The 283,161-nt window shown below is 40.0% G+C and overlaps 1 protein-coding gene across 1 annotated transcript; it reads left to right on the forward strand.

The window, feature by feature from the left end:
* Positions 1-410: 410 nt before the first annotated feature.
* LOC119657878 (G1/S-specific cyclin-D2) lies at positions 411-180,982 on the forward strand. The gene is made up of 6 exons (XM_038065009.1): positions 411-851; positions 915-2,058; positions 97,527-97,748; positions 143,281-143,455; positions 165,162-165,307; positions 179,704-180,982. Exons 2-6 carry the CDS (start codon positions 1,618-1,620, stop codon positions 179,956-179,958), a joined length of 1,239 nt encoding a protein of 412 aa, XP_037920937.1. The 5' UTR covers positions 411-851; positions 915-1,617; the 3' UTR covers positions 179,959-180,982.
* The last annotated feature ends 102,179 nt before the right edge of the window (positions 180,983-283,161 follow it).

The raw sequence follows: 283,161 nt of genomic DNA on the forward strand, positions 1-283,161 counted from the left end.
CTCCGTGCGCTGTACCAAGGTCCGCGGATTGCATTTTCCTAAGTTGTGGGAATTGCGATTATCAGGTGGAAATGCGGAGTTTCTTCCCATGTTTGGGTTGGAGATGGCAGGCGGCGAGGTTCGTGACTCAAGCCGGGTCGGGCGTGATTCTCAGGTAGCGCGGAGCTGATGATTTGCGATTCCGCGAAAACCGCGCTCACCTCCAGAGAATTCTAATCTTGCGGCCGAGCTTCCCGGCTGGCAGCTTGCTTGGGGCTCCGGGTTCCTCCCAGCTGTCAGCCCCCGCCGCTTGGTTTGCGAAAGCAATTTCGCACAACGGAGGAAACGATACTGCGCGAGCTGAATAATTCCCCCCAAGAAGAAATTAATTCGCTCTGTCGCCGCGACAGCTGAACTTTTGCTTTCCGTTCTGGGATCAGTTGTTGAGCACTGACCGTCCAGAAAAGTGGGTGTTGACCGTGTGCCAGGGAACGCAATTGGGACCTCTTGAAATCTGGAAAGTTTTTCTGCTGCGCAACGTGCTGATTGCGGAAGCAATAGCGAGTGGTGTTGGCGTGCACGTGTTCGATCCCCGGTCGTTTTGTTTGTGGTTCCGCGCGACGGAACCGTGGCGGAAGCAGTTGCTAGCGATCCCTGCAGGCAATCATCCCAAGAATTTGTCCGCAAAAACGGTCGCATGGGCTGCAGGCAATGAATCATTCCGTGCGATAAAAATAACTGAGATTAACGCAAGTTATCCGAGTTGCTTTCGGGGGAACCGCCGAGGTCGCCGTGGGAGCGAGTCAACAAGTTCGCCGACTGGTTCTCAAGAATCACCCCTGATTCCACGTGTCGCACAGCCTCGCATCTAAGTAAGTTTCCATTTGACCCTTTCAGTTGGAAGTCATCGTATTGATAGTCCACTTTCGCCGTAGATTCTATGCCATTGTCCTGCCCCGAAAGGACCTCTGCATTCGACACTGCATGAGATAAGCCCGCAAACACCCACCCGCCCATCGCCTGCGAATGCGCAGATCACACCAAACAAAACACTAACAGGATCGCTTTGCGAGTCAAAAGGATCTCGTTATCGCGACCCTCGTTCGCGAGATCCGCAAGGCGAAGTGCTGTTGCACTTGAATCGCTCCTGCAAGGCGACTCGGTCGGCGTCAGGTAACCCAGCGGCGTGAGGATCGCCCTTTGCGCGAGTCACGAGCCCGGCCCGGCCTGCGTGCAAGTGTTGGTGCTATCAGCTGCGCCGGCAAGCCGAGAACGACCCGTACTGCGGTAGTGGCTTCAGTGGTACACCGGTTCTTGGCGATCAGTCGTTAGTTCACGTTTGGTCTCCTCTAGCGCCGCACACATGATAGACGATTTGTGCACGATCGTATGTTGGAGTTCAGAGCGACCACGCAGCCTTAGCCTTGATCCTTGCGCCGTTCGAAGCGATTTTTGCACAGTTCTTGTTGTTGCCGACTGCGCCAAGGGTGCACGACAGGAGTAATTGGATAGTGGTAGTGTCCTTGTTGCGTCGCAGTTACATTCCGCCAGTAGCGTCGAGGAAAGGTGATCCGCGTCCGATTGTTCTCTGCCAGTTTGAAAATTGTCCAAAGAATAGCCGCCAAGTCGGTAGGAAATATGCATACCTCGCTTGTGCGCCGCAACGAACACGAGTATGCGAAAGTGAATATTAGCGGTAGTGACCATAGTGATAGTGTCCAGCTCCTGTGCACCGAACATATAGCCAGTGATCCCCAGTACAGTGCTAACGGTAATATAGCCCCGTCATACTATGATAGCAACAATGATATTCGCAAGGCGACGAGTGGTTCGGGTTTGGCGGCGGCCGGCTGTAGTGTCCGGGACGGCCCAGGTGATTTTGTAAGTGCCAGTTATGGGCGGAACGGGATCATACACGTGAACAAGGCTGCCAAGGATCCTATCTTCCTGGAGGATCGCTGTTTGGATAATTTACTGAAGAGCGAGGAGAAATCGGCAGTTATGCACTCGTACTTCACGACGGTGCAGAAGGAGATAACTCCCGAGATGCGAAGGATTGTGGTAGAGTGGATGATGGAGGTGAGTAGCTTGCTCGTTTCCTTATTGTGGTAAAGGGTGAAGATATGATCTCCCATAATCTCAATCACTCCCTTAATACCTACCAGTCTGCCGAACAAAACCAAATTATTATTAAGAATTTCGCATTTTGACGAAGGATGCACACAGGCCCGGTGCGAAGGGAGTGAAAAGGGGGATTGTCCCAGGGTCAGGGAGACATACTTCAATCAGCTCCGCACAATTTTCTTCCCAGGCGTGGGTTTTCTCTCTACAACCCAGGATACACATGTGGGGTAAATGAGTAGCCAAACTCATCACTTGGTCTCATTTGATCCTCAAGGAGACCGCGCTTTAGTTTCCTTATCACAATACTAAATGCTGTCCAAGTGATAAATCAACAGCAGTGGGACAAACATTAGAAAGAACGCAAACAGTCATGATACCACTGGGATTCGAACTCTGATCATGAGATAAACAAGCTGACACTGAACCAACTTTGTCATCACACCGTTAAAAAGTATCTGGCATAAAACTCTTCTGCATGATTGTTTTTAGGGTTCTTAACAGTATTGACACTTACAAAAACAAACAACAATTTTCGTTTAGGTCCTGGCATGACATGGTCCAAGAATAGTCCAACACTTCAGTGCATATCGTCTTCAGGGCTTGTAATACTTAGTAAATTTATGATTGCCACTCATCCCTTGGTGGGGTATACCGTGTCAACCACGACAACGCTCCATCGTTCGCCGTTCGCAGAAATCCATTTCAGGTCTTCCAGGACCTCATGAGACGCCCGCCATCCTTTTGGGGCTATTTGGGCATGTCGTACCTAGTGATGCATTTGTCGCTCCCTTCTTAACATGTGACCTATCCACTGCGACTTCCGTGTTCCACCAAGTTCTGCCGACCAAGTTCTTCGTTTCGAATAGTATCAGGCCAGCGTACGCTGATGATTTAGATACAGACAAGCGTTCACGAAAATTTCGGAGCTTTCGAGTCTGTCCATTAATGCAGATAGGGAGAGTACAATGATTTGTCAGACAAAGAACCTTGGTTTTGTTGGTATTTATCTTCAGTTCAACTCTGCTTGCCTCTGCTTTCAAAGCCAGAGCCGTTTGGGCAAACTGCATGACTCGTTTAGAGAGAAAGCTCTGATCAGCGTAGTCGAGGTGTTTAAGGGAAGCTGTTATTTTCCATTGAACTCCTTAACATCCTCTAGACAAGGCAATATAAAAACCTCGCCGATAACAAGAAAAAGCGGCACCGATGACAGGATGCAACCCGGTTTTATTTCGCTTTATACCTCAAATTCGTCCGAAGCTTTACCTTGACGCAGCACGTGACATTTTGCGCCACCATATGTCGGTCTTACAAAAACTATTTCGTTCGAAACGTCTCACCATAGCGCCAAACCTCTTACTGCGCAAGACCTTACGTATTCCTTGGAGCCTTGGGTTCTTGGCAACAAAAACTGCAAACTCTTGGCCGCGTTCGAGGGAAGAATCCTCCGAAGAATTTTTGGCCCCCTACATGAGGATGGACGATTCCGTAGCCTACATAACTACGAAAAGAGCGATACCACGATCGCCTAGTTCTGGATAAAATCCGGCTCAACAGGTTGTGTTGGGCGGGTCACTTAATCCGCATGGATGAGGATGATCCAGCCCGGAAAGTCTATAAGGGCAATATCTATGGTAGAAAAAGAAGACGAGGCAGACTCTGCCTGATATGGAGGGATAGCGTAGGTCAGGACGCCAGACAGCTTTTAGGGATATCGAATTGGTGGACCTCGGTGCAAAACCGGGATGTCTGGTGTTCGTTATTAAGGGAGGCCTAGACCGGATATCGGTTGTTTCGCTGTTCATGATGATATGTCGATCTGATAATAGCTATTAGTTTCTCCGAAATATCCCTTCTGCGTAGAGCACGCCAGATACATTCTTGGTCGAAAGCTACCTCGAAATCGATGAAGAGCAGATGAAGCAGAATTCTAAAAGCACTGTTCCAAAATGATCCGCAGTGTCTTGTTGTGATCAATGTAGGGTGATTCGGAGCGGTATCCATCCTGCTCTCTGTCAATTAATCTTTACAGATGTTTTTTAGCTATTAACTTTGCGACGGTAGAGAAGACGCAGATATTCCTACAATTGTCACTCTCAAAATAGGTGCCCTTCTTTGGAATTTTAACTATCATCGCTTTCTTCCTCTCTGGGAAAGGTTTCGGATTTCTAAGATTTCCGTACGAGAAGAAGTAGCAGTGGTGCAGTAACTGCAGATGCAGCGATAAATAGCTTTGCGAGTAAACCGTCAAACTCCTCGCCTTACTCCTTTTGAGTGTATTGATGGCCGAAATGATTTCGCTTCTGCTTGGAGCAACAGTTGGTTTCCCCATGTTATGGAGAGTAACTATTTCATCCACAAGAGGTGGAACTTCACCGAATGTAATACGGTTAGAAATCGTGGTGAAGTGTTCCTTCCACCTTTTGTTCTTCATTGTCGATGAGGAGTCGACTGTTAATGTCACAAACAAGACTTTTCGTGATGCAGTAGAAACTTCTGAAACCATTGCATTCTGTGGCATTTTCCGCTTATCTGACCAGCACAATAACAAAGTTCCCCTTATCACAGCGCACAGTACGATTCCACACGTCAACGGAGTTCGAGTATGTCACGTCGCGTCAATAAATCCTTCATAGATCCGCTTCCACGATTCCGCAGTTAACTAGTTCTTATACCGACGACCTGAGTAACACCTGAGAAAAGGGCATTTTGTATGGCGGCTCAATGCTTATCTATATTCTCAGACCAGCAAGATAACTCCGAGCAGCAAGATAGCTCTCATACTGTCGAGTGATTAGCTGGATTGTACAAGTGGTCGATATCGAACTGAGGGGTCGCAGCTCTTTTGCCCTGCGAGAAGTAGCGAACGCAATACTCAAGCGAAGGTAAATGACCATGAGATGATGATCCCTTTTGAGACTGATTTCAGAGCCTCTCTTGTTACGCACATCCAGAAGACTACTAAATCTACTGCTAATCACAAAGTGGTCAATCTGATTGCTAGTACCATGTCGGTCAGTTGAAATCTATCTTGCGCTAGCCGTTAGAAACAACTTGAAATCGGATTCGCCTCCGGTACCACTCGGCTTTCCAGAGTACAAAAGCAGATTGCCACGTCGCTTAGGCCCAGAATGTCAAGGTTATATCGTTGGAATTCTCGGTCGAGATGGAGGAAGCGAGCATTTTGAAGGCCATCGCTACCGTTGTCGAAGAGTGGGTGCATATTCCATAAACTAATCATAATCCGTTTTCGATAGTTAAAGGTCTTTGGCGTGAAATGAGTCCTTAGCTGAGGCGTTGTTGACGCTAAGTACGTTTGCTGAAATTCGCCGCTAGATGTCGTTGCGAGCGTTCGATTTCTACACAGTTTGCCCGATCGCTATAAAAATTGGTCTATATACGTTTTTTCCGTGGAAAATATTTTGGTATTATCCATGTTGTTGTAGCTCGCCACAGATCAACTTCTACACCGTTCACTCGATCGCCATTAAAATTGGTAAAGGATAAATTTTCAATCCCACCTTCGTAGAGGGTGACAAGTTTATACAGGGGAGGAGGACGGCCCTGCTTCAATCCTGATGAAAGCTTGTGGCGGTCACTCCTTCCCCATAGAAAGTTATGGGCCTTCAAATTGGGTTTCTGCGATGTCGTCATGGTAATGTTTTAATTTTCAACCTTATCGCGTTAAGGATAAGTATCAAAAGGTATGCAGGAGGAAGAAAAAGTTCCTGCGCTCTAATCCCGTTAAAAATTGCAGCGGCCATGCCTGCCCTAAATTGGGGCTATTTTCATGTCAAAACGCTAGGGTCCAACTTTGATCCCCACGCGGAAAGCAGGAGATCTTCTCTCTGAAAGTCTGTTGAAAAATTTCATTAAAAATAGTGGCGGCATTTTGATGTAATCATGGTTAAGTTGGATTTGTCAGGGCTACCCCGGAGAGAAAGGGGATGAAGAGGGTACATAGTAAGAAGAAGATGATCCCTTTTTTAACATTGTAGAAGAATTGTGGCAGTCATCCCTCGTTGAAAGAATATGGTGCCCCGAAAACTCGATATTTTTGTAACATATGTGCTTATAATTGGTAAGGCAATCATCGTCGCCATGTGCAAGGGAGGTTGATGATATCAAAATATACCCACTTGCAAAAGTGTGGATGACGACGATTCGTCCTCAAAATCAAACCAGGCGTTTGGAATCGGCATTACGTATTGTCGATGGTCTGGTCTAAATGTTAAAGGGGTTGTTTCTTCTCAATCCAGAAATCATTCATTTAAATTGTTGGAGAGCCCACATGAAAGTCAGGAGTAAATGAGGCAAGATCTACCATCAAATATCTGTGCCTGACAAAACGTCCTGGTTTGGTCACAATATAAGAGAACTCTGTTCCATATCATACCACAATTGTTTGCTGGTATCAGGACTTAGGGAAAGTGGAAGTCACATTCCGATTTCATTCAGAACAACGTAAAAAAGTCGAAGCCCTGGTCGTGGCTGACAAAAGGGTAATCGTCAGGCATTTAGCTGGTGACGTTTGTTTGGTTGACTCCAAGAGGTTGCTACTTATGTGTAGGGGCGAAAGTAGCGCCTTCGTAATCTTTAGTTTAATAGAGTTTATGATGAAACATAATATAAAACTCGAGCAAGGTCTTCACTGAATGCGGGCAGCAGAGGTAATTCTCTTCTTTTTGGAGCATCTTTTATTACTGCTCATGGTTAGGTCTACTCCTTATGATGTGGTTTTGACATAATTATCAGAGTTGGTTTTCCTATTTGATAGGAATAGTTGTACTGATGCCAAATTTATGTGCAGATGTACCAAGGGGTTCTTGCTTTCAATGAAGGTATAAGTTTAACTGAAACTGTTTAAAAAGGAATATCCTGATAAAAGTCGAAAATCCATCATCAAACGAATTATATTTCGAATTCAATTGTCTTTGCATACTTTTTCGTTGCGATTCATTCTAGGATTAAAAATCCCAAAAAATAATGCCGTAGTGGAAAATTTTTTTTGTTAAAAAGAAATTCTTCAAATTTAGGGGATGTCCCGGACGCAAAGAAACTAAAGAAAAGCCGAAAGACTTATCTAGATCTTTCCGGTAGGTTCGTATCTGGTGATTTTTTCGAAACATATCATTTCGATAATATAAACCCGGTTCATGTTTCACAGATATATTCAATAAGGCCGTGAAGTTTATTTAAAATGTGTAAGCAATTAAAGATTTATTGGTCCAATTAATAATTATGTAAACTAACGGAATAGAGTTTAGCATAATTACCCTAATCTGTGGCATTTGATGTCGGAAACAGATCGAAGTTATCAGTTTTGGTGAAAAACATTGAATGTCACTTTGTATTGAAAGGGCAGTCTCTCAATCCAAATCCTTTGAATTTATCCGTCGAACTAGGAGCGACAATTATTTGTTCTTAGTAGCCAAAAATCATGTGACGAGCTGGAAATTAATTTATTCTTTTCTCAAAACTTGGGCAGGTGTGGTGTAAATTTTAGACGATCGAGGAGCATTTATCAGTGGTTGTATGGAAGCTTACCAAATTCAAATTTTCAGATAAACGTATTTGGTCCCCGAGTAAATTCTGAATAGGTACCAATGCAACCTTCACATGAGGATTAGAAGTTAGAAAGCCATTAGGTCGTCCCTATTCTCGATCATGTGTGTCCAGATAGCTGAGTGGTTAGAGCACGGGGCTGTCATACGAAAGGTCGCAGTGGGATTTGTATCGTGTTGACTTTCGATACCAGTCGACTCAGCTGTCAATGGGTACCTGAGTCAAATTAGGGTAATAATCATTGAAGGCACAACATTCAAAGTGGTAACTGATCACGCTTTGCTTAACTGGCAGATGTACCAATCAAACCTTTACGGTAGATTGGAAGGGCTCACATCTTCTGTCGGATTCTGTGTCTCGCATGTATTCACCAGCGGAAGTGGATGGTTTGGAGAGAAATGGGAACAACGCAGACGTGGATTTTGATAATCCACACTTCCGGTCTGCAGACTATCTGCGACTGATCGATCGTATTAAGGAGAATACCAACAACCTCCCTGGTCTGCAGGTATGCGATGGATTGGTATAAAAGCGAACCAATCATGCTTCAGGGGATGAGCTGCAAGAACAACAAGCTTGGAGGCTTTGGATTTCGGAAGAGCTGACGACTGTGCTCATGATCATCCTTTGAGTGCGCATGGGGTGGTTGGTAAAACCTTGGATAGAGTGCAGTTTTGGTTTTATTGGCCTTAAATCGTTTCACAGGTCAAGGACTACATTCGTAATTGTGAAACGTTCAAAACGTCAAAAGCTCCTACGCTCAAATTACGAATGGTGCTCATTTCTGATCAAGTGCTTCAATGCTTGTATATCGATCTGATCGGCCCGTATCCCAGATCTCCCGCCGGAAACATTCTAGCAATAGTTGTAGAGCCGATAAAAACTATTACCGCGAATGTGTTGCCTGAATATCTGGAGAAGAGAATCTTTCATGTGTTTGGAATCCCTGACTCGATAACATCTGATAACAGGGTACAATTCAAATCTGTGGTTTTCAACGATCTTTTGAACCAGTATGGCATTCAATAAATTTACACTGCTTTATACTATCCGCAGATAAACGCATCGGAGAGAGTAAATCGTTCACAGTTGGCTATTATACGCGCTTATATCGATCCTGATCAAAGAGATTAGCGTAACAAGCTGACATCCATCAACTATGCATTTAGTTGAGCGAAACTTTTATCGTCCCCCATCACGTCGTTTTTGGCCAGAGCATGGTCACCCATGGGACTACCTTCGCCCCTTTTGCAACGACTGAACGCTTTGTAGGATGCGATCCTGGGGGTCTTTTCTTAGGATAAACTTGTTATTCTGAGAGCAGAGGTTCAGAGGCGCATTTTCCAAGATTTTTTTTTTTTTTTTTTGGAATAGGGTAGGTGATTGCGTTTACGCTCAGTGTTGCACTCCCTTGACAAACATCCGGTAGCTCTGATGTCGACCGATCATATGGTTTCCAGATTCGTCTTTGAAAAGACATACACTGTCGTAATCACCAAAAGAGAAGAATGATCGACAAATGGCCATGAGTCTTTTCAGATTACAGATTTAATAATCTTCACCGACGGGTCAGTCATGGAGAGCGGATCGGGCGCATGGGGTTCTTGGGGAATTCGATTATGGAACTGGCCCGACTCCTCGGAAAGATGACGACCATATTCCAAGCGGAGATGTATGCCAATTCATTGGCAGCAGAAGAATGTCTGCGGCAAAAATGGAAGGGTCGCACCATTCGAATCTGTTCGGACAGCCGGGCGGCATTATCAGCACTAAACAGCAACGACATATCAAGCCAGTTGGTATGGAGTTGTCATCAGGTGCTACTGAAACTTGGCTGACTGAACGAAACTTTCCTGATGTAAGTGCCGGGGCACTCTAACATCGCTGGTAATGAAGAGACTGATAGATTGGCTCGCCGAGGGTCGTGATCCACAATAGTCGGGCCAGAGCCAGCTGTTGGAATCCGGATATCCACTGTCAAGTCTATTCTGAAGTTTGAAATTGCAAGGATTCGCGCAGCCGAGTGGAGAAATTTGGACTCTTGTCGGCAGGCGAAAATCCTTGTGTAAGAACCTAGGGTCACTAGAATGGCATTTTTGTTGTCGCTTATGAAGTGGGACATGAAAACCCTAGTAGGGCTTTTAACGGGACACTGCCCCTTAAAGATGAAAAGGGATGGATGGAAGATGGAAAAGATTGTGGTGGTGGTTTTGGCTATGTGCAGCCAATGTGAGGAGGAGGAGGAGACGGCCCTGCACTTTTTATGCCTGCCCGGCTTCCTCAGATCTCAGATGAAGCCACCTTGGCAAGGTATTCTTCTACGAAGAATCTACACACTCTTTACCTCTGGAGAATGTTCTCAGATTCACTGAAGCCTGCGAACGCCGTAGGCGGGAAGCCATTGAATAGGCGATTCACGTGGAATACAATGGGCCTAACTAAGGCTTGATTGCTCGGAGCTGCGGTTCCCCCCAGTAAACTAACTAACGCTGTCGGACTACCCACTAAATACCTCCCTGTCACCTGAGAACTAGCCAGGAGATCGCGACTTCCCAATCCTGTGGAAGTAAGACTGAAAACCTTCATGTCCGCTTAGAATTTGGGTAAGGAAGTAATCAATATCACCGTGCGTTCTGTTCAACCACGGGTCTAAATTGTCGATGATCCGCGCAGTCTATCTACCCTTTGGCTCATTTTGCCAAGAAAGGTGCCACTCGGTAAGGGTGTGTTGACGTTCTTCACGGGCAACCACCTCTCTTAAGCTCTCGCTCTTACGAGATAGCTTTGCGCTCCTTGGCAAGGAGGGCAACGTATAGTAAGTAATAGAAGCATAAGAGAGGGATTACAACTTGCGATCCTGAGCTCGTGAATTTCGAGTCAGAGATATTGTTTATAAGCGACTCTTCGACTTAAGCAGTGCAGCGAAGCGGTACAATGCCAAACTGGATCAGAAGTTCGTGAAAGCAAAGGTCATCGGTTGCAGTTGGAGGATATGGACGGTCGTAATCTGGGCGTCAGTCAAGCGGAGGGCCTCAAAGTTTAATCCTCGTGCGAAACTCAAATAAGCAGCCACTTATATAATCAGTGATTGTTTCGTTGGTCTTTCCTTGAGCGGGTCTCGGAAACCCAGGTGTCCTGTAGTGTCCGCGGCTCAGCGAGAGGAGCGAGATTTCATTCACCTTTTTTTGGGGTCGATTTGACCAAATAATGTATTCGATAATGTGTAATAGTCCCTCTATCCTCACGTTTTCTTTATCCAGTTTTCCCCATTTATTCTTTAGTTCTCAATTCCCATCCTATCTTCTTTTTTCTAAATACACACTTCAACTAATTGTCAACAAGTTGTCAAGTTTGGGCGAACCAATCAGGGTTGATCAAAATCTGTGGTTTATTCCAATAATGCACATCAGATACGAAGATCTGCAGTTTAAGTCGTAATGTTCATTACCCTCTACAATCGAATTCAAATCGAGTTAAGGGTTCTGCTCCGTCTGGTCTGGAGGACTTTCCGCAAACGTTCACTCTACTCAGTACAATATTTATGTATATTTGCACTTTAAAAATATATCGACTGAATAATGTCGTTCTTCAACTGGGCCCATAAACAGATTTCAAGAGAAAACATCTGTCTTCCAAAAATAGTTGTCCAATTTTAGGAAGTTGAAGAGTGACGTTATGTAAGCAACCAGAAATTTGCAGAAATGATAAAAAGCTGAGCAGACGCCGTACACTAAGCTATCTGATAGGCAATATATTTATATCTTTTATCTGAAAACGAAAGTCAGACAAAATCTCTCTGTCAGAATACGTTGAAAATTCCCTTTCGGGTTTCCTCTCAAACAGCAGATCATTTAGAGATTTATCCTTTTTCCTTCTCACCATAGAACATTTGTTTTGCATTTGTTAATTGAAAAAAGAGAAAAAAAAACGCCATCTTTCTAGCAAATTTTCCTATTTTCAACGAGCACCCCTGCGGCTTTTCCGACTCTCATACAAGAAAAAATGTTGAAGATGAAGTCATAAATCCAAACATCTTTTGCTCGTAAAATTTCTTCAGAGCTACTCTCACATAAATTGCGACCCTGATCAACAAAAGGGACAATTGAGGATTCATTGCGGCTTCATGTAGCCAAAAATTTATTGACTTTCGTTGCACTTTCACAATCAATTTTTTGTTAGTAAATAAATCTTCCGGTGATGGGGGAAAATTCACGGAAAAAAATTCAAAAATATCCACAAATATGTGTAAGGTTGATAAGCGTTTTCTTGGTTTTTCACACAAGCGCAGTTGAAAGGAAACTGCGGAGAGAAAATCTTGTGTTTACGTTTCTACAATTAACGAGAAGCAAAACGACCGGAGACTGATCGGATTCAGGTAATAATCCGATTAAATAGATGACGCCAACATTGTGTCACTGCATTCGTTGTTTTCAGGTTTGTTGGTTTTACCAAATTTGGAGGCAAAATCAAGATACCTTATTTGGAAAGATGAAGATATTGAGCGTGGCGCTAGCTTGTATTGCGGACACAATAGTAGAACCTGTAATAAAAAAAAAAAAAATCTTAATTACTGGCCTTATATATCCGTACATTATCGCAATCGAACTGCAGCAGAGTTAAAATTTTATAAAAAAAACCTTCAAAAAGGGAAATTGGCTCAAAAGATAAGATTAAGATATACCAATCGATTTTTTATCGGTCTTATGCAATCTGCTGAATGATAAATAAAATGTTATATAATTTATTATGCTCAAGAATGCTAGATAGGTGGAGTGGGCTAAATTTATGAAGTTAAAGCATTTCTATTTTGAACGATGTGTCTTTTCTGCGATTCTCTGATATTTTCTTCTGGACGAATTGATTATTTATTTTTCTTTATTTCAAAGTGAGGAAAAATTGCTTTCACTTTGTACGCAATGTTGGAATTTTAAAATTCTTAACTTGAGCCGATTTATTTCTCAAATAAACCATTCACAGAGCATCCATCATATCGACATCGAATGAAGAAAAAATTTGCACCACACACCAATTTAATTTTGGTGATGATAACACTTTTATATTATTTGGATGGGAAAGGCTATTCGCCGTTTTACGACCTTAAAAGATTGTTGACGAAGAAAATAGGTCTGAAAAGCTGCCTTTAGAATATAGATTCAAAGGTATTCCTCAGGAACATGACTCTCTTTCGTTTAAACTAAAATTTTTTTGAGAATGGGCTATAAATGAATATGAGAGCTAAGTGACACTCTCCTTGCTAATGTATAATTTAAATTTAAATTGAGAAGAGTTTACTTTCATTTTAGCTAGTATTCCTTACCTAAATATCATCTTCTTTGTTTTTAAGCCTTTGCTTCGTTGGTAAGGTTAGGGGGTTCGTCATAATGCTATGAATTTTTGTCAACAGTCCAGGGGGCCATGAAGTGTAGTCTCGTATCATCTGTTTGTAACTGTTTGTCTGGATCTTTTCGATCAAGCCAAGGAACGGACAAGCTCCAATTGAAAGTTTGTTCTCTACTTGTGCGAGTGCCTATGTGACCGTACCAAGCTTGACCATTTCTCTTACTTGACTGCTTTGTCTGGACCTTTTTTGCCAAGTAAAGAAAAGGAGAGGCTTCAAGTGGAAGTTGGCTCTCCACTTGTGCGAATGCCTCTATATGTCTTAAGATCATCCAATCCAATCGCTAGCTCTCTACTTGTGCGAGGACCTCTAAGTGTCTTAAGATCGTCTAACGAGTGGTTAGTTCTCTGCTTGTGGGCATGCCTATGTGCTGCAAGATCGGCGATGGCGATAGGTGAGGGCAGTATGATGCGTTCTGCATTAACGTTCAGATGTAAGATGATGTACTCTAGATTTTAGACAGTTATAATGGTGGGTAACTTTGTGAATAGTGACTGCCTTCAGAGACGTCAACATTAGTAATCGCAAAATTTCTTCCGAAGGCGTTTTTCAAGAAAAAAAAAAGGATTTATATATAGAAAGAAGTGAAAAACGCCATCAATGATCCATGCTGCTCACGGATCGCGTTTCGACAAAATAGCTGAACTCTAGTTGTTCCGTGTGGTTTCCGTACTACTTTAACAAGCTTGGGAAGGTACACGTGACTTAAGGGGGTCATCCCGTGTGTCAGATCCACTTAATCGATTTTTTAGCATCAATTGTATCTAGATATAGTGTAGAATATATGGGCAAAGTGATTTTTTGATATTCGGAGTCGTTCGGAAATTATAGTGTTAATCGCCTAATAAAGCTCGAATTTATCCGTCCGAATGAAGTTTGAATGACTTCGCTAAAAGGACAAGAATTGAACCAAGGCTGTACATGTGTTTCTTGAAGAAACCTAAGGTTTATGGACTAGATATAGCAGATTAATGGTCAGTTGGTTAAAAATTGCATTCTACTTTTTAAATGCGTTTTTCTCGAAACTGCATGTTGAAAATCGGCATCCACCATAGCCCAAAATTTCACGACTTATTCAGAATATATTTCTACGGTCCGCAAAGTAGGATAATTGCGATTCATTCAGTAGTTTTTTTTTTATTCATTGAAGAAGCCGTGAAAACACAACAAAATTCAAAAAAAAAGTTTAACACGGCACCAAAAATTTAGTTTTTAATATTTTTTAATAATGCTAGTTTGGGGACTGTAGCTAAGTCTGCACATTAAAATGTCGTTTACTTTTTTTCCTCTAAGATGATCACAGCACCCTCTAGCGTGGCAGCAGGAAAACACCTTTTTTTGGAGATGGGTATATAAATTGCTCCGTATTTCAATAACGAACTATGCGATCGAGCTGGAAAAATTACTATGAACGCTCAATAATAATAATAATAATCGTTGGCACAGCAATCCATATTGAATCAGGGCCTTGAAATGTGTTAGAGCACTCCATTCAAGACCGCAAGGGTACACTACAGTACACTGTAGGAGGCAATGTGGTCAGCATTGCACTCGCCCGAGGTTACTACCCTGATTTGACTCAGGTACTCATTGACAGCTGAGTCGACTGGTACCCGATGTCAAATAATGATACAAATTCCACTGCCACCAGTGAGATTTGAACCGCGGCCTTCTGTTTGATAGCCTTGTGCTCTAACCGCACACCGCTCAAGATATTAACAAATCTATGGTGAAAATTTCGTATTTGTATCTTTATCCAGTTCCACAAAAAATTTCTAAAAAAAGCCAAAAAAACGGCCTTCACATGGGATAACCCCCTTAAAGCAGCACTGAACTGTTCAGTGAAAAAATCCCAGGAAGTCCCTTTTCAAGTTACAGAAGGAATCCCATTTGAAAGTGCGGAGTTTATAATTAGTTTTTTTTTTATTCAAGAGCTTGCTGGAACTGGGCAGTTGCAAAGGAAGTGTTTGAAGGTTTTTTCCCTCTTTTCTGTAGTATCGGCACTGCGAATTAGTGCGTGTAAATTCCGTCCCTGACAGTCACTAAAGAGACTCAGACTATGCCCAACGAGGGATTGTCAAGAGCAGAGCTTCTCCTAGCTAGTCTGCCCGCTCATTACGTTTCGTGTTTCTATGAACGAGAACCTACACTGTTCGCCAGTTTGGCCTTTAGTTCACCGATTGGACTGGCCAACTCAGAGGATTTCCTCCAATGCGGGCGGAAGCGTTTTTGGTGCACGGACACGGAAAAATACTTGATTCGACGTTCGCCAAATAATAGGATTATCCGTTATTAATACTACAACGTTTGTGTTTTCGAGCTCTTGGTCCGCTCGCGCAGGTGGTTCAATCCAGAAGGGCGGAAGTTTGCGCACTGGCCTCGTGCCAAGCTGGCAGCCTCGGCGACAGTGCAGTGCGGTGGCGGCAGTACAATGCGTCGGCGGAGGCGAAATCGGCACGAAAATGCAGTTGTGGTTCATGCCCCCACTGTGCCGCCACACCACCCTGGAGGGTGTCACCACAAAATACAAAGTCTTAATAGTTAATTTCGAAGGTTTAAATTTGGTGCTTATTCTGGCGATAGATTTGTTTTTTCTTTATTAATTCTATTCCAAATTTTCTAGGGAAATTGATTATAGTATTTGTGACATTCGGATGGCTGGGTTCATTTTCGATCTCGTACACTTTACAACAAAGAAGAGATTGCATGGATAGTCTATGTTGTACAAGAAGTTGGGTGTGCCATTTGTAAGCTGGGGAGTAAGGTTGAAGGAGCCTGGGGGAGGAATCAAAATATTGGTAAGGAACGAAAATGTGTGTAAATGACTTCATCGACTTTTATGTTTCGTTGTATAATATTAAGCCTCGCTATCTGGGATTATAGGTTACGAAGATTTTTTTTTAATCCCAAAATTTAAATTGTTTTCGGGATACTTATTGCCAAAATAATATCTGTAGTGACTGCAAGAGTTAGAACCAACGCATGATCGTCCTGCTGGATAGGGCCGCCAGTTCAATACTTTTCCACTTTAATGTTTCTCTTCTCTTTTTGGTTCTTTCCAATTCTCATTTTTCGATAGGATTTTAGTTCTATTTGCCGGCGTCGCCAAAAACTGGTAGAACAAACATATTTTAAAAAATCCCATCATATGCTTTGCGGCAAATTTGGTATGAAATTCCCTGGATATGATTTCGTGTCGTTATCGTTTCTCAATTTGCCGAGTCGACATATCAGGTTGTCCACAAAGTTTTCGCACAAATATTAATGTGACAATTAAAAAGCAATTAGCAGACAAACCAAAACAGCAGGTACAACATGTGATATCCCAATGGAAAGGTCAGAGTCCTAACTATAAAATGCATGGTAAATTATCCTTGAAGGATCAGTGTTGTGAAGGATATTCAAGGATAAACATGGAATTCGACAAAGTACATTTTCGTCATTGCATTTTGTACGAGTTTCAAATGGGGACGAAGGTGCCGAAGGCGATTGAAAATTTGTCGAAGGTATTCGGTGAAGGAAAGGTAAAGCGCAGGACAGTTTACGATTGGTTCGAAAAATTCTACAGCGGAGACCTGACACTTGAAGATGAACCTCGCTCAGGAAGACCCTATACGATTGACGACGATATCCTGCGCAACAAACTGGAAGCGAATCCTTTTCTTTCGACACGTGTGCTTGCAGAGGATCTCGGTGTATCAAAATCAGGAGTAGCAGTAGCCATTACGAATGTACATTCATCCATTAGGAATGTACAATGTACAAAATGCCTTCATTTGAGATGTACCTCCTAAAAAAAGAAAAAAAGGGTAATATCTATGGTAGGAAAGGATGGCAGACTTTGTTTCAGATGCAGAGATGTTGTAGGCTAGTCCGCTGCTAACGATTTCGTATTGGTAGATTCCGGAATGTTTGAGAATCCTTATTAAAACAGGCCTAACCCGATTAAAGGTTTATGTATCATTGTTGATAATATCACTGTTTTTATTATTTCGCCAACTTAAAAATCGCCTTCCATCCGAGGGACATGTTTTCTATTCATCATCGGCTGCGCTACGCACTTCTGACGATTGTCCTACTGTCGCTGCATTAGCGTCGCCGCATGCTTCCTCCTGTGCATTATCGACGCCCGCCACCGCTGAACTGCAGGCCTTTCCGACCTCATGCCAACCGAGCGGGCCCCAACTGAACGTCTTCTCGCCGCCGAAACAACTGTTCATGTGGAGGCTACCGTACTCCACCACGGTCGACGCAATGCTGGCCTATATCAGAAGCAAAGCCAACTCAACTCTGTCACTTCTTTCATGTGTGAAGCCATCCTTCGTCAGGCTCCGAGTGATAACTTTCTTCAAAGTGACGTATCCTCACAACCTCGATGCAATCATCCAATCTTCGTTTTGGCCACAAGGGGTCTTCGTCAAACCTTATCAAAGGGCTAAGCTTCGTGAAAATTTCCGGCCCGCCCGCCTGCCTCGCCGAATTTAAATGATTCTGACAATTTTACACTGTTTTATCAAAATCTAAGGGGTCTAAGGGGCAAGCTGTCGGATTTTAAACTGTCTGCCTTAGCATTCCAACATCATGTCATCTGCATTTCTGAAACCTGGTTGGATGACATTATTTTAGATTCCGAGCTCATCGGAGGTTACTCTGTCTTTCGTTGTGACAGAGACTGCGTTGCGTTTGGCAAGACAACCGATAGAGGTGCCCTAATAGCTGTTAAGTCCCCTCTCCGTGCCGAAATCATCTTTTCCTCCAGCTACGATTCTGTCACCATACGAGTCATTCCGCCAAACGTATGCCTTTTTACCATATCGTGTGTATATTTTCTCTGCCTCAGCTGGCCTTCTCTGTCCGAGGATTTCTTTGACAAATTGTCAGAAGTCCTAATCGATTTGTATCCCTCACTTCCTTTCATTCCCTGTGGCGACTTTAATCTTCCCGTGTTCTCCTGGCCCATTACTCACTACTTCACTCAACATCTTCTGTACCATTTTATTTGATCTTCTTCCCTGTTACGCTTTAATTTTGTTTCATTCACCACTGAAGTCCATGAAAAACTTCGTCAAAAACACACTGCGAGGAAGAAGTTCCTGTTTCTAGAACCTATGCGGACTTAGTTTTTTTCAAATCTCTGCGTTGTTCGGTCAAATCCTTAATACGTAAGTGCAGAAACGAATATTTGACCGTGTTGAAGGCTCGCTAGAGCGCGGAAACCTCAAACTTTTCTTGTCCCACATTCGCAACTCCCGTTGTCCTGCCTAGCTATCCCCTCCGTCTATTAAATTCTGTGGCCCCTCAGCTAACTTTCCCCAATTTTGTGATCTACTCTGCCGCTACTTTTACTGAGTCTATGTCCCTCCTTCCTCTGTGTCCCTCCCGCTAGTGGATGTGGATGTACTTACCCCTCTAGTTGTCTAGTACCTCATTGGCAAACTTGATGCCAATGTTGGCCCCGACTACGATGGTCTTCCATACCTCTTTTCGCTGAAAACTGGTCAGTGTATTTCCCTTCCCCTATCTCTTATTTTCAACGAAGAGAATCATTTTCCCGGCTTGTGGAAAGGGCCTCTCATTATCCCAATTCACAAAAGTGGCAATGGTACGCTTGTTGAGAAGTGCTGTCCCATTTCCCTCCTCTCCTCCTGTTCCAAAATCTTTTAAAGATATATCAGCGACTGGTTATCCACCCACTTTGGCCACCACATAGTGAAAGAACAACACGGATTTCTTAAGCGTAGGTGCACTGCCTCGAACCTGCTTGACTTTACCAGCTTTGTCGCCAAATATCTAAATTCACGGCAAGAAGTGCATACCATTCACACTGATTTCACTGAAGCCTTCGACACTGTAAATCATAAGATATTTCTATCCAAACTCTCGTCTCTAAGCATTCCCATACTGCTTGTTTTATGGCTTGCTCCTTACCTTTCCAAGCGATCCTGCCACCTCTCTTTTGACGGCTGCACTTCCCGCTCCTTCTCCTCCTCTTCTGGTGACCCACAGGGATCTATTCTGGGCTCTTTGTTATTTTGATTTTTTATCAACGACCTTTCTCCCCGTTCCCTCTTCTTTAAGAAAAGCTTCCCTCGTGTGGATTACCTCTCTCGTCTTCGCTTTCTGAACCTCCCCTTCCTACAACAGCGTAGATCCTATCTGGATTTATGCACATTTATTAAACTTTCCTCTGGTCTGATGGACTGCTCCGCCGCTAACGATATCACCTGCCGTCCTGCATCTTATAGCATACGTACGCAGACTTTTAGAACGTGCCCTTCGCAGAGTTCAAAGTTCTACTTCTATTTCGGCGTCGTAATTGGCTGTTTTTTTTCAGGATTTGTTAGTAAACGACGCGAAGAAGAGCGAGTGATTGATTCGAAAGTTAATTAGGTGCTTGGTGTCGAAGGTGATAAGTGTGGCCCTAATGAATTTTCTAAGTTTTCTGGGCGGTAATACATTTTCCGGTTAGTGTAAGTAAATCTGGCAGTCTTAGAAAGCATCCTTGAGTTGCCCACACAAATGAGAGTAGGAGGGAGATCTTAGCTGAAGGTAAGGGTAAAATACATCACACATCCCGATTTGTTGATAGTTGAAATGGTGGGAGTAGCCGTGGGCAGCCGAGCACTGTCATATGTCAGCAACATTTTCATTCATAAAAGCGAGTTTTTGATTTAAACCTGTTTTTCAACAGTTCACAGCATTGTTCCCTTTTTCTTGTACTCCAATAGAAGCACGTTTGGGTTTTAAAAAGGGGTAAGCATGCCAAATGTCGAATTTTTTTTGCCTTTGGTGATCAGGACTGTTTCCACTCCATTCTCTGGCACTTCGAATTTGGCTCGTAGTGAATCCTTTCGGGTGATTATTTTGCTCGAAAATTGCTCGCTTTCTCTCCGTTTAAATGCAAATGCGTTGGCAGTCCCCTACCTACCCGCCGAATCCTCTTCTTGAGCATGCTGAATCTTTTAGACCATGGTGGATGTTTACGGGCACCTTATTCACTGTTCATATACACATTTGTTTGGTTACTTTCAAACCTTACTGCCCAAATGATGCTTATGTTGTTATTGATATAATTGTAGAATGCAACTGAATTAGTTGGGGTCAAATGGCGCTCCACCGTGTAACTCCAGTAGTACCAATTGTAAGTGTACATGAAAATGTAGGTAAATTTTGACATACCCTCAGAGGACACCCGGATGGGGGAAGGGGGGTTACTATAAGGGCTTTTTATTATTCTTTTTCCACTGAAATTGGTATTCTGTCTCCCCTAGAAAAAACCTCTCTCCCCTTCTCTCACAATCCCCACTTCATCCTTTTATTATCTAGTTCTCCCAGAAATTGGTGCGGTTCCTTTACGCAATTTCAGCCTGCGAAAGATTTCATATTTATTTAGTCGACATTTTCATCAATGTTCAGGTGATATATTTTGGATTCCTCTACCTCTAACGTAGTTCAGTTCGGGTCCTGTGGTAGATTCGCTGTGAAGATGTAGCGTTTAACTCATCATTCGTGGTGGCAAGCCTAGCTTACCTCATCAATATCATTTACAAAAGTTTTTCCCTACTTGAATAATGATTGCAGGATAATTTACAACGTAAACTGATCTTTCGCCATTCTCAGCAATCCCTTTATGATTAAGGAGAGAGAACACTGAAGAAGGTTGCCAAAATCTGCTTCCGCACCAAACTTTTAAGCAAAAAGTTAAATCTTTGATCTTTTCAGCTCGTTTATCTAAACTTTGGCTAACCTCCTAACTTAAATCAATGGGATGACTAATTTGACTAGCAGTTCGGCCGTCGCAACTGCTTTCCCTGGTTAAATGGAGGAACTTTGGGAGTGTCTCTGTTTGTGATAACCTTTTTTTTTGCACTTTTTCATGGTAGCCGATGATTTTCTTTCCGTGGTGCACTACTCCTACCAGCTACATTTTTCAAAAATCCAAAATGAATTCGTAACATGACGTGGTTCAATTAACTTTCCTTCGACCTTTTAGAGTGGTTTTTCATAATTTCGAACTCTGGACTGTCCGTAACGAATAATTCATGGGGAGACGGTGTTGTAATTATTCATTGCTAGCAATTTCTGGGAAAACTACGTTAAATTGCTCAGAAATGGTGTTATTTATAGAAGGGAATGATTGCGATGAAACCACACACAAATAAATAAGAATTTGCGAAGGCCGATAATTCTTAACTAACCAAAATAGTATCATTCACTGTTCAGAAACAAGCGTATCTTAATTAACGCAAATGATCTAAATCAATCTGCTGGCTATTCACCAATACAATTTGAGTTGATCAGTGTATATTTGCGAACCTTAAATCTATTTCGTTACAAATTCATTATCACGTCTTTCGCTCTTTCAATTATATACCCATGATCTTACACAAGCAAGCACCTTTCCTGTGGGGCCTGTTTTAACTTCTTTCTCCACGTGCTTGTTGATTCTCTGCAAAATTACTCTATTACTATTCAGTCATGAACTTGCTCAATAACTTCTAGACACATCTTCTCAGATAGTTCCGCATCATATTCTATTCTACATCTATCGTAGCTCATTAATAGTCGTACATAGGTGGGTAGTTGGGTATACCCAGGGCAAGTTGAGGAATGTAGTAAGACCATATTCCACACGCTATATACACTCTCTTCACGATAATGGACAGTAATATTTTTACATTGCTTCTTTCTGCTGGGCACAGTCCAGGCTTACTGAGCATGGTCGTAAGCAGGAAACTCAACTTTCTGGGCCTTTCCTTCAGCCTGTTTTCGCGAATTTGTAAGCACTATTGAAAGATATTCCAGTGATGCTATACATCGTCCACATAGGTACCTTCCATCGATTGACTGCGAGTGTATCTTAAGCAAAATCCACTTTTGATTCTACCAGAGTCTCTTTTGATTTAGCAAATAGTGACCGTAGGCAAGAGCCTGTGATCACGACGGGGTTTACTGCTGGTTAGACCATGATCACCATTCCATGACTAAATCTTGCTGCCGAAGCGAGGCATGTACTGACTTCGGTGGAATAGCTGAGAGGTTCGTTTTCGCTATATCTCTATGATGGTATCCACCACTACATAATGTTAAAACTAGTGAAGATATGACGTAATGCAATTTCAAGGCAAACTGTCATTGACCATTTTCGTAAACATGGCAATGGCGATGGAAGCGTGTGAACGTAAGAATTCAAAGCTAAGGCCATGGTTGAGTCGGTGGATTGTTCAAGATTCAATGGTAGTAGTTTTTCTCTTTGTAGCTCAGTGCATTGACGATCTTTGCAGAGGTGTCTTCAAATGGATATGATTGTCTAATTATAGTGTTGCTGAGAAATTTGCATATTTGTGCGCTTATCGTACTTTCTTAATGATGTACAGACAAGTGGATATTATTCTTTCAAACATTTCACTGAAAGTGAACTTGCTTTCATAGGGTTGAGCCCTCCTGATCAGAACTTGCATATAATTGCTCGATGTGTTCGGAAGAGTTGCAAATTGCAATGTATTTACTGCAAATACTCAGTATAGGCAAGTTTGCGTAGGCAACTAGTTCTAAATGAGCTTCCTGCGCATTCAACGCAGAAAGGTGTATCTGAGAAAATGAAGCAGTTTCAAATGTTTCAGCTGGAACTTTCATTAATTGGGTTGTAGTCATATTCTTTCACAGTGGCTTCAAATGAGTTATTCCCGGGACTCTTCAACGTTTAAGTCAGCATATAATTTTGTGTAAAATGGAAATTTTTGTTTGATACATGATACGGCCATTCTCACGCTTCCTTGGGTGACTCAAGTTTCCTGTCTTCAACGACCAGATTAACCAGCGTCCAAGCCACTTGAGCGTGCCTGAATTAATTATGACTTTGTGCTATTGTACTATATTTTACAGAGTACTCACAGTCGTGTTATACTTGCCGATTGTTTTCCTGGAGCTTTTGCGTGCATTCCACACTATTTTGGTTTAAATCCGCACGCGAAGTTGGTTGTATCAACAAGAACTTGGCCTAACTTATGTTTTTGCGCCCCTCATTTTCAGGTCGGTTGTAATATGCCCTTCCGCGGGATATCTAATGAAGGCATTTAAAAATCCATGCAATTGCATTTGAAATGATATACGATCATTGTTTCAGGTATTCCACTTGTTTTAGTTTATTCACAAAATAATTTCTTGGGATTCAACGCTAGATGATTACGTCTGACCAACTAGTTACATCCAACTCTAAGTGGACTTCTCTTGGGTATGATTTATGCGCCACATTGAACCGATCATTGACCATGGCTTTGACATTGGACAATAATATAAAAGAGCTGAGCTCTGCTGATCACATGGCAGACTAAGTGCTTGGTTGGCTAAACTATGTTGAGGGGAGTACCATAAGCAAAATGCTGAAGCAGACGCTGAAATTCAAATAAAGAAAGTGAAGTGTCACGTAGTTTACTGGCAAGTGTTTAGTAAAGCATATCATCATCATCGCACACATTGCGGTATAGGCAGAGGAAGACGATTTCCTCGCGTATCCGGCCTGTGCGGACATTGTTACTTTGCAGTACGACGATCAAGTCAAAGAGTTTGGTTGTTGTATTTGCTGGGATGATGGTCAGCGAGCTAGGCGAGACAACGATTAATTTCGTTGCAATGATGGAGGAGGTGGAAGAAGCAATGAAGAGCTAGTGAGGGAGGCATTTTACTTTGCAAAATTTCTAATTGAACTTGAATGGATGAATTGCGGTATTGGTAATGAGGATGGCGCGGGACTGAACTTCAATTGCAATAGTTAAATAGGAGCGAATTATCAAAAAGAGTGAGAGTTGACGATGGTAATATTTTACAGCTGGTATGTCAGGGAACGTGTGAACTGTCTTCTGCACTTAATCCTTTGTTTGTCTAGTACTATTCTTATGAATGAAATTGCTGGTGGTACGCATCGCACGGCGCCATAAATTGCCTATGATCATCACTGCGGACGTGATGGAATTTCAGAATGATACGATAACAAACTTATTAGTAAGCAAGAGGTTTTCGAAATTTTCAGTGATCAGTCGTGACAAGGAGCAATGATACATCCATAGTTTTTGTAGCAGGATATGGTCAATTCGTCTGAGTTCAGTCATTTTTCTCAGATAATTCTTTTGTTTCTTCCTTCTATGGCTACCTAGTACTTCCATAAATATTGTTCGGGTCAGGTTTTAATTGAGCGAGCTTTGTGCGTCAGCGCAGAATCCTATTGAAACAACCAATGCTGATTTTTCAAAGGGATTGTCTGAGAGGTCTAACAATGGCTTCTAAAATATCTGCTTGGTACATAGCAACCGATGTTCCCGCAACTTTTTCGTAGAAATGGATGCTGGTGACAATATCATAGCTAACACCCCACCAGATCATCTCTGAGGAAGGTTGGTGGACCTGTTGAATCGCATATAAACCTTGTCATTATTCTTGTTAAATTATTCCTTTATGGTAAATTTTTTTTTCAACAAAAAAGAGGATTGTTTGCTGCTTGTTGCTCTGCGTACTCTTGCTGCTTTGTTGACGCTTCGGATTCAAACATTGATCGTTTTTATGGTCTGCCCTGTTCTTACAGTACATCATCTTCCCGGTCCTTGACCCTCCTTCACATCACCAGTATCCTTAAATGGTTTTAAACCGCGAACACACGGCTTATACCGAGAACTTTTAGGGTTTTGAATATCGCACTTTTTTCTATCCCGTACTCATGTAGCGTTGTTACCGTGATTCTTTTTTACTTTATCGGTCTAGTACACTCTGAAACAAAAGAAACGATGCACTGGTGCAAATGCTGCTAGATGTGACTGATTTAAGCCTAACTGTGAAAACTTGACATCTATAAAATTTTAATGAATTTCGAGGTATTTATAATTGTAACAATATTAATGGGTACACTAGGTAGCTAACTCTAGTCAGCTCGACTCACGGTTGTCCTATCATGGTTAGTAGTGGTTTTAACATAGCACGGTCGTTAGTTGTCAAATCATTAGTTCATTAGGACACTAAAAAAAGGTTTCTCCTAGTGACGAACGAACAACCAAAGGGACTTGGCAATAAATGTGTTTAATTTTATAGGTTCCAGACTTACATTTTAGTTTTACATCCAGAATCTGGTGCAGAGTATTAAGATAGTCGATTCATTCAGGAGTTTGGTGAGGTGTTGGAAGATGTAGTTTTAAAACTCTATTGTGTGGAGTACACGGTGACCTTATTCGAAAATAACTGTAACAATACGCAGAGTTTGTTTGAACGTCAGTAACAATCCCCACGAATCCAATCTTCAGTCAATATTCAGGCTTTGTGTAGAGCAGCGAGGGGTTAACTGGTAGCCCAAGGTCTTTGTGCATCTTCTCGTATTTTGGGATCATGACTTTCCGCTGAGGGTCAAAGAAGAAGTGTACAACACTTCCCATTAGTATAGATGCAGGTCTGGATATGAATTAACCTTTAGCTGCATCATTAATCTTAACACTCTAGGAATATTTAAAATGAGACGGAGTGTAATGGCATTCCACAATAAAGTTAGTAGTTCAGTGGTAGACTTTTGTCATAGAGTTTTCCCCTACTCACCCTGGTTAACATAAGCGTTTTTCAGCCACATCCCAGTGGTCATTTGGTTTTTGGCATATCATCAAGGATGTAGGTATGCTGCCGAGGATTTATCTCCGTGGTAGTTCAGATTTAAGGCAAGGAAATCAACAATGGAAGCTATTATGGAGGTCATGGATGCGGTTCATCGAGCTGCGGCACACAACCGCCAATCTCCTCGTGCTCCTCGTATCGCTTGGTGTTAGAAATGCCATCAAATCTGTATTATAAAATTCATTCTGTTTGCCGAACCATTTCTTGCGGATATTGAGGGATTATGTGAGAGACAGCTCCATTATCTAGGTGAGCTAGAAGGTAACGTCGGGGCGAGCACAGGCGTCCGTCCTGGAACGCTTCCTACACTAGTCTGCTAAGATTCGACATCCCAGAAGAGTCGCATCCGGCCGGTTATACAGATAGGGTTGTGGATGTCGCCAAACGCACTGTTGAGCAAGCGCAAAGCAGACTGATACGGCGGTTAAGCGGATAAGTGCTCATGGTTTCAGCCTTGTGGTGAAAACATCGCGCTGTTTCAAACGGTGAGTTGAGTATACACTCAAAACCATTGGTTAAATGGTTTGGTTTAACGTTCAACTCGAAGATGAATTTCTTCGAGCAAATCAAAACAGCACCGGACATAGATGTAGCTGGAGGCTCGGCTTTAATTCGGCGCAATAGCGAATAGTGGGGCCCTATATGTATTTGCTAGGAGACGTCTTCTTATGGGTGCAATGCAGTCCCTTCTTCACTACGGCCTGAAGGTATGGGCTCTGATGTATCGTCAGCGCCTTGCCAAGATGCAGAGATTGGGATGGGAATGGGGCTTTGATGGTGATCGCAGCAATAACCCCCGTTGCCTTCCTTACTAAGGAACGTAAAGCGATCGCCCGTCGTAAGGGATAAGACTTAAGAGACGTGGTTCCTGTGAGGAACGGCAAGTCACACTAATTGAATGGCAACTCTTTTGGCAAAATTAGTCAAGAAGCAGACGGTTTGCGCTGGCTCCGCTGAGTTGAAATCATGGTGGAATTGATTATTTCCTCACTCAATTTCTAAGTGGGTATGGAGTGTTTTGCAACGGAGCGGGTGATGACACCGATCACACTTTTTTCCAGAAGATGGGATGGATTTTGTCAGCAAGTTTATGTAGACACAAGATTACTTTCTCCAGACAACGTTGTCAGAGAAGCGCTGGCAGATGGAGCCCAATTAGGTTCGGTTTCTTGTTGGGAAGAAGATTTTGACTGGTATGGGGATCGAATGGCTAGGGGTACCTTACCTTACGATTCCCTTCTCCTCCCCTCCGCGCGGAATAATGGATAGACTTATCAATAAGGATGCATTTTCGAAACCACTCTTGTGGACTCCCAATAAGAGCCTGGCTTCATTCAAGATTGCGCCCATCAAATTTTTTATTCCGCCTTGAACTTGTTACATAGGATTGCCCCAAAATCGTCTGACAAATCACCCAAAAAGATCGTTGTTTTTCCGGGATTCCTCTAAATTGTCGTTAACGATCGTCCATCGAGTGAATACTGCGCTCAACACATGGTCCTGTACTTATGTTACTTATGTTCAGGCATACTTTTGTTTTGCTGTGAACTTGTTACTTGGGACATCGGCCTCACATGAATCACAGATTCCTACAAAATCGGTTGACAAATTTGCAAATTTTTTTTGTAGATCGTTGTTTTTCCGGGATTTTCCTAAATTGTCGTTAGCGATCGTTCTTCGCCCTCAATATATCTCGGATTCTCCCAAAATCGCCTGACAAATTTCCAAAAACATTGTTTTTCCGGAATTCCTCTGAATTGTCGTTAACGATCGTTCATCGGGAGATTACTGCGCCGAACATGGTCTTGTAAACTACTTACATACGTGCCTTCATTTGCATCTGGAGAAATCGTTGATCACAAAACTTTATTAAAATCGGTTTATTGTCTGTCCATCTGTGCGGTTACGAAATTTGGCGGAAAGGAAGGAACTGTGAATCGCCTTGCATGCAATGAGTAACATTGTTCTACGAGTGGTAATCTTGCGTGTTCAATAGTGGCTGTCAATATCTCTGTTTCAACATAAAGATCGTTAGCAGGAGTCTACCTATTTGTCAAATGAAGGTTGCCTGATGACATCCACTGGCAATTCGTACGTCTACTGTCTCCTGTGTGTTGCAGGGACTTACAATATCTCGAGGTAGTAGTAAAACTGCTAACGTTAGTACTATTTAGAATGAAAAAGTTCTGGTTTGCTTGCAGGGATGTCCTATGAGTTATTCCTTCTGTGAATGTTGGTATGAACTACTATTTACCGAGTAATTATGACAGTTTCGAAATTCTTGGTCACTGTATAGGCGGTTTTCCATGTTAATCTTTAATTTTGATTTAGAATGTTTTATTGGAGATCGTACGGTTACATTGTCCACCGACATATGAGGCATAATTCCTAATGTTTGGAAATATCTGGTTTATGCATTGACCGTTCTTGGATTTTTTTTAACTTTAGCCAAAAATTCAATCTGGCGATGAAAGATGATATCCTTCAGTGACTTCATGAAGAAAACAGAGCGAGGTAAAGCCGTATTGATTCATGCTTGTTTGTACAGACTTTTTCAAGTAATGCAGAACTTTTTTAGAAGCTGTCAATCCATCTTCAGAAATCGACTCATTCACTAACTTCCGCCGATTACCTATTCCACAGTTTAAATCTTGTTTCGTGATTGTCTAACGGTGAGGGTGCGATGGTGGTGCAGTGTCAATTTCTCATAGCTTCGAGTTTGAATTTCGGTTCGTCATGGATGTCTGTGTTCGTCTTTGTGCTTTTCCACTGCTGCAGGTTTATCGCTTGCACAGCACTAAACATGATGATAATGAAACTAAAGTTGAGATGCGTAGATTCCCTATACCCTACAAAGGAGTGAACAGGAAAATTACATGTCCTGCTCTTATATCTCGTCGCCATAAGAAAAGTCTGGACTGGAGCCAACTTTATGTACTTTTAGCTCCTCTTGCCCGTGTTGATTGTTGCTTCAGAAATGGTGCCCTTCTGGGCATCCTTGATGTTATGGGTAGTAGTTAAGCATATTGCAGTCTGGGCTAGACAGTGGCCACAAATCTTGAGACTAGGGGTAGGACAGATTGTCAAATCAAGCTTGGGTTTGCTTAGTTTTTCGAGTCGGTGCTGAGTCCTGCTGGAAAGAATAGTTGCATTGAGACCATATGAACCGTCACTACAAATATTTAGTGCTGATGATGGTATTCTACATTCGTAATTCTTTACGAGTGCTTTTAAAGTCGCTGCTATATTATATGCCTTTGTACAGACGCCTCGAAAAGTGTAGTTCCTTTTCTTCGTTATTTTTTCTATTCCTTGAAGTATACTTAGTTACCCTTCCCCTCTTAATTTTTTTTGTTCAGAAATTTGCATACATCGATGAATACACTTCTCCCTGGCATTTGCAAAAATAATGTTTATATATAATTTTAAAATTCGCCGTCGTACAATTTAACGGAACTGAAAAGGCAAATAATTTCATCTCCTTGGAATTATCGAGCAGATGACGATTTTCCGTGGTTGGAAGGGTTCCTTGCGACAATGCTGAGTCTACGTCGTCATACTATGCGTACTGAAGCTTTTCATATTCCTCAATAATATAATTTCGTTTTTATTCATACACGCATATGTCGTTGGCTGTTACTACTCGGTTTCATGGCTCAATAGGAAAGGAGAGATCTCAGACTTGTTGAACAACTGTATGTTGCGTACGTGTGTAAAAACACCACCCGGTTACGAAAGGTTTTGCAGCTGCTGTTTCTTTAAGAAGGCCCCGTCTTGTTTTGCTCCTTTTCTTCGGCGTTGTCGTCATTGAAGTTGGGTATTTCTTTTGAGAGCACCTATGCATATTGAAATAGGGTAGTCTGAAGGGTGAGTTTGTACTGGGAAGGCTGGGGAAGTTGGTAGTTAAGAGTGTCCTTTATGGTCAAGAAGCTATTCTTATAAAATATGCCTTAAAGTACAATACTATATCAGGACTATTGCGTTTGGAAATTCGGTGAATTTCGATTATTCAAGGTCAAAGCAATGAGATGGAAGGAATTTTCGACATTAGCTCACTTTTGACTCTTCCTTTCATAGATACAAAACAAGATGACTCGTATCCATTCACCCAACACTCACTTTTAAGTTCCTTATCTTCCGTTTTCCCTCTACCTTTTCCGTTTTTCGATCTTTCCCTGTTGGGTACCAACCCCAAGATTATTTTCCGTCTTGCCTCGCCTACCTCAACCTCTCCTTCAATACCATGCGGAAACGAACACACGCCATCAAATGAAAACTGTTCACCCAAGAAGAGGATTTACAATAAATTCAGAGAGGTAATAACCTCAGGTGAAAATTATGTCAACTATATAATTACGAGTGTGCAGGCATGGCGTGGCGTCATCAGTTCTTGTTGATACTCCTTGAAAGATATAGGCAGATGTATCATTTCAATGATGATCATGTCTTTGAACTTTTTATAGGGTTCGCCAAGTGTTATTGAATGAAGGAGAATGCAAAACATATGCCACGATAAGTGAATGAAAAACATGAAGTGAAATGAATTTTCGATGGACGATTTAAAAATGTAGGATGACGTGAAGACGAAGTGAATGGATTTTTTTATTTGCTAAGAGAATGGATTAACATGAAATGGAATATGACTAAGGAGGAGGTTTAATGATTATTCGTGGAGTTCTTAAAGTTTTGAGTTCTTGTGATAATTTGAATGGCAAATTTCCTGAGAATTCGTAATTTGCATAAAACAATACTCAGATCTTCCGTCCAAGCCAAATGAAAGATATCGGTGAGTAGATTCAAAACTGTTGTTTTACTTTCTTATGTAATTTATGTCGGTTTGCTGAAATGTGTTTCAGCTCTTTTTAGGACTTCCCGAGAAGCTTGTTTTTCTCAATTGTTCTGTGCCATGCGTTTCTGGAGCCACTCCTTCCTCGGTCATCTTTGGATAGTGGTTTCCGTTGCATGGCATAATCCGCAATCGAGTTCTGGTCCTTTATTAGTGTGTGACCTTTCCACTGTCATTTTCGCCTAATCAACAAGTCCTCGGGTATCTGGCCCGTATGCTGACGAAAAAAATTTTGTCATATCTGAATTGTTCCAAGACACAATATAGAGAGGTGTTGGCCAAGGCTTGAAGTTTGGTGAGTAATAGTCTATGTGCTGCTTCCATATACTACATGGTAGACCATTTGATGTGGGCCCATTTGTTTCTGCAAAAAACATTTTTTTTTTTGCTGTTCGTATTAAAAATCATTTATATTAGTTCAAAAAGATTTGTTCTAGCTATTTTTCGAAAATGATATCTTTCAAATGCCGTGCCATCGTTTTGGCCAATGTTTCGGCCGATATGCCGGCTATTTCGTATCGAATGTTGTTTTTGATTTCAGCTAGAGTCCTTGGATTGTTCATGTATATCTTTAATTTGAGGTAGCTCCACAGAAAAAGTCTGGTAGCGTCAAATCTGGTTATCTCGGTGGCCATGGAAAATCACCATTTTTTGATATCAACCTTCCGGGGAACAATGGGTTGAAAAAATCGATTGTAGCGCGTGAAGTGTGGCAAGTTGCTCCGTCCTGCTGAAATTAGAAGCCTTTCATGTCATTTTCTTCGATGATTGGCATGACAAAATCAAGCCCGATAACGATCGTCATTGATCGTAAAAGAGGCTCCTTCGTCATTTTTGAAAAAGAACGATCCGCACAAACACCGCATCACATAGTCACTTTTTGATCGAAGAGAGGCGGTTCTTCAATTAATTGAGGATTTTTGGTAGCATAGAAGCGATAGTTTTGCTTATTTACGCCTCCATTTAACTGAAAATGGGTCTCGTCTGACATGATGATTCTTCGTCAAAAGTCTGGTTCATTGCGAACAATGTCAACTGCCCATTTGGCATAATCAAGGCGTTTCGGATAATCAGCTGGGTTTAATATTTGTGCCAATTGAATTTTGTACGGAAACATTTTTAAATAGATACGAATTATGCGCCTGAGTGTGGTTCTTGCATTGCCTAACTCCTGAGAACGGCGATAACTCGATGTTCTCGGAGTCTTCTCAATACTTGCTCGTGCGGCTTCAATATTTTCTTGTAGGTTGTTTGGAAGCGTGACTGGTATTGCTGAAACTACCGTTAATAAATTTTGCGTATAAACGCTGCCAAGTGCTTTTAGATGGAGCACTTTTCACTTTATTTTTTTTTTTTGCGAAATGCACGTTCAGTTAACAGAATTGAGAGCTTATTTTGAATGCAAAGCTGAATTATTTCAGGGCATTCTTTTGGAGTGTACTGCTCCATGCTATAAATTGTCGTGGACTGACGTTTCAAACGCGGTATGTCATTAGTCAATCTAACATTCCTGCCAAAAGTTACAGGGTTGCCAGATGGGCCCACATTAAATGGCTTACCTTGTAATACTGGAAAACACTAGTACGGAACAGTCTTTAATGTGTTAAGTGAAATTAATTTCGATTCTGTTGTCAAACACGTTTTCAAAATCAATGATGTGTTGGGTGCAGGGGAATCCAGAGTCGAAGAAACTTGCGAGGTATCCTTTGATAAGCTGTTCCCCAAGGGGCTTTGGCCTGCCTCTTCGCAAAGCATTCTCGCTTGCTGGTCCGTAAAACCTGCTTAAGGCTACCTGGAAGGTCTTCGTCTAGATCGTTGGCAGGTCCTTCTAGCTTGAAAACGTGCATCCCGCAACTCCGCGATCTCTTCATTCCACCTGGTTTCCAGCTTTGCGGGAACGCATAACGCATGGCTGGAAGATAATTGCCTGGTGGTCGCTGTGAGTATAATGCTCACTGACAAACCATGTCATTCTCCTCGCCAAGTGGTACTCACATATGTCAGATCAACTATTGAGCCCGACTCTGTCCCACGAAAGTGGAAACATTTCTCGTATTTGCAAGCACCAATTCTAGCTCCGCGAAAGTCTCGAGCGTGATACGGGCCTCTGGTGTCCGTAATGTGACTGCGCCAATCCACGGGCCACGCGCTGAAATCACCCGCTATGATCCTGGGGTTTCGACTTCTCGCATTCGAGACTAGCATACCTAGCATTCCTTCGAATTCTGCTATTGTCGCCCTTGGTAGAGCATAGCAACTATATATATATATAGATATTAGCTATTTTTGCCCTGACGAATCCAACTTCTGGAAACTCTACCAGTTCTTGAATTGCTTGATTTCCACACGCTCATATTGCCCGCCTTGCCAGTTACATCTGCAGTCCAGTCACCGCTCTTATTGCGATAAGGCTCGCTGATTATGGCAGCTTCGATTGCCTTCTTATAGATGGTCTGCGAGAGAAGGTCTTGCACTGTCTCGCAATGGTTTAGGTTGATTTGTATTAATCTCATTTGTTTACTGAATTCAAGGCTCTCCTAAACACTGGGCATCTGCTGCTGCTTGAAACATACCCTTTTTCCCTTTGCAAGGCATACATTCAGGCTCAGCTTTGCACTCCCTGAACATATGACCTTTTCCCCCACATTTTCTGCAACGTTTTGACTTGTCACAGTCATCGGTGCATTTTGCCGCTATGTGGCCAAATTCCAAGCATCTAAAGCAGCGCTTGAGGGACACCTGCTCCCTGAGTCGGCAAACGACCCTACCTATTTTTACTTTACCAGCCGCCAGCAGTTTGAACGATGCTTTAGCTGGTAAACTTATAGTTGACGTTTGGGTGCTTCCGTGTACCTTCCTCAGTCCTCTGATTGCGGAATCTTGTAAGCCAAGTGGTCCAAACTGCTTTTCTAAGGCGTCACGGATATCCTCCTTGGTCGTGATTTCATCAATGTCCTTACATTGTATAACAATCTCCTGCTTTCTGGCCCGTACTTGTGCTTCTTCTCCTAAAGACTTCTCCATCTTGCCGAGGAAGTTTTCAACCGTTTTGCCCGGAGACTTCTTCAGCTCCAAAATGTCTTTATATAAAAATAAATACACAAGGCCTTAAACGTCCAGCGTCTGGTTTCCCGTCTTGTTATTTGCAGTGACTGTGCTTCTAGCTTATCTTTGACACTTAATCACGTTCAAGTGATAAGCTTGCTGTAGTGAGGCAAGCACAGGGTAGATTCGACGTTAAGGCAATGAGATTGAGAGGCCGACATGCAACCATATCAATAATCGCGCCGGTTTGGTTTTGATTTCATTCCGCCGATATGAGTGTCAAAGGCGCACTAAGTGTAGCCTAGTTTCTTGGTTATGAGGTAGAAAAAGCAACGATCCATTTTAATATTTTGTGCACTTTTACGCTGGTATGCGACTCATAGGTATGGTCTAAACTAAATTCGCTTCTCTCTCTCCTTTTCTCTGTTGAGGTTTAGCAAAAGTTTTCAATTTTCATGACTTGGTCACCTTCTGAAGGATTTAACTTTCCAGGTGTGGTTTGCACAAGACAACGGTTTTACCAGTGGTCATGTATTCGTATTTATCGGATACTTGGATTCTTAGCAAGAACAATTGCGAATGCTTAACCGCGCTCAAGAGGCGAATCTCTGAAGAATTTTTGGTCCCCTACTGGAGGATGGTCGATTCTGTAGTTTATATAATGCCGAAATTTATGGGCGATTCCATTGATTGTAGAAAAGATGGCAGCGGTGGGCGGTCCAGCTTGGAAAGTCTATAAAGGCAATATCTATGGTTGTAAAAGAAAGTGCCGCAGACCCTACCTCAGATATAACGATGTCGTAGTTCAGGACGCCAGATAGGTTTTAGAGATATCGAATTAAGGAACCTCAGTACAAACCCAGGATGCGTCGAGTTCCCTTATCAAGGCAGGCCTAGACCGGATAGCGATTGTTGTGAGTTAGCAAAGGAGGAAGTGACGTGGAACTGGTGGTTAAGATAAAATGTCTAAAGATATCAGATCAATTATTTTTTTTAAGATTCTGAAAAATTTGAAACGATTTTGTTATCGATCATACATTGTAACACAAAAGTATTTTGTTTCAAATCGTACAAATTAGACAATGTTTGTCTCCCAGAATGGTACTGGCTCTGGATTGCAGCCAAACAAGGTAAAAGATAAAGATATGCTATCAAAAGTACAAGTCTATTTTTAGAGCCACATAATAACCTGCTTAATACCTAAATTTTCATCAACCTGCAACGGGTATCCGTACATGTCTCGTAAGCTTGCATCTACTGATACGAGGGCAGCCAAGAATCTAATCAATCTTACTGAGTAATGCAATTTCGTTTGTACAAAAGTTTCACAGTTTTCCTAGTGTATGTATGTTCAACTCGGAAGACTATCTGAACATTAATCATTTTTGGAAAAAAATATAATAATGTGAAAATGTGAAACATAAAAAACGTGGCTCCAGTTATGTTTTATATAAAAAAAATAAATATATACTTTGATAGTGGATGACTTATCGTGACACAGTTTTCAATAACATATTGATAGGAATTAAAATTATCTGCTAAATTGGAAGCGATAATTGGAGTTTTCTTAGAGGCTTTATGATAAACCCTTTGCAGGCGAAATATAATTTAAAATAAGCTGGCGTGGTGGTTTCTATCTATAAAAATCGCTACAAGATAGCGCTCGGTAAAAATCTTCATAGGAAATGGTTTTTTTAAGTAACCAAAATCGTATAGTACTTCTTCGAATTTAATATACATATTTTAAGCAAAACAGCTGAAATTCAATTAAATTCTGGCCGTTCTGCATCGTTGATATTCGCCACGAAGACCTTGTTAAAAAAAATTTGCAAACATGTGGCTCCTAATGCGTCAAATTTGACGATATAGCGTGAGAGGTTTGCCGGCACCATGCTTATCAGTGGTCGACATTAATTTCAATTCAATTTGTGTGTTATCACACAATTAAAACAATGTGGGACCCATCCGCCCCTACAAAGTGCATATAGCAAAAAAGATAGGGGGATAAGGAAAAACCTCAGAGAAAAATTGCAGAACTCAAGGGCATGGTTTCTAGATTCCAATTTGATTTATCTGGTAATTTGCAATCTGGGGGTGTCCAAAAGATAAAAAGATGAAAAACCGTGTGATGATAAACTGGACGGAATTTCCTTCTATTTCGGATCTAAAAATAAATCTAAATATTTATTTTATCTAGTATCTGAGAAATCGAGATGTAATTGTTAGATGCTATTTATACTGCCTTAAAAGCCAGCAAGTAGGCTTGACGAGCGAAATAAACTTCTACATTTGTACGTAAGAGCCTCAACAGACAAAACAGACAGCAACAGTAGGGGCGAACTGGGGTTTTTTTTTCTTTTATTGCTTGAAATTTCACATGTGAAGCTTTTTCGCATATATGAAGTCCGTTCGCATTTTGGCCTTGAAGTTGCGATTTTTTTTCGTCTTCCTACCGCTCTTTCGTTGCTTAATTCAAAATTCGACTGACTACGCACAATCAGGGGTCTGTACGTATTATCATATGCATATATAGAAAAACAACTACTTCCATACGTACAATCGTAACCGTGTGTGCGTAGAAGTGAATAAACTTAATGGTGTCATGTATACAAATATATTTGAATTGTCAGAATATTTTTTGGCAATCTGAAACGCACACATTGGAAAAAATTAGAGTTGCCTTTCGTAAATACACTCTAAATTTTGAGCGGATGGAAAGATGGTCTCAGACGAATTAGTTTATGTTTCCTTCTTTATGTCTGGTTTTAAGTGCGGTGCTCATTATAATTAATCTAGCATTAATACGAGTTGAGCTAGTATTAAATATTCTAAGCATATTATCAGACATGCTTTGCTTTGGTATCGCGTGTGCGTTTCCTTTGTTTCTGCTAATGTTATGAATTATTTGATAAACTTCAGTGAGAGTGATTTCCTTGAAAGTTTTGTTACTTATCTTTTTTTGACTCCAGAGAAATTTTTAAGGTTTTGTAGAAAACAAAACCTTACTGCAATCGGTTCGATGTCTGTCTGTCTGTCACACGTACTTTTGTCAGATACGGTCATAACTACTAAGGCGGAACTTGGTTGGAATTGAGAATCCATACACATGTAGCGAATGGCATCATCCTACGTTGAGCCGGTCGTAGAATGATGTCATCCCAGGCCAGTCCCCAGAAATGCATCAAATGAGAGATCTTCATTAGTACCTATACTTTCTGAAGCAGGTTTTAACTTTGACATGAATTGTAAAGGGGAGGGGAGTGGAGGTTAGGAAGAGGTTATTTCAAATAAGGGGCCACTCTCAGAAACGACCCAATCGAAAAATCTGAAAAAAATTATGACCTAGATGATATCTAGGTCTCCCTTACGAATTTCAGACAAACGATTTTTTTTGTTTTTCGTATTTCAAAGTTTGATGCTATCAACAATTCGCCATATAGGACACACTTCCCTTCATAGGTATATGGAACCTCAAACATAACCACCTCTTCGAGCGCTTACCCGCATGTGGAGACTCCGTCCCTTTTAGGTCCTTCTTTAGGTGTAAATCTTTTACCAAAAAAAATTCAGTCTTTGATTATTGACAAATCATGGACAACTCCTTGACGAAGAAGGATCCTTAAATGTGATTTCCCAAAAGTTGTCTTTTTTCAACTCAGTGGTATGACTTCCACTAGAAATGTTTGTCGAATTTGATTATTTTTTCTGTTATTCAGTAGGCTTGTCGTTATGCTTTACCGGAGACGATTTCGGAATTCTGGCTTTGTCCAATTGGCCATGCATATGACTCAAAAGTGGGTTAAAATTGTGTCGGATTGCCTTTAAAGTTTTCAGGATTATGTCCTATATTATCGTCTATGCTAATGTCAAATTTTGTACTCCTGGGATGAACTTAAGGGGGCTTTCCGGTAAATTCCAAATTCAAATCCAAAACATGGTAATATATTATTATTAAATTTGTTTGTGCAGATATCGGAATGGGATGTATTTTGAGGCCTAGATTTCATATAGTTGCATCACTGTGTTTTTTTCAGATTTTTCAGTTTTGTAGGTTCGGTCGGTCGGTCGGTTCATCCGTTTCGGAGTGAATCGGGTGTGACAGACAGACAGACATTGAAAACACAATCTACTTTATTCAGTATCCATTTTTTTTCACTTTAGTCTTACCAGAAAGCCGCTGGTCGGGTCAAACGTGTTCCAAGGTAGCAGGAGCGGTTATTATTATTATTTCAAAAATACATTTTCAAGAAGGAAGCATTTATCAACAAAAAACAATTTCTCTATTGTCTTCGATAGTTGCTTCGCAACCATTCTCCAAAAATAGACTTGCATTTTCGGCTCGAAATTAGATGACTCCCTTAATACATTACGAATTTTATGCAAATCGAACCATCGAACTTTTGGATATTACATAAAATCCTCAAAATCTGACGTGAAGAGCTGAGCTTATGGTTTCTGATGTGTTTAATCTCTCGGTGCTTTATATACTGATAAATGTTGCAACGATTGATATAATGAAATATTTGTCCACTCTTTCTCTTTTTGATTTATAACATTTTGGCGAAGATTATCCATCTAAGAAAATCATTGTTGGCCGCATTGCTTGACATCTTGGCGAGATATCAGTGACATATTCTTCCCTTAGTTGGTTGCTTCCTGGGGCTTTTATTAGATCCCCTTTGTAACTTTAGTATATTTTTCATAGCAGTAGTTTTACAACTATTTTGTTTGAATTAGATTTGAAAAAGACGAAAATTTCATTCGGAAAGTGATGAATTTGACTTGGAAAAATGCTAATTTCGTTTGAAAAGTCCTGAATTCGATTTGAAAAGACGTGAATTTAGTGAGGAAAACCATTCGCCGCTGATTAATTTGAGGGGGCGTGATATATTTTTGTAAAATGCTTAACTTTTACATAAAAGTTAAGCAGTGGACTCATCCTGATAAGAGGAAATTTACCGGAATGTATGCTTGGTTTGTCTTCATTTGTGAAACAAGGGGAACCTAATATGTCAATCAATGCCCCAATTACGGTAGGTCCTAAAATTGCTCTACAGAATATATTCGAAGGCTAAAAGCGGTGTATCTCCAAATTATAGGGATGAAGCTTTGAAGCTTGTTCCAAGATTGGTGGAAGTAAAGGGAAAATGAGAAATAACATAGGGAGTCTCTATCTTTCAGCTAATGGATATTATATTTCTTACTTCATTCCAAGAGGACTAGGCTTTAGTAGTTTCGTGCATTTAATCTTTCTTTTTCTTTAGCCTTTGCTTCCTTCGCTAGTAGGATCGACCCGTTCGTTACATTTAATGCTCTGCAAGTGATAAGTCCATAGCATCAAAACAAGCGAAAATTGCGGAGCTGACAGTCAACTACTTTGGCCATTGGCGAAGTTATCATATATCAAATGAGGAAAGAGTTTACTCTCATCTTCGAATCTCTCTGTCATATATGATTGCATTCACAGTGGCTCGCTTGCATTCTTTCGCGAAATTCGAAATGTGCCAGACAATGGAGGAGGTTACTACAGGAGCTCAGACTGAGAATGCGTTCTTCAAGAGATGGCATTAGGGGAATATGTTCGGCGGGTTGAGATGTATTGATAGAAAGTGTCGTTATAAATATATAGAATGGATGCTGCAAATATATGGGACACTACCGCCTTACTAGGATGGCGAGTAATATCTACGAAGTCGTTAAATTATTGTATATCTTCACACCTTCGATGCAGAGACAGAGAGCGAACGGAAGAATATAAAAGCAAGAAAAACAAGGAGGAATGCTTCAAATAATTATACATGGACACCGAGATAAATCCTTAACGCTTTGTGCATATAGTGATATCTTGAAGCATAACACGAGGAAGTCAGCTTCTGAAGTAAACTGCTTCTGCTAGGATCCAACACATGGAAAGTGGTTGCCCCTGTTTCTCAAAAGCCTTTTTCAAAACCCAGACTGGGTCGTGTGATTGGCGAGACCTGGATGAATGAAGGAAGAACATCGTCGGGGTGCGGGCTATCTAACCATTATTGATCAGAAGACGAAAGTGAGAGGTCATATAATTAAGAAAGGGTGACAGCGTGGCGCCATGCTGTGGAATCCACTACCCCAGAAAGTCCGACGAGTGGGTTATCTCACCAACAAAAGCCGCAGAATAGTGGAAGAGCAATAGACGCAGCTGAACCAGCCTAAATAGTCTGAGATAGTCTAAATTTTATTGCTTAGACTGATAGCAATTAACATATTCGAAGTGCTGAGAGAGAACCGGGCTCAATTACGACTACCTGTTTTCATATATATTTGCAAAAGAATTGGGAGTAACAAAGTTATAGTCAAAAATACGATGGCAACGACATTCGATTTTGGAAATGTTCATGCAGGCCACCCAACTATGGCTAGTGTCTTACAAAAAAGGCTGATTTCGAACACTGCCTCCAAAGTTGAGGCGATCGCCTCATCGAGTATGGTCTAGGACGAAATCTGAAGAAAATAGGGTTTGTGATAATCGACCCTAGTGAGACCTGCTCGATCAATGTCAGTGACAGCGAAATGTTCAGAACTGCATGCTTTAAGAATCTCAGATCAATGCTCTTACCCAATGATGAATTTCTTTTTGTAATTACTTCGCATTTGTCCGGATAGTGCAGTGGTTAGAGCACGAGGCGGTCGTACGGAAGGTCGCGATTCAAACCTCACTCGTGGCAGTGGGATTTGTATCGTGATTTAACGTCGGATACCTGTCGACCCAGCTGTTAATGAGTATCTGAGTCGAATCAGGGTAATAATCACGGGCAGGCGCAATGCTGACCACATTGCCTCCTACAGGGTACTGTAGCGCACCATTATATTCTTCAATGCCTGATCCAATTGGATTGTTGCGCCTACGATTATTATTAATTACTTTGCATATCAATGCAACTTGGGTGAATTGGCGGTCCAAAATATGCGATTTCTTCGATTTCCGGGTCTTTAACCGCTTTAAATCCAAAATCGATCACATGGCTAATCGTCTATACTACTCTGTAGTTCCGTGTGCTAGGCAATCACCAAAGAGAATGAATGCCGCTTCCCGTTTATGGATATGAAAATGTTAGGAATTATTCGCGATTGTTATTTAAGTCACTAGAGAATACCTGTTACGCGAATTGGCTAGAGGGACACCATGCGTAACATTACAAAATAAGTCACAATCTGTACATTACTTTTAGATCTCAGCTGAATGGGGTTGAGGTCCAATCCTTATAGAGTAATCCTCGAAGTTCGCCTATCTATCTAGAGCCTAGGTAGTGCTATATGATATTGCGTGAGGCTTGTAATTCTGATGAAGAAAGTTCTCCAGAAAAGCATTTATTTCTTAAGCAGGAAGTTATCAATTTCCTATTTTCTTTCTTCAAATTACATAATTTCAAATACGAAATATCAAATCAGGAAACATGAGTTCCATTATTAAAGATTCATAATCATCATTTTTCTTTGATCTGTTATGTACGTTTTTCATCAAGGTTGCTTTGGTGATAACATAATATTCATTTGTAAGCCTAAAATTTGCAAAAGCATCGAAAAATTTAGTTGTTCCTGGTAACAATCTAAACGGTTTGAATCGCACTGAATAATTTGAAATTATTTTATTTAGCGAAACAGTAACGCTTCTGTGAGAAACACGGAAATTTGAAACCTATTGAAAAGATAAATATTTTTGTTGATAGTTATATGTGTATGAGAAGCATTGTTGAAGGTGAATCATCTACAATACATAGATTGATTATCTTTAGAAGCTTAGTGTCATATTTGGCTTTATGATGGTCCCGGTAGTGTAACCAAATGCCTTTCGTATATATATATGGTGTTAAAATAACTGAAGATACTTAATCTGTCCTAATTGAAGTATTGAGATACATAAAAAAGGAAAAGAATCCGAGATAATCATCGTTAAGTATGAAGTCTGTTTGTCAGCCCCAATCAATATCAATAGTAGAGGTTTCTTTTTTGTTCCAAATATTTTTTTTGAATTGCCACATATTTAATATTTCTAAAAGCATTTACTTCTTTCTTCATATAATTCTGTTGTATATATATATATACAAATAAGGAGATAAATGGTTTCCGAAACGCAGTAAATGCGATAATTTCATGAAAGAGTGAAAAAGAAATTTATATCGATTTTTATGTCTGTATAATTTCTTTTTTTGTTATGTGCCTTGCCTAAGTGACCTATCTACTGTCAGTTTTGCTTTCTAAATAAATCTGCTCGAATCTGACCACTTACAGTGTAAGGGCATCTACCATATATCGATTGTGGGTTGGTTTGGGGGCTCCCCAATCCAGGCTTTCTGTAATGTTAAAATAGCATCATTTCTTACCATAAATCTGAACACGTGTTGACAGAATAACTTTATAATTTTTCATTGAATGTATCAAAAATGTGATAATGAAGTTTCAAAATTTGAATATGTATGCATGGTAGATGCTGATTAGATTTTTTTAACTAGCAAATGATATCTAATCAAAAGTATCTCTACCTAAAAGATTTTGATTTTATATAAAAGAGATCCTTTATATACAATGATCGCTACGATTTCGTGTTGAGTTGAAGGGGAGGGGATGGGGTCTCCATATTATATGATCATAAGAAATGTGGTGATCATCGAATTCTAATTATGATTTTTAGGGGGTCTTCGTTCAGTTTGCGCGAACAATTTCTTATGACGTTTGTTTAATTTAAATGTTATCAATGGTTTCAATAAGTATGCATTTCCTGAAGCTAGTTTTACTTTTGTTTGGTTGGAGCATTACGGAATGAGGAGCTTAAACATAGTCACGGCAAAGGATGCCGGTTTTATTTTAAAAATTGATCTACTGAAAAACTTTGGAAAAATTCTAGATACTGTTCTTGCATAAAAAGTAGGTCTCTAAACATATTTTACTTCACTATCGTGAAGCATGCCAGTTTAGGGCACCATGCCTGGTGAAAAGTACACTTGTGCTTAATCTTTCAAGTTATTAGCTTTTTACTTTATTTACCATTTGGCACAAGTGTTTCTCGGCATAATTCTTACCGTCTACACCCGTGCAATTTGTATTTTTTATTTATTTTCATTTTAACTTTTTTCTTTATGATAATCGAATATTGTTCTTTTTCAGGTATGTTTCTTCTCACACCGGTTACGAATATCCAGGACTCCAAATTGAGTATGAAAACATTTTTTTCATTAGTAACATAATGTAAACAGGGCCGTACAGAGAAAATACGGGTTCGGGGTGAAAATTATGCGGGAAAACGGAGCCCGAGGTGAAAATTGCGCGATCTGCTTTTATCCATTTTTTCATTGAAATTTCGATTCCAAGCCCGGTGGGAATCCCCCTTTCAACCTCTCTCGTCAGGCCCGCTCGTAAATGATGTAGGGAAAGTCTAAAGTAGTAGACAGTAAAGATGTCTATACCATTCCTGCGAGTTTAGCAGTTGCAAATCATTCGTTCGTTTTCGAGATATCTTAAGCCGGGTGGTGATTTCAAAATTTTTTTCATCGCGTCTAGTCGTGTAGGGTGTCAAATGGAAGGTCTCGATTTTGCGAAACTGATATTCTGTAAAATACTGTAAACTTATCCACTTTATCATTGCCTACTATGTAATATTTTCTCTAAAAATACTGAAAACTTATCATTGCCTACTATGTAATATTTTTTCTAAAATACTGTAAATTCATATGTACCGGCCTACTAAGTATAGGTAAAAATTGTATAAAAAAGGAAATATAAATTAAAAATACGTAGTTCGTTGGAACTATCAAACTCAAGCTAAACGTGTTTCATTCTGTGGAGTCCAAGCAATTCGCTGCTCCCATAATTTACACTGCTTGATTAGGTCATTGTGGAGTTCAGGCAATTGCTGCTCCCATAGCTGGTTAGTCTGGAGTTTTGGCATTTAGCTGCTCCGACTAACCATAATCTAATCTAGAAAGAAAGAAGAATAAGGTACTGCCAAGTGGACTGGCAACAATCACATAAGGTGGCACATCACAGGGATTGCCAAGTGGACTGGCAACAACCACATAAGGTGACACATCACATGGCGACCGTGACAGTCTAAAGACTTCATACATAAGTAACAGTCTAAAGACTTCTGCTTACTAGCGTTTCTACTTACTATCGTTTCTACTATTGTGAAAATTTGAAAATCAAGGCCGTGTAAATGAACGACATTGGGGAAAAGTTCGACCAGCTTTACCAGAAAATCTGGCGATTGCTCAAAAAACCAGAGCGAAACAATGGAGGCATAACACTATATAAAGTTGGAGAGCAACCACCACGCTGGAAGCCGTCAGAATCAACACCGACAACTACGGTTGATGATAAACTTGCGGGACCTCGACGCCTTACAATAGAAGAATATAAGAAACGAACGAAACGACTATCCAATAACGTATCTGTCAGCGCTAAAGGAGGACGAAGAAGAGAACTCCAGCGGCAGTTCATAAAATATAAACGGTTAGAGCAAATCGCAGCTACACCAGAAGAGAACAACAAGTATAAATATTTAATAACCAAAGTTAAAAAAGAAATAAATTATTTTAAAAAAATGCAAAAAAAAAATAATAAAATTAATCAGTAAAATAATATAAAAAAATGTTTGTTCCAAATTAGAATTAGTTTAATAAATGTAATAGTAATAAATAATAAATGATTTTTTTTTGTTTGTTCCAAATAATGTTAGTATTTGTATCACATGATTGAAAGCACGACAATATAACAATATAAAAGTAGATGTCTGAAAATGTTATTCTTTGCTTTTTCTAAATGGACAAATTAGAATCTCTAAAAGAGAAACTTCAAATTACACTAATAAATCTACGGAAAAGTGTAAATCGTCCTTACAGTGAAAAAACTATACGCGAAAAGCGCGAATTAATTGAACAAACACTAATAGACGCAAAGTCGACTGAACAAAATATACGAACAGACGTTAAAACAGCAACTCTAATAAAGGGAGTTTGCAAGGAAATACAGCAACTATCTGCTGAAATACTTTCAATATTAGACAAACAACAATTAGGGAAGATGGCTTTCGACATTAAAACAGCCACAGAGGACTTGTCAAGACAATTGACAAGAGCCTTTGTATCAGAAAAAGTCGCAGAGGGCGAAACTGCAGAGAAATTAGCCGAAAAATTTGCAATGCAAACAATAGCGGAAAATGTTTCGAACAGCGAAACCTCATTAATTTTGCGTGCCGGTAATCTTACAAATCTATCCGACACAATTGCAAAGGCAATTGCATTCGATAAACCAATTCCCAAAAATGTCTATCATTAACAATACTTCAGAAAACCGCATTACTAACAAAAACATGCAGCCTGATCAACTGTACGTTTTCGAGGTTCTATCACCTAATGAGGTAGTGCGTTTACCGGAATTGAAATTGCGCAATATAAAAATAAAAATACTGATATAGAAATAGACGTAATATGTAAAAATAAAGTCCAAAGCGGTATATAAATTTAAATAATAACCAACCAATTGAACCGGCATTAGTGCAGGAACTCACAGAGTTGGAAAAATATCTAAATAATAGGTTTCAGACCAAGACTCTGAAACTATCGGCCGAAAGTGAATTATTCACTATATTAAATACAACCGCATTTAAAACGCTAGCGAATCATACTTTGAAAAATATGGATATCCAAATATACAAACCACTAATTACAATAATGGACAAATCGAAAATAATAGAAGTATTGCATAATAATCACTCTACTCCAACAGCAGGACACATTGGACAGAGTAGAATGTATAAAAAACTTCTAGAAAAAGCAAAGAAAAAAGAAAAAACCAAAATGACCCAAAATGTAACCCATTATCATTGAAAATAGGAGATCAAGTTTTGTTATCCGTCGAAAACAGACGAAAACTAGACCCATTGTATGAAGGTCCTTATAGCATAATATCAATTGACAATGTAAATTGCCTGATAAAAGACCAGGACAATAAAATATTTAAAATTCACAAAAATAGGTTAAGACGAATAAATAAATAAATAAAATAAACAAAATTGCTTTGAAATTGCCTATACTGTTGAAAATACTATTATAAATATAAATATACCACCTAATTAATCAATACCAATACAATATATTACAATAAGTAGACTTTAAAAATATTACTCATTATTGTTAAAAAAAGAAAAAAAAAAAACTTCTAACTATACATAATATAAACAATAAAGAAAAAACGAATTGTCTACCGTTCCTAAAGACAATTCATTTTTTTCAAAAGGGGTAAGGTGTAAAATACTGTAAACTTATCCACTTTATCATTGCCTACTATGTAATATTTTCTCTAAAAATACTGAAAACTTATCATTGCCTACTATGTAATATTTTTTCTAAAATACTGTAAATTCATATGTACCGGCCTACTAAGTATAGGTAAAAATTGTATAAAAAAGGAAATATAAATTAAAAATACGTAGTTCGTTGGAACTATCAAACTCAAGCTAAACGTGTTTCATTCTGTGGAGTCCAAGCAATTCGCTGCTCCCATAATTTACACTGCTTGATTAGGTCATTGTGGAGTTCAGGCAATTGCTGCTCCCATAGCTGGTTAGTCTGGAGTTTTGGCATTTAGCTGCTCCGACTAACCATAATCTAATCTAGAAAGAAAGAAGAATAAGGTACTGCCAAGTGGACTGGCAACAATCACATAAGGTGGCACATCACAGGGATTGCCAAGTGGACTGGCAACAACCACATAAGGTGACACATCACAATTCGTTTTGGCGTGAACTCCCAAAGTGAGCGAGTAAGGAGTCAAAATGTATGCAGGACTCATTTTCGGGAAGTACCAAACTCAAATCTAGGCCTCAAAATATGTCCCATTCTGATATCTGCTCAAATAAACTTACTAATAGTATATTATCGACTCTTAGAAATTACTGAAAAACCCCTCTTAAAGTCATACCACCAGCATAGAGGACCATATTTAGCATACATATGTCAAATTTCATGGAAATCTGGCCATTAACGTCAAAGTTATAGCAGTTCAAACTTAGCAATTTCGCGTGAATTTACTGTTTTTAAAGCCATGCAAATAAGATAAGATGACGTCAAAATTAACGAGAATAATTGACATTCGCGTAAAATATGAGAGTCGCATTTATGAAGAATCAACTTTTCCAAAGCCCTTTTTAAGGTTTTGTGCAAAACATTTCTATGAAATTTAAGCTTCGAAAGGTGTCCCATTTCGATATCTGCTCAAATAAACTTACTAATAATATATTACCAACTTTTAGAAGTTGGCTGAGAAATCCCGCTTAGGTTCATCCTAGGAGTACTAAATTCTGTACCGTCATAGAGGACAGTCTCGTGCATGCACATAGCAAGTTTTATGGATTACTATTAGTGTCAAAGTTATAGAAGTTCAAACTTATCAATTTCCTGCGAATTTGCCGCATCTTGTGCCATACAAATAAAATGCTGACGTCATAATTAACGAGAATAATTGACATTCGAGTGAAATACTAAAATTCCATTCATGAAGAATCTACTTCTCCCTATCCCGTCTTTATATCTGTTGTAGGTTAAATTCTTGGCATTTGCTAATAATATTAAACTCAAAGTGTGAAGCGTATGAGGTTGACTATTATCAATACAGAGCTTTCCATCAAATAATTTATTTAAATCGCTTTCTAAATTGGAGGGCAATAGAATTTTGTGATCGATTTTATTTTATCAAATGTTTGATCAGGATGTCATCGCGAGGCTTTTAAATCCCCATCCGGCGTATCAAGCCACCGTTTTTTCGGCCGGCCTTTTGGTCGCTTACCATTCATTTCGATGTTCAGACCAATCTTGGTAAGTGAATTTTCGTTAGTGCGAATTACGTGATCATACCATCGAAGACGCCTCACTCGCAGTTTTTCCACGATCTGTGCAACCCCATATCGATCGCGGATATCCTCATTTCGGATGTGATCAAAACATGTCACGCCACTAGTTCAATGCAACATCTTCGTCTCCATTACCGCAAGACGCCGTTCATTGTCTTTTATAGTCGACCAACACTCAGAACTATAGAGAGCGGCTGACGGACGACATTGTGGTAAATTTTAGATTTGAGACGTTCATCGATCACAAAGAACACCAGTTGTGGAATGCCACTTTATCCAGGTTGCGTTAATGTATGAAGCAATTTCATTACGCAGTTCTCCATTGGATGATAGGAAAGGAAAGGAATTAATCTTAATTCTATTAAGCATCTTGTAGTTCAGATAGAAAGAGATTCTTGCGAAATAAATAAGGTAAAGATAAGGAGAAAGAGCATTCTTAGTGGTGTTTTTTAAAAAATCACTTTCAGAAGCCTTGAAACTGAACAGAATCAAAAATCATATTAGGACCATCTTGCGGTCGGTCCTTATCGTGGGTAGCTGCAGAACATAAAATGCAGATCGAAAGTACGCCTTCCAACAGAGTAAGCTTATAATACAAGCGGAAGCCACTCCTGAAACCAAGGTTAATAACTCTGGAAGAGAGCACCTGTCTGACGTCCAAATCTATAATTAGAGTTTATAATCATCTCTGGAGCTTGATTTTGATTTGTTTCAATTTTTCAGGCTTTCCTGTTCATTTTATCTTATTTTTTTTGTTGTGACTAAAATTTCATAATTTGCTACACTTAAATCCTCCCAGAAAAAAAACAGCATATGTACGATTCCTTCATTTTAAAACCTGCCCAAAACCAAGTCTGAAATGAAAATCACCTTTCAATGACTTTGCATCTTAACAAAATTTCGTGTCTACATATTTCTCACTACATTGACCGGATCATAAGTCATAGTGAGTTTTTTCACTCTCCTGGCAGAAGTTGGACCATCTGAAGATACATTTTTTTAGATAAGGTATGGAATCCAGTAGACCACCACACCACTCCTTGAGATACCATATCTACTTCATCGTTTTGTGCAAAAATTTCATTTTTTTGCGTCTCTTTGCATTTTTCTTCTTAAAGTTCTTTCTATCTTGACTGATTTTTTTTCCGTCAAGTTCTCTTGACTAGATACGATGCGGTTAGATGAATATATATTAATTTTTTTTTTGTATATTGATAGTCACAATTCATCCATAAAGAAATTTTACTAATCGAATGAATTTGGCAGTGGGAAGGTGGTGGTTGGTCACCTGCAGAAATCGGCGTTAATATTTGCCGACAATCCAACCGTGAGGATGATGGTGGTCTTGAGGACTCTCTGCATAGAAGAGTGGAACTATGAACAATTTCTATTCAATTTATGAACGAAATTATTAGCCTTTGACCCTGATGAGTTTGCAGGAGCAAAGAAGACGAATAATGAAAAAGTGAATGGAGACGAAAAGGTACAGAAATAAAATTCTAAGCTTGTGTTTCTTCAACTTCAAAGAGAAATATGAATTTTTATTAATTTCTGAATATAACCTGACATAATTGATGTGGCGATAAATGTGTGGGGCCATACATAAAATTAAAATGAGCAGATATAAATGGGAAAAGCGTATGTGATGGTAATGGATGTTCTTTTGCCAAAATGATGTTGGCAAATTGAAATCTTTTTTTTTTTTTATTTGAGCAGAATGGTTTCCATCTGGAGAGCTCGAGTAAGCTTAAGTAGAAGAGTGCAATGAATCGTTTTATATTCTAAGTGGATATACATGTACTCTGCTATGAACGAATGGAGTGGCACGTGGAAATTCAGTTTCGAAGTGAAATTTGTAAGTATAAATCGAAATATCGGAGGAAGTCCAAGCGGAAATGCATAATATGAATGGTTAAAGGGAGAACGGGTTGGTTATCAAATATACTAGACTATCTGTAGACTATTTTACAGGAAATATTCCAGAAGGGCGTCAAGTTTATGTAATAAGAATTCTTTATTCTAATTTTAAAAGTTATTTCATTCAAAATTGATTGTAGTACAATCGGAAAAGCTAGTGGTTGACTTTATCAGAATGTCGGATGAATTGGCATATTCTGTGTTAAAAAAAGCGAAATTATAGACGTGAAAGGGGTTTTAAGGTTTTGTGTTAAGCAAAAATTTATCAAACTCGGTTTTCTCTCTGGCTGTCATATGCATTTTCTTGTTGGCTTGGCTAGTGGCTTGAAATTTAATGGGGCGGACGAAAGGAGAAATCTGCATTCGATCTAATATCGAAGTTAAGCGTTGATGGAAGTAGTTATCATTTAGATGGGGGACCCTGGAATGAATAAGTGTTGAGTTGTTCAGCTTGAGTAGTTTTCAGCTGAACTATATGAGAAAAGGATGTCCGCTTAGGCGAGATTATAATCTTTGTATATGAATTGGCCGCTTTATGTATGATATAGGGATTGTTCGATGATTAGCATATTTCGTACCGCTTAGAAATAGGGATAATATTATAGTTTGCTTGTCCTTGAAATTAAGGGGGCACTTCTATTTAATTTTTTTGGAAATATCAATTTCCCAAAAACATTGGTTTTGCGTTCAGTATACATTCAGAAACAGAGGTCACAAGTTTATTCAAGTCTATACGCTCTCAAAATGTATCTATAGCGTATATCCTCAGTGCGCGCGTAGGGGTGATTTTGCATACAGCGGGCGATCGGTGAGGTAGAGTTGCTTTTAGTACGCACATTCCCGCTCCTTTCTATAATTATCTATATTATTATCTGACACTTGTTTTTGTTGATATTTAGAAGCATTGAAATTTCGGGAGCCACTTCTACCCTTCATCAGTGCATGGTCTATCCAGTTCTGCACAAAAAATTTCTAAAAAAAAAACGGCCTTCACACGGGATGACCCCCTTAAATTTGTTTCTACATTCTTCCAAATTATTTACTGTTTTTGGTATACATGATCCTACGATCAGTTCCATCCGCGATTGAATAGGGGCCAGCAGTGATCTCTGCCAACTCTTCAGATTAAAGTGGCTAAAAGCAGTACTCTCTTTGGCTTCTTTTTGGCAGGACAAAACTTCGAAGAAATTCTGCTGAGAAGTGTGGGATTTTTATCCAGTAAAAAAGAATCTGACTAAACTATAACCAAACGAATATCGGTGGCCACCATGAAGTTTTCATCTTCTGGGGTATCTTTGGTATCCAGAAGATAGGGTGCCAGATCAAGGGGAATTCCCTACGTGATACCTGGTGGAGAGTCCCTTAGCTCTGAATTGCAGTCCTCACATCGTTCTTTGAAGCGTGTATTTACTGCACTTTCAGGGTCTCATAATATTGCAAAGCGCTATGCGGCTTGAATTGAGAATCAAATGTTATGAAAAGCCTGAGTGATGCCCCAGAAAGTACCTGGTGCATCGCTGAGTGCTTGGTCCTGAAGAAAAGCTGATAGTTTTAAATAAGTTGCGGTCTCTAATGATATCAGTGAGAGGCTTGAGCGGCAAGCGGTTCCTGTATTATCTATTGTGTCGTGAGGCACTCCGGAACTGCTTACGTTTTTTGCACAAGTTTTTATGTTCATTTAGGATTACCAATCCATTTTCCATCATTTGGCTTGAGTGGCAGATTGTGTATCTGTGGTTTCTTTAGGCTTCTTCTGGTTTTCCACAGTGAGTAATTATAGGGACTGGTCAGCAGTCAACTTACGTAGAAATCTGCCGATGGAGATATTTTCAAATACAATGAGGAATATTCTCAGAAGATTATCGAACCTATTGAAGTCTACCTTGTCAGGTACCGCCTGGAATGTAATTTTCTGCGTGTTTTCCTTTTTTCGCGAACAAATTTTGTTGCACTTTGGAAGAGCAGCATATTTTGCTGTTCGTTGGATATCAGTAATGAATTGTTCCATTTCGAAGTCTGGATTTGGTTCGTGGTTTAGTTTTTTTTTCAAATTATTTTGTTACTGAGTGTAAAGCACGATTTTCCATTCGTAGATAGCTAAGAATACAAAATATTCCGTCATATTTTACCAAACCCTAAGATATCCATATGTACATACAAATCAACGACATAAATACATACATATACACATGTCTACCTGGAGTAGTTGACACTGAAATGCAAATAACTAAGAAAGGCAAAAAGTGAAAGCTAAAATGTCCCCACGACCCCGCCGTTCATAAATTCTCTCTATGCCGACGTCGAATTTTGTATTCTTGGGATGAACTTAAGGGGGGCTTTCCGGTAAATTTCCAAAACATGGTAATATACTATTATTAACTTTATTTATGCAGATCTTGGAATGGAATGTATTGTGAGGCCTAGATTTCATATAGTTGCATCACTGCATTTTTTTTCAGATTTTTCGAATAGGTAGGTTCCGAGAGACTTGTTTCATTTTTTGGGGGACACATTTCGTGCCCTATCCTCCCCTATGTTTCACTCAATATCAGATAGAAGATCAGTTTCAAAAAGTGCTAATTGAGCTCATTCATTTGATAACCCATCCCTTCTTTCGCGGCCGCCCTTAAAATTCAACACACTCACTCGCGGTATGTAAAGGGACACACAGATCACATGTTCTCATCAAATTTCGCAACAATTGGTACTACCGTTTCTGAGTAAATCGGGTGTGACAGATGGGCAGAGAGACGTTGAACTGGTGCTAAGAAGGTTTTGTGTGTACATAAACCCTTAAAAATAGCATTTGCATCCGCATTTATTCCCGTTTATTTGTGTTGCCAGTTTTGAGCCTCTGTAAATATGCTTGGGATTATAGCCACTTTCAATAATCAGAAAATTGTTCAAAAGTTTGAATATTTCGAGGGTTTACATCTGTTACGGCGGAGTATGAAAGCCAAAATATGTGAATCCAAAAATTTTGGAAAGGTAGCAAGGACATTGCCAAAGTTTCAATCACAGGAAAATCCGGGCAAATTCTGTTCATTCTTATGATTGGTGGTTGCGGCGTCGTCCTTTGACAGAACGGGGAAGGACGTTTACATTTCTCAAGTCGTTCTCAAGTATTTTCTCGATTTCTTTATATTTTCGCAAACATTTAAAGTTTGGATGTTGCTTGATCAAAAAGAACGACCGTAACAACGGTGCCTTGATACCCTGGATCGTGGTTTGAAAGTCTGACATCCACATACAGAGCAGACCTTTGATAGGGAAAAATGGCGCAACTGATCAGGATGAGCTCACCCCCCTTTTGAACTGGAGAAAAGCTGAAAAGGAAGAAGAAAAAGCGGTATACTCTACCTTTTTCCTCTAAAAATTATCATTGCCTTTACAATCGACTACTTTTAAACTTTCGTGTAACTCTGGTGAAACTGTATTGACCGAAATAGACACTCATCTTGTTTTGATCAGAGTTCAAATTTGTCTATGTTGAACTTTATTTGACTTTGGTTCAAGATTTAGGGTAGTTTCCATGAGGTTGAATCTTCACAAAAAAAAGGCAGTTCTAATGCTTTTTGAATCATTTTAAGATAGTTACAAGGGGTGATGGATTCTTATTATTTCCATAAATTTCTGATTAGACAGATCTCTTGCTAATTAATGTTTTTTTTTTGTATTTTTGTGTTTTCGGTTTGTTGCCTGCCTTTCATCATATCCATCATCTGCTAAATCTTTATAAAATCTCGTAAATTTTGCAAGGTCTAATTAATCTCTTTGTATCTAAGTAATGATTATAATGCTTTGCACATTACCAGGAAGATGTTCGGTAGCAGAGTATTTATCTCAGATAGTCAATGAACCGACAGGTTTTCTCGGTTAAGGAGGGGGGATTAAATGATGTCAGGTATTGAAAAATTTGATCAGCGTAGTCGGCTTTATCCCCAAGGGTCATAGAAGGTATTAATAAATATGTCGGCATATCAAGAGTGGAACACTACGCCAGGTCTACTTTGTCAAGAATTGACTGCAGATACCTGCAGAACAACACTTTCGAAAAATACATAATAAAAAATTTAAAAAAATTAACAAAAAATATTATTTTAATTAAATTTAAGGAACTGTCATACAAATTTTAAATGTCAAATATTTCAATGGAATACATTCGTCACTTTTGTCAAATGTCCGTATTCCAGAAGCAGGAGAAAAGAACAAATTAGATAACTTTTTTTCCGATACAAGATACTTTGGTTCGTGCTCAAAATAAGGGTAACAAAGATACAAATTTATTATTCCGGAATTTTGGGATTGGCATTTGTTTATTCCGGTCAGAGTACTATAAAATGAAATTTATCTGAACGCTTAAAAAGTCATCGGCTCCTGATCAAAATACTTGTTTTCTCATTCTCTGAATTTATTTAGACTGGATGAGAGACGATCAAGACTTTCAATAAAGCTATTTAAATGAGCCATTTTTGCTGATGTGGTTAATGGACCAGATCTACTCTTAAAAGTCCAATTTAGAGCAATTAATTAAGTTGAGAATAGTAAAAGTTACTCGCAAGGTCAAATCTTTATAAAATCATTGCCATAGTGTTCCATCTTTTTAAGATTCATACAAGCATCGAGGATTAAACGATATAGAACTCATACAGCCACTAACAGTCCATTGATCCCTCTGTCAGACTATTATCAATTCAAATGCAGGTGTTAACAAATTGTAACGCTTTTGATATCGTCATTATTTTTTTCCGTGCATTCTCTAAGACTACAATGGTAAATTCCCCCGCATATATACATATGTATATTGGGGAATGGATATGGAGACTCAGCACTTTGAGATTCAGTCGATTGTGCAACCTTTCCTTTGATTTTCTAAAGTGCTAATAAGCATTTGATTTTTTGTTTGAAGAATGGTTCTAGCGATTCTATTGTCTGTTGCATAATATCTTTTCTGGAGGATGGTTCTAAAGGTAAAGACCAAAAAGCTAGTTAGGTGTGTATATGGTGGTCTTTTATTCATGACCATGTGATCGGTTGAAGTTTGGTTCTCGCTTGGTTTTCGCTCTCAGTATTGCAAATTTTCCAGTTTGCTTAGTCAGATTGTAAAACAGCGAATGGAAAAAATACATTTTGTTTTCTGCTGATAATGTCTATAATAATAAATGCTACGTCAAAAGGTTAATGATTTCCTTCGGTACTATGGGTATGGAGTGAATATTGTCTTTGGAATTTCGATATTTACAATAGATAACTGGTAACCGAACTGGTTGCTTTAAATTGTCTATAAATTTATATTCTGCTTTAGAAAATTGAGAATCCATTCAAATATATCTAGGTGCATCCGGTTTGTTACTCCCAGAGCCAAATTCATTGCATTTTAAATTGGGAGATTCCAGTTTTAGTCTTACCGATCATCGTTGATGAGATACATCGTATAGCATAGATTTAGGATCTGAATAGGTGAACGGAGTTGAGACCTCGCGAATAATAACAAATCGGAAACCAGAAACTCGACGTGTCATATTATGAAGGGTTTTGTGTATTTTTTATGCGTTTGAGTGGACATTTGTTCCATTTATACCTAGTTCGTAATATTTACTCATTTAGTATGTCAGAATATTCACTTTAGTTAGTGTGATATTGACATTTAAAGCTTTAGATTGTAAAGATGATTAGGCAATGGATGTATGATAATATCACAAAAGTGATATGGCCTCACATTATTATCTCTGAGCGCGGTCCAGAAATTACTAAAATATTACAACCTCACCGCATCATCTAATATCACCACTTCACCTAACATCACCGTATTATTTAACACATTAAAGAAGGGATGATACTATTACTTTTTTGGGAATTGTTGTCATTATGTGCTGAACAAGGGTACAACTGGTGCTCGAAATACGCATTTACCAACAAAAAAATGTACATCCCATTTTTAGGAAAAAAGTATTTTTTGAGTTGGGTAGTTACTGAAGATGGGTCGGCGAAAGAAATGATCACTTTCCAGTCCTCGCATTTTTCCCCTTTTTGCATCACACGTGAGAACTGATGTTAGCTTTGGATAGTACTAAACAAGATCTTTTATGACATCCCACATGACTCTATGCGGTAAAAGGAAATTTTACATCTCCCTTTTAGGTTTATGGAGACCCCCTTGAATTAAACATGGGAGAGGATTCCCAATTTCCATTTTCTACCACATTTCGTATCAATTGAAGTAATCGTTTCTGTAAAAATGCCTGTGACAGATAGACACATAGAGTTTATTGAGGCTACACAAAACCTTAAAAACGAAAATCAAAAGGAACTATTATTTCCATCATTGAAACTTGTTTGACAAGTTATGCAAAGAGGAAATGATGTACGACTACAACTCGTAATGTAGATTTCTGATGAATAGCGATGATGAGAGGGAGGCTTTCAGTGACATTCGCCTCGCCTTAAAACAGAGAACGATCCGTATATATGTAAAATATGATTTGGTACATATTTGAGAAAGCCGAAGAACGGAATCTGTAATAAATTGGTAAAAACTGGTCAACCACCTCGCTGAAACCTCCGGCAACATCATTTATCCGAAAATCAAAATTAACCGTGATGATATTAAAATACCGCCTTTTGAGGCACCATACGTTTTTCCTGATTCTCTTTCCATATCCTCCCTACCTCCTCTCTTTCAGTTTCCAAGATGAAACCCTATTGTTTTGACATGAAAGTAACCTTACTCTGTGTTTAATTTTTTTTTGTTAGGGTGGGGGTTCGTTTCGACGCCACTCCATGCTTGTCTCCTTCCCCTTAGGCTAGAGCTAGATTATTGTTTAGGATAATGAAAGATCCTAAGTCCACATCCACTTAATGTTGGACCGGACTGAGACATGAGAGTAAGTTGCTCTCCATTTGGCCCGGTCCAACATCAAGTGGATGTGGACTTAGGATCTCTCATGATTCTAAACAATAATCTAACTCTAGCCTAGCTTAGGCTCAAACTATTGGCGGCTTAAGTTGGACATAATTCGCACGCTTGATGTGTTTCTGCGAATATATAAAGGCGCGTTTTCCACCTGTTGCCATTTTCGGTCACGCTACTCCCAGGGCAGCATCTGATTAGTTGGTTTAGTCAACCTTGTCTAGAAATGATTCATTATAATCAGAGCCCTCAGAAATTCCATTTGCCGATTGATCTTGAAACTGCAGAAAGCATTTATTTTGAGCCACTTCTCTTTGTTGATACTGTTGATTCACTTGAAATCACATAGAATTACTCAAAAACTATAAATTTAGTGCATAAGATAAGCACATTACACATTGCTTGCAAATGCAGAATCGCAGCCACCACATCACTGTAGATACGCTTTCGTATTTTATTTTATTATTTATTTTATTTTCTGTAAGAAAGTGAACGTCGTAATAGTTCATTATGATTATAGCATAATCTTATGTGGGTAGAGAAAATTTGGTTTTGCCTCGACCATCAGCTTTTTCTACTTTCCTTTCGTCAGTTCTGCTCATTGATACAATTCGTCCCTGTAGGGTTAGTCAATGCCTGTATTGATCATTGTTGAGTCTGTTAGCTAATTTTGTAAACTAAAACGTTTGGAAGATTTTTCCGTCGTAGGATTAAATTCCAAATGGAAGTATCTACTCCATATTTTGGGAACAATTTGTCCTTCTTCAATGTAGGATCTTACAGAGAAGCAGGAGTCAGAAGTCTTTATTGATCATCATCATGAAATTTCACTGGCCAAACGAGAAGAATAAAGCTAGGAGACCGTTGATAATTTCTCCTATCTAGGATCGAAAATCACAGCTAATAACAACTACGACGATGACATCAAGAAAAATTGCGAACTCTTGGCCGCGTTCGAGGGAAGAATCCTCCGAAGAATTTTTGGCCCCCTACATGAGGATGGACAATTCCGTAGCCTACATAACGGCGAAATCTATGAGCGATACCATGACCGTAAGTTGTGGTGATCCAGCCCGAAAAGTCTATAAGGGCAATAACTATTCTAGAAAAAGAAAACAAGGCAGACCTTGTCCGAGATGGAGCAATGCCGTAGGTCAGGATGTCAGACAGCTTTTAGTTATATCGAATTGGTGGATTTCGGCACAAAACCGGGATGTCTGGAGGATACCGGTTGTTGCGCCGTTGATGATGATGATATATTTGGTGTTTTCCTAAAAGTGATACCAAAAAATACCTGCGTGATGTAGCTAGTACCAAATATTCCCTTACACAGAATTTTCCGGGGCTTGGCATTAGCGGGCGCACATTGAGACGTATTGGGTTTCAATGTATTTCATCCATTCTTTTGATGCTGCTTTCAGTTTCACCGCAAAATTAATTCATTAAACCATAAAATTGATTTGTTAGAATTAAGACATTATTGCATAGAATCGCGGAAGCATTGTGCATTGAATCTTGTTGACATTCTCTAAGAAAGGCAAGGCAAAAGGAAGAACTGGATACCTGATGACGTTCGGTTTGTTCGGCAGAGAAATTTACGGACCCCTGTGCTACAACCTCATTGAATATATTTAATGCCTTGAATTGAACACATATTGAGCTATTTTTTAAGTAATTAAAACTTGCTTTTTTCGATTCGCTAGTGATATTTATTGGTTTTCCAAATATCGATATTTCGGAGATCACTTGTTCCCTTCATCAGTGCTAACAAGTTTGCTCTTCAGTGGGTTTATAAATATCACTAGCGAAAAGAAAAAAGCAAATCTTAATTACTACAAATAACACACCGCGAAATTACACTTAGATAATTGAGCAGGCAGGTTGTATATTGGCTCTTTAGTTTGAGTTTCTGGAAGGAGCATCTAAGAATCATCTCCAGCTTTTTTTTAATTGTATATATATTGAAGCTAGTGGTGAGTAGATTATATTTGTAATATCACAAATGTGATGTTACCTTAAGGTGTAATATCACATTGCCGCCAGCGAAAACGTTCCAAGTATCACCCAACTTCACATCACTTGACACCAAATACGACTTGACATCACATTATCGCGCCATCATCCAATAGAGAAGTAATGATGATATTGCTCGCAATATTCGCGCTGATATTATACCACATTACAGGATATCACTAAATGTTACCGAATAATACTGTAATGTATTGTTCGATATTTCACCCCAAATGTTCCCAGCGGTTATAGCGGTTGCTATGTACAGATGCCCACTATTGCTTGTGAATCTGTCAGTGTAATGGTCTTTTGTTCTCTTGGTTCGCTTTGGACTGGAAAAACGATTTCGGGTTTATGTGCAAGTTTCAACAATGTCGATTCTTTGCAATGCCTAGCAAAGCAATAGAAAAGGTTATACTTCTCAGTGATAAGTAATATTTTTCTTTCGTTTTTTTTATCTACTTGGTGCAGGCGTACATCTTACGCTACGCGAGTGTAATATATTATGTAGGTGATATAACATCACTCAGTTGTAATATCACCTTTCTCAAAAAGTGACCTGATATCATATCATCCCCTAAGCTGATGTTCCGCGTATTTTTAATTGGAACATTCGAAGTATGTTAATTTGGAAACGAACGAAAACTAAAACTTAGTTCCCAGTAGAGATGAGATATCGGGATATAGTGCCATTGCTAGAAATATCGGCCTATTAATATCGCTAAAATCAAAATAACCTTGGAAAGGGTGTGTTTTGGGAGAATGCATGGCATAGAAATTTGGATATATATGGGATCATGCGTCAGAAATCGTCTCTCTGTCTTCAGTTGGCAATCTCAGCAAATGGCACAAAAATTAACACCACTTGTTTGAACAAAACTAACTTGAGGTACATTCCGTTCCAGGGTTTTGAAAGCAAAAATATGAATAGTTGTTGCAGGCGTTTTAGTTCTACTAACTTGGGACGAATTTTGGCAATTATGAACAATAAGTTTGATACGTGCCGATAATATACTACTCCATGAATTAATGGTAGCTATTACAGAAACGTGTCTAAATGCCAGCTTGAATATACCGCGTCCAACAGTCAAAACACACACATTAGAATTGAAGGATTTTTTACTAAAACCTTATCAATCTCAGCTAAAACTCAGATTGTCAAAAAGATGAAGAGATCGTCTTGTCAATAAATAATGCCTCATTAATCTATCTGTCTAAGCTATGTGGACATCGTTTTGAAAAGATGCAAAAAAAAGAAAAAAATTAAAGTCCACCGCAACTCCCACGTCACGTTGATGCGCAATCGCTCTGCAAAAATTCTATTTTTTCTCTGGCATGATTGTGTCGCATGAATGTTTGTATGTACTGAATACATGTCAAAATCTATTATACTATTCAAAAGCATTGCGAACCATTTACGCATGCATGATAAGGTCGTTATACTACCATCACTAGTGTGACACGCGGGCTCCACTTTGTACCCATAGATTCGAACATATACGCCAAAAGTTGTCCCAATCAGCTGATAGTTGGCCTATTAAAAACGAATCATCAGACCTCGTTAGATACTTTCCACACTATCCTCTTAGATACTTTTCGCTGTACTGACCAAATACAATTCCGTCTTCCGAAGGTGCTACAATTTTAGGGCAAAAAGAGATTGTGGAATCTCTATTTATTCACATATGTGCTAATGGGAATCTATCAAATCACCAACACATGGACGGCGAAATCATATGGTAGATCTATCTTGCAGATAAAATTGTTGTACTGACTAGCACCGCATTTTTGAACATTTTCGAAAGTGTTGCCAAGTCACTTAAGCTTTTGACAAAAATTAGCTTTTTTCAGATATGTTCTTTTTTATTGTTAGAGCGGTCAACGACCTTGTCAAAGTGCCGGGTATTTGATCAGAACTCACCGAAACGTGGATGGCGATATATAATGTATTTTAAGTATTGACTGTGTTTAATGTTGCTCTCATTGATTGGTAATTGCAAATACCTGGTGGTAAATACAGATGTGATTTTTGTAGATAACAGTTTTTTGTCTAACTTTACTGGCTCGTGTAATGAAGAAAAACTTGCAGATACTCCAAAATTTAAGTGTTTGCTAACGTCTTTTCTTCTAACATATTTGATAGATCTTGAGCGGATGGTAGATCCGTTTATATGAAATTGATACGGTAGATTGCATGAGATTGAGAAGACATATAATTGCCAATGGAATACTTTTAAAATAAATACTATATACTAACTTATGGATGTATATGTTGCTGCTTTTATGGCAACGTGCTGCGACGTGGCATTTTAAGGGGACATCGTCGTTTTTATCACTCTATTCCTTGGGTTGTTATCTTGGAGCAGGGTATTCAGGATCAATTATAGGTAAATATCAACTGTGTTCGCCAGATAGTTTTAAATGTAAAACAATAGAAAAAGTTTCCTTTTTTGGTTAAAATTTTATATTGAATTGCTTACAGTATTTCAGGAACCAGTTGTTTCCTTCCTCAGGGCGAGATTGAATTACAATAAAATATTATACCAGGGCTTTTGAAATTTTAGGTAATCTTAGACAATGTGAAAAGTGAAATATTGATAAATTGGAGGTCCAAGATTGCTGATCATCTTGTGATAATTTAACTTACCCTGTAAAGAGAGAAATGGCCTGAAATTATTGTATATCAGGCTCAATGTTTCTAATTTTCCTAAATATGTATAATAGATTAAAGTGTGAATAAAGGGAATGAACTTCTATTTTAATCAAACTCTCTGGGTTGCAGGCGTTTGAAAAAAAAATTTAGAGTCAGTGCCTGTTACGAAGAGAGAAGAGAACCACATCTTTGACAGCCTTGACGGTTCAATTACAAAAATTCAGTCCAGATTTCTGTACCCGAGCAAAAGATAGTAGATTTAAATTTTAGGAAATAGAATTGTAAAGTATTTTTCCCGAAATTGGGAGCCAGGCATACTCATCGTTCTGTCACAATCTACTGAAAATGATAGGCATGTATTTAGTGAGGAAGACTGCTCCTTGTATTATACAAAATGAGTTCTTAATCTAATGTATAGTAACGCATCAACCGTGCAATTTCAATTTTAGCATTATGGGAATTGGGAGCAATTAGTCCTTAATAGCCGGTTGTGGAAAACACAGAATTGCTGCTATTGTACCGCATATTCATGCCAGAGCCTAGGAAGTATATCAAATTTTCATTAGATGCTGGTGTTACGTCTTAGTTTTCTTCGCCTTGTAGTCAACTACGGGATTTGATCTTCAGGGCCATGCATCGATCTGAGGAAGCATAGATAAGCGAATGAGATCATTTACTTTACAGCATATAGGCCTATTATTAATATATCACAAAAAAAGTATGCCAGATTCATTCCTCGATTCGTTTACAATGTAATATTTTCTACACTTGTTAATGAGCTACGAAAACGAGTTAAAGTTGTAGAAGAATTCGAATTAGTTCCTTTGCACGCCTAATATTATGTTTACTATAATACATGTAAGACGTCTTGTAACTTTGGCACTAGCATTGAGTATTAATCGTCTAGACATGCTTCCGAACCAATCCCATTTTCATAACAGGTTCATATGTATATGGAATACATAAGATTTTACCCCTTTTGAATATTAATAAATTTTATTTAATTTAAATTACTAGATAAATTAAATAATTAAGAGTCTTGTCCCGAACTCCAACTGATTCCTGAAAAATGCTGTCAAAAATTGTTCTTCGATGTCGTGGCCACCGCGATTCATACTTCTCATAGTTGCTCTTTCCGCCACAACACTCAAGCCGCAGCTGAAACTAAAGAGGGTTTCAACGAGGACGCAGACGCACGGCCCCCTAAACCCGGCTTGCACAGCTCAAAACGGATGCGTTGAGCGCCTCTTACCTTGCTGGACGAAGGGATTTAGTCGAGCCAAGGAGACCTGTTTACCCGTGCCCCCAACGTTGATATTATAATGATGACGGTCCCGCTCGAGGTGGGGCTGCAGCGGCCCCCTGTGGAGCGTTCGTCCTAATTAGGACACGCGTACAGGATTCGAGATCCTTGGGCACGACAGCCACGGTTTTCGCTTGGTTGGTGAATGGTGGGAGCTTCAGCTTTGGCATTGCGTCCTTAAGCAGGCGCAACAGACCGGCAGCGTTCAATTCCAACCTTATGTCGAGAACAGGGTCGCCGGGCAGTCTCAGGTTCTAACTTCTCCCCTCCGGCTAATCTTGTCTCGAAACGACACTGAAAAGCAATTTTCGATGTCAAAGCTGATTTTTCGATGTCATGGCCGAAACGATTCACAAACACAGTTTCTTTCGTCGGGTTTTATTAGTATTATTTTTCTCGGCCAGTACCATGTCCAGTTACGTAAAATTTAGCAATGAACCGCGTTCACTTCCTTTCAAATTACTTTTATTTGGCCGCACTCATTAATGCCTATCGAAGATTTGGGTATTTGGCGCTTGCAACAATCAGCCATGGTCCTTGCCTTCATACAACATGAATTTGAGGTTGGTTCGCAATTTGGCAATATTCTTTTCGTTCAGACAATCTCTACATCGAATGGACTCTTACAGGCCTTGAGGAACACTCACACATTAACAAGCTCGTATAGAGTAAATTCGAATCCAACGTGCACACGGCTTAACGTATATTACCAGAATATCTATCCAGTTATGTGGAAGTTTCTATTCTGGGTCCTTAGGAGAAGGAGGGGGGTCTTCTCTCCTTCAAATAACGGCGGTTGGAAATATTCAGCAATCTTGCGGCGGCAGATACTAAGATGATCGTCAGAAAATACTTTTTCATGTGCGGTCCAGTCCCAATAGTAATTAGCAAGTGGAATGCCATTGCATATGTTTTCCCATTGTTTCGATATCCTTATTTTTTCCTCTATTTAAAGTCAGACCTGCAAAATCAGTTACCTAATTATGCACTCGTAGTCCATGTAGATGTGGCAATATTTTGACAATTCTTAGACTAGATTCAGATAACAATTTGAATCACTAATGTTATATTGACTTATCGCAGAGTTCATATACAGGTAGATGATTCAAGTGCTTAGTAAGACAGCCCGAGAACAATCCATGCTCTAATGAGGACCACATTGTTATGAAATGGATTTTGACGTAAATGCGAATTTATTGTGAAAGCTGTTCTGAGAAATATTTAATAGTTCTCCTTCTGGAGCAATTGCTTGGTGCACTGGATGGTGACTCCCCTCTCGACTACACCCGAACCGAACCTATGATCGAGAAAGATACCCAATTTGATGCAGACAAGCCGACTTTGCTATCGAACAGAGTCTCAAAAAAACAAAGCAGTAAACTGGTAGTAGAGTCACTCCAAGGATATGCAAATACTCGTTTGAAGGCTACGGGGGTCTACTTGATCTTCTGGTATCAGCATTTCTTAAAATTTGTTTTCACTGTTGATCTCCATTGTTGATCTGATACGTTGCAAGCATCTACGACACTTCTTTCGAAAGGTTTCAGTCTTCAGTCGACAATTTGGTGCCCCTTTTATCCTGCGCATAACAATACAAATGAGTTGAAATAATTAGACGGTTTTTCCCTTTTTCACAATTGTTTTTCTGTTTCCTCTGATAGTTTTAAATGCTTTTTTGTAATTAAGTAAAAACAATAAAAGAATAAGAAATTATAAAAATATTCTAAAAAATTTAAGGAATTTTCTTAAAAACGGTTTGACCAGTTTGGATGAAATTTGGTAAACATATGTGAACTGTGAAATCTCACGCATATATTGATAGGTATGACTTTCGGTGGAGCTTAAGGTGGCGACGGGGAGTTTTATATAAAAGATAGATGGTACATTTCTTCGCTGTATATAGACGTTTATGATACCAAATGAAAAACATCGATCAAAAACGTGGGAGACTTCCATAATAGTGGAGAGGGTACTTTCTACCGGCTTTTACAGGCAGCTCATGTGAGGCTTTCCAAAGGAGAGATTGTGATCACGTTGGATGATTTGAATGTCATGGCGATACCTTATTCGAGCATGCGATGGGGGAAACATGGCCTTAGCGATCGTAACGATCATTCAAGGAGGTTTGTGGATTTCTGCACAGTTGGGTTTCAACTGATTGGCATCGTACGAAGAAAAAGATCAACCACACTCAGTAGTAGGCTTGAAACTCGTCTTCTGGATATGCCTAACAAAGGGATCACCATATCGTTTACGTTCGAAAAATTCACTTCACTACGGTTCTTAACCATTTCACATCCGGTGGGGTTCCGCCTCTTGTCGATAAAGTCTAGTGGCTAGTCACCGAAACAAACGGATACGGATTGTTTCCCAAGCAGAAAAATCGTTTCGACTATCAATGTACCCAAACGGAGCACTGGGCTTGACGAGCTCCACGCAGAGTTCTTTTCTCCATTTGCTCTCTCATTCGGTAATGGAACTTGACCAAATGGCTCCGGATTTTAATAAGAGGCAAGTGAAGAGTAGGTTCTAGGGTGCAGCGACAAAAATCATAGTAGACGATAGGGTACTGGAAAGTTTAAAGGAGACCTTGCTATTATTAACAAATTTATAATAGATCAAAGTTGTCTTCTTCGCGTGGATTTACTGTAGCCCAAAAAACATCACAGAATGTCAATATTATATTAAAGTAAATAGTCTGACATATTTAATTCATATACGTCCGAACCTATTAGCTTACAAATGAAGTGCACAAAACTTCTGGTTTCCGATTTGTTAAAGGAATTGTGGGCTTGAAATGCGTCACGTTAAATACTTTGTGTATACACGCGTCACTGAAGGAGAATAAATTACTACTAGCGACGGAGACGATGTTCAGTTTTAATTCCTATTCTCTTGGATTCCTTCGCTTTTTTATTTCATTGCCAAATTTAGCACCGCTGGTTATTCCCATAATTCGGCCTTCTCCGTTTTGATTTAATTGAACAGATACAGGATAGGTCATTTAATGTGGGCCCATTTGTTTTTGGAAAAAACAGGAAAAAACATTTTTTCTGCTGTTTATATTAAAAATCATTTATTTTAATTCAAGAAGATTTATCCCAGCTATTTTTTGAAAATGATATCTTTCAAATGTTTGCCTTGATGGCCCAATGTGCTCCTTTTTTTAGCGTTTTTTATCGTTTTGGCCAATGTTTCGGCCGATATGTCGGCTATTTCGGGTCGAATGTAGTTTTTGAGTTGATTGGATTGTTGATGTATACCTTGGATTTGAGATAGTCCCACAGAAAAAAAGTCTGGTGGTCTCAAATCCGGTGATCTCGGTGGCCATGGAAAATCACAATTTTTGGATATCATTCTTTCGGGGAGCAATGGGTTCAAAAAATCGATCGTAGCGCGTAAAGTGTGGCTAGTTGTTCCTTTCTGCTGAAACTAGAAGCCTTCCATGTCATTTTCTTCGATGATTGGCATGACAAGATCACGAATCATGGCCCGTTAATGCTCGCTATTGATGGTAACAGAGGCTCCTTCGTCATTTTCGAAAAAGAACGGTCCGATAACCTTTTTCGCACAAACACCACACCACACAGTCACTTTTTGATCGAAAAGAGGCTGTTTTTCAATTAATTGATTTTCGGTAGCGTAGAAGCGACAGTTTTGCTTATTTACGCCTCCATTTAACAGAAAGTGGATGATTTTTCGCCAAAAGTCTGGTTCATTGCGAACAATTTCGACGGCCCATTTGGCATAATCACGGCGTTTCGGATAATCAGCTGGGTTTAATTTTTGTGTCAATTGAATTTTGTACGGAAACATTTTTAAATCGATACGAATTATGCGCATGAGTGTGGTTCTTGTAATGGGAACGCCGATAACTTGATGTTGTCGGAGTCTCTTCAATACTGGCTCGTACGGTTTCAATATTTTCATCAGAACGTCTTGTACGTTGTCTAGATGCGTGACTGGTATTGTTGAGACTACCGTGGTTAATAAATGTTGCGTATAAACGCTGCAAAGTGCTTTTAGATGGAGTACTTTTCACTTTATTTTTTTTTTACGAAATGCACGTTGAGTTTTCACAATTGAGAGCTTATTTTGAATGTAAAGCTGAATTATTTCAGCGCTTTCTTTTGGAGTGTACTGTTCCATGCTATAAATTGTCTTGGACTGACGTTTCAAACGCGGTATGTCATTAGTCAATCTGACATTCCTGCCAAAAGTTATAGGGTTGCCAAATGGGCCCACATTAAATGGCCTACCCTGTACCATATATGCTAAACCGAAGAAAGCTTTAGAGTCCGTTCCAAAAATGGGTTTGTTTTGAGGATTGAAAAAAATGTTGGCGTTTTTCTGAAGTGAATTACTTTGACGGTGAGGATGATTTGGAAGAATAAATTAAGATTTTTGGAAAAAAAAACTAAGAAAGATTTTCTTCTTGTAGCAGTCCCAAATTCAATAGATTTATTACATTTGGTTCATGGTTCTATAGTTACCTCGTATTCGTTACCAAACCATTTGCTCCTAATTTGTCGAAATAGTGAGTTTCCGTTCTGTATCTTGTATTTACAAGGTATCTAGTTGATTTGTTGGCAGTTGATATAGGTGTTACTTGGAGGGAGATCATCTTCATTTGGATGTGATAATTTAGTTGATTGAAAGTTTATTTCGAACCTGCTCATTCCAATGTCTACTATATACTAATGAATCCATTAATGTTAATTATTTGGGCGGGGAGAGGTAGCTTTTATAAGCACTTTCGTTTTCTGCCATTTATTTATTTGTTCTTTTCCGAATTTTACTAATTCGTTTTTTTTATTATCTTTCTTTTAGGTAAGCTTGGAGGATACCTACATGACGGTTATGTTTCGGTGGCGAATCCTACGAATTGATGAAAGATGTTTGTTTCCGCGTTAATGGAACACAATTGAAATGCCAAAAAAGTTCAATTTTTCGTAGGTTAACATTTATAGAACATTTCTTTCGAAAAATGTTATCGAAAGTGAGAGTGGGAAAGTAGCTGATGAGCTTCTTGTTGTCTATTACAGAAAGTATATGGAATATGGTCGTTATTCACACCTCGGTGGGCTATAGCGCCTCAACCACGCTTACGTGCCGTCGCGCCTGGTCTACTAAAGTGCACTTCAACTACTTCCAGGACTTTCCGAGATGTCCGCACTTCTTCTCTACTGTTCTGCACCAAGTGTTGTTGGTGGGCAACCATTCATCGTTCACCTTTGGAAAGTGGGATCCACTGCATGGCATAGCCAGCAATAGCATTGTCGCCTTTTCTTAATGTGTGACATTCACCGCCACTTTCGCCTTCCGACTACATCGTCCAAGGGCTACTGGCTTGTGCGCCCACTCCGTTCTGGCCAGTGTACTCCGACTTTACGTCGCAAACAAGTGTTCACAATAGTTTGAAGCCTCTGAGCAACAGTAGGGATCACAATTTTGTAGATGAACCACGTGTTAGAAGTAAACAGTGAGAATTTCATTCATAAGAGAGGATCCATGCTGACCATTGCTAACTATAGAGAAGTCCTTGGATATTGGTTGGTGAAGTCTCTTGGTTTCTTGATAGTTGGCGTATTACGTAATTTACTTTGACGACAATAATCACAATTTCTGGAATTCGTCTTTACTTATTAACAAACTTGCTAAAAATAGGCATCATCGTTGATTTTATCGGGACGGATTCTATCTCTCCATTCATTTAATCGCGAAAACATTGCTGAAGACCAGAAAGCTTATATCTAATATAATATTTCACACACGAGCCTAACATCAAGGCGTTCATTCAAAATCATGCAAATTTCTTAAGAAATTCAACTGTGTCTGTCTGTCTGTGTGTAAATTGCGAAAAACATAATATAATACACCATGATAAACACTATAAATATTTTGTAATATACAAAAAGGTGTAGTATATGAGCCTGTATTTTACCGAGTGTGATGTGATGATACGTACGTAAGAAAAAACGTGAAAAAAGTCAAAAATAAGCGAAAAATTCAACAACGTCGACGACATTCCTTTAGGATCGTATTACGTGCCATGTTTTTGAAATTCCTTTACTTATTTCGCTCGCGACAATCCCGGTTCTGGTGAGCGTATACCGAGCTTCCATGCACATTGCATTTCCAACAAAATATATGCACATATCCAAGAGGATATATATATACGCATGGAACACCATTAGAAGGGAACAGAATTGTGTTTTCAAAAATAAGAGATAAATTTATAGGAATGCGATAAATTAATAATATTTTGTTTATCTGTTCGGGGTGGGATTGAATTTGATCCAAGATAGGATGATCTATAGTAACTCAGCGTAAACATACTTTCATATCCTTTTCAAATGTTCGCAATTTCTGGAAGGACACATAAATAAGGCATTTTTGTCAACGTGTTTCTATCTTTAGTTAAAAAGCCAAAGTACATTTTCCTTTCACGATCTTATCAGTCACCATCTCACGTTCTACATGCATTCATGCTGTCACCAAAAAACAAGTTCTGAGTAGTAATTCAATTTTGCATAGCGAATTCAGTGCATTCCTTTGCATGATTAAGCATAGCAACGCTTTGGAATCACGAACGTACGCAAATTAATAAATATACTGTCGATGTGGCGGAGGAAAAATGAAATAAAATCATGAAAATTAAAAGATACGAGGTCCAAGAAATGAATCAGTGACTCCCATTGCGAAATCATTCACTTTTATCAATGATATAAGTGAATAAATATGTAAACCGCGAAATATAAGCCATGTTGGTTGGTGTTACCACTTTATTTTGTAAGTTTGCGTTGAGCAACATAGGGAGTGCTCATTCAGTATCAGTGTCCTTAAGGATAGGAACGATTCCTTTGTTTTGGCAGTGAATGCCTATCTGGCTCAAATCTTACAATGATGTCACCATATGTGCTTTCTAACCAGGATTCCAAAGAATGTATCCTTATTCTTCCTAGTCTGCTTTCCTCAGGAAAATATGAAAGAATTTTAATTGTCTTCTCATTGCTCCATTGCCTTCCTCAATGGTTTTTGTTTTTGTAAATTCCAATTCGAATTCCCACTGGCAACTCTCATACGCTTTGGGGAATGCCTGGTGGTAAAGCGATGATGATAAAAAAGGCCGAAATATTATTAAAGACCCCATTGAAGAAAAGATGAATGCGCTGTCGTGAATGTGTCCTCTTCATCTTCACCGTCCCCAGCACCATTGAATGTTCGATTTTACACCGAACACAACCAGTCATCCATCCCATTTCGCATATATAACATAACATCATAGGATAGGATGCCACCGTCGGCAATCAGTTCTTCAGAGCTTCTCTGGTACTGTCTTCAATTCCTCTGAGTGTATTCCATTCTGCGCGTCTGCCTACACACATCGTGAAAAAGGAATAATCATATGAGTGCGATCCTCCCGACCGATAAAATCATGTTTTAAGACCTCGACGATGGCGGCGATGGTGCAGTGGCATGAAAGTACCCATGTAGATTTTACGTACATACTGGATGCCCTCTCATAAGAAACTGGAGACTTCTAGCGGAGAGACTCCCCAGGTCCCCAAAATGAGCCTGAGACAAGCGAAAACTTCAACTTGATTTTGCTCCATTCCGCCCGATCGAATGCTTCAATGCCATTGTCGAAGTCGTCGTCGAGGTCCAAAATCAACAAAGATAACCCCAGACAGGTCTAAAGTATTTTTCTTGTGTGCAGAAATGACTGTGGGAAAGTTTTTCTGCTTCATGAGTGCGAGTTTGGGGCATCCGTGCACTATATGAGTACGTATAAGTGTAAAATATGTACAGCAGTACCGCATTATGGGGTACAGATACCCTTGCTATTCGGGTACAATTCCTTTTTAAGATGCGGATGTAGTATATGTCTTTTTCGCAGCTTTATTTGCTGCCTACAATCATCTGTTTGAAGATGCTGCTTCAGTTTAAATCGGATTTATGGGCGACAGATTGTTAAAATGATGAAGTGGCGGTGTTAATGGGTTTTAATGTACTCGAAGAGCCTATGATGGGTGAAAAGTTGTTGTAAATTAATTAAAAAATGAGTGTGTAATTAGGAATCAGTAACGGTACAACAGCTTTTTCGGCTCTAAAAAAAGAACTAACTTCACTTGGAGATTTAACTTCATATAAGAGCTAAGGGACAGCAGTCATCGCAAGGTTTTTTGAAATCGTTTTCCGTAAGGTTAGGATTGAAGTCCGGAAAAGTTTTAACGGACTACCAAAATAAAATGGAACAAATCCTGCAAGTTCCTACCACGATCTTTTAAGCACAGAAACCTATTCGCATTCATTTCTTTTTGAGACTCTGAAACTGTTGTGAAAATGATAGGCTTATCAGTTGGAGAACCCCAGTTCTGGGTCTTGGGTCGTTAATATGCATAGAGAGGTCGATACTGCTGTTCTTCATTAAATTATTTTTTTCCTATATGACTTGCGCTTTCGTCCAGAGAAAGGTAACTCATCAGACTCTGTCTCACTTCTATCCTGGGAGCAGCGTTACCGAAGTGGTTACAAAGGTGGTATTTGCTCCCTTATATCAATTCAAAAACACGACATGTGTATGGGTTATAATGAACACAAAACCGCCTTGTAAAATTGTAGGCCTAAGCCGGCCGAGGCTAAACTAAAATTTTCGGTCACGCTGATCCCAGAGCAGAGGTGAGGCAGCGCCTGATTGGTTGTCTCTGCCCTGGACAAAACCGCAAGTTATATATTTTGCAACTTGGGTGCTTGCCCAAGGATGAGGGTCCCGTGGACCACAATTGAGAAAGTATGTTGGTTTCCAACTGGTCCGCTCCGCCACTAAGTGGATGCCGGACTTAGAAATCTCTCGATTCTTAAACAAAATTCTAATTTTCTCCTTTTGAATAATACATTCTTGCCCCCCAACTATTCCTGAAGATTTATCAGAGCGAAATATTTCGTTCTATAATTTAACATAAAACATTTTACTTTTTAATAAAAATGCAAATCGTGTCAAGCTGATGCAGCCAGAGGTATATCTTCTTCTTTTTTCAGCGTTTGTCCCGGTAAGAAACGGGGTCGGCTTGTCTTGATCGATTGCGCCATTTTTTTCTGTCTGGATGCAGTCGTCAAGTTTTCAATTCAGCATCCAGCCTTTCCGTCGTTTCCCATTGACTTCAATGTTCAAATTACTCTTGGCAAGTGGTGGCCAGCGCGAATTACATGACCATACCATCGAAGAAGCCTCTTGCAATTTTTCCATGATCGGTGTAATCCCATATCGATCGCGAATATTCTTATTTCGGATAAGGTTAAGGTGTGTTACGCCACTAGTCCAACATCTTCGTCTCCATTACCGTGAGACATCGTTCATTGTTTTTATAGTCGGCCAACACTCCGAATAGAGCGAACGACCCAACTTTGGATTTAAGACGTTGAACAGACAGTGAACGCCAGTTGTAGAACTAGCGATTCTGTATGAATCTGTTAAATAAATGCTGCTTCCTATTCAATTCGTTAGCTCCTTTTGAACCTCCTGGTTGTTTTACATTGGCATCGACAAAACAAGGCAAGTTTTTTTATATTTATATCAACGCAACGACACGGCAAAACAATTAATTTACATTGTTATGGACCCCGGTCGACAACGTCGTAATATTCCTTAATGTGTTTCTTCTACAGACACAGACATTAACATTTACTACGTGCGTAAATACATATATTCATTTGATTGAATATTGCCACTTATAGCGTACGGGCGGTCTAAGCTAAATTGCGGAATCGCTTCAAAGACCCAGAGTTTATCCATAGCTAGTGGACATGGCTTTGTTTTGCAGTCATATTTGTATGATCTGCTGATTTTGAAGGAAGTTACTATGAGGACACGACATACGAGGTGTGTTCAGAAAGTAAGGTAAATTTTTATTTTTATAAAAAATATTTATTTATTCATCAATATTTATATTGTCCATTTCAAAGTATTATAATCCCCCTCAGATATAATACAATTGTGCAAGCGTTTTTTTCCAGTCCTTGAAGCACTCCTGATGAGCACTTTTTGGTATAACCTTGAGCTCTTCTAGCGATGCAGTCTTTATCTGTCAATCGTTGCAAATCTCCGTCCTTTCATACGTCTCTTCAGTTTTGGGAACAGGAAAAAGTCGCAGGGAGTCAAATACGCATATCCAGATCGTCGATGACCCTGAGCAATGCTCATGCGCCGGTTCTTCGGTTCGGTTCGGACAAACTTCGCTGCCACATGTCTCTTGCCCAAAATATTCGCAAAAAATTATATGTCACGGACCGACTGATATGCTGATCAGCAACTTGCCTTATGGTATTTCCACGATTTTCCAAAACAATTTTCTTCACAACTTCGACATTATCATCTGTTGTTGATGTGCTGGGGCGTCCAGAGTGAGATTCGTCATTGACATCTTCTCGGCCATCTTGGAAGAGCTTGTACCATTTGTAAACATTTTTTTACTAAGAGCAGATCCACCGTATGCCACTGTCAATGTCTTAAGTGTTTCATAGCACTTGATTCCATTTTTTACACAAAATTCGATGTAAATTTATTGCCCCATTTTTTGTAATAATGGAAAATCGCCGAGCACACTAAATCACGTCTAACTTTTCTATCTGTCAAAAACAAACTAAGTATGTTATATACTTGAAACTGGGGGACATGTGTACTAACACGCAACAACAAAAAATTTCGATATTGAATGGGGGTTGCCCGCGCCATTTGAAAATTCACCTTACTTTTTGAACACACCTCGTATATCATTAGGGTTCCGTTCGGTCACAAAATAACTTTTCTAGAGTAAAATCTAACCAGCTGGCTTCTATTGATTTTTTTTGTTGGATGGCGACGTTTATTTGGTAATACACACTGTTTGCTGGCTAATTGTCGAGGGGTGATCCAAAAGTAATAATAATGGAAGTAAAACATGTTGACTAAAACTAAAAAAAAATATTTATTTGTCCACGTAGTCGCCTAACAAGTCAATACATTTAGTTTCCTTTTTTTCTAAGCTCAGGATTCTCTTAGATAAGAATTGTTATTTTGATCCTCCAAAAATGTCTGAACAGTCGGCTCTCCGCTTCCGTCTTCAAATTTCTTGTCTCGGGGGTGTTGCTTGAGTCAAGAGAAGAGGTAGAAGTCACTGGGCGCCAGATCTACCGAATTAAGGAGGTATTCAAGCAGATCGAATGTCATTTCTCTAATGGTATTTTCCAAAATAAAAAATATATAAAGGAACAATGTAGGAAAAAGGAGGAGAAAAAAGGAAAGGCAAAAAACAGTTCATTAAATCCGTTGATAAAACCTTTATTCTTACCTTTTATTTTTAGTTTGAGATTTTGAGGGCTTATAGGTGCCTAGTTTTTCCTCTCGATTTATTTAAAGTCCATGGGGACGGTGTTCGTAAAGACATGCTTAAGAATTGCGCCGAAACTAGGGTAGCCTAAATCAGGGACTGTGCATTCTAATCTCCCTTACGAATGAATGATATACCGTTCCAGAGTTATCTTGTTTTACCGAGTTATCACAATTTTGGCAGATGTCGGATTTTAGCTAATACTTGCAAGTGTCAAGCATTTAGGTTCGGACGATTCTACCTACTTAAAATATAAAGGAGCTCTTCTGGGGGTGGCCTGTGATAGGTTAACGAGAGAATCTGTCGAGAACTCCTTGGAACATCGAGCACGTATTCAGAATGGTGCGTGGTTTCAACCAGACTGTGAGAGTCTCAAGACATTAACGAAGGCTGTGAATGATTTACAAAGGTGCCATAGCTGACAATATTATGGGAACTGTAACCACCCTTCAAATTTCCTTGATTTACCGAGCCAGTGGCTGGTTCATCTTCTTCTCCACGTGTTCCCATTCAATGTTGCTGTTATGGGGGATAGTAACATCAATAATATACCCGGAGCGACCCGTCAACTAACAGCTTGTTTTGCTATTTTTAAGGTTTTCTGTAAAACAAAACCTTATTAAAATCGATTCATTTATGTAAATTTTTTTTTTATCGATTATAGTCATGTGGGATTTCAAATGAAAGGTCTCGATTAGTAGTTTAAGAATCTGATATTAATTTTGACGTGAATTGTAAAGTGAGCGAGTAAAGAGTCAAAATGTGCACTCTTAACTTGAAACAGGACTCATTTTTGGAAACTACTCAACCCAAAAATCTGAAAAAAGACAGGAAGTTGCGCTTATATCAAATCTAGGCCTCAAAATATGCCCCATTCCGATATCTGATCAAATAAACTTACTAATAGTAGCTTTTAGTATAGAGGACAATGTCCTGCATACGGTTTGGGACCCATTCAATTCCATCAATTTTAATATTGGTAGAAAAAAAAACCGCTGAATCGATCAGGATTGTCTTTCTGATGGCCGATTGTGTGGTCGGGTCGGTAAATGATGTTATGAAATGGGAAAGATTTGCGATTAAATAGCTCAAAATCGCTTTTTATTTTCCTAAGATTGGCAATTTGATTTGAAGAATTTAAATAATTTTAGCAGATTCTTTTTTGAGTGGAACGAAGGAGGAGGATCGATGCTTTCTTAAATTATGGTAAAATCTGAAGTCAAATCTATTCATTTCGCCGAATCATTGAAAGTCAACGCTGAGTTTAATTATTTTCAAATGTCCTGCATACGCTTTTGCCCGTTTTTGCAAACAAAATCTTATTAAAATCGGTTCAATGTCTGTAACGCGCACTTTTTTTAGAAACGCCTATACCGGTTGACACGAAATTTAGTGAGAAAGTGGGAACTGTGAACGCCCAGATATGCAGGGAGTGAGATACGTTGGCAGTACAAAGCTACAAGCTAAGGTAGGCGGCATTCTTCCGTTCCGGATTTCTTGATATCTGATCTTATTTGCACAGATATCTAACATGTAACGGGCATTCTGACGTTTAGAAGTCGTATACGGGGGAATTCTCTGAAAATGGGCTCATTTTGTATCTACTTTTAGACAAAACCTTAAACACGGAATAGGAATTTGGTGCGATCTAATGTAGTTTTGGTTTGTATTCCAGTTAAAAATATGACGTAGATGATCGTCTCATATAGCACGATCTGACCATATGTCATCCTAATTTGGATGAAGTGGCAATTCATAATTGATGTTTTGTGCGCTCGACGCATCAACAAAGGTATTTAATCCAAAATTTACTGCAGCTTCGATCATCTTTCCGCTCACTATGGTTCCGAGCACTGGGAAGTCATCAAGGACAGTGAACATTATTCTGCAGGTAGGGAGACGAAGATGCGCTGAATTAGTCTATAAAAAGAGAAAAGTATTGAGCTAAAGATACTTCCAAATTTTACAATAATTTGGAATCAGGTGCCATTGGTAATGGTAATTTTTGCATAAACACAATATGTCAAAGTCAACAAGGCGGTGTCAATTTTTCAATTCTCGTCAGAGTTTTCTTCGACATTCTTTGAGGTGCCTAGATCTTTTTTGACTCTTTAGATTGTAGTAAATATTCGTTGATGCTTTTTAGCGAGCTTTGCTATCTTCCTTGGAGTAATTTCATCAGAAAACTTTACTCTAGCAAGTGGACCTTGAAAGAAAATTATGTCCTTCCTAGAGCTTGCATTCGTTCTTCACCGAAAATGATCACCTAATTGAATGCGGAAAACGTGCAGTCACGTTCCTCACCAATTAACTCTCTTGCATGCATCTGCACTTCTGTCCATCCACCATTTCTTCCTTTTTTCCTTTCGAAAATCCGCAGCCAAACCATTTAAAGACTCTTTCGGAAGAGGAATACAGTTCATATCCTATACCAATGAATATAACATAAATTCCGGGACTTGAAAAGTAAAATGCAGACGCGACGGTAAAATTAAATTCAATTCGATTGTATGTACGCTTGTTATATATATATTATGACCGCACGTCTAAGAAGGAACACAAGCTAACAACAATAACTTCAACAATAGGAACAACAGAAACAATGAATCGTCTCCAAAAGAGTGAAAATTCCATTGCATCCGCGGTCGACCGGATGTGGGGGGTCGCGGATATTCGCGAATTTATATTTCTTCTTGATGATTTAGAGTGCCTGCAGTCATGTAGTATTGAACATCCAATAACAGCAGCAGCATCCATCCAGAGGAAGAGAGAGAATTATCCCGACAAGGTTCAATGAATGGTACCATACAAGCTTGTACAGCATACGAGATGGTTGCAAGAGTCTTTGGATGGAAGCGGAGGTTTCGGACCTTTTGGAGATCTTTAATAGAGACATTCGCGAAGGAAAGTTTTATTTCTGGTGGTAATTTGGAAATGCATAGAGGGAGTAGGAATAATCATGTGGAAGGATTTTAGGGTTTTAGAATTGAATCCTAGAATCCTAGTTTGCTCTAATCAGGCTTGATTGGATGATATTTACTCTAGAGCGTCTGGACGTTGGTCTTAAGGACTGCTGTTTAGTGCTCTATAATATCTCTTCTGCCTTCAGCAATAGATATGATAATAGAAAGTTTTTATTTTCGAATGGTGACATTTAGGACTCTTGTTGTCCAATATTTTCAGTAGGAACCTCATCAACTTTCTACCCTGAATTTTTGGGATGAAAGTCCGAGGCTAATTTTCATCGCTGCATACTGTGCTCACAACGATCCATATCAGTTCATAGGTCAGTTTTGAATATGTACATCATGACTGCATACCATTAGAATATATGTATTCCTTGTATTCCAGATGCTAACTCGTTCCTTTTGTCTTTTAGCACACAAGCCTCCACGGTCTGGGACATCAAAGTGATGAACATTTTTGCTATTTTTAATTTTATAATATGAGTATTTTTGACGGTGTCCCCCTTTTTCTGCACGTTTGTACGGACGTGCTTTTGTGTTACGTCTATCAGTTAAGTTTATGAGTTTTATTATTAGCTTAATTCGTCTTCTCAGTGGTGTACATGTGATTATATCTATGTGGATATATATATCCTCGTATATGCATCTTCGTGTGGCGCTTCAATGTCATCTGGGTTTGGGAGTCATCCAATTCCATCAGTTTTAAAATTGGTAGAAAAAAGCCGCCGAGTCCATCAGGACTGACTTTCTGATGGCCGATTGTGTGGTCGGGTCGGTCAATGATGTTATGAAATGGGAAAGATTTGCGATTAAATAGCTTTCCGATATCGCATTTAATTTTTCCAAGATTGGCGATTCGATTTGAAGAATTTAAATAATTTTAGCAGACTTTTTTTTGAGTGGAACGAAGGAGGGAAGGGTCGATCCTTTCTTAAATCTAAAGTCAAATTTATTCATTTCGCCGAGTCGTCCAAAGTCAACGCTGAGTTTAATTATTCTCCAATTAATCCCTGAAGTGAAATTCTAGATCAGAAATTACTTCCGGTATTTTGCCCACTTTGTAAAATAACAGCGCCGCTTAGCCATCCCGTCGCCAATTGGACACCATACAAAAGGGGCTTAAATTTTGAAGAAGTCCTCTTTCGTTGCTGCAGTAACGACGGCACAGTACGGCTTTGAGGCATGCCGACCACATCGTCCGCGGTGCTATAACTAAAGTGGCTTAATCCTACTTCTGATTAAGATTAAATGCATTTTATAAACACACCATCGAAGAAAGACAGAAAGACGAAACCATGTCATATTTTCACACATGAATGAGTGACTGAGCGTTGGTTGCTTCGTGGATTGCCCGATTTGTTTGCTGAAATAGGCGCTTCCGCTCTACCGTAAAGAGAAGTTGGAAGATGACGAGTTTACTCAATGTCAGTTGAAAGTACCTTTATCGGGAAATTTGACTTAAAGCCGAAAATTTGTTTAGTTTTGATTGAGAAGTTTTATTGTAGCTGATGGTGTGATCATCATGAAAATTTGACGGAGTGCATATATTTAGTTTGGAGATAATAATAATAACAATCAAAGACGTATAAGGAACTTGCTGGGAAAAGATTTTGCCTTCGGAATATCTTTTCCTGGGGATATAACCTGGCGCTTATCTAGAGAAATATGTACATACAAAGGGCATAAAGATTGCTTAATAAGGTTTATCAGAACAGGAAAAAGGCGCTTAATAGATGCAGCAGAATATTTGAACACGAATCGGAATTGGTATCTATTAAACAATTTCAATTTGCCTGCAATAATTGCTGCATCAAAATTATACTTGAATTTCCGAGTTTCAACTAGTCTTTAAAATGTCGGTGACAAACTGCTGAAGTGTTTGGCATTACATTACAAATTTGTGACCTTACCAAACCTTTCCCTCCACATTCAAACTCAAATCATGGATATAAAAATCCATCTAGTTACAACCATAAAATTTCTAATTTCTACCTTGAAACAACATAAAAATTCATTTTGAAGGCTACAAACCAAGAAAGATCTGTAACGATCGAGTCTAGCCTCCTCCATGGCAACGGAGTCGGTATTGCACGTGTCTGTTTGAGTATGATATTAATACGCACATTTTAGTTAACAAACTTTTTATCTAGTTGGTTACAATGTAAGACATCGTTACTGTTAACAAAGTAAGACCTTACTCAGAAAAAAATAACATAAAAAGATACTTCTATGTGCGCTGAATTTTAATGAAACTCAATTAAAGTCAGTGAATGATGACCAGATTTATGGAAATTTTCCTTTCTTTTGGGTTTGCTAATCGACCGAATCGGATATTATTTCATGTCATTCTTGAACGAAGAGGATTGTGTGCTGAATTTTATTACTTCAGTGACACTAGATAAAAAAAATGAATATGTAACGATATAGACGACATGTTATGCTTCCTGAATAAAGATTTATTCTTTTGCGAAGAGGAAGTCAGTTCCGGGATTGGTAAGATTTTCAGTAGCATGTGCTTCTTTCGGTCTTATAACGAACAAGATTTAGAGCAGAGATACGGAAGACACCGTGGTGAATTTGGGGCTCTTTTTGCAGTTTGAGATGCTTTTAATCTGCTGGAAATTGTATGCGGCACTCATTCTAGGGCCCAGTATCTAATTGATAAGTCTGGTCCAGTTACTACTCTTCTCAACGGATTGGTTCTGCAAACTCTGGTTTCTCTCTGAAACTATAGTTGTATATGTTTCTCGAATTCAGAACCAATTTCGGGGTAGTATTATGTGTTAATCTGTATTAACGATTAGTCTAAGCTAATTGATTAATTTGACTAATTTTATGTTAAAACTTAGGTGAATATTTTAATCGTTAATCTTTAGTTATGGTTAAGAATGATTACATTTAGCTTAATTTTCACAACATCTACAAATTATAAAATAAAAAAAAACTATGATTACCACCAATTTATAAGTCCTGCATGGAACCAGAAGTAATCAGTTTATCGACCGGATATGATTAATTAATCACTTATTATATATATTAGTCGTTTAATACCAAGACTGGTCGCATGCCTAGGAAAAATGCGCATTGGAAGGAAGTGACCTCAGTCATTGTTGAGGTTGATATTGGGAGATAAACGGCTCGGGGGTCGGCACTTTGAGCCTGTATTCAATATATCGCTGTGGTTTAACACGATCGGGCGCTAATTTCATTCCAGAAATAAATTCGCGTTCAAAAAGGACGCGCCAGAACCTCCATGTCCTTCACTATGTAATTTATGGGAGTTATTAAAGGACATTGAAAATTCGGGAAAAATTGATGGGAAAGTATGAATGAGTTTAAAACTGTCAAATATCAGTCGAAAGAACAGCCTAACTTTCTGAACTTTTAAGGATTAGTCCTAAAGAAAATTGACGAGCAGTAATGCAATACAAGTCTTCCTAGCAGGCGTTGTGTATGGTGTGAAGTGCCTAAGGCGTGAATATCATAATCACCCTTTGTAAAAACAAACACGGAACAATCATGGGAGACGAAAGTGAATTACCTGAGAGATATTTCAAAGAACTCTTCAACCAGAATCAGACATTCTGGGCTCATCAAATCAGGCGGGCAGTGGACCATGGAACCTATCCATAATTTGGTTCTCTTCATCTGCAACCACGAACAGATCTCGCAAGGGCGGAAAAAAAGTGTTATAGCCTTATTCGCAAAAAAAGGCGATAAGTTCACATGTGACAATCACAGATATCTCACTACTTGGTATTTTTTTCCTTGTCGCTGGAAAGTGGCCAGACTCGCGCTGATCAGCAAGGTTAAAGGAGACCCGGAGCTCCCGTCTGCATATCGACCGCTGTGTATGCTTCATACGACCGGGAAAGTGCTCGAGAATTTTATCAGGATTAGATGCGCTGAAGCGATCCGTGCTGCCGGGGACTTATCCCCAAGGTAGTTCGGGTTCAGAACAGGGGGATCCACAGTGGATGCTATTATGGAGGTGGTAGATGCGGTTCATCGAGCCGAAGCACACAGCCGCCGATCTCCACGGATAGTGCTCCTCATGACGCTTGATGTCAGAAATGCCTTCAATTCCGTAAGGAGGACAGATATGCTAGGCACATTAGAAAACTCATTTCACGTGCGGATATTGGGGGATTATCTGAAAGACCGCTTCCTGCTCTATGAGACGCTAGAGGAGGAGGAAAATCACGTCGGGAGTAGCACAGGGATCCATCCTAGAGCCGGACCTCTTGAATGCTTCTTATGATAGTCTGCTGAGACTTGATATGCCCGAAGAGTCACACCTGGTCGATTATGCAGACGACGTTGCGGCACTCGTTGTCGGACGCTCTGTTGAACAGTTGCAAAGCTGACTTGCCCCCCCTCCCCCCGCATGTGGACACAAAAGGCGAGCTGTTCTTTAAGTTCTGTCAAATTGTCGAATTTGAAAGAAGACATAAACGTCATGGCGCAATATTTCACGTCAGCAAAGGAGATTTTAATAAAGACCGATAAAAAGCAAACGAAACGAAACGAATCAATGAAAACAAGATTAACTTTCATCTTGTTTTCATTTTCATTTTCATTGACGCAGACGATAAAAGTGAAGCCCAATAGACAAAATATAACGATTGATAAGTGCAACCTAGAAAATGTAGACATCGTTATATACTTAGGCGTATAATTGATGGGAAATGGAAATGAGTTTGACGAAATAAAACAACGAATCCAGCTCGCAAATAGAGCCTTCTACTCGGCTCTATCCACTTTAAAAGCCAGTTGTATACACTGGAAAGCAAAATTTCAAGGGCACAAGCGCTGGGCAGATTTTGCTGACGAAGACAGCGCAGCATTGCTGGGATTTCGAAATTGGAAGGCCGGATCGATGAATCCAGAAGGGTGGAGCGCCTCGAAAACGCCGGCCTAAAATTCTTTAAGCGATTGATATATTTTAATCCTAATGCGGGGATGATTTTTTTTTATGAATTAAGGGGAAGAGCGCCTACTAAAACCAGACCAACCAACCGACTTCTCCCATATCCTCACAGAGCCACGTGAAGTATTACTTTGCTTTGGTTTATAACAGCGCGTTTAGATTTCGCGCCTGCCGCGCTTTCTAGGTATGTTTCAGCTTCTGGAGGTTTTTGTTGAATCGTGGTTCTCAGCATCTCCTTTACGAAGTTGTGGAATTCCGAGTCTTTGAGTGAAAAGTCACATTCAGGACAAATATATGTAGTACTTCTTGTAACCCGTAAGGAGCTACCCCAGGTGATTATTCAATTCTCTATGCCTTCGGTCGTCTCATTTGTTAATATAAGGGATTAGTATATGGGTCTGCCAACCTTTCCGGAATCAGCCATCTGCCATCTCTATACAGATCCTTCCTTTTCGAAAGTCTGCAGTAATCTTAGACGGATTCGCTTTTCTCCTCTTGAGATGTACGCCTCGTTGGTTAGAACGTCCAAACGGATAATTCCCGCGAGACATCTAAATTCAACATCAGTTGTCCGAATTAAAGATATTCTTGACATCTTATGTCACTACTACATCACGCTTACTAATGGTTATTGCTCCCGAACCAAATCTATGACCATTGGTATCGTATCGATGATAGAATGCGCACCAAAATTCATACTGTCGTTTGGATATGACCAGGACTTTCCGGGATGAATGCGAGCAGGCTTTTAATATCACTCTCTCTCACTCTCCAACATTCGTCATAGGGGGTCCGTGGACCACAAGAGAGGAAGCAAGTTGCTTCCCAAGTAATCTCGCCCGTCATCAAGTGGACGCGGGCTCAGGACTCCCTGCATTCTCAACAAACAATTCGTCAGAGTGTCTAAGAGATAGATAGGACGATATTTTTTTAGATCAAAAGCCGTTGCCAAAAAATGCTTTTTATTGTGAGTTAACGGGGGTCTGAAAAGCGCTTGGTTTGTGCAGATCATTCTCCTGAAGAAAATCACTGCACCACGCGGCTGTTTTACTAGTAGGTTTAGTGGGCATCACAGAAAATACTCTTAACTAAACAACCTTCTTTACCACTTCGGTCATTAAACTTGGTGTCATGAAATAAGTTCCTAATTTGAGGCACATTTCTGGTAGCAGGACTATTTATAGATATCTCGGCGGGCGAAGTTGTTGTTCTCCCCTGATGGTATGAACGAGTGTACCTAGCTTTCAGACGAAGCATAGTCTTTTATTCTGAGTAAGCTGCCTCAGTCTCCGGAATGATAAAACGAGGCTTTTTTTCGAGGATCGATCCTGGCAGTTCTGGCTTCAAACAAACGTTTACCGCCAAAGAGTACTTGTATTGAAGAGGCAAAATGAGGTTCGCTTAATATGTTGGATTGGTTATCCTGGTTTATAAAAATAAGCTGCTCAATAAGACTGAGGAAAAGTGCTGAAGGATGTGTATTTGAAGTTTCTACGTTTAAAGGAGCAACAGAATTCGCTTCTCTCAAATGTTTGACGAGCCGGTCAGAATTCGACACAGAATGCCCTTTGGAGCTTCTTGCATTCTTGCTAGTTGATCCTTCTTACCACTTTGGAAAGGTATATATATATAAAAATAATTGAATTGTTTTTCATTTATTTTTTCCAATGTTATTATGTCTGTCGGGAATTATTATTTTATTTATAAATTTTATTGTATTTATTCTTTGCTTTAAGTTAGTGACATTACATTTTTTCTCCTTTTGCTTACTTCAAATCCTCTTCTCACCAAAACCACTGAGTCCAAAGTTCTTTTTATTTCCACTAGGAAAAGACAACTTTGGATTATGTGACAGGCACAGAACAAAAATACCTGGAGTTGTATCTGCACAAAAAAAATATACGAAGCACATAATTGGAATGTTTTCAATTTAGCGATTTAGACGACAATACATTGTTCAGAAGCTTGTACACAGCGAAAAAAGTTCTTGAAGTTGATCCATTAACATAAGTGAAACGAGTTCAGTAAGTTTAAGTGTGTGGAACTGGTCTTGGAATGAATGTTGGAATTGAGAAAATGTTTTTTGGCAAGTTGTTTGGTTCTTGATGAAGATTTCTTTTGGTGTGGAGTTACTTTTTTCGAGTAGGTGAAATAAAAAGTTATTTATAGGGAAATGGAAGGTTTTGGGAAGAAATAGATAGTTTTTCCATGATTTGGACATATATAAAAGAACGGAGAAAAAATTCCGTGCTTGGAGGTAAATACGCAGATGACAGCGAAATTGACGTTTCAGATTCTAAAATATATCCTTTGAGAGCTAAGAGATATAAGAACAAAAGTAAAAGCCTTAGTTTTGCCTTCAAGTGGATGGTCTTATGTTTTATTAGTTCTACCATGCGATATTAATCGATTGTCAATTGGCCTGACTTCCGCCTTGGATCATCATTATCCGTGAACTCTTTGGAATGGTATGCTCAGTAAGCCTTGCTTGTCGGGAGAAGTCAACCCGTCAAACTCGGATATGTTAAGTACTTCTGTAATGCTTGTTTACCAATCTCCCTACATTCAGTATTTTAGTGACGCTTGTACCGCCTGAGTAAACACATGATACAATTTTGTCTGAAAATGTTTTTCAGTTTGCTCGAGATCATTTGGCTTAAAGTTAGGTACGTATGAGTAGCCGCTTCGAGGAGCCCAATTAGCGCTGTGTGGCCCCGTTTTGATGACACCCCTTAGACAATGTTTGCTTTGGGAATACCAAGAGAAGCAGAGTCTAGCGGCTCAGATCACACAGCATCGACGAAGAACGGCAGCCCCCCATCCCACAATTAGAGATCTCTTTAAGGTTCTCAAAGATTTGCTGCAGCCTGGGTCTAACTAAAGTTGGGCAATCGCAAAGAAAGTTCCCGGGGGTTTCTCCCTCTTCTCTGCATCTTCGGCAATGTGAGTTGTAGAATATATCGACTCGCCACGAGTAGAGCTCCGCCTGGTCGTCTGTCAAGATTAACGTTCAATGTATGTCTACCAGCAATTGATAGCTCCTAAAAGCAGTTTCTTCGAATGAAAGATCCTTAGTGAACTTTCACACAAAGGTAGCCATTTCAAAAGCAGTAGAAATTGTAGTTGTTTCTATTTTCGCTGTATGGGGTGGTCACCGGAATAAAGCGTAGCTGTCATATATTGGCAGATTAGTATAAATTTACATTGCCATCTAGTAGTGAAAACAGCGTTTCATATGGATAGTTCTAATATCGAGTTTTATTGAAAAGGTCATATGATACATCTGTTAATTTTTCCTTGCGGTGCTTATATAATTTTTGTACTATGGTCTTGAAATAATTACCAACTATGCACTTTTTTCTTAAACAGTGGATATAATTTCCGTGTGGCGCCAGATTATTCAATAGACTCATCACGACTTTTTCAAATTATATGATACTGAAAGTGGTGCGCCAAGCCTCGTCTGTTGAGTGTTGATATAAATTTTGCATTAATCATCTTTGGTTTTTGTATTGTATCGTTATTGTATTGTATCTAAAGGTGCAGCAAATAAGCTTGCTAATCATTGCTTTAAATTATCTAAGTGAAATCATACACCTTTGCTGGCTTTTAATTTTTTTTTCAATAGAATTGCATAATTATTTTACTTTGAAGCAGAAGTAGGATCCGCAGTGGTATTTCTGCATCTAGTAAAGGTTAACTAGTTGCAGTGAACAAAAAGCATATTAATACCATTAATTTAATTAAGAAGTTAAGGACAGTGACGTTATCTTAGCCCCATCAGTGAGTACCGAATGAAGAAAAATGATGGGTGTAAATATCTTCCCAAATGTAATGCAAATTTGCATAACACCTTCATAGTTTTCAAATATTCTCTTTATATAAAATAATTCAACTTCACGGACAAATTAAAACTTACATTTCGTTTCTCTGGCTCTTACGGCAATAAATTTAAATGAGATTCAGGTGGTAATGCGACAGAGATTCAGCTTTCTGCGTGGGGTCTGGAAATTCTCAATTTCAATTAATTCATAAAATTTCCCGTTAAGGTAGGATGCAGTCTGACAAAATTATAAAATTAATTCGATAAAAATCTGCATGTGAAATTTCTTGAGGGAGTAATGTTAATACTTTGTAATGGGCCAGAATACTTTTGGCTTGCTTTCAAATTATTTTTGGTCATATAGAATATTTGATTATTTTTTTTGTCATTTTAAATTTATATATGAAGTCCTTTATATTTAAATTTATTTATAGTTAAGAGGATTATTAAGGAATACACATTTATTGAAATTAAAAATTTAAAAAAGATACTTGGCTGATTTCAAATTGATATTTAAAAAGGAAGCTTCTACCTGATTTGTTTAAGACCACCAGCGGATTATCTTAGGAAGTAAATTTAAAAAGGAAGCTTCTATCTGATTTGTTTAAGACCACCAGCGGATTATCTTAGGAAGTATGTAGGAAATGTGTGACAACTTCAACTTTTTGAAAAGTATTCATTAAGACTGTAATAACAAAAGTGCTAATTGGCAGTTGAATATTAAATTTATAATTAATAAATGATAAGATTCGATACTGATAAACGGCAGGGGACCTCCCACTTGTAACATTTCAGGTTGGTAATGTCATGGGCAGTTTAACCTGTTGCTGACATGCCACTGGATAGTTTCTGATAACTGTAGTAAATTTGGATAGTCGATGAAATAGACCGAGGGGGTGAACTAATTTATCATTTACTTAGCTCGGAATTGCCATATTTTGCACTTCACACTCCAAGCAATATTTAGAAAAATAATCTTTTTTAGGGAATTTTTACGGTGATCTAGAATATGTGACCTGTACAGAACCATTAAACTGTGTTCTATGTGGAAGTTGTTATGATTTTAACATTATTGCATAAATTGCAGAGAAGAAGAAAAGAATAGTTTGTTATGTTCTTGTTGATGGGGTTGATACTTCAAGTTTGCGTAACATTCACCAAGGATGCCATAAGTACATTAAAAGAACATTTTTTTAAATATTTTTGTCCGAAAGTACATGTCATAATGGATTTTTCAACGACAGATTTGATCCAAATATATAGTTTCTATTGAAGTAACCTCAACTCTGATTTGTCAAGTCACCATGCAGAGGGAAAGTTAATATTATACCCACTGACATTATGCACAAATTATGGGAACGAAAATCCAAGAATAAATAATTTACTATTTAAATATTAATTTATTTTCAATTTATAGGAAAAATCGCGTATAAAAACGCAAATCTTACCTTAAAATTTATCAACAAGTAAAGATAAGTTGTTTTTGAGGTTCCGGGTGAAACAAAACCTTATCAGAATCGATTCGATGCCTGTCTATCTGTCACACCCGATTTTCTCGGAAATGACTAAATCAATTGTCACGAAACTTGGTGGGAATATGCGGTCTGTGAATTGCATTACATACTACTACTAACATGAATTTTTACATATATTTTATCCGGAGACATCACGCCGCGTGCCGACGAACTGGATGGGAGAGTTAACGGGGGTAGTGGCGACGAAAGAAGAACAGGAGCTGGGGGTTGATCCATTCTCGAAGAAATCTTAAGCGTGGAAGAACGCTGTTCCTCGTCCAACACCTCCTTAAACATACTCAGCCTCAACATCAATCTGGCTTCTAGATATGACATCGACGGCGATTCCGTTGCCACATCATATCTAGCCTGAGCCGCTGTGCTAGAAGTTCTTTGTTGAGTGTCGTCTGTCGCCGGATAGTGGAGTCTTCGAAAGTTGCCAAGGTTCAACGCTGCTTTGTTCGCGCCCCCCAGCTATGAGTCGACACCCAAGCCCCTGCTCCTCGTTCGTCTCCATTCGATATAGGGTCACCGCCGTTCTCGGGCATTTTTATTGATAATCAGGCAGGAAGAAAAGGAACCGAAAATTAACCAAAAAAGAATAAGGAAATCGCCAAAAGTAATGAAAAGTAATTTAAACCAAGAATAATCAAATAAAAAAAAAATGAAATCATATAAATTTTCAACAACCAAAATAAGCCGAAAACAAATAATAACCAATCAAAAAGTAAACTAAAAATGTACCCTGAGGGCTCCTCTCTCTCTCTCTAAATTGTCAACTCCTTATTCACAACTCCCGCAAAACTCTCGGATGGCCAAAATGTCATCCCAACCTCAAAAATTGTTTCACCTGTGTGCCGAAAAACTTCCACACACGGTGTTTGTTCAGGAAGAAGCAACAATTGAGTTGCTGCCCGCCGCAGAGTATGAAAAAAATAAAATAAAACGAACAAAAGGGATCGCGAGAATTCAATCTTCCTCGTCTGAAGTCAGGACAAAATGAAGATGAATCATTGAGGACGGAACGGCACAGCATATAGCCGTCTACCTCCGTATTCCATCAAGGATTCATCTTATCCGTCACTTTATATTTAGTTTTTTTTTCTAAATTCTGAAACAAAGAAATAGTCCTTTCACAGAAAGGTAGGGAAGGACATTTCTCACAAGCTCGGACGGCAATACCTTTCAGCATATAGCCGTAAAGGGCCGTAGAACCAGAGGCTTCTGGAAGGCAATCACCTACGAGACGCTAAGTCTCAAAGACAAACGACTAGCTCTTATGGTATTCTACCAAGGATAGGACAGGAAACTCTACGTGGGAAAGGAAATTGAGGCTTAGGAATCCTTGCTTTCGGGGAAAAAGGTGTGAAACCTAAAACTAGAAATGTGAAGGCAAGTGTACGTGGAGCCTAGTCGGGAACAATGTTGAAAATCTATTGATTCTCTATTCGACACCACCAAACGAAGCTGTGAGCCGGAATAGGCTATCTTCCATTGATTCAGAAAACCTGTAAATAAAAAATTAGGCCTGAATCCAGGAAATGTTGGGCCCCACGTTTGAGTAGGAGGATCAGACGACCATCCTAAGTGGCCGAAAACGACCTAGAGGGAATAGCTATCCCAGAAACTTAAAAAGTTGGCGAAATTGACCGTGAAGGTCCACCCGCAAAGATTGAAGTTCCATCAAAGCGCTTTCATTGAATTCAAACCTTTGTGCCATTTTTCGCATAGATGCCCCTAAATTTTGGCGAATTTGACATCTGATTTTGTTAATGTTTTCCGGGTTGTTGTTCATAAGACATTTCTTGCCATTGAGGACAGTAGTAGACTTGTAGCCAATTGTTTTAACACTGTCCAATGTTTTGTCTTCCGCTTTATGCGATTCTAAGTTAACTATTGCATTTTTTGATAGCCATTTTGACAAGACACTAGATTTTTATCCGATACATCTCACTGAAGCAAAAATAAACAGAAACAAGCTGAAACGCTGAATTGTGCACAGCAGTCTCAAATATTTCTTACCAATAGACGCTGTCAACCCTATTTTTGAATTTTTTTAGAGGTCCTGAGAGCCTGACAAATTTTTTTTTCGATGCTGCAGGGACTATTTTGTCACATTTTCGGAAAACTGGGCCCAATATTGAGAACGTTCTAATAGAATTTGGCTGCCTTATCGATTCGAAAAAGCACAAAATTTTAATTTGGTCCGTTATTTTTCTTTTGAAAGTTCTCACATCTGTAAAATTCATAAATCATCCTTTTCCTGAATTACTGGTTCTAAATCAGTTGATAATCAAATTCTTATCAAAGAATTTAAAAAAGAAACGTTGAAGTGCTTGCCCTGCCGGAACCAATGCCGACAAAACTTCTAAGAAATACAGTCGTCTTTCAAGTTTATATAAAATATTCTATGCCCTGAAACGATTTTGAATATCTCTTAGGCCTAATAGGCGTAGAATTGATAGTTAAGGAAATTGGGAAAAATTAATTAACACTTGATTTAAATATCAAAGTTCTTTGTTCGATTAATGACTTTCGTTTTCCATGGTATTTGACAAGCTTTGTAATAAATTAACAAACAAATCTTTGTTTTGTTCCGGATATGATGTATTCATTTATCGGGATGCTATAATTCTTATATAAATGGCGTAGAATCTAGAACTAAGCGGCTATCTTTATTGATTACAGGTTCTGATAGTCTATGCGAATTTACGACGTTGCTTATTTCTGCTAGTCAATTTCTCATATAGGCCTAAAATAATTTCAATAAGGAGAGAAAAAAAATTTAAAAATTCAAATTAGTAGGATATGTCGTAATGTTAATATTTTTTCGTCCTACCTATCCTCCTGTAAAGCCGGTTCATAAACACTTTTAAGATATCCTCTTTTGATAGAAAAAAAAATCGTCTGACAAAATAACGAGTGATCCACTCCTTAGCATAAAAATTTACATGAGATTCACTTTTATGCTTTGTAAATTGCCTCAATAACATAATTTCAAGGTTAACCAATGCTCCAGGCTTTGTTGGCTTTACATTGCCATCTAATAGATACCTATCTTCTCCATATATCTTCATATCTTCACTACCGCATTAATTTCCAGGCTCCCCGGCAGGCCTACTTAGATGGAAAAGACACAAATATTTTATCGTTTATTGCTTAAATTCCATTCATAAATGTGCTTAGATTGTATTTATTTTGAATTTATTCTAAAAGATATTTTTACGCTTTTTCATCTCATATTTCACAAAACCAACAATGCTCGTTAGACCGAGAGCTTTGCTGGGGGCGGGCGGTGTAATGTGACGGAATCGTCGTTATTGTTGATTCTCATCTTAAAAGGGGTTTGCCGAAAGAATTCCTGGTAGAGGAAATCTGAGATTTATAGGTACGAATATTGGGCCGTTTGTATACTCGTTGGTTGGGTTAGTTCTGGTTTGTTGAGTAACTACAACGACCAAGGTGATGGGAACTTGGGATTTGCAGAAGCTGCTCTGGCAAGGGAGGTAGAGACAGTAGTCTAGGTAAATCTATATCAGTTTAACTTATAATTTTTGATAAAACGTCCTACGATCTTTTTAGTTTAGAAGCAGAGGTTCCTTGAATACTCTGTTCTTTTATCAGACTCTATTAATCATCTGAGCTATAATCCAGACATTGTTTTCATCTTTTCCCGAGTTTTGGCCTTAAGGGATTCTTAAGGCCGGAAATAAAAGATACTATTCAAATCAGACCTGAATTGAGGTGATTTAGTTTAACGAGGTTTTTTCGGGGTGGTTGGTTAACATGACGTGATCGATTTTGCGTGGGAATGATAATTTAATTTAAATCAAATGTTCGTTATGAACTAGTTTTTGATACGTCTTAATATTTGGCACAACACTTTCGAGAGGACCCAGGTAATTCAAGTTTAGCTTGTTGTATATGTTAAGCTCAGTTTTGTTTTCGCCTCCTAGGATTAGGTTGAATAACTTCAAGGAAGAGTGAAGAACCACGTTCTTGAATATGTCCAAGATGGGACTGTGATTTTTAATTTTAAAGTCCACTATGTGCTTGGGGCGAATAAATAACAGCAAGGCCCAAATGATAATGAATGTTGCAAATCTTTCGTTCGTTTTAAATCTTAATATGAAAAAGCGGATTATCGGATATGAATTAATTGTGAACTAGTTACGGATCTTATTTTTCGTAAGTCAGTTAATTTCTGGGAGTATCAACATTGAAGATCGAGATTTTAAACATAATATTTTATAGGCGGATATTTACAATTCAACATCAAAAAGTTCACAAAATCTCCACTTCTTGAATATGGTAATTAAGATGATTTTATAACCTTACATCATCGCTTTCAATATAAACAATTTTTATTTAAAACTTGAGTGTTTTACAACAGGTATCGCTGAAAGTCAGCGTATTAGAATTTAACACCGGAAATAATTTTTTCTTTATTTCTGTTTCATGTTAAAAATAAGATGCAAATCATTAATGAAGAGCTATCTTCCTGTCAACTATTCTAATTCTTAATTATTCTCGGTAATAATTTTGCATAAAAAAGGTTCTCTGAGAATGAGTTATGAAGGTCAGCAACATGGAAAGCTTCTTTATCTTATGAATGGAACCGAGCGATATCTTCGAGTCTTTTCAGATGTGATTGATTTAAGTCATAATATAGTATGAATTATGTATATAAGGTGGTTGTTAATGAAATTGCCTATATTTATTTTATAGTGCAATAAATAAATTCCTTGGGTTTTATTGTTGAGTGAGCTGATTGATTTCGGTGCTGTTGTAAAGGAGCCGTTTGTAAACATCGTAACTGCTTAACAGATGAATATCGCCAATAAAGAATGTAATTCAGAAAGTTTTATGTTTCAAGGTTTATGGTTGATGGTGTGTTTCAAGGATCAAACGGAAGGCTTGTGTTGGTCTTGCTAATAAAGTATGTTTCGCATATTGGAATTCCAATGGTGGGTCTTTATATCTTATTCTGGGGATGCTTTTGATATTTTCATTTATCTTTTCTTAATATAATGTCTAATGTGGTGTTACGTTTTATTATTATTTTTTTCTGATATGGCAGACATAGATCGGTGACAAACTAGTCCAAATCGAAGTACGAATCAATTTCCTTTTTTCTATCGTTCCATCTTTTATTTTGCAACTGATGTCAAAACTTCTTACGGAAGTATCTCTCGAATTGACTTTTATCTATCTAAAGTACGGGATTATATTTTGTCGTATAAATTGGTGAATAGTGATGTTTCCCTCCCCTCATCCGTATTTTGACACCTCTGGACTCAACGTCATTAGATCGAAGCATCATTCAACAGGCTGTCCTTAGAAAAAGCCCAAAAACAACTGAAAATGGCGACAAACGTTAACGAGTAGTTTGAGAGACGAAACGAAAGGAGGAAAATAGATGGCCCAGAGGCATTTGGGTAATTTGAAAAGAGGCGAGTGGAGTTGCACTGAAGATAAACACTAACAAAACCAAGATTCTCAGTCTGACGGGTCATCGCACTTCCTGCATTAATGGGCAGATAATCGAAGGCATCGATCAATTTATATATCTAAAAAGCGTGGTTTCTGCCAAACCCGACGCATTAACACCGCTGGATCCGTTTTCGCTGCCCTATCTAAAATCTGGAAATGAATTTATCTCAATACTATTATAAGTTCAAGTTGGGACTGTTCTGTGCTAGTGTTCTTTCTGTGTTGTTATATGGGGGTAGCACATGGAAAATGAACTTCACTGTTTCCCAAAAGTTCCCAGCTTTCGTCGTATCATCGGAGTATGCTGGCCTGACACTATCTCAAACGAAAAACTTGGTCGGTGCCCAGGCCTGCGTAGGTGTGGTTGGCGCGCTATACCTCACCAAAGGGTGGAATGGCAACTATATATATGTCAGCGGGATGCGGGATAGTTCAAAATGTCCCTTTGAAACGACTCCAGCAACCCTTCTAGGCCTTGGCCGTGTGGCATTGTTTTATGGCAGGTAGACCTCCTTTGTCAACATGTTTCTTCTTTTATCCTCTATTCGGGCGTGTAGTTGAAACCCAAGTTTGTAGCGCTGCAAAAGTTCTTTGAATGTGTACACTTGATCAAACTTGTGTTGTTCTGTCAGCTGTTTTGGAACCTATCTCCCAGACAGTTTCCAATATCCGAGGATTTCTGCGATTGTTTCGTACAACAAAGATCTGGACATTTGCGTAAAAATCTCTGAAAAGTTCATCCAACGGCAATCTGCGATTGTCACGATCCACGCTCTCGATTTTTTCCAGCATTTCGGATGTCATAGAGCGGTCTTGTGTTCTGCACTCTCATTAACATCTCTAAGCATATTTAGAATAGGGATGGCTATTCAGCACCAAGTAATGAATGGATGCAACTCTAACTTCTTTCATGCAAAATATGATCTTTTCCTAAATAGAGCCTGGATACGAAGAATTGCAGGGTTTCAAAAGTCCAAGCGACACATTCAAGGTTTAATTTTTTGGAGCAATCTATCGAGCCAACGTGCTAGCTCTTCTTGCGAAACTAGGCAATCTCAGAAATGCTAGGATTCTAGAGGTGTGACCTGGGGGTGACAAAATGGAAGCTGGAGATTGCACTTGACTGATCGACGCAGATCCTGAGCCGGACGTGATTCAGCAAACAGTGCTGCAGCAAAAGCTAAATCCGGACGATTTTGTCAACCTTTTAGATATTTCCAAACACCATAGTGCATTCTAATTGAAGTGCAATGAAACTAAACTACTAAACGCGGTATGTGAGACATGTACGTGAACTGGAGAATAGTGCGATTTTCCTTTCACGATGGAACGCATTAGTTCTTTCTTTCAATGGCGAATTTTCTGCTGCATTCCTTGTATCCTGGAAGATTACCTTGAGCCGGGGGAGTTTCCAATGCCTTAAAGGGGATCGTCAACTTTCCAGTGAAGCATTCAATCTTACTGTTAGAAATTAATTGCGGAAGAACTATCCAATATAATTGAATTTTATTCCTCTTCATACATGCTTCGACTTTATGTGCTTATTTCTGAAAATAATAATCCATTCTGCGACTTTGGAACGTCCTTGATTTTGTCGCTGCAAAAGAATCAAAGGCGATTTGCGGTTGTCTCGAAACAAAAAAAAATAATAAATATATCTCCAAATGTTTTTTTACTTTGAATTTTATTAGCATTATCCATTGATTTTTGAAAAAAATCGGATTTTGGTCCATTTGTTGGCCTATTCGATGGTGTAAAAACCGAATAAAACATAAATTTTGAAATCGTGAAAATAGACCACGGCCTTAAATGTATCACAACTTCGACTCAATGATGTTGTTTTTGATTTTGAAGCCTTAGGGCACGTCTACCAGTGTAGTGTTACCGAAGAGTATATAGAAGGTCCTCCGCTGCTTGGTAGTTTAGACAACTGGTAAAAGTGTCCACAGCTAATGGACACCTTCCTTATTTAGAGGGTGGTCCAGTAATCGTAGTTGGCACGCGCTGTGTCCAACAATGGCACACCTTTGGTCCAGTTTCATCACTTTTTCTCCCTCAGATTCTTTTAATTTTTCGAGTAATCGGGCATAGTATTCCGCTGTAGTGGAGGCATTTTTTTCTTTTTTGTCGAATCCCAAAAAAACTGTAGCCGCTGATCGGGCCACCTTGAACTTCTCTGGGGGGATGGGTGTCCTTTTCGTGCTTCCGGGTCATAATGGTGAACTTACTTTTCGTCTTTAGTGACAATTCGTGCTAAAATGTCTTCTTTGGTCTCACTATAGAGGGTCAAAAATTCGTGCCAGTAAGCAATTCTCTTAACGTTTTTGTGGTGTGAGCATATTTAGAATTCATCTTGCACAGACCGCGGTCATGCCAAGATGGTCATGCAAGATCGTTAAAACCGTTATAGGTGATACTCCAACCATTTCTGTAAAATGTGTCTTCTCCCAACCGACATCTTCTAATATAAGGTTTTTAGTAGCAGTCTCTACGGGACGCCCCGACGTAGTGTCTGGGCCTGGTAAGGAATTTAATCATGGCGCGAAACTTGATTTTCTACACACTTTCACTTTTGAATCGGTTTGTCTTTTTTTTGGCAGACAATTACTTGTTGAATAATCTCGTATTGAATGCGCTTAATAATTCCTTTTGTTAGTGCAGCCAAACAGGGGCGACCTTATCTGCGGCCATCTCCTCTATTCCGCGAATTTATTGACTTCACCCCCGTAGTTATTTTGAATTATTTTTGTGAATACATCGTCCATTCATGGTGGCCTTTACTATCAGAATTGGGCCAGATGAACAGAAATATTTGTTTGCTCGTAGGGTTCTTTGTAGGATGGAACAGTCAACGACGTTGAGAAAGCGTTGTCGGGATGAATGCTGGTGCTAATAGATGCCCGTCTAAATTCGACTTTACTATAATATCATAGTCTTCTTCGAGAATCGGTCACTCATACCAACATTCCGATATCTTTTTGTAGGTTCTATGTTTTATATTCGGAATTAAAAAACTCAATTTCGATAATCATTTGTTCATTGGGGCCAACTTTCTTGCCCTGGAGCATCCTCTTTAGGTCTGGTAGGGACAGATCGGGAGAATACGGTGAATGCGGGAAGCAATTCAAAGCGCAACTCGTGGAGCGATACCATTGTTGTGATTGACTTGTGATGTGACATATTGACAAGGCAATTACTGGCTATGGACCCATTCCCATTCCAGCACTAATTTTCGGTCTTTGTGAATCTTTGTGCTTGCTCCTTTGCTAACCTAAGTGCTAACTAGCCAGTTTTTGAGGATTAAAAAGCGTGTACTTTTTATGAGGTTATCCAAAAAGCATGGTGTTCTCATAGTGTACAAAACCACACTCCTAGAATTTGGCTTCGAGGGTATATCAAAATGACAAACATGGGATCGTATTGTCAAACCCTTCAGAAGTTTTTATGCACAGTGGAAGGTGTTGATAGCGGTGAGGCCTAGGCCCAACTTTCGACGACTATTAACGTTTAGAATCACGGTCTTATAGTAACTGTAGATGTTCTCGAATTATCCTTTCTGCTGTTGAGCCTCTATTGAGTTCTTAGTTTATAATTTCTTTAACAGTGGTACGTTCTGAACTTGAAGGATAGAAATCGATGGTTATAATTTTTTGAGTTGAAATTTGTCTAACATGCACTCGTAATTTCGGTTAGGGCTTCGAATGGTCTATATTTGGTGTGATTGTAGTGCAGTGAAAGTATCGAGCGATTTAGTATCTGGAAAAGTCATAGTTATTGCTGTCATTAAATGATTAAAGTTTACTTCACCTTCGGAACTTGGTGATAGACAGAAAAAACATGACTTCCTACTACGGGTACAATTCGTTTTATTATTGGATGTATTTCGAAAACGACTCACTCTCTTAGTATGTCTTAGCTACTTACCATCTACTAAGAGGAGGTTTGTACAATTTAATAGATTTGCCACCTATGTCAATGTTATTTCGTCCAAAGTGAGCCAGATTGGGCTCTCACAAATTGAACTATAGATAAGATGTATTAGCTCTGGGTATTCGGCGGAAAACTGTAGAAGTACCACAAAGTACCACAAAATTAAGGTACATTTTAAGGAAAAGGACAAGGTTTTACGGTTGATTGCTGTTGAAGCTACCGTGGAGATTGGTCAGGGTAGTTAGCGAATTGAAGGTGTGAAGAACTAAATTTGGAGCGAATTCAAGATACACCAGAAGAAGAGACGAGTTGTGTTCTATCCGTTTGGGAGTATGAGTATGTTGGCTAGGCAGCCCTGCAGTGTTCCTCTTATTTCTTTTGTCGGGGTTCTGGCCCAGTTGGTTCTGATAATTTTCAGATTTGCTCCATTTCCTTCTGCTAACAGAATCAAAATTATCACGTTCGAAGTAGCCCTATGTTGTCAAAATAACCTAGTTGACAAGATGCCAAGTGATGGTGTGGAAATTAATCAGACTGTCTGTCTCAGAAGTAGATAATTAGGACTAATTAGCCGATGTGTCATTTGTTTTTTTTTATGTCAGAACCTTCCTTTATTTGTGGAGACAATCCAAATGGAAAGTTTATTTTTTCATTGGTTTGACAAAATAGAATTCCATTGTTTTTTATCCCAACACAAGGTTGATACTAACTTATATATTTTATTAAGGCTGGATTGGCAATTACTACGTTTACCGGAATTTTGAGAAGGTTCCAGCTTGCAAAAAATAAATTCTATAGCATTTAAAACAGTATAATGGGTCCCCCAAAAGTAAAATATAAAACTTGAGTCTGTCTAGTCAAAACACATTAATTTGTACGCCCTAATGGTTTGTGAAGCTGCCTGCAGTCCCAAAACGGTTAACTTTTGTAAAATCAGATCAAAATATTTGTAGATATTCAAATTTGGGAAGGTCAAGGTCTGATTCAGCCTGCTACCTGTGCTAAATCCCCCAAAAAAGATCAAATTGTATCCAGTATAAAATGAAATATGAATATCAATTTGTAAATATCAATGAGAATGACTATATATATATTTTTGGGTTCGCCCTTTTTCATAATCTTCGATTTATTATTACATTTGTAACATTTATTTGATTTAGTACTTTTGAAATTATTATTGTTTTCATGTTTCCTCCATATTAATATTTGTATCTTTTGTCTTTCTAGGTTTGCGAGGAGCAAAAATGTCAAGAAGAAGTCGTACTATTAGCACTTAACTATATGGATAGATTTTTGGCAGCAATACTAGTAGGAAAAACACATTTACAAATTTTAGCAACAAGTTGTTTGTTGTTAGCATCAAAATTACGCGAACCAAGCTGTCGTGGACTGTCCGCGGATTTATTAGTTTTATATACAGACAACAGTATTGTGAAACGTGATTTATTAGTAAGTATTCATATCTTTATATTTTTTATGTTTATTCATGATAATAACTTTTGAATATTTATATATGCTTCGGGGTAATAAGGATTTCCAAACCATTTACAAAGTAGCGAAAATTTGACGGTAAAATTCAAAGTGTTAATTTATTCCTCGTTGAGGTTCTGTTCGGGATTATAATCAGATTTGTATTGCGATTTTTTTTAATCTTTAATTTATTTTATTTAGTGTGGTTTTAATGATTATTTTAAGAAAGCCTTTGGGGGCTTATTAATTAGCTATTTAGGAAGTCTTATCTAAAGAATATAAATAGATTCAGTGAAGGCCTTGAAGTTAATTTCAGTATGTTTCATGAAATTTTAAAAAGGGGGAGCTAATTCATGGTATATTTGGTACTAAAAAAGCTTAATTAAACGATCATCCAATCTTATTTTATACAATTTTGTTTTATATTTGTTATTACAATTCTATAGTTAGGGTAAATCCTCCTTCTAGCTTGTACTTGTTGTTTATTTTTTTTACTATATTTCTCAATGTTTGGCTCTTTGCAATATTAATATAACTTTTGACAGAAAGCCAATTATCATATGAAGAGAAAAACTTAGTATGCAAACAACTTGAATCTAGGGTAGGGTATGGAAGTGGAAGAGCGTTTTTATTTGGCTAATATTGATCTAAGCGCCCTCCAAACTAAACCTCCGGCTACATGTAATCCAACCTGAAAAAACGTAGTTATTTGATTGGCATTTGGGGGAGACTGAATTAACTGACAAATTTTCATCTCCACTCAAAAAACTCATGTGAACTGCCTATGAAACACTAAATTTCAATTTCTTCAATACACAAAATTTTGTTTGCGATACTTCTTGAATATTCCTTCAGATGGTTCAAGCGCCATATAAAAAAATTCGATAGTTAAATACAGGACGTGACGCATATCTTACATTCTTTTGGGAAGAGAGAATACTTCCAGCGATATCATGACTGGATATACAACGAAAAAATCCCAAATAAAAAAATGAATATGTAAATTGCGTTGGTTTGTTATCAGTATCTACCGACAAGGGGGTAATTTGTACTTTGTTGATGGTTACACTGTGGATTAAGGAAAATAATATTAGGCCTAGACGTATGTGTAAGTAGAAGGCATATGCACGCTGGTTTTTTTCTCTAGCGAAAATTTTGCAGGAAGGAAAAGATATTGATAAGGGATTTCTTGTCTCCAGCTGTTGCAAATTATATAAAAATTTTTTTTCGTGATGTAGGAAGTGCTGGTTTTTTATCAACTGTCTTTCCATATGCTATGATTAGTAAACTTTGGTTCGTGGGCTCGTTTAAATATGTTTAATCGCTGTGGCTGATATTCGTTGGTGACCATGAGAGAGGGCTTTATCTGCTGATCCATATTCGTGTTTCAGATATGAGCAAATGCTGTATGATTTCATTCATGGATAAGAGCCCCTTTGGTTGGCTGTGTAGACCTTGCCGTATCGTATAGTAGCAAGGGATTACGATTTCCCAGGGTGGAATGAAGAGGATGTTTTCCAATTCTGGTACTGATTGTTAATTTGGCATATTATTTCTCATAATTTTTTCATGTTTAAAGTTTTAATATTATGCGTCCTCAAAATAGCTCGTTGAGACGAGGAAGCAAATGCAAGTCGCTAAGGTTCGTATCTAGAGAATATGCTTGAGTGGCTAACAATCCGATCCACAAATAGCAGCCATTGCCACTTTGTGGATGTGCTTCTCGTAATCTCCTTATTTGCTCTATGTAGTAGAAATTGCTTATAGTGGTTGCTCTTGTCTAGATTTCTTGTACATCTCAGGTAACCGGTATCATAATCTTCTCGAAGAAATGTAAACTAGGATTTTCTCGCTGTTGGTGCTAACGTTGACTTTGTCACTGTCTATCTGTCTGTCTGCCACACGCACTTTTCTCTAAAATGGCTAATTCGATCCGAACGAAATTTGGTTGACAGATGGGAACCATGAAATCCCATGCACACAGCGAGCGACATAAATTTAGATGGAGTTTAAAGGGGTGCTCTCCATACATGCAAAGGTGGGATTTAAAAAAAAAATTTCACCGGAAAAACTGCGTGAGTTAGGAGTCAAAATGTACGCATTTAAAGTGAGACAGGACTCATTTTCGGAAGCTATCCAATCCAAAAAAATTACCCGAAAAACCTTCCTTAAATTCATCCTACGACTACCAAATTTCGCACCAGCAGAGAGAACCTTATTGCGCCTACACGTGCCAAAGTTATAGCAGTTCAAACTTAATAATTTCGTGTGAATTTACTGCTTCTAAAGTCATGCAAAGAAGATGCTGACGTCATAATTAACGAGAATAATTGACATTCGCATGAAATATTAGCGTCACATTTATGACCAATCTACTTCTCTCCCGTTCGTTTTAAGGTTTTGTGTAACACACTTATGTGAAATCTAAGCCTCTAAAGATGTCCCATTCCCATATCTGCCCAAATAAACTTACTAATAGTATATTACCAATCTTTAGAAATTGACTGAAAAACCCTCCTTAAGTTCATCCTAACAGTACTAAATTGTACCGGCATAGAGGACAGAATCGTGCATACGCATACCCAGTTTCAGTCAGTCCGACTATTAGTGTCAAAGTTATAGCAGCTCAAATTTATCCATTTTGTGCGAAATTACCGCATCCTAAGCCATACAAATAAGATGGTGACGTCATAATTAACGAGAATAATTGACATTCGAATGAAATAGTAACATTCCATTCATGAAGAATCTACTTCTCCCCAGCTCTTTTTTTGTATCTTTTGTAGGTGAAATTCATGGCATTTGTTAATAATATTAGACTGAGAGTGTGAAGCGTATGAGGTTGACTATGACCAATACAGTGCTTTCCATGAAATGATTTATTTAAATCGCTTTCTAAATAATAGAAGGCAATGGAATTTTTAACTTTGTGACATGGAACTGTCATGCATTCATCGGTCCTTACATCTTCCATTTTTTCTTGAGCCTTTTCCCCTTTCACAAGCGGGGTCGGTTCGTCGTGATCGGTTTCGGCACTTTATTTTATCAAATGCCTGATCTGGATGAAATTGCGAGGCTTTTAAATCCCCATCTAGCGTATCAAGCCACCATTGTTTCGGCCAAACTTTTTGTCGATGACCATCCACTTCGATGTTCAGACCAATCTTGGCAAGTGAACTCTCGTTAGCATGAATTACGTGACCATACCATCGAAGACATCCCGTTCGTAGTTTTTCCACGATCGGTGCAACCCCCTGTCGATCGTGGATATCCTCATTTAGGATATGATCAAAACGTGTCACGCCACTAGTCTAATGCAACATTTTCGTCTCCATTGCCGCAACACATTGTTCATTGCTTTTTATAGTCGGCTAACACACAGAACCGTAGAGGGCGACAGGATGGACGACAATGCGGTAAAATTTAGATTTGAAACGCTTTTTGACAATAAAAATTTCGACTTCTAAATGAAAATGAACTACAAACTCACGTAGTTACTTCTGATCCTACATTTATTTTTTCAATACGTCAATAATATTTCAATTGAAGTAGATTTATTAATATCACAAACGGAAGTTTGCAATTCACACTTTGGTAGTCACTTTTTGCAAGGCAGATGTGACTGTCATTTGAAAAACGTGCGAATTCCAATTTAAACTCCTTTTATTTTGTTTTTCTACAAACTAAGTAAATATCTGTGTATCTTGTTTAGTCGTCATCCAAATAAACAATCATTAAATATGATTACTTAGAAAGGTTTAGTCGTAAAGTTCATATTGACCGTGAGGTTCGTAGGAGCAAAAATATTTCTTAACTCATCCGTCGTACTTTTCCCCTTCAAATATACGTTCATATTTCTGTAAATACAGCATTCCATATAGTAATATAAATACCTTAAGATATCTGCACTTTTGAGTTGCAATTTTTCATATCACAAAGGAGGATTAGCGATAAGAAAACTGGTATCTTGTATACTGTTTGCTACAGGTATAAAATGTTGCTTGATATGAAGTTTTCTATGTATTTTGTGTATCTTAAATACGCTTGGTGAATAATCACTGCAAGAAGACTTGCTAAATATTAGACTAAGATAGTGAAGTGTTTGAGAATAATTTCCCTGCAATTTGTAGTGTGCAGTATCACCTTGCACAAATATACTCAAATTGAGGGAAAAATAGGTGCTAAATATTTGTGTCTAGCACCTTACAGTTGGTTAAAGTTGTGAATTATGTAAAGTTCTTTGTAATGATTTCGGGGAAGGAATGATGAATGAAAATAGCACATTTTTCAAGGCGGTGTGGAAAACAAAATTTTGTTAAAATCGGTTCAGGGTATTGTTGTACGTCATATGCACTTTTCTTAAAAATCGTTACACCTATTCACAGAAAATTTTGTAAAAAGATAAGGGAGTGTAAACCCCCACCCATGCAATGACGACGAGCTTAATGGGTCCTCACACAAGGAAAGAAGGGGAGGTGTAGCATACCAAATGAAAGGTCTCGATTAGTAGGTTCTTTAGTTTTGTCATCACCCGAGAAGCAGAGTAAGGAGGGGAAGGGAGATTATAAAATTGCCACTTAAATCAAAGTACTATCATCAGGAAATTCACAGTTGAAAATTTGCAAAAAAAAACCTTAGTGGTGGCATCTATGTATGACATGTAGTCCCCACAATACTCTCCATTTTGATATCTACATAAATAAAGTTAATAATAGTATATTGCTTTGTAAATTTACTTGAAACTCCTAGGTTCAGCTTAGAATCATAAAACTGCGGTATAATATGGGACACTTTACTGGAAAGTTTAGTGGAAATCATACTAAAACTAATAAAATTATAATAGGGCGAAATTGTCCAAACGTATACATAGACTGTCTCTATATTAATGTAAATCGTCTGACAAATTTAACGCATATATACTATGAATCATCGAGAACATAAATATTTTTTATATAAAAAATTCAGGACTCCTTTCATATCTGAAGCGCGGAATTTCCGCTTTTCGACTTGCTTTATTTGTCAAAGTTTCATAATAAATTTGCAATCACACAGTTAAAAGTCTCAGATAGTTCAGTTCTATTTAATTATCATTGCATCCATCCGGTTTTCTGAAAAATACTGACCGTAACTATTTTGGTCTTAAAATCTATAAAATTATCAACAAGACTTAACTTTTCCTGATACGGAACTATTTTGTCTAACACTGAACTAATCGCCAATTTGCTTTTATACTTTTGAACAAATTATTTCATAACTTTAACATCACAATAAGTAGGTTCTGTACTTTTTTCTATAGGGAAATATTTGGCGTATCTTATCTCTGCCATTGACTCCACCAGTAATATTTGGATCGGAGGTTGTTGATAATGGGGCGTAAAAAAAGGCGCCTATAAATATTATACTTTGTATGATGGCATGGCTTATTCTGTTTATTGAAATCCTCAGAGAAATTCAATTCAGGTTGAATGACAGTTGCCTATATAAATTAATTATTTAATTGTACAGTGAAATGCCCGTGTATGTTAGGCGAACATTTAGTGTGGCTGTGAAAGGGAACACAAATAATGCTGAATATATGTAGTTCCCTAGTGTTCCTGAAGATCGCTTATCTTGACTAATCTGTGAGAAATTTCACAACAGCTCTTTGGGAACCAGAGCGATATTTGTTCAGAATCGATAACCTCCAGAATAGATGTTAGTCCCTTTAATATATTTTTTCTCTCGGAGAAATCTATCTGTTTAGAAACAACAAGTTTCCGGTAAATACGGAAGTCTTTATTCAGTAAGGGTTGAGAGAGATATCTGTCTAGAATTTGATAGATTTACTAGATGTATGTGAATTTCCTTTCACTATTGTAACAAGGGTGCCCTTGATTTTATATGTCTTCTGTTTTTTTTTTTGGAGTATAGAATATGCGCACGTTTTCTTTATTTTTATTACTATTTTTGTCCGTTTTATTTTTTTAATGAGACATTGGATCAGCTTATCACACTGAATGCGTAAATGATAAGCCTACTCCAGCAAGATAAGCACAAAGACGAACCCAAACATCCTTGACGACCGGAATTTAAATCCGGGGCCATGCGGCTGAAAGGCTGATATTTAATAAAAGAATTGAAGAATGAAATATGGAAATCGTCCTTCATAGCTGCAACAGATGTATCTGTTTGAAATTTAGAAAGAGAAATTGTGGAAGTCTGCCCCTTTCATATGGCATGGATCTTCTAATTTATCTCTAACGTAGCCGTTTTATTGGATTCTACATTGATGGGTTCACTACAGCCTGTATTTACTGTTTATCTCCCTGTCCACACCATTTTCCAAAAGTGGTGGAAAACATCTCCTAATTGTTATTTGACACAAAATGGCTTCATTTTAGAAGAATATGACGCTTAGAGTTTTTTTGGTATTCGTTAAACCGAAGCACCTTTTTGAATTTGTCTTTGTTTTATACATATTTCGCTTATCTGTCATTTGGGAACATTGTCCCGGTTTGACGTAGCAAAGTTTTGAAAACGCCGTCCTGTTTTGAATAATCGTGGGAAATGGCGTTAAGGTGCCGATCATTTGTCAAAACGTAAAGCTTCTTCGTGTTAATTGAATACTACGTCAAGGAATGGGAGAAGGGTCCGCTAGCTCTGGTGTTAGTCTTTTTAGGATTTCCATTTCTATAAAAAATGTGACGTCATTGGATAGTAGCATGCTGCCTTTTGAAAAAAAAATGACTCCGGTATGACTAAAGAAAATTGCTTATGTACAACATGGGCGTTGAAGGCTTTTTCCAATCATAGTCAAATGGTTTAGGTTTCAATGAAAGTTGGACGGACGCGGGAAGGACTAGGATGTTGTGTACAAATCATTGTCGAAATTATGTGGGCAAATGCATCCCTTATATTGAAGCAATCATGAAGTAGGGGAGAGGAGCTATTATGATCGGTTTAGTTATGTGAATCATCATATAGGCTTGGGAAGTCAAAGAAATTTGGCGTCTCAAGAAGGCAGTTGAAGTTTACATAGCATTGTCAGCTGCAGCCATTTTACCTAAATCGGCTAAATCGGGCTAATACGGCTTCTCCAGATGGCCTGGAACTCTCGCCAATTTAGTTAAAACTAGGCAGAACTAAATCTTTTAGAAAATGTGCTGATGTGGGAATTCTCAGCGGATTTTCAAAATACCGGTCATCGGCCACCACCACCGAAGCCCCTCTATTCCTTTTAAGTGGAAGCTGATATTAAATGTTAGGCGATGACGACTTTGCAGTTTCTTACCAGGGCAGAGGCAAATCGTCAGACGCTGCCTCACCTTTGCCCTAAGTCCGCATTCACTTGATGACAGATTGGACCAAATGGGGGACAACTTACTCCCGCGCATCACACTTCAAGGATCATTTCAAATTTATAGCTTGCGCAGAAAATTTAAAGGACGAAATGAAATCTTGTTTTTGCCAAATTTGGAACTGGAAGGAGGTTTTTGTACGTAAGAGAGTGTTTTGTTTCATAAGATGTCCTCATAAATTGGAATTAGTCCAATATGAACCGAACGGTTGGAATGGTTGAGAGTTCACTTTAGTTAACTATAAGGGCAGAGCTACGCAAAACCCTTCAGGTCTGCCCGCACCTAAGTATGACTCAAAGCCTCTGTTGACACACGCTTGCTTGTCTTTTTGCTGTTGCTTTTTCTTGAGGTTGGGCTTCCTCTAATGCCATTCACAGATTACGTGCCTTAAACCCGACACATCTTTATTTGCATCGGCGCTAACGACGAAATTCATTATTTGGATAAAAAGGACATGCTCCAGTCCAACGACAAAAAGTGCAAAAAAATGAATGGGTTGGTAATGCGCGTTTAATTTCGCTTCTCGGAAACTACGATTCAGAGTAAGAAAATTCACGATGGTATTGCCATACATTCTTATCTGGTGGTCTATCGTTGCTTCAGATGTTTGTGAGGGGCGAGTTATGGGATCTCTACCCTTTTGTGACATCGTCTGGTCTAAAAATAGGAAGTTTTTCTTTAATTCAGTGCCTGTTTGATTGGGGGCGTACAATTGAAATTAAGTTTTCTCGAAAAAAACCCTTCCATAACGCCAATCAGAGAGAAGTGTGCATTGCATGGAACATTCGATCCTTTGTTATTCAACTAAATGAATTTCACCAACCACCATTCCAGTTCTAATAATGTTTCTGTTTACCAAAATGGACTTCCTAAATGAGTTTGCTTCCATGCTCTTAATTTTTATAATAAGGTGTATATGTAGATCGTGTCATACAATTTGGAAAAAATGAAACTAAATTTTTGCGCCTAGATGCTCCCTTTCAGCATCCAATTTTCGACCAGAATTTGCGATATAGCCTCACAATGTTCTTCTTTCTGCTTCCGCTTACTTCTGCCGCTTAATTCTCTTCTGCGACTAATGTTTGGATAAACAGGAAGGAGAAATATGAACTTGGTTGAAATCTCCTTTATTCGTTTTGAGAATGATCCTTTATTGTCTCCTTTTTATGAGCTCCTCTTTTTCTTTTTTGACCATTACTTTAGCGTCTATTTTATAACATTTTTCTTCTTTTAACGCGAAGATGATGAACTATTTGTTGAGGATGCTGGGAGTCCTGAGTCCGCATCCATTTGATGACGGACTGGATCACTTAGGAAGCAACTTACTACTTCTTTTGTGGTCCTGCTTTTGGGTTAAACAACCAAGTTTACCAAAAAGTTGATTGACGATTTCGTGCAGAGGAGAAGTGTTTATTTCTTCGGAAAAGGGCCTTCTGTGTGCCTTTTCCTTGGTGAATGTCCAACCACTTGCCGATTCCACTAATCAAGACAATTTTTCATACATTCCGATGACTTCTTTTGACATCTTTCACATGTTCCTTCAACATTTTTCTTCACAATCCATCAATTTATAACACGATTACATAAAACCTATCACCGATCGACAGTATCGCCTTATCATTAGTCAAATGAAAACGAATTTATCCTCTTTTTTTTCACCATTCAACCGTTCTTTTTTGTGCTGTTCATTCCTTCCGAAAAAGTATTTCTCACAAAATCTACCTTTAACAAAACGTATCTTTCTTTTTTTCCCTTAATTTTTGAGGCGCACCGTGAATCACTTAATCATTTCATCAGAGTGTGTATGAGAGTCAAGCCAAAGAGTCAAATCATTCATTCACGCAAACTTACCAGCAAAAAAAATCTGCTGGACCGAGGTTCGGTCTTGTGATAAAGCAAAGAAGGTGAATATGCAACAAAATGAAATCACCGTCAAAGAAGAAGAAAAAAATTGAGATTAACTCGATCAATTAATCACATCACAATTCATCAATTTAATCTAGGTGAGAGGGAAGGACGCATAAGTGCAGATTTTGGCTCTAAGTGGCAATGGTTTGGGTGCTTCATGTTTTTGATGTTGTCATATTTGAGTTAAGGGTGTATCTGGTGGGCAAAATTTCCATGTGTTAAGCTCTAGATTTTCTATCTGGGAGTTTCTAATTTTGTGAAACTCTTGCAGTATGTACCTTCTTTAACTGAGAGTTCTGTTGAAGGCTTTTGTCCAGAATATGGTTTCTACAGAGTGGTCCTTGCCTCTATTTTTTTTTTATTTTTCAGTTCAGTACTTCTGAGGTTTGAAATTGATCAATCAATTCCAATTTATCTTCTCAGCTTGGGAACTCACTTTAAACCACGGAGCATTGCGGCTGGTTACCTATTCGGTAGAACATTGCCCGAAAATCGGTCCTAATCGTCGACCGAAAAATTTATAATAAGACGATGCGAAGTAAAAGAATGTTTAAGTCCTGCAAATTTCGAACATTGTTCATAAAAACTGGGATGAAAAAGTAACAAAAACGCACGTTCACATTAACACGATACAATCGACCACCATCACGACACAATCGGAGGGGACTCCATTTAGATGAAAAAAACCTCAAAATCATCTTCCCAAAAAATTCTGTTTTTGCACCAATGAACGATTATTCATTACAACTTACTATAAATAACACTATAGACCTGATGATCCTCAACGAAAAAAGCTACAGTCCAAATAAAGAAAAGTCCACTGGAGGCCATTTCGGAAATCTGAATCTGACCGATCTTCCGAGTTAATTAACTCGGTTAAGAGCCATTGCGAATTTCTTGCGAAAATATACCACGGCCAGGTTAGTAGAATGTGGAAGTGCCATGTTACACACAAGAGGAAGAAGTCAGTGATGAGGCAGGAAAAGTAAACGACTAGTGAACAAATGCAAAAAGGTAAATCGCAAAAGGATGGAGGGTTAAGGTAGCCTGCAAAAATCATACAAAGGATGCCGACATGATCGCTTAAAGATAAAAATATCTTGGTGTATACAAGAAACTAGTAGAAAGAATGCGGCGCAGATTTGGGTTGAGGAAGGATTGAGGATGCTTGGGAGAAGAGTTATGAAGTGATTTGCTTGTATGATAATTATTTTCTAGTTGAAGGGTGAAGTGAGTGTTTGTAGAGGGCATGAGGTTATCTGATGTTCTTTCTTACTTCCGGAAGAATAAATTAGAGGATATCTCAACTAAGATTGCAGATCATAGGGTTTTATAGTTACAGATCCTTTGTTGTTGAAAGTGGGAAAATGTTCCTTGATGCTTATGTGCAATGGAAGGTTATGAGATTGGGGTCCTAGTAATATCAGGATATTGTCTCAAGATCTATGTGAAATCCCGATAAAGCAATGATTTAAATATCACACAGAACAGATCATTACTAGTTCGCAAATGCAGGCTTTCTTATCGAACAAATGTGACAGCTACATATGTTCATAGTTCATAGTTTTCAGGCTTATAATTTAGCTGAAGGATATTTGGTAGCCTGTGGTAGATTCACCTAGTGGCTTAAGTGCGGGTAGTTCTTCTAGTCAAAATCCTGAATGTTATACAATAATCATCATCATCAACGGCGCAACAAACGGTATACGGTCTAGGCCTGTCTTAATAAGGAACTTCAGATATTCCGGTGGTGCGCCGAGATCCACCAATTCGATATCTCTAAAAGCTGTCTGGCGTCCTGACCTACGCCATCGCTCCATCTCAGGTAGGGTCCACCCCGTCTTCTTTTTCTACCATACCAACATGACGATCATGGTATCGTTCATAGATTTCGTCGTTATGTAGGCTACGGAATCGTCCATCCTTTTGTAGGGGGCCAAAAATTCTTCGGAGGATTCTTCTCTCGAACGCGGCCAAGAGTTTGCAATTTTTCTTGCTACGAACCCAAATCTCCGAGGAATACATGAGGACTGGCAAGATCATTGTCTTGTACAGTAAAAGCTTTGACCCTATGGTGAGACGTTTCGAGCGGAACAGTCTTTGAAAGCTGAAATAGCCTCTGTTGGCTGACAACAACCGTGCGCGGATTTCATCATCGTAGCTGTTATCGGTTGTGATTTTCGACCCTAGGTATAAGAAATTATCAACGGTCCCAAAGTTGTACTCTCCTATCTTTATTCTTCCCATTTGACCAGTGGGGTTTGATGTTGGTTGGCTAGTTTTTGCTGCTGACGCTGTCACCATATATTTTGTCTTGCCTTCATTGATGTGCAGCCCAAGATCTTGCGCCGATTACCGCCTGCTCGATCTGGATGAAGGCAGTTTGTACGTCTCGGGTGGTTCTTCCCATGATGTCGATATCGTCAGCATAAGCCAGTAGTTGAGTGGACTTGAAGAGGATCGTACCTCTTGCATTTACCTCAGCATCACGGATCACTTTCTCGAGGGCCAGATTAAAGAGGACGCATGATAGCGCATCCCCTTATCGTAGACCGTTGTTGATGTCGAATGGTCTTGAGAGTGATCCTGCTGCTTTTATCTGGCCTCGCACATTGGTCAGGGTCAGCCTAGTCAGTCTTATTAGTTTCGTCGGGATACCGAATTCATTGATGGCCGTGTACAATTTTACCCTGGCTATGCTATCATAGGCGGCTTTAATTCCAATAGTTTTTCCATCGGTTGCCGCAGAGAGAAAATCTGATCTGTTACTGATTTGCCTGGAGTGAAGCCTCTTTGGTATGGGCCAATGATGTTCTGGGCATATGGGGCTGTCCGGCCTAGCAAGATAGCGGAGAATACCTTATAGATGATACTCAGCAACGTGATACCTTTATAATTGCTGCACTGTATGATATCTCCCTTTTTATGTATGAGACAGATTATGCCTCTTTGGCAGTCGTCAGGCATTGATTCGCTGTACCACACCCTGAGCATATTCCTCCATATTTAACCAATTCTGCTGTAATTCCATCGGCTCCTGGCGACTTATGATTTTTAAGACGATGAATTGCACGGAGTGTTTCTTCTATGCTTGGTGGTGGCAGTATTTGTCCGTCGTCTTCAGTTGGCGGAACCTACAACTCGCCAATTTTCTGGTTGTTCAGTAGTTCAGAAAAGTACTCAACTCATTGCTCCAATATGTCCATTCTGTCGGAAGTCATATTTCTCTCTTTGTCTCGGCAGGATGAACATAGAGGCAAGATGAACATAGAGGTGACTTGTTGGTAAAACTTCCGCGCCTGGTTCGGTTGCTCCCTGTACTTTTCGAGTTCACAGATCTGTTGGTTCTCCCACGCTTCCTTTTTCCGTCTGTGAAGTCGCTTCTCCAGGTACTTCCAACAACCATTTCGTGTGACACTGCTAATTGAATGATCCATAGTCCGTTATCATTTGTGTTTTCGTGTAAGCTATGGGAACCAACGTATCGCCTGAATACGGGCTCCTTCCCTGCTTGGCTGTTAAAATCCTCAAGTATGATTTTGATATCATATCTGGGACAGGCTTCGAGGGTTCATTCTACTGCTTCGTAGAAGGTATCCTTCTCCGACTCTGCAGTCTCCTCTTTAGAGCCCTGAACGTTAATGAGGCTTATATTTCTAAATTTGCCTCGCAAGCGCAGAGTGCATAACCGTTCGCTTACGTTTTCAAAGCCGATAACAGCAGGTTTCATTTTTTCACTGACTAAGAAACCTACTCCGAGCACATGGTTTACTGGATGGCCACTATAATATATGGTGTAGCGACTCTTCTGCAGCAAACCGATCCCTGTCCAACGTATCTCCTGTAACGCTGTTACATCAGCCCTTTATTGGGACAGGGTATCGGCTAACTGCTCAGCAGCTTTATTGAGAAAATGCGCAAATCGTTATACCTTTGTCATTGCCGGGTTCGTCGTTGTGTTATCCGTCTAGTCCGAGGCTCCTGTTGTGGCTTCGTAACTTCGGTTTTCCGTGTAGGGTTGTCAGCCCTACCCGTCCCGTTTTTAGGCGCGGGAGACTCGTCTTCACCCTTCTTCGTCTGCAGCTCTTCGTTAAGAAAGAGCTCCCAGCGGTCACCACGTGGAGGTGGAGATAGGGTTTGGTAGTAGAGTGTTGGTTCAACAGGCGTTGGTTCAGCAGGCGTTTCCCAGGTTTATACTCCATCGTGGGTACTAATCCACGTTTCGCCCTGGGATCTATACTACCCTTTGACCACCACGACTATTATACAATAATAGTTGCTTAAAATGGCTTAGTTTCGATCTCTCTGCGAGCTCGTGATGCTACAGGGCTTGATAAGTCAATCATTTATTTTTAGATTCATCAGTAGAATGGTTAGATAATTGGGTCTAATTGTTTACATAGGCTCATGAAACGAACTGCCCGTAAACAAATACTTTACACTTTAAGTCGTAACAATTTGCGTGAAGAACACATATCAAATATTTAGTTATTAAAGGTGTGGCATCCAACCAACTGCAAAAACCTCTAATGGGAATCTTTTCGCAGATTATTACCGAATTTCTGCTGAACCAACCGACAGAAAAAAAATCTCATCTCCACGCTCCATTCATTCATCTCCTCCACTTCCTCGATAGATTTGAACAGTGCGCGGTCGGTTATTCGCAATGACCTAAAGAAACACTTAACTAAATTTAACATCTCTAGACAAAAGTAAACCATCATCATCATCTTCATCCGTACATTCATCTGTTAACATCTCCGGAGTCTGCAAGATACCAATCTTCATGCTTAACATCTAAAGCGCCGAAATACAAAGCTTTTATTACTAGCAAAGATTAGCTCTAAATATTGTTCACCCTTGGTTTCATCTATTTATGCCAATCGTACACTCAATATTTGTTGGAAGTACGCGGAAACCTCACCAAACGTCTATTGTGTTGGTTGTTTTTATTGCGTCCAATTTTTGCAATAAAGTCAAGATGGCACGGTCAGCAAGAGTCAGCATTGATAGACGACGAAGAAGAAACTGTGGGAATAAATTTTGTTTGTAAAAAATTTTCTTAGTTTAAATAGAAGCTCCGGAAAAAAGACAGAACTAACATGTTGAAAAATAAATACCTAAAAAAGCATGTAATGTATGTCTTAAATTTCATAAATAGTTATGTATTACAAGATATAACTCTGTAGATTCTATTTGACCACCAGCAATACTGGCCGGTATTGTTTAGGTCTGACCTTGGTGAACACAATATGGAGCCTCGTGAATTTGATCCGCTTTCGGTGAAATTATGACTCAGTGAATAACTTCTTCAATTAAACTGATGGGTTTTAATTTGTTGATTAGTCGGCTACGTGCACAGTGGAGGTGTGGGTTAAAAACAGTCTGGCTTTTGAAATAGGGGTGTTTAAATGAAACTGTTGCAAAAAGGCAGAAAAATGGTCTTCGGGATAGGGAGTCCTTTATGCAGTTGCATTCAACAATATTTATTGCCGGGTTCACGTTACGTGTTGTTTTGTTCATTTTAAATTTTTGTTCGACGCGAATAGCCGATCACAAGAAGGACTCCCTTCCGATCACAAGAAGGACTCCCTTCCGATCACAAGAAGGATTCCCTTCCCTAATACGTGATCTTATCACTGAAAAGTTTTTCAATTTACAGTGCCACTCGTGCTTTCTGATAATCCTGTAGCAAAGGAGTGCTCCTATGTCATTTTGAATCTTTAGGGGTAGCAGTTGTTAGTGGGCAGAAAGAGCTTTAGGAAGGGTTATAGACAAATATCGGTCTGGAGTCTAGGCACCATATAGTGGTAGCCCCCTGTTTTTTTTTCAGATTTTTCAGTTGAGTAGTTTTTGAGAATGCGTTCGTTAAAAAATGATTACTTTCAATCGCCCGCACTCCCCACCTTTCCAACAACTGTCAGAACTAAAACCAGCATCGGAAAGTATTAATCGAGGCCTTTCATTTGATATCCCACATGACTATATTTTGCATATATGGGTACCCCGGTTTAAATTCAATGTCAAATTATGTAACTCAACGTATGGGCGAACATTCACAGTTCCCACCTTTCCACCAAATTTGGTATGAACCCCTAGAACTGTCTCCGAGAAAAATGCGTGTGACGGACAGACATATAGACAGCAAACCGATTTTGATAAGGTTTTGTTTTACACGAACAATTTCAACAAGGAAGAGAGTCTTGTGAAGACCACTCTTTCCCGAGTCGCCCAGTGACAGTAGTCACCGGAGAAAATGTTAAAAAATTCAAAAAAATAGTCCTGGCCGATCAAGAGGTTAAATTGCGGCAGATAATGGAAGAACTGCATATTAGCAAGGAATGAGTTTCAGAGATTTTATTTGGAAAATTGCGCATGAAAAAAAATAGTGCACATTGGGTACCGCGAATGATCACACCACTCGACAAGTAACGACGCTCGGAGAGTTGTAAAGATTTTTTGGAACTGGGTCAGAGTAGTTTGGACGAAATTTACAACCGTATTGTGACCGTTGATGAAACTTGGATTCGTCAATATGATCCGGAGTCCAAACAAGAGTCGATGCAGTGGATAAAAAAGGGACAAAGGGCAACAAAGAAATTCAAAGTCGACAAATCGGAGTCGAAAATTGTGGCTACCACTTTTTGAGACAGCGAAAGAATTTCACTAATTAATTTCTTGCCTAAAGGGACTACAATGAACGGCAAGTACTACGCTAATTGGGTCAGGCACGTGAGGTAGTTGTAAATGAGAGACGTGGCAAGTTGGCGTGGGGAGTGTTGTTTCTACAAGACAACGCGCCCGTTCACACCGCTCGGATTGGGAGGGCTGCCCTAAAAGCTACAGACTTCACAGAACTTGACGATCCACCCTACAGCCTGGACCTGGCTCTCGACAACTTTTTCCTTTTTCCCAATTTAAAGAAGGAGCTACGGGGCGGAGATGCCGAACTTCCTTAAAGTTCCACCTCCTACTTATTAGCGCGCCAATTCCAGGAGAAGTTCGGTTGGACATCAGATTTTATTGTCCTGATTTGGGCCAGCATAAATAGCATTGCACAAAATGAAATTCCAGACATTTGATAGCTTGAGAAAGGAATTTGCAGACCACTTCGATTGTGGCCGAAGGAAAGCGGCAAATATTTACATTATCGATTCTTCGCTTATTCCACAAGCAAGATTTGATGAGGTTTGATGTTTATATTATAAGAGAGATTAAATTGTTGTTGGGATAAACTAAAGGTGTGGGAAAACGTATCCGTGTTCCTTCAGCGGCATGCAATGGATTAGCCAGAAAATCCATATAATTGTTTACATTTCTTTTCTATCTCGTTAACGTGATATTTTTATCAATTCTTCCTTCCCCTTCACAAAAGTTAATTTTCCTGTTTAGCTTGATATTCTAAAATATAGGATGAGGCAAAAAGTCCTGAGCTTTTGTTTTTCCTTAATCTAACGACGGAACTAATATAGAATTGTTTAAATCAATTATTCGCCCCTTTTGTTTGATAGCTTTAGTTCATTTTGAAGGCACTTTCATAATTCGCTATTGCCGAAGTTGTCGTTCCTATTAGTAAAAAAATTTCTCTGGAGGATAGTTTTCTATTGTCAAGAAAAGCTCGAAGATGCTTGAAAAGATTGATGCCAGGTAGAGTATACGGCGGGTTCGGTAGAATCTTCGATCCAAGCTCGCGTAGCTTCTGTTGCGTCCTTAAAGATGTCTGTAGCCTGGCGTTGCCTTAATCCAACTCTACCCCTATAAAATCTAAAGGACTACGGATTTCGCTTTGAAATTTCCGCAGCATATTCTAGGATAGCTAGCCTAACGATGTCAGCAATAAGAAAAGTCGATGCTGAAAGCCTCCTAATATGGTTTGCCCCTTTTAATCACGTTATAATATTGGGTATACAACTAAATTAACCTAATTAAGTCCAATTCTAAATGGTTGAAGGCGATAGCTGACTTTTGGTGTATCGTGATGTGTCAGCATCTGTCAACCAAACATTAGAAAACTTTAAAACTTCATTTTTATTGCATTGAAAATGTCGAATCTCGTTCCAAATAAACACTATATGCGCCAAGTTTTAGTTTTCTGTTTCAATTTTAAGAAAAGTAGAGCTGAATCACATCGAATACTAGTGGAAGTTTACGCTGAATCCATACCATCGAAAGGCATCGAACAACAATTTTGTAGTTGCTTGGATGGTACAAAAGAAAATTCGTATCTGTATTGAATCATAACTGACAACCCAAACGTAAAGGGCATACATAAGCGCAGGTCAATCAGGAACATCAAAGCCGAAGCTGAATGTCTATGGTGTCAAGCTGTTGAGATCAAAAGGGTATACTTCTAAGCCTGGTCAATTCATCATGTGAGAGTTTTACAGGGATCAATTGGTTCCTTCAAAGAAAGCTATAGCCCCAAAACGTTCAGAATATACGCTCAGCCTCATGTTGCTGTTGGGATTGAAAACTATTTAGAAAATGACGGGCTTGAAGTTCCAGCTCACCCGCTTTATAGCCTAAACCTCGTACTTCTGACAGCCATTTGTTTTGATCTATGGAAAATGCTCTGAATGAAATACGTTTCACTTCAGAATAAGGTGTCAAAAATTGGCTCTATTCATTCTTGATTTCAAAAGACGAAAGCTTGTTGCGTGGCGGAATCCATAATTTGCCAGAACAATGGGTAATGCAAATAAAATATTAATTCATGTTATCTTTCAAATAAATGGATGAAATAATAGAAACTTGTTGTTTCTTTTTCGTTAGTGTGGATATTTATTCTTGCAAATACCGATATTCCGGGAACCACTTGTTCCCTTCATCAGTGCTAACAAGTTCACTCAGAAATAAATATATATTTTCTAGCAAAAACCGGATCGAATTAAGATGTATACCCAATAGTATAACTGTATTAACTGTATAAGTTCATTCTAGAAGGACGAAAGTAGTAATATGACCCATGATATTGAGCACGATACTAAAAAGTTTGGTGTAGCTCTGCCGCTATTATTATCAAAGTTTAAATAGATTAAAATTGTATTAGATTGCAGTGAACATGCGCGGATATATTCTTTTATGAGAAATTCGCCAAACTTTTCGACCTGAAATGTAGAGCTCTCGGATCCTTATGTATTTTATTATTAGTGATATTAAGTTGATTTTTCTTTAGTATTCTTTCTAAGTGTATTATTTTGATTTATATCCTTTTTTTTTACTTTTTGGACAATTGAGCCAATAAAAAGCCCAATTTTACGATTAAAGTTGTTGATTTTTTTTAATAAATGTGCAAAGACGAATAGTGTTTTGCATATACCGATATCTCGGGAACCAGATCCTTATTGGCGAATGAACTGAGCAAGTGAGCATCTGGCTCTTGAAAGATCGGTTTTTGGTGGGAGCTTCAATTTGAGATGGGATTAAATTTTTAATTCAAGGGCTTTTTTCCACTCTTAATTTTCCTCGAATGTCTCTAGAATTCTCGATGTAGGATGGGAATCTCAGAGGGTGTGCCTCTTTTTCACCTAAGTTAGGAGAAGTATTGCTTGAGGATGTGATCCGAAGTGAATTTTCTATTTCTTAATCGTCGTATTTGGGTTTGGAGCTTTACGTTTTCATTAGCACGGTCGAGTTCTTATCTTCTTCCATTTTAACTTTTGAGGTTTCACCGAGATATGTGGACTTTATACTTATATACAAACGATGGGATATTTTAGATCTGTACGCGTTAATCATAAATTAGCCAGTTTCTGCTCTGTAATCGACTATAGAAAATCCGAATGGTTTTCTGGTTATTCTCGACAAATGTTGTCATAGTATCGTGTTGGGAAATGATGGTGTTTTTGCGTAAAACTAAATAAAATGTTGGTGACAATACACAACCTTAAACAGTTCCTTCTGACGTTAAACTTTTCTGAAAATTGTCGTTCGAAAAGTACGTCACATTATTGGGTGACGTCGTTTTTGTAGTAAATATAAACTTCCTTGGATTCCTCCTTCCGTGTAGGATGCTCCGGATGAACTCACTGTTATTAGTCCTCTGGAGAGCAAACCGTGTCCATCAGAAAAACGAAATATTTTTTTTGCTACGGCACATACTATGCTTGCTGTGTTTTTCGGACTAAGTTACTTTCGATGTTTAAGTTCAAGTTGTCGGTGTCCGCTTACCTTGTCTTAGAGAAGTAGTGATGCATGTTAGAGAGGAATGAATGAATGACTACAGTAGGATGGTACTTGATGTTGTAGCCGAATCCGTTCGGCCGAATCATTTCAAATATGTATTATATTTGCTCTCAGGGATTCTCATTGGCTTTCAGGATATACGGTGCATTGGATAAGCATCTGTTTCGGAAATCTTATCTGAGCTCAGCAACAGTGAAAAAGAATATTTGAGTCCCAAGGTCGTATGTCGTTTGAATCTTGCTACAACTGTCAAATCATAGTCCGTTTGAACGTTCGCTTAGTTTCGAAAAACCGCGCATTGTGGTGATCCTTGTCAGTATTAAGAATTCCGTTGGTGTTCTGTGAGTTATAGATAGATTAGTGTCATTCGATTTTGGATTTCCACCTCGTAGAAATGGACTAATTTTTGAAGCGAGTTAATTCGCCTGGCCTCCGATTACCGGGCCTAGGATTGGTTTTAGTGGAGATAAGGCTTTACCTAGATCAGCTCACGATATTCTTCAAGCTTTTTTTGTAAGATTTCTAGTAGGAAATTCAAAGTGATCTACTCAAGTTTTCAAAAAAATCTTGATGTATCTAAAGTTATTTTTGGTATAATTTTCAGCTTCAGCGTGTAATTAAACTGCCATTTCTATTGATTAAAACATATTTTGTTCCTCCAATTCTTATTATCAAATTCGGCATGCTTCCTCATTTTTTTCTTTTATCATCCCGATTTCCTCTACCTTCTGCGTTTGAGGTACAATTAAATCTCACAAGGTCATATTTGAATAATGAATTTCCTAGACTATGCCGACAGTTATAATACATGCGTAGCCACGAAACGCCCATAATTCACTCAGATACAGAACGCTATCATCAACTGTTTTCAATGGTATATTGTCTGATACAGGTTCATGGCCATTCCACGCATTCCATCTAATTCTGAACCGTTGATCTGTTCATAACTCTTCAAAAGAAAAATACCTCAAAACTACCTGGCCACCAAAACATATTTATTAACACCACACGCATGAAGCGCAAATATCTTGAGAAAAAATTAAGCTTTTAAAGAATTCTAGTACGCACTTCGTTCATTTACTTGATTTACCTGGTCACCATCCATCGTTTTATGATCCTTTTTGATATTGATGGCAAGCAAACAAGATTATCAGGCAGCGCCAATCGATAGGAATTGAGTGTTTTGCGCCACTTCTGGGATTTTTTTTTTTTGAGATTCATCGTTAGGACTGTCGATCTTGAAGTGATCTTGCTTAATCATCTTCAATATATCTCTTAACAGTTTGCCGCGTTTTTATTTCAATTGATGTAATGATATGAATGTAGTAAACGATTCTTTGTGGTGTCAATTCAACTAACCGGGCCCATTAATTTGGAGCTGGTATTGAGCCGACACTAGAGCTTGGGAAAGAAGGTTATAATTGCGTAAGGTGTGTTATGTAGAGACGATAAGCCTATTATGCGTGTGCATGAAGAATGTGTATGTGTATATATATTTTTTAAAAAATATATTATTAATTATAAACTTTTCAGTATAAGATTTATATTCACAGTCTTCACTAAATTTTATTGGCATTGCAAATTTTGTTCTTTGCCCAATATACATTAAGTGATAGGGCGAATACTCGTTAGGTATATCCTTGGCCGCTTTGGTATCTCTGGTATGGCCGGTATTACCACCGCCAGCTAATGTTGATTTTAAAAGAGTTAATTCTACTATAGAGTAATATAAAGAAGTAGATCATGTACTAGTTCCTCCGGAATAGCTTACCGTGTTCTTAAGATTATCGTAAGTGGCCTACCCGACTGCCAGTATCTTCAAATCAGGGAATTCCTTTCACCAACGGAAGGGCAGGGGAGGAAGGGAATTGTCAGTTCAGGGAACCGCTTACCGTCCGATCCCTCCACCGGTCGAGTTCAATCTTCTTCGCAATAAGAAGAGCCCGTACATAATGCGCAATACAATTTCAGTTGCGAACGCTCTTCAGCATCTCTCTGACAATGTTGTTTGGAGAGAGCTCCCCTGTGTCTGCATAAAGCTGCTGACGAAAGCCGCCCCACCTCGCAGAGAAAAAGGTGTGTTCAGCGTCGTCCGCCACTCCATTGCAGAACATACAATCAGGAGATCGCGCTTTCCCAATCCTGTGCAGGTAAGACTGGAAACCTCCATGTCCACTTAGAAGTTGGGTAAGGAAGTAATCAATCTCACTGTGCGTTCAGTTCAACCACGAGTCTAATTTGCCGATGAGTCGCGCAGTCCATCTGCCCCTTGGCTCATTTTGCCAAGAAAGTTGGCACTCGGTAAGGGTGCGTTGACCTTCTTCACGTTCTTCACAAGTTCTCGCCCTTACGGCGGTAGATAGCTTTGCGCTTCTTGGCAAGGAGGGCAACGGGGATCACTCCCGCGGTCACCATCACAGCCAGTTCGGAGTCGGGACGGTAAGCAGACGCCATTCGCAAAGCTCCCCGCCTCTGCACATGAGCACGGTGTTTACGATGCATCTCCTCGTCAAGAGCATCAGCGCATTCCTCCGCGCCATAGAGCAGAACCGACTGATATAGGGTCCCCGACATTCGCCATTAGCCGACGCAAGGCCGCGACTCTAGCTGCGGCCCTATTCGTTGCTGCTTTGGTTTGTTCGAAGAAGCTCATCTTGGGAGTCGAGCATTAAACCAAGGTATTTAACAGTTAGTTTTGACTCTATAGTCAACTCGCCGATCGATTTGGGACGCAGGGTCGGGATTCTACTTCTGGTCAAGATGACTACTTCGGTTTTTGCAGCACAAGGCTGAAACCGTGAGCAGCCATCCATCCCGTCGCACCAATATGCCAAGTCTGCTGTGCGCCTGTTCAACAGTGCGTCCGGCAACAAGTTCCGCAACGCTGTCTGCACCGACCAGGCGCGACTCTTCGGGCGGTTTTAGCAGACTATCATAGGAAGCGTTTCAGAGGTCCGGCCCTAGAATGGATTCCTGTGCTACTCCCGACGTGATTTTCATCTCCCTAGCGTTTCATAGAGCAGGCAGTGTTTTTTCAGATAATCCCTCAATATCCGCAAGAGATTGCTTGGCACGTGATATGAGTTGTGCCTAGCATATCTGTCCATCTTACTGAATTGAAAGCATTTCTGACATCAAGCGTTATGAGGAGCACTATCCGTGGAGATCGGCGGTTGTGTGCCTTGGCTCGATGAACCGCATCTACCACCTCTATAACAGCAGCATAATGTAGATCTCCCTGTTCTGAATCTGATCTGCCTTGGGGATAAGTCCCCGGCAGCGCGGATAGCTTCAGCGGGTCTACTCCTGATGAGCTTCTCGAGCACTTTTCCTGCCGTGTCAAGCATACACAGCGGTCGGTATGCAGACGGGAGCTCCGGTTCTCCTTTAACCTTACTGATCAAGGCCGGGATGCCATCAGGGCCTGGCGCCTTCTTGTTTTTCATAGTGAGAACTGCTTTTTCGGGCTCTCTCATTGTGAAAAGGGGGTAGTCTTCGATGCTTTCCGCGCTATTTACATCAACCCATACAGGGTGTCAGGGGAACCATGCTCGCAAAATGCGTTTAATCTGGTCGGTACTTAGTATGCAGGGTCTCCGCAGAGCTCTGATTTTCCGGGTGACAAGCTTATAGCCAAGTGAGCCAAGATTCTGCCAGCCTCACACGCCGTCGTTATCAGGTTCATCACTGAATTTACGACGGTGTCATCTGTCTCACTACCACCCCCCGGAGCGTCTTCCAGCACGGACCTGCCTGCTTCCCGAACTTCCCGATGTTCATCCTCACGACATTCCATAGGCAGAGGGAGCGTCGCGTTGGTGCTTGCCGGCAAGTAGCGTCAACCACCCCGAACGCGATGTGCTGGTGACCACTTGCCGAGAAGTCTTCTAGGACTCGCGACCCGTCCACCGATGATACCGGAGATTCCGACGCAAAAGTGATGTCAGGAATGCTTCCTTCACAACCTAGGTGCTGAAACTTATCTACCCACCCATTCTGGCAGGGTAGATAAGTTCGGAGTATATGCAAGAAAGTGGGGTTGGAATATTGTAGGAACTACATTTACGAAGGGGTTAAGGACATTTACACTAAGACATTTTTTCTAGTGAATGCTGGTCCTTTTCTTACGTATTCGAGTGCGCTAGAGGTGGATCAAAGTAATCCGAATATCCTGGTAATGTTTTTTTCCAAATCTCTTTCATTTAATTCAAAATAATTTTTGGCTTTGTGTTAATGGAGATGTGGTCAATCAATCGATTTATATTCGATAACTAGATTTGCCACTTACTCGGTAGCCGTTCACCAGGTTATAAGTACTAATGGTCAAGGGACCTCGACGTAAACCAAATATGATAAAAGTATTTTTGTTTGGATCGTTAAGGGCTGCAGTAGGAGGAGGTTTTTCCTGAAAATTCATCATTTGAAGCAGTGCAGATATTTGATATTAAAGGAGAATTTCTGACTTCCATCTCGCTGTAAATTAATTTAAAAAAAAAGTGTAAGCTCTTCTAAAAATATAAATATTTCCCTAGTTATTTGTAGTATTTAAAAACGCAAAATTTTGACGGACGCAGTCTGATGAGATTATTGAACTTTTTTCAATTTTAAAAATACATTTTTTCTAATCGTCTAGTCAAGATGAATATTTCTGCAAATATTCATTTTGTATACTTCAAGTAGGCTAAATCTTCTTAGCTATTTTTAAGTCTTTTTTCAGTAGAAAATTTCATTTTAACAAGTTCGATGGCACATTTTTTCAGAATATGATTTCTATCTCTAAAATATTATTGTAATTTTCTTTACATTGTGTCCCAGAAAGTACATTAAGTTTTTTGGGGAAAGTATGAATAAGATACTCAGGGGAAATGAAAAGAAAGAAAGTGCGTTGTGAATTTATTTCCATAAAAATATTCTGTTTCACACAAAATTCATTTTTGAGTCTGGTGCAGTACAGATGAAACTCCCTGGCGTGCTTAACCTTTTTCTTATCAGCTTTTTACCTTTCACTAAATCAAGCATCAAATTGATTCCGATAATGGTCATTAAATCACGGTCTCACTACACTTCTCCTGCCCAAACGTCAAAAACCTTTCCCTTCCTCCATTCAAGGAATCGTCATCATCTTTCAATCGTAAACTCATAAAATTATTTACCGGCTTCCAAGCAAATTTCTATCCTCAGCAGTCAACCGAGGTTCGTCTTGAATGAAATTTTCCACACATTTTGTACAGGCGCTAAATCCTTAGGTCCATAATTCTTGGAACACTTGATACATGCTTACCTCCCGCATTCTTTGCTCAGGGGCATGGAAAGGATGTGAAAATGGTCAAGATGAAATTTGCGTTTGTTATTCTAGACTGGGATGCCGCCGACAAAAGACAACCATTGTCAGCAATAATTTTTACGATATCTTTGATGCTCTTTTCGTCTCGTTTTAATTGTTGTTGTTGAGTCCTTCTTGAAATCGAAGAAAAAGGACAATAGCAAACTAAATTTAGGATTCAAAGTAGTACGAGCAGTGGTTGAAGGTTCTGGATAGCATTTGTAAAATGGCGAAAAAGTGAAGGACAGAGATGGACACGATTTTGGGGATAAGGTCCTTAAGAGGGAATTGATGGTTTGAAGATACAAGTTTTATACCGTTGGACAAATTCAAGTAGATTCGCCAACTAGTTTGATTGAGGGTCTTCCCTGGTGCGTAGACCAGTCCTACATTATTCAATATTCCACAGATTTTTGTTCATACATATTTGTGTTTTATGGAATTCAAACCTCTAAATCCGTCCCTTATAAAAGTTTAAAAAAATGCCCTTCCATCTATCCTTTTCCCTAAAGATTTCTTCCCTGTATATATTTTCAGTTTGGTCCTCCGATGACTACCTGATTTCAGATGTTTATACACAGTTTTGGTACAAGTGGGATAAAACAACGCCATGATTGGTTGCTATAGTGAATGGAGACGATGAGGTGACGTTTGGGTCCAAGTCATTTTTCCTGAATGATATTTACGTTGGAATTTTTATTACTACCTTGTCATCATTGTCTTTTTACTTTACTTCTATCGTTACTCGTTATATATGTGGCGGCACATTCCTTGATGGAAGCGATAAAATTATTGTTGAGAAACATAGGTGAGAAAAGTTGATGTAGCATTTATTGATTGTATCCTTTTTTCCTTTATTGTTAAATGCCGGCAAATTTATTGATTGAGGGACGATTTATTCATAGATTGAGGAGACGTGACGTTAAGACAGTATAAGTGTTTGGAGGTTAATGAGGTATAACAAATTCGGATAACAGAGTCTAATAGTGATTGAGATCTTTATACTTTGTTATTGGGAGCATTATCTTAAACGAGGATATCATTTATAGCGTTCGAGACACTTCCCATGAAAGTGAGGATCTTTATATGTAACTCTGACCGTGAAATTTTCGTAATCTGGCGTGCGGTGGTTTTATATTGAAGTTTCATGTGTATTTTCCCGAAATAGGTTGGCCGTGGGTAACTGATTATATAACAAATGCACCGATAAACTTTATAATTACCTGTGCTTTACTGGCTAACAAAAGATACGGGATACGCCTCCTTACTCTAATCCAAGTGACAACTAGTCGGCTTGCTTCGGTTCTCCTCCTACCGCTGGTAGAGCCGCATCGTGGTTGTTGTCGATTAGCTAATCCAGTCACTGAATATAGCCCCGCCACATCGCTGCCCCCCAAGTGCTTGCGTCACAGTACCGATGACAGACTACACCCCTCTGCGAATTGTACGTTTGATAGGTTGCCAGTTCTTGAGATATCGGCCTTAGCTGTAAATGCCTGATTAAAACGCTCGTTGAAGTGGCGGTTTTCGCCCTCCCATTCGAATCCTGAGCATTTATTCGCCTGTTCGCACGTTAATTGGAAATGGGTCTGCGTATGGGGGAGGCAATGGTTTTTTATTAGCGACAACTCTCAGGAATACATTACTGTACGAATGCACCTCTTTGGATATAAATATAACGTTTGCTTAATATGATGAGACATCTATTTAGGTTTTATTTGCAACATGGGCTCTTTAAATTTCTCAACAAGACGCATGCCATGGTGATCCCTTTCTTGTTACGCACATCTATAACTCCGAAATTTACTACTGATCGCGAAGTGGTCGATCTGATTGCTTGTACGGTGTCGGTCAGTAGAAACCCAACTGACCTTATGACAGGCCCTGTTGCTGGAATCCACGAACTCCCCACCATTATTGTTTGGGCCTGTGTTTCTCCCGTTATATGGTCGAGCGAGGTGTTATCAGAACCCACCTTGACATTCAGATCACCAAATAAGATAACAATGTCACCTTTAGGAACTTTCCCTTAACTGCATATAATTGCTGGTAGAAAGCATCCTTCTCCATTATATAGGAAGCCTCTGTTAGTGCACAGCATTGTAGAATTGTGATGCTCCTTAACCTGGGTCGGAAGCTTGCAGTTAAAAGTCTGTCAGAAATCGGCTTGCAGGTCAAGAGAGCGCATCTTGCGGCTTGTCAGAAGCAACCGGACAACGGATTTGCGTCTGTTACCAATTGGTTTTCCAGAGTAAAAAAGTATATTTCCACTGAGGGAGAGAAGTACTATTCAGAATTTCACGATCTTACCTCGCCTAGACCCACAATGTCCACCTTATACCGTACGAGCATTCTGAGGATCCTCGCAACCGCTGTCGAGGAACGTGCGCACATTCGAGAACTCGATTATAGCCCATTTTCGATAACCAAAGGTCGTAGCCGGGGTCAGTCCCTATCCGAAGCATTGTTGACGTTTTAATAATAATAAACATTGGCGCAACAATCCATATTGGATGAGGGCCTTGAAGTGTGTTAGAGCACTTCATTCAAGACCGTTACGGTACTCTGCAGTACACTGTAAGAGACAATATAGTAGCATTGTGCTTGCCCGAGATTATTACCCTGATTTGACTCGGGTACTCATTCACAGCTGAGTCGACTGGGACTCTGCCACCAGTGAGATTTGAACCGCGACCTTCCGCTACGATAGCCCAGCGCTCTGATCACTTGAGCCATCCAGTCACGTTTTGGTAACAATAAGGTTTCAAAATTTACAGGTTGCTGGTCCGCAAATTTTTATCCCGTTTAGTCGCCTCTTATAACAAGCAGAGAAGACTTTGACAGGGCAGGGTAAATTACAAAACACAATCATTTAAGATCTGGTTCAGAGTTTACAGCCATTAAATTTATAAAATTTTCGTAAAAATTGCATACCGGTGACAAGAAGATAGTAAAGGACGGAGTGGCCAAAGCTAGTATCTCCCCGTGGTAGTGCAAGAACTAGTACTAGCCCACCTAATATACTAGTCAGATTAGTAGGTATAGCTTTGAGACACAATTCGCCAAGGAACTACTTTCTTCATCAGGAATGCTTCACTATGCTATGGATCATGCTTCCTTTTGGGAAAAGTCTCAAGTTTCAAGTGGTCGATCCGGTGAGTATTCCGTAGTGTAAAGTTCCTCACTAGATGACTTATCATGATACAATAAATGCAAGGTATCAGGGACTGTTCAATGTTGATTTTTCTGGTTTTTAATAGAATCATCGACTGCAAAAAAGATGACGTTTAGATAGGACTTTACTTAGCAGTTTGACGTAAGACTTCGTTTTTGTAAATGAGGCATAGTGGTACGATGTGACGAACCATGCTTCTTAAGGCTTCTGGCTAGTTGTTTTGTTTTTCTTTTTAACCTAAATCTAGGAGACTAAATACAGGAGATTCATCTCATGGTGCATTGCGTGAATTTGTTTAGTGAAAGAAAAGCATCACACATGCTCGACGTTCTTCAATCGGTTGCGAATGAAGAATCCTGCGTATCATTTTGATGGTGTTAGTTTCGTGTATGTATGAAACATATACAAGAAAGCGGTCGTCGAGTTGGTTAAACGTTGCTTTCTTGATATCATTGTCCAAAAGGTGAATCCCGCTTCGTCATGGATGTTTGTGTTCCTCTTTACTATTTTACTTATAGAGTTCGCCTCGGGCGATCGGTATATCGATCTCGATTGATCGTCCTCAAAATATATCGTTTTCCATCTATTGCTAGAAGTGATCTAAATGTATATGTTTGAATTTTTCTGATGAGTTTGGAAAATGTGTGCACTCACTTTAACGTGGTATTACTTACTTTCTTCTGCTATATTACGCTTTATGTTAGTACACGAAATGATCTGTTCGCTGGAGTGCAGTAAGCCGGGGTCGCATCGAAGACTGCGATATACAGTCAATAAAAAGCGCACGATGCAAGTTTGGTGATGTGCCTGATTTTACCAACTCCTCCAGATCCTTGTCTCCCAATTGTGCCTGGTATAATTCCTCCGTACTGATCGAAGTTGGTAGCCTAATTACTGCAATTCTTATTATAATTCTCTCCATTTATAATATACTGATTTCTATTATCCAACTGCGCGATGCATTGCCTTGTACATGCAAATACCAACGATTTTGCGGGTAGTGAATACCGTGAAACTGCGGGACCCCGACAGATGCTAACAGTTCACATATCTGTTACATTTTGTTTCTGCCATAAGTAGTCATGAAAAGAGCCCGATTGGCTGCCATCCTTCCTATTCCTGTTAAACTACAGCTTCGATTGCGGCGTCTGATGCATCTGTCACTAATCGAATCAGACAAGGCTTTCTGAAATGTGTAAGCTCCGCTACATTGACTAAAGTAATCTTGCACTGCTTGAATACTGCAATGAATTCCTTAATCCACTTTATAGGCTGTATATATGTAGCTTTTCGAATAATTCGCCTGTAGAAATTTGCCATGTGGACAGATTTTCTCAGGTTGCTAAGCTTAATCATATAACATTGGGTGAAAATAGGCCCTCGTTGTATCTTGTCCATAAAAAGCTGAAAAGTTTGGGCTGCATTTCTCAACCCAAAGGGCATCGACATTTGATAACCGTCATCGATGTAATGTTAAGTAATGTGGTGATGTTTGGCGATTTTTGATTCTGCTTTGTGATGGTAATGTTATGTTGCGCTCTAAGTGGACATGTCTTTCGTAATACATACATACCATTACCTACTCATCTCTAGTCAACATTAGATCTAATTATTGTCTTGCGATCCGTAATTTATGTGGCGCTAATCTACTCGGGGTTTCATTCACTGGTGGGCGTTGCGTCTCACTGTGATGCTTATTATATTATATATATATATTATATATTATATGCTTATTATATTCCATGACTCTTAAATGGGTGTCCAGAAATTCCAGGGGAAAATTCACTGGGAATCTTAGATCCAGGGTGATAAAATACATTTGAATCGGTATTGTGTTTGCACCGTATGTATAACAGATACTGTCACTTCCGACGTGGTCATCCCACCCGTTTTTTGGGAAAAGATATCTCGGCTTCCTTGTCGACTAAGCACCAATGACAATATATGCCGCTGTATCTCCTGTAATGACTCGTCACCTCAAGCAATCACTAGACTCGTTTCTTGACATCTCTTTCAGTCCAAATCGGGTTTCTGTGCTCCTTTCCCGAAACACCCGTGAACATTCCTATTGGCTAAGGGTAAGTGGGCATTTTGATGATAAGAACCGTATTTTAAGTACTTCCATGATTTTTTCTTCTTCAGAATACTGAGGTGCGAGGAACTTTAGTTCTCGTTGATCGTTATTGACGATAACACTGCCCGTCGGTATTTGATTTCAGAAACATTTAATTAGAAGCAGTTTTTCCGAACAAAATCGTCCCTAAGTTTCTATGATTCCGCAAAATGTGACAATTCCCTAGTATTTACGAGCACTAGCAGCATATATCGCCGGTCACAAGAATAGGGCGAAAAGGAGAAAAATATAAACCTAATCATAAGTTCCTATAAGATATTTTTTTTTGTTAGATAGTTTCGTATTTGTAGATAGACTAATTGGCAATAGAATTTTATTTTTGTAACGGTTGAACTCATTATCGGTTGCCTACCCATCGTCTCTGCTTCAATGCCCAGCTGCAAAATTCAAAATAATTGTCCCCGCAAACCAGCCAACATTAAAGATAATCATCGCAACAGTTGCACTTATTCCTGGCAGATAATTATTGTCAACATAATTATCCTCACAGTCCTTTACGTTTTCCCTTTTTTATGCATCGGAATTTAATGGTTAAACATACTTTGACACCTTATGTCCACAGGAATGCGCAAATATGTGTCTAGGTAGATCCTAGACCCTTGTTTTTGCTTCCCCTATTTTGTCTGTATACGCGTTGTTGCTTTTCTCGGGTTGATATTTCTATCCACAAAAGAGTTAATTTATCTAAGTTAAGCCATGCAATTGTCCATTCTGTTTACTACGCATACAAGGCACTTTAAACGGCGGTTATCATTTTTATTACAGACCCTTCTCGAGGGTATGTTTCTTTTCGGAAAATGTACGATATAAAATTCTCCCATGGTTTTGTGTCAACTTCCGCCCTTGGAAGTATGCGTCAACAACAGATCAACAGATATACATATATTTTAGAAACGTGTTTATGAAAGTCAGGAGTTTGTCATCCTGCCGCCGTCCGTCATTCAGGAATGCACCTGTTGTTTATATGCTTCGGAAATGTCGGTCAAATAAGGCCCACATATCAAAAGCGGTATGATGAGTTTGTGCGTATAAAATTGTGCAATTGGAGGAAAGGTAGTATGTGTTAAAAGAAGGAACTGTTCCTATCTCCATGTATATATTTTTTTGTTGATAATTTGTTAATGCTTTAATGTCCTTTTTAAAGTAAGATAATATAACATCAGCTTTATGAGCTGAAAATTTCATAGAAATTGGAACAGTTTTAACTTTAAAAGATCCTTTTTTGTATCTATTACATTTCAGTATCTTTTTTGACCTCTCAGTCCTCCTTTTGAGCACCGACTGTCTGCTCGACCGCAAACCATGCCATACAGGAGTTTTAACGGACAACTGTTACTCCATACCTATTGACCCATGAGGTCCCTACCTATACAGGAGGTATATAATTACGTATCCATATGAGGCTTACCTAAATGACCAGCGATTATCTTTGACATACTCCTAAAATTAAAATGTACTTAACGTTTTTTGGAGGCAGTAATGAAAGTTGCTGTTAATTGGTTCATTGAATGTTTCGATGTTAATGTGGATCGCAGTGTGATACACTTTCCCTTTTCAGTTAAAAATGCGTTTTAAGATGTATATGTAGTAACTTTGTAGGTATTTGCTCTTCACTTTTTATTACATAAATTGACTTATGAATGGCTTTTTGAAGTTCATTATAGTTTACATATTTTCGGATCATTATATTATGTACTTCAGTCAGCATCCAAATTGGTGATGCGACCAGTGCAAGATCTCTTTTATGGGGTGGGGTGATCTATGAAAATCTTTAAAAGACTATATTAGCGCTTTGGAAACGACATGATTGCAGACGATTCGGGTCCCCGTCGTCCCTCTAATTTCATTCGCACCCAAATCAAGGTTGAATAAATCGCATAACAAAAGCAGGATCCTTCGGATGTGAAGATTTCGAGTTTTATTGATTTAAGAATGTTTTGCCGTTTGGATATTAAAAGTCAATCAGAAAGAAGAGGTACTTTGTTTACTATCTTAATTTATGCACCATTATATATTCATGGATAGAATTGGTTTTAAAAATTAATTTAAAGAAACTTAAAATTAAATATTCCAATTTGGTCCCCCATTCAAGTTCTATTTAATACTAGCAACGCTTAACTCAGTGGTCGACATTACTTGCGTAGCTTTCAATAGTTGTTAATTTAATGCTATGCAATGTAATGTAATATTATGTTATGTCAGCGCTTACTTAGTATGCAGTTTTTGACTTGTTAATGAAAGAGCCTTACTTGAGGAATATTTTGGGTTTTAAAAGGATTTTCCAGTGAGAAAATATCAAAAATGCTATCGTTAAAAATTTATATTTACGGAGGATTGGTTTCAAGGGAGTTTTTCAAATGTGTTGATATACTGTTATTAACACTATTTAAGTCATGCAGACTCCATTCTTTTGGAATAATACGTACAGCTTAGCTTCAAATGGAACGGAGAGCGGCTGAAACTGCTCGACCTTTTAAAGGTATATTTGGCAAAAGGACAACCAGTCTTGGATATTTTGAAGTGGGGATGAATTTCTAGAGGGGTGAAGAAGGTCGTGAGTGGAAGTCTGCAATAGGCAACGAGTAATTTTTCGAAGTGGATTCCCAAAAAAAGATGTTCGGAAACTAGCTCTTCAGCTTGTAATGATTATAATCACCTGCAGTTGAGCGAAATAAGAAAACTTGCTGTTCTGAACTTCCTCATTTTGCGGTAGAACAACGGTCCATTCCTCCATTACATTGCCATATGTGGTGAACGTTGGGTTCTATGCATAATTGATGGTGATAGATTCTGTGTTTGAACTATGACGGAGTATCACATTTTCTGAAGAGAAATATGTTCTCAAAGAAGGCTGCGGTGTCTATTTGGTAGTCAAAGCTAGAGTTATTTATTACAATTTTCTAAATCTAGGAAAATTTGATCCCATGTCCGTGACAATGGTCAACAAAAAAAGGACCCTTGCTTTTCCGTATCAACGCTCGTCGCATAATAAAAGATACAAGAATTCAACGAGTTGGACGACGAAACTCTCCTTCATCCACGATATCCATAAGGTCTTTCCTCCGAGGCTCTCATCTCTTCAAAGTTCTCAACAATTTCTTGCGAGAGAAAACCTTGATCAATCATGATTCTATTAAAATTGCCTTCCAAGAACTTATCGCCTCTAGAAAAAAAAATGCAGCGTAAAAGTAAATAATTTTATTTTCTGTTGGCGAAAATATACTGATTGGAAGGGTCCTTCGATTAATAAAATTTTCGGTTATCTAAGAAACGTGTAGTTATGTCTTGGTAGTTTAACGTGAATACCTCGTCGTCGGCCTAACCCCATGATCTTCCTAAGATATGGATTGATTTTTTGACCGAAATCAGGGCCCCACTGGGTTTGCCGATGTGATAAGCCCATCGGTATCAGTTTATACTGAGTGCAGGCTCAGCATTCACACTGGCGGATGCAAGACCTACCTAAAGCCTCTACCGAACTAAGGAGTACGGCTCCCGAACTGTAAGCGTAATTTCACGTTTGAGATCCGAAGGACTCTGTCGGCGATGTCGACGTAACTTCAACTTCCATGAAACTCCCACTACGGGATCAAAAAAGAAATGCTCCGGGAATTGACCTCGGAAGGTTATTTGGTTCCCGCGGTACTAGGTAACCTTTGCTTTGGGGCATTCACCAACTGCATCATGATCTGCAAATCAATATGAATACAGCGGTTCCTGGTGCCACCACTTGGCCTCTTGGTGTTGATTCAGTCGACGGAACTCTAAGAAACGTACACTTGATTTTCGAAGTAAGGAATCGTCAATTTTTTTGAGTGGCAGCCTTACTCGATACGCTTTTATTCAGAATACCGCATAAATGGTTTCGAAGTGTTTTTTTTTAATGACTAAGCATCTTGAAGAAAAGCGCGGATATTCTCAAATCCCAGTTGTTGATCAAATTTTAGACATAAAATTAACATATACATATGTATCAGGAAATGTTTGGGATACAAGTTTCCACTCTGACCTGTCATTAGGAATGACATCGTTCTTGATAAATCGAGGGAAATTCTGGTTCTGGCATCTGAGCCAATTGATTTTCTCAGGTGTTTGTTGTAATCTAAATTTGGTTCTGGATTATTTGAGTAGAAATACCCAAGAAGTTTGAATAAATTTTCATGAACTAGGAGTGCGGAGTTGGAAGAGTTTGATAGCGAGTCGGCCGAGAATTCAATTTTTCTACCTCTAATGCAGACATTTCGAAATATATCTTGGAAAAGCAAGTATCGTGTAGAAATCGGTAGATGCTGTATATATGTAATATCTATAAAGTGATATCACCTTAAAATGGAATGTTGCATTATCATCACCGTGTGCGATCCAAACATTCACAATACCACATCACCATATCACTAGTTAGTAAAAAGGTGACGATGGGATTTCTCTTGTTATAAGCAACGTTTCGCAATGTCAGTTCCTATGCGATATCACATCACAAGGCATCATTAAATATCACCGAGTAATAATGTCATATATCGTCCTATACGTAACAGTTCTTGCGATGGAACCGGTCGAGAATTGATGCCCCGTATTCGAGTTTGCAAATCTGTTAGTATTATCGTTGCCTATTCTTAGTTGGCATTGGCTATGGGTGTTATTTGCAATGCCGAGCAAAGCAAGAGTTAATCCATATACTTCTAAGTGATAAGGGATTACGATTCGATGTTGCTGCATGTGAAAATGTCTTACTGTAGTATATGGGAATCTATTGTTCTTTTTCGTGATGTGCATGAAAGGTTCTTGATTCACACCTATTTTGCGCTACCGTGTATCTTAAGCCACGAATGTGATGAATGTACGGTACAAAAATCACTCGAGTGGTAAGTAATATTTGGTAATATGGTTCGTTGAGTTTAATATGTGATGTTGGTGGTGTAACATCACGTGTATGGTTAGGGTAATGAAAAGTGATGTATGTGATATTACTTTTCTCAAAAAGCGATGTGATATCATATCACGCACTAACATTTGTTCATCTTTCGTCTTTGAAGGGGTAGTTTGCGTGAAAAAACCAAAGGTAAATGGTTTTATGAGTTCAGAAGGGGTTAGGGTTTTCAGAATATCGTTGAATCAATGTTGTGAGAGGTATGGAAATTGAAGCTTCTAGTGATATTCTCTGTATACAAATCTTACATTGATATCTAAATCTTTAAGAATTCATTCTTTAAATTGGTTTTAAAAAATGTTAATAATTTGTGAATTTTGCATAAACCAGGTTTACTCACGTGCGTTCGATGTTTTTTTCTCTTTAGTCTTTCTCATGTTTGAGGATCGAATTCTGTTCAGCTGAAGTAAGTGAGTGCTGAGTGTCTAGCTCGAGTGGCTGGGCCGTGACGTGCCTTGACCTCTTGGATACATTTTTCGCAGAATATTCCATTCAAAAGTGTCACTAAATTTTTCTGACGCTTTTTACAGGATTTACGTTTCGCATCCAATTGATTGATTGATTTTTTAAGGGAGGGCATTGGGACCTTCGATAGACCATTGTAGTATATTTGGGGGGACCCAAAAGTAACCGGACTGGGAGCGCGATGACATTCGTAGACGCAGTAGAGAGCTGAGTCACAAGATAAAATTACAGGAAATTTTCGCGTAACAACAATGTCAGTTTGTGGGTCGCCGTAAGATCGTAGTGTGGACGTGTTCCGCAAAAAAAATTGTTATGAAAATTTACAAGATCAAAGAGTGTGTTCGAAATGTTGTTCCCTATTTGAAAAATCGGTAACAGAAGCTTATCAAATGTTTCTACAGGCTTTCAAGGAGGATGCAATGAGCCGTACACAAGTTTTCTAGTGGTGTTGACGTTTCGAACGTGAGAGGAGTTCATTTTGGGCACCCTGCATCATCTCAAAATCATGAAAACGTTAAAAAAAAATCCGACGAAAATTATCTTTTGACAATCGACAAAATTTGAGAAGAGGTGCACGTGAGCTGGAACCCGTGAAAGCGGATCTTAGCCAAGGGTGCGTAAATGAGACGTGTCGTTGGTAAGTTTGTTCCACTACTTCCCTTTGAGTCAGGATTCGAAAAAAGGGATTCATAGTGATCCTACTTTCTTGTCCAAAGTCATTAGAGTTGATCAGAGTTTGTGCTACCGGTATCAAGGAACTGTCAAGTCAGTTGGACACTCCCAACTCCCCCAGGTAAAAAAAGGAAGATAAGTGAGTTTAAATGGGTCGATGGTTGGCTTTTATGTTCGTGCAATTGGACATCTGGAATCCTCTCTGGCCAGATTGTTGACCAGCACCTTGATTTGAAAGGAGGATTTAGAGTCAATGCCTGGGACTTTGGTGATCAGGTGACTGGTTCCTTCATCGTGATAATGCCTCCGCATACATGGTGAGTGAACAGCTATTTGCCTTCTCAGGGTTGATCTGTTCCGTATGATTTTTTCCTGTTTCCGGTCAATTTTTGGTCCTCCTCGTCTATCTTTTTTAGCTAGAATTCGAGGCTGGGGTTCGAATTGTCAATTGCATCGTTCGCGATGTGGAAATTAGTCTTGACAATAGCGGGTGTGTAAGGACTGCCTACATCGCCGTAAATAGACTCCTCTCATTTTCTTTATTTTTTTCCTTTTCTATGTAGTTGATAAAGATGCGGCTATAGTGAGAGAATGTAAATCGTCGTTCCCGGCGGCAATAAGCCTGTATTTTCAAAGGAATTATTTTCAAATTGCTTGAGGAATGTCTCACAGAACACAACAACTGTCAACATCCGTCAACTATTCAACAATTGAATATACCGAGAGAGATTCCCACGACTTACTGCTCATCTATTCCACGAGTTCATTATCGCATATTCTACAACCTTGTCTAGATTGTCTAGTTTGTCCATCATCCATGACGTCTACCCATAATTGCATAATCCATTACCGAATGGAATGATCTCAAATCAAGTGACATGATGCCAGCGCTTCAAGTGCAAACAATTATCATAGCTAAGTCTAGGCGCACGTGTTAATCTTGTTAACCATAATAGATAGATCGCTTGAAAATTCACAAATAGATACATAGACAAAGCATAAACGCTATAGATACCCAGCATTCTATCTATGATCACAGATGCATTGCAATGAAAGAGGAAATGATTTGCGGCACTGATACAGGAGGTTGAGAATGCGTTTTAGCACAGAGAAAACAAAAAACTAGATTGTCTAACAGACAGACAGCGTGGTGATCGTAAATCATATCATTTCCCCCCAGGGCATGGGCAAAGCGTTCTGTCTCGATGTCATTGCTAAGGCCAAGCGGAGGAAGAGTCAAAATCTTGATGATGATGATGACGACGATGATGCGGATGCTGATGATGATGGCGTTGAATGTTGTTGTTACTAAATGCAGCCGATTATCGATGCTGTGAAATTTGCAAGCGCCACTTTATGCTTGCATGTAGGTGATTTAACCCTTTTTAGTGGGAAAGTTTATTTAGGAGGTCTTGGTGATATGCTTAAAAAAAGTTAAGGTATTGTAAAGATGCGTATCTTTTTGCAAGCTTCAGATGAATCTTATCTGTGTCCAAATTTTGATTTCATTCAGGGCCGGTAGAGGTGGTAAATGAAGTGATAATAAATTAAAGTACATTACCTTTCCATAACAATTGGTCTCAAGGTGATGTTCTCTCAGAACTAAAAGGATGTTTTCATTCTTAACGTCTTACGCAAGAAAGCCTTGGCATCACTAGGTTAAAACAGCAAACAAGTGGTGGTCTAGCACAACTTGTTGCGGATCATCCTTCTCATGCAAAAAGTACACATAAAAAATTGCATATCCCTTAAAAGCCTTAAATCCGGTTCGTTCGTCGGAATGTTCCCATGGTATACATAGTTGGGCTGCTCGTAAGGCGTGCATATATGATCTTTTTGTATGTTATCTTTTTCATATGTAACATAGCATGTTGCAACTATACATCCGTGCCCATATGAGCATATTCTATTTAATATGTACCAGATATTAACCATATGTGTGTAGTACCCATCCAATAATAGCTGAAGGATGTTCACCACATGATTGCAACAAAACATCCACATATCGACAAGGTCGTTGGTTGCAATGATCTTGCCGCTTGCACTCTCTGAACATCACTAGAAAGGAAGGAATCCGAGAAAATTTAATTCATGCCGTCTTATGCATTCTACATGTTCTTCCAGTGCTTGAAACCGACGACAGATACAAGCCTGAGAGCCACGAACCCAGGAGGGATGCAACATTCTCAACTATTTTTCTCAATTTTGAATAATTTATCGCCGAGGATCTGATTGCATTCCAGTGTCCGTATGTCCAAATAGAGTATGTAGAATTGTCAAGAGGCCGACTAGACGACACGGTGGCGCAATAGGTAAATTTATTACCTGCTATAGATACATAAGATGCCGAACATTAGAGCCTTCTTACACTTCTCTCGAACCATGTCTAACAGTTCTACAAATAAACAAAACTTGGTCGTTTTATGATAAATTATGACACCATCGTTCACTTTCAAGTGACGGGTCCATTGAAGAAAAGGAGTACCGCAGCTCAGATACATATCCTTGCCACAGGATCATGTCACCTTAAGTAGCAATAGGACCTCCCGAAACGACTTCCAGATTCTGTTGAATACCACCCAGAGTACTTAGCATAAATCTTGTGAATGATTCGGGCGATCTAGTTAGTTCTGGGGAACTGTGGAATTAGTGAAGAATTGTAGATTTTTCTTAAGGTTATGATGACCAGGGTAAGGATTTTCGGTTTCTATCTAAATAGGCTAGAAAACATTTTCCTGATTTTTTGAATCGTTTTCTATACAGAAAAATACACTTGACCAATATTTTTCATATCCTTTTCTGAGAATTCGGGTGTTTGCTAGGACCCTGGAATTTTGTTTATCGAACAATTCATTCTCATGATTTTTCTCTCTCAGGTCGTTATTGCTTGAGTTGTTTGTCCTTCTTTTAAGGGTAGGCTACACGGAGATAATGTGCAGAGTGCAATTGTAAGGACTACCAGTAGCTTATTGATGATTTTTCCCGAGAAGACTTCTGTTAACACTTGTTTGCTATGAACCTCAACGAACTAATAAATAAACAAAATTAGGGAGTTTTTCTTACTACTCAAGTATTGACTTTAATCCTGATACGCCATTTTTGTTTCTAATCAATTATATCAAAATGAGTGTGTGTACGTTGCCCTTAAAAACGCTGATGTGATTTCTGTCTGAATCATGAGCGACCAGTGACATTAGCTAAAAACGTTTGCATTGCATCTAAAAGCCGACCGGCCGTTCACACGAATTGTTTATTTGCCCAGGAAACACTGTAATTGTTGTGTGGACGACGAGATCCTTCTTGAGCACATCCTCGAATGTTCTGTGTATATTCCGCATGGAGGACGAAGGTGTATTTTGTCTCACAGTTGGATGGTAGATAATGGATATCACAAGGTATCGACAACTTAAATATATCCTCCAGAGTTAAGGTTGAGCTGCCACAAATACTTTGTACGCGGTATTATATTTCTCTTATCATTGTCGCTGGAGTCTTTTGCAGATAAGATTGAATTTTCGGTTTTCATTTGGTGTTGCGGGGCTAAGCTATCTATTATATACCAATAAAAGGTGACAATTCGAGTAATGAGTCAGGCGGCCGACCACCTTATCCAAGACGAATGGTTGGTTCTATTTCTTGAGATCTATTATCAAGTCCTTAAGTCGTCAGACCGATTTATGGTGGATATTTTTCGAATTTTCCATTATCTTCATGCAGATACAAAAAAAAATGTGACGAAAAAATGATTAAATCTTGTCAATATGTCAATCAATCACCAAACAAATACCTATTATAAGTGTCCTATCTAAAGTTTATATTAGTGTCCTTTTAGATACTGCCTAGACAATATCATTGAGTGATTTCAGATAATTTTTCATTGATGAACTCGATCTTATATGCAATTAAAATGACGGGGGTTTCCTCTTCACGTTACTGATTTTCTTGTAGGGAAATTATCATATAATGTAAGTAATGTACGGCATGCACGCATGTTTGTGATATGTTGTAGGTACGTAAATTGGGTAATATTTTATTTTATGTGATGTTATCACATGTTTAGTGTAGTCTAAGCAGGGTGAAATTGGTTTGAATATTCATTAAAACAATAGCAAAGAGGTTTGGATCAAAACGAGCTATGAAGAATGAGAAATATGGATTTCACGGGGCTGCAGGCAGCAACTGCATTTGAACACGGGAACGACATATTTCTTGTATGAAGCCTGGCAGACTTAAATACCTAATTGATTTATATTTTCGAGTGAAGAAATATAATTACATTACATGGGTCCGCAAATTCATATATGGGTGTTGTTTAGGATAGTGAGGGATCCTAAGTCCACATCCATTTGATGTTGGACCGGATCAAATGGGGAGCAACTTACTCTCACGTTTTTTTGGTCCACGGATCCCTCGTTTGGGGCATGGCATCCAAGCATTTTAAAATATGGATTAATGGTTTCGTCCAGGGCAGAGGCAACTCATCAGACACTGCCTCACCTCCGCCTTGGGGGCAGCGTGACCGTAAGTGGCAACACGTGGAAAACGCTCCTTTATATATTCGCAAAAACTATCCTACACAATAATTTAGCTTTAGCCTAGCTTGGGCTCAAACTATTGGATATAATTCGCACACTGCTCCCAGGGCGAAGGTGAGGCAGCGTCTGATGAGTTGCCTTTGAATTAGCTTTGTGGAAGCGCTACTTTCATGACAGGAAAGCATTCGTCCACGATATCTATTAGCATATGTGGGTCATTGTGGAGCGCAATTGCCCACAGAGACCTATCGCAGGTTCATTTGCTTGGACCCTGATGATGGATAAACTTTTCGGTGAGCTTAGTTCGGTGGTTGAATGTGTTGCTTACACGGATGACTTCCTTATTCTTGTTTAGGGGAACGGTCGGCTTGAGCTCGAGCAGCGTGGTCTCAACGGAGAAAATCGACGCGATGTTGCTCAAAGGCAACTTACCTCGTCCGCCGTCAAGTTGGACAGAGACAGGAAGAGAGTGACATACTTTGGAGTGACAGTGTTTGTGCTCGCAAGTGTTGCGAGCTCAGGACGCGTTTGACTAAATTGGTGTTAATGTTAAGACGTATGATGTGGTGTAAATGAGGTCACCGATGACGGTGCAAGGCAGGAAATTATTTGACGCTTGTCAACGTATGGCATTGTTAACGTGTCTTCCTGTTGTATTGTTGGATGTTCTTCCTCTTGATTTAGAGGAGTCTAACGTGTCATGGCCCACAGAATCAGGAGGGGTGTACTTTTTCTGCAAGCGGATATAGTTAGTGGTGTCCAAAAGTTCCTAGATGAGAGTGTTGCATCGAAGTGGCAGATTAGATGGAATGAAAATGGGAAAGAGCGGGCCACATACGAGTACGTAAAATGTGTGGCTGCCAGAGAGAGGAGGCTCTATCGTGCACTTCGGGTTTAAGATGCGTTTCTTCCTTTTTCTTCTCGCGGAACCTTAGCTTTAGTCAAAGTTGTGTTCTCTGTAGGGCAAATTCAGCTTGGACTCAGTCACTGCTGTGTTCGTTACCGTCTGATTGTGGTCTCTAAATCATTTCGTATCCGAAGAGGACTGTGGGATTATACCTACATGGCAGGTAATCATGTTAAACTACCAGGATCTTCACTACTTCCAAGGATATGGGAAATGTTGCATTGCATCGCGTGGATCATTTGGTCCAAAGTGTTGGGAAAAGGACTAATTTTTTAGATAAAATAGTTACTGGTCATGAGACGTAGTGTTACGAGTAAGACCTGGAAACAGAACCTTCGAGTTTCGAGTGTTATCCTGGCCAGTTTCCAAATCCAAAAAAGACTCGCATGGGCAGATCAAGCTTCAAAAGCATGTTCATTGCCTTTTTCAATTCCAAATGAGTGGTCCTCAAAGAGTTTCTATCTGTCTGGGAATCTGGCTGGACAGTTTGAAAGATAGGATTCACCGAATCCATCCGAAGATTATGTAGGTGCACCATCACGACAACGCGTCCAGTCATATGTCGTTTGTCGCCCGTGAGATTTTGACCAGAAAGAAGATTGCTACTTTGCGGAACCCTTCTTACAGTCATGAGATGGCACCTTCTGACTTTTTCTGGTTCTCTTGGATAAAAGGTCAGCATACTGGATGTTGAGACATTAGTCCTGAACGGAATTGCGGTTGTCGAATTTCAGGAGGCCTATGAAACTTGGGGAAAATCATTGGCGGTGCTGTATTGATGTGCAAGGGTGCTACTTTGAAGAATGTGAAGTTACTGTTACAAAACTGTCACCAAAATTTCTGGTTCTGAGATCAATCCAGATACTTTTGGAATGGATCCTGTATACAGTTGTGTGTATAAGTAAATATCTCTATTATAATAGTCGTACACAGATGATTCAGGAGAACGGAGCGGACTCAAAGTTGAGTGGGGTGCTGTTTAGAGATCAGGTAGCAGCCAAAAGTTTTTCGATGTAACTCGTGCGAAATCTTTTCTATGTGACATCTGCTTCTATCCCTAAAGATTTGTTCGGTTTAGTTTCCTCCTTTTTCTCAGCTCTGTCTTCAGAAGTGCTGGAAGCATAGCCAAGTATCACATTTTGTGGATGACAAGCTTGAGAAAGTAATGGTCCACAATTCCCCATTCGGCCACTGCGGACTGTGGCTTACTTTGACAGTTACGATTGAAATGAGATTTCTCGAACAATTCTTCTGAGATATCCTCGTATTTTCTACAAGAGTTATTCCTTACCGTCCGTTTGGCAGCTGGAAATGTTTGTCGAGGTGAAGGCAGTTTCGAGAAAATTCTTGATTGACAGTTTTACAGTATTGGGGGAAGACGCTGGATCACATGACTTCTGAGTAAACTTGTTACGAAAGATGCGGATCATTAAAAGGTACGAATCATTGCTTCGAAAATATATACATCTCACATTTTGTACGCCCCTACTCCATAATCTGTCAGCTTTCTCTGGTCAACCCTGTAGTGCTAACAATTGCGTTTTACGACAAGGTGTATTTCTCAATTTTTGGATTGTTTTTATGACGATCATCAGTTCCTTATCCTCCAAAGCACACAGTGGATATATACTGACTGCACGTTTAGCTCTAATATTAATAGTCTAACACTTTTTTCATTATCGAGACATGTGACTCAAGGAGAAAGGACATGCATTCCGTTTAGAAGGAATGTTGTCAACAGTACAAGTCTCGATGTCAATGTTCCTCACAGGGGGCCAATGAAAATAGCAGACGGGATCACAGATCTTCTCATAAAAAAATTTACCTGGATCTATGTAAATCTCCAAAGAGTCCTTGCTCCTTTTCTTTCAAATATTTTTTTATTAAAATCGGTTTGCTGTCTGTCTGTCTGTCCGTCACACGCATTTTCTCGGAGACGGTTGTAGCGATTGACACCAAATTTGATAGAAATGTGGGAACTGTGAACGTTCACGCATACAGTGAGTTGCATCCTTTTACGTTGAATTTAAGGGGGGTCTCCATACATGCAAAAGGGGGGGGGGTGTACATTTGTTTCATCAAATATAGTCATGTGGGGTATCAAATTAAAGGTTTCGGTTAGTACTTTTCGAAACCGGTCTTAGTTTTGACAGTGTTTTTCTCGCTGAAAGAGAAAAGCACTGAAAACGAAGGGTATAACTGGTTCCCGAAATAGGGTACATATTTGCTAATAAATCATTTTGCAATCACAAATGGAGGCTTCTTTGATTAGAGTTAGGGGAGTAATTGCAATCTTTGTAGAAGGGATACCTCTGAAAATAGACTTGAATAATCAAAGGCTAATGCAAGGTATGAACCGTGCTTGCCTTGCAAACTAGCCACTACATTGTTATACTTTGTATCTCGTATCGGTCGATACCTATCTCCTATGTACATTTATCAAGTACTTCAACATATCGTCTAAGCCATCGATAATCAATCTCAATCTGTAGTTTTTCTATCTTTCCCAATAATTTCATAATTGTGTTTGTTATTCTTGGTAGCGCAACATACAAACAATAACCGTAAAGGCCCTTATCAACTTCCTCCGTTTATAAACTCATTAAGTTCAACCTCCAGCTATCGGCGACTAGTTTTTCAGGCCCTTTTGTTTTCAATATCTTCAATGTTTATCAAAATATTAATTGTACGTACATTGCACTAATAGTGTCACCTAAGTCGCTGTATTGTGAGGTGCCGAACGTGCGTGCATAATGTCCGTGATAATCGCGTTTTTAACTTAACGAACATTGGAACTGATAATCATGTGCACCGCTCGGCATGTTGAGTAAGTAATAACTGAAAATCTAGGCTAATAACATATCGCTTAGTTTTGTAATAGAGTGTCCATCATCTTTGCACTGTATGCTAGTGATAACAATACACCTGATGGTCGTGTGTTTAATGGATTTTTCCACCCTGTCGATTGCCTTACAGTTTTGTATTACTGTGTAGTAGGGGTTCAGTTTTTGCTCTTTTGGCTGAGTGGGTCAACAATGTTGCCATTTAGATACTGGAGCAGAACGTGCTTCTTGAGATACTGGAGGAGAAGGTGCTTCTTGAAGGCTCCTCAAGATAAAGTCCTATTTCTGAAGAAAATCGACCATGAATTTATCTATTCCCGACGATGAGGAAGCAGGACCTTCTTTTGCTAACATCATTTCGAGAGAGAATTTATTTTGTCAATATCTAGATTTCCATGGAACATCTCAATGAATTACACAATACACAACAATATGATCCCGGTAACACTTTCCGTCACACCTGATAACACTCTAAATTAACTGAACCTTTCGACCGAGCATAGTCGACATTTTCACGCCATGCAACCCACTAACAATGGTGGTAATTGCTGCATATCAAAATATTTCCCATGGGCGTCGTTTAGATTACAATTTTCCGCAACCGTCCAGATACTATTGAGTTTAACGCGGGTCTCCTCATCGGTGCATCATGCTCCTAAAAAAATATTGCTAAACTTACGTGTAGTAAACAGTTGGGTACTACATGGGCAGACATTGGCATGCCTTACGATTACGCTTCGTGACATAATTTTACGCTAAATAGTAAACGTTACGAACGTAAACAATATTCGCTTCAGATCATTCATCATTGCACAATGCAAGCAACAATTACAGCGATCTGAATGCAATGTTAATTGCTCTTCTGATTCCGATTCTATGCAATTTATAATCGGAAAAGCGGTATTGAGTGGCGTGTGCGGGTTTCAGGTTCTACTTAGAAATGTTATGATAAGAATTATTGTTAGCGGGCTATTGCGAAATGCGGTTAAAAATATCATTTAGCTGAAAAATTTTATCACCTTAATGGATTTTATGTTTCATCATATATACCTTATATTAACGATCAATTGTAAATAAATTTTTCTCTTCTCTTTTCACAGAATTGGGAATTATATGTACTGAGTAAATTGAAGTGGGATTTATCGTGTGTCACGCCTCTGGATTTCTTAGAATTACTATTATCACGATTGCCTATAACAAGTAAAAATTGCCCAGATATTAGTAAGGAAAAAGTTAGACAACATTCACAAGCTTTTATATGGTTAACAGCAAAAGGTGAGTAATTTCTGCACAAATTAATCTTATATACGAATTTCTAAAAGCACTTGATAAATCGTGAATTAAATTGAATTAACGGTCGTTAATATTATAATCACATTGGTCTGAGATTGGGAGCGGTTCCCCACCAAAGGATTGTTTCTATTTACCAATTTATTTGAGGATTCGGTGGCCGAGTTGGTTGAGCATCAGTCTCTTATACCGTTGTTCCGAGTTGGAATTCCAGCCGTCATGGACGTTTGTGTTCGTCTTTGTGTTGCTCCGTTGTTGTAGGTTTATCGTTTGCATTGAAAGTCAAATAGGAAAAATGTATTCTAGTCTCTTCGTAGTATTTTCTCGTAGGTGGTTTCGATTGCGGCGATAATGATGTCCTCATGTCTGTATAAAATTCTCTAAATATTTCCGCTAGTAGCTTCTTCCGGATATAGGAGCAGCTTGCTTCCACCGTTCGACCCATGGTATACTCGAAAAAGTCGTCATGACTTGAAAACTAGTCATAAACAGCGTTCCTTATTAATGCGGTGGAATGTTACTTTCTTCAAATTACGCTGTGTTAAATCTGCAACGCACAGCGGGTGATTATTACTTTTTCTCTCCATGAACTCCTCTACGCGATGGAATTTAAGTTGAGCCAGCAAACTTTCAGCTAATACATTCTGGTCGTTTTCCAGCTTTATTTTATATCTATCTTTAAATTAGCGATATCACCCTGTATAGTTGAAATTTTTAGGTCCCTCTGGATCTTCCAGTTTTTCAAGTACTAGGCACCATTTGTCGCTCATAGTAGCTTGTCTACCCGCTGATTCCCTGAGTTGAGTTCTTTAAATCTAAATGGGTTTTAAAGTAGCTTTGTAACCACGCGAGCTAAGTGTTGCTGTAGCATTGGAGGACGTTGAAATTTCCTTACAAGGGAAAATAAGTTACCGTATGTACCCGGTGTACTATTTTGTGAGAATTTCTATTCATAAATGAAGGTCCTAAGAAGCAGAACATTTTTACTTTACTCTGAATTTGCGTTGGGCAAAGAAAGATTCAAAAATGTGATTCATTTTTACAAAGAGCAGCTTTCGGTTTACTATCTGTGTGTCCCGTCTGTCTGTCTGTCACACGCATTTTTCTCGGAGACCATTGTGGCGATTGACACCAAATTTGGTGGAAAGGTGGGGACTGTGAACGCTCACCCATTCAGTGGAATACATCATTCTAGGTTGAACTTAAGGGGTGTCTCCATATATGCAAAAGGGAATGCAAATTTTTTTTTCCACCATATAAAGTCATGTGGGGTATCAAATGAAAGGTCTCGATTAGTACCTTTCGAGGCCGGTTTTAGTTTTGACATCTGTTGGGAAAGTGGGGATTGCGGGGGCTGAAAGTGATCATGTTTTTCATGAATCCATTCTTAGAAACTACCTGACCAAAAATCTGAAAAAAATCAGGAGATTGCCACTATATGGCACCTAGGCTCCGAAATACCCTACATAAGGATATCTGTTCAAATAGAGTTAATAATATTATATTATTATAATTTTTAGTAAGCATCACGAAATATTGCAGCAATGTAGGCTATGATATATAGCATGATCCTGCCGAGTTTGGTGGAAATCGCACTATAACTAACAAATTTATAGTAGGTCGAAGTTGGCGCTTCTGTGTAAATCCAAAACTTTGAATGTCATTATCACGTGAAAGTTGGTATTCTCACATAATATATGGATATATTACGTGCTAGGTTCTAATGGGACAAATCTTCACCTAAATATTTTTATATAAGAAATACACAAAAGCTTTCATACTTGAAGCGCCCAGCTTTCGGTTTCCTGTTTGTTTATTTTATATGTATACTAAGCCTGGAAGTAGGATTTCTTTGATTTCTAGACGAGTTCTAATTTCAGAGACAATTTTGTGGATTGCTCAATAACACTATATTTTTCGCGAAACCTAAACTGATGGTGGGGATGATTTTGCTTTCAGATATGAACAGCAATATTTTTGTAAGCTATCATTTAAAGGCTTATTGGTCTGTAGGAAGTAACCTGTGTTTTCTTTTTTCCCTACTTTGCAAAATCTGCGAAATTTTTGAAAGCTTAGGGAAATACTTAAGCTGCAGTAATGCATGAAAGTAAAGTGGATTATCAATATGCTTGTCAGGGTTGGAATCATTTAAAAGATTCTCCAATAGGTGCTATCGAATTTTGACAATCTAAAGCTACTATTTGGTCTTACAATGCGTTAAAATTTTTAAAATATATTATCAAAATTGGTGCTATGTTTGCCAAATGTTCCCCACATTCTATCCCATTTGGTTTTCGTGACGATTTTGCAGACTTTCCAATTAGTCGTTTATTTATTAATTTGGTGCGTTCGGATCGCTGGTTGATGATGCAGTACCTATATGCCAGAGAAATGCAGGATTGAGGAGGATATTGTTGCTGTCCGGGACAGTCTGGGAGAAAATCCCAGACGGTACATCTCACACAACAGCTTGTTTGTCCAGAACTGGACCTTCATCCATATTAAGTTTAAATAATTCAGGTTAGGAATTTTTGTTTAGAGATTGATGAGTCGTAAGTCCGCATCCACTTGTTGTCGGACCGGATCAAGTGGAGAGTAACTTACACCCACTCTTTTTGGTCCACGGATTCCTCTTGTTCGGTTTAACACCCAAAGTTCAAAAATTAAAAAAGGGATGAACACGGCTACGGTTTCGTATCAGGGCAGAAGCAACTCACCAGTCGCTGTCTCAACTCTGCCCTGGGAGCATCATGACCGAAGTGGTTCGCAGATGTTATACGCTTTGATAATTCGCAGAGCATGTCAAGGGTGCGAATTATATCCAACGTAAATCCGCCCATAGTTCGGACCAAAGTTTAGCCGGAGCTTGATAATTTTTGTTTACGGATTGAGGAAGTCTAAGGACCATGACCAGTTTTGATTGTTGGTTGATTAGTCTTTCGAGCAATTGGCGACTAATTCTGACTTTGACCAAAAAATTATCTTGAGACTTGGTGGAATATCGGTATTTGCAAGAATAAATATCTACACCAGCGAAAAAGAAAATACAAGTTTTTTATTATTTAAAAAAAGTTATCTTCAGCGACAAGGTTAATGTCTGGGTAGGTGGGTTTATAAACAATCAAATTTGTCGCATTTGAATAGATGAAAATCCACGGGATATTCATCAGCTGCTCTTCACTTCGAAAAAATCAATATTGGAGGAGGATTTTTGTTCCGTGGTACCATGAGCCCTTATTTCTTCGAAGATACGCAAGAAGCTGCACTCACTGTCAATGGTGACCGATATCGGAAGATGGTAATATTTTTTTTGTGTCTAGTATGGTTGCTATGGACCTCACAAACATGTACAAGTCAAGTAAGACAGTGTATGGGAATTCCCACAATTGGTAAATTGTACAAACCTACAATTTCTTTGTAGATGACGTCTTTGCCTTCAGGACTTTAATGGAAAAATTCTGATCAGTACCGGTTATTTATTAGAAAAGCATGGTAATCGCTATGAGTGACGCGAACGCTATGCGCTATAAGCAGTGTTCCTCAGTACATATCAAAACAGGCCTGAGATGTCGTATTCCCCGGCGGCCCAATATATTAGTTGAAATCGCTCCTCAAGAAGTGGCTACAGAGGTTATACCTCTCAATGTCAAAATCTTGATAACATTCCAGTTCAGTCGGGAAACAGACCAAGAGGGATGCAAAATTAATCGTGACCTTCTTTTCCCGAAATGTTTGCTTGTCCGTGCGTCAAGAAAAAGCAAAATTAGAACAGAAAGGACTGGAAGTGTTGCATGAAACGATTCGTGAGCATTTGATTACAAATTATTTGAACTGGTGGAGTACCGTAAAGAAAACACTGGTCTGAAAAACACGTTGTCAAACGACTTGTTTCGGGGTATCGAAATATTGATCGTTACTGGAGTAACATTGTTTTTTCCGATCAAGTTGTTGGCAAAACAACGTGCTTGATGTTCCTCATCGGAACAATTTATCCAGCATATCGTAAAACATTCATACATCTTTGGGGTCGCTTTTCATCAAAGAGTTTTGGCCGCTTGCACCTGGTTGCTGTGAAATCAAATATTTCCAAGATTGTTAGAATTTACAAAAAAAACCTTTTCAGTGAAAAATAAGTTGGAAACCGGAAGCTCGGCGCTTCAGCGATGAAAGGTTTTCTTGATTTTTTATCTAAGAATATTTTTGTATACTATGGTTCCATTTATATATGGTAGTGTATATACGTTGAATATACCCAATATTGAATTCTATATGGTACTGACATTTTCCTCTAATTTATGCGAAAGAGGTAAGTTTGAATCACCAGAATTCCGTTAGTAGGATTTCCACCAAACTTTCCAGTATGTTGCTTCATATTAAAATCTACATCACTGCATGGGGATGGACTTAAGGTGGGTTCACAGTAAATTTTCAAATATGCTAACATGCTATTATTAACTTCATTTAAGCAGATATTGTAACGGATAGTATTTTTGGGGTTTAGATACCATGTGCACGGACAACCGCAACTTTTTTCAGATTTCTGGGTTGGTTTTCGGACCCCCGTACTTCCTCCATTTGTAACCAATGTCAAAACTAATTTGCTTCGGAAAGTACTAATCGAGGTCTTTCGTTTGATGTTCCACATGGCTATATTCGATGAAAAAAAATGGTCCCCTAGTTTTTATCTGTATGGAGGGAGCTTGAGCCCCCTTTTTTCAAGAATTTCCGCAAGTGCATATTACACTACAAACGGCATTGAATATTTCAAATTCGCAGCTGGAATTATAAGATGTAGAAAATAACCAAAAACACATTTTACTTGACTAAGGTCTTTCAAAAAACCCTGCTTTAAAGGAAGAACACGCAAAAGCAAATTTTTCTAACAGTACGGATCTGTGTGAGGCATACACTAAGGACGATTCTATGGGCACTCAAACTAATTTGGGGCTACATTCTGCAAAACTGGAATCGGAAGGTTCCTCGTTCTTCTATAGGAAAGTGTCATCGAAGAAACGGGTCAATAGGCTCATTGAAAATTTACATCCTTAGCTGAACGGGCAAGGTGGTGGGATTGATTACTTCCTTACTCAGCTTCTAAGCGGCTCAGTCTTACCTGCGTAAGATCGCCAAGGCACGATCCTTTCACTGAGTCTTTCACAACGTGGTGCTAGACAACGTCGATCACACCTTCTTTTTTCTTGTGGTAAATGGGATAGGAAATATTGGTCTGGTTCTGCTCTCTGGTCTGGTGGCTTGCTGTTGAAGAAAGAGCAAGTCTTCTGAAAGACCAACCAACTCAATTATATTCTAGCTATTTACCTAGTTTCCATTGTGCGATTGGTATCCTATGATGCTCTATTCCCTCTCAGTTTACAGTTGTCTACTGCAACAAGTTATTTTAACCAAGCCTCGTCTTCCTCAAATCCATGCACTCTAATTTAAGTAGCATTCCTTCCATTCTATTTGATCGCATCCCGCCTTCGTTGAAAGCCAGAGGAGCAAGCTACGAACGTGCCCTGTTTTTCCATAAAAAGGACCACATCGGAATGTTTCGAAAAGTAAATAAAAACCACAAAACAACATATTTTTCCGATAAATGAAGAGCAAAAAAAAGATATGAATGGAATGTTGGAATCTTTCCATATCGAGACAGAAAGTTGCCAAGCAATACGATGCCGCCGCCATCAGCCAATGTTTACCTTGCAGTTTTACTTGAACGGACCAAGATCGCGACAACGACAACGACAAACAACGAAAAGGAAACTTCTTTCACAACTATGCTAATAAGATCGTGAGGTGGATTTCTTTGCATAGAAATTAACTTTTCGAGAAGAGCAAAGATTAAAGTCAGGAACTATTGGAGTTCTTGGTCCCTGGATCGAGCCGGACAACATCGACCTCGTCGTAATCGTGGCTCTCATGTGTATATGAAGGCTATTTACCTTGACGATGGTGGCGATATTTAATATAGTCTGTGAATATATGCCTATGAAAATGCAGTGGTGGATAATTGTAGGCGGTTTGAGCTTATTGATCTTTTAAGGAAAAATGGCTACAAAAGATCGCGTTCTGTTGATAGATGGAAGATTGATATTGTAACTTATTAGTTAGCGCCTCAGCTCAAGTGATCCTATGTTTGCTTAGAGTAAATAATGGAATTCTTGTCGTTGTAAATCTTGAGTACTGATCGATGAAGATCAATCGTTTGTCAACAAGGATTTATGAATGCAAAATACAATGTAATGGAATTACGAAAATGCTATTTAGTTGAGTAAACAATACCACATATCGTTCAATATTCTAGAACTCTGCATAATAGCGTCCACACACGGTAAACCAAGTTGGTGACCAAGTTTGCGGTTCGTTTGCCACAGACGCAGCAACCGACCGGCAACTTCATTTCGTTGCGAGATCTCGACGAGTGCACATCGTCGCGCCGTAATGGTCATTACGATGCGAAATATCGAACAGTGCACGTCGTTGCGTCGTGAGCTTCGCTATGTTGCGCGCTCTCTTTTAGTGTGGCGAGATATATGTTTTCTTGAAAGTGAAAACGCACGATTTATTTATTAAGATGATTTTATTTCCAATCGTCAAACCCAACTCAACTGCTCGTTACATGTCTTTTTCGTGTCGCTCTCTGGATTTTTACCAACATTTGATCCAGCGGGGCTCCAATTGATGTTGCTTCTCTGGCTAATTTTAAATGGGTGCTATATGCCTTTAAGTTTTGATTTGCTTATTGCGCGTAGAGACCCGAGATTGTAATATTCAGGGCCTGTAATTCCATGCGTTTCTTGACCTCCCCGGTTATACTACAATTAGATTTTATATGGATTTGATGGGATTTTGGTATTATATTATTATAAAATCGAATCGTAGTATAACCTGGATACATACCCCCTAAACAAGGATGGATTCAATAAAGAAAGAATGTTCATTCTTGATACAGCCATCAAGAATGGTTACACGGTCGAAATAATCAAAAACCTGATTAAGAGAAAGCAAGACCAGATATGGAAGAACCAACATTCAACATTCTTCGAGCAAGAAACCACTCTAGCTGATACAAAATGGGTGAGCATACCATTATCCAAAGACTTTTATAGAATAAAATCCTTCCTAGGAAAATACAATATAAAAGTGGTCGGATCAAGCAAAGACGCAACCCTCAAAAGACAATTAGGGAGCGAAAAGGACCAATTAACGGAAGAGGAAAAAAGTGGGATTTACAAGATCAGCTGCAATGATTGCGATATGGTCTACATTGGCCAAACAAAACGCCTCATCACGACTAGGTTCCAAGAACACCTAAAGGAAGTAGAGAAGGGAGAAAGACAAGGAGCCAACATGGTGTGTTCTTCGGTTGCGGTGCACGTCATCGAGGAGGGTCATTCTGTGACGAGGCAAAATTTGGAGCTGGTACGACAAGGGAATAAGCCACACACCTTGGACGCATGGGAGAGCTTGGAAATATTGCGGAAGGATGCGGCCAAATTGATGAACACCGATGCAGGGAATTGTGCATCGAGGCTAATTAAAAAACTCGCTGACAAACATAGGGACCGCACCACCCACATAATTGATGGCCATCAACCCAAAAGTTATAAGATTATCCCTACCTGCATGTGGACCTTTTTACGTTTTTCTCTTTACCTTTTAGAATGTGTACCCACATACGGATCTTTAACTTTTAAACAACTTTTTATCATCTGTCCCTACAGACCTTTAATTTCTTTTATTTAAAAATCAGGGAAAACTTCCTAATGATTTAGTAGCTTAAGTACTGAGGAAGAGAGTAAGTAGCTCTCGAAATACGTATTTACTAACTATTAAAATATATTGTAGTAGGAGAAAGCTACCTAGTTTTATTTTTATTTAGAAGAACTACAAGCATCGGAAGGATAACTATTGGTAACGAGGTTTCGGTTTGTTCGCCACACAGGTGCTGCAACTTCATTTCCTTGCGATATCTCGAGGAGTGTACATTCGCGCATCGTGAAAGTAATTTTGGTTACATTATCGTGAACTGGAAGTGGGTGGTAGAATTGGATTGCGTGGGAAAAGTGTATATATAGAGATTTAAGAGTGAATTGAACGTATTTGCAGTGGATTTTATAAATTGTGCAGTTAATAAAATAAACATGAGTGTGAATTTGAAAAGGGCCTTGTTATGTGTCATAATAGACGAACTATGTAATGATGATATACAAGAACCAACTCAAATAAAGAGGAGAAAGGTTTGGTCTAAAAGTTGGTATTTAAATAGGCCTGAATTATCACATTCGAACCTTTCTTTCTTTAAGAGTTGATGTAAACATATACAAATAATTAACGGGGGGATTTAGCCGTACGAAACAACAACTCCGTCTTTTTTATAACAAAGTACATCCAGTATAAATCGGCTTCTGTTCCTCAACTCGTAGAATCTAATTCACTACCCTAAACACCTGTTCAAACGAGAATTATGAACCATTCAATTGAACGATAAGAAATAAGTGCATCCGAAGCGTCATAAATCAATAATGAAATGTATGAAGTATCAAATGTTCATCTGTTTGAATATTCAAGGATAAGGAACATCATAAGATACCACAGAACATGTCTTTACATTCCAAATAAGCTAAATGCATTTTACGAAAAGAATATGAGCGAACAAAAAAGAAGAAAACTAAGACATTATCGTAATTAACTTATAGCGACCGGGTAATTAAAAGTCTTGCACTTTAATTTTACATAGTGGCAATCTAATCTCCATTTCCCATCCTATCCAGAAAACACGTCTCAAGCGTTCGCATCACATTAAAATCGCTCGAAAGCTTTTCAAATGATCAAGCACACACCGAACCGATTCGTAACCGATTCACATTTAGAGGCCACGCCCACAAAATATCAAAGCATTTTGATGTTCGCGCAACCGTTGCTGCAACCGTTGCTCCAACCTGAGTTTGTATGGAGAATTTCTCCACAGACGTCCAACCGCACTGCAACCGCCAACTTGGTTTGTCGTCTGTGGGCGCTTTAAAGGCCATCGCCGTAGGATCATTTTGGTCCTTCCTTTGCCATTGACATTTGGATGTCTGAATTGATAGTATCTGCGTTAGCATGATTTTAAGCTTAAGTTGCAGTAAAAAGAGTAGGTAATGGAGGAATCTATCAGATAGAATCGACATACGCAAGTATCGATACTGCTTCCATCTACCAAAGAAGAAAAAGTCTGGGGAGCATCATGAACTATTTACGGTCAATGGAGCCGGTTGCTTCCATTATCTCGATGGCATTAAAAGGATGGATTTTGGCTTGTTTTGAAAAATGGCTACAGCTTTTGCGAGAAGTTCATAGTGACAGTCGATTTTGGGATTTTCAGAGAGGTTAGATTTGACAACAGTCAATAGTATTCATTCTATATCGATTTGATTCTGATATAGTGGATTCTACTACATAGTATAGCCAAAAAAAGGAGTTATCACTCACTACTGTGTTGAAAATATTGAATTTTGACTTTGCTGGTTATGCTTTATTAATTTTAATTGAAAGAAAAGTGCCGCTGAAGTCCGTTCATTTTAATGTTTAGCACTGACATATAGAGGGGGTTTCAATGTTTAAAGGATAATGATTTCAACGTTGAGAAGATTAGAGAGTCAGAGTCAAGCAAGAATAGGTGGCATAATACCAGGTTATTCAATAAGTTTTGCGGTTTGATAAAAGCGGGCATTGCTATTAGCTTAATTTTTTTTGTTATATTGGCACCCTCTCCATATGGACATATGTGAAGATTCATTTCAATCTGTCACTTCATTCTTTGTCTACAAGCCATTTAGTATCGACGTGTGGTGGTATTTTTTTACAATGGAAAAAATCAAGTATCGTGCAATGATTGAATTTTTTTTTGAAAGGTTTAAAAGTAGAGGAAATTTAAGAACGAATGTTGAAAGTTTGTAAGGGATCTTCGCCTCCAATTAGTGTGGTAGAAAGATGGGTTGCTGAATTCAAACGTTGTACAAGCCTTGAAGACGATCCAAGTTAAGGACGTCCAAAAACCACCAGAAATCGTAAAAAAAATATAGGATATCGCATTGGAAAATCGAAGCCCTAAGCATCTCATTGGCCAATATAAGCACTATTTTGACTGAAGTATTGGATTTTAGAAAGCTTTGTGGCCAATGGGTGCCGCATTCGCTAACAATGCAACAGAAACACATTTGAATGCGACTTTCTCAGCAGCATTTAGAGCGTTTTCGAAAGGATAAAGTGGATTTTGCGCGTCGATTCATCACTATAGATAAGACTTGGGTCTATCACGATGATCCTGAATCAAAACAAAAGGCTAAAGAGTGGTGTGCATCTGATTCTTTCGAAACGAGTTCGTGTCCATAAATCGGCCAAGAAGGTGCTAGCATCAGTTTGTGGGATGCGAAAGGAATTTTATCTGTGGATTACTCGCAAACTCGTAAAGCAATAAATTATAAATATTACTGTAACTTTTTAAACCAGTTGAAGGAAAAAATTCACGAAAAAAGGCCCTGTTTACAGAAGAAAAAACGGTGCCTTATGAACTGACATTAGGAGGTCATTTTTAAGTTGCCAGCAACTGATTCAAAGGCAACAAAGAAAAAGTTTTTTTTTTTCATGGGATTATGATTGAAGATAATGGTTGGATGCTCTATGCCACCCCTTGAAAGAAAATATTCTACCCAAGTCCCCCCTGTCGACTCCGCAATGGACTGTGGTTTAGATCGTACATTACAAGAGCGAAGCTATGGTAAAGTTAACGAAAAAACATTGTCCAATGGTGGCAAGTTTGTTGAAACATGGGTGTATGGTGGACATAGGCACGAGTCATCACAATTCTCTGCGACAAAGGAAAGTTTACCAAACGAGATCCGATGTTACGGCCATTCTCATGGTTTTCTTTGATCAGAAGGGCATTACTTAGCAGAAGTGAAATTTTTCATTTTTTTTTTGTTAAATTGGAACCTTTAGGTCCTCTACCTGAGATATGTGGGAAAGCGGAAGTAGGTGTTGTTCCACGAAAATGTCACTGTGCATTCTTCGCTATTCATTCCCGATTATCGCACGAAATATGCGTTGACAGTCGTTTTAAGGTTTTGTATAAACACAAAACTATTAAAATCGGTTTACTGTCTGTCTGTCTGTCAGTCACACGCATGTTTCTCGGAGGCGGTTATAGCGATTGACACCAAATTTGGTACAAAGGTAAGAACTGTGAACGGTCATGCATACAGTGAGTTACATCCTTTTAAGTTGAATTTAAGGGGAGAGGGGAGGGGTCCCCATACATGCAAAAGGAGGATGTAAAATTATTTTTCATCAAATATAGTCATGTGAGGTATCAAATTAAAGGTATCGATTAGTTCTTTTCAAAGTCGGTCTTAGTTATGCATTTGTTGGAAAAGTGGGGAGTGCGGGGGGTTGGAAGTGATTACTTCCTTAAGGGGGCCATTCTCAGAAACTACCCAACCAAAAATCTGAGGCTGCCACTGTTTGGTGCCTGGGCTCCGAAATACCTTCTATACCGATATCTATTCAAATAAATTTAATAAAAGGATATTACTATAATTTTTTGTAATTGGCAGGAAACCCCCCTTAAGTTCATCCTAGAAATTTTGCAGTGATGTAGGCTATAATGTAGAGCATGATTGTACCAAGTTTGGTGCAAATTGCACTATTACTAACAAAGTTATAAAACTATGAATGTCAAAGTTATAAAACTATACTCTCACATTATATATAGATATATTACGTGTTATGTACTAAGAAATACACAAAACCTTTCGTACCTGAAGGGTCCAACTTCCGGTTTCCCGACTTGTTTATTCTTTCTATTCACTAAATCTGACCTCAGCAGATTTCCGCTCCCAAAAATGAAAAGGCCCTCGAAAGGAGAAAAGTTTGACAACATTCAGGATTGCAAAAAAGTTTAACACAGTTTCCTAAATATGTAATACCAGTATGATAGCTGATACTAGATATGTTTCGAATTAGCTTAAATTTGGGTGAGTCACACAACACTAGAGACCAATTTGTACTAGTTCATTGGCCTCCTTCCTTAAGGATAGTGACGTTTTTTTAAGCTTAAAGAGAGCATATCTACCTCAACGGAAGTTGGATGCTGATATTATTACTCTCTCTCCTATACACTGTATTGCTCTACCAGTTAATAAAGAGATCAATTAACCAGGCGCCTTGAGAAGCCCCTGAATCTCACTTTTAAGATATTTTCGATATCTTCCCAGGTATTCTACACGGTCATTTACATAAGAAAAAATTCACATATACATATTCACTTAAACATTAAAAAATTAGCCACTCTTCAATGGACCCGCAAACATATCCCCCAGACATCCACTTAACACTCCTGTTTTTATGCTAAATTACGTTTCGAGTGCGTAGCAGACAGAGATTTTTGACATTCGATATTTATTCACATCCCCAAATGAGAATAATGTTTTTGGTTATTTTTCTTGGGGCAAAAAAATGTTTATTATATGCATAGTGCCGGTGGACCATGGTTGCTTTTATTGTTGGTCCGCATATTTCTGAGAGTTTCGTCCTACTTGTGAAATGCTGCTGTATGGTAGTAGGTTCGTTTTAACTGGACAATGCTGAGATTTTTCGAAAAGACCACCATCAGTGATAACGAGCTTAATTTGTATAGTGGAGCTCGGATTTCTTTGCAGTATTTTTGTTAGAGGTTTGTTACTTAGTTGCAGGATTTGCATGATATGTATGAATTACGGGGAACTTGAGTGCATCCAATTACAGGAGGACTCAATAGTTTCATGCTGATGTAATTGATTCTCTTTAATTCTTGCATTGTTAGCTTTACATCAAGACAAGAATTTGTGTAAATTCACTTTTGGCCTCACTTGGACATTGGTAATTGGTATTCAATTATTCATTGTACGACCATTATATGATATCTTTAATGTCTACTAAGAGTTATGAACCCAAATCAAATGGAAAGATGACCACTTTTTGAATTTGTCGAGTTCATTTATTATTCACTTTCTATGTACTGGGGTCCTGTATTCAGGAAAAATTGCAGTGCTGCAAGCCTATGCAACCAAGAATATGTTCACATACCGGTCCGAGCTGAAAGATACTCCCTTAGGGTCAGCACAATTTGTATATTAATCCATTCTCGTTAACGGCTTTATTATACTATTCAGATAGCGTAAACAAGCACCCTGGTCAGTTTCCACGAATAATAGCAGTAATATCTTCAATTGACACACACGTTGCATCTTCAGAAAACCCTTTGGCCGTTAACCTGCAGGTTGGCAAGCAAAAAACAAGACATTCATGCACGACAGTTCTTTAGATGAATATCCTTGCTATTTTCTCAAATGGCTTCATCTTGAGCACTGCATTCCCAGTTTCAATTCTACTTTGTCAAAGTCTTGTGATTATGCCTATTTTTCCATTTGGAATGCAACATCAGTTCAGGCAGGCACGCATCCTTGAATGCATGTGCAGTCGACATAACTCATTTCAATAACATAGTCCGTCCTGAGCCTGGGACCCACCCGCATTTGCACTTCAAATGGAACATGGACAGCATCCAGTGCAATATGTCGGGTGAAATGAGATGTTTTATTGGCGGCAAGTTGCTCAAATTTCTTCTAGTTCCTCTTTTTTTGCCATTTGTTCGAAAATAGATTTAGATGGTGCTGGAACTATAGTTTTGGGTTGAGTGGAAACGATGGGAAAGGAGGAAAACACGGGAGTGAACATTTCTTTCCGGGTGAGAGGATTGCATTTTGCACACAGAAGTTATTGAAAATTTGAGTTTGACCCACATTTAATGTGGGAAAGTTGATTGGGAAATGTCTTAATTTCCTTGATTTGGTCAATTGGAGAAAGATTTATGCGATGCAGAGTTTGGGGTTGGGGTGAAAGGGTCCTGTTTGGGAAAGGGTATATTGAATTGTCCGTTACAACGAAATTTAGTGGCTGACGTTGAAGGATTAGGACAGGAAGGCTCCTAGCATGTATGGTTTGATAATTTAATTTCAGAATTTATTTCGAAAAATAATTTCAAGTGTGGGAACTATGCACCCCTAACTGAATAGCAGAGGGTTTTTAGTTTTTTGAAGTCATTTGCCATAAATATGAACGCAAAATAGAAAAATTTTGCAACGAATCCGGTCATTCATTATGCCTTCCTTTTACAATATATTCCACTGTTAAATATGCAGGTCTTAAAAACGATACCTCTAAGAAATTTGAGAAGTTTGGTGCATCTAAATGCATAGTCCATGCCAATTTCAGTTGAATGCTCCAGTCCCTCATGTGTCATTCTATAAAACGTCACGAGCCCTTATACCTGAAAAATTAAAAAATCATGGGTTATTGCGCCAACCTAGTATCTCCCAGTTGAGCGTTTCTAAGTAGTTTCGAACTTTTTTTGACGTGTGCGACGGAGCATTATCATGGAGGAAAATGAGCTTTTCATGTCTTTGTTGATATTCCGGCCGCTTTTCATTCAGAGCACGATGCAATTTGATGAGTGGTTGGTGATAACGATAGGCATCGACAGTTTCAACAGGCAATAGACAATACGCCGCTGATCCCACCAAACGCACAGCATTGTCTTCCATCCGAACCGATTTGGTCTTGCTGAAGATGTCGCTGGTTGGCCGGCATGAACCCACGATTTTGTTCAGTCAGGATTCTCAAAATAAATCAATTTTTGTCGCCAGTCACAATCCGATGCAAAAACATCTTTTTTTGTGTCTGGCAAGCAAGATTTCGCATGTGTTTTGGCGCCGCTCCATCTGCCTATCGTTCAATTAATGCGGCACCCATTTTCCGATCTTTTTAACCTTAGTCATTGTACGTAGACGCATGGAAACGGCTTGTTGAGAGATACCTAATTGCTTGGCGAGCGTATTCTGCGTTTGAGTATCGTCCTCATCCAAAAGAGCCTCCAATTCGTGGTCCTTAATTTTGCCGGGCCGGTTTTCACGCTCCTTGTTGCTCAGATTGAAATCGCTATCTTTGAACCGACGAAATCAGTCTCGGCACGTTGTTTCCGGTAGAGCATTGTCGCCGTTCGATGCAATTCAGCGGCTGATTTCTTAAAATTGAAGCAAAACAGCAGAGCTTCCCGCAAATGCTTCTTTCCGGGATCAAAACTGGACATGATTATTGAAGAAGAAGAACGACACTTTTCCGAGCGCAGACGCCACCATGGTGACAAACAAAACGACTTCAAATTAACCCAAATCCGTTTTCGAACTTGCTTTGCAGCTGCTGACTTCCATGCAACAGCATCTAGTCTCAGCCTAGTCATAATAGCCGAAAACATTCCCCTCCAAAAAAGCAATATATCTGGCTATGTGCCGTACACATAAGAGTCGTCCCTTATACTTCCAGAAAAAATCTCAAATTCTTTAGTTTCTCAAATTAAAAAAAAAACTTTAAAAAATCCAAAATAAATCCAATGCTGTGTGTATTGACGGATCAATGGTTGGAGAGCGCTGACCTCTCAATCTCGTTGCTCTGGGTTTGACTCTCAGTCGTCGTGGATGTTTGTGTTTCTCTTATTAATGTGAGCTTGTCATTTGTCAAAAAAATATTTTCCTGGCAAAAGTTCTTTACAGGCTCCCCGAGTCTACCTCAACTGCTTAATCTCACGCTAAACTTGGTTTTAACATAATTTTGAACTTGATATTCAGCGTTGATTGGGAGATTAGCGGAAACTGCCTTGAAATTTTCATTAGCTGTATGCCTCGAATTGGCTTCATTACAAAAACAAATTTCCAGCATCATTTGTACCTAGCCTAAGCGAGAAACAAACGTTGGAAATGCATATAATAATATGCAGCATGAACAAGCCTATGTCGAATCAAGAGGTCACAAGCTGGGTCCAGTGGGAGTCGTTCTGCCCTCAAATTACCATCTAACGTATCAAGTTGGAGATCCGGTTGGTATTTGGATCGTTTTCCATTTACTGAAAAATACTAATAATCAACTTTATTTTAAATAAATAAAGTTTTGTTTCAAAGTCCTAAATCAACTAGAGGTTTGAAACAGAGTTTCAAAACTATAAACTGATTCACAAACTTATCAGCATTCCAATTAAACTGAATGAATAAATTTATAATTTAATTGCTATATTTGATCTAGACAACCTATCTTTCGATTTATCTCAGCGAATGAACAGTATGTATCATTAGTGTGAATTGAAATCAACCATCTCCTTGTGGTATGATTCTTTACTTAAGAGCAATCGTAAATAACATCACATATTTTGCAAATATCTTCATTCAATTTCAAAACACAGAAAATATCTGATGGACACTAAAAGATTGCTTCGCATTTGAACAAATTGCAGGATACCTTTTCATATTTTCAAAACATCTGGGTATATATTGATATTATAATTATATATATTAATAAAAAGAGACTGCTGGATTGGATCTGAGACAAAATGAAGGGAATTGTTGGAATTGCGGTAATAAATTTGGAATTTTAAAGCCTTTTAATAGGATAGTGGAAACACCTGATAGATATTGTATGAGATTTTTGTGTAAATTTCTTTAATTCCAACTCATTCAAGATATGCAGTGATATGGTAGATGGAAGATGCAGATTATTTTGAAAATTATTTGTTTTAGGAAGTAGTTTGTCCAGTTTACTTGATGCCAAAGAAGTTAGTTCAACACAATGTAGCAAATTTGTTCATACAGTTATCATTTTAATTTATAAGTCTACTTCGTACAACTGGTAGAGTATAAAGTAATCTAAATATTTGATAGCTTTTTGCGTTAACAATAACTCAATGATTTTGTAGCTTCTCTCAATATTGAAAAGACTGAAAGGAGATTATTCTGGGGACGTAGGGAACGGTTCGATATATCGATCCATTGAAGAAGGAAATATGGCTCTCACAGTTCGGCAAGAGTCCTTTTTTAATGGACAACTGCAAACAGTGAAAGGTGGAGGCGACTCGTCTCAAATCAAAAACCTTGTTAACTAGTCCTCCATTGGACATGAAGCGGGGATCAGGCAAAGAAATAAGGCTAATTAGCTGCGCATTTCATGTGGAATGTGTGCTTCCTATGATGATAATGTTTGCATCACATGTAGGGACGGGGAATGCTTATATTGACATGAATGACATTAATAGGAGAGATATTTTTTCGAATTTCGATATTTATAACAACGTTTTTTTTATATAAAAGAAAATAGCAAAGTCAGCAAATCGACTAAATGCATCAGAATTTCCACGGTTTTTTGACAGTCCTTGTCTGCTGTAATGTTTTTGTTCGGATTCAGAAAACTGTAACAGGTAAGATCGGTTGCAGGCCAACAAACAGTGATCATAACCTTTTTTGATGCCGTTTTGCAGTTCAGCTACTGAGGAGAACTTTGGCAATTGTCGGAAAGAATCTACTTTTCGCAATTTCGCGTCGGATGTTGGCCCCAGAGAAAAAAAGTCCAAAGGCGTCAAATCGTATGATCTTGGGGGCCAGTTCACGTACAGTTTCGAGAAATTATGCGATCGGGAAACTTTTCATGCAAAATAGCGATTGTTTAACTACTTGTGTAGCACGTATCGCCATCTTGTTGAAAATATGTTTTGTTCATCCAAACTGGGCCAAAAAAAATCGGCAACCATCGCACTATATCTCTCCCCACTGACAGTCACTGCCCGGCCAACATCGTTATTGAAAAAGTACGACCCGATGACGCCCCCAGTTCACAATCCGCACCAGACAGTGAGTTTATCCGTATGTAATGGAGCCTCTAAGATTTCGTACGGATTTTTCTCTGCTCAATAACGGAAATTTTGTTTGTTAACACAGCTGTTCAACCAAAAATGTGCTGAAGATGATTTTTTGGCCAAAACTGGAGTCGATTTCGAGCTGCGATTATCATTTGCCTTGAGCTGCTGTGTCAGTTGTACCTTATACAGGTGTCGGCTCAGGTCATTCCGCAAAAACCGCTAAATGGCAGTGGTTGAAAGGTCTATTTGTCAAACACATCATCTGTTATGATCATTTTGGCCGTTTTTTATCGTTGCTGACTTAACCTAGCAGCTTTTGACCAATTAAACACAATTCGATGTTGTTTTCGGAATTCAAAAATTTTGAAACAAAGTTTGCTGTCACAGTATTACCCACAAGATCTAAAAAAATGACATGGAATGAGTCAATAAACATGCTAACTAGAAATAGCTAGGTAATTTGCGCAATATCACAAATGTGACATTTTCTTAAAGTGTAATATCACATCACCATCACCGAGCACGACCCAATTATCACCAAACATCGCAACTTCTCTTAATATTATTTAACATCATCACCCAGTAGAGCAGGGATACTCTTGTGTTAAGTAATATTTTGTTTTGTCCGTGTCGATGTGAAATCCCGTCTCTAAACATCACTGAGCATTACCATTATAATGTGTCATTTGATACATAACGCCATTCTTCTCTGTACAAGTGACCGTGACAATTATCGAATGCTGGTGCCGAGTGTTGCTTGCGAATTTGGTAGTGCTATGATTCACTGTTCTCTTGGCTGTTTTGCCCTGAACAACTGATCTCGGATTTTTTGTGGGGATATAATAATGCACAGCGAACATCACCGACTTATTATGATTCGATGAATGTTCATAATCACTTCTTCCACTCTTAATACATTTTCATCAGTTGTTAATGCACTTGGACGACCAGGACGCTTATCATCTTTACCGTCTTCATGGCTTGGAAATGCTTACACTATTCGCAACCCTCATCTTACCAAAAGTTATATTCGAAAGAAGAGAAGAAGCGATGAAGCCATTATGGCTGGAAATATACAGATTTTTTCGGGTATATCTCCTAATACAACAATGAAAAAATTACGCATTACATTAATTATACAATTCGCGAAATTACAAAATTCTTGTTATTTTTTTGACATACCTCGTATTATTTATTCTGGTTGGCCGTGTCCTTTGTTTCCATTGTCTTATCGTGAGCTTATAATTTTGCCAGGTGTACTCCTAATTAATTTCCGGTTTTTTACGATGAATGGCGTTCTCTGCTTTGTGTTGCTGTTGGCCACGCATACCTGTCATTTTGTTTAGTTGTTGTCGAGTGTCGAAACTGCGTTGACGTTTCCGCAAAAAGTTCCTCCAGCAAGTTTTTATTGTGCGTCAAAAATGTCCGTGTTCGTACCGAATTTCGAGCATACGTGCCATGTATTGCTTTTCATGTTTTATCAAGGAAAAAAAGTGTTCGGGAGCCACTGTGCACTTGTGGAAGTTTATGGCAATCGTGCATTAACACTTCGAACATGTGAAACGTGGTTTCGACATTTCAAAAATGGAGATTTCGACCTGAATGGCGCCGCACGGTCTGGCAAGCGAAAATCGTTTGATGACGCCGAATTGCAAGCATTATTGGATAAAGACAACACACAAACGTAACGACAGCTTGCAGATACATTGAGATTTCATCACCAAGCAATTTCGAAGCGTTTGCGAGCCATGGGAAAAATTCAGAAGTGTAGAAAGTGGGTGCTGCATCAACTGAGCGAGAGACAAATGGAGAACCGAAAAGTGACGTGTGGAATGTTGCTTCAACAGTATAGAAGAAAGTCTTTTCTCCATCGTATTGTTACGGGCGACGAAAAGTGGATTGTCTTGAAGAACCCTAAACGCAACAAATCGTGGGTGAGTCCAGGTGAAGCATCGAAATCGACGGTACGACGAAATCGTTACGGTTGGAAGGTCATGCTGTGTGTGTGGTGGGACCAGATCGGTGTGATCTACTTTGAACTGCTGAATCCTAGTGAAACTGTGAACGCCGTTCGCTACAAACAACAAATGAAAGATTTAAGCCGAGCGATTGCGGAGAACTGACCAGAATATCAAGATAGACAGAAGAAGGTGGTTTTGCTCCATCCAATGCACCATCGCATAAGTCGAAAGTCATTCGCGACACGCTGGAAAAACTCAAGTGGGAGGCGCTTAACCATGCGGCTTACTCACCAGACCTAGCCCCATCGGATTACCACCTCTTTGCCTCGTCAGGCCACGCACTTTCTGAGAAGCGCTTCGAATCCTACGAAAATTTGCGGAAATGGCTCACTGAGTGGTTCACCTCCAAAGACAGTCAAATCTACTTGCGTGGTATTCGGAAATTACCTGAAAGATGGGAAAAGATGTAGAAATCGATGGAAAATATTTCAAATAAAATAACTATTACCGTTCCCTTCGAACTATGTGTTTTATTCACAAAAAAACTGGAAATTAGGAGTACACCTGGTACATTCCTCAGGTTTGGCCACCCGCGCCACATTTATTTCAATATAATATCTGTCTGTCTGTCTCGTCTCATATGAACTATTTTCTCTCACATCCCTTCATCAACCCATTGACTATGCCCTTCCGTCGGAAGCAATGGATCATTCATGTGATTATATTTTGTTTAATTCATACAGGCTCTTGAATGAAGGACAGGGAAGGCGGAAAGGCTCAATTGGGGTCGACCTTTGTGTAACAATAATAAATTCATGGTACATTTCTCCTCCTTGGCAGATTTTTTTCGCAAGTCCCTGATAATAGCCAAGTCCAAACCCACTCTCACATACTCAGCTTGTTATCGACCATTAGACCAATGCTGTTCTGAAATGTCTCTGTTAAAGTTAGGACCGTTGGAAAGAAATGTTAGGCCCGGGGTGACAGTTATGTTTGCCTTCCTCTGAGAAAGCAAAGCTGTTCAAATTCTTGTTCACTCCTTTGTGTAGTACTGGACATCATTACAGTATCGCTGTCATATTATTGTTTTTTATTTTCAAATGAGATTATATGATTTGATACTGAGTAAGTGATAGGCCTACAACAGCCTACACAAATCTGAATACACAAACAATAATGACGATCTAGGATTTGAACTAGGGGCAACGAGACCGAGAGGCTGAAGCTCAATCAAATTGTTCATTGCATCGCCAACAATACTTTCAACTTTACGAACTTAGATGCAGAATATTATAGCGGTAACATATTAAATTTATCGGTTGCTTATATGTATTTCTTCGAAATTTTCCCAAAAGGGGTGGACAATTTTACACAAACTCTTGACAGAATCCTAAAACCAAATGCAACCAAACACCAAACAGGCAAATTGAGCATCTGTGATAATCAACATCTATTTCTAAAAACATTAAGAGCACAGTTAACGTCTTGACAATAATAATATTAAAATATTGAGCTTCGACAGTTTATTGCCACTATATTTCAACTAACGCCGGAGATATTTTATCACCTGGACACCCATTCGAAATGCCGACTCATTTAAATAATGTCACCTTTACCTGTGCCTCACAATTCTTTTTATTCAATTTTAAAGATCATCCGCTCTCATTGGAAGGTTCTTCATGTATGCTCACACGAACGCGTTTGCAACATTGTACGCAAAATTGTGAAAAACCACAATAAATTACCTAAAATATATTCAGCCTCTGGCGTTACTTCGATTATAAGAGGATTTACTGGCTTTTCGGTAAACCCTAAAATTAACCTGTTATTCTTTACATTGTATATCATGCTCTCTATCTTAGCAGATTATCTGCATCCTTTTCATTACTTCTGTCGTTCACAAATCAATCATCTTGTTACTTTTTGAATGAAAGGACTTTATGTAATTATGTTTATTTCTTTTTATTTCCAGAACATTGCTTCTCCGAATTTTCGGCCAGTACAATAGCAGCTTCCAGTATTGCAGCCGCCCTAAGTGGATTGAATTGGCATCTGCGAACCGGAACCGATTTAAACTCCTTACTTAATAGGTTAACAGATTTAATAGGTGTCGAACAGGTGAGTAATTAATGTCATTACATTAACTTCTGCTAAAATTAACTCTACGTTAGTTTGTGCTGTACAAAAGTCTACTACTCAGAAAAGCAGTGATTTTTTAGTAGCCTTATGTAATTGATTTCCGTGGATTTCCAAAATAGAACTACTCCGCGCAACATATGTGTGGCCTGTATGGTTATTTATTCATATGCGGTAGAGCAAAACTCTTGAACTCACAAAAAAGTCCAACCAGTTCCATAAAATCATCGGGCGATAACTCCATGCTAATCTCCTAATACACTAACAATTCAGGATTTTTTTTCAAATGCTTGAAAGAACAAAGGGAGACGGTGGCTCATTAATTAATTTCCTCCAATTAAAACGTACATTGTACTTCTGAAAAATTAACAAATTCGCCTTACGTGCATGGTACATGGTACACTCCTCTGTAATCTGTATTCATATTTGTACCTGGTATCTCCTCGAACCTCCAGTTGCTACTTGTGCGGTTTGCACGATTAGAATTCTTAAGAACGAAACAAGCTTCAACAAATTTAATGTTAACAATAATGATAATCAATATACGTTGTTTGTTAGTGCTCGTGATGACCTCATAGATACTTTTTTATATTTTTTCATTGTCGTAAGAATTCATTCAGTGAGGCGCGGATGCTTTTGAAAAATGTATGAATGGGATTGTGTTTTGCCTTTTTTTTTATGAAACTTGTACATTATGTACTCGCATACACTCGTCATATGTCTTCTACATATGCTTGCTATTGTGAAGAACAATTCACTTTTGTTACAAAAAGGTAAAAGAACAAAGTACGTAGAAGAAATTTTTACATAAATTTGACACTGAAGTCTCTCATTCGGCTAAAAAAAGGAAAAGATTAGAAAAACGTTTGGAGTGTATTTTAACAATTTCTACTCATACAATATTTATGTATGTATTACGGTTGAATTATAATATAAGGCTCCTAAATTAGTGGCATGGAAACTATACTATTCAACTTCATTATGTGGCATGTTAGTATTACTACCCCAACACTGTGGCTCAGTGAATTCTTCAATCGGGTTATTCAGGAAGGTAGAACACCATCTGACTGGCAAGAAAGTACCACTGTTCCAATATGGAAAAAGAAAGGCAGTTCAGCAGAATGTTCAAATTACCGTCCGATCCGGTCACTTTCCCATACCATGAAAATTTTTGGAAGCATTCTTGACAACCGTATCCGCGGAATCGTTGAAATAACCGTGAATCAAGCCGGATTTGTCAAAAAATGCGGAATTACTGACGCAATAGACGCTGGAGAATAACCGTGAGAAGCGTCGCCCTCTTTACAATGCATTTCTGGACCTACAGAAAGAGTTTGATCGGTACCACACGAACTCATCTGGTATGCTTTACGACAACACTTAGTGCCAGAAGAACTCGTGCGCTGGGTTCAACTGCTCTACCACGATCCGAAAAGTAAAGTTCGAAGTATTGCGGGTGTATTAAAACCGTATCGTGTCTTTGTTGGTGTTCATCAAGGAAGCGCCCTCTCACTACTCCTCATTGTTCTTGTTATGGACACCGTCACACGGGACATCCAACATCCAGCGCCCTATGCACTGCTTTATGCAGACGATGTTTTCCTAGCATCTAATAGCAAAAATGATCTCGAGCAACTTGTCCAAAAATGGAACGATCGCCGCAACACGGTCTTAGATTGAATCTAACCAAAACTGAATTTTTGGCGACCGATCCCCATGAAACAGGCACAATCACTATCCGTGGCAGGGATCTGCCCAGAACTGAGCGATTTAAATAACTCGGGTCAACGCTATTAGCCAATGAACTACGTTATGAAATAGTTTTACTCATTAACACAACCTGGATCAAGTGGCGTTCCACAACTGGTGTTCTTTGTGATCAACGTATCACCGAACGTCTCAAATTTAAAATTTACCACAATGTCGTTCGTCCTGTCACCCTCCATAGTTCTGAGTGTTGACTGACTATAAAAGACAATGAACGTCGTCTTGTGGTAATGGAGACGAAGATGTTGCGTTGGACTAGTGGCATGACATGTTTTGATCACATCCGAAATGAGGATATCCGAGATCGTTATGAGGTTGCGTCGATCGTGGAAAAATTGCGAGAGAGGCGTCTTGGATGGTATGGTCACGTAATTCAGTAATTCGTAACGAGAATTCACTTGCCAATAGGCAGGCTGAAACAACGGTGGCTTGATTCGATGGATGGGGATTTAAAAACCTCGAGATTGCACCCAGATCAGTTATTCGATACAGCCAAATGGCGAAACCGATCACGACCAGCCGACCCCGCTTGTAAACTGGACAAAGGCTGAAGAAAAAGAAGAAGAGTATTACCATTCCACACAGGCTTTTTGCTAAAAAATTTTCACGGATCCTAGAGCAAGGGAGTTTGTGTATTCGCATTAGATTAGAATCAATCACTGCAATTACAGAATCTTAGAAGTAATTAGCTGTCCGCATCGATCGAATTATTTGGGTTGATTGCTCTTCCGTCGTGACAACCAGGCAGATTTGCCCCGGCTGACTGCTTCAGTGCGCCGGTCTAAATAATTCAGGCTACTCAGTTTCATGAGAATACATCTTGTTCTTGCCAAATATTCAATGTACTGCAGCTTTCCCCGCGGAACGAACTAATATTCTTCCATATGCCATGGTGTTTTTTTCCAATTTCCTGATAAACTACCTCTCATTGTATAGAAAGGAAGCAAAGGAGTGTCTTTCCTGTAGGTGTCATAAAATTCTATTTTAGTCCGCAATCAATGTTCGGGATTTATTTTGACTGAATGCGTTGTTTGCGTGCAGGCTATTTTTTCTTAATTTCTGTATCAGTACAGTGCAAAATGAGTTTCGACATCTTCACTGTAATTGCTACATAGGAAGTTATATGGAGGAGAGTTTCCTACTAGAAAATACCTAAAATACTATTCAAAGAAAAATGGTTAAAGTCCCACGTGGTAGTTTTACGTTCAGCAACGACAGGATGCACGCTTCCTCGAATATTACGGTTGAAATTGGAGCCTATCTGGGCACACGTTATTTGTTTGGACGTCAATCACAATCCTCATGAGTTCAGCTTCAATAGCTATTTCCTACTAAGTCGTGCTAGCTTGCTAGGGATAAACCGCGGCAAGCCAAGTCTCCAAGCTGGCACGCATCGCTCTGTGCATATTGCGGTAAAGCTGTACCACTACTCCTACCACTTTAAGGATGTTCAAGTATACACGGATTGTAATGTTTCCCGATGACATCGCTGGAGCGGGAGGGGGTATTTTTGGTCACTATGTCCTTGGCGTGTAATCAGCGATGTTGCTGCGGAAGCCGCCTAATTATCCTTTCCTATCTCCAGAAAACCAGCTCGAAAGGTTGGCCATAATCACCGCGTTTCCCGGTGATATCGTTCTTGGCATATAATTAGGGATGGTGCCTCTAAAACCGCCCAATGACCCTTTTCTATCTCTAAGAAGCTAGCTTGAAAGATTGGCCATGATCACCGCGTTTCCCGGTGATATCACTGGAGGTGGAGGGGGTATTTTTTGGTCAGTGAATACTTGCCATATAATCAGGGATGCGGTTTCGAAAGTTTTTCCCTCTCAAGGAAGCCAGCTAGAAAGGTTGGTAATGATCATTGTGTTGCTGAATGAGCTCAAGTTGTCTTTTTTTTGAGTCAACATGATGCTGGGAGGTTTTGCTCCTGGTACGAAATTTTGTAGCAATGTGGGGCCTGTGAATTCCAGTGCATGCACTGAGGAACATCGTTCAACTTAAGATAGAGGATTCCTATGCAAGGCGTAGCCAGCCATGAGGTTGTCTCCGTTCCTTAATGTGTGACGTATCCACTACTACTTGCGCCTTCTGATGAATATGTTCATGGGTAGGCTAGTTACCCATGAACATATTCATCAGAATCGCTGACGTAGTTCTTCTTTCGATGTTGTATCAGGCTAACGTATCCTGATGATATCTAGCAGATAAAATCGCTAATGAAAATTCACGGTAACCGGATTGCAAAAGTATTGTGGTATTGGTGTTGGATGCAAATGCGGTCAACTTCTCCAAAAGAATACGAATTGAAGTTATGTTGTCTGAGATAAGTATTCCAAGCTGCTTGGTGAAGTCAATCAAGAATCATTTCTCAGAGACAACGAAACGGCCGATGTACCCAGAAAGTACATAGTCATAGTCAGGCAGAAGCGCTGACAAACTCGAAGAATCGAGTAAACCTCTAAGGGTTTTCAGCTCCTTTAGAAGAACGTCAGATGAGGCAGTGCAGACCAAACGACCACGATCCCAATTGAGATTCTCCTCTCTATTGGAGAGAAGAATGTCCTTATGAGACCTCTAAGAATGAGAATCGAAACATCCAGGAGTTATTTATACCTGGTGGGAGAATCCGCATCGGCTGCCAGTGGCACTGACAAACTCGAAGAATTGGGTAAACCTCTAAGAGCTTGCAGCTATTTCCTCCTTTAGAAGAACATCAGACGAGGCCCGTGTTGATCAAACTAGCATGATTCCAATTGAGATTCTCCCCCCTATTGGAAAGGAGAAAGCGTATGGATAAATCGATGAGTGCAAGAACATAGACTTGCGCCAAGGTACGGGTGGCAGTGAAAACAGGAGGATTCTATTACTATTATGGTATGCTTTGAGCGATGTCACGAAGAAGTCAGCTAATAGACTACATTTTGTAATGGCTGGGTCCCCTAATTGCCCTAGTTGCAGTGACATACAGAAGGACTCAGAACATCTGTTGTTCCATTGCCCTAAATTCGAAGTTGCACGACGTATCGATATGTGCTTAAAGGAGATGATTGTGGAGACTATAAAATTAGAAGAAAACTGGTTTGTTACTATCTCTCCGCTTGCAAAAATACGGTACGAGCTGTTGAAGGTGACAAGAGCGAAGAATGTAGAAAGACGCCTAATTATGAGAGTCGTACTGTAAATTGACATAAGAACTAGAAGGTAATAGCGGGGAAAGTTGAAGAGACGCAGAATGGATGAGGAGGGAGTGAAATGAGCGAGAAATCTTCGCATTGGGGATGCTACGGAGAGGAGGAAGGGAACCTCAGTCACATCCTTTGCGATTACCTAGCTCTGGCTAGAGTCAAACAATTTTCTAAGGACCTTAAAGCGATTTCTAGTTGCTGAATGGTTGGATTGCTATCCTTGCTTGCCTCCTTGCTCTTCTCACAGTAGTCATAATAGAAGGTTATGACATCAACACGGCTGACCACATAACTAATTGAGTTTCTTTGAGCCACCAGCGATATCTAAATACCTACGCATTTGGTAATGGAAGGTGCGTTGTCGGAAACAGTTCCTTGTGTTAGGTGTGAATTTTAAAGCTGTAGAAGTGCTTTTGCAAAATCTAATGCCAGGCCCTCATGTTTGCCAAACTTCAACAAGGCATTACAAATTTAAACGTGTGTATAGAATGGTTGACTTGATTTGTGCAGGTTTGCAAGCGGTTGTCACCGATCCGATTGAGTGTCGGTTTTTTGGACAAATTAAAGGAAATTTACTTGCATGTTGAGAAAATACTACCAAGCGTGGGGATCGCGATGTTTGGTCCACAAAATCAACCCAAACTTTTGTGGAAGTTCAGAGTTTGGGCCAAGTGCTAAACGTGTAGAGCCGACATAACATTTCAGAGATTGTCAAATGCACCAAAAAAAGGTGTCTGGCTTCACTTCACTTTAACATTCGCGTACAAAACAGCTTTAAGGCCTCAAAAACCCTGACTGGAAAGTATGATTTTTATTTTATGAAAGAGAAAGTCTTGAGTCCGTATCCAATTGGTGATGGATCTGAAAATTTGAGAGAAATTGTTTCTAACTTTTTTTGGTTCACAGATCCGTTATTTTGGGCAAAGCGTCCAGGCATGTATCAATATTTGACCGTCAGTTTCGGCTGCGATGCTCCCATAATAAGGGTGAACTAGCGCCTGATGAATTGTCTCTGCCCTGAATAAAACCATCATTCACTTTACTGAAGAAGGTGCATAAAAAATGTGGAACTTGCGTCGAGACGTTCTTTGTTTTCCTTTTTGTTGAACATTTAGATGAGTACTTCGTGAATTATTTTAACTCTAAGATTCCAGAAAAAAATCTTACGTGTGTAAAATTTGCAAAATCTAATGCTGGAATTTTTTTTCCAATTTCTGATTTTTCTTCTTCGATATATCAAAAAGCCGAAAATCAGAATCAAGGTTCTTCACACGTAAGAGTATGAATTGTCATTTTGTATGCCATACTATTAACTTTAGCATGATATTGACACAGAAAACTTCGACGTACTATAATTTTGTTAATAATAGCAGGAATTCCACTGAACTTTTCAGTATTGTGCTGCATAAATATCATCTATGCTATTGCAAGGTTTGAAGATCCTGGGAACAACTTTAGACGGCTTTCCAGGGGGAATCTGATATATGCAAAGAGGGGATTTACTGTGAATAAAGCCATTATGAGTATCACAGGGGAGACCTTGGTTAGTATTTTGACGTTGGCCACAACACAGAGGATGAGGCTCAACAATTACAATCTGAAAGTGAGGCGGCAGGGCTCACGTTCAAATAATACCAAACTAAAAAAAACATAAAAGAGTCTTGACGATGACTCATCTCTATGCATCTTTTTCCTCTAATTTGTGTGATAAACAAACATATAGTACGCTATTCGTTCCGGGTGAATCCATGTTGTAAGTCATTATTGTTGGCATTACGTGAAGGTGAGTAAAATGATCTACGAGAAGTCCATATATACTGCAATTTATTGAACATCCCATCGTTGAAGTTAAGCACTGCTGGAAGTTGTTCGTACTTAGATGGGTTACAACTTAGGAATCTTATTACAATGACAAATAAACTAAATAATTTTAAATTTGAGGTTTTATTAAAAGGTTAAGTATAAAAAATCACAAACCTTTCATACCTTCTCCCTTATTTTATGAATTCCGTGGTTTTCATGATCGTAATGAATTATTGCTGTTTTTCCAGCGCAATCGCCAGTTATTTCCGTTCAAACTTTGTCACTAACCTCTCAATAAATCCAATTCTCTCACTCTCATTCAAACATTCAGCTTGTGGCAAATAAAAAAAGACTTCGTGTTGAATATGAATGGAATTTCCTGGTCTCTGTAGAAGCGTTAAATTTAAAATGTGATATGTGCTACTCATTGCTTTCAGCGACCAATGGAATGTTTTAATCTGGTTTTGAAAGTCGAATAGAACGTGCAGAATCTAAAATCTTAAAGCCATCAATTCGGCACTTGATAAAATTGAAAGTAGTCATTTTCTGGACTTCGGGACCAGAAACGTTCATTAAAGTCATACAAATGTATAATGTATTAAATTGAGATGTACATATACATATATTTTAGTTTCCATCGAAGCTCGAAGATCAGAAAGAAGGAGCACATTTGGCGGATGGCGCTTGAGAAAACGAACTGGTTTTCTTGGACCTAGCATACCAAGAATTCAAAACAGATCACCCACGATTTAAATAAATTGAATTGATCTCTAAGGGAACACATGTATGTAAAAAAACATATTTTCATTCTTGGGAATTTGCAATGACGGTGGTAATATGTACATTATATGACCACTTCTTGGTAATTATGACTTTTCTCTAGAGACTTGTTTTTAATGGCGATCAGCATCTTGATTTTAACTGATGATCCGCCACACTAGTTGCAAAGGCATTAACGGGTGTACAGATGATCGTTTGCCTCAGAATTTTCATAATCCTTAATCATATTTGCAGACATCTATTCCCACAGGCTTCCAATTTTTCACCCTGGCATCTCAACATAGTGTTGACTATGATGCCTTATTACAATTGTGCCTGAAAGAATGAAAACCGTATTTGTAAATGTGATATTAGCCATCACAGCCATCACAGATTGCGACTTGGTCGTCATCAACATTTCTTAGTGATGGCAAAAACAAGCAGGTACTTGTAAAAACGCTGAAAACATTAATAAAGTGGATAGCAAACGTTCAATTAACACATTTTATATGCTTGGGCGTTTTATTCCTCTTTTTCCTGGCATATAAGCGAAGATTAAAAAGCAATTAGCCTTGGCCACTTTAAATGCGCGCGATACTAAAAAGAAGATAGACTGCCGTGACTGTTAGATCTTCTACGTAAATCTTAACTACGTTTTCATTATTTACTCCTTTTCCCCCTTTAAGAAGTTCAAGATGGGGTAATCGCACATAAAATACATTTATAGCTCGAAAATTCATGGCTCCTTCAATAGTCTGACATTTTTTTGTCGAATGGGTTGGTTTATTTTTAATTTGATTAAATGGTCTAAGAAAGCGAAACGGTTCCGTTTTTCTAACTAGCTTGTTGCACTGATTAGATATTTCAGAATGTTTCATAAAAAATGAGGAGGAAGTGCGAAAAATGAAATGTCGGCGCCTTTCCCAAGAAGAGAGTACTTTCACGGTTCATGAACTAGTTTGATTGCTTCCACTTTCTGACTTTGTCGGCGAGATATTGATTTAATTATAAATGAAATGGGTTATCTGCCAAGCCTTGTTCAGCGTGGTCATCATTCAGAGTGCCTTATTTTGTATCAGTTTCATTCATATGTATGTTGCTGACATTTTAAATTAAAAAAAATCCCCTTCGTTCACCCCAATTTTACCTTGTAGTTCTCAACCATGTTCATAACCATCCCATACACCTTAGATACTTTTTTAAAATCATAACGATCCGTGAAGAATCTCTGCACATTATCCTTCTTCAAAGGCAATATTGTGGCTTTTCACGATGGGATTAGGTGCGATAAAAATTGGACGAAGACAAAACTAGATTTGCATATTTTATCGTTATTTTATAGTTTTGCAGTATTCTTCGTTGATCATAACAAATCTTTTTATGTTCAGTTGTCTGTGGTCTTACTGATCTAGTGAACGATCACGCTCTAGAAAATCTTCACCTACTGAACAATGTATGCACGATATTATCCGCTGCTAACCACAATATATCACTCCAGAGCACAGAGAAAAAGGTACGCATTTGGAATATTATTGTGTCCTTCTGAATTTTATGTGATTTTAGTGGTTTCCTTAAAAAAGAGCCCTGCGAAATTTTACAATGCGGAGCAAAAAGGATTAAATTATCATATTGAAATAGACGAGTTGGTTAAAGTGATCAGAGATGTGGGCATCTGATTCTTATTGAATGACAAAGCAACAAAAAGTGTACTAGAAGGTGGAAAAATTTAAAATGTGGATTTTATGCCTTTTTTTGATAAGTTTTGTCTTTGTGGCTAGGGAATTTAGATGAATGGTTCACTTTCCTTGAGAGGTATACTTAAACCTAAAGGTTGTTCCCCGTAACAACTGCTATTATTGCTTGGAGGCACCCTTGAGGATTGACATCACACGCTGAATTTGAAGGTTAAGATCAGGGGATTGATCTGTCGAGGACGCCTACCAAGAAGGGCAATATATATGGTAGAAAAAGAAGACGTGGCAGATCCTGCCTTAAATGGAGCGATGACGTAGGCCAGGACGCCTACGAATTGCTGGACCTCGGTGCAAAACCTGAAGCCCTTTGTACGCTGTAACACTGTAATAAACCAAACAGACACTATTAATCTTAATAAACTTTGTACTCTTTCCTCTTATTGACTTCAACCGTCAAAAGGTCTTTAGTATGCCTGTTGCACTATCCTTTTCACTTTAGATAGTTTCCAAACAGGGCCGACATCGTCTAGTTGGCGTCTCAACCACATCGGCCATGGCACTTAGATTATTGAGATGGTGTGCCGAGAGTGGATGCAATGTAAGGGAAGCTGGGTGTGATAACTGCGTTGGCTGCTCCAAGAAAAATGTATATAGCACAATGACTGACCCATTACATAGTATAGCCACAAGTTCTGTCAGTCAAACAAATCTTTATTTCTCACGAAGTAATAAACCAAATCAAACGAAAAGTACACCATTAGAATAGGGAAACAGAGCTTTCAAACGAAAGAAAAATTTATTCAAAATGGCAGCTAAACAGGCTCGAAGTCTGTGAGACCACGTATGGATCGCTTCACCCCCGGTATGAAGCGGCATTTCTCGAGCTGCACGCACGATGCTGGCCTTCAAACTCTCCAAATCGGTGTAAGTTCGATCGCAGGCACTCTCCTCTAACTTAGCCCAAACGCTGTAGTCCGCAGGATTCAAATCTGGGCTGCCTGAGGCCCATTCATCCGCGGTTATGAGGTTAGGAACATGCGCTGCTAACCACTGCTGAATTATCTTGGCATTATTAGCGGGGACCGAGTCCTGCTGGAACCACCACGGCTTTTCAGCGAATAGAGACTCACTCAATGTAGTCGAGCCATTGAGCCATTCTCTAACATCTTTTCATACACGGTCGCATTGGTTTTGACGCCGGCCTCGCAGAAAGGAATATCAGTTACTCCGTGATATGACACGCCCCACCATACCATGACAGAAGTTGGATGGTGACGACGTTTGACTCGCGGAGCATTTTCTTTGGCTTCATAACAATTGTGAGAATATACTCGATCATTTTGTCGGTTGAGTTTTTCCTCGCTGATAAAAGTTTTTTCACCAGAAAATAGAATTTTGCCATATTTTTTTACTGAGAAATCGTTGCAGAAGAGCATTACATCGAGTTCGCCGTTTTTCCTTCAGTTTCGGCGTTAACATATGGCTAACGCACCGCCGGTACGCAGTGAAACTGAGATCTTCTCGTAAAATACGACTCATACTTCCAGTCTGCTTGTGGAGAGAATTGCAACGAACACGCTCACGCACAGCATGCACGACATTCGGGCGACGTACGGATCGCGGGTGCCCCTCCCGCGGCCTGTCAATCACATCAGCTGTTTCGCGGTATCGAGCTAATGTCCTATGTTTTTAACAAACTATGAACCTTTTTCGGCGTATTCTAATAGTTAGACTTAAGGGGGTCATCCCGTGTGTCGGATCTGAGGAATCGATTTTTTTGGCATCAATTGTGTCTAGATATAGTGTAGAATATATGGGCAGAGTGATTTTTTGATATTGGAAGTCTTTCGGAAATTACAGTGATAAACGGATAAAATGTCACATGCCAGGTTGATAATTTTCCGAAACGTTGAACATACATCTACCCACTTGCAAAAGATTCTACCGTCGTGCCGCGTAAATCTTAGCTTTGCAACTTTCGATCATGAAATCATCGCAGCTTCCTCTTTGGTTTTGCTCCTCCAGATTATTTGGTTTTTTTTACTTTTACCACTTTCCAGAGCCTTGCCATACTTGCTCGAAAGTGAGCTCTTTCTCTGTCGTAGCCCTCAAACGATAAACACTATTAGATCTGCTCCACGATACTCACTCGTGTATCCTCCTTACTTTTCAATTTATCATTTCGCTTTCTTCACTGTAATTATCCCGAAATTCTTGCCATTACCGTGCACACTCATCCGTCCATAAATAGTCATCTCCTCCGGCTCTGCATTGTCTCGCCGGGTATGCTCATCCTGCTTACAAATTTCTTCCTTCTGTTTCGTACCTTCTTGCATGGTCTCCTCTTGCCATTTTACATCTTCACTTATGATCTCTCTATGGTTTTCTGTTTCTTGGCAGCTTCGCTCCTCTTCTTTAGCCACCTCCTGATCGATCACTTCTTGTGATTTTCGAATATCCTGACTGGACTGCAACTTGTCAACTTCTTGCACCATCTCTTCCATCGGCTTTGGAATCTCATTGGCGTTCTCATGCTGTACGACTTCCTTCTGTGTACTCACTTTTTGATACATCGGTTTTTCATCTTGCCACACTACAGATCTCTCCTTTCTATCCTGAGGTTGTTCAGGGGAATCTCCCAATCGCTTTGTAGTTTCTGCTATCTGTTCTACTACTTCTGGAGTACCTTGATAATGCGACTTTTCATTCTCTCGGCACGCTACTTCCTGAGCGCTTTCCTTTTGTTCTTCGTTCACCTCCTTTTCATTAAATATTTCTTCCAACCGTTGCTCGTATTTTTCGTGTTGACGTCTCAAACATTCCTCATTTCCTCTTTTAGTTTCTTTCTTTCTAGATTCTTCTTGTTGCTTTCTAGATTCTTCTATAAATTTTGCTTGCCTTTCGATTTCTTCAAGCCCTCGAATCATCTTGGCCTACGTAATCCCACCGCTGTCACCAATTGTTACGTATTTCCTATACGTACTTCTACCGCTGTTACCAATTATTACGATTTCCTTTACGTAATCCCGTCGATGTCACGTAGGCTCGTCTCACTGGATTGCGTAGCACTAAATAAAAACCCGTTTTTCTCGAAATTGCATGTTGAAAATCTGCTGCCATCATAGCTCAAAATCTATCCAACGAAATTCTTTGGCATTTTCACGACTTACTCAGAACATATTTCTACGGTCCGTAAACTAGGATGGCAGCAGCAAAACCCTTTTTTTGGAGATGGGCGTATAAGTTGCACTGTATTTCGTTAACGAACTATGTTATCGGCCTGGAAATTACTACGCATGCTCAAGATATCAATAAATATATGGTGAAAAATTCGTATTTGTATAAGGCCTACAAATAAGTTCTGTCGGTTTTCACAATAGATGGCGTAGCTTGTTTTTTATTCCATTGATCCACATTTCCAAACTTTCATCGGAAAGCTCGGAAACAAGTGTAAACAACAATACTTTTTTCATCAACGAAAATGACCAATTTTGTACCAAATAAGGTGTTTTTGCGGGGAGTTCTAGTTCATTATTTCAATAAGAAGAAAAAAGCAACCGAAAGTCATCGCATTTTGGTGGAAGTTTATGATGACCATGCTCTATCTAAGCGAACGTGTCAGAGGTAGTTTGGACGGTTTAAAAGTGGCAGTTTTGACTTGGAAGACGAAGAGCGCGCCAGACGGCCAACAATTTTTGAAAATGAAGAATTAGAGGCATTGTTCGACCAAGATCCATCGCAAATGCAAGAAGAACTTGGAAAAACACTTGGAGTCCCTCAGCAAGCCATTTCCCACCAATGGGAATGATCCGAAAGGTCGGAAATTGGGTTCCGTATGAACTGAAGCCAAGAGACGTCGAACGCCGTTTTTTCACGTGCGAACAACTGCTCCAACGACAAGAAAGGAAGGGTTTTCTGCATCGAATAGTTACTGGCGATGAAAAGTGGATCCATTACGATAATCCCAAGCGTCGGGCAACGTGGGGATACCCCGGCCATGCCTCATCATCGACGGCCAAAGCGAATATTCATGGTGAGAAGATCATGCTGTGTATATGGTGGGACCAGTTGGGTGTGGTATACTATGAGCTGCTAAAACCGAACGAAACGGTCACGGGCAAACTCTACGGACGTCAAATGATGCGTTTGAGCCGCGAACTCAAGAAAAAACGGCCGCAATACCAGCAAAGGCATTATAAAGTTATTTTGCAAAATGACAATGCTCGTCCACATGTTGCACAGCCCGTTAAAACATATCTAGAAACGTTGAAATGGGAAGTCCTACCCCACCCGCCGTACTCTCCAGACATTGCTCCTTCTGATTACTATTTGTTCCGGTCGATGCAGCATGGCCTGGCTGACCAGCTCAACTCAAAAAATGGCTCGATGAGTGGATAGCGGCCAAGCCGGCCAATTTTTGGCGCGATGGTATCTATGAATTGCCTGAAAGATGGAAGAAAGTTGTGGCTAGCGATAGGCAATACTTTGAACAATCAACATATAACCAATTTTTCACAATAAAGCTTCAAATTTAAAAAAAAAAACCGACTGAACTTATTTGTAGGCCTTTATCTTTATCCAGTTCTTCACACAAAATGTCTAAACAAAGCAAAAATAACAACTTTTACACGGGATGACCCCCTTAAGCCTTTAGTCATTACATGATTTGATTTCTGTTGCATAGCTCCATAACAGAGTTTATCTGGTTTTAAGTCAATAAGGGCAGCAAATCATGGAACTATGCTGCTTTTTTTTCACTGTATTTGATGAAATCACCACCCTTAAGAAAGATATTTCTTGTGCATCAGTTGGTGTTTATCGTATTGTAAAGGTTTCGAATGTGAAAACCCATAGCAGAAGAGTTCAACTGTAATGGAGAAACTGCTGGATATAGTGATTGGGAGCATTAGGAGCTATGAGCGGAAGTCCTTTTGTGATTAAAAGTGTAGTATTACTAGTTCTTTACCTGACAATCTGAAATTCAATATGGAGTTAGACCTACGTTGGGCGCCAATTATAATAAGTTGAAATTAGTTGGTTATTATGTTATTTTCGTAGTAAAAAGTGCTATAAGGTTGAAAATCCGTTAGAGAACGAACATATTCTATTTTATTTTAGTAATAAAGTCTGATGATAACATTAACATTATCTTTTTCTCCTTTTTCAGGAATATCTACGTGAATGTATGAATAAAATGGAATGTGTATTCCGCGAGCATAGTCGAAACATTTTATCCTTTGCAACTGTCGATAGTCAACAAAATTTAGGATGTTCTAATAACAATAATTGTAATAAAACGTTACCAGTCTCGTGTGCAGCGCAACACGCATCAGCGTCAAATAACAGCGTCACCAACAACGAAACGGACATATACAAACGTGAAGCGGGGACACCAACAGATGTTCAAGATTTGAAATTCTAAAACAAACTACATAAAACGATAACGGTCAACTTATTCCCCTCGATTTTCTGAGTTTTTGTTTGGATGTTTTTCGTTAATTCACGATAAATATCTAATTTGTGTAATGCAATTAATCTGCAAACCACAATACGTATCGAAAAAAATGAGCGAATTACGTCGAATATCGAATCGAGACAAAGTGAGGTTATTCCCGCGCGGAAACACAAAGGACAGCTTTATTTTTTTACCTATGAATGTTATTAAAAAAAGAAGAGAATTGCATTTTTTTTTTGTTAGAAAGAACTTTATACACAGTGCGTTTTGTACAGATAGTCGTAGAGCATTTATAATATGTTACGAGAAGTTTGCGTTGCGAAAGGGCAGGACCATAAAGTGTTGTTTCTTTTAAGTTCTTACAAGGACTCTAGTTCAACTTGTAATACTTCAAAACGTGTATTATGTTACATGGAATATTCTTTTCTTTGGGTAAGTAGAACTATTTGTACCCGTATATTACACAGCGACGAAAAAGAGAAAGGAAGAAAGTGAAGAGAAATGTGAAAAATGTTAAATTTGAGAAAAAAAAGTATATAAATGCATACGATTATGATAAACTATATGATACGCTTAACAGTTACGCAGCGCGATAGCTAGAGCTTAAGGAAAGGATTAAGCTAAGTAACGAGTATATTATTGATTTGGGACTGTGGGAGGAAACCCCATTCGAAAGTTCTTTTTTTTTTTACAAATTGAAATTTAAAATTATTATGTTTTCAAAGAAATGTATAACAAATGTTATGAATACACTTTTTTTTTTAATTTCTAAGCGGAAGACAGATTGAAAACGGATTAAAAAAATTAGAGTACAGAATTAAATTTGAAAAATTGTATGAGCAACCTGATTTCGATTAGGACATTGATGTTTTATAAATTCTGGAATAAATGCAATTCAGTTTCGGAGAAATGCGAGTATGTTTAGTTGATAGTGGAATCAGTGCCTTGGGTTTGCAGTCAGGTGAGCCTTGGGTTGTCAGTTTGTATGGTATCGCTCACGGTAAGGCTTTTTTTTTGACAGGGAGTTAGTAATGCGTAGATCTGAGCACATTTCTTAGAACGTATCTTGCTGCTTCTCACTTGATCTTGTTTGGGTGTTTTAGGAAATTTCCTGGTCAGGGTTTTGGGCATTTCTCCTTGATGATAGAGTCTGCTATCATCAAAAAGTTTATGGGTTCAGAAATGAAACTTGATTATCTGCAACAGGAAAAAACTCCGCATGGTAGTAAAAATGTTTCAACTATCATAAGATCATAAGATTTTGAAATTTCATTGGAAGACACAATATAACTCCCTGTATTCGCTATTATATGTACTGAACATCTATCCCAATTAATTATTATATTAATTTTATATTTAAACTATCGCTCAGTTGTGAAGTAGGGGTTAAGAGCCCGGAGTTTTTTCGGGGGGCCGGTATAGAAATAGAAAGACAAGAATGGATAATAGAGGGCTCGATTTTTTCCACATAATTTTCACCTCGGGTCCAGATTTTCTCTGGTATTTGTCAGAATATTAAACTACAGGCCTCGGCCTAAATGGAAACAAATAAACTTTAATACACTTGAATTTCCTTTTTTTTAGTGTTTCTGTGTTAAGTAGGAATATGAGTTTGCTTTCATAAAATTAGAAACATTAGAACTGGACGAGTTTTATTTAGTTTGACAGTTAAGACCAGCTTTTGGAAATCGATGTCGTGTTTAAAAATGAAGGAATGAAGGCTTAAGTTACACAACCTAAGGATGGGAAGAATTAAATTTGTTCTGAATGCGTTCGATTGTAAGCATTAATTCGCTAAATTTCAGCTTCTAACAATTTCTGATAACTGTGGCTTCGATTGTAGTCCTGTGAAGCAGAGTGGTAACTATACGCCTGTCGTAATTGGGAAAAATATTCAAAAAATTTTTGCTACAGTTGATAAGTTTGCCTTCATTATGAGTAACTTTTATACTTTTTGATCCTTATTACAACACATAACACTATTCCGTATGTTAAGAGCGGAACTCGAATTTCAGCTAGGCATTAATAAACGATTTTTGTTTTTTCTCATCGAATGTCTTGCGAGGTACTTGCAATCCCTTGGAATTGGATCCTAAAAAGCCTCAAATCCTCATACATAACGAATTATTAATGAACACAATGACTAACTAGTATATTGCTTTCTGTTTCCTTCGACGGATTGAACAACCTAATCGGTCCATGGTTTCCTTATTCCTTTGATTCCTTCTGCGCATAGGTTTGGTCTCAACATTTCTTCGTATCGATTTAGTGATTCCTGTGCCGCATATATCAATCGTTCACCGCTAAACTCTATACGGCATATGTCGTCAGGATCGTTTGTGGGAAGCAAACATGCACTTTGGCATTTGGTTTTGCATTTCTTTGACGCCGGGTTTACACTCATGTTTCTTCTAGAGTGAAAGCAGGTGACAAAAATGCAATAGCTTCTGGTTGATATTGTGTTTGTTGATTAGCATCCACCGTTCTCTTAATGCAATAGCTTTTGCCATCACCATTACGATTGGGGTTACTGTCACCAGTGCAGTTTGCCTGAAGTGCACGACGAGATTAATTATCCTTCGTACCGTTCCATGCCATAATGGATGTTTTGGTTAAATTTCTTTAAATTCGGGAGTTGCATAGGAATGCAGGCTTTGCCAATTGACAAGCTGTACGCATAATAAATGTAAATTTTTATTGTTAAAATTCCCCGGGTTATGTAGGCCATATATATATCATTTAACAAAGGAGTCAGTAGGCTTTCTAAACACACTTGCAGATAGGATTGATCCTTCCCAACGCACCAAATGTGTTAAAAGGATTCATTCTTTTACTAGAAGCTATATAGCAAAATCAATGATAATTTTGCGATTAGAAGAATCTACTTGAATTTGTTTACCTCTATTCTGTAGTTTTCTCCTACTATTCCTGTGGCTTTTGAACTTTTTGCTTTAGTTTAATTTCTTGAAGGGGTGGCAAAGTACTACTAATTAGAACCTTTACCCCGTCCGTTTATTCTCAAGCCATGTGAGCTGTTTTTCAATTAACAATAGGCAAGCCCATCTAAAGGGAAGGGGAGAACTGCGTTAAAACTCTATCTGCCTCAGGAATAGAGAGACTATAGCCAAATTGTATAAATTGTGCAATTTCGGAGAGGTTTGCACAATTTTAAGCACTGACCCAGATCTCCCCTTTCGACCCTGAGTACAGGTAATACGTGAGTCATGAAATTAAATATCTACGCTGAATTGAAGGCCCTTGCTCTCAATACCTACTTGGTCTTGTTTCAGGCTTTCGCAAATTCGATCGAAATTGGGTCTATTTTCCTCTAAATTCTATTTCTTAACACACATTCACCAGGGATCTACTTCACAGTACAGTATCCCTGGTGAATAAGACATGTTCTGGCAAAAATCGCTGCAAGTAATGTCATCTAGCAATACTGTTCCATATCAAGGTCCTCACATGTTTGAATATGTCGGGACAGATACCTTTTTAAAATTTAACTTAATTTAATTTAACGAACGTTAAGTCACGTTAGAATGTCCCCGACCTGCTCATTGAAAATTTCACAGATTTTAAATCTTTCATAGCTATTCCGTTCGGTTTGCATGCGCCCTTAAAAAATTGAAAGAGCGGCTTTCTGTTTTGGTCAAAATTTTCACAGAGCCCGTTAAACAGCTTCTAATTGGCGATATTTTCTTGATTATCAAAAGTAATGACTCGATTCATTAGTTATTTGTGCTACTTAGTGGATCAACCCTACTACGTCGAGCTACTTAGTCTATACGCATCATCTGAACAAAGTTGATCCGGGCTAGTTGAAACGAACAAGATTTTTATGTATTTTCGTACAAATTTTCATTATCGTCTTTAAAGTAGGTTCTTTTTGGAAAAATACCAGAATGCCAAAGGCTAATTCAATTTTCCATGCACTTCTTCTAGGAGTACGCCGGAAAGGCCTTCCTTTTCATGGCTTCAATCGAATCATGACACGTTACCTGGTGTGGATATTTGAGTTTCGGGAACAGGAAAAATTCACATGGAGCCAATTCTAGTGGTTGGACAATCAATTTTGTTTTTTGTTTGGCCAAAAATTCAGCTAAAATTAGGCATTATCGTGGTGAAAGATCTTTTGATATCAACGTGGCCGCAACGTGCTTCATATCAAAAACATCAACCACAATGTATCAAGTCGACCCATAAGAAATATTGAGAGCTTCTACTATCTCTCTAGTGCTAACACATCGATTTTCAAGTATAATTTCCTTCAGTTTTCTGATGTTATCGTTGTTAACAGCGGTAGATGGACGACTCGCATGACGCAAGTTTTCTACGACCTTACAATCCTCACCGAATGCTCCATACAACTCAAATATTGGCTTTCTCTCGAGAGAAGGCTTCCTAAAATATTTCTGCAGCTTTTTCAATGATTTCATAGTTGTGATTCAAGCAAAATTTCATGCAAACTGGTTCATTAATTTGTTTTTCTGATAGTAACAACTGCCTGATAAATTGTTCCCGTCGTAAACAAATAGCAGCCAAACTCACAGTACTGAACGTATCCCGCTTAAACTTCATTAAAATATGAAAGAAAGTTTTACAACTCTAGAAATTATCGAGTCGGTTTACCCGTGCACCTAAAATGAGGTCGAGGCCAAATTTGATCAGTTATTCCATCTATGTAAAAATATCTGAACTGAAATTTAACTGATATGAAGTCGTGTTCTCTAATCGTAAAGTTTTGGTTCGAATTCGCAGTGACTAAATTATGGATATCATGGTCATTTTACTGGCAGGACGCCCATCCTCGGTTTTTTCTATCATTTGATTGCATTTTTTTAATTCCTATTATCGATGGAACAACGTTCAATTTCTACCGCCTTTCATAATCAAGGCAATGGATTACTCTCTACCATCGAGAAAACAAGGACATACATACAAAACTCCATTTGCAAACGGGAATGAAAATCCATATCGATAGAAGCCCTTTTTAATCATAACGATCATCGGTAGTGTGGTATTCCACTCAAAAACTTCCCAATTTTGGTCCGAATTCTGCTATTGTTTGCTGAGCTTCTTTGTGAAACTAACATGTTGTATCCTCTTATTTGCCGTAATCATCTCACTCATAGGTTTTAACTCAATACAAGCTTTGCATCTCCGTTTTACTGACAAATTAGGTTATCAGGAAATATATTTTTCGTACCTAATATTAATAATCAATGTTAAATTTTCTTTAAAAAATCTTTTTTCTACAATGTCAGTAACTGGTGGGCCAAAACGGCTACTTTCTTCGTCATATTCAGTATCATGAAATTTTTCATTCAGATTAAGCCCGGAGTAGTGAGGATAAGGGGGTTGGAAGTATAAATCTTCCATTGGAGTCCGTTCTATGACGTCTTTAATAAGGCAATGAATAACGAATTCAACGAGCAATAATAAGCTCAGGTCCTCTCTATCGCAGGTTCTTTTGGATGCACTAGATTCAGACATTTCTCATGACCTCGCTTGTAAGTGGATTTCCACGAGAGTTATACAGTCATACGCCCTTGCCATACTGGAATTGCTAAATGCCATGGAGCTAGGTCTGCCCGGAGGGGGTGGAAAGTGGTCCGCTTCCGGATTTTTCAAGGGGTCCTAGATAGGTATTTCAATGAAAAACAGCGCAGCTTCGCACATTTTGCACCCCAGAACAGCAGAATCTTCATCCCAGGCTCCGTTTTTGGATTTTCTCTTTACCTCGCCCTCCATGTAGTAAAAGCTTTTGAAATCCTGGGGAGGGGAGCGTGGCATTAATTCGATTTGTAAATCTTCTCAGTGCTGTTGACATATCCCCGGGCTATATTTGCTTTTCGATATTTTTAACTTCAAATATTCCTGATAGCAGCGAATAAATCTTTGTAGGTTTTCACTTTTCAGGCTAATGCTATTTTTCGGCTTCAAATTTTTTATTTACCATCGAAATCAACATTAGCCTACAGAAAAATTTTATTTAAAATTTACGTTGAAAAGGTTTACGATTGCTTCTTGAACAATCTTTAAAAGTTTTCCTATAGCTAGGCCTGACGAGAGGAGAAGGGTGGAAGGTGGGGAGTATTCCCCAAGCCCGGAATAGATATTTCATTGAAAAATGGTTTAATAGAGCGGTTCGCATTTTTTTTCATCCAGGCCTGTGTTTTTCACAGAGTTTTCACCTCGGGCTCGAATTTTCAATCTACGGTCCTGAACATGAATTTAATTGTTTAGAGGCAAGTTACCAATTGTTGGGTTTTTTTAGAATGAATAAAATTAATAGCTCATTATTTGCTTCACTTTCAGTTCCTTAGAGTTTCGAACTGGTTATACCAAGTTCACTGTTTATAAATCTAATAATAATTTTGCTGTAATCCTTATGTTCCGTCCTTCCCTTGTGGGAGAGACCATCATTTTGGAACTGATTGATTTATCAGTGGGAAGGATTTAGTAATCGCAACGAAAATAATGATCACATTTTGTTTTCGTGACATGCCTTCGCAGAATTTTATTTTTCGCTGTGAGTTTTCTATGATTCGTTGATCATTGTATAGATTTACTTGCAACCTGTTCATACGATTTATGCGACTATTATTGTTGCAATCCAAAATGACGGTGCTACAGGGAATGTACCTTCCGGGAAAACATCTGTCGGATTTTGCGAGAGCATTTCAGTATTCCCAAGATTGGAGCGGAACATGGTTTGAGTAAAGTATCAATCTTAGCTCAAGTTAATTAGTTTCAATACTATTTGTTTGAGGTTAATCGTCGGAAAACTGTAGGATAAAGTCATTATATCTGACGTGAATATCAACTTGATTTGGGACTAAACTATATTTCTTATCGAAAAATTACTAATAGCAATGCAACTTGCAGACGAAATTTGAATCCCAAACATTTGTGCCATCCAAGACGGATAAATGCGATCAGAATTAAGCTTAATAAAATGAGACAGTCAGTTCTTAGGCTGAATCGAGGTTGATTTGAGGAAGCTTTTGATTTAAACATTTACACAGGAAAGAGTTCAAAACACTATTGTTCATTGCGAACTTATGAGAATAAACTGGGTTTCACAAATTGAACTGATGAATTGCTCTAGTTAGCAGGAACTGTCAATCTGCCTCGTGTGCTATCTTTCATAATACTGGGATACATTTTTGGTTAGAGTACGAACCAGTGGTTAGTTTTTTTGTTAAGTATGCATGATTAGGTTTGTTTTTATTAATGTCCTTATTTACCCATCGAAATTTTCGACTTTTGTCTCTTAGCTATGGCAGAATTCGTAAATTTATGCATACACAAATTTCTCAAGTTCCTTTTTGACTTGAAATTAAATCTTGCATTACTCTGAATTAGATTAAACTTAATTCAGAATTTATAAGCGTTCAATGTCCTGTGAAAGCAATTTGAAAAATATCTGTAAATTTTTATAAATACATTTTTTTTTTAGATCTTTAAAAATTCTAAAATGAATTTTAATTGTTTGATTTTTAAGGATTTTTTTTTTCATATTTTTTTTTTTTTTTTGATATAGGATTTGTAAACAAAATATTTGGTGCTGAATTTTTATATGAATAATTAAAATCGATACAAATATTCATTCTTTAACACATCGTGTATATAAATATTTTTAATAAAATAAAGATTTGATATTGAATAACAACCTTATTTAGGATAATATAATTTTATATTACCAGATACATTTCATATTAGTTCCATGCGAAAGAAGTCAATAAAAATATTATTATCTACATAAAAAAGGTTGCATTGATTAAGGTTAACAGTGTGTGTTTAACAGTAGTAATACATTGAAATATTCCTATAATTTTAGTATTTTGATTAAAATTTATCATTCATTTATGTTTTCGTAAATTTAAAAAAAAAAACTATCGTAATTGCTGTCGGGTAATATAAAATAGGCTCGGTTAAAAAAAATATTTAGGACGATCTATATCGAAATTTACTGAAATGAAATTCAACTGAAAAATGAAATGACTGAAATTGACACGCTTATCTTTTGTTAAAACAACTTATTAACAAAAAAACATAGATTTTTTAGTAAAACAATTGAATCCCGAAGTTGAAACCTATACATACATAATTATTCAATAGTTTTTTTGACATAAATTATTAAATAGCCTCTATTTGAATTGATATATGCTTTAAACTATATACACTTATTTATCGCATTATAAAAATCTATTGATATTTTTTTACAAACAATAATAAAGTATACGGAACCGTTTTTTTTTTCTCCAGAAGACAATAACAAAGCATTTACAGGATAGAAACAATAGACTTTTTCACATTCAATAGACTTACAAATAATAGCAGAAATGAAAATCTAGTGTTAGACCTGGATTCAAAACCAAATTACTTAAAGGACTGTCAAGCAAAAAAAATATATTATCATAGAATATATAATGAAATTTATACGATAGGTAGATATATACAATTGATGGAATGGCGAGAATTCTTTACGCAACTTATTTCTGAATGGTTTTGCAAGTAGGATTAGAATATGAAGTCGATTATTTTTATGAAATGATTTACACATATGTACATGAGAGTAACATTTAAGCCTGTAACTAGTTGTAGTGATAAGATAGAAACTAAAATCAATTCGCTAAGCTATATATGTATATGTTTACCCAAATGTATAATCACCTCAATTTTCAATTCTATACCTTATAGTCACTTAAAACAAGGGTAATTACATAATTTTATGACCATATTATAGCAAGTGCTAGAGTAGTGTATATATAATTAAGGAAATTAGAATTTTTTGAATTAGTCAAACGAAAAATGAAACTAAAACGTATTGATGGCGGTGGGGCAGTTGGCACCGAAATATTTAATCTGAGCCACTGAAAATTTATGATAATTTGAACCAAGTCTGAAATTAGCAACGCCATAGAATAATTTTCTTACCATATCCTTTGAAAATATACTCATTAATACACTGCCGATTCCCTGAACGGTCGCCAACTTCATCCAACCCCATCATCTATGCAACTGTGTCAAGATCTAATTTGGAAAACATGACTTTTCCAAAAATGCATCAAATCGAAAGTAACACTCTTCACAACTTGAACCGAAACCACGCAAAATAGTCACAAATTATGAATATCTAGACGTGAAAAATGAACAGTCAAAACTTTACACCCACATTTGAAGTCCCAGATGAATAACTTATTATGATTTATTTTTTTTTCGTTTTTAGATAGAATTGAGATATTTTAATTGTATTCTAATATTAAAATGAAAATGATTGGAAATGCAATCCTGGTTGGGGGAAGGCATTTAATTACGCTTTAAGGATTCAATATTTTTGTTGTTATGTCTTTTATTGGAAAGAAAATATCCCTCTTTATATATTTTTTTAATATTGAAGTAAAGTAACGATAACAATTGAGTGAATTAATAACAGAAAGCATGAAATAATTATATAAGTAAGCGATGAAAAATATCATCTAGGATCTATCTGGACACATTGCTTGCTTTCTTTTTATTTCTGTATATTCTTTTCGTTGCATTTGAAGAAAGTTTAAAATGGCAAATATATTTTTATATGATATTTTACGCAAAATAAAAACATAAACAACATAATATTTGTTTTTATGTATAATCTTTAAATATTTTCTATCAAATATGAATGTAAAGTTATGTAATATTGTCAAATAACCGATTTTTCTTGAACTGTTAGTGTTTAACGTTGTCTTTCATATACATGCATATATAAGGGTTATATAGTATATCCCAGTCGATTACATATTTCTTCTCAAACAGGTTTTCCCCCCAGTAATTTTTCAATCTTTAGATTGAATCTCGACAAAATTTAATTGAATGGACTGTTTATATCGCAAAACGCTCGTGGTCAGATCTGGACCATTCATACAAAATAAAAGTTGATGCAGGCTTTCGAACTTTGTCATTTAAATCAAAATTGGATTAAAGCAAAATGATAATTATGACAAATATATATGCTTATCCCTTTTAAAACTGTATCAAAATCGAATTTTATAGAAACCATGAAATTTTCTAACTTGAAATTTTTATTGAAAAGTGAATTTCTATCCAGACATCTGAATATTTGGTGCTTATTAAATATGTCTATATTGCAATTAAAAGCAAAATTAACAATTCCAAAATTTATATATTATCAAAGGAATTTGATTCATAAAAATCCCTTGGATCTATACAGGGTCAATAAATCATAAAATCGGAAGAAACCAATATTCAGATTTCGAAAATTGAACTGAATGAGTAGAAGATGATACGCTTATAATTAAATACAAACATGCTAGTAACAGCAACTATTTACAGCATGTATATATCCGTACTAACGGCAGAAAACATAAGATTGAAATGTTTTTTATATAATCAATGAAAATGTATAAATAAAAGAAAGTGGTAACATATTTCCACGTGCGAATAAGAGGTATTAGATTTTTGACTACGGATTTAAAATGTCAATGTATTGATATATTTACTCTCATTTGCTGTGGATGAATGTTACCACTTTGTTTTTATAATAGAAAACCATAATTGAATATTTTTTTTCTGTGTAAAAAATGTTGAGTCTAGTAAAGCATATTTTTTTATTTTCGTATCTGAAGAAGGATTAAAGAATAATTTTAAAAACTAATTGTTGTCTTTTATTTTTATTTATTGATTTTTGATTTGTATGTAGGGAGTTGATATTTTTTTTCAGAAAAATCCAAGATATGGTTGGTTTAATTTGATCTACTTTGACCTTTGAAGTGATGTATAGTTTGGTGGTCTAGGTGGCGGGAAAATGGCCGTAAATTGGTTGTTTCTTTTGAGAAACTTTAAACGTCCGTATCTCCGTTAATATTGGGAATTTCGAGAAGAGGAGCTTAATTCGTGATTACTTGTATGGAGGACAATTGGACCTTTGAAATGATGTATTTATTTTGGGCGGTCTAGGTGGGGGGAAAATGACCGTAAAGAATCTTTTGGGGATTGTTATTTAGGTAGAAGCTTGAATAAAGTCTTGCGTTCGACGACGAAACTGGCGCAGACTTCGAACCTCGTTAAGTGCTATGTTGTGATTGTGATTAGTGCGTAATTAATAAAATCGAAAACCCGAAAAGATTACGCGATTATAAACGGGTTGTCTAATACGAACATTAATACATTCTGTTATAAGCTAGAAAGGGCAATAATAAAAAAATTTTAAACCAGAGCGATCAACGAAAGATAACCCCCATAGGCTCCTTAAACACATAAGAAAAATAATACCAGTGAAGTGAAAGTACTATATTATATTCACATATATTGACTACAAAGAGACGACCATTGAAAGTTGGAAACGGCAGTAAAGGTAAGGTAGTAGAAAGTAAGTTAGATTATAGAACATTTTTCAAGTGCAGAATAAAAGGAAGAATTGATATGCACTTGAGAGCAAAAACATCGCACAGTATCTTGGTTTTCATTTCAGATATTGTATTGGATCTATCCTGAAAATACATCGTTTGTATTTTCAAAGTGTACGGGATAGGCTTTCAATAGGTTTATAGACACAAGCTTTTGAATATGGGAAATCATATAACAACATCAAACGAAGACCATGCCCTCAATTGTTTAATTCAGGTAGCAAGCACTTTGGGCCTCGGTTAGATATAAAAGGGTATTTTTCAGGTATAGGGCTGTCATTTGCATATTAGTACTTAGCCTGTATTTTAGTGTATCGATTCATTGATGCATGCTCGACATCTGAATTAAAGTCGTTATTGCATTGGGCGTGTGTACCAGAGATATCAACAGACCGGAAGCTACACAAGGCAACGTGGCTCTGGACGAAAACCTGTTACATTTGAACGGGACGATCGTTATGTTGTCGCCACATCATTGAGAAATCGGCGTCTGAATGTAGCTCAACTGTCGCATACTTATACAATTTTCGGGGGATCATATCATCGATGGATAGTAAGAATGCAACTAACTGGTCTGTAAATGGCCCAAAATTGACAGCCCACCACCAAGCTCGCGTCAAGTTTGTTCGAGAACTTGCGAATTGGATGACGGAGCAAAAGGCTGTAGTCTTATTCTCACACGAATGCAGTTGTGACGGGAAGGAAATGACCGGGTCGAGCAAGAGTATACCAAAGATTTCCAGAGCGATTTACCCCGTTCTGTATCTCCGGCCAGGGATTTTTTGCCGGTAGATAACATTGAAAGCGAAAATGGATTTTGTCTTCATCACAGAGGCAAGTAGCGACACCAAATTACGCAGATTTACTACGGAACAATTTCTCGAAAAAGTTTTGCAGGCACACAAAATGCCTTATTAGGGCTTCATCGGTTAAAGGTTTGTTTTCATAGATAATAACTCAAAACCAGACATCGCTGCTACTGTACGACGGTATTTGGATGAGGTGTGTGTATCGAAGGAGAGGCAGTCGCAGGGCGAAACGTGGATTGGTATCCATGATGGAGGATAAAACCTGGGAAGCGCCCGCTGAATCAACACTAACAGCTCTACTACCAAACCCTATCTCCACCTCCACGTGATGACCACTGGGAGCTCTTTTTTAACGAAAAGCTGCAGACGTAGAAGGATGAAAGCGAGTCTCCCGCACCTAAAACGGAATGGATGGCTGTTATAACGCCGATTCCGGCAACGAAAACGGAATAACGATTTTCGTATTTTCTCGTGGAACGTGCGCTCCCTGTTCAGAGCTGCCAAGCCAATATAGGGCTGGTGTAACAGCGTTGCAGGGAATACGTTGAACAGGGACCGGTTTCCTGGAGAAGAGTCGCTACAGCATATATTATAGCGGCCATCCAGTAAACCATGTGCTCGGAGTAGGCTTCGTAGTCAGCCAAAAAATCAAACCTGCTGTTATCGGTTTTGAAAATATAAGCGAAAGGCTATGCACTCTGCGAGGCAAATTTAGAAATATAAGCCTCATTAACGTTCACGCACTTACAGAGGAGACTGCAGAAGAAAACCATTTACGAGGCAGTTGAGCGGATTGTCGAAACCTGTCCTAAGTATGATATCAAAATCATACTTGGGTATTTTAACAGCTAAGTAGGGACGGAGCCCCTATTCAGGCGATACGTTGGCTCCCATAGCTTACATCAAAATACAAATGATAACGGGCTGCGGATTATTCAATTAGCAGTGTGACACAAAATGGTTGTTGGAAGTGCCTGGTTTGCGCGGAAAGCGGTCCATCAACAAACGTGGGCCTCTCCAGACGGGACTACTTTCAACCAAATTGCCCACGTGCTGATTGAACGCCGCCACCTCAGCCTTGATGAATGTGAGAACATATAGGGGGCCAATATAGACTTTGATCACTATCTCGTTGGCATCGTGCTCCGAGCTCGAATAACAACACTACCCAGAATCCCCTCTGATAATTAGGTGAGAGTTAATACTGAAGCCATCCACAACACAGCTCTCCGCAACACCTATAAGGACAAAATGGATGCCGGAATAACCGCAGTCAACAGAGATCCTGGAGATGAAGCATCAACAAATGATCTTCACAATCACCTGAAGAATAATAATAATATAATAATAATCGTTGGCGCAACAATCCATGTTGGATCAGGGCCTTGAAGTGTTAGAGCACTTCATTCAAGTCCGTAATGGCACACTACAGTACATTGTAGGAGGCAATGTGGTCAGCATTGCGCTCGATCGAGATTATTACCCTGATTTGACTCAGGTATTCATTCACAGCTGAGTCGACTGGTGTCCGACGTCAATTCACGATACAAATCCCACCGCCACCAGCGAGATTTGAACCGCGACCTTCGGTACGACAGCTTTGTGCTCTAACCACTTAGCTATCCGCACATCTGAAGAACGTTATCATAAATACGGCCACAAACATACTTGGCCCCAGCCGCAAAAGGAGTCGGAACGACTGGTTCGATGATGAATGTAAGCTAGCAACGGAATGGGAGAATGCCGCATACCGAGTAATGTTGCATTCTCAAAGAACGCGGGCACGCGCAGAGACTTATCACGAACTTCCGCGAGCAGAGAAGCGACTTCACAGACGGAAAAAGGAAACCTGGGAGAACCAACAGGTATGTGAACTCGAAAAGTACAGTGAGCAACCGCACCAGGCGTGGAAGTTTTCCCAACAAGTCAGCAGGATGAAGCCTTATACACCTCGATGCTCATCCTACCGAGACAAAGAGGAAAATCTGATTTCCGACAGAGTGGGTATATTGGAGCGATGGGTTGAGTGCTTTGATGAACTATAGAACAACCAGAACATCGGCGAGTTGGGGGTCCCGCCAACTGAAGACGACAGGCAAATACTGACACCACCAAGTATAGAAGAAACAGTCCGTACAAGTCATCGGCTTAAAAATCATAAGTCGCCAGGAGCCGATGGAATTACAGCCAAATTGGTTAAATATGGAGGCGACCAATTACACCAAGTGGTTCATCAACTTGTGCTCAAGGTATGGGACAGCGAATCAATGCCTGACGACTAACAACGAGGCATTATCTGTCTCGTACATAAAAAGGGAGATATCACACAGTGCAGCAACTACAGAGGTATCACGTTGCTGAGTACCATCTATAAGATATTCTCCGCTATCTTGCTAGGCACATACCAAAGAGGCTTCACTCCAGGCAAATCAGTGACAAATCAGATTTTCTCGCTACAACAAGCGCTGAAAAAATTGTTGGAATATGGTACATGAGGTGCCCCACCTTTCCATCCCCCCCCCTTTAAAGCCGCCTATGATAGCATATTCAGGGTAAAACTGTACACGGCCATGAGAGAATTCGACGAAATTGATAAGACTGTCTAGGCTGACCCTGATCGATGTGCGAGGCCAGATAAAAGCAGCAAGATCACTCTCAAGACCATTCGACATCAAAAACGGTCTATAAGAAGGGGATGCCCTACCATGCGTCCTCTTTAACCTGACCTTGGAGAAAGTGATCCGTGATGCATAGGTAAATGCGAGGGGTACGATCCTCCTTAAGTCCACCCAACTACTGGCCTATGCTGACGATATCGACATCATGGGAAGAACGACTCGAGACGTACAAACTGCTTTCATTCAGATGGATCAGGCGGCGCGAGATCTTGGGCTGAATATCAATGAAGGCAAGACAAAATATATGGTGGCAACGTCAGCACCAAAAACCGACCAACCAATAACATCAAACCGCACTGGTCAAACGAGAATAATAAAGATAGGAGACTACAACTTTGAGACCGTTGATAATTTGTCCTATCTAGGGTCGAAAATCACAACCGATAATAGCTACAACGATGAAATCCGCGCACTCGCACGGTTGTTGTTCCGCTTGAAACGTTTTACTGTAGGGTCAAAGCTCTTACTGTACAAGACTATGATCTTGCCAGTACTCATGTATTCCTCGGAGACTTGGGTTCTTAGCAAGAAAAATTGCGAACTCTTGGCCGGGTTCGAAATAAGAATCCTCAGAAGAATTTTTGGCCTCCTACATGAGGATCGACGATTCCGTAGCCTACATAACGACGGAATCTATGAGCAATACCATGACCGTCAGGTTGTGGATAAAATCCAACTCAATATGTTACGGTGGGCGGGTCACTTAATCCATATGGATGAGGATGATCCAGCCCGGGAAGTCTTTAAGGGCAATATCTATGGTAGGAAAAGAAAAAGATGCAGACCGGATACTGGTTGTTGCACCGTTGATGATGATGATTCTACAGAGTTTTTCGGAAAGGTTAGAAGTGAATTGAGGTTTGGTTTTCGATGTAATAGTAAAAATAGTGTATACTTCAAAATGAAGAGGAATTCGCTTTTAATAGAGGTTCGAGCTGCAGATCGAAATTCACAATATTCATCTTATCCGCTTTACAGTCCTTCGTTGTATGTCAATGTTTTGTCATTAACCAGTTAACATGCATCATTGCATGACTAGTTGATGTCACTTAATTGTTGTTATTCGCTCAAACAGGAATATTTTTTCTCGCAATGTCCAAATTATATGTTCAGCTGCTCCAACGATAGCAATAGCATAGCAACAGTATCAACGACCAAAGAATATATGTAAATTTTGCACTAATCGATAAGTAAGTTTTAGAAATTGTGGAAAAACCAATAATAACTAATAATTTGAAGAAGGGAAGGCACTAAATGAAAGAAATATAAAGCCGAAATTTTCATTTAAGGTGGGGAACTTGGATAGGTAATGTGGTTTTACCATTTGTTAGACCTTCTTATGACTCTTGGATGTTTTCATTATTCCTACTAACCTGAAAAGTGCATTTTACTATTTGCAGTGGCCTATATTTTCTGAATACTGATGAACATTTTATAAAAATACAAACATTGAGAACTAGTCAAAACATTAAGGGCCAAGAACACATTGTTGCCGGGCAATTCGAATCAAAACAAATATTTGATTGATTCTAGCTGACTTCCGCTATTGTTGAACCACATCAATGAGTTAGTTAACCATAACAAGCATAGGATTACTGTAACCAGCTGAACTCTCCTCTCCTCATTTTGCCTATATTTTCTCGCCAACCATTAGTGGTTACTTTGTAAATTGTTGCCGGTAGAATTTCAAAATGATAACGTAGGCGCCTGCAAGTTATGTATGTTCGCATATAAAGTGATCCGATCACGTACGAATACGAACACTTATCTCAATACCTCGATACATCGAATCAGCATAATATGAGCGGGTGAACCTTGCGCTGCCAATAAGTGCAAGCATCCACTGGAGGCCCAACAACCCGAGCCCTGGATTTTGTGGTCCATCCAGCGTGCAGCATCATCTCATCGCGATCACATCCACGTATGCTAAAATATAACAATGGTCAACGATCACACGATCATCGCCGTAATAAGGTTTCGGCATGACCAAAAGGAACTTCTTACTGCGTAATTGATACGAAACTCAAACAAATTGATGATTGCGTGCATGACGGACGCCAAGGCTTATCCCGACTGCAGGAAGTGTAATTTTTGAGCACTACAAAGTGCTCAATGTGGCTCGTTGAAGATTGAGTGGTTCGTTTTGCATTGGTCAATTTGGTGCGTTTATAGAGAATTGGAATGAATTATGAGATTTGGCTTGAATTCAAAGGAGAAAGCTCCATTAAGACTTCGATGACTACAATACACTTCCAGCACTAAAATGAAGTCCCAGTTCTAGTAATGAGTTCGAACGGACTTGATAGTACGCATTTAGAATCCTTAGATAAACTTCAACGTGCATATTCCCATAATATGTGACTTTATCTACTTCAAAGCATATAAACCAGAGAAGAAAATTTGTTTTAGTATTTACCAACTGCATCATTATTAAAGAAAACAGTTTACATTCTTACAAAAGGTTCCATTGATCTATTAAAACAAAATCAAATTTCAGCGCCCAATGTGGGGTTACTTTTTATTTGGAAACTAGGAATAATCAGATAATTATAAGATTATTATACTTTTGTAAGAGTAATATAGCAAGTCAATGATTTATTTATTTATTTAATGAAGACAATGTACAGAAAACAAATTCCTTATTACATATTGTAATCAGAGGAAGGAGCAAGTAAATGGCTTACCTTACGCTTAAAACTAAAGAAGGAGACAGAGTCAAAGGACCCAAGCTTTAGGGAGTGAAAGTAAATCTCGAGCTCCGCGAAGGGTACTTTAAAAATACCCGCACTACGTGTGTTATGAGAAGCGGTGCGGAAAGTAATATCCGAGTTGGCAGAGAAATCCACCAGTCCATTGCAGAGTTTGAAGTGAGTAAACATATCAAGGAAGATACGTCGTTCCTGGAGGGAGGAGGGATTGAGGGTGCGGAGTCGTGAGGGATAGTCAACCCGTGGAAGATTCTTTTTGTAAAAGAGGGTCCGAGTGAATTTGCGTTGTACAACTTCAAGAGCTCGTCAGTGACGAATGCGGAAGGGGGACCAGACTACAAAGCAGTATTCAAAGATGTTTTTTACAAGGGATTTGAAGAGTGTTAAGCAGGACTGAATTGAGGTAAAGTCGGAGGAGGAAAGTGAGTAACTCTGTTGATGATGTCAACGAAGTGGGAATTGAAACGAAGTTTGTCGTCGAATATTACACCAAGATCTTGGAAGGAGGTCACTAGTGAAGGGGGGTGCCCACTAAGAGAATAGGAAAAGGACGTTGTGGAGGGTTTAAGCGAATTGCACATCCGGAAGCATTTGCTGACATTCAGTATTAGCTTGTTGACCGAACACCAAACGACGAAATTATCAAAATTGCTCTGCAAAAGCGCACAGTCTAACGAAGAGGAAAGAGGGGCAATTTAAGGTCGTGTACGTAAAGCAAACACGGGCAGGTAAGGATGGAGGCGAGGTCATTGATAAGAAAACAGGAAGAGTAGGGGCCAACTATAGAGCCTTGGGGAACGCCAGAGGAAGGGAAGAAGGAACGAAATAAGTAACCATGAAAGCAATTTTGTAGGAACGGCATGAGAGATAGGAGGAAAGCCAGGAGATGATTGAGGGAGGGAAGTTGAGTAATGAGAGTATTGAGAGGAGAATATTATGGTCGGCGGTATCAAAGGCTTTGGAGAAATCAGTATAAATAGCAAGCACCTGTCCGAAGTTGGTAAAGGCCAGAAGGTTTGAAACCGTAGATCTATCTATGTTTCATGAAATTATGCTGTTCTTTGACAAAGAGGCGAACGAAGTGCCCGGGTAATCAATCGTTGATGTATCTTTCGGGGATTTTGTAGCAAGAGGAGAGAAGAGAGATGGGACAGTAGTTCACGAACGGTCTCCGCACTTGAGGATAGGGATGATAAGGGCCTCTTTCCAGAGATGATATACGATTCATCATTGCCGTTTCTAGCAAAAAAAGTTTCATTGAAAAATGGAGGGAAAATACACAATAATAAGACACAGATTGCGTGCATGCCCTATACTCCATTTAGGAGTGTAGAGGAAACACTAATATTTTTTTAGAGGAAACATTAATGTTTTTGATATCAAAACTGATGACGTAAGATGTCATTTTCATATACAAACTTTAGCTTCTCGATTAATTGAACAGTCACCAGGTTTATAACCATTTTCGACGAGGACCTCCACGTGGTGGCACTAGGAAACGCTGTATTCACATTGACTTGCAGATCGTGCTGCAGTAGGCAAATGCTTCAAGATCTTGGGCGATCAGACCCGAGTCTGCACGGGGAATCATCTGAAGTGGCTCCTGCCACGAAGCCTCACCAGAGGTTATCCGATACCATGGGAATTGGTTCCGGTCTACAATTCGGGTGCTGTTTTTTTTCTGAATTTAAGGTCTGTAAATATATGTTTGTAATTATAAAATAGCAATAGACAAAATTAGAACAGAAATAATATAATTTTTAAAACCCTTAGCTGATCACCAATAAAATAAATAACTAATTCCAATCGCAGTTATTATTCGACATTAATACCACCGAAATAGGACAACATGAATAGGACCAACATATTTTTTATGAAAAAATACATATGTATATATATATATATACGAACTTTCATGGCGATCAGTTGAACAATTCCATTATCATTACCGTTATCAACGGCGGTGTCCGGATAACTGAGTGGTTAGAGCAGAAGGCTGTCGTACGGAAGGTCGCGGTTCAAATCTCACTGGTGGCAGTGGAATTTGTATTTTCATTTGACGTCGGATACCAGTCGACTCAGCTGTGATTGAGTACTTGAGTCAAATCAGGGTAATAATCTCGGGCGAGCGCAATGCTGACCACATTGCCTCCTACAGTGTACTGTAGTGTACCGTTACGGTTTTGAATGAAGTGCTCTAACACACTTCAAGGCTCTGATCCAATTGGATTGTTGCGCCAACGATTATTATTATTATATATTATATGTCTAGACTTGCCTTAGTAAAGAACTCCATACATCCCGCTTTTGCGCCGGGGTCCACCAATTCGATATCCCTAAAAGCTGTCTAGCGTCCTGACCTACGCCATCGATCTATCTCAGGCAGTGTCTGCCTCGTCTTCTTTTTTTTTTCTACCATAGATATTGGGCTGGATCATCCTCACCTACACGGATTAGGTGACCCACCCACTGCAACCTGTTGAGCCGGATTTTATCCACAATCAGACGTTCTTCTTTCGAACGCGGCTAAAGGTTCGCATTTTTTTTGCTTAGAGCTCAGGTTTCCGAGAAATACATCAGGCCTGGCAAGATCATTGTCTTATACAGTAAGAGCGTATGGTGAGATGTTTCGATCGAAACACTTTTCGTAAGCTGAAATAGGCTGTGCTGGCAGCCAATAACCGTTATCAGTTGCGTTTTTCAACTATAGGTTGGACAAATTTTCAACTGTCTCAAAGTTGTAGTTTCCAATTTTTATTGTTCCCGTTTGACAAGTGTGATTTGATGTCGGTGGCTTGCCTTCGTTAATGTGCAGCCCGAGATCTCGCGCCGCCTGCTCGATCTGGATGAAGATAGACTGTACATCTCGCGTTGCTCTTCCCATGATGTTGATATCGTCAGGGTAGGTCAGTATTTCTGGACTTGAAGAGCATGATGCCTGTCGCATTTACATCTGCATCCCGGATCACTTTGACCAGGGCCAGGTTAAAGAGGAGGGGTCAAAGGGTATCCCCTTCGAGAGTGATGTTGCTGCTTTTATCTGGCCTTTGCACATCGGTCAGGGTCAGCCAAGTCAGTCTTATCAATTTCGTCGGGATACCGAATTCTCTCATGGCCGTGTACGGTTTTACCCTGGCTGTACTATCATAGGCTGCTTGTCGATGAAAAGATGATGCCACTGATGTCCATATTCCAACAGTTTGGTAGGGGCCAATGATGTTGTGGGCATATGGCGCTATCCAACCTAGCAAGATAGCTGAGAATATCTTAAAGACGGTACTCAGAAACATGATACCTCTATAGTTGCTGCACTGCGTGATATCTCCCTTTTTATATATGGGACAGATAATGCCTCGTTGCCAGTCATCAGGCATTGATTCGCTGTCCCACACCTTGAACATAAGGTGATGAACCATTTGGTGTAATTTTTCGCCTCCATATTTAACCAATTCGGCCGTAATTCTATCGGCTCCTGGCGACTTATGACTTTGAAGCCGATGAAATACAGGGACTGTTTCTTCTATGCTTGGTGTCTAGTGTCTTGTCCGTCGTTTTCAGTTGGCAGGAACTCACCGATGTTCTGGTTGTTCAGTAGTTCATCAAAGTACTCAACCTATCACTCCAATATGCTCATTTTGTCGGAAATTAAATTTTCCTCTTTGTTTCGGTAGGATGAGCATCGAGGTGTGTAAGGCTTCATCCTGGTGATTTGTTGGTAAAACTCGCGCGTACGGTACGGTTGCTCCCTGTACTTTTCGAGTTCACAGACCTGTTGGTTCTCGCAGGCTTCCTTTTTCCGTCTGTGAAGTCGCTTCTCCGCCCCGCAGCACGTGGTCAATTTGGTTGAAAGTGGTCCCGTCTGGAGAGGTCCACGTTTGTTTGTGGACTGCGTGCAAACCAGGTACTTCCAACAACCGTTTCTTGTGACACTGCCAATTGAATAATCCGCAATCCGTTATCATTTGTATTTTGATGTAAGCTATGAAAGCCAACATGTCGTCTGAATACGGGCTCCGTCCCTACTTGGCTGTTAAAGTCTCCAAGTATGATTTTGATATCATATCTGGGACAGGCTTCGGGGGTTCGTTCTACTGCCTCGTAGAAGGTATCCTTCTCTTCCTTCAAAGTCGATAACAGTAGGTTTCATTTCTTGGCTGACTAGGAAACCTACTCCGAGCACATGGTTTACGGGATGGCCGCTGTAATATATGATGTAGTGACTCATCTCCGGGAAACCGGTCCCTATCCAACGCATCTCCTACAACGCTGTTACATTACCCCTATATTGGCATCGGCTAGCTGCTTGGCAGTTCCATCTCTGTACAGGGACCGGAGGGGAAAAGCGGGAGAACTTTTAGGAGTATTGAAGGTGTTCTGACAGTTCATAATTCACTAGCTGAACATATGTTCAGAATAGGAATTATTCAATATGATATGTGTCTATCCTGAAATGAGGAAGGGGAATCCACGGAGCATTTTGTGTGTGAGTGCCCCGTTCACGGATGCATCAGATATTATATTTTTGGTTCCGATGTTCTCCAGTTGCAATGGGTAGCATCACATCCATTAACGGGAATCCTGCGATGCATTAAGGAATCCGAGATACTCCGTTCGACTGGGGAGTCGAATACAATGCCCTCCACGGCGGAGTGCTCAGAGGCTATAGTTTGTCCCCCCTCCACAAGTCATACGAACAATACCTACCATAATATGGTTTTGTCTTTGACAAGATATACTGTGCCGACATCAGCAAAAGAGAAGAATGGTCAACAAATAACCAGGAGGCCAATTCTGTGGAAAAATAACGACGATATTTAAGGTGCAGATGTCATTTATTGGCAGCAGAGCATGTGCCCACAGTCGTCAACGATATCAGCACAAAAAGACCTGCCAACGCTTGGTGCTAACAGCTGGTCGTGTAAACGAGGCAATCGTGATGTGGGTGCCAGCACCCGGCGACAATTCTAGTAATGACAGAAGGTCTCGCCAAGGAGAAATTTCAATTCCTGCCGTCTGGCGAAAATCTTTGTGAAACAAACCGAAGCTTCTGGAATGGCATTTTTTTCAGTTCGTTAAAAAGGGGACATTAAAACCCTGATAGGCTGTTTAGCGGAACAATCAGTCATTTCCTACTACAGCTTTATCATTGAATTGAGGAATTAATTCCTCATAAATTTAGACTCATGAGTGAAAAATATGCAGCCATATGAGCTTGAAGACACACACACACATCAATGGTACAAATGTTGATGTTCTTGTATTTACCAAACTCCATCTGAATCTTTAAGTTTAGATATTATTCATAGAAAGTTCTTCTATGGCTCAGTGAAAATACATAGCCAAAATTGCGAAACTTGTGTCTATAGACAAACTTCTGCGATTTTCTATGGACGAATCACCTGCCCTCCCATCTCGAATTGAAAACATGGGGAATGTTGCGAATATTTCGACAGTGTGGACGTGCAGATAGATAGCACTGGCAGATTATTTTGTCTACTTTTTAAATGCACGTAGAGCTATTGTCATGGGAACTAGTTTAACAAGTCTAGACGCGTGACAAAGTCTCTTCGTCATCTCGAAATTTGTTTGCAACTTTCTATAGACAAAATCTTAGGTTGGTCACCAGTCGGGACGAGTTGTCCAGGAATGTGCACTGAGTTTAAGCGTTCCTCTTTCACCAAGGCTTAAGGCTGTACTCTAGCTTAACTTTTAGGGAAAAATCTATAACAGTGGCTGCAACTGAAGTCTGTAGAAGGGAACTCAAAAATGATTGAGAGCTACTCAACAAATAGGTTATACCACGCTTAACTAATCCAATAGTAGCCCTCTTCCTTCCGATCAAACTCTCTGACCCCCAAGCCTAGGCAAATGCAAACGACCTCTAGTTGGTTTTATTTCGCTTACGCATGCATTCCAATCTAAATTGACTAGACGAACTTGACGATATGGTGTGCATGGATTCTCTAACGCGACTTCTACGCTGGAGGCTGAATGGGGCTCGTCTGCATCGAGTGAGGCCAATCATCTGGCGCTTACTTTTTGCTTTTTTTCCACCAACATACATAGTCACCATCAGTCGATACTGCGGCAATTCTTTGCAGTTTGTTAATGAATTCACTTCACTTCTTGTTTCTTGTTCTTCTGCTTCTTCTTCGCTTCATATGTTGTTATTGTTAGTCCTCTTGTTTTTTGTTGTTAGACCTTTGTCAGACTCCTTTATATTTGTCCGGTGCAGTGAGGGAGCGTGCATGCAAATCGAAGAATTTTCAAAAAATCCTTCAATATCTACCATTTTATGGACAGGACAGTCAGGCATCTATTACAGCAGAGGAGACGAACCAACTCTATACATCCTCCTTGGGGTATTGCAAGAATAATATATGAACTATATTGGAAGGATTCTGTGGGAAATTTGACCTTTTTGTCTAAAAAATGTTAGTGGAACCCCCCAAAAATTGAATCTCGAAATGTCTTCATGGTTCAGATTGGATATCTTGAAATGAATCTGTCTCCAAAAAATCATCGAATCTTTCTATACACTGAACCTCAGATATGATTCAGAATTCCCTACGATACTTCTGCTTGAGCTTCGAGTCTGAGCATGAACAATTAAGGGCCGGAGATCGTAAAGTGTAGTATGCAAATGAGCGTGTCTCTCTGTTGCCCGGATTTTACACGCATGTACAATATGCTGCTCAATGAAATTATTCCAGGAATTCGCGACATGCACACTTAACCATTTCCATTCACCCATGTTCGAAGATCGTGAGGAGTGCTGATATAGGAAGCATAGTTCCCACCATCAAACAGGACTGTTGCAGAAACATTCAATAGAATTATGATATTGATGATTATGCTCGCAATTATTTTGCTGTTGGAGCTCTGGGTTACCAAAACCGTCATGAGTGGAATACCGTAGATTGGCTAGTCTATCTTGAACTTGTTGCAGGAAGATTTATTCAATACTTCTTGCCTCTGAAAAAAATAGGCGTTAATGGCTTCGATCAACAGAAACCTCTTGGAGCTATGGCAAGCGAGGGAACTATCTTAGGCAGGAGCCTGACACCTAGCTTTTCCAATCTTGAAGCCGGTGCAAATCAGCTCCTCTTAAAATAAAGCGTGACCATGACCATCACCTTAATATTATTAGCTACCCCCAGAGAACCCATTATCAAATCACAATTCGCATTTCCCAGTACTTCCAATCCTAAACAGACAGACATTGGCAAGACTGGTCCCAGACACATTTAATAATAAAAAAGATTTTTCTAAGCGTGGATTTTCAATCTTTATTGCAGACGGGTGGAATGTCCTCCAGCTGACAGGAAGTGTGATTTCTTGTTATGTCGCGACACTTGAAGAATTTTTACGCGAAGTCAAAGTGATTAAAAAATAACGTTGTTGCCTTAGCATTGCTCACTCAGAGGAAATGTTTTGCATCACAGTCGGTGACAATATGAATAGGGGAGCAAAATAAAATCTGCAGGAGGATAGTTATAGGTTTTAAATGCATGTAATCATGGAAGTCTGGATAGTCTTGAAAGATGGAGGCTTTGTGAAAAAGATTGAGTACTCCAAAGAAGGCCAAGTTGGGATACCAGTGATAATATTTCCAAAGTTACACTTTTTCTTCTTTTTTTTTCAGCCTTTGTCCCGTTCACAAGTGGGGTCGGTTCGTCGTGATCGGGTTTGCCATTTGGCTCTATCAAATGCTTTTAAATCCCCATTCAGCGTATCAAGCCACCGTTGTTTCGGCTGGTCTTTTGGTTGTTTACCATCGACTTCGATGTTCAGACCAATCTTGGGAAGTGAATTCTCGTTAGCGCAAATTACATGACCATACCCCATATCGATCGTGGATATCCTCACGCCGCCAGTTCAATGCAATATCTCCGTCTCCAGTAGCGCAAGATACTGCTCATTGTCTTTTATAGTGGGACAACACTCAGAACCATAGAGGGCGACAGGACGGACGACATTGTGGTAAATTTTAGATTTGAGACGTTCGTTGATACGTGGATCACAAAGAACACATCCAGGTTGCGTTAATGCGTGACTCAATTTCAAAACGCTCAATTTTGAGCGATTTAAAGATCTCGAGTCAATGCTATCAGCCAATGGAGAATTATGTTATGCTCCTCACATAGGGAAACACAAAACCGAGTGTCCAGTTTATCGTAACGATATTTGCTTCCCGGTTGACTTTCTTATAAATTTGCTAGTTGACCAGCGTTTTATCGTCGAGAAATTTGTGGTAGAGGCGCTTTTTTTTAACGCACCTTCATTTCAACATCGTCATTCCAAAGCCAAGTATTTAGGTTGATATACCGCTTAAATGGGTTGGTGACTCCGAGGGTTGCAGAGGCCGCTTTGTGGATCGTGTCTTCCTTTTGGTTCAACGATTCTTCTACATTCGTAATGTTTGGTAATCGCGTAAGTGAGATCATTCTTTCTTCTCACGAAATCGCCACCATTTAACGCACGGCGGGCCAGTACGTTCCTCACGCTGTTTTATCGATGGCTTAATTCGCAGGACGGCAATCAACGGCCGATGTTGAGGTGCGATGGTCTTATAGGTAGCGGCTTTGCAATCAGTGACGGTGGTAAAATGTCGGCGTCTTATGATTAGCATTTTACTGCTCCCACTATGAAATGTAGGAAGATGAGACAATATTTTGATGAACCATGTGCTCATAAGTACAAGGTCATGGGTGTCCGGAAAATCGATTATACGCTCGCCACCCTCATTGCACGTTCCAAACCCCTTTCCCCATGGCACCTGTTACCGTCTGGCTTTTCACCCACATGGCCATTAAGGTCGTCAACAGGCCGAGACAAGTCTTTTCATTGAGAAGTTGCCAGAAGGTATCTTTCTCGGCATCAGGTCGATCTATCTGTGTTGCGTACGCGGTGAAAAAGTGAATAGAGCGACCAGCTGATATAATGGTAAACTTCATCAGCCGATCATCAAATCGTTCGACTTTTTTAATGGCATCAGGAAAACCCTCCGAGATATCAATGCCAACACCATATTGAGTGTATGGGCTACCAAAATAGAGAAGTTTATAGCCATTTTTACCGCGTTCGCGTTCAACGTCGCAACTTTTGACACCAGACCATCGGGTTTTCTTGCAGAGCTCTTGTGAGTTCCTCGGTCTTTCCAGTTAGAGTGCCAACATTTAGCGTACAGACATGTATTTGTTTTGTTCAGACTAACTTACTAACGTCATGACGCCGTCCATGTGTCAAGAACCCTTGTCCATTTCTTAACAGGAGCGGAGCCCGTGCTGCCGCGTCGATCGAGGTGGACGTCCTAGCATTTTTCCGAGGCTTGTCACTCGATCCGATTATCTTGTTTCTAAAGACATTGTATGCATTTTCTTGGTCGGCCTGTCGCGGACCTGTTACCAAGAGAGAACTCCAATTATACTCTATTTATCTCTTTTCCTGATTTCGTTGCCTCAAACCCTCCTCTTTTACCTGGGCTTGGGACCAGCATACTATGTTAATAGCATGGCGGAGAGAAGACGTTTTCTCTTTTGCAGCCTAATAAAATGGAATTAAAGATATTAAAAAGGGTTAGATATTAAGCAGGGTTAGGTTTCGTCAGATCCTCGGCTTCTATGAAATCAATCTGTGAAATTAAAAAAAATTACAGGGAATCTCCTGCAAAATCGGCTTAGAATTGGACTCCAGTGTAAAATAAACAAACCTAGGTGACAAGTAACGTAGGGCTAAAAACTCATTGCAGTTCATTGGTAAGCGTTGTTTTTCTCTGGTACTCGGTAGTTTTTGAATTTGATATTTCTGTTTCTTTCATTTATTTAAAACTGATTTATCAATCTTAAAATGCCAGCAAGGGACACTGTCCCAGGACTCCGGAAAAGTACATATAAACATGATTCGGTTCAATCCTGAATGGGGCATGGCCCGTTAATCATGTTTGCTGCCATTTCTGGGTTTCAGCTTCCCCCAAATTTCTGGACAAGCTTGTACTCCATCTCTACTGTTTTACGGGATGTGTTTCTGGAGAGACCCATTCGTCAGTCATCATCGAGTACTGGAATTCACTGCACTGCACCCACACCGATAACCTAATCATAACCACATTTTGTACCGAATAGATCAATTTCTGGGTTACTCGTAAAAGGAGGCACAAGTAAACCTCGATAGTGAGAAAGTTTCGTCAAGCACAAGCTGATTACCACTTCACCAAAGGCCAAATATTGGAAGAAATATCTATCCTTCTGGAAGATGAGGTAACACTGGTAGTGGCCGAAAGTGTCGGGATTCAAATTCCACATGGATGAAATAGTGTAGCTTGCCAGTCGATATCCTTATGACTTAAGTCTTTTTAGCCTGTCATCAATAACACTGTATTCAAGAGTAGTAGTGGTAAGTAAGCCACTCCAAACATCTCGGTTTTCTGTCGAAGTCCACCATCTCGATATTCCTAAAAGCTGTCTGGCGTCCTGGCCTATGCCAACGCTCCATTTGAGAAAGGATCTGCCACGTCTTCTTCTTATACCATAGATTATAGACCTTGTGGACTTTCTGGGCAGGATAATCTTCACCCATACGGATTAAGTAGCCCGCCCACTGCAACCTATTCAGCCGGATTTTATCCATAACCAGATCAAAAATTTCATCGTTTTTTAGGCAACGAAATCTTCCATTTTCATGTAGGGGGCTAAACCTTCTTCGGAGTATTCTTCTCTCGGACCCAAGAAACCAAGTCTTTAAGGAATACATGAGGACTGGGACATGGTCTTGTATGGTAAGAGCTTTGACCCTCTAATGAGACGCTTCGGGCAGGACAGTTTTTATATGTTGAAATAGGATCTGTTGGTAGCCAACAACCGCGCATAGATTTCATTGTCATTGTTATCGGTTCTGATTTTCGATCGCAAAACGGAGAAATTATAGATGGTTTCAAAGTTGCGGTCTCATACCTTTAGTGTCAAATTTGACTATTGCTATTGGATGCTCTTGGTTCTTGGATTTTTTGTGCTAACGTTGCCACCATATACTTCGTGTTGTCATCATTAATGTGTAGACGAAGATCTCGCGCCTCCTACTTGATCTGGATGAGGGTAGAGTGTAAATCTCGGGTTGTTCTTCCCATAATCTCAATATCGACAGGATAAATCAGTAGTTTGGTGGACTTGAAGGGTATGTTGCCTCTCACAATTACACCAGGATCACGGATTACTTTTTCTAGGACCAGATTAAAGAGGATACAAAATAGGGTATCCTTTTGTCTTAGACCGCAGTAAGTAAAGCTTCTTTGGTATGGGGCTATCCGGCCTATCAAGATAGCGGAGAATATCTTACAGGTACTCAGCAAGGTGATACCTCTTTAATTGCTGTATTGCGTGACATCACACTTCATATGTATGGGACAGATAATGTCCCGTCACCAGGCATTGATTCGCTGTCCTACACCTTGAGCATCAATTGATGAAGCTCTTTGCGTTGTTGGTCGCCTTTATATTTAACCGTTTCGGTTGTAATTCCACTGGTTCTTGGAGGTGGAGTTCAGCAGGCGTCTCCCAGGTTTTATGCTCCATTGTATGTACTACCCTATGTTTCGCCCTGGGCCATATCCTGCCTTTTGAACACCTTTCGTTCATCGGTCCGGTTACACGATTTCCTAGTCAGCCAGATCTTATGACGCCCCTTCGGGTCATGGGCGACGACCGTTGTAGCATCCGGGAAAGGGCATTTACGATGGGATGTTCTATATATTTGCCGTCCGATCAGCCCGCTGTCGAGCGCTAGCTGGACCATACAAGCGGTCAATGTTGAACTTAGTGGGTCTCAGCTCCACAACCCTGCGAGAAATGGCGGACGCAACACGCAGAAGAACGTAAGCGACCATCAAATGGTAGTCCCTTTCAAAGCTGAAGTCCGCGTCTGTTTTGTTACGGACATCCAGGAGACAGTTCCTAAATCTACACACTACATTTTTGTATACTTAGAACCATTTCTTTTATGTGTTATAATCTAATGTTAACTTAGGACTTAGGCCTTATGTGTAGTAATGCGGATATATGAAAGGTTCTGAGGACGTGCAACTTAACGGAGGTGGAACTATTCCCGGAATCGAATCATGGTTGCGAGTGATAAAACTAGACCTGCCAGGCTAAAACACGGAAGCGATCCTTATTAGATCCCAAACTGAGCTTCAAAAAGCACTCGATTATGCAAGAAAAATAGCAGAAAAAAGCCAGTTAATCTCTACTGAACATCGGTTTTTGTTGCCGGCTTCATATACAATATGTGGTGGAATCCATTGTGCTATATGCACTTCCTATTTGGGTGGGAACGTTACTGAAGGGTATCATCATCAATGGCGCAACAACCGGTATCTGGTCTAGGCCTGCCTTAATAAGGAACTCCAGACATCCCGGTTTTGCGCGGAGGTCCACCAATTCGATATCCCTAAAAGCTGTCTAGCGTCCTGACCTACGCCATCGCTCCATCTCAGGCATGGGATACTAGTGATAAAATGAGTCGTTCTCCTAGTCCTGTAATGCTGGTGTTATTACCACTTTTGTCGTCCAGCGATCCACTTTCAGCTGAACCTTTTTAGTTGTCCTCGGTAAGGTGGTACAACGCTTAAACACTCCGATCACCAATTTTAAATCACTCGCAGCATTAGATGCCACGGTAGCATAGTTGTCTACCATCGGGACACTGCGGGCGAAGGATATCGACAACCAGTAGCCCACTTGCTCGCTTCCAAAGCTGTCGGTACTGGCATTCCAAGTCAAAGAATAGCACACCTGCTCATGCATAGTCAGCTATAGGTATGCCGCTATCCGCTAACTGAGGACAACTAGGATTTCTGTCTCCATCCCCTATCTCTCTAGCTGTCTGTCCATCTGTCGCACTTTGTTAGGAAGCAGCTGCCACTATTGATACAAAATTTGTTAGTCACGTTGTGGCTGTGAAACCCTATGAGTTTAAAGGAGGTTCTCATTTACGTTAAACACAGTCTGGATTTTTTTCCTAATATAGTCATGCGGGCTATCTAATGAAAAGTCTCGATCACTAGGTTACGATGCAAATCAAAGCTTTGTTGAATTTCCCCCAAGTACTATACTGATGTCGATGCCGAATCTTTATTAAATTATGTTAGTTTAAGTTTAACCTTAATTAAGTGCACTGTTGAGGTTCTCTTGGGATAAGTATCTTTTGAAATGTGATGTCCAATGTTCAGGAATAAAATTTTTATTTTAGTCTTATGCATTATTAAAGAAGTACGTCCCACCTAAGGGTGATCTATGTAAAACAGAATATGTACATTTTACAGTACAGAATCAGAATCACCACAGTTGAAAAATACATAAAATGCATAGTTATGTATTCGGGAAGTGAATGCATCAACCCTCTGAATCAAACCACAAGCGAGTTTCATATTATTCGCTTCCTATCACTAATTAACCAACTCACAACTGAAATCCATGAAGAATTTTGATGGCAATTCGATAAGCCTTCCACGTACTAGAAATTTTCCACACAGAAGGTCGTTTCTTGACATAAACAATTACTACCTATCTTTCGCTTCGAGTTGGCTTCTTTCAATGTCGTACGTATTTCATTACAGGCCATGATACAGCCAATCTGTGGACTTTTTCCTGATTCTTCTCCTGATATTGTTTATTAACTTTTTCCCGTCTCACAAACATATCGCAATATTAAATTTAGCCATGGTTTCTTCACAAGACGAGCAGAATCGGAACGGAGCTGAAAAAATGGTACATTTCATTGCAATTGTCTTTAATTTCTCACCACATTACCCAAAATGGAAGGTAGGCACGGAACAACGTGATGATCAAGAAGGTCTGTCGACAGGACAGATTTAACACCAGAGCTACGCCTGATTGCTCTACGTGAATTCCTGCGGTTTTTAGATTTTACCACAACACTTCTCAGCAGATATGATACCTGATGCTGCTCTTGTGCTGCACAGCCTTTTTGTGGGCTGAATGTCCACATGGAAAAATTAGGAGGCGTACTTCATGAAGGAATGTAAAACTGCCTTTGTATTACAGAAATGATTGGAAATGTGGTCATGAGGAGGGAATTTGCTGGTAATGCAACATCGTAACAGTTATAAATGATGTGGATCAGTAATGGAATGGTGTAGTTAGGAGAAGGAGCCAATCACTGTCATCACCAAACTTATTTCAATCAGCACTTTACTTTGTGAAAGACAGCCCCTCAGACTAAGGGCTTAAACACAACCAAAAATGTTCCCTGCTTTTCTCTACATTCCTTCCTAATGGCTTGTTCCCTGAAGCGCAGTTTCCTAAAAACAGTGGAGATGCCAAACCGGCTGAAAATAGATTGATTGGTAATATTTCGTTAAATGTGAACATGGCCTCTGTACCGTCTGTTGTTAACAAGATATTGTTTCCAATGGAGAGACATGAGTATCCCTTACCAACAACATCAACACAATTCGCAAGGTTCAGTGTTGCACATTCTGGGATGGGTACATCAGGAGCTACATTAGCTACTTGTATCTGTCAAATCTGAAAAGTTGTAAAATATTGAAAGGTGTTTATGGATGGGTAGTCTTTGCCGACATGTTGGAGTTTTATTTCCTTCCTTTAATCATTCCTCTACTTAGTGACTTCAGTGGTATAGTTGGGGATACGGTTAAATCGAAATGAATGCATTCGAACTAAGTGGTGGGTGGTAGGTGGACCTATATTCCGTAGATATATACTGAACATTAAATTTTTACACCCACCATCATAATTATTGAAAACCTCATGCGGTTATTGAGTACTCCCACACATTAACAACGTTAAAACTATGTTGAGCACTGTTGAATTTATAATTGTAACACATAAAATTTATGAGAAAGTTCAATCGTTTATGTATCTTTCATTCCTTAAAAATTTGTAGGGTAACCTGTTGCTAATTACATATTGCATATTCATGCAGCAGATGTGGATGTATAAATGTAGGAGAGAGAATCATGGTAGCCTTTTCCACCATGAATATATTGTATAAGATCCTTCGCCAAAAAAATATTAACCTTCAAAAATTTAGGACAACACTCGCAAAAAGCATACCAATACCTCAAACCACTTGTAGACACTAGTTCAAGTGAAAGTGGCTATTCCCAGACTAAAACCAAGGATGTGTGAAAACGGTCAGTTAGGTATTTGTGGTTTTACATGAGTACTTGTCGAGTTGACTTAACCCTACGGTCTTCTTAAGACATGAGTTGACTTTGTGACCACAATCAGAGCCCCACTGAGACAAGTTCAACGGTACCAGTCTATGCTGAGAGCATGGCTCAGTTTATTCACAGTGGTGGATACAAGACCTACCAAAATCTCGACTGAACTAAAGAATTCGCATCTGCGTTAAAACGCAGCACCACGTCGAGGCCCTAAGGTCTCTGTTCGATTAAATGTAACCACAACCTCCATGAAACTTCCACAATGCGGTCCACCTGGTCGGTGCTCAGTATGCAAGGCTTCCGCAGAGCCCCGATCTTCCGGGTGACAAGCTTATAGCCTAGTCCCCACCGGTTCTCATTCACCTATTTAACAAGGTTCTGCCAACCGCGAGCTTTGCTTTTATTTATAGTGCTGCGGAGTTTCTTTTTTGCTGATCCGTATGGTGCCTTTATGGGCCTCCTCGTTGGCGTGCAAACGTTGTGCCAAATGGCGGAGCTTATGACACTTCTTCCATAGGTCGGCAATTTCTGCCGTCCACCAGTACATATAAGGCTTGTCGCGCCTGGGCCCCCTCCGGAGCATGGAAGCCTCACACGCCCTCGTAATGAGGTTCATCACTGAATTTACGACGGTGTCAGCTGCGACACTACCACCCCTCGGAGTGTCCCCCAGCGCGGCCCTACCTGCTCCAAGCACACAGTTCGACGAACTTCCCGATGTTCGCCCTCGCGACGTTCCACACGCAGGGGGAGCGTGCCGTTGGTGCTCGCCGGCAAGTAGCGTCAACCACTTTGAACGCGATGTACTGATGATCACTTGCCGAGAAGCCTTGTAAGACTCGCCACCCGTCCACCGATGATGCCAGAGATTCCGACGCAAAAGTAATGCCAGGAATGCTTCCGTCACAGCCTGGGTGCCGAAACGTTGGCGTGGATCCGGCGTTTAAAACTACGAGCCCGGTTCTCGCCGCCATTTCCAGGATCCATTTTCCTCTGGAGTCTGACTGAGGCATGCCCCATTCAAGAGCCTTGGCATTAAAATCACCACCAACCAGGATTCGTCCCTCCGCGCTCGAAACGGCGTCCTCTAGAGCATCAAGCCGGCACCGAAAGTCCGGCATCGTCACATTCGGCGGCAGGTAAACACTAAAAAACGTTATCCCTAAATACCGGATCCAGACAAACCCGTTCTCCAGCCTTCGGCAATAACACGAAGTCGAACGTCGTCCCGAACCCAGATGGCAGCGGTGCCCGATAAGTCGAGACGCCATGAGGACGGGTCCTTGTTTCGGTATTGCATGCTAATCAGCACTAGATCAGCATTTATTCCCGCAGCGAACTGTGAGCAACTGGTGAGCGTTGCTCTTCGGTGCATGTTAATTTGCAAAATGCGGATCATGCCGTTCGTACCCTAGCCTTCTCGAATTTCGCCCTGAAGATCGGACACCGTGCCGAGCCCGCAGTGTGTGCGACGCTCTCACCAGACGTGCCACGATCCTTGCAGAGAACGCAACTGTCGCTTTCTTGCAGGTCTTCCCTTGATGACCCACTTGGCCGCATCTCCGGCACGTTGTCCTCCTGTCCGGACGCTTGGTTGGTCGTCTTTGGGCCCAGTTCTACGAGAACTCCGTCACTCCTCGTTTTCCGTATGGAAGATATCTCTGCTCCGTTGTCTTCGGGTTTCATCCTGTAGCGGATTTCACTAAGGACTTCCGTAAATGTATTGCCTTCCGTCGGCTTAATAAGCCGGCGGTCTAGCCCTTCTTCGCTTTCTCGTCTTTCGTGCTCCTGGCCTTTGGTTGGCAGCCTCCTTGTTTTTGGACAGACGTGTGTTTGGCGGTGGAGTCAGTTGCTTCTTTTTTTTCCTTTTTCGCCTTCTTTTTGTGGGCTCTGGGAACTACTTTGATAAAGTCTCCTTCGGGCACGTCGTCCTCTTTCCGCTTTTTCACCAGTTCGCTTTGTAGAAGGTTACCTGCGGTCCATGTTCACCTATAGAAGGAGATGCGGTTCAGTTGTTCTTCCAGTTCAATCAGCCCGTTTTTGACGCCTTTGCTGAGGTTCTTCTGCAGGAACGTTGCCGACCACATACGCTTTACCATTGCTGCGCACTTCCTGATCAGCCTTTCCTCTTCGGCTCTAGCGAGGACGGTCGACTGCACTTTCACTCGGTTTGTGTCCGAATCCATCTGCTCAAAACTAGCGATTCTGGCAGAGCTTACTTCCGGAACAGGGGCACTGCAAGGTATTGGAGTTGCCATCTCCGCATGGTCGGTCGCGTCACTTGATGAGGCTTCCTCTTTATTTGGACGCCTCGGTGTCACATCGGGTATGTCAGCCCTCGTTGCCTCTTTCGCTGATCGCTGCTGTGAACGACGCATTTTTGTGCTGCGCCCAAACGCACTCAGCTCTTCCTCCTGTTGTCCTTGTCCCTGTTGTTTCGTCGATTTTTTTTATAAGTTTATGTTTATTTTCAATGAAAAAGTAACCAGTGCATTGTGTGCAAGGGAGCGGGCCGCAAAAGTCAGAAACAGGTATACCCTCGGGGACACAGCCCCTATCCCTGGCCTACGCTTAGCTGATCCCGGAATTCACGGACGGATTAGCGCTCGCTCGGAACAACGCGGTCTACTAATACCGGTTCAATGCGCACTTCCCGACCAGGGTCCCCAAGGGGCTGCCTCCTGATACACGTCACAACTGCCAACTTGGCAGAGCTAGGCTTACATCACCCGGCTCCGAAAACCTATTTTTTTTTTAAATTTTTACAGCCTTTTCGATAATTTGCATTGTTTGCTTGATTCAGTTTTTAGGTCCATCCAACGCCCTCTTAGTTAATAGCAACTCAAATTAATTACTCTCTCAAGTCACATAACACCATACCATGGTTACATCCTTACTAACAGGATTCTGTTCTATTTATTTTTTTATTTGTGATTCATCATTTATTCAAAGTTTCGAAGTAAGAATCCTACTAATTCTTAGTGAAATGGATAGAATATGTATAATAAGCAACAATAACAATACACACCATCAGCTGGCTAACATTTACATAGTAAACGAATCTGATTTCCGCTGAAGGAAACCCCACAAAAATTAAATAATGGAGGCCAGGGAAAGATTCCCCGATGGCACGTAAGTGGCGCCCTAGCTTGAGGTAAGCGACAGATTAATCTACATTTTCCATTATTCAGATGAATTCAATTGGATATTGGATGCCGCTAAATGAAGTCAAACCTTCTGACCTGGTTTTAAATTCACAACAATGTAAATTCTTGCAAATTTTTTTTGTTTGGTAATCAATTTCTAGCATAGCCAAGGCCGAAGATTGTTTTTTTGCAGTATTTGATTAAATTCTCTCATAGGTGACACGTAGTATCCGAAATCTACATTTATCTTTACATTTTTTTGATGTTCGTAACTTCACAAATGAGGAGGGTGATCACGCACAATATTGGTGTATTCTTTTCAATTGGATATGGTGTAAGCAGCCCGAAATTGTATATTTGTTTAAATTGTTAATGATAGGCAAAATTTTAAAAATTCCTATTTCGTTACAAGATGTAACTATAAATAAACAGTCATATTTTTCTCAGCCCTGCGTTCCTCTGAGTTAGGATAGCCCCTTCTTTGGTTAGTACCATTTTCGGATCCTTTCGACTTAATCGGACTTTGTTTGAGATATATGTTAAGAAAGAGGGTTTTGTAAAAATTACCTAACATCTTTGATACTGTAAAATCATATAGTATTCTTATATATCTCTACCTGAGTCACACAATTGGCCTTTCACAAGTAAATAACATTTTCCTTTCTACCAGTTTTTAAGTTGACATTCAGAAAGTTTTGCTCCCTAGAATCCCTTAAAGTTCTAATACCTTAATGCGCCCCGTAAGCAAAACACTTTCCAAATAATGTATGGTAATTGTGTGTGTATTTCTCAACACGCTCCGCCAAATTCTTGTATTCTTAGGTTGTTGCACATGAAATGGCCGACTTGCCAATCAAGTGAAGTTAGTTGCGATTTTGCTGTATCAAACCACCACCAGTTGGCGCTGTTGTTGTCGAATAATGAAGTGGAAATACTCCTATATTTAATCAAAGAATCATTTCCCTCCCCCACAATACCTCCCCCAAAGTCCACGCTGACTTGATTGCTAGCAACTTTCTGGCCGCCCACCACGACATATGTCCGACCCGCCCACAGAAACTGCGGTGCGCTAACACATCTACAACCTCACTACCACGTCATCCATTTACATCCAATTCCCGATCCCACCACCCGAACCTACAACACCCTACTGCTTACCAATATAAGCCGTCACAAACCCAACAAGTTGAATTCATCATCCTCTCCCGAAATAATAAAAAAATCAACCGGCCCTGACCACATCCTAGTCATCATTCTAAAAAAATGCGCCAAAACTTTAAGCCCTTTCCCCTCTCAACTCTTAAACTTATGCCTCCCACATCGTCCCAATCGTAAAAAAGGAACAACCTTCAGCTTCCCCCGGGCAGCTACCGCCCCATCTCCCGCCTCAACGTGACATCGAAAATTTTCGAGCACGTCATCCACGATATTATGCTCCAATACATCACCGACCACGCCATTATCCCCCCATTTCAGTTTGCCAACAGGCGTGACCACGGCACCTCACATGCTCTCCTAGTCCTCAAAACTGACATCCTCTCCCAGTTAAACAACAACATCCTGACCACCGCTTGCCTCCTCGATATCCAGAAAGCCTTTGATGCGGTCTCGCATGAAGGCTTCACCTACAAACTCTCCCACACTTTCAAATTCCACCCACAACTATGCAAACTTATCCTTAATTACCTGTCCAATCGCCAATACCTAGTCCGTATCCACGATACCTTATCCGACCCGTACAGTCCTCCTGCAGGCATCCCCCAAGGCTCAGTTCTGTCAGCAACAATATTTTCACTATACACCGCCGATATCTCACTCCAACACCCTACCAACTCCCCCCAAGCCGTCAGAACCATTCAATACGCTGACGGCTTGATCCTCTACACCTCTTCCCGGAGCATACAATCCCACAATGCTAACCCTCAAAAAATTCCTCCAATGCTAAAAACTTCTACTCAACCTCAGCAAATGTGAAGCCATCGTCTTCCGCGGTAGAGCCACCTTTACCCCCAAGATGCTAGCCGACACCTGCAACCTCACGATCAAAATCGGAACATCCACCATTCCCTCCATCCAATCCACTAAATACCTGGAAATAACCTTCAATACTCGCCTATCACCCGTGTCCCCCGTAAATTCCATCCTGTCAAAGACCCTAGCAGGACTAAAACCCTATGGCCCATCCTCAAGAAAAACTCCGCCGTCCTCCCCAAAGTCAAACTCTACTGCTATATGCAGCTGATCCGGTCCCTAATCACGTATGAATTCGTCGCATGGTGTGACGTCTCCTCAGCCCTATGGATACGTGAAAGGAGGTTCTTCCGCCTGTCCCTTTCCCAGCCCAATCTCCACTCCAACCAAGCTGTCTATAATGAGATACAGTGCTCCCGCATAGACCAGATCCTCCTTACCTCACTAACCAAATTCCTCAACAAAAGCCAAACCCACGAAAATAACCTCATCCAGTTCTGCTCCCACACACGCAGCCATAACACGAACCCCTCATACCCCCACCGACCCCTCCCTTCAGACCTCCTAATCCTCGCTTTTCAAAATAGCAGCTATCGCGATGGTAAACTGATCATACTCAATCGCCCAGATATCGCCCTGGCCTCGTCTACTCCATCGCCCAATAACACCACCGTCCCCTATATGTATCCTTCCTCTATCCATTCATGTACCACAATAATCCCACCCTACAAACAACAACATAAGAGGGGTTTTTCCTGACTTTCCCCTGTATAGCATAAGTCCTAAGATAAGTTAGAATTATCTTAAATTAAGTCAAGTAATAAGCCAAATGTTAGTCTCTAGGTAATGTTAAGCTGTTAGAGATATTAAGTATTAAGTTTAGTCATAAGCTATGTGTAACCAAAACAAAGAGAGAAAATAAATTGAATGTGTTAACAAAAAAAAGGAATCATTTCAGTTTTGACCATCGTTGTGATAACAGTGAATAGAAAGGAAAAAAGGATGCAAAGAGCCAAGAACGTATACTTTTTCTATATGAGTTCAAACTCGGTCATAAAGCAGCGGAAGCGACCAAGAACATTAACAGTGCATTTGGAATTGATACGGTAAGCGAACGAACCACACGACGGTGGTTCCAAAAAATTTCGGTCAGGCGACGTAAACCTTCAAAGTGAGCCACGTGGACATCCAGGACCATCGATTGACAACGATGAGCTCCGTTTGCTAGTCGAATCCGATACACGTCAGTCTGTGAGAGGCATTGCAGAGAAACTGGGAGTACACTATTCGACAGTTTCCCGGCACTTGCCACAACTTGGAAAGATGAAAAAGCTTGACAATTGGGTTCCGCCTGCCTTACGGAGCAAAACATGGCGCTTCGAATCAAAATTTGCAGTTCTTTACTCACTCATAACAGAAACGATCCCTTTTTGATCAGCACAATGGCTAGATGCTGATGAGCCACCGAAGCATATGCCGAAACCGAGCCTCCATTCGAAGAAGGTAATGGTGACCGTTTGGTGGTCTACAGCTGGAGTTTTCCACTATTCTTTTTTGGCACCTGGAGAAACGATAAATGCACAGAAATAATGTGCCCAACTCGGGGAAATGTACCAAAAATTGAGTATTCAACGGCCGAGATTGGTCAACAGAGATGATGTGATACTCCTTCACGATAACGCATGATCTCATGTATCCAGAACAACGGTTCAAAAGTTGAACGAATTGAAGTATGAGACTCTGCCTCATCCACCATATTCACTGGATCTTTCGCCAATCGACTGGCAAAAACAATTTAGGAACGAAGAGACTGTCAAAATTGCCTTCGACAAATTTATCAACACCCAACAGTTGGGCTTCTACGAAACTGGCATACATGCTCTTGAATCTCGCTGGGAGAAGTGTTTTGAATCGACTGGCACCTATTTTGATTAAATAAATAAATTTTTGTAAGCTACAGTCGTTTCAAATGTTAGTACCAAAACGGCCATTTCATTTACATAATATAATTATGAAAGTCCGAGGTTTAACCTGCCAAGAAGCGTTTACACTTACTCAGCATATGACTCCATAACTTTACTGAAAACGCACTCATATTTAGAGCAGTGAAAGCATTTTTGTATTGATCGATATTATAACTCATTGAAAAAAAATACTAAGATTTACTCTCACATATTTTTACACATCATTTGTAATGCCAAAAATAACAAGCTCCTAATCACCACAACACCTATTCTTCCCTGGCTAGAGCCTTAACGTCACTCCTTCAAAAAACATGGAGGTATGTTGTTCGTAACCATAAACAGATCTTTCGCATGATTATTAATTCTCATCTTTTCCGGCGCCTCGAAATTACACTACGCATCAGGTTGGCCTCTTGAAATCAGCACAGGCAGACAATGTTGAAGAGGAACCCAAGAACCAAAAATGCTAACGTTCCATTCTGCTCATCGCATACCTACCATCGTATAAAGGTCGAAATTCTAGTTCATTAAAAAATCCGGTCTGCGTTTGTATATTCGATTGAAAACGCCGCCAAATTCGAAGAAAAATCGCGAACGAACCCACCGCAGGAGTAGTGAATGGAACTAATAATGCAAAAGGTTGGCTAAGGCTAAAGGCGCTCGCTGACCATATTCTCATTGTGGCCCCTTCAATTCAGTTCGCTCCTTGAAAAGATATAGGAGATATCTTGAGTAGATAGAAGATGAAATGCTCTTGAGACGAAAAAGATTTAAATAGCCAAAATGAAATTTCTTGTTGTCCGATAAGGAATCAGGCACCGGCGGGAAGTGAAGGTGTATGCACTCATGTATGGAATGCATTCACGAGGACGATTGTGTGCAGGAAAGAAGCATAAAAGATAATTTTTGACCATAAGATACTTCGGACGGACAGGTAACATTTGATTAATCAAAAACACCTCCTTATCAATTAGATATGGCTAAGATTAATGAGACTATTGATGTCTTGTAGGTAACAGGGTTTGATGTTATATTTCTATGACCTAGATCCTACAAGGAAAAGATGCAATTTTGTCCTTAATGAAGATACTTCACAGTATGAATGAAAAAGTGCTGAATTGAATAGCCACAAATTACTATGTCAGGTGTACTCCACTGCAGTTTCCCAATAATAAAAAATAAATCTCATAAAAGTCCGGTCAATGAAAACCCAGATCGCAGATTAAACTCAATCAGGATTGCAAGGGTCGCTTTATTATTTTTCCTTAGCAACGCTTTTTTAAATACCTATGAGAAAAGCGAACCCCATGTAGTTCTGAACCAACTAAAAACTAAACCATTGTATTTGCTACTTTTAGATATTATCTATTAGACGAATACGGCATGGCGGTCAAAGGGTAGTATAGGTCCCAAGGCGAAACGTGGATTGGTACCCACGATTGAGCATAAAACCTGGGAAACGCTTGCTGAACCAACACCAACAACTCTACTACCAAACCCTATCTCCACCTCCACGTGGTGATCGCTGGGAGTTCTTCCTTTATGAAAAACTGCAGACGGAGAAGGATGAAGGCGAGTCTCTCGCGCCTAAAAACGGGGCAAATTGTTCCAACTGGTCCTCCAGGTTGGGGTGGGGTAGGGCTGACAACCCTACACGGAAAACCGATGTTACGAAGCCACGAAAGGAGCCGCGGACAGGATTGATCTTACAACGACGAACTCGGCAACGACAAGGGATTAAGGATTTGCGCATTTTCTCATGGAACGTGCGCTCCTTGTATAGACCGAATGCTGCTGAGCAGCTAGCCGAAACCCTGTCCCAATATAGGGCTAATGTAATAGCGTTACAAAAGATGCGATGGAGAGGGACCGGTTTCCTGGAGAAGAGCCGCTACACCATATATTATAGCGGCCATCCAGTAAGCCATGTGCTCGGAGTAGGTTTCTTAGTCATCCAAAAAATGAAACCTGCTGTTATCGACTTAATATAAATAAATATAAAGCGAAATATAAGCGGAAGGTTACGCACTCTGCGCTTGCGAGGCAAGTTCACACTCCTACAGAGGAGACTGCAGAGTCGGAGAAGGATACCTTCTACGAGGCAGTTGAGCGGACCCTCGAAGCCTGTCCCAAGTATGATATCAAAATCATACTTGGAGATTTCAACAGTCAAGTGAGGATGGAGCCCGTATTCAGGCGATATGTTGGCCCCCATAGTTTACATAGGGATATCAATGATAAAGGATTGCGCATTATCCTGTTAGCAGTATCACACAAAATGGTTGTTGGAAGTACCTGGTTTGCGCGGAAAGCGGTTCACAAACATACATGGGCCTCTCTAGACGGGACCACTTTCAACCAAATTGGCCACGTGCTTATTGAACGCCGCCACCTTGATGAACGTGAGAACATACAGGGGGGCCAATATAGACTCGGACCACTATCTCGTTGGCATTGTACTCCGAGCTCGAATTACGACACCACCTACAATCCCCTCTGACAATCAGGTGAGAGTGAATACTGAAGCCATCCACAACGCAGCCCTCCGCGACACCTAGAAGAGGGAGGTGAATGCCGCAATAACCGCAGTCAACAGAGGTCCTGGAAATGAAGCATCAACAAATGATCTTTACAACCACCTGGAGAACGTAACCATTGATACGGCCACAAAGATAGTTGACCCCAGCCACAAGAAAAGTCGGAACGGCTGGTTTGACGATGAATGTAAGCTACAACGGAACGGAAGAATGCTGCATACCGAGTAATGTCGCATTCTCAAATAACGCGGGCACGCGCGGAGACTTATTACGAACTCCGTCGAGCGGAGAAGCGACTTCACAAACGGAAAAAGAAGCCTGGGAGAACCAACAATACAGGGAGCAACCGCACCAGGTGCGGAAGGTTTACCAACAAGTCAGCAAGTCTTATACACCACGATGCTCAACCTACCGAAACAAAGAGGGAAATCTGATTTTCGACAGAATGGGCATATTGGAACGACGGGCTGAGTACTTTGATGAGCTACTGAACAACTAGAACAACCAGAACATCGACGAGTTGGAGGTTCCACCAACTGAAGACGACGGACAAATACTGCCACCACCAAGTATAGGAGAAACAGTCCGTGCAATTCATCGGCTTAAAAGTCATAACTCGCCAGGGGCCAATGGAATTACAGCCATCAACTTGTATTCAAGATATGGGACAGCGAATCAATGCCTGACGATTGGCAACGAGGCATTATCTGTATCATACATAAAAAGGGAGATATCACACACTGCAGCAATTATAGAGGTATCACGTTGTTGAGTACTATCTATAAGATATTCTCCTCTATCTAGGCTAGGCTGGATACCCAATACGCCCAGAACACCATTGGCCCATACCAAAGAGGCTTCACTTCAGGCAAATCAGCAACAGATCAGATTTTCTCTCTGCGGCAAGCAATGGAAAAACTGTTGGAATATGGACAACGATTGCACCATCTATTCATCGACTTTAAAGCCGCCTATGAAAGAATAGCCAGGGTAAAATTGTACACGGCCATGAGAAAATTCGGTATCCCGACGAAATTGATAACACTGACTAGGCTGACCCTCGAAACCATTCGACATGAACAACGGTCTACGACAAGGGGATGCGCTATCGTGCGTCCTCTGCAATCTGCCTCTCGAGAAAGTGATCCGTGATGCTGAGGTAAATGCAAAAGGTACGATCCTCTTTAAGTTCACCCAACTACTGGCCTATGCTGACGATATCGACATCATGGGAAGAACCAGCTGTGACGGACAAACTGCCTTCATCCAGACCGAGCAGGCGGTAATCGGCGCGAGATCTTGGGCTGCATATCAATGAAGGCAAGACAGAGTACATGGGGGAAATGTCAGCACCGAAAACCAACCAACCAACAACATCAAACCGCACTGGTCAAACAGGAAGAAGATAGGAGACTACAACTTTGAGACCGTTGATAATTTCTCCTATCTAGGGTCGAAAATCACTACCGATAACATTACAAAAACTGTTCCGCTCGAAACGTCTCACAATAGGGTTAAAGCTCTTACTGTAGAAGACAATGATCTTGCCAGTCCTCATGTATTCCTCGGAGACTTGGGTTCTTAGCAATAAGAATTGCGAACTCTTATCCGCGTTCGAGAGAAAAATCCTCCGAAGAATTTTTGGCCCCCTACATGAAGATGGACGATCCCGTAGCCTACATAACGACGAAATCTATGAGCGATACTATGACTGTCCGGTTGTGGATAAAATCCTCCCAATAGGTTATGGTGGGTGGGTCACTTAATCTGTATGGATGAGGATGATCCAGCGCGGAAAGCCTATAATGACAATATCTATGGTAGAAAAAGAAGACGACACAGACCCTGCTTTTAGGGATATCGAGTTGGTGGACCTCGGCTCAAAACCGGGATGTCTGGAATTCCTTATTATGGCAGGCCTAGACCGGATACTGGTTGTTGCACCGTTGATGATGATGAAAGATGGCCTCGAGCCTGGTTGAAAAAGAGAGGAGACTGGCTGCATTTTGAATGGTAATATCTGGATTTATTGAAGACAGAACTAATCGCAGTTTTTGCTGAATTAATCATTTTTTTTCGGAAGGACTAATTACTTTCAGTGGGGGAATGAGCAGCCACTCTCGGCAGTTTTCTCTGAAATTGTATGATCCAGACGAGACATCATTCCAACACTAAGTTTAAGATTGCTGTGAATTTATTAGAACTTATAAGACAAGAGTATCTTCGGAAAAGAAGTAAGTAAGAAAATATAATTAAAAATTGTCCTTCGTTTGAAAATAAAAACACCTCATCACCAAAAATGTGTCCTTTATTATTTGATTTTATCTCCAGCTTGGGAACAACCAAGATAACCAATCATTCTTGGGGTGGTCTGCATCCGATTTACTAGAATCAAAATGATCACAAAATATTTTAAATAGGAAATAGAAATCACAATCGTTTTCCTTTTTCACATCCTTTTTGTTGCTTTCTGTGGTAGTTGGAGTAGGTGACCCCGAAGGCGGTTGGGCCGTGCTTACTGTAGCTTGACCTGTTCCTTCCGTGGTTATTTCTGCGGCTGGACTAGGTTTAGGATCATCTGCTAAAACCACAGTAAAAATAATGACTACCACAAAAGGGAATATAAGTGAACTTCGGAACATTTCTAGACTTTTCTCAAATTGGTATTATAAGTGTGTCACTGTGGAATAGAAACTGAGCAGTTTTAGTGGTGGGTCTGAGATCTTATAAGCGTTAGGCGCGGAAGAAGTCAGTTGTTTAAATATTATTCTTATAAGGTTAATTTTAATTTATTTTTGCCGAAATACACACACCTAATTAGAAACAGATGAATGTGCGGGTTTATGTTGACAAAGTTTTCAATGTAACAATTCGAGATGCACTTGTTGAGGGTTTGGGGATTTTCTTTTAATTTAAAAAATTTGCATTTGAATGAAGGTAGGGACAATATGGTTGGAGGTTAGCAAGTATTTTAAGTGCGTTGGTACAAATATAGAAATTAGGTCATAAAGAATTGATGTAGTTCTTCAACTTTTTATGGTAATGAAACTAATCAGATAATGCCCCCTTGGTTCCTAGTTAAAAATCACTAATCGCAATCTGATACCTTACACGGCTATATTCGTGAAAATTAGACATTCTCACTTCTACCTTCACTTTGCATGCATAGGAAGACTTTTCCTCTTCAACTTAATATAAAATCGTGTCATTTTCTGTACACGTGCAGTTAGCCGACAGAAGGGACTTCTAGATACTATAGGAAAAATGGTAGGGCAAACAATCAATAATATGTTGTTAACGGGTGGATTTTTTTAAACCCGGTTCAACCATTAGTGTTTCCTGTTTACTCATTAGTCTAGTATAGGGCATTCACACAGTTTCTGATGAGAGTGTGCTTCGGTTTCATTATCATCACACTGCTGCGCAGGTAAGGTTGTGTTGGCCGACTATAAAAAACAATGAACGGCGTCGTGCGGTAATGGAGACGAAGATGCTGCGTTGGACTAGTGGCGTGACACGGTTTTATCACATCCGAAATGAGGATATCCGCGATCGTTATGGGGTTGCACTGATCGTGGAAAAATCACGAGAGGGGTGCCTTCGATGGTATGGTCACGCAATTCGTGCTAACAAGAATTCACTTGCCAAGATTGGTCTGAACATCGAAGTCGGTGGTAAACGACCAAAAGACAGGCCGAAACAATGGGTTTAAAGCAGATTTTCTGCTTGTCTATCCTTCGGGTCAACTAACTGGCACTGATGATTTTTATTGTCCATAGTTTTGTTATCGCCGAAGGCTTTTGTAGTTATATGACCTCATTGCCCACTACCAACGATATTTAATAGCACCACAGTACGTTTCCTGAGGATAGGATATATACACATATATACACTGTTTTTTTGGTCGAAACTTAAGCGAGGTAAAGTTGTGAAACTCTAAAGAAGACTCCTCTTCCGTTTTCGACATGGTCCTATTACTCTCCGCAAAGCCTGTTAAATGCCACTTGGAGAGAGCTGCATGTGACTGCAGCTACGAATATCGTAAGTTAATGTTGTAAATAAGTAGCTGCGGACAAGCAGAACGTTCCCATTTGTTTTCGTCATCCTAAACTTTTTCCTTGTGGGGGAGTAAACCTCATTAGAAAAAATCCCTAGTCCTGGGTGAAGGAATCGACGCGTCTATCGGATGAATTGCAGTGACGTTGCCCTGTATTTCAGCGGCTCCCCTCCAAATAGCTTCCCCACCTTTGGAGGTCACCATGGGAAACTGCAGCATTGGGGCCCCGTGTTGACTGCTTCCCCATTACTCGTGGAAAGAGACTGGGGATAGCAACATTTTAAATTCTTTAATGGGATCCCAAGGATACGAAGACAGTACCTAATACGGTTGAGAGTTGCTCAGCAACATCAGAGCTGCTCTCCGCCCATGGATGTTTTAGCGGTTATGTACGAACCAAATCAATAAGTTTATCGTCCGCGCCTATTACCATGTCACGGATTTGGAACGGAATCCCTCAGGGTATAGACATCGACTCTATGGCGCGTTCATAACTCGCTTTTAGGAACTAAGTCATATTCCGGAACAGAACGTTGTCAATGAATACCGGGTGATAGTGAAAAATAATCGAGTTGCCCTACCAACTAGGCAACAAATTTTCTACGAAGTTTCACTTAAGCTCGGTGTGGATTCTTCAACAAACCGGACTGAACGAAGGAGCAACTCGAATACTCCATTTATAAGGTACTCCATGAACCCAGTAATCAGGAGAAGCTTAGTAACTGGGAATGTCGACCCAATTCATAATGAGGTTTTGACCGCATTCCAGGTCGCATTCACAGAATATGCAGAGATTCTCCTAAACGCTAGGCCAAAGATCCCAACTGAAGTTTACTTCGGCAACTACCAACATCATTGTTGCTGTTGACAGAATTTTGGCTGACCGTTTGGATAGCGAGACTACGGCGACAGAAGTTTATAGCCTGGTCTGCGTTGCAGCAGCTACAGTTATTCTTCTCAATAATCAACATCTTGGGGTGAATAACAGAGGTATACGCAGGAGACTTTAAAGTTCTGGGTGTTTCGACTCAACAAAAGAGTTGAAAAGTTGAGAAAGAAAATTGGCCGTGTCACTCAAGCACTCCTTGGGAATTCATCTCGAGAGTGCACAGATGCTTTGCGAACATCATTGGAAACTACCACCTGTCCAATGAGATGCCAATCGAAGAAATCCTCGAAGTACTGAAGCAGGAACTTGCAGTATGCTCCGATCGCATCCGTAGGTATTAATCAGAGATGTTCCGGAATTTTTCACCTAGGGGATAACTTTCCTCATTCCCAAGAAACAGGGTGTCTCTTGCCCTTGAAAATGTCAACCAATTACTTGTGTTTCTACCATGTACAAGGTCTTCACTTCAGTTCTATGTGCGAACATCTCAAAACATCTTAATGATCATAAATTGATAGCTGAGGGCAAAAAGGATGCGTAAAAGACTCCCGAGGCTGAAAAGAACAGGTTATAATCAATACGGTCGCTGTAAAGTAGGCTGTCTACCAAAAACGAAATATCTCGACAGCCTACATAGATTATAAATCAGCCTTTGACTCCATATCACATTCGTGGTTGCTTACAAAATCAACCCGAATATCGTTCTTCTCCTAAGAACAGTGATGAAGAATTAGAGTACGAATTTATCGGCATCCTCACAAACATCAGGAGAGATACCTATAAGGCGTGGCTCTTCTTCTTCTTCTAAGGCGACTGTGGTTTTGTTTGGCTTTCAATTTGTTATCCCATCTTCCGAATGAAAGCAAATATGGGTTCCAAGTGAAGCATGGCATATTGTCCAAATGTATACTAAGCCATTTAATATGTATGGACTACATTATTCTGTATGCCAAAGATGACAACCAACGTCGCTCCTTGCTGGACATCACCATCCAATTCAGCAGGGTTATTGGCATGCAGTTGAGTTTGGAGAAACGTCGCATAAAAATGATTGTTCGGGGAAAACACACCGACAGCGAAGGATATAGCCATAATAACATCCGAATTGAAGGTATGGATTCGGACGTCTACAAATACCCTGACATATTGCAACCACTCCACTTGCTGTGGAAATCATTTCATCTAAGTTGCAGGGGGAATTTGTACTGAAAACAGAGCTGTTCGGGAAAAATAAAATCAAGGCAATCAACACCTTCGCCATTCCCGTCCTTTTATATATTTTCGGTCTGATACAGTGGAGTGATACGGATTTAGAATCTGTCAATAGATGGGTAAGGGTAGTTCTTGTAAACAACAATATGCACAATAGAGCTGCCGAAAAATTGAGGGTCACCATCCCACGTCATCAGGGAGAAAGGGGGGTGCTTGATTTAAAAACATCAGGCTACCGTCCTGACAGATAATAAATTGTCTCCTTTGAACTTGAAAAGCAGAGACTGGGATCCCATGTCGAATGTTACTTCAATCCAACAGAGATCGACATGTGGAAAGAGAAACTCATTCACGGGGGTCATATGAAAGATTTGTCGTTGTCAGGCATTGACATCGAAGCCTCCAAGAAATGGTTGACTGTTTTATGAGACCGAGGCATTCCTAACTTCAATTCAGGATGCTTCGTTGCCAACAAAAAATTATAAACTACTGTGGGATCATACGATTGCCTCCGACCACAGTGTTAATCACAATAGACCCGATCTAGTTCTGCTTCTCAAGGAAGAACGAGCGCGCCTCATAATTTATGTAGCTGTCCCGTTGGTCCGGAACACTGTTGAAATTCGGAACTCTCATGGCGGACAATATGAAGCAGACTTGAAGACTAGAAAAAATCGAAGTAGTCCCAGTCGTGATTTCAGCGACGGGATTAGTTCCGCAAAATTTGCATAAAGCGTTGAAAATGCTCAATTTTAGGGCTGGGCTATACATGGAGGCGCAAAAAGTTGTTATCCTTGCAACATATACTATAGCCCTATAAATATCTACAAGGCGTACCTTATGACCTGGGAATTAGGTTGAAGGATTACAATTCAGAATTAAAAGCATTTTAATAGTACAATAGTGTATAACAAGGACACCCGATACAAAGGAGAAGGTGGCTTTTTACGAGAAATTGCAAGCCGTCCGGCAAAGAGTTTCCAACAATTACATTTTTATGGGGATGGGCTCCAACGTTGGCTTGGAGTAAAACATGGTCTTGTCGACTATATTCAAAATTAGTTTGTCACTTTTGGTAACTTCTACTGCCTCTTTTGGTTGCATATTGCTCTAGCAAAAATCCTACCTAAAAATTCACTGGTTTTGAACAGACCAGCAGCTTGCAATCGATCAGGTCGACCAAATCATGATCACCATAGATTGACAGTGGCACCGCCGCTTCGAAATATAATATCATTTGTCAGTGTTTGAATGCTGCATCTGCCTCTACTTGCAAAGGTGCAGAGCTTGAACATCCTAAGCTTAGCCAAGACCACTTTCCGAATTCAGCTGTGGTTCAAGATTAATAAAATATTGGTGAACACTGAACCGCCATCAAAAGTGTTCTTTTCTTGTGCGATAGTCAAGTTGTGGGTTATTTTGCTCTCTCATCGTATTATTGACGCTGGTGAAATGGTTCTGGATTTGGAGAAGCAGGCAAGAAAGGTGGGATTAAAGGTAAATATTAATAAACTCTAGGTTCGCGTTCTCTCTTTCTACATCAATGGCCAGAGCGCTGAAGGTGTTTATTGAACGGTATATCTGGGAAGCAGTGCTTTTACTAACGATGGTACCGAATAACAGTAGACTCCTTGAATATCCGCCTTCTTGTTTAAAATATGGAAATGCAGGTGCTTCACTACCAACAACAAATTGAGGCTATTCGACGCAATATTCCTATGAAAACCCTAAAGGAAAAGCTACGTCCGCATAATCGCCGATGGATTGATCAGGAGGTGGAAGTGGCTGTCATATATTAGGAAAGAAAAAATCATTGAGGGAGTCGTCCTTAAAATAGGGAACTTTGAAAAGAGTTGAAACAGTTGAGATGCTATGCCCCTTATAGGAGCAAACAACATTCATATAAACATATGCTGGCGTTTAGGGCAAATTTCCTGAATGCTCTTGGATAGTATAAGTACACCTTCACGGTAAGTTCCCTAGAGCCAGTAGACGTATTACCGACACCATGGGTGAAAGGAGTAGGTATTCTTCGATTTCTTTTGGCTTAGTATGAAATGTACAAATACCCATAGCCTTAGTCCCAAAAAACATATGGCTGGCTACTTGGGATCGACTGGCGTAATTGGATTCAGACTTAATAGAAATTGAAAGAATGTTCAGTTTTTGAACTGTCACATCACAAATTTCTCCCGTTTCCCTGAATTCTCGATATTATTGGATGCTTTGAACATTTTACTTGCGATTTTCCGCTTTTGAGTATTTTTTCCAATTTGTTTGAACCCACAGCATTTCGCATAGCGGAAAAATCGATCTTTATCATTTTTGATAGGCTTTCCCAGTATTGCCGATTCTCTAGACGATCACCATCCTTTTTCTCAGCCCTTTCATTTGATGGCTGGTGGATGACACTACGGCTTGAGTCACCTGTGACACTGTTCCTTCGTGTCAGGGGTTTGTTCACTATAAAGCTTGGCCGGATTACCCCTTTTAAACACTCCTTCGTGATTAGCCCTTTATATGCTAAAAGCCGTGATGAACGCACACAGGATATCGAACACTTCTGTTGTGTTAATGACAAGAACGGTACTTTGCTTACCAACCGTCGAGCCGCAACGGATAGATGGCGAGAATACTTCGAGCAGATTTCAACTGAAGAATTTGCTCATCCTCCACTTCCACAATCATTGCCGACATTTGGAGCAGTTCCACCTGTCAGCGCAACTGAAGCCGAGGAGGCAATAAAACAAATGAAATCGGGGAAAGCAACAGGACCTGACGACATCGCATCTGAGCTCTGGAAAGCAAAGAGCTGGGACCCAACACTGTGGCTCAGTGAATTCTTTAACCGGGTTATTCAGGAAGGAAGAACACCATCTGACTGGCAAGAAAGTACCACTGTTCCAATATGGAAAAAGAAAGGTAGCCCAGCAGAATGTTCAAATTACCGTCCGATCCGGTTACTTTCCCATACCATGAAGATTTTTGAACGCATTGTTGACAACTGTATTCGCGAAATCGTTGAAATAACCTTGAATCAAGCCGGATTTGTCAAGAACTGCGGAACTACTGACGCAATACACGCTGCGCGGTTACTCATGGAGAAACACCGTGAGAAGCATCGTCTACTTTACATTGCCTTTCTGGATCTAGAGAAAGCGTTTGACCGTGTACCACACGAACTCATCTGGTATGCTTTACGACAACACTTCGTGCCAGAAGAACTCGTGCGCTGGGTTCAATTGCTTTACCACGATCCGAAAAGTAAAGTTCGAAGTATGGCGGGTGTATCAAAACCGCTTCGTGTCTCTGTTGGTGTTCATCAAGGAAGCGCCTTCCCACCACTCCTCTTTGTTCTTGTTATGGACACCGTCACACGGGATATCCAACGTCCAGCGCCCTACACACTGCTTTATGCAGATGATGTTTTCCTAGCATCTGATAGCAAAAATGATCTCGAGCAACTTGTTCAAAAATGGAATGATCGCCTCATGCAACACGGTCTCAGATTGAATTTAAACAAAACTGAATTTTTGACGACCGATCCCCATGAAACAGGCACAATCACTGTCAGCGGCAGTGATATGCCCAAATCTGAGCGATTTAAATACCTCGGGTCAACGCTATCAGCCAATGGAGAGCTGCGTTATGAAATTGCTTCACGCATTAACGCAACCTGGATGAAGTGGCGTTCCACAACTGGTGTCCTTTGTGATCGACGTATCAACGAAAGTCTCAAATCTAAAATTTACCGCAATGTTGTCCGTCCAGTCGCTCTCTATGGTTCTGAGTGTTGGCCGACCATAAAAGACAATGAACGGCGTCTTGCGGTAATGGAGACGAAGATGCTACGTTGGACTAGTGGCGTCACACGTTTAGATCACATCCGAAATGAGGATATCCGCGATCGTTATGGGGTTGCACCGATCGTGGAAAAGTTGCGAGAGAGGCGTCTTCGATGGTATGGTCACGCAATTCGTGCAAACGAGAATTCACTTGCAAGGATTGGTCTGAACATCGAAGTCGATGGTAAACGACCAAAAGGCAGACCTAAGCAACGGTGGCTTGATACGCTGGATGGGGATTTGAAAGCCTCGAGATTGCACCCAGATCAGGCATTCGATAGAGCCAAATGGCGAAGCCGATCACGACGAGCCGACCCCGCTTGTGAACGGGACAAAGGCTGAAGAAAAAGAAGATGCTTTCTTGCGTTTTATTTTTTGACGATTTCGGCAATGGTGAAGATAGAAGTATTGAGGAGCTTTTCCTGAATTTGTTGATTCCTAGTCTTGAAGTATCACCTACGGTCATCCCTCTTGTCTGGAGCATCTCGTTCTACCTATTGAGCCGAATTTTGTTCACAAATATACAATCATGGTATCGCTGATAGATTTTGTCGTTACATAAGCAACGGAATCGTCTATCCTCATGCAGGGGATCGAAAATTCTTCAGAGGATTCTTCTCTCGAACTCGGCCAAAAGTTCGCAATTTGTCTTGCTAAGAACCCAAGTTTTCTGAGGAATACCTAAGAACTGGCTAGATCATTGTCTTGTATAGTAAGAGCTTTGGCCCTATGGTGAGATGTTTTGAGCGAAACAGTTTTTGTAAGCTGAAATAGGTTTTGTTGGCAGCCAACAACCGTGCGCGGATTTAATTGTCACAACTGTTATCGATGCTGATTTTCGACCCTAGATGAGAAAAATTATCAATGTTCTCAAAGTTGTAGTCTCCCCTCTTTGGTTTTCGACTTGTTTGTCAGTTTTTCATATCTTTCTGGCTTCGTAGTCTGTATACGATTTTGCACGATTTTGGTCGCCCCAAACTATTGAACACTAACTTAGTTCCTTTATTTTAATTTTCAAACCAAAGGGCTTCCGTAGCCTACATAACGATGAAATCTATGAGCGATACTACGACCATCTGGTTGTGTGGTCTGGTTGTGGATAAACAGGTTGCTCAACAGGCTCAACAGGTTGCGGTGGGCGGGTCACTTAATCCGTATGGATGAGGATGATCCAACCCGGAAAGTCTATAAGGGCAATATCTACGGTAGAAAAAGTAAATGAGGCAGACAGTGCATGAGATGGCGTAGGTCAGGACGCCAGATAACTTGTAGGGATATATTATAGAATTGGTGGACCTCGGCGCAAAACCGGACCTCTGTGGAACGGTAGTAAGGTGCTAGCCAGTACCTCTGGTCCCATTTCCTCTTATGAGGCACAGCTCCACCTTAGTAAACTCCAAGATATTTTTGATTACCTAGTACATCCAGTCTATTATAAATTTCATAGGTGGTTTCCACAGCTTTAGGAGTCAAGTCCGTATAGATCCCCATGCTGTATGTCTACACTAGAGACACTTTTCGGTTATGCTTCTGACCGAACTGTGTCGGAACTTGATTAGTTATTAATAGTTCCGAAATCTTACGTAACGATATTAGCGGTCATTCGCCTAACATTGAACTATCAACAAAACTAAAGAGTATTCGAGTAAGTCATTGATAGCCTGTGTAATTCGCATGACCTTCTAATCTACCCCTCACTCTAAATAAATTGCCATAAATTAACTTTTCTGCGTTCCAAAGACAATTATTTCTTATTTCCTTTCCCGGTGACATCACTCTCGCAAAGTCAATGTCCGTCCCACAGATGAATGCGGGAGAGGAGTATGATTCATGGATCTGTTTTTGGACCATAACAGTTTCCCAATTAACGGCCACTAGCAGACCATTTTAAGAATACAAAACAATTATTTTAAGACCAGCCGCCAGTTTTTTCTCAAGATAGAGAAGGGAGTGCGTGATAAGAAGCAAGGGATGAGGGTGGGATATTGCCCCAGTTGGAAACGGAGCTTCTGAACTTTTGAGAGGAGTGTACTCCCTAAAGTGAAAAGAGTGTTTTGTTCATTGACGAATCCTTTCTAGATAACTTAGATGATTTTGGGCGAATATGTACATATGTTTTTTTTGTGATTAATGGTGGTATGTCCAATTAACTTCTTGGGCTAATCACTAATTCAAAAGAAAGCTGATGACTGCAATGAATGCTTTCAAGAAAATTAACTTTACTCATCGATGCGCCGACATATGCTGGTCTTTTCTGCTGGAAAGCATAAATTTACCAAACCAGCACCAATAGTCGTAATTGGTTTTTTATAAATTAGCAACATAAGAAAACATAACGATCGACATGTGTTTATTGGCGACACAGTCTGCGATCTTGATACATATCTGGGTTCTCTGGCATTTCGGTGTGCGGTATGGTGTGTGGCGACAACATGCGCAATGGTTGCTCTGGAAGGAAGCAATTTCGCTAACTTCGGGAGAAGTGTTTGTTTTACATTGGCCAACATTCGTTGGCATCTAATTGAACTGAATGCGCGAATATGTTCAAACCATCTGAATCTGAATGGTGTCTTTATTTTTTCAAGGGAAGAAATATGCACAATGCCGCCTTGTGGCCGAGACATCTGTTTAATCTGCACCGATACAAAATGCTACATTGAAGAGGCTGAAGTTACAGAGTAAAGAGTCTCACAGTGAATTGTGATCCATGATATCCATGGCCAGAAAAAGGAATTATTCTTAAAGATTTTGGGTTATTAATAAGAAAATTAAGCCTGAACAGCGTAGTACTATGTCAAACAAGGTCAGTTACTTTAAGCGTTTCTGGACTGTAAAATCCCTACCACAGGATATAAGGTATCGCCCTGATTGACTAAGTTTCGCTCACAATATGCAAACGAATAATTTTCATAACCATACAATGTAAAGACACTGGAAAAACTTTTGCAGCTGACTTTTACTATATATAGCTGTCGATATGATGGGAACCCTTTTTCACTTGGGTAATCTTAGGAGTAGGAGACTTCATTCATTCATTTCGCATTCCAGCTCCGATCCACCCTGCAGATCTCAGGCTCTTACATCAGTCGCAGGCCCCCAGACTTTAGTCAATGTAGAAGTTTTTTGCACGCAAGGGAAAATGCGCGAAAAGCATCTCATGACCTACCCACTTCCTTTTGGAGGTCTCCATTTTAACGAGGATTAATGAAACTAAGTAGTTGTAGCTTGGCTGCAAAACAGATGATGATTGCCACATTATTTCTTTATTATTTTTACTGAGAAGACTGAAAGAGCCGCTAATTAAACTTTAATCTCTGGTTTCATTGTTGATGATTGCTAAAAAGGGGAGGTCTTATGTGTTTTGTGTAGCAAGTCGAATTGTTTGACTACATCTAATTTGATAAATTTCATGGTCTTTCACGTTGGACGTCGTCATCAATTATCAATTATTTTAAAGTGAAAAGGAAATTGATTGAAAATAGGAGTTGAAACCGCACAGGCGAGTTTGATATCTGGGCAACTTTCTGCTTGAATACTTCCTTCTAGAAATCTGAGGTAGCATTTGATACCACGGTTACTAATCAGGCTTGACGAGAAGGGAGTGGGAAGAGGGGATTCCTCCTGGGTCCGGAATTTTCTCGAGGCCCGACATAGACATTCCAATGAGAAAAAGGGATAATATGAGGGCCCGCATAATTTTAATCTCTATGATTTTCACTCCGTCCCAATCTCTTCGCATAATTCTCACCTCGGCCGTGGATTTCCTTTTACGGCCCTGTTACTAATATATCTATTTCTAGGACACTACAGTCGAAAGATATTTACGTTATGGACCTTATTTGTTAACTTTCAAAAGCCGCCGGGACTGGTGCTTCGAGCTTTTTTAATATATCCTTTTGATCCTCTCCTCCTTTATATTGCTTTTTTATTCTGGGTGTCCTTTCTATAATGAGTTTGGTCTAAAGTGAGAGCTGTCCGATTGTCTACTCGTGCACGTTGTATTTAAACAACAGTTCAGTCCTATGCCGTTTACTGTATGCCTATATGCAGTTTATACAGAAACACTTGAACCTAGTGGCCCAAAATTGGGTGAAAGTGCGGGAACTAAGAAATCTTAAACAAGTAGTGGATGAGGGCTTTGCAAATCAGTGAGGGGCGTAGGTCTTCATGCAGTTGAATCTACTAAAATTTTTGTATGCAGATCGATTCAATTTCTGTCTTTCTTTTTTTTGCGAGGAGGTGGAAATCTTCAAAAGACACTGGTCTGGACACGCCAGTGTGTGGGATTTTTACCCACTAAAAGTCCGTGAGTCCGGCGATCCTTTCCCGGGTGTTTACACCGCTCTTGCTATCTATTTATGGATCTCTCTTTATCAGCGTTCTTCAGCTGCGATGAGGGAGAGATTGGCTTCGCATTGTATTTGTTCGCCATATCATCTGTCAAGTTGTCTATCGGCATCAGATGACGAATGCTGCATTATCTGAAACAGTCCTGAAGGCAGAACATATCCTCAGGGCTGTCCTCCTGTACACTGCACTCAGTTTGTTAGCGTTAACTGACATCCGCAACGCCTCCCTTCAAACTGGGGTCGCATAGAGCACGATTGTGGTTATCATCCTGGCTATAAGCAACCTAAAGTTATGCCGTGGCCCTCCCACGTTCGGCATCATCCTTGCCAGGGCCATACTAGCGGTGGATAATTTGTCGTAAACATACTGCATGTGTTGCCTATAACTGAGCTTTCTGTCTATCACCACCCCCAAGTATTTGATGGTCGGTTTGGAAGTGATGATATGATTACCGATTCTAATACAGGTGTAGTTTCTCTTCCGCGGTTTAATGACGAGGACTGCTTCTGTTTTTTCCTCCGCAAGTGTCAGACCAGGGCTCTCTAACCAACTTTTAACAGCACTGATTGCCTCGCCTGAGTATAACTCAGCATCTTCGATATGCTTTGCGATAACAACCAGTGCTATGTCGTCGGCGTAACCCACCACCGTGGCTTCCCTCGGAAGGGTAAGATTAAGTACATCGTGGTACATGATCTTCCACAGTAGTGGGCCTAGTACCGAGCTCTGCGGGACATCGGTGGAAACAACTTACTCCTAGGGCCCGTCATCGGTGTCATACTAGAGCCTCCTTTTAGATAAATAACTATCAAGGATATCAGCGAGATAGACGGGAATAGCAACTTTCGTTAGCGATTTGCGTATTAAATTCCAATTGATCGAATTGAATGCATTTTTCACGTCCAGGGTTACTACCACGCAATATTTGCTGGTACTACCCTTTCCGTGGATTGTATCTTCGGCCAAGTCAGTAACCAATTTGATGGCATCAATGGTTGATCTAGCTTTACGGAACCCATACTGTCGATCTGAAAGGCCGCCTTCGCTCTCAACAACAGGGAGTAATCTGATATAGCTTACCCGCTCTAATATTTTCCCCACAGTGTTCAAAAGACATATGTGTCGGTATGAGGATGGTTCACCAGGCTTAGGCAAAAGTATCAACTTTTGGAAATATCCCCTTGGACATGCACGCTTCGAACAACTTGGCGAACACATCTGGTCTGGATTTCACGGCAAGCTTAAGGGCCTTATTCGATACTTCGTCCACGCCTGGCGCTTTATTGTCTCCTGTTCCACTGCAGATCTTCAGTAGCTCGTCTCTGGTAACTGGAGGAATGGCCATCACATTCAGAGTAGGTTGGAATGTGTCGATGCGCGGGGCTTTCGTCTGCTTCTGAGCAGAGGTCATTACAGCATTTCCTCTTGCTTTGCTGGTTGGCGAGCTTGAGGGTTTTGCAGGCTACCTTATAGTCGCACTTTTTTTGCCTCTAATCGACTCTACCAACCGCCTTTTGAGCTACTCTTCTGGCTCGGTGGTAGGCCAATCGAATGCCGGTCAGTTCATCATTCCATCAGTAGTTTGGTCTTCTACTGGGGAATTAGCACCTATTAGGCATGGACGCGTCACATGCTTTGGCGATGCATTGAGCCAGATGGACGGCTCTTTCCGTAGAGGCGCCTGCTTTATCAGGTTGATCTAACTACACCTCTATGAAGGTCTGCTCACCCAAAGATTTTGCAGACCAGCCGGAAATCTTTTTCGGTTTCGGGCATGATGGCTCTTTGCCCTGTGGCTTCACACATGTCTCAAAGAAGATCGTGTGGTGATCGCTGTGGGTGCAGCGTTCGTTGACGCATCAGGACATATCACGCGCCAGCGCAGGGCTGACAAAGTTCAGATCTGCAACCGAGCCTGACCCCCTTTCTGAAAGGTGTTTACAGCGCCTTCGTTAGCCAATATTATGTCCATCTGCGCAAAAGCTTCCAAAAGCCCCATAGCGTTTTATTTTCTTCAACCCTACTCTAGGTCCAAGCATTGAAATCACCAGCAATCACCTTTGCACTTCGTCCCCTTGCGTCCAAAACAAGATTATCAAGCATTTGCTCAAATTCAAACAAACTTGGTGGGGCGTAGCAGCTGTATACATATACACCACGTATGATGGCGATTTCTATCTCAGATTCGAATGTGGTCTGCTCAAGTAAATCCTGAGCGACCCTGTAATGATTGAGGTTTATTTGAATAAACAGCATTTTCTCATTGCAGTCAGCGCCTTTCGGACATTTACCACATCCGGCAATATGCTCTCTTCTAATTCGCACAATGGGTACTTGGGGTCCCTATTGCACTTCCTGGCAATATGATCTTTCTCCCCACACCTTTTGCATCGATCGGATTAATGCTGTTGGTGCACTACCGGTACTCGTATTCTGCCCGTTTAAGTACCGCTATAGGCTTTTCGTAAACTCACAACAGGCTCCTCGGTAAGTTCTTCCAACTTGAATTGCTCCTTCAGAGCAGTAAGAATTTCTCCTTTCGACGTCACTTCATCGAGATCCTTACATTGTATATAGATCTTATGTTTTTGGGTGCGCAATGCGCCATTCTCCCCAAGTGAGTTTTTGCCTACGCTGGGTCTTTTCATTTCGAACATGAGATCGCCATTCTGGGTCTTTTAGGTTGAGACCAGCTTTGACCTTTCTGAGTATTTCCGCGTAGGACAGAATGCCCTTACTGGAGTTAACAATCGCATCTGGACGAGTTCGTACTTTTACTTTTGATCTCGCTTTTTTGCTGGTAACTTTAGTCCATTCATTTTTATTGTTCGTCTTGGGCTTCGCAAAGCTGGCCGACTCTCCTATATTCACTGTATGCTTTCCTTCTTCTGAATTATTAGTATTGGTTTTCAGATTTGCCTGTCCGCTTTTTTCGTTTAGGCGCCTGTTGATTATTTAGAGGATCCTTTTTCACGTGCTCGCTTATTTCGCCGTGATTCGATGGCAGTACGTCGCTTGTGACACTGTTGGCGCATCAGGATTCGGCGGTTCCTTAGTGTTCTTTTCCTCCACCTGTGATCTATTATAAAGGACCCTAATAGTACTCACCATATTCTTTATGGCTTGGTGTACCTTGTGCTTATCCTTAATAAACTCGGACAGCTCAACTATTTTTTCCCCAAGCTGGGTGAAGGGTAATTCTTCCGGAACGGGATTCTGCTCTCTATGAGCCCCCACAGGGTTACTCCTTTTATACGCTCCTTCATTTTTGACGTAGACAAGCTTTAAGTTGGAAGGCTAAATATTAGAAGCTAATACCTTAAAAATAAGTTGAAAATTCATATTGAGACTTTGTTCCTATTAATTCTTAAACGTAATTTAAAATTGTGTCTATCCAAGTTTCACTAGAAGCCGGAATGAGCACTTGAGTGGCAGTCGTGGTATCGGCCTGCTTCCCAGCAGGCGACATCTGGGTTCCACCGGAGCAGGTTGCTAAACTGGTGAAGTACTGTGAGAAGAGGGCATTACCACTTCTCCTTGACTGCGATGCCAACGTCCGTCGCGAAGTCTAGGGAAGCAGCAAAACCAATCGAAAAGGTCAGTACCTTCTTGAATTTATTCTTAGCAATAAGTTATAAATATATAACATAGGAAACACTGGAGTGATTTCTGACCAGCATTAGACAGGAGGTACTAGACATAATTCTGGGAAATTCTCTAATGAAGGGGAGGGCCAGGAATTGGAGGGTGTCGGATGAGCTCTCCATATCTGATCATAGAATCAGATTCGATATTGAGGGTAACTCCAAAATAAAAAGAATAATAAGGAATCACAGGAGAACGAATTGGTATTCCTATGCAACGCACCTGAGCCAAAACATGGCTCACCTTTAAGGGAGCGGTGACAACAGCAGCGAACTGGAACTAGAAACAGTGTCAACACTGTCGTCATTGGCGCATATGAGGTCAGCTGTCCGGCTAAGACAGTTAAGTCATCAAGGGATGTACTATGGTGGAATAAGAAACTTGCCAGAACGAGAACAGAGGTACGGAAACGCTTCAACCGGCAAAACAAACCGATGACTGGCAGAGGTACAGAAATGCACTGACTGCGTATAGCACCGCGATCAGGGAAGCAACACGGAACAGCTTCAGGGAATTTGGTGAAGGGGTCGAACAAATCATAGAAGCAACCAGGCTTTACAAAGCTGTAGCCAAAGACGGGGCAATATTCTTTGTCTGTTTGAAGAAGGGGGATGGAATATTTACCGAAAATAACGAGGATATAGATACACTTGCCTCTCAGCACTCATTTCCCGGGGTTCTACCCCACGGCGACAGGCGAAAACATTCTGCCTGACACCCCAACAACGAATAAAAGGGAAAGATAGGAGAAGTGGAAACGAGCAAAAGAGGTATGTCCAGAAACTAGGATAACGACTGAAATCACCCGGAGTAGATTGCATTTTCCCAGCACTAATCCAGAGAGGCCTAGAAATTATCTTAGAGTCTCTTCTGAGGGTGGTAAGGGGCAACATAGGGATATATATATCAAGGGCATGGCCGCGGGAAAAAAGTGGTTTTTATTTCGAAAGCGAGTAAAAAGGATTCTTTTCGACCAATTTGCTTAACATCATTCATATTCGAAACGGTGGAAAAGGTTAAAGACAACTATATTCAAACTGACATTCTAAAGCCTAATCCCCTAAATCAGTGCCAGCACGCTTACCGCGCAGGACAGTTAATTAAAACTGCTCCGTATCAACTGACGGATGCACTTCGGGATGCCATAGAAACAAAAGAAATAGTACTGTGTGTGTTTTTGAATATCGAAGGAGCATTCGACAACACATCGCACACAGAGATACAAGATGGCCTGAATCGCAAGGCCAGCCTTGGCATATTAGATGGGCAAAATGCTACAGAGAAGGCAAATAGAAATACCAGCAGGTACATATGTCATGAATGCTACTCAAGGTTGTCCGTAAGGCAGAATACTATTACCGCTTATGTGGATTATGGTAGAGGACGAACTCTTGGACGTGCTAACAAATACTGGAATACAGGTCCAGGGTTACGCGGACGATATTGTTTTAATCTGTAGGGGTAAATATGAGGATACCCTATGTTATAGAATCCAAACTGGATTAAGGGTTACTAGCGTCTGGTGCAGGAAGCTAGGACTGCGTATCAATCTAGCCAAACCCACCATAGTACCATTCGCTAGGAAATGTAAGCTTGATCACCTGAGAAGGTTATATGACATGGAGGTGAAACGAGAAACAGAGGTCAAATATTTGGAAATTTCGCTAGACCAAAAATTACTCTGGAAGAGGCATGTCGGAAACACTTGTCGGAAAGCTACGAGGGCTCTGATGATTTGTAGCAGGAAAAAAAATGGGGTTGCACCCCAAAAACACTACTTTGGATATACACTGCAATAGTAAGACCAATGATTCCCTAAGGGGCGGTAATCTGGGCAGACAGAACTAAACTCAACACATAAGCCAGGAAGATACACAAACTCCAAAGATTGGCTTGCGTGTGTATCAGTGGGGCAATGGGCATATTCCCAATGGCATCCCTAGAGGTACTTCTGGGATTAACCCCTCTCCATCTGCACATACAGATGTAGGCAAGGAAGAAAGATTGATATTCTTTCTAGGCGGTATCCCGAATTATTGATGCCAAGGGAAAATATGATTACGAGGTTTCATTTCGATAAGAAGTTTGAAACACGTTGAAGTAACAAGGCAAACTGGTAGAGCGTGGCTGTGGTCATTGGTCCAAGGAAAGTGTACTTGGGGCCAATGGGTAAGCACACTAAGCGCAAATATACGCCATAAACAGATGTGCCTCCTTTAATCTCCAAAGGAACTACAGGGGGCAGAACATTGTTATTCTCACCGACATCCAAAGCAGCGATCAAGGCACTTAGGTACAACCAGGGGAACTCTAGACTGGTATGGGAATGCCTTGAGAGACTGAATACGCTCGACGCATGCAACAAGGTCTGGATACTCTGGGTTCTAGGCCATGTTGGGTTGGAAGACCATGAAGCAGTGGACAAACTAGCCCAGAAGAGTAAGGACGCCTTTACACGGGCCAGAACGCTTCTGTGGAATCGGAAACGGGTTCATGGCTATGGCATTAAAAAATGAAGAGGAACGGTTGAGTGAACTATACTGGGCGTGCCTACAGGAACACTTAATACCAGATGCAAATTCCTAACGGTTATAGGCTTGCTGGATACTATGATTAATAAGTACACTACAACCAATAAAAGGGGCACAATAGTTCTTTAAGGACGCGGTGCGACTTTCCCTTAGCAGAATAATACTAATTGTTCTTACTGTTGTTAAGTATAATTTCTCGTTAATGTTAACTTGCAGAAAATTGTGAAATGCATTTGTTGTGTCCAGATATAGACTTCTCAATTTCTAGGAGCAATGCAAATTTAGTTGAAGACCATTAACGTCATACAATAATATATGGGGAAAAACCAATTACCTACCAGCAAAATTGCTTTTCTGAAAGTAGCAATTAGAGTAAATATTTATTGCAATCAACATCAGTTTTTTGCCGATTCATATAAGACAAAGTTCTTCAAAGCATTTAAAAAAGTAACTTTTCTTACATTAATTCATAAAACTATAATTTCATTCATAGTTTGTCTTATCGCACAGCAGAATGTACGTATGTCTGTATTGTAACAAAAGGAAACTGGCGGCAGATAATGCTATTTTTTTCTAGAATGGGAGATAGACATATCTGACTTTCACTGGGTATCTGCAGTCGCAGTCGTTTGAATTCTAAAGGATTTCATGGCTCGCTTAAGAGGCCAAGGTCAACTATGATAAGATGGATTGCAAAACATGTTGATGGAGCTGATGCGTAATCATTAACAGATGACCTATATTTATAGCAAAAATACCAAGAAATGCCAAGAGCAGAGTCTCTTCTTTTCAGTTGTTTCTATCTTGTTTTGCGGAAGTTGCTGGAATGGAATGAATCTATTCACGCAATGTTCCGGGTTGGATCGTGGATTAGGGAGAACAGAAACCCATATGTGGGTGGATAATTCCCTTCTGTCGAGTCACGTTCCTTTCTCCTGCAATCATTCATTCCTACATTCTTCCCAGCGCATTATATCTATGCCGATATTATTCCTTACAAAGTTTTCCGGCAAACACTCGGAATAAATTGGCAAAACGTGCCGAGTTCAATGTAATTTCAAGACGCCAATTAAACTGATCGATTATATCTAAAAAATGTCTCTGTATGGATAATCATCCAGGGAATGCCTGTGAAGGGCAAGAAGTGGATCGCATTCCGCACAAACCCTGAACCTTGATAGGAGCAACAAACACTGGATACATGAAAATAAATCTGTGCAGCGTTCCTTCTCCCTCGCCAACTGTCCACCACATGCAGTCAGGTAACCATGGCAGGCAAGTTAAGGTACGATGAAACATTCTTGCCTGATGACTTTCTGATATATGGTACATGTACCAAGGTACTCGGAGTAGAAATATTTTTACCATTCCGCACACAACTCCTCTTAGCCGAACTTTTGAATTGCGGCACCTACAATGCAGACAACTTCACTTGAGGCATCTTTGAGATGAAACCTGCTTGCAGAGGCCAATGTGGAAGGCTTGCAGGAATTCCTTAACCCTGCTCCTTTGATTGGAATGTTTAACAGCTCAATTTTCACGGGTTATTATTAATGTGAGCTATTTGTTAGCCTTCAAGGAATTACAGGAAACATTTTCAATGTGGAAATTAAAATTTGTTTGGTGGCTGGAAGTGTCCTGATCTCATCATCATAAAGTTTAAAGGCCTTTTATCAATCGCACATAAAGGAGTTAACGCGGTTTGACCTTAATTAATGCTCATGCTCATGTCTTACTCACCAACCTTTTTTCTTATTCGTCAACATAATGAAGGAAAAGTTTTTAGTTAGCACCAGAACGGACTTTTTTCTAATCACTGGGGAAAACCCAGGAATCGATAAGATCTTTGAAAAGTCAAGTTCCTTATGGACTACTAGATGTGTACTTACGTGGTTTATGTAGAACCACTGATAAAGTTATGTTGTCAATGGTAGAACACACCCTTATTTTCAGAAGCCCTCAGGTTAGAAGGATGTTTTAAGGACGCCGATTGTGACGATACTTTTCATCAATTCTTGGCCTCGAAAAAATGTCCTTTAGCTCAATCCAAGACTTCCCGGGTACTGTACACTCCTGGTCTGCGTCATGTGATTCCGTAGGAAAGTGGGTTGCATTGCATAACATAGCAATGCATTCGTCACCTTTTATGAAAGTGTGCTCTGCCTCTGTCATTTTCTTCCCCCTCCCCAGTCAGCATATTTGCCAATAACTAGCTCGTACTTCGACTGATGTTATCATTCGAGATTTTCTTAGATCAGATTACACCCGTGAAATAGCAGAGGCAGATATTGCAGGCTTTGAGCTTTGGTGTAAGAACGGTGATCACTTTCCATGTGCTGCTCCATCACGGATAATAAAAAGGAATAGTATCGGCGACGGAATGCAATCTTGTCGGACTACGCTTTTGAATTACGAATTGCTCAGAAATTTCACTTCTCCGGAATCCCCCCGAAAGCCTTTTCGGAATCTATGAAGAACAGGTGAAGCCAGGATTCCCAAGATTTCTGTATAAGTAGAAGTTGCAGATCTGCAGTGATATCCAGAAATGCGTCAAGCCCAGCGACCTTGCCCTGTTTAAATGTATTGATGGGCGGGAGGATTTCCCTTTTATTCGAAGAGCAGTCCGTATCCGTGTATTAAGGTGCCTTCACCAAATATTATAGGGGTAACAAACGCACAATACCACAGTCCGGCAAGAGGGAGAAGAGCGTTCTAGCGAGTCCAAGCATTTTAAATCGTTTAATTCCACAATTTCCAGCCTGGGTCGCTGAAGTTCTCACTGAAGTTGGAGAAGGGAACCATTTTTGGAGGCTCGATACTATCGTCGAGAAGTGTTCACAGTTTCCAAAATCAATTATAAAGCGTTGAAACGTTTTTCTGAGAATACGATAGCAAACCTCCTTGCCCACTGAGAAGATGGGTAAGGAAATAATCAACCTCACCATGCTTTCGATTCTGCTACGACTCTAAGTTGCCGATGAATCACGTGGTCCATTTGCCTCTTGGGTCATCTCGGCAAGAGAGTTTCCACTAACTTAGTACACGTTACCGTTGTTTGCCAGCAACAGTTCACTCGAGTCTTCTCCCTAGTAGCACATGCTTTTATATTTTTGGTAAGGACAGCAACGGGGATCACTGTTGCGGTTACTATCACAGTGTTATAGGCAGACGCCACCCGTAAAGCTTGAATTTGGGCCTGGCGCCTACGATACATCTACTAATCAATGGTATCAGCCCACACTTCCGCGCCGTAGAGCAGAACCGACCCATAAGAAGACGTCTCTTATTATTTGAAATAATAAAAAATTAGTTTTTTCTTTTTCGTTGGTGTAGATATTTATTCCTGCAAATTCCAATATTCCGAGAACCACTTGTTCCCTTCATCAGTGCGAACAAGTCTGCTTTGATTGCTTGAAAAAGCTCAGCTTGGAGTCGAGCATCAATCCAAAGTACTCAACCGTTGGTTTTGATTCGGATCGCGATTCTATTTTTGCTCCAGATCGGTTCTCTCGATTCTATTTTTGCTCCAGATAACTCCCGTTTTTTCCAATGCAAGGCTAAAACCATGATCCATCCACTTACCCGCCGCATAAACATGCCGTCTTATCAGACTATCGCAGAAAGCGCAGAGGTCGGGCCCTAAGATGGATGGCTATGCTACCGTCGACATGATCCCCATCCTTGGCTGGTCCTCTAACGTCTCATAGAGCAGGGAGCTATCTGAGTTCCTCAAGTGGCAGTTCGCTACGTGCAATGAAGTTTCTAGTGAACGTCTTCCTGTAGAGATCGGCGGATGTGCCTCAGTTCGATAAATAGGCTCCACGATCTCCATAACAGCATTCACCGTGAATCTCCCTGTGTTAAGATCGAACTGCCTCTTGGAGGAATCTCCGGCAGCAAGTATCGCTTCAACAAGCGCGCTTCTCATGAGCTTTTTGAGAACTTTCCTGGCGGAGTCAAACATATATTTTGTCCGCTATGCAGATGCCAGTTCAAGGTCTCTTTACCCGTGCAAGCATCATTACCTTCCAACGGAAAGGAAAAATGCCTTTCTTAAATGCAAGGGCTGAATGCTCGAAGCAATAAGTCTGACCATTTATATATCTCTGCTAGAATACCATCGGGACATGGCACTTTTTCATTTTTGATCGACAGAAGTGCCTCTTCAAGCTCTTTGATGTTGAAAAGCGGGGAACCTTCTTTCGCGCTATTGTTACCAGTTTATACGGGATGTTTCGGGCATTATTCCCATATAATACGGCCCATATGTTAGGCATTTTATGCATTGGTTTCAGCAGAGCCCCCATTTTGCGGGTGATAAGTTTATAACCAATTCCCTACGGATCCACATTCACCACGTGGACTGGGCGCTGACGGGCGAGCTTAGTTTTTTTTTTCGCTGAATTGTATTCTATTATTCTGTTGCATATCTCCTCCCGGGTGTTCATATTTGTGCAAAGCGGCGAATCGTATGGTACTCCTTTCGCAGGTCAGTAATTTCTGCCGTCCATTAATTTCTGCCCTGCGATTTCGGACTAACGAATAAATTTAAAGTCTTCCCTGCTTGTCGCAAGAGGTGATTAAAATGGATGGATATTTGTGGGCTAACAACCTGCAAATTTTGAAACCCTATTGCTACTGAAACGTCAACAACGCCTCGGATAGGGACTCACCTTACGGCATGGATCTTTGGCTATCGAAAACGGTCTATGATTGGTTTTTGGAATGTGCGTATGTTCCTCGAAAACGATAACAAGTGTCCTCAGAATGCTCGCTCACTCCAGCTTGAAAGGGAATCCCAATGATATAATGGTGGGAGGTTGGTGGATTTTTGCCGCATCGTCGTTGGTGCTATATTGTTCCAGCACAGAACCTGCCATAAGGGGGCAGATTGGGTTTCAACTGACTGACCGTACAAGCAATCAAATCGACCACTTCGCGATCAGCAGTAGATTTAGGAGTTGTCTCTTGGTGTGCGTAATAAGAGACGCTGATGTGGGCCTCGAAAGAGATCTGATGGTCGATTGCGAGTTGTGTCCGCCACTTCCTGCAGGGTTGGGGGCTGCGACCCTCTAGGTTCAACATCAACCGCTTGTACGATTCAGCTGTCGCTGGACAGTGGGAGGGCAATATTGCTGATCGAACCGCAGATCTAAGGGGTAACGCTCCTGAAAATATCAATGAGCACTGGGCCGCCATCAAAAGTGGTCCTTTGGTCGGGTGCTGCATAGGTCGTCGGCCACATCCCGGAGATGCGTCATAAGATCAGGCTGACTGCGGAATTGTGGAAGCGAATCGATGAACGGAAAGGGTTGACCGCTACGAGTGATGGCTGGGGTGACGGACTCGAACTCCGTTAAAACAAAGCACTCGAACGGAGTAACGCTGGTGGGCTTGGCGGTCTCCCTACAGAGTTATTTATCGCTGCACATGGAGCTACTGCCGATCTGCTACTTCTACTCGTACGCAAATCTTGGGAATCTGAGTCCTTTTCCGTTGAGAGGAGGCATGGGATGATCGTCAAAGTCCCAAAAAAGGGGACCCGTTTTGAGTGTGACAGTTGAAAGGGTATCCGCCTGCTCCCTACCGTCGCAAAGATAATAGCTAAAATAATGCTGGAAGGCATCAAAGAACATCGCGATAGTTTGATGGATAGACAGCAGGCTGGGTTTTGATCCGGATCTTCCCACATTGATTGCATCACCACCCTACAGGCCAGTTTGGAAGAGACATTCCGTAGAAACTGATAGCTATTATCAGAGCGACATATGACGACGCAAAATGTCACGTGCTGTACCGATGCAAAATCTGGTAGCATTTTGAGGTAAAAAGCGCCAAGGTAGCATCCTGTCATCGAAATTATTTGTTCTTGTTGTAGGTGACGTTCTTCATGCTACCTTCTCCGGAGGACGTGGAGGAATTCAATGGACGATGACTTCTTTTCGCAAACACTTCGACTACGCTGATGCCATCTGGACTCATGGACTTTGGCCAAATGGCTCTAGATTTGGAAAGAAAGGCAAGTAGAATTGGACTGAAGGTAAACACGAACAAAACTCAGGTTCTTAGTCTAACGGGTCCACGCACTCTCCCTATCTGCATTAAAATGGGTAGAGCATGTAAGGTTTCGATCAATTTGTATATCTAGGAAGCGAGGTTTCTGCCGATGGTGAGGCATTAACAGCACTAGATCCACTTTCGCTGCTTAGTATTAAATCTGGAAATGCGGTTACCTCAGCGCAAAGATCAATACGACACTGTTCCGTGCTAGTGTTCTTTCTGTGTTACTATATGGAAGTATCACATGGCAAGTGAACTCTACTATTACTCAAAAGCTCCAGGATTTCATCAGTACCTGTCTGCGACGTATCATTGGAGTACGCTGGTCTGACACTCGTGCGCACTGTGATCGGAAGACGGAAGTATCAGTGGATAAGTTACACATTAAGGGTTGTATTGCGGGCTACGTCATGTAGTGGAATCCACTCTCACAAGATGGTCGATGAGTGGGTTGCCTCAAGGGCACTTGACCCAAAACAGTGGAGGAATCCTTGAACTTTTAATAGGTTGTGATGCAAACGCTCTGCATATTTGTTGGGCCAGTAGCAAATTCAATCCTAGAGGAGAGAAGCTGTTTGTCTTTATCACCTCAGCTGGCCTGATGACCCCTGGTGCGCCCCTACGATCGTGGGACCAAGAACAAGTGAAGTAATTGAACTAAAAATCTGCACTGCAAAGGTATTAGAGTTGATTAGGACTGGCGAGCGCCAGATAAATTCTCACTCTTAGAACACCGTTACGTAGAAGTTGGTCTAACTATTGCAGGCGAACAATCTGTAATTCAAAAACGAATACTGGGAATTTCTGGCGACAAAGTGGAGGTCCCTAAGCGACAGAGGACTCCTTTAGCGATAGAACCTCTGTTGGAAACTCTGAATCGCACAGGAAATCAACCTTCAACTTCAAAATAGTGCTTGCAAACAAATTAAGGATGAAGACTGGTTAAACTTCCGGAACTCACAGCGTGAATATCAGAGTCTTGTAAAACGTTCGAAATGGGACTCTTTTAGAGCAAACTATGAGGAACTGGAAGGTGAAAGTGAGACTTCCAGGCTGTGCAGCATCCTTGATAAGGATGAGTCGGTCAAGTTGCACTTTTTTAGAAAACCAGATGGAAATTTCACAAACTTCAGAGTTGAGTCTATACAGTCCTCTTGGAAGTACACCACCCGGGAGAACAGGTGTTAAAAGTGGGAAGAAGAGAATTGACGGTTTTTGCAAGTCTTTTAACACGAAGGTGCGGGGTGGGGAATTGGGACACTGCGAGGGCGATTGTTTTGTCCACTTCAAAGCACATGGCATGGGTGAGATTTATACAGTGCTGTTAAGGGAGGGTACAACTTCTAAGAAATATTTTTCGAAACTGTTTTGCTCTGGGCTACGTGCCTTTCTCTTGGAAGAAGGTTAAGGTAGTTGTCATATCTAAGCCTGGGAAAGATGACTATTCAACTCTGAAGAGACACACACACACATTCGCGAGAAGGGACGAAGGTCACACTAAATAAATGAAAGCCAACGTGCTCACCAACGTGAAAACTGCCGTGAGTCTACTCTTCACTCTTTGGTTTCAAAGATAGAGAATGCAACTCTGAAAGGCGAGTATGCGATAGACATTAAAGGGGCCCTTGACGGTGGGCCCTTACAAAAGATCTTGCCAGGGAGCATGGTGTTGGTGAAACTTTAATTACGTGGATCTAGGCTATGCTTACACAGAGATTGCTGTGCATTGAAGTGGGTGTTAATTGCTACCTGACAACGGAAGCGACGGAAGGTGGCCCCCAAGGAAGTGTGCTGCCATCACTTCTACCAAATAAGTTGGTCGATTCACTACTATACGAACTGCAAAATTTGCCAATACACGCTCAAGCTTATATGGATAACGTGGCCGTGCTAGTTGTTGGTCGAGATCTCGGAACAACTCCCCGTTGATTTGTTTGACAGTTGGTGTCTCAGGCATGGACCTGTAGTAAATCCAAATAAAACCACAATGGTATTATTTACAAAAAGGAGGAAACTGAATGGTCTTTGCCTTCCAGAGATGAGAGGTACAACAGTTCAACTCTCCAAAGAAGAGAAACATTTAGGAGTTATTCTAGACAAGAAGCTTCTTTGGGACAAACATGTCGAGGTAAAGATGAAACGAGCTCCTACAGCTTATGGGCTGTGTAGGTGGGCTTGTATCTCGACATAGGGACTTAGGCCTCAGGTGGAAATGTCGATATATGTTGCTATCAATAGGCAAATGTTCACTTATCCATCCGTAGTGTTGTGGGTTAGCCACACTGCAAAAAGCTGGGAGTCTGGGTATCACCGTGGTCATCAGGTGGAGGTGGAGAGAGGGTTTGGTAGTAGAGCTGTTGGTGTTGGTTCAGCAGGCGTTTTAAAGGTTTTATGCTCCATCATGGATACTAATCCACGTTTCGCCCTGGGACCACCCAGGGCCCCTTTGACCAGGTGGCAGTTTCTTGCCGGTTGTTCTTGTTTTGGTCTCGTTGTCCGGATTTAAGGAGGAATCCTGTTCTAAGTGTGCGGCCGAGCCGTTTTATTTTTACTTGTCTGTGTTCTGTCAAATAAAAGGGAAGCTATTGCGGTCTTTGGGCTAACTCCAGCATGTCAGAATCCTTAGCATCAATCCCACGCTTCCACTTATATATTCTACGATGCCCAATAATTGTAGAAATATGAGAACAGACAAATTTGGCTGCTACAATAGATTCTTAATTTATAAAGATTTCGCAGACGAGGAAATTGTATCTTATCTGGTAAATGGGAGCCATTCGCGTTCCTTTAAAAAGCAATAGTCGTAATTGTTAATGAACACGCACTCAAGGGTTAATCCAAAGCTGGCAATAAAAAGATCGATTCAGTTTTCCCTGCCTAGAACTTGAACCGTGAGAATATTCCGTGGAGACATCATGGTGACGTGCCTGCAAGAGTACCAGTTTGAACTTAAATATATAAACATAAAGTTTTCATAAAATAAATACAAATCAAAACCGCATTCATCTGAATGTGACTACAGCCTAAAAAAAGCATTAAATGCAAGGAGGAAGGAGAACGTTTAGCATATGAAATAAAAACCAAAACAGACAAACAAACAATTCATTTCTTTTTCAAACAATTGCTCAAGCATATTGCGGTGCATGCGGTGTGGGCTTCTTGCAAACGACCCCGAGGTCTAGACCGCGTCTGAAGAGGACCAAGCCTAGGCATAAGGCCTGGCAAGCTTCAGACCATTGAGGTGTACACACATATCATGCTGGGAACGAACATATGAAAAAAAAACATTTTTCGAAGTTCCCTGTGAGTAGGCCAGGAGGAGATTCCTTAGTCTTCAGCGTGGCTCATTCTGTGGTAGGTTTTATAATGGGCTCGAGTTCGGCTCTGAGGTTTGCACGTTCTCCAACAAAGCACTTCTTCTGGTTAGTCTTTTGACCACTTCGTGCCATGATTTCACTATGAACTGAATAGGACTTAGGCTTTGATTTAGCCTTTGGCTTGTGGCTCATATGGTTAAGGTAATGTCTCATGTGCGCACAAGGCAAGACTGTGCTTAAGAAATGTGTGGTTGGCCGCAGAACGTACTCACTCCAAGGATTTTCTGATCACACCGACTAACAATGATCTGATGAGATTAAAGTGGAACAGAACAATCAGAAGATCCTTAAGGGCTTTCTGATTTCTGCGAATTTCTTTGTGTTGAATGGGCTTTCATTATATCGTATTTTGGTTAATTATCATGAGCGGCATGGATCCGAGAGGCTTGAACTGAGAGCAAAAGTGAGTGGTGCTGGAATAGGGCAAGGTGAGATCGAGGCTTACTTTCCCACGTAATCGTCAATACGGACAAGATTATGGATACCTCAGTGGTCGGCAAGTTTTTATTTTTTCGGGTGGGTGTAGATATTAACGATGCCCGGAATCTCCTTTTCGATAGTGAAAAGTTGACAATAATGGCCAACTTGTGTGTGTACATAATTCGAAAGGGTTGATTGTAAAGGTCGTTGGGAAAAGGATCTGAAACGAAAAAGCCAGATATTATTTGATCAGGATATATTTTAGCTTTTTTTCATTATATTTTTGAAATCCCTTGCTTGGAAACTGATCTCAGATACATTTGACTGGAATGCGCCGCGTAAATGTGATTATCAAAGAGAAATTCTGTACGACAACATTGTTATGGTTTGTATAATTTAAAACGATTTTCCTGTATAAAATTTAATGCGATAAACTCCCGTCGGACGGTGGAATATTTGCTGTCTTCGTTATTGCTATCGTTTGCCAGGGTCGTCGTCACGTTCGTGCCGAATCAGGTTTCAGCTTAAATTCAAGTAAGCGCCAAGAACTTTAACAAATGTTTTATATATGGGAAAATGGAGTTGTCAATTTTGACGGAATTTTGCATCTGGGTGGATTTTTCATAATTTCTAGGGTTGCGGCTACTGTTTGAAACGGAATGAGGTGGCCGAGAATTATGTATTGGGATCAGTACGGGCTAATGATTGACAGAGGCAGATAGGCTTTCGCAGGCAGTTGCAGTTACGTGCGCTAACCGTCGCGAGGACTTTGCTTTTTACTCCCACAGTATTTGTCGTATAGCCACAAAGTAACCCAATCGTCGACCTTGATGAGTATCCGATTTTCCCTCCTCCCCTCCATACCTTCGAGAAAATTAACACTATTTTTTAAAGTTTGTCCGATCTATTCCATCTTTACTTTCTGTACAACTTATCCACACGTATCTATTATTATTATTATTCTGTTAAGGGAAAGTCGCACCGCGTCCTTGAAGAACTGTTGTGCCCCTTTTACTGGTTATAGTGTACCTATTGATCATAGTATCTCAAGCAGGCCTGTAACCGTTAGGAACTTTAGTATGTTCCCCGTTTCCAGATGTTTCAGCTTTGCATTTGGTATTAAGTGCTCTCCCAGATGTATCGACCTACTTTGCACAAGTGCCGGACACTGCCCCAGGACGTGCATAGAGGTTTCGTCCTCCTCCTCACAAAACCTGCAGGCAGTGTCCGTAGATATCCCTAGCTTCCCTAGGGGATAGTTCAGCCGACAGTAACCAGTGAAAATTCCCACTATGATTCGGAGGTTCCTTTTGGTGAGGTTTAAGCAATCCTTTGTACGCATGGGTTCGTATCCCCCAATAAGCACCCTGGACTGCTCCATTCCTGGTAGGCCCGCCCAATACAGTTCCCTCAACCGTTTCTCTTCGTTTCTTAGATTCATAGCCATGAAACCGTTTCCGATTCCACAGAAGGGTTCTGGCCCGTGTGAAGGCGTCCCGGCTCCCTTCTTGGCTCAACCGCTGCCTCGTTGCCTTCCAACCCAGCATGGCCTGGAACCGAAAGTATCCAGACCTTGTTGGACGAGCCGAGTGTATTCAGTCTCTCAAGGCATTCCCATACTAGTTTAGAGTTCATCTGGTTGGACCTAAGTGCCTTGATCGCTGCTTGGCTATCGGTGAGAATAGCAATGTTCTGCCCCCTGTAGTTCCTTTGCAGATTAAAGGAGGCACATTTGTCTATTGCGTAAATTTCCACCTGGAATATGCTAGTGTACCTGCCCATTGGCTCAAAGTACATTTTCCTTGGACCAATGACACCGGCACCCGCTCCCTCTGCTGTGAGGGATCCGTCACTGTACCAAGTAATCAGTTGCTGGTTTAAGCCGTATGTCGCAGCCACGCTCTCCCAGTTTGCCTTGTTACTCCAACGTGTTTCAAACTTCTTATCGAAGTGAAACCTCGTTGTCATGTTATCCCTTGGTATCAGTAATTCGGGATACCGCCTAGACAGGATATCAATCTTCCTTCGATTTAGGCAGCTCCCCGCCTCACTCATACTACCGGCCATCCTGAATATTGATCTCCTTGCCTGTATCTGTTTGTGCAGATGGAGAGCGGTTAATCCAGAAGGACCTCCAGGGATGCCGTTGGGCATGTCCTCATTGCCCCACTGATACACACGCGAGCCAGCCTTTGGAGCTTATGTAATTCCCTGGCTTGTGTGCTGAGTTGGGTTGTTTCTACCCAGATTACCGCTCCATAGGTGATCATTGGCCTTACTATTGCAGTATATATCCAAAGTAGTATCTTCGGGCTGCAACCCCATTTTTTTCCTGCTATGAATCTGCAAGTCATCAGAGCCCTCGTGGCTTTCCGACAAGTGTTTCCGACATGTGTCTTCTAGAGTAATTTTTGGTCTAGCGTGATTCCCAAATATTTGACCTCTGTTTCTCGTTTCACCTCCATATCATGTAATGTTATGGCTTTCAGGTGTTCCAGCTTACGCCTTTTAGTGAATGGTACTATGGTGGTTTTGGTTGGGTTGATCCGCAGTCCCACCTTCCTGCACCAGGCACTAGTAACCCTTAATCCAGTTTGGATTCTATCACATAGGGTATCTTCATATTTGCCCCTACAGATTAAAACAATGTCATCCGCGTAGCCGTATCTAGTTCTATATAGTCTTTAAATCAAAAACGCCTATATAATCCTTAATTAATAATTGTAAAAGCGATTAGTAGAAGTAACGATCATATTTCGCTTCTCTAAAGTGAGCGAAAAGCGGATTTTCGCCTACTCTGTTTTTTTTTGGCAAAACATCCCAAAACCTGGGGTTAGGTTTTCGTTGTTATAAGGTCTGCCACCCGCACTTTTTCAATAATGAGAAAAGGGAGAAAAATTCGAAACATGACTGCAAATGAAGCCACTTGCCGCTTGTTCTCATCATTAGTTAACCAGTCACCCTGCCGATTAGTGACCACGTTATTGTAAACCCTTATAACTCGCTTCCTGTTCATCCCATCATCCATCCACGACAGGCGAGGATTTTAGAAACGTGTCAGTACCACAGGCTCAAATTATTCTCGATCCAACTACCTATTATTATTATTATGTGTTGTTGTTTCTAGTCAATCAGAGGAAGACAACCTACGACGAGCTATTTCAGCGTCAAACACTCCTGTGCACCAGTTTAGAACTTTCCAGAATGGCGCCTTCGACTTGAAGGATAAAAAGTCCCAGCCCAACCGAAAATTGTGGATTCCATTGATTGAGGCTTTCACATCGAAGCCAAGATCTAATTACTTCGGTCAGAAGACAATGGTATGCATCGGGTAGGACCAGCGCTAGTGGCGTACCAGGAATAGCTGAAACCTGTTCAGACGGCAGCGTCGTCGTCCATAAGCTCATAGGAAAAAACGACTTTGATGAGAAGGACCACTTCTGTTCTTGGCTGGCAACTACTGCCCCACTCGCCCTACTTCCCGGGCCAGACCGATAGTCCACACACTTCCGCAGCAGCCCCCTACCACTCAGGAAGAAATTGAACAACGGGTTCACGAGAGGGTCAAGAACAAGAACCCTTTTACTAGGAGGGTATCCTTAATCTGTGCGATCGATAGCGGAAATTTGTAGTAACCGGGGGAGCATATTTTGAACAAAAGATTATTCATTTTGGATACATAATAGATTGTCCTTTATCAAAGCAAAAGTTCCGAAGAAACCGAAAATCTGTGTAGATTACATGGTTCACTAATATACTAAAGCAAGTCAGGAAGTATGTGTCAAACTCGGGACAATATATACCCTCAACGTCCATAACTTCACTTCTCCTCCATTGTAAAAATAATCCTGGGCAGCTTCTTCCCATTCTTTATAGCGAATATCCCGGAATCCGCGGAATCCAACCACGGTCCAGCTGATTACCTCATCATGTATATCGCTCCGAGAGACACAGTACTTGGGGAAGGTGGGACGAATCCATATGTAGATGAGCCTTATCAATCCTCCACTAAATGGAAGCTAGCTCTAAGCCCTTAAAATATAATTCAAGGAAAATGAAGATGTCACCGAAAATGGTATCCAATCCACGGGCCTATTCCGTCCGTTATTCCCATGGTGAACCAAGTAGTCTACCTCGGCGTAGCTATAAACTTCAACCTTCCTAAAATTCTCCACATCAATCAACAGGTACAAATTCTATTGTCATGATATGGATATGTAAGTATAATTTCGCGGTGTTTCTTATTTGAAATGATTAAGGTTTTTTTCTATTTGCTAGTGATATTTATTACGCTTTCAAATTCTAATATTTCGGGAACCACTTGTTCCCTTCATCAGTGCTAACAAGTCACACTGCAATAGTAAGGCCTATGATGACCTATGGGGCGGTAATCTGGGCGAAAGAACTGAACTCAGCACACAAGCCAGGGAGTTACAAAAACTTCAAAGATGGGCTTGTGTGTGTATCAGTGGGATAATGAGGACATGCCCAACGGCATTCCTGGAGGTCCTTCTGGGGCTAACTTCTTTCCATCTGCATATACACATGCAGGCAGGGAAAGCATTCTTCGGCATGACTGGGAGTATCAGTGAGGCGGGGAGCTGCCTAAATAGAAGAAAGGTTGATATTCTTTCGAATTATTGATACCAAGGGATAGCATGACAACGAAGTTTCACTTCAATATGAAATTTGAAACACGTTGGAGTAACAAGGCAAACTGAGGTAATCGTGGCTGTGACATGTGTCGTAAAGCAACAAGTGATTACTTGGTACACTGGCGTATCCGTTACACAGAGTGGGCGGATGCCGGGGTCATTGGTCCAAGGAATGCATACCAGGAATGGAGTAGTCCAGGGTTCTTATTGGGGGATACGAACCTTAGCACGCAAAGGAATGCTTAACCTTACCAAGAAGAACCTCCGATTCAGAGTGTTGATTCTTACTGGTCATTGCTGACTAAACTACCACCTGGGGAAGCTAGGGATATCTAAGGGAACTGCCTGCAGGTTCTGTGTGTTGAAACCTCTATACATGTTTTGGGAGAGTGTCCGGCAATTATGCAAAGCATTTCTGCGAAAAGTATAGCAGCAAATATTTTGGAAACCCTTTAGTCAATCCCTTTTCAACAGAATTCTGCGTCGCGCACAATATTCACTTACCTCAAACCGGGCTCGAAAACAACGTCCTCAGTTTTACTTCTGCAAACAATTGGGCTTTTTGTAGTTCAGATCTTAGTCCATTGGACTAGAAATTATGGCCAGTTTTAGAGGGCGTGGTGTACTGAAATAGATATCCAAATATCAACCCGCCTAACAAAGAATTAAAACGAGCAGTGGGAAATTTTCCTATGGACCACGTGTACCACGGGAGATCTTTACTGCTTTCGAAAGGCTAAAGGTGGTTCGCGTAACGTTCTTAATTTTCGTATTTTTTAGGAATAATTTTCTTCCGCCATAAAATTCAAACCGTAAGACGAGTGTTCTTGCATTCTAAGGTGTCGTGTCTGACACGTTCAGTGCTGGCTCGGAAACGACTCCTGCTGGATCGTATGAATGCCTTCACAGTAGAGGTATGGAACATTTTGTGTCTGAGAAGTGCAGTGTTGGACACGCTAGCTAGCGGAATTGAACCTTTTATTAGGTATTTTTTCCGCCCCGAATTTTTATTTGTTTATGTTTTGTTGGAAATATTCAACAGCTTTTCTCTATTTACTGCAGGTACTGCTTTTACTTCTGTTGATTGCCGTCCTGCGAATTAAACCACCGATAAGACAGCGTGTGGAACGCACTGGCCCGCCGCGTATTAAATGGTGGGGATTTCGTGAGAAGAAAGAAGAAATGATCTCACTTACGCGATTATCAGTCATTGCGAATGTGGAAGAATCGTGGAACCAAATTAAAGACACGATGCACAAAGCAGCCTCTTCTACCCTCGGGGTCACCAAGCCAAGTTATGCAGTACATCAACCGAAATATTTAGCTTTGAAATGAGGAGGCGATAAAACGAATGGAATCGGGGAAAGCCCGAGGAAGTGGCGATCAACAACTGGTGTTCTTTGTGATTGACGTATCAACGAACGTCTCAAATCTAAAATTTACCACATTGTCGTCCGTCCTGTCGCCCTCTATGGTTCTGAGTGTTGGCCGACTACAAAGCACGGTGAACGGCGTCTTGCAATAATGGAGACGAACATATTGCTTTGGACTAGTGGTGTGACACGTTTTGATCACATCCGAAATGAGGATATCCGCGTCGATATGGAGTTGCACCGATCATGGAAAAATTGCGAGAGAGGCGTCTTCGATGGTATGGTCAGGTAATTTGCGCCAATGAGAATTCACTTGCCAAGATTGTTCTGAGCATCGAAGTCGATGGTAAGCGACCAAAAGGCCGTCCGAAAGAACGGTGGCTTGATACGCTGAATGGGGATTTAAAAGCCTCGAGATTGCATCCAGATCAGGCATTTAATAGGGTCAAATGGCGAAACCGACCACGACGAGTCGACCCCGCTTGTAAACGGGACAAAGGCTGAAGAGAAAGAAGAAGTATCTGGGCGAACTATCTTCATCCCTTGCTATGGTTTATTAGTTAGGATAGACATTGGGGGGCTGACTGCTCGTTTTTTTTTTGACTCATCCTTGGGGTCGCGGTAGTCTCCTGACTCTCGTACTGGAGAAGAAAGAGGCAAAGTTTCGTGATGGGTTTTCTAACGATACCATCTTGAGTTTTCACGTCTGCTACCCTGACACGGCCATCAACTCCTGGAAACGTGTTCCCGATGATACCCTTACTCCAGGCTGCCGTCCTTTATGGTGACCAATTGGCCTATTTTAGCATTAATTTGTGTCTGTTTCCACTAATTTCAGGAATTCATCGTGAACAAGCAGCAGAGCTTCCAGAAATGGTTATTAGGCATCATTACGGCTGTGTGTCTCATTAAGGAGTGGTTCGGAGCTAGAACTTCTTGACCTTTCGGATCGTCAGGTATTTTACAAAACTGACGAATGTTCAAACATCCTTCTGTTTGGCAAAAAGCTGTGAACTGAACTACTGAACGGAGTATTGCCCATTATTCGTTTGAGATAGGACTTTGTTGATTTTACTGCGGTCTTCGACAGTCCACCGACGAGTGGAGCCCTGAGTGGAATGAAGTGCCACAAGATGTGCCCATATCCGAGTTTTCTTTCGATTCAGTCATGTTGCTGAGTAACGCGTTCCCCAAAACCATGAAGCTGACGAGAAGCCCCGATCTCGCTTTTCTGCGAGCTGTGAAATGACGGGTTGCGCTTAAACTTCGATACCGAGCGAAATCCTGGGAATATTATATTGCGCTGGATAGGGAAGTGAAAGATGCCGCAAACTGCAATGATTTCACAAGTGCATGCCGCATTATGAAAGAGCTTCCATGTGGTTGCAAATCTTTCAATGGTCCTATGAAGAACATTGACTTAGCGGCGACTGAGACTGCTATTACAAATTAAGGTTGGCGTCCAGGTATGGCACCCGTATGCGTTGTGATTGAAAGGGGGAAGTGGCAGTCGATAGGTCATATCTTAAGGAGGGGCGACAATTTTATTGCTGGCTACCCAAGATGGGTGACAGGTCGGTCGCCTCTAGGTTACTTGGTGGAGAACAATAGAGGAGGAGTACGGGCTTCTCCCGGGGGGAGCTGAACCGTATTGTAGGTAATCGCGATAGATAGCGCACGGGTGTGGTTGACGTGCCTTATCCCACCCAGGGGTACATGGCAAGCACATATGTATATTGAAATAAAATAGCGTTATTAATATCACGGCGATTTTATCTATGCATCCGCTGAAATATCTATTATTAAAGCTACATTTGCAACACTTGCTTACATTTTAGGAGATTTCTTATAAGGGGTACACAAAATTTGAAGCCAACATACATTGCCGACAATGAAGCCCTTTCCACTGATTACCCTTTCCGTTCACTGTCTTGGACTCTTCTCCACATCATTCATCTCGGGCGGCATCGATCTGATTACATGGAATTTCGTAGGTGGCCCCAATTTGAATGCAATCTTTAAAACTGCACCACGACATTCCACGGCCTCAGCCGCAAAACTCTCAAATTATAGTTTTGTCTGCCGCGTTCATGTTGATAAAATAAGATCATGTTTGCATCGTGGTCCAGCAAGCCAACAACAAATGTTTCTGACGTGTGTATGTGTTTTGTAAGTTTTCTGTGCATTTTGGCATTTCGCATCTGTAATGGCATCCGTTTGGAAGTTGGACTTCCTAATCCCATCGAGTCTCCGGTTGAGATAAATATTTACGCACATTTACACGCCATACCGATTATCATCATTGGGTATTCTTAGGATTTCTTGGTAAATTAATCCATTGACGATTGTTTCTCTCGAAAGGCTTCTATTTATTTGCACATGCCACAGGGATCAGTGTTAATGCCTACAAGGGCTTCCCTGATCGTGCAAACCATAATGAATGGCACTCGAGGAGCAGAAAGTATTCGATTACCACCCGAGATGGGATTTAACTACTTAACGTGAATTGAGATGTAGGCTTGAAAGGAGCTGATGGTTAATTAGGGAGTAATGTGAGACGGGACATAATGAACTGCATTCCCTGGTACAGCGATTGGGAAAGTTATGTTTTGTTAAAGGTCCTCCATCTATCCATCATGGCATACGTTTAAAACTTCAAAATCAAATTTAACTATTATATATTAACTATATCAAACCTTTGACTGAATTGCCTAATTGAGCGGTTCCTGAGACCTTATAGGCGCAGGAATTCACAAGAAATCTGAAAAAAATATAAATCTTAATTGGTTTCGTTGAATCTAAAGCGAAGACTTAGTGACTTTAGGTTTAGAAAAAATTCCACATTTCGCAGAAGTGTTACATCTAAAAAGAGGAAGTACGAATGGTACCAACTAAGCAGATCATCTTCTTCTAAAGAAAATATTCGGAGAGTCGAAGCAGACACAATGCACCCCGTTCGGAGCAGTAAAATTTCCTGCCATGTCTCGGCTTAAACCTCAAATTATCCTGCGGCTGAAATAATGTTGATTACATATTACAGTCTAAGTATGTTAGTGTGATTATATGAATATCATGTATTACGCTTAAATGTGTCTGCATTCCACGACGACGTGCTGCAAATACGGTCTTGCTCCTTTTGCCTTTATCTTTGCCGAAGATTCAAGGCGCACTCGAGAGGAGAATGGACAACTTTCGATATTTGTTACACCGGCATCAGCATTATTAGATCGGCTGAACCTCAAGAGAGAAGGGTATGCGAATTGATGCGTGAATGACTTTCGATTGAGAGGCTGCAATATGAATGCCCATTTTGCGGTATTTTATGATGTTCTGTAGATTGTATGCTTAGCTCTTTGCAGGCGTAGTAAAACAATTTCGATTTAGCTGAAGTGCGATGTTCCTGCCTAATATTCTGTGAATTTCATATAAAATTCTTTAGAAATTCACAGAAAAATTATAAACGTATTACGAATATACTATGCATGGAGTTCCAGCCTAATTCTTCGAATTTCATCAATGGGTAAGTTGACAAACAAAACCTTATTAAAATCGGTTCAATTGAATTGTTTGAAAGTCTTTTTTTTATACGTTGGAAGGTGGAAAGGTTCAAAACCTACCGCTGTCTCCTGTCATACGGTTATGTGAGACTTTTACCCACTAAAACCACCTCTTTCTCCTTCGCTTACCCTGCGGGACTGCCATTTCGGTATTACATCGCGGGGCAGGATCAATTATGAACTGCGGCTTCTGTCGTTATTTGTAACTTTCCTCCAAAGCTCCTCATTCCTCAGCAGATTGTAGATCGCCTTCATTCATTTTTCTACCGCCCTCCAAGAGGTTTCAGAGGCTAGCATGTGGTCCATGATATTCTCGGGTGTCAACCGTACCTCGGCGTCAATTTCCGCCTCCGCTCTGTGTGCTCCGCATCTTCCGGAATCATCACGCATGTCGGGCAATACGGGGAGTCGTAATGCCCGAAGCGATAAAGGTATTCATGGTACCCTCCGTGTCCGCTTAGGAATTGAGTTAGGTGGTAACTAACCTCACCGTGCCTTCGCTTGATCCATTTCGCGCCAATTGCCGACGATTGGTATAGGACTCGCCGATTGCATATGATGGGCCATACATGCGTCGACCCTCCTTCGGCAAGATGTCGATGGGGATCATGCCTGCTATCACACAAGCTGCTTCATCTGAAGTTGTACGGTAAGCGCATGATGTTCGCAATGCACTCAATCGGTATGGGGCTGTGATTTTTCTTCAGTTTGCTTCCACCTTCAAAGACGGTGCCCAGACTGGAGCCGCATAAAGCAAGATGGAGCTAACAACACTCGAGAACAGGAGCCCGACGGTCTTGCCTAGGACCACCTATATTTGGTAAAATTCTTACCAATAATGTAGCCACTCCGGAAGCCTTGGTTGCTAAATTTTGAAGATGGGACTTAAATTTCAGTCTTTGGTCAACCATGACTCCTAGCTATTTAACCGTTGGCTGCGACTGTATGATGTGATGATCTTTATTGACATCTGCTTCCTTCGACTACCTCGGTTTTATGCTCCGCGAGTGTTGGACCAGCTTCCTCTAGCCAAGACCTGATTTCAAAAATTGCCTCGTTTGTGAGTACCTCGATCTCATCAACGTGCCACGATAGTTACTCCGATATCGTCTGCGAAGCCAATGATTGTCACTCCTTTGGGTAGTTGCAACTTTAAAATTCCGTCATACATTATTATCCACAGGGGAGGACCGAGGATTGATCCTTGTGGAACCCCGCAGGTTGTTGAATACGTCTCAGGTCCATCGTTCGAATCGTAACACAATATCCTCTCCCGGAGAAATTCCATGACTATGTGCACCAGATATTTAGGAGCGCCCAATTTGGCTAAAGCCGCAACTATTTTGCTCCATTTTGCCGTATCGAAGGCATTCTTCATGTCGAGAGTAACTACCGCGCTAGATTTATTGGCCTCCATTGCTTTTTCCGCAATTTCCGTCACCGTGCTGATGGTATAGGATGGTAGATCTTGCTTTTCGGCATCCGAACTGCCTGTCTGAGAGACCACCCTCCTTTTATGTGATTGGTACAAGGCTATTGAAGATGATCCGTTCGAAAAGTTTGCCGATGCCGTTTAGCAGGCATACGGGTCTATAAGATGAAGGATCACTCAAAGGTTTATTTGGCTTCGGGATTAGCACAAGTTTCTGTTTCCTCCACTCTTCCGGGAAAATCCCATCTATGAGGCACGTCGTAAATGATTCAGCGAACCACCTTGGAACTGTTTCGACGGCCACTGTCAGTGCTTTATTCGGAATGCCGTCTAAACCTGGGGCTTTATTTTCGGCAATCTTCTTCGCGGCTTCCAGGACTTCTTTCGTGGTTACCTTGCGAATTTCGATCTACCTTGACAGCGGGTAGGTTCGGCTCACTTGAAATTTGTTGGAAAAAGTGGTAATGATTTCGCGCAGTAAATCAGGGTTGGTGATCGGCGGTGAGCGCTTTCCCTTGATTGTTGTGTCTGTCAGTCTGTCTCTACGTCTATCTGTCTGTCTATCTTTTGTTTTTTTTTTTGAAGGAGGTGGAAATGTTCAAAGGACTCTGGCCTGGGCATGCCAGAGTGTGAGTTTTCGCCCACTTAAACCATTTCCGACTTTTTCCGACATTTTCGGTGATAGAACTTCACCTAGAGTTTCCTCTAGGTTCCTTCTTTCTTCCACCAAACTAGGACATTTGAAAAATACTTGCGCTCAGTCTGTTTCCGTGTCAGTTTGGACAATTAGGTGAGGTGTTCAATTAAAACCCGTAAAGGTATTGACGGTATCTTCCATGGCCGGTTAAAGACTGGGTGAGATTATAATTAATCTCTCCATGCTTACTCTTCAGCCACTCCCCGATAGAAAAAATCAACCTGTAAATCCAAACACTCTTTTCTGACTGGTGCTATTGCTTTTGCCATCTCCTTCTGGATATCTTCTTTTCGATTTTTTTCACCCGCGATAAGGGAAAAATGGACCTGGTGTTTTAAATGATCATCATTTCGGTTGCCTGAATGTCAATCGGCATCATTCCCGAGACGGCCCTGAAGCCAAAACACACCCTTGAGGTTGTTCTTCTATAGACCGTACTCAGTTTAAATGCATTGCCTAAAACATGCAGTGCTTTTTCCCAAACTGGGACTCTATACAACAAGATAGAAGTCACCACCCTGGATATGAGCATCCTGTAAGTATGTCGCGGTCCTCCTACGTTCAGCATCATTCTTGCTGATTGATGCTTTTTTGCAAGTATGCTCTATTTGTTGCTTAAAATTGAGTTTTCCATCTATCATCACCCCCAAGTATTAGATGGCCGGCTTGGAAGTGGTGATACGATTCCCGATTCTAATGCAGGCACAATTTCTTTTGCAGTGCTTAGTGATAAGGACCGCTTCCGTCTTTTCCTCCGCAAGTGCTAGTCCAGCACTCTCTAACCAAGCCGTAACAACACTTATTGCGTCGCTTGATTACAACTCAGCATCCTCGAGATACTTACGACCACAACCAGTGCTATGTCGTCGGCGTAACCCACCACCGTAGCCTCTTCCGGAACCGGAAGGTTAAGTACATCATTAAACATGATGTTCCGTAGATGTGGGCCCAGTATAGAGCCCTGTGGGACACCCGCGGAGACAATGTACTCCTTGGGTCCATCATCGCTATTATATTAGAGCGTCCGTTCTTGCAAGTAGCTATCGACAATAGCGGCGAGGTAGGTGGGAACATCAATGGTGGCCAGAGATTTTCTTATAAGGGTCCAATTGGCCGAGTTGTATGCATTCCTCACATCCAGGGTCACCATCACACAATATTTTCTGGTAGAACCCCTTCCGTGAATTACATTTTCGGCCAAGCCAGTAACCATTTTCATGGCATCAATGGTTAATCTGGTTTTAGGGAATCCATATTGCCTATTTGAAAGGATCCCTTAGCTCTCGACGACTAGGAGTAATCTATTATAAATTACCCGCTCCAACATTTTCCCCATGGTGTCTAGAAGACATATGGGTCTATAGCCGCTTCCATGGTGCAGGAAAGATACCCTCGGACATGCACGTTTCAAACAGCTCCGCGAACATATCCGGTCTACATTTGACGACAAGTTTGAGCGGCTTATTTGATATGCTGTCCAGACCCGTGGATTTACTGTCGCCTATTCGGCTGCAGATCTGCTGGTGACTGGTGGAATCGGCGTCACATTCAGGGGGTGCTGGAAGGTGTCAGTACCCCCCTGGGATTATTTTCAACTTGAGCATAGGGCACGTGATCTGCGGAGATGATCGGTCTCTGAATGGTCCTATCACAATTTTATAGACACTACCCCACGGGTTTATGTCCGCTTCCGAACAGAGCTTCTTAAAACATTTCCTCTTACTCCGCTGGAAGGCGAGGTTCTTGCGGGCTTCCCTATAGGCATGCTCCTTTTGCCCTTGATCGATCCTACCTATTGCCCTCTGGGCCATTCGTCTGGCTCAGTGGCAAATCGATCGAAGGCTGGCAGGACCACTATTCCCTCAATAATTGGGTCTTCTAGTGGGGAATGAGCAACTCCTAGGCAGGTTTAACCTCACCTCCATGAATGTTTGCAGACCATCTTGGTATTCTTTTGGATTTCGGCTTCTGGGGTGCGGGTGTGGTTCTCTAAAGAAAAGGGCACCATCCTATTACAGAGGAGGCTGGATTGGAAACCACAATAGTGCTCTAATTAAAGCTGGCCAACATACTGTAAGGATTAACGGAGTGATACTGGGGAATCCTGGTATTAATACCAAGAGGTTCTTTTTTGCCCGCTTGTTTTTTCATACATATATGGTATGTACTGTGCACCAGCCCTGCTGCCCGGAAGTGACCCTCGGAACAACTATTTATGTATTAAATACTCAATAGAATTTTATTGGTTTAGATAAGATATAGAATATATACATATTTATGTAAATAAAATGTCAAATTTTGGAATGGAATTCCAGATCATTAAACTTCTCCATGTATGTACGATCCTTCGCCTCGCATCTTATGGACGCCACCAAGGGTTATTTCAAATTAGCGGTGAAATTATTAAAGGGAACTGAAATTTAGCGTATATTCATGTATCTGCATAGAAAGAAAGTGCTGAATCGCACATCATAAAAATTATAACATTTTGAACATTTAGTTGCATGCAAATTTTTAACCCTTTTCAAATATCAAAGAAGCAGTCTGTCGATATTTTCAGTAGTTATCCTACTGATATATTGTACCAATAATAAATTGTATTCAGGCATTGCGAAGTATTCGGATTAGTTTTTGATAGGTTGGTAATGACAGGGCCATCGATTACAAATTTGTTTCGCATTTGCAACTTACTTACATCTCTGGAAAGTTATCCAATCGACGAGATGAATCTGTCTTTGGGTTAAGCAGCTCCAATCCTATGCAGACTTATGCGATAATGAGAGGCGCAATCACTGCGGAACTTCTGATGAGATTTGAGTAAGATGCTGATGGAAATGTGACGATGATCAAAGTGGTGAAGAGGATGATGATGATGGATGCTGCTCAAGTACAACATTGCATTATTGTTGCGCGCCTTGTTTGATCTTTTACATTGATCTTGATTTAATGGGTATTGTCGGGAATTTTGATTGAATCGGTCATTGGTATAAAAGAGCCAAATTAGGACCAAGGAGCCCGATGTGCTTTGACTTGGTTGGCGGAAGATAATCGGATTCCTTTTTGCCGAGAAAGAAGAAAAAAATTTCAATTAGGTTCACTAAAGTAGCCACATTTATTGGCATCAATCATCATTCCATAAATATTGAATGAAAATTCAATTTACGTGGACAAAAGGAATGTTACTGATGCGGTTGTGAGCAGAACATCTATCGGGGCTCATACTTAACCATGACGGAAGGAGTTGAAGTTTCAAAATCGGTAATTCCAATGTGCCCTTGTTGCTGCTTTTTGTTGTTATCACAATCCTACAAAATAAAAACCCGGCATTTTGGAAACAGAATAGGATGTCATTAAGTCGAAAATATTCTCATAATTTTTCAGAGAATACCTTCGTAGTTTCCGCTAGAAATGTTGTCATGTCTGAAATTGGGGAGGGGCCACGAAAAATCCTCGTTAATTTATGGCAATATGGACTCGTTCTCAACCTAACAAACATCCGCAATTTCTATTCGTACTTCTGCTAGACTTTTAGTTTCTTACGTCAGAGGTAACTCCACGTGAGTGCTTAGCAACCTTTTGCAGCCCTATACACAAATTTGGCAGGAATCTTTCAAGGGTTCATCCAGTGTGTAGCTCTTTTTTCAGTCTTCACAGCGGACCTCCCTAAATCCACTCAAACATGATATTTACCCCTATTAAGGTCATGCAATATGCTCATGATCTCACATCTGACTCATAACATATGTATACCTTCATGAAGGCGAAGAATTTTTCCCCACTGGACAGACTGCTTAAACCAGCAATTGATTGCCTGATATATCGATGTGTCCTTCACAGTAAAGGGGCTGTTCCAGAAGTTACAGGTCTAAGGAAAAGTATTTCGAATCAATAGGTAAGCATGCTAGCATATTTCAGGGTAAAACATATGCTATAGGCAGTTTTTCCTATTTTAAACACCAAAGGAAAAATAAGAGGTAGCATATTGTGATCCTAACAAAATGCTAGGCGGTTATTAAGCCCTAACAATGAAGCAGAAAATGGAACTAGACCTTAAAAATGGTATGGACGTGGCGGAGTGAGATTCGATTGCCGGTAGTCGTCGACCGCGGAGCATGTTTTCCAAATTTTCATTTTTGATCTAGTGCAAGGGAGAGAGATTGGATTGCTACGCCTGTTGCGGTAGGCCGTCGCCAAATTGAAGTTTCTGGTCAACACCCCTAGGAAGCTCTAAGTCTGCACCCACGTCCTGGTGGGGCTGATGCCATCCGAAAGCCGCTGCTGCCATACGAGGATTCCCGTATCGTTGGAAAGCATTTGATTTGATTGTATGTTGCGGGCTGCGAGAGGCCGTCGCCAAATTGAAGTCTTCTGGTTAACACCCTTAGGAAGCCCCAAGTCAGCACCCACGTCCTGGTGTGGGCTGATGCCACCCGAAAGCCGCTGCTGCCATGCGAGGACTTCCGTAACGTGGAAAGTATTTGATTAGACTGGATGCTGAGGGGGATCCCAAGACGAACTCTTTAGGCAGGCTGAAATCTTTCTTCCAGGGTATAAACATCGCTGGGCGGAAGATTGAGCGCCGCGTCAATTTTAACGTTCATCAGTAATCATACTGTGGGTATGAACTCCCGAAATCCCTGAGTTTCACCTGGGGGTGAATGACGTGGCGGAACGAGAAACAATTCCAAGGAGTCGTTGACCGTGGAGCAGGTTTTCACGTTTGATTCGAGTTAACAAAAAAATAACTAGATGGGAATATTTTGCTAAATTTCAGTGGCCTTCAGAGACACCTAGTACTTACTAAGGACTTTCCAGATGTACGCATGTCTGCCTTTCTAGGCATCAATTGTATCAAGCCTGCACGCGTCATTAGCTGCTTGTGCAAGATAGTTTCGGCTGCAAGGTCGCAATCTGCGCCAGCAGCTTTCTGCTGTTAGCAAAATTCAGTCTCAACCCGCTGATTCTGAGTTGAGATTTTTGATGTTACATGGGAAGTACATTTCAAGCAAATGTTTTGGTGTTTCTTGTTCTCTTTCTCTGTGCCGTTTTGTAAATGAGGGTTACTCAGGTTCTGGCTATATTCTTTGATAAGGATCCATTTTAAATTTGAGGTTGCCTTAATTGAGTTAGCCTCTTCGTAAAAGCGTTCCCATGTGATACATAACAGGTCCTTTATTGACCTCGCAGCTTCTCTTGGGACATTAAGGTAAGCGTGTTCCCTCGGTTCACCAAGTGTTTTCATACAATCCATCTCTATTAAATTGGCCCCTTGCAAGGTTTCAGGCTTTGCCTCACAATCATCGATAGGTTCACGCATTTACACTACATACACAATATTACGCTGAGACCTTTTGTTGAGAGCATGCTTCCCTGTGCCGCAGTTATAATCACATACCATGAAATGCATTTTCAGTCCGCCTTTTGTTCGGAGCTGGGTAAACTCCTCGGCTTCGAACATCGCCGCATAACTGCCTATTATCCGCAGTGCAATGAAGCACTTGAAAGATGGCACAGGACGCTGAAGGCCATTATAATAGTCCAAAACGACCCTTTATGATCGCAAGTTCTGCCACTTTGCTTCAAGTCCCGCGGAACTGGTATATCCTGAGACTCCCCAACGACCCTGCACTCGACAATAGATCCAGCCTTAACACCGCCGGAGTGTTGCGTCTGTTCAATGACATAGTACGAAAACTAAAGCCTCCACCACCCGCAATCCACACGCAAAACGTGGTGATGTGTTCTGTGGTTTTCACTCCAGCATGCACATCCTAGTTAGGCCGGACGTCTCTCTGAGGCCACTACAGCCACCTTACGAGGACCTCTTTGAAGTCCCACACCATTTTAGCCACGACGTCGGAATTGCAGTCAGGAAAAAAAGGGGATACCAATCCATTTTAACTTTACTGCAACCATGCTCGGGATCCTCGCTATAACTCTTTTTGTTTCAGTTGGAGAGGAGTATTGTGGCGGAATGAGCAACTTGTGTGATGAATAATGCAATGATTTTGTCAACCAAGTTTCGCCGTAACTTTTTACGGTATATATCTACCGACAGAAACTAAAGCATAACGCCTTGCGATGATGCAGTCTTTATAAATGGTGCCTACAAATCAAGACTTAGCCAGCGTATGAAGACTTAGTCTTTGGTAGAGGGGGGAGGAGAGAGGACTTTTACCATTATGGATTGCCTACAATCGCAAATGCCTCGGACAATCCCGGACGGGTTGTGGTTTGAGCGAAGACGGTTTACCAGAAAATGGTTCGCCCGGAGGCATGGGTGGTTTTGGTTTTACTTTATGTTTTATATTTAGAGATTTTTGACAGTTCACTGTCATGAACTTTGTTTTACTGGAGAAAGTAAGTCAATCTCATCAGAGTCCCTTTTTCCTAAGACAAGGCTAGCTGAAACTGGGGATCGTCTGGTGCCCAAAGCTCACTGTTCACAGCCACATCTTAACTTTTGTGACTATTCAACCCTCGACACGATAGTCCCATCTTAGCCTGGGGTTTTAATTACCCCTTGGCTTTAGGTTTCATCTCTGGCTCCCTACTGAGCTCCCTAGGTAATCATCGACGAAATAAGCCGATTCTGGGAAAGGTTGTTTTTACTTCACCATTGTTAGATTATTCACCTGGTGACACTAAAAAGAACTGGCAAAATGTACGTTGAAATAGACAAAAAAATGAGTAGGTTCAATTGCTGATGCACCATTAACTATTGATACATATGTGGGTATTGAAGGGTTTGAGTTAAAAATTGCAGAAAACTGTTAAAAGTTGAAGAAAAAACGTCCTTCATTCCAAGAAAATTGCAAGAGTCTCATTGATTTTTAAGAACTTCCAACAACTTCCATTTACTCCACCAGCTTGTCAGTCCACTTATTGTTCACTTTCTGTCAATATTAAACATAATAAACATTCTAACTTGAAGTTAGCATTTTACCAATCTTACAATTGATTAATGGTACGCTTTGGTAGATGTGCATAAAGTCCATGTTTCTACAATCATTCTACACCATACACAGAATAGACATTCCTTAAGATTATTTCTAACCAGCAAATATGGAAAACAAGAATCTCCAGTGCGGGTACATATTAAGAATTTACCCATAACTCTCTCTTGTTGGTCCAAATTCAATTACAGAAATAGCGCCGACACAAAAGCAAGACGAGACAAGGATTGCTGTTGGGGTCTACAGCGGATTCACAATTCAGTACGCCAAGAAAAATGTATGTTGTGTGTTATACTGTATGTTATGAAATGTTTGTATATGAAGCCTAATGGTCATAAGATTTCGACCTTCCATTCTGTCGTTTTTCCCGATTCCAAGGTAGTAAGTGAGTATGTAAGTAGTCAGACAAAGGGTCTGTAAACGGGGCATTTGTATGAAATTCTCCGTATTTCCAGGAATTCATAACAGACCTTCAACGACAGAATGTAAACAAACCTAGCGATGCAGTCCAGCACGAGTATATGTACATATTGCGAAGGAGCGGATAAATCTAGTTGGCGGCATATTATTCTGGTTAAGTAGTGAAGGTGGTCAATGGAAACTAAAATGAAAAAAATGTATATAATAGAGGAAAATTGATCATGCTGTACGGCTGAATATCCTGTGTTAATGTTGAACACTGGCAATCACGGCATTGCTTTTCACCGTGGAAATGTTTGCCATGTGTGTGGTATCTTCTGAATTGTTCTCCCAGCTCCTCAATTGATAAGGATGTTATTGGAACTTGTGAGAATTACTCTTTCTTGTTTCAAATTTTACTCCTCTAGACCATCCAGAACAATTTTTATGTCCTTCTTTCCTCATATAACTATTAGCGCTATGAAGGCCATAATCAAATGTTGCAAATATAGATCTAAAATGAGCTAACAACGATCTAGATTTCTGGTACAAAAATAAGTTAGAAAAATATATCATCTTTGTTGGTTAATGATGCCGGTTCCTACATTCTTTCTCATTGACTTTACTTCATTCGAGTTCAGTGGCTGTTAACATTAATAATAAATATACGACAAAAGCGATCACAGCTTCTCATACTTTCTCAACAAGACCATGAAAAACAGGAAAACATGAATATTCGATGCATTCAATGTTTCCGAAAGGATTTTACATTGTGGTCGTTTCTCATAACATTGCATAGTATGAAGTGGATTATGAGTTGCATAAAAACGACACCATAATTCCAGATTCAACCACTCCATCCACCTTGATATTATGAATGAGATTCCATTATGTCGTAAGTGCACAACGCGAATACCTCCTACAGTTCGAATTAATCTTATACACGTATAAGATCATTATTCAATTATGGTTTAAGTGTTATTGAGGATTTCTTGCAGATCTTTTACTTTTCATATTTATGTTCATTTATCTTGCATTGTTCAATGAGTTTTGCGGTTTTCATGTGGAAGAATATACGAAGGTGAGCCAAGAAACAAAAAAGATTCACTCAACATTGCTCTCACTTCGAAATATTTTAATTCTAAAACGAAAGATTTAAGCCAGAAACTTGTTTTTCGCATTCACTCAGTTTATTTATGTTTGAATTGATTTGATAAGCGAATAGAAAACTAAATATATACAATACAGTATTATGTATGTAGTAGTGTAGGATAGGATAGAATAAGTTTAGGTTCTGTTGATACTAGGAATCACTAATCCAGCTATGGGCCGATGGCGACATTCAATTACCCACATTACAGTGTAGATGCCGTAAATAACTTAGCTGGTGATCTAAGGAACGAACCTAACTGTATATTATCATACGAGTAGACAAACAGCCTCTTAAATAACTTTTAACAAAGTCGATATGTGATATTAGACTAGGCTCAGGGTCCACACGAGTCAAGATTGGCTGGCAGTGTTTATATCGCGCTTCACATCAGATACCAGTTTACTTAGACGTAAGCGTAATGATGACCACATTTCCTTGTAAAGTGCACTGTAGTATACCGCTACGGGCATGCGCAAAGATTTAAGAACTCCGACGTGCGGAGAAGTGATTTGGCGGTCAGAAAAACGAATCCCGAGGAGATCAGCATATCTACAAACTCGATGAGTAGCTTTACAAAAAGTTACCAGGATAAAGTCATATACACCTCCATGATCGTCCTTTCCAGACAATCTGGCGACTGACAATGAAGCATTACCTGTCCTTAACTTGCTAGGTCGTATAACTCCTGGCCCAGAACATCACAAACCCATATTGGAAGGGATTCACTCCAGGCAAATCAGCAATGGAACAGATCTTCTCTCCGTGGCACGCTATAGAATTGCGCCAAAGTTGAATATTGACACCGCTACGTTTCCTCTATATTTATAATTAGTTACATCTCCCATCCTGCCTTGGCATCTGTTTCGGCCTGAAAGGAGGTAAGCAAAGTCTCACGGAATTTAAAAACCAAGAAAACCAAGGTGGTCCTCAATCTGCCTGCCAAAAATTCTACCTTTAAGGAAAAATTCCGTTTAGGTCATATACCAGTAGACGTGATTATCAGAAAGCGGAACTAGTGGATAATGAGCCGTTATATAATTTAATATAGCATTGCAACAGCCCTGTGAGCCGTCTCTACTGGTCATAAGAGCCGCTTGTAATGCCTTAGATAGTGACAAATCTCAGATCTAAGACCTTTGACTATGGAAAACGGGCTATGATTGGTTTCTGGAATGTGCGCTTTTTCCAACTCAAGCGAGAATTCCATCCAGGTTTTGGCGACATAACCTGGAGACCAAGTTCGGACAATACTGAAGGCACGCGATTCAATCAGACGGCCTGAACGGGGAGTCAATTAGACTCGTCGCTGACGTTCTGGAGGATAGTTCCTACTCGAAATTAAAGGACATCCTTTTGGGGATATGTTTTTCCCCAGTGTAAATAAAAATCCATTTTTTTATTTTATTTAAATATATTCTTTTCCGAATCCATTAGGCTACCATTTCACAAACTTCAATTTTACACGCTACATTTGATATGACACACTACTTTTTATATGTGGCACGCTATCACCGTATAATGGTCGCTTACAGTCGCTTGCATGTTGGGTTCGCCACATCCTACGGAGTTAGAGCGTTTCAACCTTCCAAGTTCAACTTCGACCACTTGTATAGTCCAACTGTAGCTCGACAATGGGAGATCTATCTTTCTGATCAGTCTGTAGATGTACTAAGTAACCCGGCTGAGAATATTAATGAGCATTGGGTTGCCATCAAAAATGCTCTTCTCTCTGAGTGCTACGTAGGTTCTTGGCCGCGTCCCGAAAGGGCTTGATAAGATCTTGGGCTATGGGCTTGATAAGGGGGTGAGGTCTCTTTTGACCATTGCAAGTGGTGAAGGCCATGACGCACTCGAACTTCAATGTCGAGCGCAATCCCGAGAAGTTGAGGATAGTGTGCGTCATAACAAAAAGGAATTTGTTATTTCGGTCGTCAGGAAAGAAGGGGATGATGCAGAATGCAATGATTTCGGAAGTGTATAGCGCATCAAGAAAGAGCTTGCATGTGGTCGCAAATCTTTCGACGGTGCTGTTAACAATTTGATGGTTGACTTCTCGTATGTAATAACGAGCAACCGAAGAGGTGGTAAGAATACTTCACCACAGTTCTTCACCGTATCACATCCGGTGAAGTTCTCCTTCTTGTGGATTAAATGGCTAATCACCTTAAGATGTGAACATCCAAGCTGAAGAAATCATCCCGGTCTTCAGTATATTCAAATGAGGTAAAGCCACTGGCCCTCACGGAATCAATGCAGAGTTATATATCGGTGCACCTGCGCTATTTGCAGATCTACTCCTTCCATTGATAGGGAAGTCCTTGGAATTCTAAGCCTTTCCGAGAGGGTGGAAGAAGGGGTAATCGTCGAAATTCCAAATGTGAGCGACAATGGTCACAGCTGCAAAATAATCCTGGATCGCATTCAAGAGCATCTCGACAGACAGCAGATTGCATTCCGAGTGTATGTCGTCGAAGGTTATTAAGCATTCCTCTATCGATTTGAGCATGACGTTTTACCAAATTGCCCAAAGTGTCTGAATATTGTAGGTGAAGCAGAAAGAGTTTTATTCAATGCTTGAGGTTCGCAGGGTCGCAGTTCACAGAAAGCTGACTTAACACCATATGGGGCTCCCTCGGCGAGAGTGGGAAGGGCAGGAGGTGGTTTTAGTGGGTAAAAGTTCCATGCGAGTATTTAATAACCAGAATATTTCTCGTCGATAATTATCGCAGATTGAGTCTAAGGTGAAGTGGCATAGGTACACATGTATTACTTAACCCAATTCCTAGGCAGACAAATAGTCCATCAAGAATATATTTAATGCACAGTGACTCATCATATTGCCAGGCAAGTGGAACAGTTGAGAAGGATGTGCAGCACACTTCTTTTGGATGCTCAAGTACCCCTGCGTAGTCAAGGCATAATTATCATTAATGCATATTGTGTAGTATGTGAACCTGGAAGAAGCTGCGAAGGCTATTCACATGGGCTGGTTTCCGCTCCCCATCTCCTGCATTGACCACATCAGCATCTTACGGACCATCTTAGAGCAGTGCGCAGAGTTTAGCTCTTCGTTTCACTTGCACTTCATCGATTTTGAGGAAGCTTTCGATAGAGTAAACAACGAGTGTATCTGGAGTGCTCTAATCAGGAGGGACATTCCGGAGAAACTAACAGCTAGCACAAAATGTACCGTGCTGCACTGAGGTCAAATTTCGAACGATTTTGAGGTCCGAAGTGAAGTCTGTCAGGGGTGCATCTTGTCATTTGTTGAGGTCTATCATCAAGTGGGTGCGAACTCAGGACTCCCAGCATCCTCAACAAATATATTAAGTTACTTGCAATGACAGATGAAGAAATTTTAGATAATAATAATAATAATAATAATCGTTGGCGCAACAAACCATGTTGGATCAGGGCCTTGAAGTGTGTTAGAGCACTTCATTCAAGACCGAAACGGTACACTAGGAGGCAATGTGGTCAGCATTGCGCTCGCCCGAGATTATTACCCTGATTTGACTCAAGTACTCATTCACAACTGAGTCGACTGGTATCCGACGTCAAATCACGATACAAATTCCACTGCTACCAGTGAAATTTGAACCGCGACCTCCCGTACGACAGCCTTGCGCTCTAACCACTCAGCTATCCGGACACGGAAGAAATTTTAGATGCCGCAAAAAAGTTCGTTGACAATAAGGCCCCGGAACTGGAAGAAATGGCGAATATCGTTCTGAAAGTGGCAGTCAGGACAGCACCAGCCATGTGAATGCGGTCTTTCTGACAAGAAGTTTGGATTTTATAAGACGAGATCAGTCTGACCTGGCTAAGGTTGTAACAGAACAAGAAAAATACTGCCTTTATACGTGTATATAATTTATTATGGTGGATATTTTCAAGGATGACGTTGAGGCCGTGTTGAACTCCCGGTTAGAGATACTGGGAGTAAGATAGACTGATACGATCACGAAATAAGAAGTGAGGTTGAGTGTTTCGGCTATGACAATATCATAATCTGAATCATAGTCGACCTGGAGGAAACGAATGGATTGGTATGGTAGTTACTACAACGTACAAAGGGTTTCCATTAACAGGGGGCGTTTGTTTGAAAACATTGGGAAGTGTTGTTGCTGGAGCCTTCAGCTGCATCAAGCTTGGACTTCTCTTCTTTACAACATTGCTATACTTGACTGAGCCTCGAGCAACCCTATTAGGGTATAGAGTGGTGCTTTTGGTAGAGAGGGGGGAACCTATCATAGCTATCCGAATCTTGCAGTGGTCTATAGTAATTGCTTGACTCCCGAGAAGCTTCTGTAATAGTTACGTTTTTAATCGAATCAATTTCTACATTTTTGATATATTCTCCTCATTTAGGGCATCTTCTATCCCTAGCGTTGTGAGAAACCTCCCCACACAATAAGCATTTTTGACCTCACAGATCGCTGAGCAATTTTCTGCAGCGGAATTAAGTCATCTAGGGGCTCAGGTCTTGCAAAATTTGTTTATGTGGACCGATCTACCACACTTAAAACATTGTGACGCCCTTAGTTTGAAGTAGGAGACCTCGAGTCTAGCATAGACGAAAAAGATATGATCAGATAAGTCGTTCCCCAGGAAGGTTGCCCTCAGATTGGTCGAAGGCATTCGGCTCACGACTTCTACGAGTTAGTATCTCAGCATTAACAATTTTTACCGAAGATTCAGCATTTACAATCGTCTGCATGTCATAACAGAGGAGGATGTTTCTGATCACCCCATATCTGTAGACACATCTGAAAGGTATAAAGGCTCTGGAGCCTAGGGAAGTCAAACGAACATCCCGGAGCAGCCTATTAGTACTAGCAGAATACTTGAAGATGACTTTCATTGTTAAGCAGAGTCGTTTCTGCAATCTTAATTCTGGGAACGAGATCATACTTTCGCCTTATTAGCAAGAGCCTGGTCCACCACACTTTGGGGAGCCAAATTGGGAGCTTCCGCCGGAACAGATTCCGCTGGTGGAGGGGCAAGTAAGTACAGAGCATACACAGAATTCGCCACAGCAGTCGTTGGCTCATTGAGTGCGAAGGTCCTCCAAGGCAGTGTCAGGATAAACCTTCCTTTTTGCAGGCGTTAATGACACAAAACCCTGATAATAATATCGGGTTCAATAAAACAATTTGATGGTAAAAATTATTACAAATAGCCTCTAAATAAAATAGCACCGTTTAACATTTAAAATACATTTATTCCGTTTTTTATTAATTTTTCTTTGCTTTTTTTTCTTATTTTTGGGTTTTTGTTTTCCTGGGTATTCTCATTTCACAATGTTTTAAGTTTTCATTTTATTTAGTTTTTGTACTAATTATTAGTTTCCACATACATTTTTTTGTTTTTCTGTTAATCTCACGTGATTTTGTTCATAAAATGGATGATCTAAGTGAATTAATTTCGGTAGTTTATATCTATGTTTATGTTACGTTTCAATCTTTTCATTTCATTCAATATTAATTAGGACCTTGATCTTATTGTATTTTATCGTTTATTTTGTCTGTAATGCTTGCTTTGTTGTTTTAATCGTTTAAAATGTGTTAAAATGGATTTTTTTTCTTCAAAGGGGAGTATTTGTAGTTATTCGATTTTGTTGTTTTTATGTCATTTCATCATTTTCATTGTCATTTTATATAAAAAAGATGTACTTATTATACGAGTGGATCGGAATTTATGGAGGCAGATCCGATGCACTCGTATTTAGTTCTAATCATACTTAGTTTTTTTTTTAATGCGTTTCTTTTTGTGATAATAAATAATATTATTGTTGTTCTAATAAATTACGTTACTTTTGTATATAAATAATATAATTTTTAATATATGTTTTATTGAAGTAACAATAAATATATAATATATTAATATATTTTTATTTGGTTTGATATATTTTCCCCGTTCGTTTCATTTAACTGTTCTTGTTGAATGTTCGTTTACTTTAATTTACCTTCATTCTACGATCTTTGCTTAAAAGTTATAGTGTTTTCATTAGGGAATTGCGTATTTAAGTACCAGATATTACTGCTATTATTACTTCTGCTCAGTTCATCTAGTCACTGTTTTATGTCTTAATTCCGTAACATTTTATTGTGGTTACAATGTTATTGTACCATGGGTGTAATAAAAATTGTAAGTACTATAGAATTATTAAAACATTTTTTTTTCTTGAAGTTCAATTGTACAATATTTTGTTGAAAAAAATATTTGTAATTTTCACAATATATACAACCTTTTTTAGAACATAATGTCATTATATTTTTTTTCTCGTTTTTACTAAAATATCCACTAATTTAATTCAGTATAAGTCTTAATATAAAAATATCGCATTAATTATTAATTATTATTAGTACTTTTTATGATTTTTACTTCCACTTCAATGTAATTTTAAGTATATGTTGTTTTTTGCAGTCCTAAAACTCTGTGTATTCTCCACTTTTTGGCAAGATTATGTTTGAAATAGTCACACTAAATAAAAAATAGTATTGTTTCTCTTTTTATATAATAAATATTTTTTTATTTCATAATTCATTTGTTTATTTTTTTTGCACTATAACGTGCAAATTACATTTTCTGAGCGTAGTGTGCATGTTAATTGTTTTCATTGGCGTGTTCAAATTATCCTGATCAAATTATTACCACACGATCAAAAAATTGATCGAAGTTCTGAATAATTGTATAAAAAAATTATATTGTAAAAACAGTAGGCATTTTGCATTCAAACAATGCTCAAAATTATTTTCATTCTAGAAATTTTGGTTTCAGGGGGAAAAATAATCGATTTATAAATGAAAGTAAATACATATATGAACGTCATTTGAAATGTATATAGATAAGGCCTAGTATTGTATGTTTTTTCCGGTGAAAAAAGTGAGTTTGGAGAGTTTATATTGAGTAACTTCAGATTAACAGTTTCGTGTGTGTAACACCGTCGTTAAAACGGGTATTATAACTTCGTCTATAGAGTGATTTGTAGTGTTTTTGTCAATGTAGACTCTAAGATATTAGAAGTTCAAATGTGAGGCTGTAATAGAGTGAAACTTTTTATGGTTAAAACTAATAGAGCAGTGGTTCTAGTTAGAAATACGTTTTCGAGAGTAGTTTATAGATAGTGAGGTGAATACAACCTTCTAACCATTCAAGCTTTCATCCGTATTCCTCATTCTCGGATTCTGAACGCGCTCGATATAAATCAACGAGCGGTAGAAAAAACATATTTCTAATGTTATTCTAGTTGATGACAATTCCTTTTCGTGCTTCGATTTGCTCCAAAAGAGCCCATTTTGAGCAAACCAATATATTGTTCCGGGAATTGTCATCAAAAATGCGAGTTGGCACGTCTCTGGCAAACCAAAAAACATAGTGCTACCAGTTTTTGAATATTTATAAGGAGCGACAAAAGTGATATTTGTATTGTCTATTTAATCAAATCTTACGCACTTTATTATCTACTCAAATAGTCCTTTTTAATTGGCGAATATGTCCTTTGGTGTGCCAGTTGCTGAACTTTGCTCTTTAAAATTATTCCTGATGATATCTATGCCCGATACTTGCTAATGTTCATTTAACATTTAATGACGGATTAAAATGTTGCATACATTTATGTACTTTAAATTCTTTTATTAAATTTAGGATGAATATCGGAAAATTTAATACGTATATTCACGGATTTTTTTTTTAATTTTTCGATTTTGAGTCTAAAGTTTAAAAATGCGAGTAGCTTTCAATGTATGTTAGCATTTTGCAATGACTGACTTATTAGAGTTCTAGCGTTCCGTACTAGGATGAACATCAACAGAGACATTTATTATATATGCACGGATATATATAAACATATGTTTTAACTATCTTTAATTCATTATCATGATATTTTTACAATACAGAACGAGTATCTTATTATTGGATGGTTGATATCGGTAAGTGTGTTTGGTTTTTAAAATACATCCTAGTAAATACGTTGTTTTTCGAATTCTAGAATTGTAACAACATTGAATTTCGGCCTTGTCATAATCCGCGCCTTTTAGTATCATTTAACGTTTGCCATTTGATTTTGAGCAATCATATACAGGTGTGGTGAGTGGATACCTCAGTTCCTTATGACTAAATTATTCAACTTGAGCTAAAATGACAGTGTACGAAGTTATGTAAATTTACATCATTTTATAAAATATTGAGCAAAACCATAATTCGTATATTTGGAAATCAAAATTTATTCTTTATTAAAAGCTTAGCCAAAAAAATGTCCAGCTGATTTCAATTTCTTATTTTGCAGAGTCAACGAATTTAGTTTGGAGAAATGGTTACCCCTTTGTGAGGATACCAGTGATTTTCTGCTGTTTTTACGAAAATAATATTGAAAAAATATTATTTTTTCTTAAAAATGAAAAATTCCAATCACGCAATTAATAATTCGAATATTTTTTAAACTTGAAGAATTTATTTTTTTCAAAGCAATCAAAATCTTTCTTCTACCAAACACTTGAAAATTTGTTTAAATTCTTAAAAAATAAATAACGAATGAAAAATATATTGTTATATTTATCAACAATAATTACAAATATTATAGGCTTTATTTGCAATATCCTTGCGCTAGATCTTTGAAAAACAAGTCCCCCCCCAAATCCAAGCCGGAGAAGCTTACAACTTCAACGCACCTATCAATTCTGCATTTTTTTATAAACATCCGAAGAATATCGAGCGATCTCAAGAATTCAATATATCAAAAGTTTCACGATTCTAAAATGTTTACTGTAAGGGATATAACGTTTTAGAAGTTGTTGCATCCATTTCAGCAGCACTTTTGTCCTCAGAAGGATCTGCCAATTGAATGTATGGAAGGTTTTTCCATGATCTGTATACTGTCTGTAGCGTATCAGCGATGCCTTTGAGGACGGTGACTCCAGCTAATTGATGCATGGTTTTCAATGCGGCGTTGCATAGGACATATATGATACTTGTCCTCTGGTCTGATATGATAGAACCAAATTCGGTACAGGCAAGTGGTGGCCAACTAAGGTATCAACTAGAGCAATCATGAAACTCAATTAGTATTCAAAATGCGATTATGCCGTGCGAAAATGTCCTTTTTCGGATGTCCTTTTTCGACTTGCATTTGAATTTTACTGAGGACAGGAAGCTGCTGCCGCAAATTTCAAAGAATCGATTGCAAAGATATTACTGGATCAATGATTGCCACGCTGAACGCGAGCTATTCCAAATCTTCCGCCTCCCCCAGATCTTTCGGAAAGCTAACGATGCATATTAGCTGGATGGTGTTGTCGCTCGAAAAGGCGACCAACTAGTTGGTCATGCATCCATCTCGAAATTTCCTGGAAAGTATTAGGTTTCCTGTTTTGTCTTTTGAAAGACATACTATTAGTCTTTAGGGAATACATATTTAACAATCTTCACCGACAGGTTAGTACTGTGGAGGGAATGGATGTAGGAATTTTTATGGAAGCCCCGCGTATGGAACTGACCCGACCTCTCGGAAAAATGACGACCATATTTCAACAGAGCAACAGAGTATTTACGACAAAAATGCGGAGCCACACCATTAAAACGTTACCAGACTAAATAGCAACTACATATTAAGTTAGATGGTGTGGAATTGTCACCAGTTATTGTTGAAACTTGACCGACTGACCGAAAAATTCCTGTGCCAGGGTACATGAATGTAGCTGGCAATGATAAGGCCGACAAACTGGTTCGCGGTATCCAGCCGTTTGCTGTCGAATCTACTTTAAATGGGGAAATTCAAGGATTCTAGCAGGCGAATGAAAAAATTCGAATTCCTACGAACAGGCGAAAATCCTTGTGAAAGTACCCGGAGATTCTGGAGCGCAATTATTATTGTTTCTTTTGAAGCGGAATATGAAAACACTAGTAGTGCTTTTTGCAGAAAAATGCTCCTTAAACTACCACAAGCAAAAAATTGCAGACGGGAGACCGTTGGTTGGGCGATTTAAGAAAAAAGCACAATGAGCCTCACAAAAGGCCTAAATGCTTGAAGGTCGAGGTCGCTACTGGACTAAACTAATTTCAATTCCACGAATAAAAGGCACAAAACTAGAGCCTATCACCAGAGTAAAAGTATGCAACCTAATTGAGTA

The sequence above is a fragment of the Hermetia illucens genome, chromosome 5 (genome assembly GCF_905115235.1).
Source record: "Hermetia illucens chromosome 5, iHerIll2.2.curated.20191125, whole genome shotgun sequence".
Classification (NCBI taxonomy): domain Eukaryota; kingdom Metazoa; phylum Arthropoda; class Insecta; order Diptera; family Stratiomyidae; genus Hermetia; species Hermetia illucens.

What these genes read in the sequence shown, in the direction of transcription:
- LOC119657878 (XM_038065009.1), top strand. Translation starts at nt 1,618, where the DNA reads ATGCATACCTCGCTTGTGCGCCGCAACGAACACGAGTATGCGAAAGTG. An exon ending in TGGTAGAGTGGATGATGGAG is followed by an intron (nt 2,059 to 97,526) that starts GTGAGTAGCTTG and finishes TTGTCTTTCTAG; the next exon opens with GTTTGCGAGGAGCAAAAATG. An exon ending in ATTTAATAGGTGTCGAACAG is followed by an intron (nt 165,308 to 179,703) that starts GTGAGTAATTAA and finishes CTCCTTTTTCAG; the next exon opens with GAATATCTACGTGAATGTAT.